At 34.2% G+C, this 273,324-nt stretch overlaps 5 protein-coding genes across 9 annotated transcripts; 3 read left to right on the top strand and 2 right to left on the bottom strand.

Moving 5' to 3' along the window:
- Positions 1–11,506: 11,506 nt before the first annotated feature.
- MS3_00002265 (uncharacterized protein) lies at positions 11,507–23,990 on the top strand. Its single transcript, XM_051209837.1, has 7 exons — positions 11,507–11,754; positions 11,792–12,294; positions 12,327–12,585; positions 13,929–14,085; positions 17,154–17,395; positions 18,251–18,523; positions 21,525–23,990. The coding sequence occupies exons 2-6, from the start codon at positions 12,075–12,077 to the stop codon at positions 18,510–18,512; spliced, it is 1,140 nt and encodes a 379-aa protein (XP_051075307.1). The 5' UTR covers positions 11,507–11,754; positions 11,792–12,074; the 3' UTR covers positions 18,513–18,523; positions 21,525–23,990.
- Positions 23,991–40,908: 16,918 nt separating this feature from the next.
- MS3_00000944 (uncharacterized protein) lies at positions 40,909–106,781 on the top strand. Of its 3 annotated transcripts, XM_051208508.1 has the most exons (38): positions 40,909–41,252; positions 41,738–41,926; positions 43,695–43,966; positions 44,522–44,834; positions 49,918–50,257; positions 53,522–53,579; positions 54,248–54,448; positions 55,884–55,955; positions 56,672–56,717; positions 57,309–57,412; positions 60,372–60,451; positions 63,508–63,686; positions 65,426–65,533; positions 68,620–68,829; positions 69,500–69,717; positions 71,561–71,658; positions 73,626–74,115; positions 76,504–76,608; positions 78,959–79,327; positions 79,915–80,034; positions 83,757–84,164; positions 84,996–85,097; positions 86,867–86,962; positions 88,380–88,472; positions 89,453–89,602; positions 90,662–90,886; positions 91,216–91,443; positions 91,729–92,025; positions 92,274–92,373; positions 93,383–93,563; positions 95,588–95,705; positions 96,890–96,987; positions 98,012–98,213; positions 99,003–99,521; positions 99,984–100,136; positions 101,342–101,589; positions 102,587–102,985; positions 104,511–106,781. In XM_051208508.1, exons 1-38 carry the CDS (start codon positions 41,054–41,056, stop codon positions 104,833–104,835), a joined length of 7,713 nt encoding a protein of 2,570 aa, XP_051075305.1. In that variant the 5' UTR covers positions 40,909–41,053; the 3' UTR covers positions 104,836–106,781. The 3 variants fall into 3 exon arrangements, with proteins under 3 accessions (XP_051075305.1, XP_051075304.1, XP_051075306.1); XM_051208507.1 differs by having other exon boundaries at positions 63,508–68,829; positions 76,504–79,327; positions 104,217–106,781; XM_051208509.1 differs by lacking the exons at positions 63,508–63,686; positions 65,426–65,533; positions 68,620–68,829; ... (22 more) ...; positions 102,587–102,985; positions 104,511–106,781 and adding an exon at positions 60,606–61,470.
- Positions 106,782–112,013: 5,232 nt separating this feature from the next.
- Positions 112,014–142,253, bottom strand: MS3_00010233 (uncharacterized protein). 3 transcript variants are annotated; one of them, XM_051218592.1, is made up of 13 exons: positions 142,150–142,253; positions 141,270–141,297; positions 140,780–140,985; positions 140,581–140,745; positions 134,892–135,107; positions 133,814–134,136; positions 129,635–129,756; positions 127,742–128,117; positions 122,120–122,228; positions 116,152–116,295; positions 115,289–115,537; positions 113,523–113,596; positions 112,014–112,720 (listed from the first exon to the last, which is right to left on the bottom strand). In XM_051218592.1, the coding sequence occupies exons 3-13, from the start codon at positions 140,810–140,812 to the stop codon at positions 112,432–112,434; spliced, it is 2,100 nt and encodes a 699-aa protein (XP_051075301.1). In that variant the 5' UTR covers positions 140,813–140,985; positions 141,270–141,297; positions 142,150–142,253; the 3' UTR covers positions 112,014–112,431. The 3 variants fall into 3 exon arrangements, with proteins under 3 accessions (XP_051075301.1, XP_051075302.1, XP_051075303.1); XM_051218593.1 differs by lacking the exon at positions 141,270–141,297; XM_051218591.1 differs by lacking the exons at positions 140,581–140,745; positions 140,780–140,985.
- Positions 142,254–158,638: 16,385 nt separating this feature from the next.
- Positions 158,639–200,104, top strand: FRM-1_1 (erythrocyte membrane protein band 4.1-like). The gene is made up of 17 exons (XM_051209836.1): positions 158,639–158,717; positions 159,600–159,667; positions 160,062–160,532; positions 161,730–162,032; positions 162,816–162,858; positions 165,778–165,901; positions 172,344–172,961; positions 179,022–179,109; positions 181,163–181,394; positions 183,567–183,745; positions 184,215–184,324; positions 185,511–185,731; positions 187,388–187,506; positions 188,041–188,354; positions 194,585–194,801; positions 197,261–197,485; positions 199,433–200,104. The coding sequence occupies exons 3-17, from the start codon at positions 160,158–160,160 to the stop codon at positions 199,595–199,597; spliced, it is 3,333 nt and encodes a 1,110-aa protein (XP_051075300.1). The 5' UTR covers positions 158,639–158,717; positions 159,600–159,667; positions 160,062–160,157; the 3' UTR covers positions 199,598–200,104.
- Positions 200,105–206,836: 6,732 nt separating this feature from the next.
- Positions 206,837–264,759, bottom strand: MS3_00002262 (uncharacterized protein). The gene is made up of 15 exons (XM_051209835.1): positions 264,641–264,759; positions 264,453–264,604; positions 249,030–249,229; positions 246,516–246,711; positions 244,547–244,749; positions 238,919–238,996; positions 236,653–236,822; positions 232,380–232,651; positions 228,802–228,928; positions 226,109–226,757; positions 221,661–221,816; positions 218,352–218,591; positions 214,205–214,585; positions 212,840–212,913; positions 206,837–208,759 (listed from the first exon to the last, which is right to left on the bottom strand). Exons 1-15 carry the CDS (start codon positions 264,691–264,693, stop codon positions 208,621–208,623), a joined length of 3,090 nt encoding a protein of 1,029 aa, XP_051075299.1. The 5' UTR covers positions 264,694–264,759; the 3' UTR covers positions 206,837–208,620.
- Positions 264,760–273,324: the final 8,565 nt, after the last annotated feature.

The raw sequence follows: 273,324 nt of genomic DNA, 5'->3' as shown, positions 1-273,324 counted from the left end.
TATAAAAACACCGTTGTTCACGCAACTAGATAATAAGACTGGTTTACTGCGAGTTAACTTAAAATCATATATTATTGTATAAAGTAGTTCTAGAGTCTGCATTGCGATGCAGTTTGATGATGTCCTTCCCAACTCCAGCGTCTTTTCTTGTTTTTTTCAGCTGAATGCCAAGTCGTTCTCTAACATAACAGGTTTTTGTTAATGGCATCCGGTCAACGGATCTAGAGTATGCTACGTAGATAGATTTTTATCAATACGCGTAATTTATTGGTAGAGGTTGTGGTAGTTCTCAAGGTTTCATTTCAGTACAATACAAATGACTTACGTTCGTATTGAAGATTTCGACTTTGATCTTGACTTGCACACAGATGTTTTAAGTTCCGTATGTTCTTCAACTGTAGGAATACTTCCCCTGCTTTGCCAATCTGTGCATACAACTCTGCATCGAAATATCTCGTTAATCGATTATGCTGTCCAATACGTAAACCTTTCTCCCCCTTCCAGAGCTTATCCATCAGATGTGATTGAGTTGGTGTTTTTGTGTAGTTGAATCTTACTAATCAATTGGGAATGTTGATGCCTTCTGTTGTAGAGGCTGCTTCTACACTAGCTGTATTTGTTGGTGTGTGTGAAATAGAAGAACTAGGTCATCTGCGAAGTTCAGATCATCTATTTGCATCCGAACTGCCCATTGTACTCTGAGTTTCCCTCAGATAAGATCTTCATAATCCAATAAACTACTTGAAAAAAGACAAAAGGCAATATTAAATGGTGTTTTCTGACACCGGTCCTCACTTGGAATACATCTGTCAGACATCCCCTATTCACGATTGTGCACTGTCGTGCGAATTACGAATGATGTTTATGGTCTGTTCAGCTACTCACTTCAAAATGTCGAAGAAGTTTCCGCCTTCTCATAGTTGATGTGTAGTGACGAGTTCCACTCAAATGACTGTTCAACAATGATCTGTGATATGGCGATTTGGTTTTAACACGACCGCCCCTTACAGAATCCAGCCCACTGCACTTGTTTTTCCCCCGAAATCTTCCTTAGTAGAGTGTGAAGCATGTTTGCAGTTACTTCTATGCTTGACTCTAGCGCGTCTATCAGGTCTTTCTATTTTCTCACTCTTCATTTGTTTGATGACTATCCCGATTTTTTCGATCGTTAGTGGAGTGACACTTATAGGAAAGTCTCTGTGTGCTGCTTCGAAGTTGGGTGGGTTCGGTGGGGTTCATCCATTCAAGAGTTTCTCGAAGTATTCTGCCATCTGTCCCTTTGTTCTTGAATTTTAGCGATTGGCTTGATTTCTCTGTTGTACCTGGTGAAGATTAAATTACGGGTAAATTCTGGGAACGATTAATGGACTGAAATTATGTATATATTCCTTTTGTATAACTGCTCAGTGACTAGATTATGTATTTCTATGCTCCTTTTATTATAAGCTTCATTTTGACTTAAAGATTATTATTATGCGATTTACTGTTCTTAAGTTATGTTCAGTCTGTTAATTACCGTCTCCCATGTTCATAGCCACATTTAGCTTGATCTTGTTTAAATGGTATTTCTTATTTTATGGGGTAATGCGGTTTGCTTTTCTGATATATTAACCAAATATGTTTGAAACAAATGATTCTCATAGTGGAAGCTGTTATTGTAGTTCTGGACTCAATTAGACGTGCTAAGCGAACAAAGGACAATAAAGGACACTAGGCCGCTCATACCAGTCGAACGTCTTTGGTCTGGCACAGTGCTAAGATTGACTAAGTCGTATTTGGACCAGTGAATAAATTACGCGATAACTAGCCTGGCTTAAAGTCAAAACCTTTTGCTCATGACTGATATCCCCGATTTGCAATAGTTCCCTACCAGTTTCTTTGTTGTGTCACAAAGTTTTTTTAGATTTTCCTTCGAAACCTTTTCCACTGTCATTGCTAGCTCTTCTACGTATTTCTGCTTGTCGGCTCTAATACTCTACTTCACCTTCTTGCTTTCTTCTGTGTATTCAGTCAATACCTAGACTTTCTTGACTTTTTCTGTTCTTGTTCAGCTGTTGTTATTTGTTGACTTCTTGTTCTTTTTTTCCCGAACCATATCCAGTGTTTCGACAGAGATTCATTCCTTATGATGGTGTCTGTTACGATCCGGAACCGCCCGACAAGTTGGAGTTAGTGCTTCTTTGATCCCCTTTCAAGTGCCCACCATCACACTTGCTTCTTCTTTCAATAGATCCTGCAGGGCTTGGAAGCTAATGTCGAGAACCATCTTGAAGTCTTCACATATAAGTTTTTATCCAATATGTCCTTTACGTGCTTCTTTGGACGGCATCAGTAGAATTCCCTGAGCGTGTGGAGCATTTTCTTTGTGACCAAAGCACAGCAGCAACTTTCCGGAATCCGCTTCTTGCTTTTCAGCTTGGATCCATTGGATTTCACGAATTCTGAGAACCGTTTAGTCGTATCTCTCGATTTCTACAGCTATCTGACTGGTTTTCATGGTCATTCAAATTGTCTTGATATTTTATATACCAATAGTGATAGTTGTTCTGGTTATTAGAGTAGACATCGACCTCGTGACTCCCGAAGAACCTCGGCTTTCACCATAAGGCGTCATAATTCATCTAAATGAAGGTTCATCAACCCTCAGGGTTGTGTGTAAATGGTTCAAGAGAGTTTTTTCAGTTCGCGTTTTGTTAGTAGTCATTTTCTACGAGGTACAGTTGCTAACCACATCCCGAACTCTCCGTCTTTATCCAGGTGTTTGAGCCTGTGGTAACTGCAGGATTTGTTTGATAAATTACCCTGGAAAGTCTAAAGACAGAGTTACTGGTTAGCATTTTCTTTCTTTATTTATTTAAACACAAATATTAGAACAAAACCGCATCGAATACATATGCGCCACACAAGTCATTTGGTTTGTGTGCAGGCTGCGATACTGCCCGGAACGAAGCAGGTGGTTTACTCAGGGGGCCACACCCGGAGCCTTCGACCTAAATATCTGACCCGCAAGGCAGTGTAACAACGATAGGAGATGCAGTCCCATGGTAGCTAGTGACCAACGGTAGATCCATACGCCATTTGTTCCCCCAGGGTTCTGGAGCCCATGTGCACCATTAGTTTGAAATAAGAGTTTTCCAACTCCTTTAGGTGAATCAATCGTACCCATCACCAACCCGGTTAAAACGCCGGACATTCGCTTTTCGTCCTTTGAATTTCGTAAACAACACCCTGCCGCGAGTGTATAGTGAGAAGGACTTTTCTGGCAGTGTCTGTAATATCGAGAGACAGAGATCTGACTCTTCTCACCCTTGACCATACCAGGGTATTCGGGGGCGCTGTTTATTGCAGCGTCCATGACAATAAACATACTTTTGGTATGATGTATTTAATCGGTGATAATACGAGTTATAAGACAACTTCAGCAGAGATACTGATGAACCGGTAAATGTTGTGAAACCTTGATTGGTGTATGTATATGACAGGTACGTATGCCATAAAGGAGTAGGGTGGAAAGAAACGTGATGCCATGACTAAAGGTATCAAGACAAAGAGAAAGAGAAAAGTTCTTAGTGATTTGGGCATGTGTATACAAGTGATATATTGTGTGCCAATTGAAAATAGAAACGACAATTCTCAACCCAACAGTGATGGTGGTGAATCCATGTACTCACTGTGTAGTGGCAATTGGATTTTTGAATTGCATCACATTGTATTAGGATGCGGTAGTGTGCCCAGATGAGATAAAATTTTGAAAAATGGGTTGTTGTCAGAATAATGTCCACTTCGGTATTGTTACGTCCAAGGTTTGCTCGTTCCCGTTATTGAAGTACGGTATATCAATCTATTTTCAATGTACGAACCCAAATTAACAATTGAACCAAACCCCAATTTATATATCAAAGTTTATTCGCAATTTACAAATAGTCGACCCAAATGTCGTTCTAACAACAATAGTTATAATAATTACAAAACAAACCTCCAATTTTGTAGGTTCCAGGAGCAAAAACGCCCAAATACCAAACCAAAGAAACCAAAACGTTCAAAATTAATGATATAAACAAACAAGTCCAGAAGTTGAGTAAAACGAATACATCCAAAAACGCATTGAAACCAATAGTACTTAATATAAAGGTTTTAATCAGCCAAAAGTTTCCAGTTTTCCCGTAATAGTATCAGATGCGTTTATCCTTGCTGCCAGAAAGATAGACCGAATCGGCGAATTGTAGGTTTACCAGGATTAGATTACGTAGAAATCACATCATTTCCAATGTGGCTCGTCTTATCGTAACAAGGAGAAATATGTTTTTAAGGAACTCTTACGAAAATATTTGGACTAGGGATAGATCAATACGTTCATTGTGAAAGGTAAGAAGTCACGCACAGTGACTACGCCTGCATGGTCGAGCCAATCCTATTGGGTGTCCACGCGTTCACATCCTTTTAGACTTTCTCTCAGTGTTAAATGTTGAATGTAAATTTTTTCAGTTGTCATGTGTTCGGTCTCAAGGATACTGTGGTTGAGAGCCAACACTACATGGTAAGAAATATCTGTCTAGTGAGACAAGGTTGTTGAAAGCTCTGCACTTTCCACACAGTCTAAAGAGGTTTCCTTAAGAACTATGTACAACAGTGATGGACAGAGACTTTTGAAAGGCGTATAATGTCTAAATCTATCATCATAAATTCACCATTGGCGATAGTAAGCTGTCCAGAGTTGAGACATCTGGGATATACAAAATCAAAGGATCATTCTTTTGAAGTGGAGTTTACTATATTATAACACCGATTTTTAGTTTGATACGAAGGTGGTAATTAATAAGAGATTCGTTGAACAACCCAACATGTTCATTAGCGCTATTTTGTGTCTTGATTGATAAATGTTCAGATGTCCCTACTTTCGATATTTTAGTAAGACAAGTCTACGCCATTTGAAGTTTATAAGAGGGTTTTGAGATCGAAAAAGGTGTTTATTTATTACTAGGTTTAGAATTTCGGTTGTGATGAAGGTTTATCAAAACGTAATGTCGTTCTTGAGATTGAGTGTTAGCTGACATCTACCGTGCTAACTTATGTGAGACCAATCAGGATTTTGGATCAGGACTTTGTTGTATATTCAACGTTATGGGTGATATTTACTTATCAGTGGGTATCACTTGCTGTATCGATAGAAGTAAGCAGACTAGTAGTGAATGGGTCTTTATTTACGTCGTGGAAAATAACAGTTGGAAAGCGAGGTTATCTTCTTCAAGCATACAATTTTTTTCAACATTCAACGTGAAATAATAAAGCGAGATAATACCTATGCAAAATAAGGAAGTGAATGAATCTTTGAGCCATGATTTTTTGACATTATTAAGATGCATGCAGCCAAACATCAAACAACCAACCAACCCGAGTTGTTGCAGTATCACACTAGCCTCCACTAGGTGTCTGCAATAAACTGATTTACAATCTTGTCTGTGATTTAGATGAAACTAACTTCTACGCGACTTTGGTTGGCGCTAGAAGCCACCAGCGATCGATTATTGTGGCGTTTCTTAGAGCCGAATTAACCCAGCTTTGTGTACCTTTATGCTTTGGTGCCAAATCAGATTCTACACCAGAAAGTGTTAAGGCAGCTGGTGCCTTTTGTACGCCTCAATTTTATTTTAGATCTTTTTATAAATTGTTTTGTTGCCATGGTCGCGATAGCTGCACTGTTGGTATACTTAGCGTTTACTTAGATTTTGTAAGGTAGTTGCTTTGTACGATCTCTAGTGAAGTGACTGTTCGTGATTCAACGAGGTCCACAGACCAGAAGTCAAATTAACGGAAATTACACTGAATTATTACAAAACTCACAATTATATTCGTACAAGATCCTTCATTTAATTTTTTATTAGCAAATTGTCTTTGGGAAATTAACATCCTCCAAGACATTAGTAGTTCATAAACCTCAGAGAAAGCAATTGTACTTGTCATTTGAAAAATTTCAAACAACAAATATTTCATTGAATATATGTATGACTGTTACAAGAAGTGGCAGGAAACTAAACTTCTCATATAGAAAAATTCATGCATAAAAACAGCAAACTTCTATGGAGCTAGTCGTTCGTATACCCAACCATTTTCTCCAACATGTACTAGGTCAGATCCATTTATTTCTGGAATTTGATCACAACGACGAAATCTAATACGATCATGCAGTCTGTTTGTTTGACCTTGCCAAAACTCAATTGATTTCGGAGACAGAATATATCCTCCCCTAGCAAAATATAAATAATAGATTTTTTCCAATGTTATCAACAATATGTTATCTTGTACAAACGTGGATCGGTACAATTTGTCACATGAAAATAGGATGCACACAACTACCACTATGAAAGTCATACGGTTCGAAATAATAATAGTATTATCAGCGATAGTAAAAGCTAAACATATAGAATTTAGTCTTTAAAAATGAAATTGAAAGACAAATACCGTGAAATAATGTTAAAACGCAGGAACTGGAGAAAGATGAAGAATGAACGGAAACTTGCCAGTGCAAACGAATTCATCTAGTGTCAACCACGGTATGTAGTCATAGGTTGCGGTTCTGTAAAATAGTCAATGGTTAATTTGGTTTCATTTAGCCTGTCAAACTATAACTATTTTAGTCACTATTACGCGTCGTGGTAGCCAATGTTCTTCTACATTTCTGAAACCTCAGTGAATGAAAGTTCACAACACCGTCGAACGGTTTATAATCTTTACCTAGTAACTACATCCAACTTCAGTATTGCCAACTTGGTTTTATAGAAACGCCACATCCCATAATCAAAACAGGAACAATCCATTATAGCCAAACCAACGTTGTGACTGACTGACTGAGTCAAACTGACTAATAATTGCTGAAAATGTTAACATGCACGTTAATATACCATAAACTTAATGTCTTTAGTAGCGAAATTCACCCATATAAAAGATATAAATGCAGAAGTAGGTTTTATATTTTATGATGAATTGTTGTAATAACAAGTGGTCAACATACTTAGCCATCGTTTAACTCAGTAGCAGCTACAGGTCAGCATTTTAATCTTATTGGTGTTAAGTAATGAAAACTGCCTGCACTCATGAAGAAACTTAAGAATCGTAGGGTCCAAATCTACTGTGTTTTTCAGCATAGTCATTACTTGATTGATCAACAGACTCGACATAAAGTTTGTGAAACCACATAATTGGCTAATCATTACAACAAATTACCCAAGAATAGAAAATGAGTAAGTTTAAAATTTACCAACTGAATATGAATCTATCGTGTTACTTGTAAAATTAGTAACGAGCAAATAACTAAATCGGTTTTTATATATGCTTAATTCTGTTGTTTTTTATGTGATATAGGTCGTACAGCCGGATGAATTCATCATTGTATTTCTGATCACTCATTATGGTGGATCAAAGGATAATAGAAAACAATAAGAAGCCATAATCTACTGCGTTTCGCCGATACTAGCCGTCATGTCAGTATTTCAACTTTTAAAGTTATCAACAGAGTTCTACTGAACTCAAAACTAAGACTCCTACATACAACAGAAGCCATAGAAATACACATGAACAAACCTTATCTTCTGCATACAGGAGACGCTTTTATGGCTCCTTAATTTACCTTAGCCTTCTACTTAGTCACTTTTACATTTCTCAAGAAAGATTTTTAATCTTTTCAATGCCGATTCAATTTTATTTCCTGGTTTTATTCTTGTGTACCTTGCCTTTATAAGCTGATTATCTAATTTTTGGCACAATCTTTATTACTTATCCATTATCAGTTTTACAAGTAGCATTATTCATTCATATTGAGATGGTATGAATTCTCACCATTTATTTGATATGGATTTCATACTTAACCGTAAACCAATATATTTGTGAAGAGCTATGACCAGGAACTAACTAGAAAGAAAAACCTTTTTTTCCTTTGACTAATTTGTAAATAGGAGAGATATTTAGACGATTAGTGCCTGTTTGACATGTAAGACTAGAAATCTGAATGTTGGGTATCATGTACCATATCAGAAGTAACTAAGTTAATTAGTCTTCTGATATTGAAAATATAGGTAGATAATGATATGATTCCCACTAGACATAAATAGTTAATTCATAAAGGCATATATTAGGAACGTACCAATTTGAAGGCTTTGGAAGCTTTTCTCTCGCAGCATATTCATTTTCTAATTCTACGTACTTTTTGTCCAGAAACTATTTGAAGCGAGAAAAAAAACTATACTATTATCCTAAGACGTTGTGAACTAATTCGATATGGTGTAGTCAGATGAAAAAATGGTCGAAGAAATATAAATGACTACTTATATATTACACTCTAGAATCAAGAATCCTACCACATGAACAAATAACATTGAGGAAGTGGTGAAAAACGAATGAAGTGTAAGGTTTAAAGTTTCTGTAGTAAATAAACTGATTGAACACCTATAAAAAATGAGGTGGTTGAACAAGATGTCATATATGCCTACATACAGTTTATCTGTGTATGGTATGTTGGTTAAGAGATCGTAAAAAGATTCATAGTTAATATACAAAGATGCAGTACCGATTGCAGAAGTTGCAAATTGTTGTTTTGATATGTTTATTTGTAATGAATAAAATACATAGCATGGAGATTGAGTGGTTTAAATGGTTGTGGACGGAATAGAAGTGGCTTTCGCCTAATGGGTTTTGTTTTTTAATAATGGTGGATCACTAATATCTCTAGGCAGTAAACTAGATATATTAACCATAAGAGAAGAAAAAAATTAGTAAATTCTGATGAGATACTAACCTTATTCCATAAGAATAGGTCAAGTTTCCTCTTAAAGGACTCCAGAAAAATCGCTTGGACTGGCTCAAACGGCAGCGAATTACATCTTTTGACAACTCTTAAGGAGTAGAAGTGGTGTCCACAATTCGTTGTGCTGTGTTCTATCTCCAGTTTCTAGGTGTTGCCACTTAGATTTTTGTTGGAGCTAAACTTAAGTGGGTGTTTAAGGTGATATGCCGGAGTGTTAAGGATGTTGTAAGCAATTAAGATGTCACTTCTAAGACGCCTGTACCCTAATGGGTAAAAGTTTGAATTGATTCCCCCAATTGATTTCGTGGTTCGCCATTGGATACGCTCCGGTGTCCTTATCCTTTTGGGTGAGAGGAAATACTATGTTTTCGAACTCCGTTGGGGACGAATAAAACTGTTGAAGAATATATGGAAAGTTCTCCCATCAAACTGGCGAAAATGCGCTCCAATGTTACCAGTGCGAGGTTTGCTCGAAAGGCATTTTTGTTACAGTTAACGTAAGACTTCAAATTGTAGGGTATCAGTACTCCTAAATATTTTTCAACTTAGGATACTTCTAGAGAGGACTTCTCTAAGTTGTAAATGTAGTCTGTGACGTGTCGGAGATGGACTATTTTACACTTTGAAGTGTCAAAGGTAAGTCCGTTATCGTCTGCCCAACTTCGAAGTCGAGTCAGATCCTCCTGGAGTGTCTGTATATCGTCTTGGTTGCATATCTCTCGCTCCAAAGTTTCACATCATCAGCAAAGAGTAATAAGTCTGACGATGCTTGTTGTGGAAGACCGTTTATATAAATCAGGAAAAAAAGAGATCGTAGCGCTGAAACCTGGAGGACCCCACTAGGACATTCCATAGCCTGAGAGAAAGTGAAGTTAACCCTGACCTTAAAATCTTAATTTTTAAGATATGAATTGAACCAATCAATAAGAGATGATTTGATACCCAGGCGTTTGAGTTTATTGATAAGACACATATGGCTGACCCTATCAAATACTTTTGAGAATTCGAGGTATATGACGTTAATCAAGGATGGTTGTCCACCTGCCCACCGCAGTCAGCACGTTGGTTATACAAAAGCGACCCTTACTGAAACCATGCCATTGGGATAAAAAGTAGTTTAAGGATAAGAAATGGTCATGTATACCGTTGTAAATCAGGGACTTCATAGAGAGGTATAGAGAGAAGAGCCACCTGTCGGTAGGTTGGTCGCTGTGTCGACCTCCTTTGAAAATCGGTGTGATGTGAGCCAGCTCCAAATTTCCGGTAATATGCTTCGGCTGAGTGAGTATGAGAACATCACGCTAAGCGGTGTTGCCTGGATTGAAGCTGCATCCCTCAATATAGGAGAATAAACCATTTCCGGGCCAGGAGAAGTGTCTTTTCTTAGATGCTGCAGTTTTCGGAACACCAAGTCAGCTCTCAGGTTCACATCAGAAAGTCCTGTGCAGTTGCAGATGAAGCTTCCATCAATGTAGATAATATGGGTCGGTTGAAATGTCCGAGAGTACTATTCAGCCTGAAGTTTAGCGGCGTCACTGTTATTATAGTCAGCCCATTACGACCTAGTACTTGAGATGCTTCATCTTTTTTCTTCTTAAAGAGAGGCTGCATAACGGAATAGGCTTTTCCGGTTGGAGACTAATTTATCCATAAGCTTTATCTGTCACTAAAGCCTATCTTCTTTTATTGACTTTGTGCATATGTTCCTTATACATTTGTATTGTCTGTACGCACCGTTGTTATCAGTTCGTTTTTACTTTGCCCAGCAATGTCTTTTGCGACATAGTAAACGAAGAGTGAGGTTCCTGATGACTGTAGGTTGCTTGTTGCTTTTGGGGACCGTCTGAAAATTAACTGATTTGTAGCACATAAGAGCGTGTGCAGTAAGGAATTCCAAAGAGCATCCACACCAAGGTAAGGGTGAACATCCCAATCCCCCTGTTGTAGATAGTCCTGTAAAGATAACACATTCAACCGTTTAAAATTCCAGCCCCTTTTGATGGTGGGATGTTTTAGCTCAGTTTTGCTGGCATAACTGAAGGCTATAACAGTATGATCGCTTTCCCCTAGATGAGCAAGGATTGAGAGGTTGTCAATTAGGAATTCTTTGATTGTAAATACCCGGTTTAAACGCGACGGTATCTGACTGTTTCTCCAACGAGTTGCCGACTTCACATTCTCAACTAATCTCAGATCCTCAATGAAGTTGATGAACCGAGCTTCAGTAGTATTTCCACGTATGTACTGAGAAATTGACTTCAGGAAGATTGAAGTCCCCTAGAATCAGGATATGAATGAGTCCGAGATGAGTAAAGCGGGATAACCCTTCCCACATGAGATTGTCGTACTCGATGTCACCAGTCGGCTTCCTGTTGACGACTCAAACTAGACATCTCGAGGTGGTAGACAGTCTTACTGAGCACCATACGTGTTTCATCAATAGTGATTAACTGTTGGTTGTACACTTGATGTACTTCCAGGCAAGAATGTAGGTATAAGGCTACTCCACCCCCAATTCCTGGTTTTCTGTCACTGCGAAACAAAGACATCCCGACAGCTAATGCCGATAAACATAAATCTCTGACAGTTGAAAAAGTATTACATCTTTCAACCTCTAAAAATTCGAAAAAGCCTTTAGCATTACATCACTCTCAAGTATTATTCAGGTTTATGTAAAGCCATGGTACTTTTGTTATTTCGAACTAGCGGTTAATGCGCGGATTTCAAACTCGACATTTGATGGCGAACCGTAAAAGGAACAGGCCAGAGGATTGGGAGGATTTGGAGCCATCTCCAGTTATTCATATACGGGAGTTGCCAGAACATACTCTCGAGCTGGACTTAATTAGAGTTTTTGAACAGTTTGGCTCTATTAGGGATATTGCAATGATTCCACATAAAGGTCAAGCACTAATTGAATTTGATGACATTAACTCAGCAGAAAGAGCTGTTGCAAGGTAATCTTCAGTAATATACAAATTAAATAAGTATAAGATGTTCAGAGAATGCCGTGATGTTTGCTAACCACCGATTGAAGGTTAACTATAGTACATCCAAACGTGTGGTCCACCGACCTCTAGAAAATGATAACCAGCACTCCGAATTGCCTCCCGAAAGCCGTGTACTTATGTTAACGGTTTATAATGCTCAATATCCTATCACAGTCGATGTCATCCATCAAATCACAGCCAAACATGGACGCGTTTTACGCATTGTCATTCTCCGTAAAACACGAATACAGGTACTTGTAGTTTGACATTTTACTTGTTCAAAGGCTATGGTGGAGTTTAAAAATACGGAAGAGGCCCGGACTGCTAAGCGGCATCTTAATGGGGCCGACATATATTCTGGCTGCTGTACACTGAAAGTCGAGTTTGCTCGTCCTACACGCTTGACTGTCACTCGTAATGATCAAGATTCATGGGATTTTGAAAATCCATTATTACTGTCTACCTCACTTAATGAAGCTGATGGGCGTGGAGATATTTCTCTATTAGGTAAGAAGAGTCTTCGCTTACTATTGTCTTAGGACGTTTTGAACGTTCACGTGCTCGACACGAAAGCTCAAGGTCTGTTAATGGTGGTAACTTTGGCTATCATGATGGTTTCATAAAGCAAAATGCTGTCGGGCTTAGTGTCCCACCTGCTTCGTTCTTGGATCAGTTGGCTTTAAATTACCATGTATCGAGGCGTGGTCTCGATGGATTGAATGGTCAACCTTATGCTAGGGCTGCAACTGCTGTCATAATGGTATATAACATGGATATGGATCATATGAACTGCGATCGGTAAGTTTCATTCTCAAGACTTTATCAAGCTTAAAAAGCCTGATAATCAGTTTGGCCTTGCTCAGTCAACGTGGCTTTCCATACTCATAATTCGAACTTATTTCTTTATTGGTTTACTCGGGTATGATTAGTGGGTATACAACTTTCTTACCATTTGGGTAGGCATTAACTACTTTATCTGGCAGGTACACTTATTTAGGAAATGTATAATATCAGGTAGTATTAAGACTGTAGCTGTTAGTTACACAAATATTTTACACAAACCCGACATGTCGTGTTGTTTTAGGCCCTGGTAAAGACCTTACGTGTGTAGCGAATTAGGTTACTCACCAGTCTATTTAAACAGTAAAACCAGACTTGTGAGTCCTTTTATTCGTGTACTTATTAATTATACACTTGCACCTAGATGTTCTGTCCTAGCATGTTTCTTACTCTTCGTTGTATATCTACCAGCTTACCCTTATCTATTTGGATTGTATTAGCTGATGCACGAAATTGAGTTGATTGGTCTCCATTCCATGTGCTCACATGAATCCCTGAAATATGTCTCAAACACAGACCTTCGATTCTGCGTTTTATTGACGTGAAAAATTGTACCATATATAGGGAATTGATTGAAGGTGTGTATGTTGGAAATAGACTAAATTACAGAGTTTACGAGGTGCCACAAGGTGGTGACCTCGATGTAATTGGTAGTTCCGGATCAGATTTAAGGAATACTTGTAAGCGAATGGGTTATTTATTCTAATACACAAAGTCAGATAATACTAGTTTCAGTATATCCTTAGACCATCTTTTATTTTTTATTATTTTATTTGAACACATAAATACTGGTACAAGGGGGCACCAGAAACATATGCTCAGCACAAATCTCATTTGATTTGTGTGAGTGCTTTGATTCTGCCCGGGTGCCCAGACCGAAGCAGGTGGTCTTCTTAGGGGGCCACACCTAGAGCATCTGACCTAAAGGTCCGACCCACAAGGCAGTGGAGCAACTTGAGGAAATTCCGTCTCATGGTAGCCGATGACCAACAATTGGTTCATACGCCATTTGTTCCCGCAGGATACTGGAGCCCATGTGCACCATTAGTTTGGAATAAGGGTTTTCCAACTCCCCTAGGTGGACTCTCCGTGACTAGCTGTTTAAAGTAGTGCTTACTATAGTTCCACTGGAAATGGTCTCGTCAATTTTCTTGTAATTTACTATGAATGAGTTTTAAATTGTAGGATGGACTACTTGTTTTCCACTAGACCAAATTTGCTAAAACTATTAATCCTTCCAACTTTTGGTAATTGGTCAATTCTATTGAGTTTTTAATTATCACGCTTTCGTTTTGTTTTAGCTTGTTCAACCTTCTTTGTCTCTATGGTAATGTTGTTCGTATTAAGTTTTTGAGGACTAAAGAAGGATCAGCTATGGCGCAAATGGGCGATAACGTTAGTGTTGATCGTGTCATTACTAACCTGTCAGAAGTCCCATTGATGGGAAATGCATTGTCGGTATGGTTCTTTCTATCTTAAATTCATTTTGTTGTTTCGCTGATAGGTCACTAGTTTTTAAATACTAGTGACTAATAACGTCTTAGCTTTAGTTAGTCCTACGTGCTGTCACCATATTGTTACCATATATTCGGTCAGTTTGACCAAATGAATCCTTCACATATGTGCATCGACCCAAGTCGTCATTATATCACACAGCAGTGATTATTATCAATGATAGTAAAAACAATTGACCACTGATAGGTTTCCAAAAAAGGATCTAATTTGCCTGAAGCAAAGTAGAAAGTAGTTTTTTAAATTCAGGATCTACGCTACTGTTACCGATTATGAGCCATCGTTCTCACTGTCCGACAATTGATCATTTCTATCGCACTGACCCCACCTGGGCAGTCTACACCAAGTAGCATGACCCGCTTCATTATTCATTGATTTCATGGATTGGTTTCTTATCTTTACTTAATCGCCTTTAGTTTTATAACTTACTCTCATACCAAACAACATCACACGGGTTGGCTAGTGGGGTTAGGTTTTAGTAACATTAGGATCTACAATCCCATCAACCGATTCTTTATCTTTGTCTAGTGTTCTGATAATATTGCTCTTTTGTTTCACAGTACGTAAACAGTCTTCTAAATAGACGCAAATGTTAGCGCAAGTTGACAAATCTAGGTCAGATTTCGAATCTGTGCCGAGATTTCGTCAGGTACCAACTCACCAGGGTTGATGAGGCTTTTAAGAGAGGTAGACAGGTCAACGCACTTAAATGCTACTCTCCTTATGATCAATTTTGGTCAGTTAGGCATATGCGACGCTCCACCTAACCTATTGATAACTGACGCTCAACTCATCTATATGTTCACACATATAACTGAGTTATATATTCATTGCTCCCAACTAGCTCTCGATAACTAGAATCAATATGCATTCTGATTGCACTATATGTCAGAAAACTAAATTTAGAACTAGTCTCGCGAAAATACACTAATATTCATCTCATTTGAGTTTCATTCATCCGACATCCGCGATCTTACGTATTAGTCGCTTCGTAACACTTACACGGCTAATCAATTAACAGGGGTCGAAAATATACCCCTTCACGATTCAAAAGGAATATGGTTCGAAGTATTTCGTCTCCACAGTCAATCTTCTATTCCTCTGTTCATCCCTGTAATACATATTTAACAGGATGTCTGTTCATCATGCAAATGAAAACACATACTACTCAATATCCAATTCTAACAGTTTCAGAACAGCAGTGAGGAATATACACCGACACAGTTATCATTCAACAAGTTAATTATTCTTCACTTGATCGAAAACGTCTACGTTGATAACCCAGTAATCATTATCAAATACATTTGAACTCTACTATGTTCTATTTTTTTCTCAACTGCTTTCGTTTTTACTTGAGCTTTACATTACTAAACTCGGAGGCTCATTAAACTGTCAAATATACTACAAATAATTTTTCACAATGTTACATAAAACATTTTGCATCTGAAGCGCGGAAAGCTCATTTCAAACATAAATGTCACTCACCAATATAATAAGGCATTCCTAAGTTATCGGACTACCAACAATCAAGGCCAGACTATTTATTTACTTCTGGCATTACTTTCTTACTAATATAGTTCTTAGAATTGAAGCGATAAACTTCTTTGCTGTGTTCTGCCTTCTTATAAAATTTCCGTTGATATTATTATGTAGAGTTGTATTTCTCCCTTGAGGGCTGAAAAATTTATATTCACACCCTTCAAGTATTATGCTACAATTAGTCGCAGATGAAATTAAACAGTGATCCAGTCTAATAGTTGATGGTATTATGAAAACAGTATGTGACAGATGTACATATATTGTCGTAAGGAATGTTTTTTGATCTCGCTTATACAAATGACACGTAGGCTGTCTAAACCGTGCTTAATCATTTACAATCATTATTCCATAATAGGATATATACTTTACACCTTCGAAATACTAACTACGCTTATAAAACTGAAAGGAGCCTGGATCTTTACTCCTTATGTTTGTCCATTGGAGATAGGCGACAAGTTCATTTATCTTGATAGCCGTGTGCTGGTCCTGGCTTGGCTGATGAAATCAACCTAGGCATAGTCAAAGCAGAAACTTATGTTGACTTAGTCCATCTTTGGCTCCGTTGCAATGTTATTCTAGTTGTTATAGGTAGGGTATATGTATCAAAAAATGCACTTCTGCCCTGTGGATGTAAAACTTGGACTCTGTTTTGATGATGTTTGATGATTTTTCGTATCTAGTCCTTGTTGCACCCAAAGGATCGCTCACATACGATGCTGACACTATCCAAGTAATCTCGAGGTCTGACAGTTTGCTCACAAATGATATTTCAGTTTACCGTATATCAACATATCGGCTTCTCTAGCTTAAGCTTGTCTTACTGGTGTCATTTTAAAGAGCTCTCAAATCGCACATTATTTTCCGAAATTAGAAGTTGGGAGGAACAGAAAGCCCAGTTTATGAAATGTGGGATGTAAGGTAAGACTGGCGTCCAAGTTAATCACAACCATTTAGTTAAGGCTTCAAATATCATGCAACCCGATAGCATGAGCTGTCATCAAAAATGGTTCAGGATAAAGACATTGTAACAATCCCGCTATAGTTTCTTACCTTTTCACATGAGTAAGCTCCCATTATAAAAGTAAAGATCTATCACTCTTACACTTCCATTCGAACTGCTTCTTTATAGAATACTACTTTTTCTCATTTATTTCTTAATTATGTGGTTTCCCGCTTTTTATTTTCCTCGGTATCATCTACTCATTCTGAATTACTTGACCTTCTGCTTCGTTTTCGGAGTTTGTGTTATAAATGGAATTAAATGTAGGTGTACTTTTTGCCGTGCTGATAGTTACATTTAGGGTCCTAGAAATATGAATTTTTTTGGGACATTTCAACAGAACACTTAAATAAAAACTAAACGGAATGATATCTGTCATTTTTTGTGGTTAGCTATTGTAGTCAGTTGAATGTACTTGGTTTGATTTTTTGTGTAGCGGAAAACTCAGTGTTCTCAATTTACTTTTAAATTCTAGATTCGTCCTAGCAAACAACAACTTATCCTGGACGTACCGAAACCTTTTGAATTACCAGATGGTACCCCATCTTTCAAAGACTATTCAGGGTGTCGTGAAAATAGATATATAAATCCAGACAAGGCGAGTAAGAATAGGATTTATCCACCATCACATACTCTGCATTACTGGAATTGTCCTCCGAGTTATACCCCAGAGGAACTGCGCAAGTTGATTGTTGAATGTGGTGCTTCACCACCTCGGTATGTAGTGCTGTTTCTCAATGTTCGCTTTCGATATTTGTAAACACCATACCACTGCTTCTTGCTTTTATCCCATGGTCATCTAATTGCATGACTAACATTTTTTCAATATGATAGTCATAAGTGGTAATAAAGTGTTTTTGTATAACGCCTTAAGACAACAAAATCTAATCAGTCGGTTATACTCATCACACTGCTTTTCAATTTCACAGAGAAATTCAAGCAGTCGAAACATAGCATTGATAATAATATTTTCCGTCCATTATTTGTGCCATGCAAAATTCACTGCACGTGAATGTTGTGTTTACCACCGCCTGGGCGTGAAAATGTTTTGTCGGTAGTAAATTCGATAGTCATTGTAAACTAAGGGTATCTTCAGTTGTGGAGCATAATTATTCGCTATGATACTCTTGTAGGAAATAATGTTTGCAAGATTAGGTTCAGCACTATCATCATCAATTTGATTGGTACCAGTATGATAATTATTTAGGATATTAAAGTGTATTTGGTTGTTTATTCTTATTCATTAAAATAATAAGGCGCTTAAGTATTATTTCGCGACGACAATAGATATCTCACCCGTTGTGTTATCTGTTTCTGTTAAAGATTAAACTATTGAAATAGCTTCCCATTCACTTAAAATATGTGCTTATCGTTCTGTAAGGTTTTGGGTGGTAGTTCAGTGAACTGACTTACTGTTTCGCCGGACTGTATCTTGTTTGATTTCCCTATGAAGAACATATACTTCTTATATAATATATCTGTCAGTCAGTAAAATATGTATCTGTAGTTAATTTAATTTCTTAACTTCTGTTCTTTTCGGATAATTCCTTATTTTGTCCAAACTGTATATAGCCAAATTGCACCTTTCCCAAGGATTAGTGATAGATCCTCTTCAGGCCTTGTAGAATGGGGAACAAAAGATGAAGCCGTTACTGCCCTTGCTTTGTGCAACCACCAAGCTATTCCAAACACCGAAGGTCGTTATCCATTTCTTCTTAAACTGTCATTTTCAAGTTCTCCTGTCAATGATCGAGCATTTTCAGGTTCAAAGAAGATTGGCTCATCAAATATTGGAAAGTCAGCAGCATCCGTAGACTCTAGCGAGTATGAATAGTTAATGGATAGGTTAGTTAGTACTTGTTTGAATTTTTTAAAGTTAATGGTTTTTTTTATCCATTTCTTTTTGTTTGTTGTGTCATTTATCTCACCACTTTCCCTGCGTATATAATACAGGTCTAATATACTCTTAAAATCATGTTATTATTTCCTTCGTAACATCTACTAACGCGGCTCATTATACTTTTATTTATTTAAAATGTTTGGTTTGACTGTTTAGTTAATTTTCTACTGTAATTAAAAAATTACCCTTCACATCGTCTTTTTACACTATGCATTTGTTTTTGGAAGTGCATTTTGATCATGTATCTTTTGTAGCGATCCATTTTTCTGAGCTCTATAAATTACACAAGGTCTCAAGTATTCCTACATAAACTTAAGTATCGGCGTTTCTTTGCTAATAATTTCAGATATTTTGTTTCAAGAAGCTTCAAACACAATCCTACCTCTTTTTGAGACCTTCCTCCCAAAGCTGCTCGCCATCATAATTTTTTCATCCAAGTTAATTTATGGATGATGCGACATGAAAACTGTTTGTCCGTGGATCATTTTAGAGTCGTCAATCAAACACATAGTATATTTAGTCTACTTGATTTTCATAGTAGACAATGATAGTTTCTTTTTTTACTTAAAAGCAGCATTTGACTTTGTACACCAGAAGGTTATGCAGCAGTGTCTGTCATTGAAAGGTGTACCTCAAAAGTACATAAACCATGTGAAGGCTCTTTACTCGAACACTACTAGTCCAGTCACAGCTTATGGCGAACTGTCATCTGATTTTGCAACCTAAAATGGTGTCCGTCAAGGTTGTCCACTATTTCCATTTCTGTTTAATTTCATCATAGATATACTACTGAAAATGACGTTCTCGTCGACTGCATTTTCACGAATTGATCTCCTTCCCGAAGGTCCACTTATCGACTTAGAATATCCAGATGACAGTTCTGTTTGGTGAAGACGCTGATAAGATGCAGAGTGTTTTGATAGCATTGAGCAACAATGCCACGATGTTTGGAATGCATTTCTCCCTTTCTAAGAGCAAATTGCTGCTTCAGAACTAGTCTGCGTCAACACCTGAACTAAAGATAGGGAGTGAAGTAGTCGAACGCGTCGACAACTTCACTTATCTCGGAAGTCTGATCAACCCTAATGGGTTGGTGTCTGACGAGATCTCTACACAGATTCAGAAAGCTCGTTTGGTTTTTGCCAACTTAGTCACCACCTATGGCTAAAGCGAGATATCCGTCAATCGATTAGCGGACGGGTGTACTGTGCAGCAGTTCGTTCTGTTTTTACTTTACGGCTGCGAAACGTGGCCATTAAGAGTAGAAGATATTCGCAATTTACTAGTATTTGATCACAGATATCTTAGAAATATTGCTCGCATCTGCTGGGATCACCGGGTAAGTAATAGTGGGGTTAGACTCAGGGTATTAGGGGATGATGTTAAATCAGTTGATGAGGTTGTGAATCTACATCGACTGAGATTGTTGAGCCACGTGTTATGTATGCCTGAACATCAATTACGACGACGGGCAATGGTGATTAGTGTTGAGGCGGTTGGAAGGAAGTTAGGGGTGGTCAAACCAAAACGTGGCATCAGTGCTTGAAGTCACTAACTTCTAGTCTTAGTCATGTTGGTAGATGCAGACCACTTGGTTGGGGTCCGCGTGACTATCGTAACCAATGGTTGTAGAGTCTTGGTGAAATGGCTCAGAATCGATCACAGTTTGCCTAGGTGTATATACTCTTTGTCTTCCCTTAAACCGTGAGATTAAAATTACTTCATACCTTTCTTGCTACAAACTAATTCTTTCTTCCTGTATTATATCCTACGCAATCTTTCTTTTTATATATTACTATCATTGAAGTAACTACTTCTATGGATCTGGTGCTCATCTTGTATTAATGAGGTGTGGCAACTTGGACCGATGCATATATGTGCCTGGTCCTACGTTGTTTGGCTGACTGTTAGTTGTTAGCCCTTTTGTAGTCTTCCAGTTCCTTCAAACACTTATTATTCTTTGTTGTACTTGGTGTTCATTCTAGTCTGATACCAATTTAAATGCCTAATGTAATCTGGTTTAAACAGCTACTTTCGTACGAATCAAAAGCTTTTATTGCCTTACCCACTTGAAGTACATGCACAAATTCATTCATGTAGATATATCTCCTTGAAAATCAAGTCAGGTTCTCTACTAAAAGCGTGAACCAGTGAACATTTCTCCCTTATTGACTGGCCTTGAAATGGTACGTCTGACCTAATCTATAGCTTTTCCATACAACAATATTGGCACTTCAATAGCTTTGATTTTTCCTTATAATTAACTATCTTTTGATGAATGTGCGAGCGAAACATTCGTTTTTCTGCTAAATAAATGCTCAATGAATATAAGGGGATAACTGGAATTACAGGGAAAAAAGTGTAATATGAAATATATAAGTTGTCACGCTACCCTAGGTTTTTACAATGGGATAACAGTTGCCAAGAAATAATCCAGGTTTAAAAAATGTTTTTGGACACATAAACGAGGTTCGCACTTTTTAATACTCAATACTTCCATCTGTTCAGCAGTGCACCCTTGATAATTCCTACACATAGATTTAAAAGCTGTTTTAATGTCAATCTTATAACCTGTTTTAATTGTTTTGCTACGAGGAGCATGATTTTACTCCTGCGTTTATCGAGGTTTGGGACACTAATTGATCATGAAACAATTTCATCATTAATTATTCCTCTCTATGTATGTGTTCACACACATGTTCATTGGTTATTGCATGAGGTGTAATGTTGTTTAAACTGTGTTGAGGCCTATCTGAAATCATTTGATTGGTCTACTCATTTATAATCAATTTTGCGACACTGTATCTTTTTTTCGATGGTCGCTTTCAGTCTCTGCCTCAAAATCATGCTGTTTGATTCTTCTTTATAAACTTTGAAGAACATCTGTTTGATGTCATTTTTTCAGCCATCCATTTTATATCCTCTTCAATCGTGTCTATATTTCAGATCCGTTGAATCTTATTGTATTTTCGAATCGTATGTGTGTGAATTCATACATGCAGAAGAGCAATCGGACAGCACCAGTCAAGGATGATGAAACATGTGCCAAAGTGGTTTCATGATCATTTAGTTCCGAACAACTCGATTATTTCAGGGAGTGGGAAATCATGTTCCTCGATAACAAGACACAATTTATTCTCCTTTTTTTGTTGCGAAAAGTGACAACCCGAAGTGGCTTTTTGACACGACTTTCTGCGTTGTATTCATTAAAACTGTTTCACTATTCAGTTGGTCACTTTGTTCATTCGTGTCACCACGCTATCGTGTTTGGTAAATATCTTATAATTAGGCCGTATTGTTTATAGAAGAGTTTGGTTTGTGCTATTTACTCATCGATGCATCTTGTCTCTGGACTGTTGGCCATTTTCTACGTATTTATTTGCGTTCATGATTATGTGTACATTGTTCGACTCAAAAATGTCATCGAATAGCACTTCTGTTCATCTGTATGCCTAACAACTTTTGTTCATGAATGAATATCTTTTGAGTTTCACAATTTCTTTATTGATACTGACCTTTTTAATCCATACAGTACACGACACACGTTCTGTACATTACTTCTACTAATTAAAAACTCCATTTCCTGTATAAATGTTAAATACAAATAACGGATCTCGCCAATGCATGTGAATACATTTATGCTAAACCCGCATATAAAAAAAACATGCGTTAGGGTCACAACGCTTTCTACTAAATATCAAGTGATTACATATGTTTATTCATCTTATCTACTAAATTAAAAATTTGTAATCGAGTCAATTTTTCGCAGTCAGATACTAATTAATTTAATGGATTGTCGAGTCAGGTTAGCCGAATTTTATGAATTCTTGTATTATGACGTAACAGTTCGTGGGTTTTAGTTAAAATGGACTTTTCAGTGAATTTTCGTTCACAGTTATTTCGTAGTAATAGTTTAAATCATTTTCTTTTGGCTAAACAGAAGTGAACTGTTCATGTTATCCTATATAAGTAACATTCTTTGATTAGCTTTCACCTATGTGTCGTTCTACAGTTTATTTTTGTTTTTAATTCAAGTGGATATAACAACATAGGATTTCTGAATATTTGAAGTTTCTTCAATAAAACTTTTGTGACAGCAGAATTCACATTATCTCCAATGTGTAGTTCAGTTAGCTAGGTTTCAATGAGATTGTTGTTTAAATTTTATTCGTAGTTATGGTACCCTAATGTTCATCTTTAAAAACACTAATATCGTTCGACCGAATTCATTTGATTAGTTCTTATTTTTTGATTGAACCAAGAATCAATCATTCTCTTGTTTTCCTTGCACTTTATTTATTTGCCTTCTATTAACTTCATTATTTTCGTAATCCTTTGCTACTAGTTTTTTGAAACATAAATAACATCTTTCGGTTTCTGTAGAGTTCTACTTGGTCATATTTTTACCGGGTTTTTCTGACTATTCTGTTTACTCGTGGAATATGGTTTGAAATAGTTTTCGGGTTATGTGGAGTGTTATGTCAGTAAGCATATTGCTAATATGTTACATGAAGGTGTTCATATTACATTGTAATAACAATATTTTAATTTGACATTTGATATACATAATTCTCAAAACATTTATTATAAATTCATGGCCAAATATCATAGCAAACTATACAAGTTAAAAATATCCATGCTCTAATTGTTCATTGTTTCCCCCATCAGACTATCCGTTCAACATAACAAACGAACACAGCATTTGTCATCAAAATTTATTATCATATTCTTCACATGGTGATTCCTGTGGTACAACAATCAACGCAGTCGCACTATGCATTCAACTAAATTACATAATCGCATATTGAAGCTGAACCACACATCAATCTTCAACGTCAATTTATTATTTCAATTTATTCATACTGTCATTCTTCCCTTTTCTGTTTAATTAGTCTTCATATATATCTATATCTATATATGCATCATTGTCATTTATTAAAATTGGTGTGTCTATTACTTGTCGCTTGCCTATTGGCTTTAACTATTGCTAACTGACACTCATGAATATGGAGATGGCATTTTTAAAAAAATTCTAATACAATTTTGATGCTAACTGTTTTCTGTTTAACTGACTATATGTTTATGTGTTCCTGACACCGTTATTTTAATGTTTATTTGCATGCTATTTTCGCATTTAGGACTTATAAGTGGGTAAATTTATTATGTTTTCGCAGTAAACATATATCCTGAATAGTTAATTGTCGGTTTTATGTCTGGTTTGACTATTCCTATTGGTTTTGTTGATTACAACATACCATTATTTTCGTGATCAGTGTACTTTGTCAGTTACCATATATAATTTGCAGGTATTTTTTGTTTGTGCGTTTTCTTTGACTATCTCTGATTGTTCATACTTTGTTAGTGCATTTAAAAATAATATACACAAATAAAAACATTCCCTTAACAATCTTACACAGAAATAAATGTGAAAGGCTCTTCATGCATTTTACTGTAAACTGACGACGTTGATTTCTCATCTGCTTGATGCAGATTTAAATAAATAATGCGGAAGTAGGATTTTTGAAAATAAATAAAATGGTCACATTCTATTGACCAGTTGGGCTTTGTATGTTTTTAAATACATATATTTGATAAAATCCTCAGATCAGAATATTGCAACATACTCTCATCTGAACATGATATAGATTTCTTCTTATGGACTGATATAATGAAATCCCAACCTTGATATATTGAACAACATATTTTTGTGCAGTATTCTGCGTTGTATTATGGCCGTTTAATCATCAGTATACTTGATTGCATTCATCATATTCAACCATAGATTATGTAATATTCTTTTGTCTTTTGCATACTATTAACTAAAACGACTGTTTGATCCAGCATAAATTAGGTTAAAAATATTCAGTAGGACAATAAAATCTCATTAACAATTATATATTTGAATTTATTTCAACTGATGTCTGCAGTACAATTGAGCTGTATGTGTTGCATTTAATATTCGTGTTTCAGCATATATGTGTATACAAATGTGATACTATCTCTGCTGAAGTGGGAATGTGCAGAAGTATATGTAATTTCAGTATCACTTCCGTAGGTGTTTAGTTTACTGCTTTACTATTTACATTTTAAAATTTTGCCTTCTATATTAGGTCACTTTGATTACCTCAAGTCACTATTAACATGTGCGTTTTTTCCTAACACCTAAGCCAACTTTTAGCTAATCGAAATCATTAGGAATTTTGTTTATTGCGTAAAAAATTACCATATATTCTGGAGTTTTTCACCTTGTTTGATTTTAATCATTTTAGACAGTTTCCCTCCGTCTTTATTTATTAGTTTCTTGGTGAATGAATAAAAAAGATATCTTCTGTTTATGTAATGAAAGTTTTTCTAGCATTCAAATGATACATTTTGTCTTAATAACTTCTTGAAATTTGTTAGTTTTTTCTGATTTTATCTTCATTGTATTCAGTTTACAGAGCACGTAGAACTAAAAACACTTCACTTATTTGTTCTTTAGCATGACAGATATGTGCATAATATATTTTCAGTAATTGTATATAATTACATAATTTCATGTACATGTGGTGAAAATCATCCTGTAGTGATCAATACAACTGTATTTCATTGTCTTTATGGACACATAAACCAACGATGAACTTATTCAGCCTACTTGAAGTTCCACTATGATCAAAATATTATGATTTATGTTCGATATGTGTAGAAAATTTAGATGTATTTACATTGTCAAATATAGTAAAGTAGTGAGAAGCTTTTAGTCGACGTTTTTTGAAACGCTAATTTCTTTCAAGTGTATTAGCAGACATAAGCTTTTTCTTTAGATATGATTAGCAGATGTCTAAGTCTTATATTCAGTCCTAGAAAGCCGGAAAAATATCAGTTAGCGATTCCTATTATTGCCGTTTATAGTTTAAGGTATGTTGGTGGTCTTGGCTATAATTTTCATTATAGCCGTGTTATTTAAGCAGAAAGTAACGAGTATGATTAAAAACTGGCTTAATTAACTGGGATTTTGTCCATCTGCCATCACACTCCTAATCCTTAAACTTAACTCATCACAATTTGTTTTTTTTTGGGGTTTTGTTTGTCAATTATTTTCATTATATGTTTCGATGTTTCCGCATGTTCTCTCGATGTATAGTTGCTCATCAACAGTTCATCTGTGAATTTAATCTTATACTAATTTCTTAGGACTATTGACTTCTTGACAAGCTGTCATGTTGGATTCATCATCATAATTCCTACAAAATCGATTCCCATTTTTTCGCTTTGTTAAAAATCATTAGGCGTATTACAAAGGAGATAAGTTTAGCGTATTTTATGAAATTATTGCTTAGGTAGTTTGCACCATTTCTTGCATCCGGCAATGTAAAATGTGACATTGTAAAATAATGTTCTGTTTCTTGCATTTCGTTTGCCTGTTATCTCATGGTTTTCTGGTATTTTTGTATATTGTATACATTTTTGAAAAGCCGAATATAGTCGCCGTTCTATGTCTGCTTAAGGATTTGTGTACGTAGCCACCTTTATCGACATACCGTTGACGCTAGTTGCTTTTTGTATGGGTTTCATAGTAGTGAGTAATCAACAGTGTTGATGTTTCACATTGATTTTTTTGTATCTAATTGATAGCAAGAGCAAAGAGACTATAGAATAAACTAAGATGTTAAGCCTATAGGTTCCTTAAGGACAGTGAATTTTATAAACGTTGCACCTCGATCCCGAACTTATACAAATATTTATTGTGTGAAACTATCGACTTTATTATCACGATATTAAAATATAGTGAAAAAGCATTTCTAGAGATGAGTTTATTCCTTATGGTCTTCAAAATGTTACCCAAAGTTCATTCGAAAACTGTCATTTGTCTTTTTAGTTCGTCGTAGTGCGTATGAATTTTAGTTTATTGTATGAGGTCCAAGTTAAATTTGGAGCCCAGTATGTGTTTTGCATTACCGGTTATATTGTTTTGGGAAACCAAGATTCAAATGAATACAACGGATTTTTTGCCCTGATAAATTCGTAATGTACAAGAAATCTTATCAGTCACCATCAACATCACTATGTTAGTAATTAAGTTTCATGTAATATTGCTATATCAGATACATACTGGATAAGGAGCATATGTTGGTAACACAACTTGCAAGCTATGCTATATTGATTGTATCATTTACACATGCTAGTACATTGTGTCGGGAAACTTTGTGTTTTAAGGAGACCTACATTTCAAAGGATTCTTCACTCTAAATACCTTAGCCAGCATTTTGAATACAAGCAAAAAAACGATAATTTGAATACCATTATTGTCACACAAACAAGAGTAGGCGCAGGCGTTTACTAAAGTTCCCAAATTCACTATGATTGTCATTATAACATTTTCTTATTCACGCATCACACAGTGTAGAACTTGGTGAAAAGCTGTATAGGTCATGCGATTAAAAGACAATGAGGATTTAGAACGAAGTACTCAGATGCCAGAAACATGTAGCTCATTTTTCCAAGCTGGTCGTCAACAAACGCATTCTCGTTCTGCTAAAAAAACTCAGTCATAGCAAGTTGCTAGCCATTCTTGTTATATGCTTGTTGTTGAAAATGTAAACTGGACAGTTACTGCAATATTTATAAGGTCCCCAAGGTGCATAACGAACAAATAATTTGTTACTATTTTCGTCTACATTTGGGAAATGTATTGGGAGAATACTTTGCTCTGATTTTCTAGAGTGGAGAGGATATTTCACGACTAGTCTCATAATCTGACAATGCATGCGAGAGAGTCTTTAGCTCTAGGCGGTGTTAGGTTATCCGAAATTCAATTAATTGTTTTTAGAAGCATATAAAAAAATGGTCGCCAATATATATGCACACAAACACATATTTGAGAGGAAATTTGTCGAGAATAATGTTCGGAAACTAGGAAGTCAGCTAAACACTACTAGCTGAATTCCCGATTGAGCACTACCTATGTATTGGCTTAGTGCATTTGAAGGTCCTATATTTTCCACTTAAATTTCCAGGTTTCTTCGTACTCTCTTCGTTGTACCTTTTTCAATACATTTTAAAACTTGATTTGAGTTCATTCGCACTGTCTGATAACCTCCATACTTCAACTAATAGAAGTGATTCCATAGCAGTCATCAAGACTGTGAGTCCATATTGCTACATGAAATGTATGTTATGTTAGAAGGATACAAACTGTTTTCTGAATCAGAAACGTACAGTTGGGTCAGTGAGCATTTGCGAAGCTAGCTGAAAATAAGATAGGAGAGAATAATTCCATTGTAAACATTTAACCGCTACTAGCTAAAACTAACATTTAATAACAAGTGTAAGGTACATTTAGCTCGTCATCCAAGCTTATTGCTTTCTTCCGTCGTGAAAAAAGCCAGACCCACGGTATTCATCACTTGTGCTATTTGGTTTTATGCGGAAATAATCCCGAACGATCTTTGACAATTTTCTCACCAGGGGTTTTATGAACAACTTTCGAACTCATCAAAGAGATTTTGTTCCTCAAATGTGGCTCCCACAGTATTCATTCCTTTGGGCGTCTGTAATGTGGATGCGCGACTTAAAATGTCTGTGAAGCCGCTCCACCTTCACAACGATAGGTGACATTGATTTATACAGTGTATGTCGACCTTGCTAGACAGATCAGCGACTGCTTACAAAATTATATACGTATATAATCAAAAGCAGAAGCATAGTTCAGAAAAGCGCATCGAACAAGCTGAACACTATATTGTGATGCAGAAAAGCAACGTCATCTATGGTGCTTCTTTTGCATTTGCGTTCTTTTATTGCCGATTGAAGTGGGAGTATCAATAAATCTTTCATTGTTTTGAAGAAAGTTTAAGTTATTGCTATGGGTTTACATTTCATATCCTTATCACAAGATGCTTTCTTAGGTATAGGGATTGTTTTTCTCCATATACTTGGTAAGAGATTACTTGAGAAGTATCTGTTTAAGACACTTGTGAACGTACAACTCAGCACATTTTTTACAAAGGAGACTTGAGATTTCAACAGGTTCTAAACATTTGGATGAATTAAGTGACTGGAGACATTTCCGAACATCAGTCTCATTGTAAACACAAACACATATATTCTTCAAACCTGTGGATATAGGGAGCATGACATCAGATGACTGACATACAAGACTTATTTAAATCACAGACATTCAGTCAGTTATCGCTTCTAATTTGGCCTGTAAGTTGTTGAAAGAGTTTTTACAAGACAAGAGTTTCTGAGTAAACATAGAGTTGAGACGTCTAATCTCTAGGTTTATGTGCATATTCAGTTAACGGACTTCGTTAGAGTTTCTGTCACTACATTCTTTCATTTACCCTCCGTAGTGCTTTTATTTGTGGAGATGTAATTCGGTCAAAATTTTCAAAAATCGTTTCAGTGGGACATCAAAACAGAATTTAAGATAACCAGTGGTAACATCCGTAGTGTTTTTCAGTGAGTCGTTTGTAAATAAGTTCGACATAGTCGTACAATGCATGGTTTTCGGATTTTGAATATTTTCTGGCTGGTTCATTTCTTTGTCTGTTGTGAGAGTGTACTCCTTCCTATACCCAATCTCCAGAGATTGGGTGCTTAGTTTGGTCAAATGACCCTGACCAAGGTTAAAGGGGGATTTCCCAGATCTGTGGGAATTTTGTTATTTCGGTGCCATTTCCCAAAAATTGGAAGCTCGGGTAGGCATTGAAGATAGTTTGCCTTGTTAATTGATGATCGCCAGTTACAATTTAGCCTCTCCAATCAACACATGGTCAGTAGGCATTCTGTTCAGTGCGTATACTCAACTATCAAGCTGTCTTTTCCTACTTTTGGTAACTTGCAGCGATAGGTCGTGGGATCTTTGTAAAAGCTCCTGTGAAGTTCATGCGATTAAAAGACAATGAGGATTTAGAACGGAGTACTCAGATATCAGAAACATTTAGCCCATTTTTCCAAGCTGGTCGTCAAACGCATATGGACTCGTGTATCTTGTGGACGTAATTCGATTTTTTTACACCTGAAGATTTGTTTTCGTCCTTGGCGTCCGTCCGACTGCGGCGAACATTTTTTTATCTGTCGTGTTGAGAAGACTTCTCTCACAGTATCTTGACGATTGTCTTTTGATTATAAACACCTGTGATTCGACTTTTTAATCTATATTCAATTAATACAGTATTAGGGTACTTCATTTGTGGCACATGTGTGCCTGACGATATCCTGAAATGCTGTTTACGCATATAAATAATTGTGCTGTAGCGCTATATAAATCCCCAAAATAAATAGCTCTGTAAGTTTTTCGACATTGGATGCTGACCACATTAGTTTTAATGGACTCACCTAGCTGAAGATGCTCGGTCATGCATCCGCACCAGATCACGAGTGGGAACGCTGTGCTCAACAAACCCTGCAATCGCTTGCCAGATTAGGTCAGATGGTTCTCGATATATTGATGGCTTATCAAATATATCTCCGAACTTCCTTGGTTGTCTTTTGATTTCACTTTGTCGGTACGATTCATATTAGGTGTTACTAGTTAAAGCGTTGTCAAACTACGAATACCTGTGGCATCTTTAGTGCCCTCGTTATAAGTCTTCCGTGTTGATGTTAATAGATGCTGGTACTTTGGACTTCGTGTTTTCAACTTTTATGTGAATGTCGGTACTGTTGCAATGCTGAGAAATCACAGAGCAGTTCCTTTTTATCATCAATTAATTGACTATGTTGAGTTTTTGAATTGGTATAAACGAGTTGGACAGGTTGCTTTACACCAATTAGCTTTATGATTGGAAGAATCATTGGCTCACGATTTTTACTTGTAACATCACGTCAGAGATCAGTGTCTCCATGGTATCCAAGCCTTTAGTGTTTTGCTATTGGTAAATTAACAAAACTTTTTCATCTTTGTTATATCCCGGTGAAGATTAAATTACAGGTAACTCCCGGGGACTAATGGACTAATATTCTATAAATATTCTTATTGTAAAACTATTGAATAATTAGATTATGTATATTTATATTCCTCTTATTATAAGCTTTATTTTGACCTATATTTTATTATTGTACCATTTACGATTCATAAGCTATGCTCAGTCTATTAATTACTGTCTCCCTCGTTCACAGCCACTTTTTGACTTATTTGTGAACACATGTTATTTTCTATTTTATGATACATTGTGGTCTGTCTGATTGATATATAAACCGAGTATGTCTGAAATAAACGAACTGATCTGATTCGATTCATATTACAAGAGCTAGTATTGTGTTCTGGACTCAAGTGGAAGGGCTAGGAGGACATAGGACCAGTCAGGACGCTAAACCGCTCATACCGGTTGAACGTCACTGGTTTGGCATAGTGCGAAATTGTATAAGTCGTATTCTGACTGGTCGATAAGTCGCGTGATAGAAAAGCCAGACATCAAGGTCATAACAGTCTTTACGGCTGAAGACATGTTCATGTAATGATTTTGAAAATGTTTTTTCACTTGAAAAATTAGTAATGCTCGGATAGTTATTACGTATAAATATGATCACTTTAGATAAAGGATGCATATTAGCTGTTTTATTCCAATACATTTGTTAATTGAACGATAAATAGAAGTGAGTGATCGCGAGGTATTCATGAGATATTCATGTTACAACATGTATATGCATCCTCTAACATTGTTTTATCACCGACTATCCCATTCCCTTGTTACGCAAAAACGTTCCTGGAACACATCAAACGAAGCTAGATTGTATTAGTAATTAATCACAATAAAATGAGTATAAACTTTTTATTGAGTGTGCAGACGCCTGATATCTAATGACATTTTATGCGAACATTATATTTCATGAAGTTGTAGCGGTAAATAAATCCCCAAAATAAATAGCCCTGTAAGTTTTCGACATTGGATGCTGACCATATGTTTTAGTGGACTCATCTAGCTGAAGGCGCTCGGTCAGGCATCCGCACCAGATCACGTGTGGTAACGACGTGCTCAACATCAACCGCAATCGCTAGCCAGATTAGATCAGAGAATTCCGATATATTGGTCATCGCCAAATATACTCTTCCGATCTCCTCGACTCTGTCTTTTGATTTCTCTTGGTGGGAACGAAATATATTAGAAGGTGTTACTGGTAGAAGCGTTGTCAAACACTGAATACCTGTGACATCATCATTGGTGAGACTGACGTGATCTGGTACACCTAATTGCAACTGTGAGTCTGTTCCTTTTTGGGATTTTTATGTATCATTGCCTTATTTTTTATTTTTTTTTAAACATTGTGTTTTTTTTCGTATTTTTTCTTGGATATATATATATTTTCCCCTCGTTCATTATCATACTTCATCATGACTGAACAGACACCCAAAGTACTCAAGCTAAAGACTTTGTCCCCGCCTTCGTTTCAACTGATGCCTTTCTGGCCCGACAACATCGAAGCCTGGTTTTGCTACGCAGAAGCCGACTTCTCCGAGCACGGCGTGATCGACACACGTGCACAATTCCTCGCAGTAGTCAAGGCACTACCGCGCGAATTCAACAGGTACGTAACACCTAGTATGTTTACTAGTGATGTTTCCGATCCTTACGAAATCTTAAAACGCTCGATTCTTAAACGAGGAGACCTAACCGATCGACAAAGGTTAGATCAACTCTTCAGTAACATCGACCTGCAACACGGTTCTGCGACAGACATGTTGCAACGGATGAGAAAGGTTATAGGCCTAAGAACTTTCGACGAAGGTCTATTCAAACAACTCTTCTTGTCAAAACTTCCCCAACAGGTGCAAGCAGTTCTGGTCTCGTTCCAGAACAACGCCTTAGACGAACTGGCTGCATCTGCCGACCGCATTCTAGAAATTACGAAACCTACTACCGAGGTATTTTCAGTCAAAGAAAAACCTCAAACGACTCAGAATGGTATAAACGACTTATGTCACACACTCACGCGTTATCTTAGTCTTCGTACCGACCGTAAGAGATCGCGCACACCACGTAGAAGCATTTCTCGTAAGCGATCTGTCTCTAGACCACGAGAGACAGTTAACCCCGACTGGTGCTGGTATCATAACCAGTATGGAAAGTTTTCCAGAAATTGCAGGAAACCCTGCAATTTTCCCAACACGAAACCGACTGATTCGAAAAGCAATTCGGGAAACTTCCAAGCCGGCACGCGTTAACGGCAACCGTAGCCGGCGAACATAACCGTCTGTTATTCGTCACAGATGTGACAACGAGAGTTCGCTACCTCGTCGACACTGGCGCAGAAGTTGGCGTTCTCCCAGCAAATCCTAACGACCGACTTCACGAATCGACCCTAAACTTACAGGCGGCAAACGGAAAACCTATCGCTACGTATGGCAAAAGGTACGTTTACCTTAACGTGGGTTTACGCAAACCCATTCACTGGATCTTCGTTGTTGCTGATGTTTCTATGCCAATCATTGGTATGGACCTTCTACAACACCATAATCTGATCATCGATACGCGCAAACGGAGGCTAGTAGACGGGAACACCAATTTATCCGTTTGCGTAACTTCTTTTACTGGTTGTAGAGTATCCCCAGTCACAGTTAAACATATGATAGACCCACTCTATCAACCACTACTCGATAAGTACCCTGGGATACAACAAACGCAACCGAGATTACCGTGTGTAACCAGCAACGTTACACATCACATCACGACTACAGGACCACCTGTATTCTCTAAAGCACGACGACTAGCTCCTGAAAAGCTAAGGTTAGCGAAAAACGAATTCGATCACATGATGGACTTAGGAATCATACGACCGTCAAATAGCCCTTATGCATCTCCGTTGCACATGGTCCCTAAAAAGGACAGCAACGATTGGCGTCCAACTGGTGACTATCGGCGATTGAACGCGAAAACCATTCCCGATCGTTACCCGTTGCCTCACATTCACGATTTGACAGCTACCTTGAAAGGTACAACTGTCTTTTCGAAAATCGACTTGGTTAAAGCGTATAACCAAATCCCTATGGCTACTGACGACATACCGAAAACAGCTATCATAACTCCTTTCGGACTCTATGAATTTTTGCGAATGCCTTTCGGTCTAAGAAATGCTGCTCAAACATTCCAAAGATTCATAGACGACGTTTTTCGAGGTCTCAACTTCGTACACGAGTATGTTGATGACTGTCTAATCGCAAGTCCAGACAGAGAATCACATCTCAAGCATCTGGATCTTGTTTTCGAACGACTTCAAAAACATGGCATTACTGTAAACGTTCAGAAATGCCAAATTGGAACCGACTCATTAGACCTTCTGGGACACACTATCGATGCTCAAGGTATCCGACCCCTTAGGACCAAAGTGGCGGCCATTCTGGATTACCCAAAACCGACCACCGTCAAGCAATTACGCACGTTTAACGGCCTCGTAAGTTTCTATAGACGTTTCATACCGAAATGCGCATTACTCATGAAACCGCTAACCCACCAACTTCGTGAAAATGCGAAATCCATCAATTTGGACGACACCGCACGAAAAGCATTCTCCACAGTTAAGGAACTGATTGCTAAAGCAACAATGCTCGCACATCAGGACACCGAAGCACCCATTAGTATCGCAGTAGACGCATCGGACTCAGCAATCGGTGGCGTCTTACAACAAAGGGTTAACAACTCTTGGCAACCCTTGGCATTTTTCTCTAGAAGGTTGCTAGACACCGAATCGAGGTACAGCACATTCGGTAGGGAACTCCTAGCTATGTATTGTGCTGTACGGCATTTCCAACACTATATCGAAGACCGTGAATTCACTCTTTTCACGGACCATAAGCCGCTCACTTTCTCGTTAAGCTCTCCTTCTGACAAGTACTCTCCCCGTGAGTCTCGACAACTGGACTACATTTCGCAGTTTACTTCAGATATTCAACACATCTCTGGAGCAAACAATGTAGTTGCAGACGCCTTATCTCGCATAACTTTCTTGAACAGTTTCCAAGGAATCGACCTTCTTAAACTCGCCGAGCTTCAAAAAGAAGACAGTGATCTTCAGCACGAGTTATCGTCCAAAACCCTCAAGTTACGTATCAAACAGGTGGTAACAGGTAAGGAAACCTTACTTTGTGACACATCTACAGGTAGGGATCGCCCAATCGTGCCGAAACATTATCGACGCAATGTCTTCAACACATTGCACAAACTTTCGCATCCAGGTGTTCGTGCAACCATCAAGCTTATAGCAGAACGGTTTTGCTGGCCTGGCATGAATAGAGACGTGAGGGAGTGGGCACGCTCCTGTGTAAGCTGCCAAAAATCTAAGGTTATCAGACACAATAAATGTCCCTTAGGCTCGTTTAAAACTCCCGATGCTCGTTTCGACCATGTTCATTTGGATTTGGTAGGACCTTTACCAGATTCAAATGGATACTCTTATCTCTTAACCCGCGTTGACCGTTTCACTCGATGGCCAGAAGCAGTACCTATTAAGGACATCACTGCTGAAACAATGGCCCGCACCTTCGTCGAACGATGGGTAGCAAACTTCGAGTAGGCCTGCAATCATTTTCGACATAGATCGTCTACGTTGGTGATGTACAATTGCATTCCTTAAATGCTTTTATGTCAGCCCACTTGGTTGTTATGACTAAAAAAATCATAAAATTTCATAAATTTTCTGAATCGCAGTTTTTAATAGTACACATCCCTGCTAGTGGCTATCTTTGCAAGAATATCGGCAACTTATAAACTGTAACTCCATACTAATGTAAGAACCCTGGGGTGTTTGATCAGTCCTGTTGAAAGCTCCCTGTAACTCTACCTAACACGATTATGGTTTATTTCTTGTAATAAACTGATTTGTTGGCTTATATAATTAGCTATTAAAGGTAGCGTGTGTTCTATGCTTGAAGTAAACTGTGAAATGTTGTCTGGTTGTCAAGACAAGCATACAGAAAAAATGAGAGGTTACTGGCCGGTAATATAGAGTGAATTCTCGACCTTCCGCACAGTGTCCAAAGTGCCATGCACCACAATATATGCCTGGGAGTTCCCTACCGATAGCACTATACCTCTATTCAATTTCTTGAAATCGCGTTTAAGAAATGTCGTGTGCAGCCGTTGAATTTCAATTATACGACCTAACCGGTTCAAATTTCTAAAAACCAGCTGTAATCTTTAAGGTATCTGTTATGTGGTGAGTGTACGGCAAGGGATAAATATCGTGTTTTAAGTCACCGATTATCGTCTGTTAGATGCCAAACATTGCTGTCCTTTTAAGAGACCATGTTCAATGGAGATGCCCATAGGCTGTTTGAGTGTTGAGCAGTTCTCAAGTCAATCATGTGCTCGGATCAGTTTTCTGGGAAACCCAGGCTTTCCTGGAGCTAATCGGGGCGCTTACGAAAATGCTGTAGTCGCGATATGGTGTGTAGCATTACTGGTTACCCACGGTAATTTTGGTCGCGTTTGGTACTCTTCAGGGTACTTGTAGAGTTGATAGTATGGGTGGATAATGTGTCTGACATTGAACAGCTATAACCCTCCACAAACAACTAATTTAGTTCTATCATTGACTAAGCTACATTCATACTGGTCGATGAATAGGTCATGGCATTATAGAAGGTCTTTAACAATGATTGGTGTAGGAACTCCTGTTACGAAAAAAATCAAAAGAAAGAGTTTGCGTAAACCCATGTTAAGTTAAACATGTCACCTGCCGTAAGCGACAATCGGTTTTCCACATGTCTTTTGTAAGTTAAGGGTCGGCTCACGCGGACAGTTGCTGATACTCTCGGGAAGAACGCTAACGTCTCTACCAGTGTCGAAGAGATAGTGAATTTTCGTCATCACACCAGAGATGTCTAACAGTAAGCTGTGTCTACCAGTCGCGTTTGCCATTAAAGCGTGCTGGCATGGAAATGTCCCGTAGGTCTTTTATTGTCAGACATTTTGGAGATTGCGAAACTACAAGGTTTCCTGGAATTTCTAAAGAGTTTATCATATTTATTGCAGTACCAGCACCAGTTAGGATTATCTGCCTCTTGAGACATTCTCGTGACGAGCTTTTTTGAGGAACTTGAGAGCGTCTGCGATTAGGACGAATATAGAGATAACGATTGAGGGTACATCAGAGGCCTGTAATGTCATTTTGTGTGGCTTTTTTTCGACAGTATAAACCTCGGTGCCGGGGTTTCTGGTGGTCTCCAAAATACGGTCTGTATATGCAGCCAAGATAAGAACTGCTCACACCTGTTGATGAAGTCCAAACAAGAGGAGCTATCCAAACGTATTGTCGTCAAGCGTCTGTCTACCAGTGACCACTCACATTGGCAGCAGCACTTTTGTCCCTGAGACGTGTTGCAATTCGATGCTGTGGCAAAGCTGATCAAACAGTCGTCGGTAGGTTAGGTTTACACGTTCGAGGATAGTCTTCTTCAAAGTGTCGTAAGGTTCTGAAACATCACTAGTGAGGATGTAGAAACACGGTCCATTATGATACTGCTTTAGTAATAGACCTAATGCTAACTGCTTAGTATATAAGATCTTGTGAGGAAGTCACACCATTGTCCACATTGACTCATCGTACTGTTAAAAGTACCAATATATGATGGAGAACACACTTAGGCTAGAGCGATCATGCCTGCGAGGCTGAGCCACGCCAACTACATATTTACTTAGGTGGTGAGCACGAAATACGTCAAATTGCTTATAAATTGAAATAAAAACTATCTTCCAATCACAAAGATTACGAGAAGTCACGTATGATGGAAAAAAGGCTGTTAATAGCTGATAAATAACGACACATAAAATCCACAACAATATGTTACGTGTGCGCGAAAACCCGTGACCTAACACGCATAGTGTGCTATCAAGTTATATTATTTCAATTCATTGTTCCCGCCTTCCTATCGTTGAGCTTTTCTCCGCGTCAAATGTTGAAGATCTATTTTCCCAAGTGTCTCGTGTTGAGCATTAAGGATTGTGTGGTTAGGGCACAATGATACTGCATTACTCTCTCACCAGAATCAATGTGACGTTGGTTTGATACCAAATTGAGTGGGATTGTCGCGCGCCGGAGTTTATCAAAAATAATGTAAATCCTCCGGGAATTGATAAGCTGAAAATTATATCAGAAAAAAGCGGCACCGTCTGGTCGGGATATACACGGTGAAATTTTTTAATGTCTGGTTTGATGCTTAACACGCTTAAAATGAAATTTTAGGAGAAGATTATTTGGGCTAAAACGTGGGACCATAATAGTGATAAAATGATTCCATGTAGGGATATTTTAATAAGTCGTCGTAAGATGCGTGATAATAGCCGTTGGTTAAGAACCTAATTTATAGGTATTAAGTATTTTGCGTTTAGAAATACTAAAAACAATTAATATTGAAGAAATCTTAATATTGCTATTACTTTTGATCAAAACTTTGAAGACACATAACGTTTATGCCGTTAAGCTGTCCATATGTTTTGGTTTCCAACTGCATCTGCATTAGTAGGCTAACCGAAAGAAAAAAATTATTACTTTGGAGAAGAGTTCAAACTATTTCTCCAGTCAGTTCGATACGGTTTATTTACTTGCAGGGAGATTTTCTCGACCTCATTTTTACTTGACCGTGACAGAATTTATTAATATTACTAATACACATGAATGGTTATAAGAAACGTTTTAGTACGTGAACAGTGATAATTATCTGAATTTTGAACAGATAGCTAAGAACAAATCGTTAAACATGAGTCTATTCGCGAGAGACCTCCTCTAGACTCAATGTTCTGACTTGCCATAGATTATTTATTTAAATTTATACCTACCAGTTGATGGTGCATACAAGTTAGTTGCATGTATGCAGTTTATCATAAAACGGAATACGATTTAACAGAGATAGGGATAAGTGGTTGAAATTAACTAAGCCTATGTGCCGCAGTTATAGGTGACGCGGTGCTGCAAGATGTCTTCGGCTAAATAAGTCTTTACAAGATGATTAACAGTGGGTGATGCTCGTGTGATTATCAGGGAGACCATAAGTTGTAACCCAGGGGAGTAGACATTCAACTCATGTCTGTGATAATGGCTTGATCCTTAGCCAGTTTTGGGGTAAATTGGACAGTCATGCTTTTAGTTTGCAGGAGATTTGCTCGACTACTTACACTGATGATTTGCATGCCTGATTGTGTCGCTAAACTTCCAATTAGAATGACATGGTTTTCAGATATGTACTGAATGAGCAGCTGATAACGAAACATACTGTAATCATCTGTAATGATTGAAGATAAAAGGAAAACAACACTACTTAACTAATTATAAGGCGGGGTTCGAAAATATATTTTGTGAGCTATCTATGCGTCGAGAAGCCTCTGGTTTAAACTGACTAGCAGTTGCAATGGATGCGTACCACAGCGTACCCGCCCGTGATCTGGTGCAGATGTGCGATCGTGTGCCTTCAGCTAGAGTTTGTCCTTTGCAACTAATGAAGTCTCCATTGATGTTGAAGACTTATTTCGGCAATTTACTAACCGTTACACGCACAATTAAATGAACTATCTTTGAGATGATTTGCAGAGTTATAATCTATTTCGTTATTAGTAGTACTGTAATGATAGATCTAGTCCTAAAATTATGAAGTCTAACCTGTTAAGTTCTGGATATCTTAGTTCCCAGTTATCCCGTGTTCAGCCTTGAGGATTGTGTGGTTATGACCAATACTTCTACACTACACTCCTAACAGAATCGACGCTTCGTTGTTCCCATATTGTTGCAGCTTAGCCTCGTTAAATAGTCACCTTAATAACCTTTGTTATGTCAGTAATAATAATAATAATATATTTCTGCCAGGTCTGAAACACGCCATTCTTATATTCATGATCTACAAATTGCAACATTAATTTTCTCGGTATGCTTCTGAAGTAGGGTCGTTAGATTAATATAATAAATAAGTGAATAACAGGTAATTCGTGCAGATATTTTGGAGCGTTAATGATTAGGTTTATGCTTTACTGTTATACTAAGCACAGTATTCAAAATCTTTTCCAAAGTGGCATCGCGTCCACGTTACACACCAGATCCAATCTCGGTATAATTTTGTTGGAATACTGTTCGTGCTAATTATTTATGCAATAAAACTTTTTGTGTTAACAGTTGTTATAAAATATATTTGCTGAACACTTGGTGTGAACTATGACCCAGGGAAAGTGCATGCGTCAAGTCTGTTTCGGGTTTTAAATTTCCCATAGTTTATCACTTAGAGATAGAGATTCCAAAAAAGAGCAACAAGGCACTTGGATATGAGCGCTAAACGGTGATTAGAATTTCGTAGTGGAACAGACAGAGGTATGATAAATTCACACTAACTTTTGTTGCTAGAATGAAATGTGATCAGCGGCTCCAGATGAGAAAAATGCAGCAATAAAGGACAATGAGTTTTGATATTTACCAAGGTTGGAATAACGAAGGCTGTTTATTAGAACGGAAAGTGCATCAAGAGAGTAGTTTTAAGAAAACTAATAAACATATCTCACACTGTCCGGTTTCTTTCATCTGATACCAGCCATAAAGTCGTAGTGTAAAAGTCCAAGTTAGCATGTCTTAGGTTGAATGTGCCGTTAAACGTGAGCAATTGCTTAATGGTGGTCGGTTCTAGGTAATCCAGGATGGCTGCCAATTTTCTTCTTAGATGTCGGATATCTCAAGCAGCAATAGCGTGTTCAGAAAAACCTACAAAACTGGTGCTGATTTGACATTTCTGAATGATTACCGTAATGCCGTGTTTTGTAGTCGTTCGAAGACAAGGTCCAGTAGCTGGCCATGAGATACTCTGTCCGAACATGCGAATCAAAATACGCATGCACAGAGCCGAGGCCTCAAAAACGTCATCAATAAACCCTTGGAAAGTTTGTGCAGCATTTCTTAAGCAGAAATTTGTATGAAAAAGCTTGTAGTGTCCAAAAGATGTGAGGACAGCAGTTATGGGAATTCGGTTATATGCCTTAACCCAGTAGATCTTCGAAAAAACAGTCACATCTTTCACTGTAGCTGTCGAATCATGAGTGAGTGGCAACAGGTAACGATCAGGAATGGTTTTTGCACTCTGTCGCTGATAGTCATCAGTGTCTACTCTCCATTTTAGGAACCATATACGAGGAAGATGTCTATGGGCTGTTAGAAGGCCGAATGATTCCTGAATCTATCATGTGGTTGAATTCATTTTCAGCAAACCTCAATTTTTCGGGAGCTAGTAGGCGCGCTTTCGAGAATACAGGTTGTTGCTCTACACGGTGACGTGTGCTAAAGTAAGATGGATTTGCTGTGTACCTTTATCATCGTGAGTAGCATAGAAAACTTTTCTAATAGTGTGCCGTCGAACTAAAAGTGAAGCTGAGTGTTAACCAATCTAAGGCTTCACAGCAATTGTTACTAAGTTCTTATGTCAAGAATTGACGTAAGCTCTACAGTCCATGCTTGTGACGAATTGAGCATCGAAACTAGTCCTTGAGTACAGCGCTTCACTCATCGTCTCGAAAACAGCTGGTTCCATGGAGGTGGTCTATCATGAACTATCTGCGGGAAAAGATACTAGTTTGTCTCAGGTTTTGTCGGAGTGGAGCAGAAGATACGAAGAAAAGTATTCCGCTTTACAGCGTCGGTTTTCTGGATTATGTAGCGGAGAAAACTACGGTATTACGAACACATCTAGACCAAGGTCTGGGGACATAAGACAGCCGTCGTACAACGGTATGTCACATTCTCAATTGAAGTTTGTATTTATGTACGTAAGGTTTCACCTTTATTCGTTTTCTAGTCGGAGAGTTTCATATCTCTTGATATGAAAGCACCATGATCACATGCTCATTCAAAATGCTGAAACGTTTAGGATTTGGGTATCCTAACTACAGGAGGGATCTAATACTCTCGTGTACATAACATGTATGTTGGGAACCAGATCTGTCGCCATCCTCAAGTTTGATGATATGAGATTGCATTTAAGCATAGGGATTCCAGGTAACCTTTGGGTCATGGAAACGAAACCTACCCTATTTGGAAGTTCTAATAATCAAATAATGCTTTTTCGCTAGCCAGTAACAGTGTAAGCTATAATTATGGCTCTTCGCGCATACGTGGTTATTTGTTTGCGTAATTTTGAATAAAAAATCTGTTGGTTGTTGTTCACCACTTGCCACAAGTTCGTATAAATCTTTTTGTTTTCTTTTTGACATTAGAACTTTTGGAAGAAATACAGAGTGCATTGCAGCTGAAGGCAAATCTTTCTGTTGAGTTAGAAGCACTGCAACAAATTCGTTCGGAATTAGAAGATTCGGAATGCATGTCTGAAGTCCATTTTCGCTTGGAACGAGCCACTGAAAATAACCGACGTCTGCATGCAGCTTTACAGGCGGCGGATGAACAAAGTAAGTCTTTTTTCTGGAAATCTCACTTAAAGTCTGTAAAGATAATCAGAGATAGTTTATCTTCAACTCAAATTAAGGATCTTTGTTAAAATGTCTCCGTTTCTCTATTTGTTGATGACTTCAGAAGCGTGACAACTAGAGGTCCGTAGTTATTACCCCTTTTACCTTTACAGGTTTTCGAAATGATTACCAGAAATTTTATTTCGAAACTTAATTGTTTCACTCTTTGTAGAAACATCTCTGTATGAGAGGTTTTGGTATGTCCATAAGTTCCTATTATTTCATTTTAGTAAACTGAAAAGTTTGTTTTCTTCGTAATAACTAATTTTTTCGAAACTGTATGGGTTACTATGTCTAATACTTTGACTTATCCTGTTTCTAATCGATAATATGGAATAGCGGTATCATTTTCAATGACTTGCAAGCGTCACAGTCCTTTTTGTAGAAATAACTAATGCATCTGTTTCATTGGTATTTAATTATCAATAATGCTCGGAATTCTACCGTAACTTGTTAGACTGAATTACTCAGGTCCAGGTATTAACTCGCCATCCAGGCATTTTCGATATTGTCATTCACTACAACCTGACGTTAACGGATTGCAGTGGATAGGTGGTGCTTTTCGACTAAGTGGAAAGATCTGTCGTTAGTGTTTTTATGTTCTCATTTTCATAAGTTTTGTCCGTATGACTTGATAACTATATATTTGTCCAGGTTGTCATGCTTCATATAAGAACGTAGAAAAAGAGAATCAAAAATATATGGAGCAAAAAAGTTTGAGACTGCAAATTTAGTAATAACACCTAAATGAAGACATAGAACAACTACTTCAGCCCTACTTCGGCCGGTTTTGAGCTGTATCACTCAACTACTCCAACCACGCAACACGACCATTCTGTGAGTTTAATAAGAACGTCTGTGGCTTCTTGTATCCCTCAAATAAGCACTCAGTGACTTAGTCGTTCTCTGCTATAATTTGACCTGTACAGTCTTAGCTTAATCCAACGTATTCCAGAGGTAACCGGCATCGCATGTCGTGGTACTGGATGGTTAGGCATTCATAAAATCTATCCTAGCCGCACCAATCGATAAAGATTTATGACTTTTTCAACTGAGTTGCTCGTTTAAATGCCTTCTGCTTTCATAGACCTCGTTTCACAGTCATAAAATGAACAAGATGAAGCACTGCAAAATACACCCACTCTTCAATAGAAAGATGAACACCGATGGTGTAAGTTAGAAAGAGCCAAACGAGATTTTTGTAACCATGTCTCGATTTTATCCACTACCAGCCCACTAGGACTGATGAAACTCCAAAAATAAGTGGAATGGTTTTGCCAAATATAGTCGACTCTCCGGGTTATATCTTTTTCTAATACTAATAATACAAAACACGTCATCAATATTCCTTTCACTTAGTACTTATTTTATTCCTGGAAGAAAGTCACCTTTATCGTATAATTTTGATAGATTTCCGGTAACAAATAGTTTTAGTTACACAATAGCCTTATTTGGAGTCATTTTGATACTCAACACTTGAAAAGTAATGTTTTTAAAACAGCTACTAATTGTTTACTATAAAACATGCAACCCATCATACACTGTTCTTTATTTGAAACAAGCTGATTCGACCTGTTTTTTTAACTTAGACTCTTGTATGCTTATGTCTTTTGATACTTCCCTTTATTGTTTCATTCTTAAATATCTTACCACTACATTACATACATAACGTGTTTGAAGTTTGATTCCATTTTGTGTTTCGTTTCAGTTACAGAGCTTGTACTTAGTAAAAGGTTGCTAGAAGCTCAGATGAATGAGTTGCGTAATAGTCGGGATGCAGAACTTGTGGAAGCCAAAGAACGTGTTCGAGCAGCGGAACGTGCAGTTATTGCTGCCACACGTAGCGTTAATTCATGCAAACCTGTGAGTGAAAAGGATAAACAAACTCACTCAAAAGAACCAGGGATTCTTAGTCAACAGAATGTTATTTCAAATCCAAGCCAACCTTTCATGCCTTTAGCTTTCAAGAAACCTCTACAGGTAAATCAGTAAAATTTTTAGTTTTCTAATCATTTACTACTTTTCTCACTAAGTATTTTTACTGAAACGTTTTTGAATACAATGAATGGTAACATTGTACAACCTGTAGTATTTGTAACGCAAATAAATATGATTTTAGGTATAACTGTCAATTTGTGTAGTTTATGCTTAAGCATCAGTTATTTCATTATTATCAAGCGAACTAAGAATGCACTGGTTGACTAGTAGCATATCTGTCGTATGATGCGTGATTGTTGACTGGTGTAATCCCAAGTTTGTCGCCTGGTTCGTAGTAAATCACTTGTAATTATGTTCTTAAAACTTATGTAGTATTTTACGAAAAACGTAAATCAATTCGTTCGTAAATCTTACATAACCAAGGGATAGCGGCATAGTGTATTTCACTTACATATTTTACTATCGTTCTGACGCTATTCAGTTTCACACTAAACTTTCTATTGAAACACGAGGTAACTACTTTATGTATTGACATTTTTGTACCAAATGCTTGTTTAGCATTAACTTGCATATTGATCCATGCCTTATTTTTGACAGAATCATTCTAGAAATTACACAACATTGACTGCCTTTTCTTATGACGATTTCGATTCATTGGATGAAGACACAGATGACGAAACTGACAAGCATTTATGCGAAAGGACGGCTGCTGTCGATTTGGGCGAAAATAATCTAGAGCTCCCTGTAGGAAATAAAGAATCGAATGTAGAGGCCGAAAAAGAAATCTCCATCCCTGCAAATAATGATGCAAATATTCGACATAATCAAGAATGTCCTATGGAATCATCGATGGAAGATGTTTTCTCCAAAGATATGGATAATGTAACTTCACCTAGTTCGCCTTCTTTCGGTAAACTGTTCATTTTAACCATTCTTATCTTTATTATTTTACACATGATCCGAAATATATTCTTTCAATAAAAGGCATTGAAAGGTTTAATTGCTCATGGAAACTATCCCTTTATAAATTAATATGACTCATCAAAAACAGTAGGTTTCATGTGTTTCGAAGTTAAATTATGTTTTCGAGTTATCCGAAGTTTCTTATGAGATCTCATGTTATCGTATTTTATTTTACAAGTAATAAAAGCGATCATTTAAGCCTTAATTAAAATAACTTATTACAACAAATGAGATAAACTGTTTTGCTCCAAAGTTTGAAATTCCTGTAGTCTGAAAATTTGAACAGTAATCTTCTTAAGTCTGTTATTTACTTACTTACTTACGCCTGTTACCCCCGAATGCAGCATAGGCCGCCAACCAGCACTATCCAACCCACTCTATCCTGGGTCTTCCTTTCCAGATCTATCCAATTTTTGTTCATTTTTCTCATATCTGTCTCCATTTCTCGACGTAATGTGTTCACTGGTCTTCCTTTCCTCCTTTGGCCTTGAGGATTCAAAGCGAGGGCTTGAGTTGTGACACAGTTCGGTGCTTTCCTCAATGTGTATTCTATCCACTTCCAGCACTTCTTTCTGATTACTTCCTCCACTGGGATCTGGTTTGTTCTCTCCCATAGTAGGTTGTTGCTGATAATGTCTGGCCAACTGATCCGAAGTATTTTACGTAGACAGCTATTAGTAAAAACTTGTATCTTCTGGATGATGGCTTTCGTATTTCTCCAGGTTTCCGCCTCATACAATAGAACTGTCTTGACATTTGTATTGAAAATTTTGTTGACAGTTGACAATTGTTTTGAGTTCCAGATGTTCTTCAGTTGTTAAGTCTGTTAGCCTTCAGTCTAATAATCAAAGTGCATTCTATTGGAAGTAGATATTTTTAAAATTTCATCTATCTTAAAATTTTTCAAATGATCTTGTACCAAATTCATTCATGAAATTATGTGTCAAATATTTTTTATTTTAATAATATAATTATGGGTCAAATATTAAGTTTGTTTCATTTTACCTGTTAATCATTTATTCCATTACCTATAAACTTAATTAAACTATTAAGAATAAATCAATAAACTAATTAATTGAGTCTGTTTATTCAAGTTCTATAACTTACATTTCTTCTTCTTCTTCTTCTTCTTCTTCAGACGTTGATTATTCTAAACAAAAACGTTTTTAAGATAAAATTCATATCAATCGACTAAAGTAGAATTTCAATATTATTATGCTTCAATATTTTGTCTAGTCAATTAAACTGATTGTTTTCTTTTGTAGTTAAAAAGCTTATTATTATAATCTAATACATATTTCTTGCTGTTTTGTCCTTATCTACAGGGTATAATTCATTTTAAACTTTCAAGTTTACTAAATATCCTGAGCATTTCAATATCATATTTTGTCTAATAAATTTAACCTCTTTCTTTTTAATGATTTATTTAATCACCTGTGGAGATGATTTGATGATACTGTTAATTGATTATTTCTATTTTAAGCTGATGTAAAGCATAATACTACAGTAGCTTATTTATAGGGAATAAATAGTACTGGAAGAAAAAATTATGCTTTATCATTAAACAGACTGTTACAATGTATGATTTAGTAATGATTTGATAGAAAACCATTGTGTTTTATTGGTAAAAAGGGGCATCCATTCTTTGTGTTCTCCCAAATTCTAATCTCCTGAATTCGCCTCGTCTCTTTTTTTCTCTTTCCAAATTTATTTCACTAAATTGTACTCCTTGAATAACATCTTCAAACCCTAGTTTTTCTGATTACTACTTATACTCTTGCCACTTCTACCACTACGGGATTTGAATCGAGAACTGGATCTCTGTGCTTATGTGGTATGGCAACTCGAAATGATGTACGTACGTGCGTCCGAAGTTCTACGTTGTTACTGACTGACTGTATAAAAACGGAAGTCAAACAGAAATTATACTAGTAGTTGTAAATAATTTCACGGTGTATGTCAACATACATCTTTTAAGTAGTTTTTCAATTATCCATTTGTCTTATCAACATAATTTACTATATAAGTATACTTTACGTAACGAAATGTCTTAGAGATATGGGCTGTTGGAGATAAAAATTCAATCTGCTATTTTAGATAATCACTTTGTAAGCTACGATAGATTTCCTTTGATAAAACCAAACGATTATTATTTCATAGGTCGCATTGACCGAATTTGGGGCATGTTAAGAATAAAATGTCATATTAGCAGCTGAGTGTTATCATACACATTACAAGACCCGAAAGTTTATTGTACATTTCCCTAACTAGAACAAAGTAGCAGTTCACGGTAATAAATCATTCTGATATCAAAATGATTTCACTCGGTATTATATTCATTACCTGTACTTTCAAAAATTGGAATCAAATTTTAACTCCGTTATATGTTGAACCTACGGCTAAATATAATCTGGTTTGAATGCTTCAAAATCACGTTTCAAATTTCAGGAAATAAAGCACTATAAAATCCCCAACTTATTTTTCTGTTGTCAGAAAATAACGAGGGAGGAGTATCAACGCATCATTCCTGATTAATTTGCTAGAAATCTAATTTTTATCACTTTAATAATGTTAAGCTAGTTTACTTCGGTATTTTATTGCTTAGATTATAAATAATAAAGCATGTTAATAATTAAGTCTAACTTTAAGAGTAAACTGTATAATCCATCATTAAAATAATTGCGTTCTAATATGTTGAACACTTCATTGAAATAATTTGTTGCTTTAAATATAAGTCCTTCACATTTCAATATATTAATAGCTTCAAGATTGTTTAATGGAAAAAAGAATGCTGTCTGCTATCTTTCATTGGTAATATAACATTTTCACATTTTGCATGTATGACATTCATGTACTTACTCTAGGTAATTTTATTGGTTTTCATAATCTGTTAATGGATGTTATTGGTCAGTATGTATTGATCCGATTCTATTAGAATAAGGTATTATCCACTTAATCGTGACATTTTAAAAACCGGAATATATTGTTATTTCCGATTGACATACTTAATAGTCTGTTGCATCAAGCGTAAGTACCAAACCAAACTCTTTTATAGTTACTGTTATTCCTGTAGGTTTTTTGTTAGAATGTTCGATATTCTCTAAACAGTCGCATCGTCTTACTATAAATCATAAAATCAATTTTGTTTTAATGAATTGCCTTTGGTGTATATAACACTATCTAAATGTCAGTGTTTATTTAGTATGTTTTCATATGTTACAGTGTATAATATGAAACTGTAAAGATTTAATTGATAGTATCAATACTAAGGTTTGAACTTGATAATTTAATAGAAAGTTATTAATAAAATAATTATATATTTGTAATACCTAAATAAGTGGAAGATTGGATTTTCAGTGTTTCGTTACTTAGCATAAGCCACTTCTACAGGGTACCATGAATCACTTTGAAGTCTAGTCATATAACAAATCTACGGGCTATTCATGAAAAATGAAGTTTTTTTTTAACTAGTTTAAATAGAATTGATCGATCAATAAGTAGTGACTGATACCATGTTTGTTTAACTCTTTTAGAACCAATCGAATTCTGTCATTCATTTTGCAAGAATACTGGTACACTTTGCTGACTATTGCCAAGTATAAAAAAAATGGGTCCAGAGTTTCTTATCGTCTACCTTCAGTCACTTAACATCTTAATTTAGTGGTGTAAATGCAGGAAATTACAGATGATATTTTGTGCTAATTCAAAATATGGCTGTTTTCGGCTTTTAGGCGCGTGCACAAACAAATTGTGTAATAAAATTTATGAAAATAATGTTTGGAGGTTTTACAAAACTAAACCCTCACATTACGAAAACTATTAATAATTTCATTGCATATGTATAGAGCTTAGGGTTTTCTGTGGTATGGCTAATCAGTGAATACTCGAGAAACAGAATTCACAACAGTTTTCGTTGTTATTTAAAACAATTTTCATTTGTATTATTTAATACACCAGTTTGTTTGTTCTGAGCCCTTTTTTTCCTGGTCTGTCAACGTTACCAAGTACAACAGACATTGAAATTACTGAACGTTATTCATGCAACAAACTGACAACAATTTATCTCTAATTACATCCTTATAACTATCAGACTGAAGGAAGGCAGGTGTTATTTTTGACCTTATATTCTAACATATTTTTGTTATGGATACCAATCTTTTCATTTGCCTTTTGTCATTATATCGGTTTACCAACATGATATATATTTAAGGCATATGATTAAGTTTTAGTTGCAGGTCCAAACTCACTCCACATACTTTAAGCAGAAAATACTCGATTGTTGAGTTACAGTATTATATTCACCCAAATAATTCATAATATATGTGCTTTAAGAGGAGCTACTGTAGCGTTATCATCACAGTTAGTTTAAGTGTTTTATTTTAAATTGAAATTATTCAAGTTTATTTGATAGTTATTGAAGCATTTACTTGCAATATACTGTTGTGCGCTCGTGCTTTTCTCTTTGATGTTCGCAGAGCATTTACTTCACCAATTTTAATCAGATATAAATATAATTTAAGTTCACTGTAATTAGTTTGTAATTAAGGCGTATTGTACGACTACTATTAGTAATAGTAGTGATAATGATGGCAATAATAACAATAATAATAGTCGCTATAAACTTTTTTAGATAAAGTTTATTATTACTTTATTATTTAGTCAATTTGTGTTGGCTGTTTGAATACCGACACTAATTCAGTGCACCGAAAGAAATGTATACGATGTATTCAATCATATTTCTACCCAAAAAATTCAATATTATTATCAGTACTATCATCCTTTGAATTATTTAATGTTTTTTTTCATTTTTTTGGTCTTTTAAAATACAAACTAATCGCCTTAACAATTTATACACCCATTCCGTTTGTTTTAATGATCACATATAAATGACTTTAAACTTACTTGGTCGCAGTAATTAAACTTTACGCAATAGATAGATTTTAATTAATTTAATTCATACTGTAATGTTTAATTTTTTCAAGTTAGATATTTCTAAATAATTTGCTTTTAATGATTTTGTTTTTTTCCAGTGGGAGAAGTATTGGATTCAGTGTCTCCAGCACTATCTAGTACACCTAGAAAATCATTGCCAAATGAAACTGTCGTTACTCCATTCAGTTGTGCTAATCTATCCGATTTAACAAATGATGTTTTAGGATGGAATAGTGATTTGAAAGCCACACCATACATAAAACAAGAAGAAAAAGAAGTAAATGAAGTCGTATCAAAAGTGGATTATTTAAGATTATTAGATGAGATGGAGGAACTTCGTCAAGAACTAGATTTACTACGTCAAAATGCTCAACTTTCACAATTATCACATAGTAATATTCCAAAACCAGTTATAAACAATAGCACGCATTTAACTAGGTAAGATTGTTTATTATTTACTTATCATGTTAAAACTGTACATTTCTTAAATCTTTTGTTAAGCGAAGATTTGTGTACTTGGCTATGAAACAATCTAACTGTAAGGGTTAGTTAAATTATCCCGTTTCCCAAACAAAAGCAGGTATAGCGGGGTTTGAACCTACGGCTGTAGTTGTAAGTTAAGCGGACTATATTAAAACACTGCTCTACTAATGAAATCGAAGATGGTTTTGGTTGAATTTAATTTAATTAAAATTAATTTTTCATCAGGGATCTCAATTTCATATGGTAAAAGGTGCCTCAGTAGACGCAGAAAAGCCACATTAAAAAGACCCATTAGAATTGAATTGAGTAGTGGGATAACCAAAAGTAGGTTCCAGGAACAACCGAGGTCACACTTAGGTAGTCTTAAAAACGAGGCTGACCCAGATGTTGCTTGGAAAGATATATAAGTAGCTGTGGGAACAGCAGTGACATCTGCTAGTGATTTAAACCAGAGTGACAAAAAACCAATAGATTTCTTCTAAATTTACTGCACTGATGGATTCTCGTAAACTCATCCCATCAGGTTCTGAACACGATGAAGAGCGTAAACAAATCAGATCTAGGTTAAGCAAAAGTCTAAGGAACGACCGTAAGTAGTAGTGGGCAACGAAAGCAAAAGAGATGAAAAAGGCGGCGGCTGTAGGTAACTCAAGAGAGCTCTACAGACTAATAAAAGAAACTGGAATTAATAAGTCAAGTGTAAGTGCGACAATCTCAGAAAAAGACGACACTTACCTGCTCTCAGCCCAGACGTTTAGAACAATGAGCAGAACATTTTAAGGAGCAGTTCAGCTGGCCTTGAGCTACTCTACGACTATCCACCGTTCCCAAACATTTGAGTAGGTCCCCCAACTCTAGTCGAAGTTCGAAATGCTATAGTTAATCTGAAACGAGGAAAGACGACTGGTCCAAATGGACTGGCTCCAGAAGCCTTTAAGTACGGTGGTTCAATTTAACGATTAGGTTGACTAATTTTTTAGCTAAAATCTGGGAGTTGGACGTAATCCCATCTGACTGGCCACAATCACTGATCGTCCCAATATATAAGAGAGGGTCAAAATCATCCTGTGACAACCATAGGGGATTAGTTTAACTAATATAGTATCTAAAATACTAGCCTCAATAATTGTCGGACGCCTAACTAAGATTCGTGAACTGCAAACACGAGAGAATCAAGCTGCCTTCAGACCTGGTCGTGGCTGCATCGACCACATATTCACCATTCGTCAGGTTCTACAACACAGACATACTTATCGGCGTCCGACAATGGTAGTCTTTCTTAACTTAAAAGCAGCATTTGACTCTGTAGACTGTGAGGTTCTGTGGCAGTGTCTGTCATTGAAAGGCGTACCTCTTAAGTACATAAATTTTGTGAAGGCTCTTTACTCGAACACTACTAGTCGAGTGAGAGCTTATGGCGAGCTGTCATCTGTTTTTGCAACCTCAAGTGGTGTCCGTCAAGGCTGTTTGGTTTGGCCACCCCTAACTTTCTTCCAACCGCCTTAACACTAATCAGCACTGCGTGTCATGGTAATCGCTGTTCAGGCATACGTAACACGTGGCCCAACCATCTCAGTCGATGTAGACTCACAACCTCATCAACTGATTTACCATCATTCCCTAATACCCTGAATCTAACCTCACTATTACTTACCCGATGATCCCAGCAGATGCGAGCAATATTTCTAAGATATCTGTGATCAAATACTAGTAAATTGCGAATATCTTCTACTCTTAATGGCCACGTTTCGCAGCCGTAAAGTAGCACAGAACGAACTGCTGCACAGTACACCCGTCCGCTAATCGATTGACGGATATCTCGCCTTCGTCATAGGTGGTGACATAAGTTGGCAAAAACCAAACGAGCTTTCTGAATCTGTGTAGAGATTTCGTCAGACACCAACCCATTAGGGTTGATCAGACTTCCGAGATAAGTGAAGTTGTCGACGCGTTCGACTACTTCACTCCCTATCTTTAGTTCAGGTGTTGACGCAGACTAGTTCTGAAGCAGCAATTTGCTCTTAGAAAGGGAGAAATGCATTCCAAACATCGTGGCATTGTTGCTCAATGCTATCAAAACACTCTGCATCTTATCAGCGTCTTCACCAAACAGAACTGTCATCTGGATATTCTAAGTCGATAAGTGGACCTTCGGGAAGGAGATCAATTCGTGAAAATGCAGTCGACGAGAACGTCATTTTCAGTAGTATATCTATGATGAAATTAAACAGAAATGGAAATAGTGGACAACCTTGACGGACACCATTTTAGGTTGCAAAATCAGATGACAGTTCGCCATATTTATTTATTTATTTATTTGAACATAAATACTGGTACAAAGGGGCACCGAATACATATGCGTCACCCAAGTCACTTGGTTTTTGTGTGTGCTGTGGGCTGCACGGGTACCCAGTCCTAGGCAGGTGGTTTTCTTAGGGGGACATACCCAGAAGCTTCAACTTAAAGGTTTGATCCACAAAGCAGTGGAGCAACGCCAGTGACTCAAAGCTGAGTATATAAATCTGCATTTGGGTAAGTAAATTGAAATTAATATTGCGACTAACAATCATTAAAATAAACGATTATTACAATAAAAAAACTACTGCACAAAGTGAAAGCAATGAAAGGCTACAAATTTTCAGTTTTGTTCAGTCTGATATTCCCACTCATCTTATACTTCAGACTTTTTGACTTGTTATTTTAGACTAATAAATGAGGTGTTGTTATTTTTTACATCATATACAATGTATAATTTGCATAATCGGACTGTTCATTATTTTGTATTGTTTAAGTCAAACAATCAATATACGTAGTGATTAATGGAAAATGTATAAATTATCAGATTTTTTGACATAAAGTTTTGAAAAACGTCTTGTTTATTAAAGCGTTCTTTCATATTTTTTAAGTTTTAACTATTAAAGTACGGGTAATTTGACGAATTGAATTTCCACTACACGGGTATGGTTTTAACTGTAGATAGATTAATTGTATTTCTTTTTTTTACTTTGCGACTGTGTAGTCTATTTCTTTTATTTCAGCAAATAGACAAACTAAACGTTTGCTTCTTTTCATTGGAATTTATTTTATAGTTAGAAGTATTGTTATGGTGTTCTGACAAAAACAAATTTACTCTCTCTCGCTATATATATATATATATATATATATATATATATATATATATATATATATATATAAGCTGTTTCCTTTCTCTTTTTTCAGTGATAACAAGCTTTACAAACCCGGTTTAACAACTCAATTGTTGGAGTTAAAAGATGAGGTCAGTTTATTTATAAATTTAAAACCGTATATTTTGTTCATTGGTTTTTTATCTTTATTTACGTATGAAACTCACGGGAAAGATTGATAACTGAGTTAGAGGCTTTTGGTATAATCTTATGTTTTGTAAGTTGGATGATTCGATTACAAGACTTTATTATTGTTTATGCAGGCTCAGATAGGGTTTTTAAAACGACTATTAATAATCCATTATTATTTACCTATGCTTAAACACCGCCTACCACAACATGCAATATTAGCTGGCTTTGAAATAGGTTGTAAGGAAGTTGGTGGCTGGATTATTAGTTCATGAACTCGTGGACTGTTGGTGTGATTAATGTTGTTGAGTGCTGACTTCCTACTTGAGGTCCACGTAAAAAATAATTACTGTCAGAGTACCTCAATTGACCGCTCAATATGATATACAGTGGTACAGAATTATTCATTTCTTCTGTACTTCTTAGTCTTAAGTTTTGACATTATTTATTTAATCCAGTTTCAGACGATCATCGATATTTTTGTTTAGACTTTTGCTTTCCATCTTAATTTCCTGTCACTGCTCTGATAAAAAAAAGTGACTTTTTTTTACCGTTTCCTATATTATTTATAACAAACTCATCAAATAAAAGTGATTTTTGCATTGTTCACATTGGGACTTCCTTTTTTCAGTTGGTTTCAACTTCTAATGAACCTTCTTCACAAAAACCAAGTAGTTTACTACCAACATTACCTCCAGGATCAACTCGGTTATATGACTGGTCTTTAAATAAGAGTGATTTACAACTAGAAAATGAAATGAGTGCAAATAACTCCAGTGACTCTGAAACTAGTACTGAAAAACCTACTCCTGTTAAAACATCTTTATCTCCTGTAAGTTAAAATTTCTGCCTATACTTTTTTAAGACTGCATTTTCTTTATTGTACTGTAATCAGACGTTGCTTACATTCTGTTCTTTTCAATAATAAGACCTTAATCGTTTTGTGAACTATCACCGGTTTTATTATGTCTGATGGTAGCTTTTAAAGTATTGTTGTGGTCGGAGATTTGTTGGATATCTCAGTGACAACGTTTCATTTACATAAGCATTCAAGATTTCGTAAACTCTCCCAGTTTTTTTTCACAATTTTGTTGAACTTTGAATTATCCTTTCATGAATTTCCTGTTTTAATCGCTAGTAACCTAATTAGGATGTAGTTTATTAGTTTCCAGACCCGACTCATCCAAAATCACACTCATATTAATCATAGTAGGATAAAAATCGCAGGACGAATAACTAAATAAAATGAAAATGCCTTTTTTCCTTTTCTAAAAATATGTGTATGTTTAATGACCCTTGAAGAATTTCAATTTTTGAGCAAAACAAATCTGAAAATAAATAAGTGCTGTCTGATAACGAAGGATTTACAGTGATCGCCTTATTTAGGTTGTTATAGCTGTTAGACGTCTTTCTGCATATTCAAATCCTCATCTTGTTCAAAATCGTTAGTTATTTCTCCATTCTCTATCAGTGCTTCAGTAGTTAATATTGTACGTGTTAAAAAACAATCACTAAAGTAAAATGACCACATTTGTTTTTATGTTAGTGGGTCCTTCGACAGATTTCGTGTATATGAGCAACCTTATAATTACTGACTACATCACTGTCTATATATATATTCCATCATTTTCTATATCGATTTAACATTTACGTTCCCAGTCTTGAACCCTCCATCAAATAAAGAAACGTCAAACCTTGAAAGGTTGTTTAAAGGTTATATCAAAAATGTGAACTGAATGTAATTTTATTCTTCACTGTTGAGTTATCCTAGCAACGCAAGCAGGATTTCTTATAACATTCCCTAACCAAGTTGATGGTTAAGCTACTAAATGTTATCAAATAACAAATATGTTGTGATCAGTTTCCTATCGAAAAAGGTGTTATTTAGCTATTTATCTATCTTTTTATGTAGGAATTCGACGCTTTGAGTTAGTGGTTTTGGCATTCGACGTTCAGAACATTTTTCGCAGGTTCTATGTTACGTATTATTGACTGACTTGGCTTCCAAACAATGTATCACAGGTTCGAACCCCATTATACCTATTTAGGTGTAGTCAGCCAGCTGATATCACTAGTCCTTACATTAGTGGTTTGGCTGGAAACCAAATACATCAATATGTACCTGGTCTTGAGTTAAATCATTTTTATCGCTTTTTTGTTTGCCCTTTGTTAATTTTTTTTATTTTCGTTTGACTATTGTAATTTTTATGAGTAACAAAGATTTTTTTAAATCTATTTCTGGGATTTTATTTTTCTACAAACTGTAGTGTGAACATTGTATAGAGCTTCAAGCAAAAATTATGGCTTATGAAGCTATACATGCAGCACAAGAAGATTTCGTGAGTTTTTTGTTATGTTTACCTGGTTTATAAACAACTTAGTATGTATTTCTTACTTTCAACTGGTTCATTATTCATTGTTGTACATTTTGGTAAACATTTAGATCACAAAAATATATTTTGAATTCGGTAATAGGTCTCACCTTTTTTAAACATAAACATAAAGAATTACAAAAAAACATTTCATTGTTTTGTATGGTTAGACACTCAAATAAATGAGAAAGAAAAATGAGAGACAAATCTGAAGTCAATTATATCTTTGTTTGCAGTACTTATTTTACATTTCATAGCTTTTAGTCATTTGATGCGTCAGATGTTAGTTACGTAATCAAGGGATAGTCTAATACTATAATGCTTCATCTTCAGTAAACACAACACTTCTGTTGAAATATCGAAGAAATTATGGCTTAAATGATCATAAATTAGTTCGAGAAGAGCCAATGAGATCAGAAGATAAAATATGAGATAATGCTATGATATGCAGAGGACGAAGAATAGGTTTGTTTGCTCTAATGCAACCGAACTTATTTACCTAAGCCCTATGTTCAAACTAAGATTGGTACTCACTACGTTATGTTTAATAGTTATTTGCTGAAACCGTCAATTCGCAGGTAGACATACTATCTGACCATTTGTAATTTTCCCAAATAACTATTCTCATTTATTTATATTAAATGAATATAGGTAATGTATTAATAGTTTTATTTATTTTATAGTGTACAGAAAAAATTATTGAACAATCAATATTGAATACAGAAGCTGGTACGAAATATACACTTTTTTTGTGTGTGGATATTTCTATTTCTTGTATAATATCTACTTGTTGTACTCATGCATTTGTATCAATCTTTAGCAGCAATGTTATAATCCACTTGTTTCAACTACTCTATAATATTCTTTATACTATTTTAAATACTTGGTGTTTTAAGTTTTCTAGCACTTATAAAGATAATTTTAAACATTTAAGCAAGTAACACAGGTTTAGAAACATATATGTATATGTATTACGATCTATCAGAAGTTTAACAAAATCAATACGGTACAAAGTATTATTTTTTAATCATTCAAATAGATAAAAAAAATTTTATTATTCGTTAACTGACAAAACTCTTGATAGTATGATTTTATCATAAGATTGACTCTGACTTAATAATGACATCTAGAGTTGTTTGTCTCTGATGAGATAATACATAGTCTTTGCTGTATAAGGCTTTTAAAATGATACCACAATATTCGTTTATTTAATTGTTTCCTTAATATCATCCCTTCATATTTATTATTATTATTATTATTATTATTATTATTATAGCTATTACTACAATTTTATTCGTGCTGGGTTGTTTGTATTTTTAGGTACACAATGCGATGAGACCCTACAAGAAGCTGATAATACAACTGAAAATTACAAGTTATTGCATATACCAAATAATGACATATTTACACAGACAGATCCTGAGGTATGCCTTGCTCTACTTATCCAATATTTCTTATATTGACAAAAATTAAAGAACTTTTGAATAGAAGGTGAAGTTTTTAGATTTGGTTGATTTTGTTTTTATTTATATTTTATCGAACATGTTTAAAATATCCATATGTAGTTTTCTGATCAGGTCAAACCGCTAATCTTCGGGTGTCAAATGCGACTGAGATGAGGATTGAATTAAGATCAATTTTTAACGAAGAGTAAAGTTTTCCTTACCTTTTTGATTATCTTATTGAATTAAAAACTTCTGGACGCTATAGTAGATTCTTTGGATTAGAATTTTGATTAATATCTAGCTTCTGGTTACATGTTGTATTAAATCTCACTACAATGTCACGATTGCATCATCAGACAATATACAGGAATTTTATATATAACGTGATAGTATTATTTGATCATTTGTTTCTCTCATCCCACTCAAATGCACATATATTCAAACCATCAAAATGCTGTTTAGTTAAACTTAAATGTATTAGTTATTTTATAGCCAAGTAGTGGATAACAACTTTCAACTCTATGCCTTTGATTTTAGTAAGTAGTTTCTGTAGCACTCTCATGTCTTGTGTGGCTCATAATTATACTTAACCAACCATCGTAATGTTGTTTGATAGTACTACTATCAAACGATTATTTGGTCAACTGAAAAACTTTTGTTTCAGAAAATTTTTATCTTTTCATTATTAAGAAAGATATGATAGTGTTTTTTATTATAGTCTTTCATTCACTTTCCATGATTCGTATAAATCATTATTTCAACTTTCCAATCTTTTTCTCGATCGTCCTGCAAGAAAAGCTCACTTGTATTTTAGTTTAATTGATTAACGATTATAGTCATCTTGCCCATTATTTCAGTTGGTTATTCTCCTTGTTCCTTTAAATTATGATGTAAATATCATTCAAGGTCATTTGTTGTTTTGCAAGAAAGTAAGAGATAATGTAGTAAGGTAGTTTACACAATGTATATACATATGTATCAGTCCATATTTATTTATAAGTCAGTATCTCTCCATGATGATTATCTGCCGGAAATCTCACTTTCTTCTTTGTACAATAATTAGTTTATAGTTTATGGGTTAAATAAATAGCCTGAATTTTTTAAAATTATTTAATAACTCACTTACCAGGTACAATTTCGTGTACTTGATTTCAAATCATTTTACAATTTATTGATCACTGGTTTGTGATGTGTTTCAGGTTTTTCTTAGTGCAGATCGGATACTATCGACTAAGTTGCAATCTGATCGCTAGTCTATGTGACTTGACATCGCGTGCACTGTGCTGAGATGTAATGTGGTGGTTGGAAGTAGTTGACAGGAATCTCTGAACTTAGGTTTCGTGCTATTTGAACGATAACAATTCTATGCATTACTTTTCACATAAAGTTCCTTCTGATGAATCACTAAAAATAAATAATCAATTTTTCTTCGTCAAATTTAATGTTGCTGGGTTTTCGGTTGTTTTGTATTTTATCTGAGCTCCTTTTTCAAAAGGACGCAACTTTTAGCTTATACGTACATATATGCGTCATCTTAAAGTTGCCACACCCTTAAATTGTCCCACTTTATAAATTGACCTGACCAGTGCATAATCATCCATGAGTAAATTTAAGTTATAGTATGTTGTGAATTAAATTTACCAAATAATTAGTCTTTATGTAAATAAATATAGTTAAATAAAGCGCACATTTCAGTAATTTGTCTTATTAATGGACACTGAAAAAAATGAATCGATAAAACTGGTCGCCATCACAGTGTTAGATGACATGATTTTGGTTAATAGTACCGATACTAATAGTATGACCATAAACTAATCGATTATTATAGGGTAGTTTTACTTCTGAAAAGGATTTTTTTTCATTCTACCCCATTCATGATGTAGGTTGAATTAGATTTGATGGTTTTTAAATAGGAAAATTAATATTATTTATCATTATTTATCATTGTATTAGTCAATACTACTTATTACTTTCACTATTTATATACGTCACACAACATTGATATAATTATCCAGTTTTTCAGTTGATCACCTTACTAAATCAAGTACTCTCACGTTTATTTTATTTTGAACATATTAACATTGCATAAGTTTAAAAGTGTTTATTCACTTGCGCTAGTTTGGTCCTATATTATTTGTGATGTAATGAAATTGTCAATAGGCTGAACTTTGTAAGTTGTTAATATTTTCCAAAACTTATATTTGTGCAGGTAATGGAAGTTACTGAATCTTACGATTGGTTCCTGAATGTTTATCCAAGCAGTACTTATATATGATTTATGATAAGGGTTAGAATGATCTTTTTGTCGATATTCAAGACTGCATTTCGATCAGTCTTTGTACATGCGTTTCTTGTGCGGATAACTTTGATATTACTATTTTGTCACAAGTATTTCGGAATGGATTATTTGTCGTTAGAAGTAGGATCCAAGATACACGACTCGTCCTATTTGAAGCTCATCGGCTAGGTGTATCCTACATGCCAGTGTTGAGCAGTTTATTGGCCCTCTAGACTATGGGTTAACGTCTTGCACTTTGCAGCAAATAGTACTGGGTTTGAGTTACAGTGTGAACATCAACACTACGGTCCAGGTACATCCATCTCGCAAGTCCCGAATAGGACAAAACGCGCGTCCTGGACTCCACCACTAGCCAAGGTCCATCCTTTTTCTATGAATAGTATCTAGTTTATGTTCGTAATGTTATACAATTTATAAGTACTTCATTTTATACTAATGTTCAAACGGAATTTGTTGTAGTAGTTTTCAATTCTGCCGACTTTACTAAATATTCCCCCCACTTTAGTCATACGTTTTTTCTTGCTTGTCAGCTATGTACAGAGATATTAGTGTCATGCGTTTTTATCTTTAATATACTGTCATATTTGTTTTTGATCATGATTGATAAGTTTATATTTATTGATACTAATTTTTTCTCAGGTTAAAAATGTATTATCACATTCTGTCTATTTACAAACTGATCCCAATCTAACAGTGAATGGTGATGATCAAATTAAAAAGTAAGTGAGAATAATATTTATATCTGTTATTCCTCTTAAATCGAAATGTATTCTTTATAGTTAGTTTTCAATACTATTGGTTTTAATATACCTTGAGTCTTTTATTTGATTATTTTCTATTTGTTGATTTGTTCTCACTTTACTGATGTTGTAGCACGACAACTTTAGATAGTCCAATCAGAAATATATTTCGATAAACTTCATTTTCTCATCTTATTTGCCAAATCTATCAAAAAAACTAATCTGGTTGAAAGGAGCTTTATAGAGATTGGTTTAAATTGTAGTTTATACTCACCGTAAATTAATCTTGGTTGAGGTACCATAAGGAACCGGAGAATGCCAGATAGCCGTTCCGTTCTAACACAGGATCGAACGTCAGATATCCAGGTCTCGCGACAAACGCTTACTCATTGGAACCAGAGCCGAAGTCGAGTGGTAAAATCTCCACTTCAATTAATTAGTAACATAGTTCGATGATAATTTACTGCCGCTGGTGATAATTACGCTTCCTGTTTTACATTTAAGCACATGTGTATCAGGTTAGGTTCTATGCTCTTTATTCCTTTGCAATATGTTCTGTTCATAAGTATGTTCAAGGTCTTTGAAACAATTTGATACTTTTTGACTGTTTTGCATAAAACAAATAATTAAATGAGAATCATTTTTATGTAGGAAGATAAGTTGAATTGTTACCTAAATAGCTAGTTTGATGTTTTAAAATTTTAAATGTATATATCTACACTAAAGTATGCAGTTCATCGAGGTAATGTTTTCTTGTCAACTACTGTTGTTATAAAAATTGAAAGGTATATTTCAAAATATACGATGTAGTTTTCTTAACTGGAGACATTTACTAGAAATTGAGATAAGCTTTGTAACGAATATTAAAGTTACTATCCATGATAATCTTCAGCACATAGTACTCTTTATTTTCATTCCAGTTAGTTTTAGATTTGACAATCTCTAAACTATTGTGTACATAGTTTGCATAGCAGTTAAATTCCTATTATCTATGTAAGCATTGTAATTATTGTTTGATATAGAAAAATTTATCGTGTTATTTTCGTGACCTTTTGTATTATTGATAAAAGTTAAGTCAGCTGTGAAAATATTTTCTCAACGGTAAAAACTGTTTGCTTAAGTATTTAACTATAACCTTCTTCTGTTAGCTTCTTTCTTAAATAAAAACTATCTGATATATTTTTCATTTGAATCATAATTTGTTTAATTCAGTGTTAACATTTCATTGAGTGGTATACTACAAATAGGCTTTCCATCTTATTTTTAGAGAGATTTCATGGACTTACTCAAATTCATTGTAGTATATCTCTAATGAAAGTCTCCAAAATTATGTTTGTATAACATTTCTGTTTGTCACTTCGTTTATATTGTGCATTATTATGCTAAGTTAATAATATATAGTGCAATTGTTTATGCTTGAAATGTTTAGACTCCTATTCTGTTGGTCTCAGGTTGAATAATAGCAATATTTTCCGGTAGAACAGTTTATGTCAGCCTTTTTTAATCGAATGATTAAGCGTTACAATTGTTTGTGGGCTAATATTGAATTAATTTAATGTTAAGCTAGTTAGAAGTTAGTCGGTCGAATAAAAAATTTCCTCAAAATAGAATATCATTAGTAACAGTTTCATCGAAACTCTGGTTTTTACTTTTTATTATTAAGAATTGACCATTTTCTTTATTGGATGTCTCATCAACCCTAATAAGTTGGTAAGTAATGTAATCTCCACACTGATTTAGACAACGTACTTGTTCCGTCTTTGGCATTTCCACTAAATGTTCATAGTGCTGATGACTTTCATCTCGTGCTCTTATCTGAATTGATCAAACCATCAATTAGTGGTCTTGAGTGCTGTTAGAGGTATGAGGGCGGTTATCATTTCCCGGTTGCCCACACCGTGGAAGGGTTCTTCTGGAGGTACCTGAAAAGGAGATTGGATTAGAGGTGGTCTTAGTGACCTGAGAGCGTGACCGCAGTGCCCAAGGGACAACTGCTTGAGGTCGGTCACACATGACATTTTTATGGGTAATTTTTGTGTTAGCTCCGTACTTGTTGAGACCTTACCGCAGGAGACGGATATCCGTGAGATAAGGCGAGGTGTGACATTTTTAGGGTCGACCTTTTCTAACCCCACCCCTCCTTGTGGGAAGTCAGCATCGCCGTCATGCTGGTTGTCTGAAGGAAACACCTTACTGCTGTCACACCTCTGTACAGTCAGCAGTACGACATTTCCTTCGGACCTTGGGTTTGTTGCCTTTAGTCTTACCGCTCTTCAATCGACCTGTCTGACATGGTAGGACCTTGAGGAACGGTTGTTCTAGCCAGTATAACTCGGTTGCTTCATCACGATAGGCAAGCCCGACTACCACGTCAATGTAGCAACAACGGTCGGGGCCATCAATTACTGTCATTTACAAAAATTTTTAGTCTCTTTGTATCATACAATTTTTTTCTCACATACTTCACTTGTTTTCTATGCAAAATTAAGAAAAAAGAAAGAAGGAAGAAAGCGAACTACCAAATATTTCATCAATCACCGTCTCTCATACTCTACACATATATCCTTAAAAAAGATTCTCTTCATAGATCCTACTCAACACAAATAATATCTTATAATATACAGGATACTAATAGAGAATTTTCATTTCTTTTTTCATCATATATTTTACATTTATCATTTAATTGATGCATACTTAGTAATATCTTATTGACTAATGTGAATTCTTTAGTTTATATTTTAAATAAAACTTAGTAACATACTATAAACGATTATAATTGTTTTTTTTCATTTTATCTTTAACTCATTAGTCACTAACACAATTCAATTTTGTTTTTCGTTCCTTCTATGAATTTTGTTATTGAACAGAAAATATCTTTCACATTCAATGAATTTATTTATTTAATTTTTCATTTCAAAATAGTTTTATTTTTATTTTTTTGATAAAAAAAAACAAATCAATAATCCCTCGTTTTTTCTCTTTATTTGTGATTGTTACCTGTTTTTTTTCTCTCCTTCATTTTTCATGTTTTCTAGTTATACAGTTTGTCTAGAATTTTATCATAAAATGATTTTGTCCATAATTGATGTCAGTACAACATTGAAACATGAGTTAACTGCACGTATCAATGATCAATATTCATGGATGAATAATGATTTATCATTGAATTGTGATATGAAAAATAGTGAACAAGAGAAAAAGAATGAATTAAAAGGTATAGATTGATAATTTGTTGATTTATGTCATGCAGTTTTATGTTTTTATTGTATTATTAATTAAAGTAATCTTTATTTATATCGACATGAGACTATAATGATATATTGTGCTTGTAACATTCAGCATAAAGTCGTCAGTTAGTTGTGAGCGACGTCGTAAAATTTCGTATATAAGTATGTTAGCGCTATTTAATTCATGTCAGTATATCAGTATATCAAGATGAAATGATCAAAATGTATACCAAAGTAGTAGAAATAATAATAATACTGGTGATGATAAAAAATGACCAGATATAGAGAATATGATTAGGGAAGAATGAATGAATTTCACGGAATAAAAGGTAAAAGATAATTCTAGGAAGTCTAGATCTTCAAGAATTCAAAGATTGAAATCATCTGACCGTTTCAATCGATTCTAAATCAATGTCCTCAATCATTTGTTACGGTAATCGTTTGAACCTAATATTCACTTTCATGTTAGCTATTATGAAAACATAAAATTTCTTAATATAAAATCCAAAATTTTCTCACAATTATTATCAATAAAATCTAAAAATTGTCTTTTCTATTGTTCACTTTCTTTAATCTATTAAAATAATTCCATGTTATGAATTGTTCACATTATGACGTATAATTGACAATTGAAGTAGTAATGGAATTCAGTTTATATTCAGTATGTGTTTACACACGCGAATAAAATGGAATAACACTTAATTTGTTATATTAAACTACTACCTTATATTCAATGTTATTATTCTTTCTAGATGAAGTGTCGTTCTTTGAATTAGATGGTTTAGTCGTGAAACATTCATTGTCCTTTTGGACAATATCAGCCATTCTATGTTCATTTACTGATGAGTGTATTATTATTATTCACATTTACATCTGATCGACATTTCTTTCCAAGTTTAATTCGTAAAAATAGCATTGGAAAATATCTCCTACTTTCACTATCGACAAGTAGTATGCATCACTAATGATCACTTACGTTATATTTATTTTATAAATATGTTCGGAAAACTTTATGAGAAAAGCTTTCGCCTGGAAGTATCCAGGTGGTTCTGTAGTGAATTATCCAGTAGCTTGATTTGGTAACGATGTAAGGTGAATTCTTAGTTGATTTCTCCAGTTAAATATACATTGTGCAGTAGCTTCGTTGAGAAATGTTTCTACATCTATTATGTAAACTGTTTCCTTTTCTGTTCTACACAGTAACGTATTCTAAATTTACTTAATTCGTTAAAAGATCATAGTAACAATAATGTTGCTATTTTTAGCGTTTGTAATCATTTCGTTCGGTGGCATTAAGATTTTCATCCACTGATTTTCAGTTAGTATATAACTCATAAGTTGTTAATAGTGATAAACTCATATATTACATGTTCAAACACAGAGCAATTGAGTTTTAAATGATCTAACCTGCTTCATTTACATTGAACCCTCATCATTCTGTTACACTTGGATACTTCCCTTTGTGCTCTCATATGTTTTATTCTAATTTATTTATTCTCCTCCCCGTTTCTGCCTTGATTCTGTTTCGATATAGAATATTATGCTTGCTTTTGCTTATAGATAATTAAATGAAAACGTTTTTCTCTATTCCTAAATACTTTCATACATTTACGTTTTACTGTGTTTCTTAGTCATTCTTTGTTTGTAAGAGTAGGATAAACTTTTATCATGAAGTGACTTATTTCTTAGAATTCATTCATCATATTCTCCTCTACTTTCTCTTTAGTTCAACTTAATGATTACTTGAATGAATGTGATCATTTACTGGTTACCAATGTTATATGCGATACAAAATATTTAGATCATTTCCGAACAGATTGCAAGTTTTTAACGTGTAGGTTGATTTTAATATTTTAATAAGTAGAAATTTTCTTTAGACGATTTATTATTATTTTTAATATAAAAGAATGATATCAGATTGATGGATAACCAAATGTAATTGTTCAGTACTTGTTGTGATATTTTGTGTTTAAATAGGGGATAGGGAATAATGAGTATTTTAATTGTACTTTTGTTGGTTTACATTGGTGTTGTAGTGCAAAACTTTAGTTTTTATTTTGGTCGAATAAATTCTTATCAGTTGAATTTATGAGTCGATTTAAACTAGACCACCATTAAAAACCTAGAAACACTGGAGGGCTGTTTCGTCCTAGTATGGGACTCTTCAATAGCGCGCATCCTGCATGCAGGAGTCATTTAATATTATTGCAATCTCCACAAAGCTCCGTTTTTATAATAATCATGTGCTCACTAGTGACTAGCATCAACATGTATTTCCTGGAGTTCTAGTAAGAAGTTGTGACCAGTTGAGTCCAATCTGTGTCGGGTAGAGACAGGTATCTACCTCAGACAGTGGGTGAATGGTTGCGCAAGATTATGGGCCGATTGAAGTTAGATATTAACACCATTAGAAGCCGGCTCACTGATCTAGAAATTATGCCTTCGCTCTCTAGACCGAAGGTCCTGGGTTTGAGTCCCGCATGCGGGATCATGGATGCGCACTATTGAAGAGTCCTATACTAGGACGGAACATCCGTTCAGTGTTTCCTGATTTTCAATGGTGGTCTAAATCAGATCCACTCATGAATCCAACGATTATGCCAAATTTTCGTTCATAAAAATCTGAAATTAGCGCTATTGTAAGGTTGAAATAATGTACTCTAATAGATGAAAAGTAAGGTGTCAGAGTGTTTAAAAAAACTATTTTTAACAATTGTTCATTTTCTTGAACACCAGACAGTGTCAAATGTCTTTTTGTAGTTTTCTTTGTGCTATGATATTAAATTATTTATTCAACGATAACATTGGTTTACAAATTGTTAGATAATCTTTCCATTCAAGGTATTCAAGATAATCAGTTACTGATTGGAATAATATTATTTATATCTCATGTAATAAAAAAATATATTAAATACTAAGGTTTGATTTAGTAATTTTGAGTAAATTAAGCATTGGTAGATTGTTATAAATAAATAATATATTTGTAGTATCCCAAATGAGATTTTCTGACTTTTAAATGTTTCAACGGAACAACATGAATATTATGTGATCAATCAAAAAACAGGTCTGAATAAATCAATGTCATGTCATTTCCGTTATACTATTTAAACTTGGACTAATTTTAGTTTGGTTATTTATTCTCTGAAGAAGTGGCTTGTACTAAGTGACGAAACGTCAGAAAATCTAATTTTTCTACTCATTGGGATATTACAAATATATTAATTTATTCATATTAAACACTGTTATGTCATTTTAACAGCTTTCAAAAAGTATTTCTACTTTGATTCATAGAAAAAAAACATAATATCAAAGCCAATGTTTTAATTCATATCAATGTTGTTTTTATCATTTAATGAAAAAAGGATTGTTTTAATAAATGCTGGTTTGTGTAAAATCATATCTAATGCTAATTCTATTTGTGGATACTTTGAGTTGTTATTATTATTATTATTTTAAAGCTTCGATACTATTGCTGATTATTGTAAAATGTTTAATGATTGAAACGCAGTAATGGGTTAAATCTATGCAATGTGACAATCTCTACGAGTCTATTATTAATAATATAAATAAATAAGAGCTCAAACATCAATTTTCTCTTATGCGCTTTGAACATAGTTTTATTAACTTTCACTAAAATGTGTGTATACCAATATTGCTTTCTTAATGTTGTTTTTCTATTCTGTTTGAGTATTTATTTTGGATGGGATTTTAAAATTGGTTTTTATTTGTCGTTTTATTTTTGTTTTCCCGGTACTGAAGTTATTTTTTGAATTTATTATTGTCAGAATTTGTTTGAAATTGTTATGTTTTGTCAGATGTTATATTAAGTTTAGAATGACCTTAATTGTAATATGTTAAGACTGCATATACCTGATGTGGAGTTGGGTTCGAATCTTATTTATTTATTTGAACACAGAAATATTGGTACAAAGGAACACTGAATTTCTATGCGTCACATAAGTCACTTATTTTGTGTGTGGGCTACGATACTGCCCAGGTGCCCAGACCAAAACAGGTGGTTTTCTTAGGGGGCCACACACGGAGCCTTCGACCTAAAGGTCTGATCCATAAAGCGGTGGAGCATCGTAAGGAGATGCAGTTCCATGGTAGCTGGTGACCCACAATTGGTTCATACGCCATTTGTTCCCTTAGGGTACTGCAGCCCATGTGCACCATTAGTTTGAAATCAGGGCTTTCCAACTCCCCTAGGTGGATCCTGTGTGTCCAGCAATCCGGTTAAAGTGCCGGATATTCGCTTTTTGTCCTCTCAATTTTGTAAACAACACCCCCGCCACGAGATGGCTGTGTGTAGGACTTCCATGGCAGTGTCTGCTTACGCATGGCCACGTGAGAGTATTTGGAGTTTGAGAGCACACTCCCCATCCTCGGCCGTATCAGGGGGAAAGTTCGAATCTAAAAATTACAGGTTGGAATCTGAGTGGTTTTCTTCTAAGCTACTACTTTTATAGGGATTTATGTGTACAGGTCAATATCGCAGGTATTCTGTAGTCATTGTTTTTTAGCAGTTGTTATTGAAAAATATGATCATAAGTTATTTGTGAATACACTCTTAAGGTTTTCAGTTGATATATTACTTCTGAAATAGTATGCTATCTGTGCAAGTTCCCATCATAAATTATTAGTCGCACCTCTTTAATGTTCGGGGAAATGCTGCTTTTTGTCTAAATTAAGCTTATTGACTGCATTATAGATTCACCATTACACCACTTTTACTATAACATGCAGGATAGGGTTTCTCGACAAATCGAAGTGATAATTTTGGGACGTTTCTTGTGACTCAGAATTTCTTTTAAAATTTTAAAACCTTCAGTTTTTCAACCATTATTTACGAAGACTAAACAGCGTACCTCAGTTGTGTGAGCGTACATAATACGTATATTGTTTACTCTTCTCAAACAGCTATATTTGGGCAGTTGTTGCCTGAAATAGATCGTCTTCTCACGTTATGTAAAATTGGATGTGAAAAACTAATTGAATCAACAGATATATCAAAATTAAATCAAGTTGATGTTGATATTGAAAACTGTGAACTAGTTCGTAATCTTCGTGAACAGTTACTTACTGCTCATCAGTTGTTAACTGAAAAATTACCTGTAGATACAAAGATTGGTAAGTCTTGTCGTGATGATGTGTTTCATAACATTTATTTGCTTTCAAACTTATAATTTTGTACATAATAAAGCTTTTAACAGTGGTTTGAGTTGTTTTTGTGCAATATTTATAGAACGTTTTTTCACCTTTTTTTATGATTCGTATTTGTTTGAGAATGATTTGAGAATCCGGATGCTAACGTTATGTGAAAATCCTTTTCAGTAATTCACATTAGTTCATTATGACTTTAGTAACAAATAATTCTGTATAAATCCTCTATCGATTATTGAATTATAGAGGGCATCAAATAATTGTCTTTATAATCTTATTCTTCGAATTTTTCCTACATTCAAATTAATGCATTCAGTCTTATTGTGAATTGTTACACTATATGTTTGTCAAAATTCATAGTTAATTAGTGCTGTGATACATGAACTCGTTCCTTGAAATTCTTATACGTTGTTCATTAAAGCTGTTTCTGTCCATCATTCTTGTTTCAGATGTTATACAACATTATTTAAAGGGATTGTATTTTAATTAAAGTATTACTTTTTTCGTTGTAGTTCATATAATTGGATTACCCTTCTCTCGATAGAATAATATATATCTTATTTTTGATCCCCTGTATAAGAAATTATGTATATGTCTTTAATTTATTCTGCATTGTAAATGCTTTGTAAATCTTTAGCACTTTTGGAAACATCTCAAATTGTTGAAACAGAACGTATTCAATTGCAAGCTGAAATGGATCGTCGACTTTCAGAATTTGAACGGAATCATACTGCATCATTGGTAGAGTTGGAGACAAATCGACATGATCTGATGCAACAACTTGATGAAATGGAATTAATTAATCGTGAATTAAAAAATGAAATATTCTCAGTTCAACAAAAACTTCAAGCTAAAGTATGTCAGTCATTAGACATGACTTTCTTTTTAATGAAGATAATATCTAGAATTATTAATAAATAAATCGTATTCTGGTTCGTTTCATATCTGAACCCCATGTCTGTCTCAGTTAATCTTTTACATATTATCCACATTAACTGTTATTGGTATTGTATTGAACAGATCACTAATAATTGTTTCGAATTCAGGAAATGGTAAATGTGTTTTGTGTCTTATCATTAATAGGAGAACCATTAGAGTTTTAAACAGTAATTTCTGAAATTTTGTCTAGTAAAGTTTATTAAGTTTAGGTTTAGATTTTTAGCGTGGGGGATTGTAATTTACCCAACTTGGTTCTCAATCTTCATTAACTTTAGAATAATTGTATTATTAGTGTGATTCTATACTCAAGAATTATGCCTGACAGTTCGGTCTTAATCGTTTGTAAAGTGAATGACCTACAGATTGATTTTCTTCAATGTCATATGACAGTTAATCATGTTAATTTTGTGTTAAGATTCTGTATATAGACGTGTCATATCATATTATTTTATATGTGAAGCAAAACCATTAAGAATGAATAGTATTCGCAAGTTACTAGTGTTATAACTTGTGACTGCTGATTAGAGAGCAGTGACCTATCGATCGGATCAAAGACACATAAACCGGTAAGAGCGGCCTAGAGTTCTGATTGGTCCCGCTCCCCTGTCTGGCCTAGCCAGTTGAGTCCAGAACGCCAGTCTCAGCCTCTGAAATATGAATCATTATATTTCAAGCATACTCTTTATATATCAATCAAGCAGACCATAAAATAGAAAATAACATTTGACACGTGAAATAAGTATTGACCAGTAGGAAAATGATACCATCTCAAGTCCAAGAATAGCATTAGACTTAATAGAATAATTTTTGGGATATTTTCCTGAATATCCCAACAACTAGTATTCGATCATGTGTCATCGAACCATCTCTTGAGTAATTCGGTGTCACCTAATAAGTGATGATTAGGTTAGGGATAGCGTACTAGGCAAGGATGGCAGGTCGATTGATAGTGTAATGGATCTTCATCAACATAGGGGGTTGGGATGTGTTACATACGTCTAACCACCGCCTGCCTTGATGTGAGATGCTATGTGATGTAGAAGTATCGTCGGCTATAACAAAACATGGCATGAGTCTATGAATTCATTTACAATTGGACTGGGTCGTGTTAATAGGTGTAGATTGCCTGATTGAGGTCCGCGTGATTACCGTAACCTGTTTGAATGAAACATATGGATTTAATTCTTATCTTCCTTTACAATCCGAGTTACGAAATCTTATACTTTTTCTTCTACACCTAATCTTTCTTTCTATCACTGATATTGTTACTACTTCTACTACTCTGGGATTTTTCTAGATAAGTAAATCTCTCTGTCCTAATGAGATGTGACAACATAAACCGATGCACATGTGTCCCAGGTTCTGGATCTCACATGACTGTCTGACCGACAAAGAAAATCCTATTCTTCTAGCCAATGGCTTTGTCTTTGATTTTATATCATTAATGGGCTTACATTAGTTATTCAGTCTCGTAAATAACCTTCACTCGATCTCATATCATATCACTTCTTTAATCTACTGATCAGCATTCTATCTTTTCATCATAACGGTCGAAAATTTGATTTCTTTAAACTCAGTAAAACCCTTCTTTATAGAACAATCTAAAATGATAAGATGATGTTTTAGATAAGTTATACTTTTACTGTCGTTTGCCAGTTTGTTGTGTGGCGGAGGGGCTATTTAAATTTTTCATTTTTATTTTACCAATACACAACTAGTTTTTATGAGTTCTTGGTTATTTCTTCCAAATTTCGCGTAGGAGAAATTCCTCAATGAGCAAATAGAAGAAAGAGAACTAGAACGAGAGGAATTCCGTATCGAATTAAATCGTCTTAAAAGTGAACTTGAAATGAAAAAGTTAGTTTCACTTACTATTAAGGTTGATTATATTATTTATTAAAATGTTGAATTTGATTTATTTGAACACATAAACATTGGTACAAGGGGGCACCAAATTCGTATGAGGTTGTGAAGAGATAGAGAATGTAAAGTGCGTATATTAAAAGAACAACGACGAATAGAAATTAGTGTATAATAATAATAATAATAATAATAATAATAATAATAATAATAATAATGGAGAAAACAGTTCAGTTAGGAAGAATAAAATCGGAAGAAATTTGTTGTATTTATGCCCGAATTTTTATCACGTGATTTATTCGCCAATCTAAATACGACTTATTCAATCTTAGTATTGTGCTAAACCAATGACGTTCGACCAGTGTGAGCAGCCTAGCGTCCTTGTTGGTCATTAGCTCGCCAGAACATCAATACCAGCTTCCATTATGCGAATCATTTATTTCAAACATACTTGGCTTATATACCGGCCAAAAGACCGCATCACACTATAAAAAAGGAAATAACATTTGTACAAGATCAAGCCAGAAAGTGTCTGTGAATGTGGGAGACTGTAATGAATAAACTGAACATAATTTACGAACTGTAAACCGTATAATAATAATCTATAAGTTAAAATGAAGCTTATAATAAGATTGGTATGAATATACACAATCTAATTGCTGAATAGTTATACAATAGGATATATATATATCCTGAGCCTTGTCTGATAACATCTCTAGCCACTGAATTCCGCCATCTCTAGGACCCCAACTAGGGGGTTGTGAGGGACCAACACAAGCCAGTTCTGTGCAACTTTCTTTCATATCACGACACCATGTTATTCACTGACGACCTTTTCGCCTTTTCCAACCGGTCACAGCGTCGGCAAATAATGCACGATGTGGAATTCTCTAAGTAGACATACGTAAGAAATGTCCAAGCCACCGAAATCGATGTTTCACGATAGTGACAACAATTGAATCATCATCGTTGTGTCCGAACACACGATGAAGAACCTCTGTATTACTAAAATGGTGTTGCTACTGGATGTTAGAAGTCCTTTGGAGACGACGGTAATCAAACACAGAGAGTCGTCTAACATCTCCAACTCGGAGAGGTCAGGTCTCACAAGCATAGAGCAAAACTACTCTCACCGACGCATTATGCATCTATCCTTTTACAGTCAGATTAACATCACGACGTTTGTGCCATTCCAAACGACTTTGAGCCATGTAATTCAAAGTCTAACCATTGATGACGATAAACACGCGGACCCCAACCAGGTAGTCTACACCTAATTAACACTGCTGCACAACAAACTCATCCTTTAGTTAGTTGGTAGACATATCTCCCGTACTTCACAAAGGATGCAATTTATCAGAAGCCTAATGAGCTTTGTGAACCTGTGATGAGATTTTGTCAGACACCAGTCCATCAGGACTGATGAGACTCCCAAGATGGGAGAAGTTTTCTATACGTTCTCCTTCACTCCTTATCATTAATTCAGACGATGACGCAAGCCAATATTGATGTAGCATTTTGTATTTGAAGGGGGAAAACCGCATCCCATACATGCCTTCATTGTTACTTAAGGTTGTCATAAAACTCTTAAGCAACTGAGTTAATAAACCTATACTTATTAAATAAAATTCATCTAAGTACAACAATGTTTCATTCATCTATTGGAATTCACTAATTGAACATTACTTTTTCTCATTGCACATTCGTTGTAACAAATTGGAACTTTCTGATTTCGTCCAACTTAGATTCACAAAGTAATCCACTTTTCAGATCATTGATTTTGATGAACTATTCTTTAAAATATACGAATATTCGTCAAGATTAGAACGAATAGTTTGACAGTAATATTCTTTAAAATGTTTGTGTAACATTGTCATTAGTATTTTTTTCATTCTGTGGTCGGTACATATCAAATATACCTATCGGTTTACTAAGTAATTTTACCTCATCCGTTTTTTGTACAGATCACAGGTGATGTCATATAAATTAGTGGATACTAGTGATACAGATTCTTGTACTACACCGTTGAGTATAAAAGAAACAGGACAAAATAACTTCGTACCTCATTGGATATCTGATTTAAAAATGGAACATTTATGTCCAAATGATTCTATCAAACCAAATATTCAAACATCTGTACAATCTAAATCACGGGATATTGTATCATGGAGTAAACCTAGTGATTCTGATGATGATATATTAAGCGGAAATATAAACAATTCAATAACGCAGAATCAATATAAATATGTTGACCAACAAAATGATTGGCAACCTTATACAGTTCCAACAATCAATAAGCACAGTAATTTCATTGATTCCGAGACAAATAAATCTGAAAATTACGACATTCAAAATTATTCAGATGAGATTGATACCAAGCAAGTAAAAGTAATTAATGATTCTAATGCTTATATACAACAGCATCAAGTGAATTTATGTGATGCTTGTACGCAGGTTAGTAGTAATTTGACTTCATTAATTCACTTGTACTTTTAATTAAGATCCTGAACCGATCAATGTCAGACCAACATTGAAAACCTAGAAAAAACTGGACGGTCGTTTCGTTCTAGTTGGGACTCTTCAGTAGTGCGCATCTACGATCCCGCACGCAGAACTCAAACCCAGGGCTTTCAATCTCGTGCTCAAACGCTTAACCTCTAGACCACTAAACCGGCATCGAACGGTGTTTACGTCTTAAGATACTTATATATATAAAGTTTGCTGCAAATATAATATAATTGTTTATGACGTTTGTTTAAATGAATCAAAATATTATGCAATTTAAAATTAATATCATTAATTGAATAGGTTTTGAACCCGACAATTTAACATTATTTTTTTCAAAATGCAAGGATCATTCTTCTGAATTGTCAGTTATATATTCATATATATTAGATTGGTGATCAAGAACTCCAAAAAAAAAAACAAATTTATGCTAGTAAATATATTAACTTAGTTGTAAAATTCATTTACTTTCGAACTAATCCAAATCACTTGAAATGCTTAGAAACAGTGAAGTTTATTAATTATTATGTGGTCACTAGTGACTAGCTTCGAGTGGTATTTCTTGGAGTTCTGGTGAAAACTCATGACCAGTGGAGCTGAACCGTATGTGGTGTGAGGCATTTACTCACTGAAGACAATGGAAAATTGTCTCACAGTATCGTCGGTTGTTTGAATTTAGACATTAACACCGTTGGACACCGGCTTAGTGGTCTAGAGTTTAAGCATTCACGCACGAGATCGAAGGTCCTGGGTTCGAATTCAGCGAGTGAGATCGTCAATGCACACTCCTGAGGCGTCTCACATCATGATGAAACGACCGTCCAATGTTTCCAGGTTTTCAATGCATAACATTTAAGATTGATCTTTATTTGTTATAGAAATAGTAAATTTATCTACACTTTTAATGTAATTAACTTCATTAATCCTACTGAAATGTAAAACTAACATTAATGATCATAGGAATTTTTCAGTTAAATAGTTTGTTGATAAGTCAACTAATTAAAAAAAAAGTAACTGTATTGATAAATTAAAAATTTGTCTTCAGATTTCTATTGATTGTTTAAAGGTATATGATTTTTGTTACTTACACCGGAAAGGTGGGAGATGTGTAAACATTGAATAATTTATTCAATTTACAACGCAAATACAATACATTCATGCTGCTTTAAAAATGTATCTGAAAAAATAATTGTCAAGTTGAAATCACCATCAAAAATACTATAAATTACTGAAACATAAGTTAGTTTAATTTATAGTATCTTTATGGTATCTCAGTTAATAAGATTAACAGTTACAAAGTTATAAAATCATATGAATTATGATAATCAATCTTAATACGAGTGTATGGCAATGAAAATATTGCATATAACAATATTCAATTAATCAGTCAGTCACATTATAAGTTAATTTGATGATCTGTCAGGATGTGCATTGAAAAACATTCCTCAGAGTTCAATTCTTTTAACATTTGCTCTATTGAATGACCTTTAAAAGGACATTGAAATCGTGTAATCATATTCATTGGGGAATAAAGTTTATATTTTGTAAGAACGAAATCATGGTTTCAATAGTTTGTGTTAACAACAAGTAGTTAATTTACATTTTAGGTTTCCAAATTTCATTTACCTATCATGTAATTACATTTTTTTTAAATATGGTGGATATATGATCTTATATCGTTAGTCCAATATTTTTATTGATCATTTATAAAATTCAACTTTCAACAACAATTGTTCGTAAGTTTGAATCTAATCTCATCTTCTATGCCGATTATATTGACCCAGTTTCATTACTATGATCTGGTTATTAACTAATAAGTTACATCATATTTGGTTGTAGTAGCGTTTAGCTTAGTTTATGCTAGGGTTGAAGCTATCACGAGTTCACTTAATCTGCGAACGAGAAACAAGACTCGGTGACCAAAGACCAGTAAGCTAGCTATTGATGCGTTCCATCCCCGCTAACTAGAGGGAGAAGTCCAAGCTTGGAATGGGGAAGTATATTCTGCAAACAGCCAGAAACGAGCGATAACAACAAACACAATTCAAAACGTATATATACAGTACAAAATCGTCCTTGGGGAGAGTTACCAAATAGAATACTAAAAGACGCAACGGACCAATAGAATTTAAGATATTTCCCAGTGGGTAATACAACATAAAGGTGACAAGAGCGCCTTTGGCGCGAAAACAAAGAAATCCAAAATTTCTAAATAAAATTACAAAATTAGGTCCTTTCCTAAGTGAGTTCTGGGGATCTAACGTCCCCAACAATCTAGCACTACTGCTACAATTTATTTGTGTTTAATACTCTGTTATATTTTTCGTTTGGTTCTAGGTTGAAGTGATCAAGTTTGATAAGTTTGTAGAAGCAACCATTGATTCTGTTGATATGGAGGTGCAGATCGCTATTGATGATGAGGTTAAAGAACTCGGAACAGCGGTATGTTTCAATGTATTACAAAATAAATGTGTAAATTTTCCTTATTCTACTCATTTACACATCATAGTTCTTGGAAGCGAAACTAAATAACTTTGTTGTTAATTCAGAGTGCTTGTAAGCATACTTAACAATCTCCGTTTCCACTTGAGACAGTGTAAAGCACTCACTCCTTACTCAATAATAATAATGATAATTTTAGGAACCATTTTAGTGATAGATAATCAGAATTTTACATGGTCTACCTCGCTTGGTTTTGATCCACATTTCATATGATGACTGATGATACTATTCGACTGTTCAAGCCCCGGTTGATAGAGCCAGGTCTAAATTTGTGACCTATTGATTGAAAGTTGAGAACCTTGACTACTGAGCGTTTATTTGCGACTCTTTGGCTGGATTTATCAGCGTCATGAATTCCACTGTCATCCATGATCCAAAGATAGAAACGTTTTAACAAAGACTATTGCGATATCCATTCAGAATACAGATATCCCGGCAGAGACTAATTAGTTGGAATCAACAATCGAAAGATACAAATTCTTAAGACGAAGTTATCAGTACGGGATTTTCAAATGTTCATATTTAACACAACAATAGTCTTCGGCGTTCTATTATCAAATGACTTTATGGTGTATTATAAATGGTTATAAATTATCCTTTTTCTCAAAACTCCCTTCAACCTTGAATATCCCCATAAATAATCGTTTGTAAATACAACATATGATGTAATTGAGCAATTTTTGTGATTGATTCGTTTTACTCATTCAAATGATTTCTGTCTTACATTTCCCTACATTAATTACTCCCATCAACTTAAAAATGTTTATTATTCGCGATGATTCAAGTAGTATTTCTCACCACAGAAAAAACAATAGTTTGGTAGTGTCATCATTTATCACATACTTGTTTTTTTTTGTGAATTATTTACTCTTTATTAGGTTATTGATAAGTTACTGTGACATTTGAAATACTAATCTTTAATCTTTTTTTTTCAAATGTATGTCTCGTTTATTAATGAGTTTGTAGGTCACAATAACAAGGTTGGACGTGATATAGTATCAAATAAATTGAGTTTTGAGTAGAATGTTAATCTTATATATATGTTTCGTGATATCTCAATAAGTCACTTCTTCAGAATAGAAGTGACGTGCGTTAAGTCTCCTTTGTTTTTTTGTTTGGTAAAGTCAAATTTAATGCAAATATTTTACTACTTACATTTATCTATATGTTACTGCTTAACACTAGCTTGAATTGTGTTCGTTAGACAACCGACTTGATAAACACTTGACATAGATTATTTCATGAAGTCTGTATGTAAGATATCGGTTTTTAAAGTTTCTAATTACATTTAGCCATCACTTATCATCAAGTTGATTATAATGACAATTGATCTAACCGTTAATTACGTAACTTCGTTTCCTCCATATGGTCATACTGTAAGCTCTGGTCAAAAGTGTTACAAATTGTGGCCTGTGCTCCCTGTTAATGTATAACGTAAAGATACCGCCATTTGGAGAGCAGTGAATTACTGATCGGACCGATGACGTGTATGACCTGTACGAGCAGTCTAGAGTCTTGATTGGTCCTGCTTTTCTCCTAGCCCAGACAGTTGAGTCCAGAACACCAATCTCAGCCTCTGCAATATGAATCATTTATTTCAAGCATACTGGGTTTATATACCAACCAGACAAACCGCATTGTACCATAAAATATGAAACAACATTTGTACAAGAATTAGCCAAAAGTGGCTGTGAATGAGGGAGGTAGTAATTAATAGCATAATTCGATAATGGTAAGTCGTATAATAATAGTTTATGGGTCAAAATAAAGCTTATGATAAGAGGAACATGAATATGAATTGTTTAGTTACATAACAATTATACGATAAAAATATACACATAGTATTGGTCCATAAATGGATCCCAAATTTACCATTGATTATGCATATCGGAGCATAACAAAAAGTAAACCATATCTCTGTTAATTGTATTATAAAAGCTAATTCATAGATTACAAATGCAACATGATTTTCTATTGATGGTCAACAAAGCTCCTATATAAAACTAATATTTATACTTCAGGCTTGTACAATTATTCAGTCAATTTGTAATATTTCATAACCAGTATGATGACAGTCTTCTATCATTAGGTTCGTACTGAATGTTCCGTGGTTTTATTACTATCAACCTTCAACATTTCACTGTTTTCACATTAATCGTAATGTTTTCTTCCTATATTTTCAAAATACATGTAATTCAATCGAACCGGATTTGTCGTACTTAATATTCGGTGCTTGTTTTATAACACATAATTGATAACGGGTTAAAAGTGCATTCTTTTTAATTTTCAGAACTCACGTGAACAACTAAATTTAATACCATCAAATCCTAACGATAATATAAATCATTCGGATAATACCCGTTATTCTAATCAACCTACTCGAACTACAAAAACAACAACTCGTTCTCGTACCTGGAATACAACTTCAGCCGCTGCTATACTTAGTCATATTGTTGTAAAAGAAGAGGAAGAAGAATCAATTGTGACTATTGTAGATGAATCAGATACACCTAACAATAGTACAATCAATAATAATAATCAAAAGTTTTATCAAGATCAAATTGAAAAATGTAAATTGGAAATTTCCAATTTAAGAAAACAACTTGATCGAATAAATACATGCCAAAAAGAAATGGAACAAACGAAACAATCATTGGAAGTATGTCAACAGTTTATTTAATATTAATTTAAAAAAAAATTATATTAGTTAAGGTTGAAAATGATGGTTACCGACCGTTTCCAACTAACGTTTAGTTATATCTTTTATTGAAAGTGTCAATATTCAAAGATTAATACTTAAATTCTTTGATTCGGAACTACTACCACTGTGATCAACTCCATTTTGTTCTGAAGATGGTTTATTATTATTAATATTCAAACTGTCGAATACTTCATTGACTTCAGTTGTCAGGACCTCCATGTCTTATAATCCAATAGATGTTTATTTGTATACATAATAACCTATGTTCGATTCGGAGTGGTTTTAGATGAAGACTTCTAATGAGTCTCGTGACAGAACAAAATAACTGTCCTATGCTTTGTGGTTTTTACTGGTTGTTTACTTATAATCCATCAATCTAAATTAACTATAAAACTCAACAATCTCCACTAATCCATCATAATAAAATGTGAAGTTGTTGATACTAATTTACGTTGAAAGATTTTTTTTACACTTATCTGATACACACAGATCCTTTCATAAATTTGATGTACCATTGTTTCTCCTACATTTCACTTTTGCTCTAGTTTATACAACAAAAGCAAGATAAAGGTATACAAACTATGGTGTTTTGTCCAAATCTATCTAACGATGTCAGGTTAAAAACCTCACTAACTCATCATATTTCATCATCTATTCATAGAATGGTGAGTTTTCAAATTTTCATTTGTTGACCTTATGATGCTTATAACATAGTGTAAAGATTACACAGTTGACGTAGCACATATTGATAAGGGTATCACTGATATTTTTAATATTGTTCATACGCATCATCATACAAATTGTTTATTTACAAAATATCACAATATCACAAAAGTTTAATACGGCTTTTCTTCGGGATAGTGACAAACTCAACAAATTCAAGATAAAGAAGTAACGAATTGAGCGAAGAAATTTTTTTCAATTAGTTTTCATCATGGCTCTACACTAATATATATATATATATATATATATATATATATATATATATATATATATATATATATATATATATATATAATTTATAATAATGATATAATACTCATCGAGTGGATACGTTACGTAACAATTACATAATACCGAATTGTACGCCCTAAATAACTGGCTCCACAGGAGCAGTTGAAACGATAGATACACAGAGATTTGGCGAATTCTGGCAGTCGGTCTTTAATGGATGTTCTTATTTTCGGGTGGTTGTAGAATATAACATTTAATCTGACTGAATTAAATGTTTTTCGTACAGCTCTTCTTACTTTCTGAGTCACGATTTCTTCAGTGGTGTCATTTGTGAATTGTAATTTTATGAACTGTACTTTCTTAGGGACGGTAGGTATCTTTGCCCTTGTTTTCTTCTCCATCATGTGCTTGTCGATGAATTTCATAGGGTACCCATTCATACTAAGTAAGTTCCGGATATTAACCAGTTCATCCTCAATGGTGTCTTCCGAGCAAATCATTCTGGCACGATGAGTCAAGATCTTTATCAAGTTCCTTTTGTATCTGATTGGAACTGCACTATGGAAATGAGTGTATTGTCCTGATTCAGACTTTCTGTATATCTCTCTTTTTAAGGTTCCGTCATCTCTTCTAGTTAGTTGGACATCTAGAAATGATATGCCATTGTTCTGTTCATCTTCTGATGTAAAATTAATTGATGGATGAACGTTATTAAATATATTAAGTAAATTATCCGTATCATGTTGTTTTAATACTATGGAAGTATCGTCTATATAGCGATAATAAGTTGGTAAATGGTTAATTGTTCTTTTAAGTGGTCCATTTTCCAGTTTTGCGAGGGAAATATCCGCTAGTAGAGGGCCCAATGGTGACCCATGGCAACGCCATCTAGTTGTCTATAGTAATCGTTGTCAAATCTAAATTGGGCATTCATTGTGCATCTAAAAATTAACTATTTTATTGCGGATGCGCGAATCGTGGTTTCAATGCGCCTCACTGTTAGTTCATTGCAAATAAAATCAACTTTCTTCCAATTACTCAATCTTAATTTAAATGTCATCATGTATTTGTTACGTAACGTATCCACTCGATGAGTATTATATCATTATCGTAAATCATATATATATATATATATATATATATATATATATATATATATATATATATATATATATATATATATATATATATTAGTATAGAGCCATGATGAAAAACTAATCGAAAAGAAATTTCTTCGCTCAATTCATTCCTTCTTTATTTACCAAATGTCAAAATAGGAATTTTCACTATATTGATACGTTCTGAGCAAACATTTGCGCTAAAGGTTCTCATCTCGTTCTAAAATAACATCTTTCCGCTCTGACATTGGATTGCTAAGACTTTTACATTTATTCTACAGTGAAAAAAAGTATTTAGAGAGGAGAAAATGATTAGCAATTATCATGACACCAAAAATAAATGTGATAGATTACAGATAATTCTTAACAAAATTAACAAGGAAATAAATATTTTAAATCAGTTGCACCATTTTTTCCCACGTAACATATTCTCTTGATGATGATATTTCGTTAATTAAAAACCTAATCATAAACTAAGGTACATAAACTGAAAGACATTTGGATAAGCATTAGAAATTTATCGCTAAACATATGACATACCATTTTTGAAAGTGTATATAATGTAGGAGTTTGAACCCTGTTCCACTAGTATTTTTATTTTAGTTCAATGAATCACAAATAAAAGAAAACACTACATATGTTATTCTTAATTTGTTATTGTAAAAAGGTGTTCGTGTTTAAACAACTTAAATATTAAAAATAAATAAGTAAGAAGGGGATGCATAGAATATTTCGAACTTCGAGCGATCCATCAGTGATATTATTTGAAAGAACTCTAAGATTTGTTAAATGCAGCAAAGAATCTAAGTTTTTTTTTTATCTGCCCGGTCAATTTAATTGTAATTGAATACATAGTACAAATAATAAATGATAAGATTTGTGTCAATTTATTAACTGAGAAAACAATTAGAAAATACACAATCAGTTTAAGTTTAGCAATACATCATTGTCGATGTAAATGACAACACACATCAACGTATAAACCTAACAAACTGGATCACATAGTCATACTCAAAATCTTTGGATGTAAAAACCTTTACATATCTGTGCAGCATCATTGATGAACACGGTGGATCTGATGCAGATGTGAAGGCGCGTGTCGGCAAAGAAAGAGCAACATATCTACAACTGAAGAACATCTGGAACTCAAAACAATTGTCAACTGCCAACACCAAAGTCAGAGTTTTCAATACAAATGTCAAGACAGTTCTATTGTATGAGGCGGAAACCTGGAGAAATACGAAAGCCATCATCCAGAAGATACAAGTTTTTACTAATAGCTGTCTACGTAAAATACTTCGGATCAGTTGGCCAGACATTATCAGCAACAACCTACTATGGGAGAGAACAAACCAGATCCCAGTGGAAGAAGAAATCTGAATGCGCTGGAAAACAATTTTTATTGGTCCGCCCTCTCACTAATCAATCACATTACGAAGATATTCAACTTTTATATTACTGTTTTGTCTTCCTGAATCAACACTCATAGAATTAAATAAATCAGTTACATGACCACGACGCATCACAAATAAGGAAGTTTAAAGTTGTATATAACCAAGTCATATATCTCCGTAAAAATTGAGCAATAAGTCTATTATTAATTACTGATAATTTACAAATGGTAAAGCATGCAGTAACGGTTTGTGGATTAAGTGAAAGTTTATAATAAGAGCGATAGAATAAATAATATTATCCACGGATTTAATAATTACACAGCTGAAATATACTTAATAATTTTCCGTAAAAGTTCCATTTTCTCTCAATTTAACAGTGTCGTCAAAGTTATTTTGTGGCAATATTCCTTCATATTCTTCACAGTTAAACAGCCAATTACATTCGTATTGATAATTGCGTTTCTGTGTTTAGTTGTAGTCGAATTATTTAGAAAGAGCTTGATCAAACTTGTACGTCAACTATTTTATCGACTGTACAAAACTTTCCTATTTTTATACCTTTTTTTTCAACGAATCAATTACGTTAACCACATAAGATACTCACACAGACCTTCACATAGAAGGTTAACAATTTATTGTCAAGTTTTATGCTGTAAATTTCAAATGAAACTACATCAATTAGCAGATATTTTCTTTTTTGCGTGTATCCTGAAGATTAACAAGCAACAATTAAATTGGGATTCATGAATATAAAACGTAGATAAGATGAAAAATCATCATTAATAAGCAGTTCTTTGCAATACTTCATCTTGTTTTCTGTTGAGATTCTATATTGTAATAATAAATTTGGTATGAACTTGAATAATACATTTATTATTATTATTATGCATCATTCATTTTCATTTCTGTAATTCACTTTAGCATCATCGTTCTTTACCGGCTTTGTTCTCACCATCATTCTCTTCAAATAATGAAGACACTGGTGTAGAAATGTCTCAAGGTCTTTTAGACTTAGAGAGTATTGAATCTACAACTCCATCAACTGCAAAATCACCAATTATTCAAGATTTAATTTTAATGAAACATGACAAATGTTCTTCTCCCGAAGATGAAAATCTGCAGACTTTGATGGGATCTCCTATTTCTGATAAAGATGATGAATTGGGAAATGAAATTCCAGAGATAATGCTTTCATCAGAACATCTGGATGTTACTCCAAGTTCATGTGTTTCAGAGAACGCTTGTTGTAAAATTCCTGATTCCGTTGACTCTGATCCTCAAACTATATGTGCTATATCCAACAGTAATGTTGAAAATCCAGGAGCTGTGGTAAGTTTCTATACTTACCATATAATCATATATTATGTATCTAACTGTATATATATTGTAGTCTTAGTTTGTATTATTAATGATATACATTCAGACAAATCATGGTCCCTAAATTCTATATATCTTGCGACTTTAACTACAAACTTTCTGTAGCTACTAACATAAAGTTATTTATTTCAGCTCCGTTTTTATGTCATAACCTTTTTTGTTTCATAGATGTGCAGTTGATTAACTCAGTATATTTCATTCAGTGTAGACATTCTTTTCCTGTTCAATGTTGTTGGAGTTTTCTCTTTCAATGGATTCGTCTGACTGTTTTAAGATGGTAGTAATCAATCATCAAGCCGCCACCGAGTTCAGAGTAATGAGGAGTATTTTGACCCTTACTGTAGACCTTCCTTCGCACTTCGTTGGGTTTAAACTCCAGGTGAACCGTATTCATTTGCTTTTAGGAGTTTAGTATGTGTTAGCGTGGTGGCATCATTGTTCGCTCTTTGTTATATTGCGAATTCGATATAGTACTAACCAAGTAATACTGAATAAAGCAATAATAATAATAATAGTTGTTATTCTTATTCCTCTTCTTATTATTACTACTAATTATGGTTTCTGTATGTGCATTTTTGAGATATAATTGACTTCTTAATGAGTTTACATGCTGAATAAGATTCACTTGTTCCTGTCGACTTCGATAATGTCATTCATGTATCATATATTTACTGTGTATGTGAATGAGTATCCACTATCAGTCTGTTTTTATTTTCATCTTTGTAATATCTACAGTATTGGGATTGTTTGATAATTTTATTTATTGTTTCTACACAATTATAGGTTTCATTGTCTGAGGTTTCAACGTTAATTGAACAGCTTATGGAATCAGAGGTTCTTATTAAAGCACTACGTAATGAAATTAGTGGTCTTACAAAATACCAAGTAAGTTACACATACTCATACATCTCTATTCAACTGTTAATAAACGTTATTTTATGTCATGTAATAAAACGTTTTGCAAATCCAAGTTACAGAATTATACTACAATAAAAAAATGCTCTATGTTTTGTGTGTATATTAAATGAAACATTCTTTTGGTGTGAGAACATCTTCCAGATAATTTTTTTTGACATTTTCGTTGACTGACTCTTAACTTGTGTTCATATGCGATTTCTGACACATACAAAGTGAAAATGCAGTAGGTTGGAAGTTACTCAACAATCAGGTCATTTATTCTTAGTAAAACTTTCATTCAAGACGACATCTGGTTATTTAGAAATTAATTGTTTTATTTGCGATTGAGTATATCTTTGTGTTTATCAAGGTGATGCAAGTCTTATCTACAACCTTACTAACGAGCCCCAGCTAACACGAAAACTTGGTTACAGCTTTAATTTAGATTACCTCCAATCACTGGACTTCCAAACAAAGTCCCCGTGATGTCGTATTAATTACACTATTGACACATTTCAAAATTAAGGATTGGATTGGATGACTTTTCAGTGATCATTCGGTGGATACATTTTTATCGTAGATCTTATTTCTCTCACTTTACTATCTTAACTCAAGTTTTATTTTTCTGGTTGTTGTTTTTCTTCGTTGTTTTTTCCGGTTGTATTTTCTGAAGTACACTACCATTATGTAATGCTGTGTCTTTAGTTAAGAAAAAATTCTTTCCTTCTAGGAAATATTAAGTACTTCATATGACTTTTATTGTAAACCTAAATAATTTTATGTGTAGAACAAAATTCTTTCAAAATAATCCTTATAGATTAGCATATCCATTTTACCGTCTGTCACTGTGGCCGATATTATGTAATGCTATGAAATCATCTGCCTTTCTGATCACACTGTGTTGTGTTTTGTAATTTCCTCGTATTTTATAACTAATTTTTGTCTTAATGTATGATTTTACAAATCTAGTTTTTTCTTGTGACTTCACTATGTACATGTGATGCATGAACATTTGCAGTGTATTAATTGAATATGTGTGAAATTCTACTTATAAGTTGTTTGGCAGCGAACGCATTGTGTTCATTATATCAATCACTTTTTGAATAAATCTACAAGTTTGTAAGCGCACTTACATTTGCTTCTCAGGTTTATGCTTATAACACATATAGGTTAAAGCATTCAAAGTAAGTTTTTATCTGATGCAATAAACAGCGCTTAAATTGATGACCGACACTTTTTCCCAGTTCACAACTTTCTGTTGTAACTTCGATTGTTATGTAAGGCATAATTTAAATTGGGAGACTAAATTTTTAAAAATTCTTACTAGTCATTTTAATATTCTTATCACGTACATGTATTGTAACTGCAGGTTGATAACATTTCCTTTCTATGACTTTCGTGGTTTTAATGTTTCAATGTGTATTATAAACTTATCAAAGCAAATGGCACGTAATCAAATCTATATTCGGATTACTGAATGTCCTACATTAATGGTAGTGAACGTCGTCTGCAAATGTCTAACTGATATCGCAACTGATAACGTAATCTTTATGAATGAATTATAACAGTTTTGTGAATAGGTGGACTCATTTGTGTATAATTATCTCAACTAAATTGTCAATTACAGTTCGAACATCTTCAAAACCTATGATTATAATTAAAAGATTATATTTTTATTTACCTCAATGTTTGACCCTTGTTAATTTGCTGTTCATCACTCATTTCTACATGATCTTGCTGTACTAATTTTTTTCCAGATTGAATTACAACGTGATTATGATGCTGTACATGAAATGTTAGAGGAGCGTCAAAATGACCTTATTCGAGTAACAGAACAGCTGCTTGAAACAGAGGTAATAAATAACATTATAACAAGATGTTTGCGTTGCTCTTATCCAAGCGTTTTACTTACTTACGCCTGTTACCCCCAAATGCAACATAGGCCGCCAACCAGCATTCTCCAACCCACTCTATCCTGGGTCTTCCTTTCCAGTTCTATCCAATTTTTGTTCATTTTTCTCATATCTGTCTCCATTTCTCGACGTAATGTGTTCACTGGTCTTCCTTTCCTCCTTTGGCCTTGAGGATTCAAAGCGAGGGCTTGAGTTGTGACACAGTTCGGTGCTTTCCTCAATGTGTATTCTATCCACTTCCAGCACTTCTTTCTGATTACTTCCTCCACTGGGATCTGGTTTGTTCTCTCCCATAGTAGGTTGTTGCTGATAATGTCTGGCCAACTGATCCGAAGTATTTTACGTAGACAGCTATTAGTAAAAACTTGTATCTTCTGGATGATGGCTTTCGTATTTCTCCAGGTTTCCGCCTCATACAATAGAACTGTCTTGACATTTGTATTGAAAACTCTGACTTTGGTGTTGGCAGTTGACAATTGTTTTGAGTTCCAGATGTTCTTCAGTTGTAGATATGTTGCTCTTTCTTTGCCGACACGCGCCTTCACATCTGCATCAGATCCACCGTGTTCATCAATGATGCTGCACAGATATGTAAAGGTTTTTACATCCAAAGATTTTGAGTATGACTATGTGATCCAGTTTGTTAGGTTTATACGTTGATGTGTGTTGTCATTTACATCGACAATGATGTATTGCTAAACTTAAACTGATTGTGTATTTTCTAATTGTTTTCTCAGTTAATAAATTGACACAAATCTTATCATTTATTATTTGTACTATGTATTCAATTACAATTAAATTGACCGGGCAGATGAAAAAAAAACTTAGATTCTTTGCTGCATTTAACAAATCTTAGAGTTCTTTCAAATAATATCACTGATGGATCGCTCGAAGTTCGAAATATTCTATGCATCCCCTTCTTACTTATTTATTTTTAATATTTAAGTTGTTTAAACACGAACACCTTTTTACAATAACAAATTAAGAATAACATATGTAGTGTTTTCTTTTATTTGTGATTCATTGAACTAAAATAAAAATACTAGTGGAACAGGGTTCAAACTCCTACATTATATACACTTTCAAAAAATGGTATGTCATATGTTTAGCGATAAATTTCTAATGCTTATCCAAATGTCTTTCAGTTTATGTACCTTAGTTTATGATTAGGTTTTTAATTAACGAAATATCATCATCAAGAGAATATGTTACGTGGGAAAAAATGGTGCAACTGATTTAAAATATTTATTTCCTTGTTAATTTTGTTAAGAATTATCTGTAATCTATCACATTTATTTTTGGTGTCATGATAATTGCTAATCATTTTCTCCTCTCTAAATACTTTTTTTCACTGTAGAATAAATGTAAAAGTCTTAGCAATCCAATGTCAGAGCGGAAAGATGTTATTTTAGAACGAGATGAAGACCTGTTCCTTCTCAGTGAAGATAAAGTAAGTGTTTTTTTTATTTTGTTGATTTTGTGTTATCAAGTTCTTACTGGTGGATAAATGATGATTAGTATATTGAGCTGAGTTGGATTCTTGCGGCTGGGATCGTGGATGCGCACTACTTCGCAGTCCCATACTAGGATGAAACGGCCGTCTTAATGTTTCCAGGTTTTCAGTAGGGGTCTAGCTTTGATCGACTCATGAATTCAACTATTAAAATCACTAACATTTTTTGTGAACACTCTTTTTTTGGTGATATCTGTCACTTTTCCCAAATATGGTAATCAGTCTAGAAAATTAAAATGATAATATATATATTTTGTTTAAAACAATAATTACATTCTAAAAACTTCAAACCAACTTAAAACATTTATGAACACTTGTTTGAATAACACTTAGATGCTTCCTGGGGTCTATTTACTTCCATAAATTCTTTGAAGAATAAATGACTGAGTAAAATATACTTTATGATTCAACGTTTTTCTTTACTCAACTTTAATTGCTGGTGGATGTGTAACTATTCATTTAAATCTCTTCATACAAGCAACTAATAACACACAATAGCATCCTGGTTAAATAATCAACTGACACCAAAATTGATTCTCAATTTATGAGCTTAGGTTTTAATCCTATCAAAATGTTGCAACTATCATAACTTGTTCTCCTAATTTAAGATAGGTGAAGGTAGTTATTGATCCTTTCTATAATTTAGTTTTTCGTTATTAGTGGTATTTTTGACTTAATCACGTTGGCAGTTTCTTTTGTAGTGTGTTACTTCATACTCCTAATTATTTACTATCACTCTGGTATTTGTGTCGATAACGTCTTACCTATGTTCTTTTAGAGATAAGTCTTGGGAACACAATAAATGCATTGCATCTTATTGGTTGCTTCAATTGTGTACATCATAATTTCTTTTAATGCAATTTTTTTTTATCATTTCGTTCAAAAGAAATAATTCTTATTTTTCTTTTATTGTAAAGAAATCTTTGGAATTAAAAGTTACTCAATTAGAATTGGAAATTGAAGAATTGAAAGCTCAAGTAAAATATATTGACCGTGATAATCTTGTGTCTTCTGCAATTGTACAAACGGATTTGACGAGTTCGACAAAAATGGTTCAAACAGATGATGTAAGTTGCGTTTTTCCTCAATTTCTCAAAATGTCATTGATAATAGTATTTTCAGTATACTGTTTGCCTATTTTGAAAATTGCTGCTTATCGTATTAACTTTTAATAACGACACGATTCATTGCACATATATGAAATAGTTCGTTAAGTAAAATGTCAATTTTATTTTATCATCATTCGTGAATACACTTTCTAAAAAATGATTCGGAATTATAGCACCATCGTCTTGTTGTCACACAGACCTAAACTGTTCTTCATAAGTAAAGATGGATGGTGGCTAGTGGTGGAAACCAGGACGCACGTTTCTACTTATTCGGAACTCGTTATATGAATGAACCTTTATCTCAGAGTTGATGTTCATTCCGGGACTCGAACCCAATACTGTTCGCTTCATACGCTATCAGGACTCAATGGCGCTTGAAGCGAACAGTGCTAGGTTCGTGTCCCGAGGTGAATATGAACCCTAGGATGCAGGTTCATTCACATTACGAGTTCCAAATAAATAGAAGCGCGAGTCCTGTATTCCTCTACTAGCCACCATCCATCTTTGTTTATAATACTTGTGACTTAAGGCAATATCGAGGTAATCCGTATAGGATGCGCATATGCCAATAAAAGACTGATGTATTGCAGTCCTAAACATGAATTGGAAGATCCAAACAAACAATGCGAAAATGAACTAACTTCTTCTATGTTGAGTAAAACCAATTACGATGGAGGGAAGCGAAGAAAATTATAAGTACCAGCTTTTCGGCTGAGATCAATTTATTGTCATGAGGACGTTAGCTGTGTCATATCTTTCTTTCTTACTATTATTCGATAAATAAAAGTGACATTTATTCAATCTTCGTACTCTCCTGTTTTTCAGTAAGTTTTGACGTAATAAAAAACTTTGTTTAGCTGTTAAATTGTTTTAAAAGTTACTTCATTAAATGAATAACCCATTATTTGGAAGTATTTTTTGTCTAGATATTCTTTCACATTTTATTCTCTAAGACATAAAATGTTTCACTTCGTAGTAGCGTTTACAATTTTTAACATTTTTTCTCAATTTTAATAGATCCCTATTTCACTTGAAAATCAACCTTCTGTATATTCTGATCCGAGTAAAGATGTAAAACTGAATATTCTATATGATCGTAAAAATTTTCATCCTAATATTGAACAAGAACATATTCATCAAATATGGGCAACATCTACGCCTAAGGAAGAAGAATCACCTAACTCAACATTTTTATCAGAGGAGAATGATGCACTTTCAGGAGCTGTCTCAGCTGAGCTCAATGTAATCGTTGATTTAATATATTTTTTTAATGGTTTGATGCATGCAAAATGTTAATTTCCATTTTTCTGAGACAATCCAGTTATAGTACTTTCTCGTAATACATTCAGTTTTCTCCAAAAAATCAAAGGTTCTTGTTGTTAATACGTTCGATACACACCTTATTTTGGTCAGGTCTGCAATATATCCATAAGATCAGTTCTAATCTGTGCTTGTTTAACCGGGCCTCCTGGAGTTAAGAATGTCATGTCGTATGCTTTTTCTCTTTTTTGTAGTAATGCTGTTTAACATGTTATGTTTTGTAACGCTATACTGTATTTCTTTTAATTTAGATTTTATCTAATCGTTTAAGAGAAGAGAGTGTTCGACTTGCAACAGTGACTGCAATCGCGACTGCTCGTCAGTCAGTTTGTGATCGACCAGGAAGTATTTTAATTAGTAAAACAAATGATAATGAAGAAACTACTATAAAGGTAGAATATAATGAATGTGCCCCTTGGATTATTGAAATTCGTAATTCCTATTTTGATTTGAAAGAAGCAGTTAATGAAGTGACCAAGGTATTTAAATTTTTGACATTTTTTCAACAGAATGAAGGTTTGTGGTGTTTGTAGTAATCTTAATAGTTGAATTCATGAGTCGATGTAAACTAGACCACCATTGGAAACCTGAATGCACTGTACGGCCGTTTCGTCCTAGTACGTGCCGTCCAGTGCTTCCAGGTTTTCAATGGTGATCTAACTTACATCGACTCATAAACTCAAATATTAATTTTATTTTGTTTGAATAATATTCTTGTGTGTATTATTTTCGTAAAAATTTATCATTTTAACTTTTAATTATAGATTATACATAACAATCCATGGATTAATAAAGACCAGTCTACCTTTGAAGATAGTGAAGAAACAGTGAGAATGTTTATGAATCGACTTTTAGTTTCATTAACTAAAGCTTTGGATACCGATGAAAAACTTTGGATTTCAGTAATCACTTCTTCGATTAATCAAACTTGTGATATACTTCGAAGTAGGACGTTATCAGTTCCCAATCCAGGAGTGCAATTACCCACAGAGAATATTTTGTGCCAAATTATACAACATTTGACAGAACGAATATCAGCTTTTATGCGTCGTGAAGATGAGGTATTTCTCTTTCTGCGATTATTGTTCTTTTTTATTTAAATTGTGTTTTTTTCTCCTTAGCGTTTGTTTAGTAAGGTTGTTTTCTACGGGATAGCGTTGCAGACTTTGTGCTCAACTTCTTTCTTTATCCGGGCTTGTGACCGGTAGTAACTATTGAAGGGCTACAGTAGGATTTATTTTGTTTTTCAGAAAATAATGACGTTGATAATTGACTGATTTGCTCATTTGTTGTTATGTTTCTCTTACAGTTTCGTAAATGTCTTATTGATGTTCTTCATGTAGAAGAAGCTTCATTTAAATCCGAATTGAAAACCCATGTTAATCGTTCTGATGCTTTGGTCGGCGAAAGTAAGTAGCTTATTTTTTATTCAAAGAGTTGTATATTTGTTATTCATATGCTTAAACGTTGAAGTCGAAATATAGTTGTTAAATGTTAAATAAAATCTGCTATATAGTGGAATAGGTGTATCTCTTTTTAACGAGATCTTTTCTAGAAAAAATTCATGAAATATTTCAATGTTAATTAATTTTAATTTATTACAAAATGTTTGTAAAGTTTCTAGTTGGTTTAAGGCAGTCGAAATGAATTTCTTAACCTTCGTGCTAGTTAGGGTTTGTCACGTTTTTTGGTAGTTAGCACCCAAGTAGATTCGAACCCAGGGCACCCAGTTTCATAGTCTGGAAGGTTACAATCAAGCTATTCAGACATCGACTGACGACATATAGGTTCAAAATATTTTCATTGATTGATCACTGAATAATGGCCAATGTCATCAGTATTTGTGTCGAATGTATTAGTTTCAATTTTTTTCATATCTTTTGTTCTTCGAACTCATTCATTTATCTGGAGTTATATTTTGTATCCCTTTTGGTTTTTTTTTTACTACTTATGCTACTTTGGTAATCATCATGATGATTTTGTCTCGGTGTTCTGATATGTTTTAGCAACTTTGGCCGATGCTGATATATGTTTGATTCTGTTACTTATTCTTGACTAGTTGTCGCGCTATGTTATTAATTAACTAACATCGGAAATGTGAATATTTACGTTCCGAATAAATGATCGGTGAGCAACATGTTTACCACACAACCTGAAGATACTAGCTTCCATCACTAGTAGGGTAATGGCTTCACTTTTCCTAAGTGTGCCAAACTCAGACAAAAGAAGCTATTCAACCGCCACTGATTCTGATTGTTTACACAACTGATGTCAATTTTTTGCGATTAATATTTTTTATTAATATATAATTTCATTTTGTTTTTACAGCTCTTTTTAATTTTATATATCCACTTTAAGTGTAATAATTATCTTCATATTTTTAAAATATTAAATCATATGCCTTGTTTTAAATTTCAGTGAATCGTTTGACCAAAGTTGTAAGTTCGTTATCAGAAGAATTAAATAATGCAAATAATCGAACTAATGAAATGCAAGGTCAATTGTGTGATTTACAAGTTGATCTTGTTCATACACAGCATGAATTACAATTGAAGGAAGATGAAGTTCAGCGTCAACGAACTAATGTTGAACAGTTAAGGTTAGGTTTAATACATGACATTGTAATTTATAAAATATAATCATTTACGAATGTATTACTTATTTTGAGATCATATGCATATATATTTTACCCCAAAAACTAAATAGGTTTGTATTGTTTTCTCACTAAATTATTAGAATACTAATACTTCTGTTGCTCGAACACTTGATAATGATTTCCTAGATCTCCAGAATTCCCCTACATTTGTACATCAAACAGTAGAGAGGTCTTCATTAATATGAGAGGCTTTACTTCAAGGTTAGCTTATGTACGGAAAACCAAAGTATTTGTAGATTTATGAGTAACCTTTTCATGTTGGTAACTCTTATAGTACGACCCATAAAATACAAGGAATAATCATATATTGAAGATATTTGTGAAAATCAAGAAGTCGTTGCACAGTCTAATCGCACTACAAGATTATTTTTACACAGCTCGCTTTAGTATCACAAATATTTCTATTTTGGTGGTGATCTGAATACCTACCACTACATTTCTATCCTTACCCACTACATGCTACCTATTTGCTTCGGCGGCTATACACCACTATTTAGTTACTGACTACAGTATTAATATACGTCAAATGGTTAGCGTTTTTTTTCATTCTCATTAAAATCGGTAAAGTGAACTATTTTATACTGAGCACTTGTCAACGCTGGCCAACTTTCTTTTCTTTTCTGCTTTACGTTGAGAGGAAAGAATATGAACGTTTGTATTAGAAAAAAAAAAACACTGCTCCAGTATGATTGTAAATCATTTCGCTTGGCAGCAGTTGTTTATCATGTTTTGATCGTATCTTATTCTTGAACGTCTAGCAACTGATCACTTAAGTACTATCCGGTTTCTACTTAATGCGATTATTTTTCTTACTATCTTTCGTTTTACTCAAAACAATTTTTTTCAGTGGAAGAATACTGATAACTAGTTTATTTATTGAACGTGTTTTTCCACAGGCAATTTTAAGGTGATCTGTTTTTTCTGTATATGTTTTTGCACAGTAACGGCTTTTCGTTTTGTTTGAATCTCACCCCTCTATAATTGTTACTTTGTTTTTCTTTTGGCTTTAATTTCATTTTGTGAACCATTGGGACAATGGTTGCCTTTTTGAATGTATCTAATGTTTGTAACTGTGTACTTTTTGATTGGCTGAAATATATTTGTGTATTATTTGTTTACAAGTTTAAAGATATGTTGATTTAGTGAACTTATAATTCGGTTGATGTTTAAATACGTCCAAAGCGTATCCTTTATAGAGAAAATGATGATAAGTTCTCTGCATAATATCTAGAGCAATCGGGGTCAACTTCAAATGATATATATATTGTGTTTCTCTACTTAATATGACCCATCATATGGTCACCTCATACGTAAACTGTATATTTTAGACCGTTAAATACTCAGTCCCTTTTTCTCTTTATCTCCGCCCTATCTCATTATTGATTTACACATTACTTCTCAATTCGCATAGTTTTTTCATCGTTATTATAGGCCTGACAGCATTTCACCTACGACATATGATTTTTTCAATAGTTAGTTATTTTTATTACTTCTATTATATTAGTTTACTCGACATAACATTTATCCCATTATGGATTACATTCCCATGATTTGTTTTATAATTATATTGTTTACAACACATCTCTATAACCAACAACAAATTTCCCTACTCTTTCTTAATTAACCTTTCAAATTTACAAATGACACATTTTAGACTTATTTAAGTCGTGACCATTCCAAACGTTTGTTATTGGGACATGTTTATGATATTGTTTATTTCACTGATTTAAGGAGGTCCTCCTCTTCTTTCATTGGAATCATCGTCTATTATTCATTGAATACTAATAACAAAAGAAATTATTATATCGTATTTACCGTCACTATAAGTAAAGTAGATGAGTAAGGATTTAAATTTTCTCCGTATTTCACATCTGGATTCGGGTTCATACACTGCTTTGATTATTTTACTCCGATATATATATATATATATATATATACTCATACTCCGGATATTTGTACTATTCCAGATTACAATTATGTAAAGAAAACACACAAACAGAGAAATTTCGTACGGAACTTGAAACATTACAGTCAGCTAAGATTCAAGCTGAAAATGAATTGTCATCATCAAATAATTTAATTCAAGTAAATCTATTTTCTTTCCTATCAATTACTTACTTATAATATTCATATTATCATTTTTTTTTGGAAAAATGATGATGATATGCACAAAAGAGAATTTTGTTGATTGGTGAAAAGTTAATTTTAACATTGTGTATTTCGTTTTATCAGTTGAATGATGATTATTAATTTTCCCATTACGTGTTTATATAGTTCATTTTTAACTATACCTAATATATACGAACTAATGATATGAATGGACTAATTAAAATGAATTATTTAAAGTAAAGTTTGGACATTCAACCTAATGGTTGGACGTTAATCAATTAAAACATTAGCCCTCAAATGCCCTGGTACAGCCTAGGGTGGGGAGAGTTAACTCTCCCTCTCGAAATGTTCTCACATGGCCACGTGCATACAACCGCTACCAGGGAAGTCCTACTCACTGCCCTCCCGCGACAGGGGTGTTGTTTATGAAATTCAGAGGACGAAAAGCGAATATCCGGCGCTTTAACCAGGTTGGTGGACAGGTAGGGTTCACATAGGGGAGTTGGAAAACCCTGACTCCAAACCAATGATGCACATGGGCTCCAGGATCCTGATGAAAAATGGCGTATGAACCAATTATTGGTCACCGGCTACCATGGGAATGCATCTCCTGACGTTGCTTGACGGTCTTGTGGACCAGACCTTTAGGTTGAAGGCTCTGGGTGTGACCCCATAAGAAAACCACCTGCTTTGGTCTGGGCACCCGGGTAGTATCGTAGCCCACACACAAAATAAGTGACTTGTATGACGCATTTAAATTCGGCGCTCCTTTGTACCAATATTTCTGTGTTAAAATCAATAAATAATAACAGTGAACCATTGTATTACTATTTCAGCTTATAACTGCACGTATGTGCCTAAAAAGGAATTTAATCTGTTATTATCATGGTTTCTTGATGAATTCAATCACTGTCTATACTTTAATTATAACCATTAATCAAAAATGATTATTAAAGGAATTTATTTCTACTAGTATCTGAAATAATTTTTGTGATTTAAGCCGGGTGTTTGAAATGTTACCCAAAGTCGTATGTGTTATGAATAGTTATGTTTTCAGTGTCTTTTGTGAAAACAAAGACGGCCTGTACATTTTACAATACAAAAACTAGATGTAGAGCTTTTTCTAGTTTCTTTAACATTTTTTTATTGTACATTCTCAGGAATTGAAAATATCATTAACAAATGAAAAGAATCGAGCTCAGTCATTAAAAATTGAATTGGATCAATTATATGACCAAATTAGGAAGAACACTTATCAGTGAGTATTTAGTTTCTTTACACCATCAATTTTCCTGTTTCTAACCTTGTCTTGTTCGGTATTGTCCGACAATGAACGATGTTTTTGTATACAGTATGTTCATTAAAATCTGATATCTCTAAATTTCTATCTGTACTATGGATTTATTATTATTGTATAGTCACCCATGTTAACGAAGTAAAACGTTTATTTCTGTTCCTATCCATTCATTAGCTTTGTGGACCTTATAATAACCGATTTCATTCTTAAATTTCAACACTGACACTTGAACAAGCCTTATAACATTCTATTTAATTTTTCGTAATGGTGTTTGTATTTCTCTTGAAGATAAGAATATAAATACTATGGTTTCCTGCAATAAATCTCAAATTTATGTAAAAGAAAATTTTTGATTTTTAAGAGGAGGAAACAATATTGGAATTATCATTGCTTACACTATTTTGGTTTTACTAATACTGCGTTAAGACTTACATAAGTTGAAATTCTAATATTCTGTCATTTAGTAAATTACTACTTTAATTGGTATGACGAGTTTGTAGAGATTTTTAAGTAATACAGTTCATATCACAGGTTGCCCTTAGTTCGCCATTGAAAATCAGTAAACAATGTACAGCTGTTTAATGCGGGACTCCTCAATAGTGAGCATACATGAATTCACTTGGCATCGAACCCAAGACCTTCCTTTGTCCCGTGAAATCGTGAATTGATTAGAGTTATAAGTGTGAACCATTGTATAGTAGTAATTCAGCATTTTAAATGTAAAGTACCCAATGTAATGTTCAGATGTCCTTTCTTCAAACGTCAATGAGGTCATGAATGCTCACTGCTGAGTAGTTCAGTGTTAGAATAAAATATATGTTCAGTGTTACTTAGTTTTTATTGGTTATCTGATTAAGGTTAACTTCTAATGTCAAATGAAAACAGTGTATTGTTTTTTTTGTTTTATTAAATCCATTTTTATTTTGAAAAAATCTAATTATGCCTCTTTCACTTGTTTCCCTCTTCATGGTTCTTGCTTTACCAGAACTACACTAATGCCAAATAATATTAATAATAATTATGTTATTGATGAAAATATAACTACGGCTAATGAAAATAAAGCACCTAATGAGTGTTCATCAAATCTTAATCAACGTGTCTATGAAGCGATAAATCTCGCTACAATTCATTTAGCATCTACTCGACGTGATACAATTAAATTACAAAATCAAGTCAAAGAATTACAGGTAGGATAAATTTTATGTTCTTGTTATGTTTGATTGTCGATATTTTGAAGTAAATAATTATTTTGATTGGATATTATCGGAACCAGTGATTCGATGGTTAAAACATTTATATTTTAATAATTTAATTATAGGTATATATTAACTTGTCCCACTGGATAGTATTACTAGGTGTCAGACACAGTATAGTCAAAATATGGGTACATGAACTTCTACCTGGTTGAGAGTTACATTTAAAAAAAAGATGACATTATTTAGGTTCATATTTTTTTTGTATCAAAACATTATCTATTTCGGCCAGGGCGGCAAGTGTGAATTTCGTTCAATGAGACAATTTTATTACTTGTATTAATTTACGTGGACTATGTTCGTTGGGTGTTTTTAAAGTAAAGATATTTATTCCCCCTAAAAAGTACCATGGAGTTTATGTACAAAATTAGTATATAAATGTTTGTATTTGTGTTTATTATGACGTGGTTTGGGGACTTGTTTGGAGTTAAGTTTTGGGGGAGTCAATAAACCTTCATTGCGCCAGTCTTTTGTGTTCTCACTATGTCGTAGGAATCTTGGTGGTCACCATTTCCCTGTATAAGCAGTAGGATCAAGGGATTGTACCGGTTTTCGATTGCCAAGTAAAAGCAGTATGATTGCAGACACAACAGGGTCGACACGTACACAACAACAACGACTCTCAGGATGAAACAGTTATCCACCCACTTATAACAGTGTTGATGAAGCAAATTTTCCAGTTATAATAAAAGTCTAATTGTTTTCTTTTTCACTATTCTTTAGACGACTGCTCATGGTTTACGCTTAAATCTCGCCGAAGCAGAACTTCGTCTTATGCCTACTTTGACATCTGTACTGCCAGGTACTTTTAATCTTTCAGGTATTAATAATACATCACAATGTTCCATGATAAAACAATCAGCTACAAAGAAAAAATCGCCTGTTTGTGGAGATCAGTCAGAATTGACAAGTGCCAAGTTTACTAAACTAAAAAATGTTTGCGTAGATTTACTATCACGCGTTGCAGTGGATGAACGTAATGATTATCTACAAAAGGGTGATGATAATGATGATCATAATTCTGATTCACATTCATCAGACGATGATAGTATTGGAGAGAATATTTTCATTGGATCTGGAATCATAAATTCTTTAAATCGTGGTGGTGGTTATCGTTTAGATGCTGAACGCGACGAATCCTCATTGAATAATGGTAATAATAACTGTGGCATACTCAATAAAGGATCTTACAGATCTAATAAGGCAACTAACAGACGATCTACTGATACTCTAAATAATTCAGTACGTTTCTTTTTAAAAATAAACAAATTGTTTTTAGACCTTATTCTTAGCGTTTTAAACCTGTTTCTCAATATGAAGTTTATTTCTAGTGAACATTTTTTACAGGCAATATAAATTGATTGTTCATGAAACTACTTCCAACTTCATGAACAATAAATTACGTTATATGTAATGATAAATGAATGTATCTCACTTAATTTATTCGTTACAAGTAAACTGTAAATTCCTTGTATACCAAGATGAGCTCAATTATTTACGTTAAAGATCTTTTTTGTATGGTTCAATTGGTTAGTTATGTGCTGGGAAGTAATTTCGTTACTGTACTTATTGAAATTACTCATTATGCACATTGTGTACTCGGTAGTTTTTAAGTAGTATACTTACTTATTTGACTCAAATTTCCGTACACCAAATTTTGTTTTTCTGTTAAAGATACTAAATATTTGTTTTTTTTCTTATCAGCTCCAGTCTACATCTGACAGTCACGTGAAAACTATAAATATGGCAAATTCGAATAAGATAAATAACTCTGTCCAAACTTTACCCATTATGACAACTAATGTAATACCGTCTTCACCAAGTGTTCATATTAATCAAACTGTGTCTATGGAACAAGTACGTATTTGAATATTTTCTATAATTATAATTATAATAAGTTTACTGACCTCAATATCATTTACGTGCATTTCTTACACAACCGTTTTTTCTTTGTTTGCTATATTGCTGAATGTATGTATGATTGTAAGAGACTCAAACCATATTCTTTAGAATCCATATCCATTGGAGTTCGGATATATAATTCAATTACGATTATTAACATTTTGTTAACTTGTATTGAGATCATGAACCGATCTAAGTTAGATCACTATTGAAAACCTAGAAGCACTGAGTTGTTTTTTTATCATTTTATAGTACATTAACACCGTTAAATGCCGGCTATTTGGTTTAGAGGTTAAGCGTTCTGACGAAACTGAAGGTCCTTGGTTTGAGTTCTACTTGTAAGACCATACATGCGCACTGCTGAGGAATCCCATACTGGGACGAAACGGTCGTTCAGTGTTTCCAGGTTTTCAATGGTGGTCTAATATTGATCGGTTCATGATTTCAATGAGTATTAATATTTTGTTAGTATTTTTTATTATTTGAAGACGATGATAGATGGTGATGATAATAATAATGGTATCCTTGTAGTTGATTAATTGATAGTTGAATTGTATAGGTTACCTATCATAGTTGATAATATCACGCAATAACCTAGTCAGTAATATCAATTCCTTTTCGTTGTTCTAATGTGATGCTGTTATTCTTAGTTAAAGCAGTTGTTTGTCTGTCAACGATAAATTTTTGTGATTTAAGTTTCGTTTAAATATTTTCAACCAAAATGTCTAAGTTTATTATTGTTGTTATCAGATCAGTTTTGGGACTGATTATATATGGCATATCATCAGGTCATAGCAATTATTGTTTACAGATATCCATGTGATTTTTACTGTGGCAATTATCACTGATAGTAATTGATCAATGTATTCATTCTTCACTAATTTTCGACTTACTCTACATATAATCTTGACTGTTAAAATTCAATGTAAATTGTTTGTAATAATAATTCGAACATAGAAATACTGTATCTTGTAAATAAAGTAATCAGTTCTAATGGCAATAGCTTTTGTCTAGTGTTCACTTAGTTTTTTTCATTAATTCTTGATAATGTAATATGACATTTTCCTTACAATTTATACCAGTTTAATTTGCCTCATGCCGTTACTTAAATCACTATTCAAAAACGTATCTCATTTCTACTTTTTCACTAACTTTTTTAGTATTTCTCGCTATACGTCCGTTTTCTTCGTGCTCAAAGCTATCGTCGTTCACTATCATTCCAAAAACATTATTTACTTCTTCTTTTGGGTAATTTTCAATATACAGAAAATGTAGTAGTTGCAATTCTTGGATGTCCTGAATCTCGGGGCACCTCACAAACAGATCCTAAAAATAGATCTTCACAAGTGAACTTAAGCCCACTCCGAAGATTTCGTACCATAGGTCGTGTTTTCCAAGTTATTCATAGGTGAGTTAAAGTATTGTAATAATAATAATAATAATAGTATATTATTTATCCGTCGAAATAATTCGATACTGTTTATGTGTGATTAATAAATTCGAGTCTTACGCCGAGCATTCTATGGGGTTGCTTAAGAGTTTATGAACGCTTGTCGTATAGGATAGTCTTGTTAAATGACATTTGGTTGTTTTTAATCAACCTTGTTGATTTGCCTGTGCAAGTTACTCTTATTGTTAGTTGTGTGCTGCTGATATTCTTGACAGATAACTTAATTCTCTTCGGTTACAATGTCAACAAATGTTCAGAGGTAAGTAGATATTTTTCATTTAAATTGCAAAATTTGACGTTGACTGATATTAAATTTAAAAACAAAAAAATGAATCGGTTGAATGTCGTCAGCTATCTGTTATTTGATAAACATTATTTACGTCTATTGAGACTTTGATAGATATTCGACAGCTTACACCAAATAAAATAATAAACCTATAGTCATTGGTTGAATGTTTCCATTCATAATGTTGTCATAGTTCGTTGAAAAAAAGCGGTTGATTTTACTTCTATAGTAAAAGTACTGGGTCCATACGCTCTTCTAAAGTCACTCATTGACAAATGCATAATCGAAAAATTATAACTTGCACAAACATGAAAAGTAGTAAACTTTATTTTTTTTAATAAGAATAAGCGACAAGTATGTCTACTTTAATGTGAGTTATTTATAACTGTATCATCCAGCTTGATCAACTCTAGAATCTCATCTATAACGTCTTTAAACTTCATAAACAGTTCAAACCAATCACTCAATGAATTTCTTGACAAAATGCCATACTTTTAACCATGAATTCCTAAGATAAATCTATGTTCATAATGAAGATAAAGTATACTGATGTTTGATCTTCTGTCTCCTAATTTATTTAGCATTCTGTTACAAAATAATTATAAATTTGCTGTACTATATATTTTATTTCATATGGATTTTACCTGGAAAAATTTATTCACTTTTTAGAATGAAACTTTTAGTCAATAAATGGCGACGTTTAGATATACCCTCTATGGAATCAACTCCTATTAATAATAAAATTTTATATATGCATACAACAACTCCAACTTCATATTATGCACCACCATTCCAAAATAGGTCATTTAGTTCCACTTTAGATCGTAACAACCGAAATAATCGAGTTCCTAACGGGTCTTTACGAACACCTTTGAAAGAATTACATGCGGAAGAATCCAACAATACATATTCATCTGTACTACAAAATTCTTCTCTTTTCAATGGAAAACAATGTTTATCAAATTATCCGGTTCATACTCCTAGATTGTCACAAATTCAAACTTCACCCAGTGGTTACAGTTCATTGTTGGAAAATCAAACAATCTCTACCGGTTCTTCACATCGGCGGTATGTTAATTTTTGTTATATAATGTGTTAGTATGTCTGTGTTGTATGACTTCTTGTTATAACTACAAAAAAGCAGCCACTTCTTACAGCAGAGAAAGTATGATTTGGCCTATTGCAAGAACAGGCATGACTATAGATGAGGATTTATTACACACCGTAAATAAATCAAACTATATCTAAATACATTGAGTTATATATGATTTGCTCTTATAGTTAGTAAACAACTTTGAGTACATAAAGTTCATCAGTATTTGATGTAAATTAATCGTCACTTTTATACATGCATGGAATACCAACAGATTAACCATTTAATATCTCTACATAGTGCTTGTAATGTTAAGTCACTTGGATTTGTGGCCACATACAACTTGATAAATAAAATTCTATCAGCATTAAGGAAAGACTTGACATACATAGTATTAGTCATTTCTTAACGATCAAAAAACTATACGTACATCAGTCCTACAAGAGGTGTATTGTACCCGATGTTATTCATTGGTAAATGTATCTGACTATGAAATTGGGTGATACAAGATCGGATCCTCCAGAGAACATCAGCTCTCTAAAGACTGCTGGCACGCCTTGTTGATGGATACTAAGTAGCACGATATCTAGTTCTACGTTTTCCTTTCGATAACTTCTAACAAACACCTCAACTGTTTTAACAAGCTTTTATCACTGAATTATACTTTTATCCATCTCTAACAATTCTGCCGTTATTTTGTGGTCATTAATAATACATAAACATTTTGGTAAAGCTTGGAGTAAAAAGCATTTGCCACAGAAATTAGGATAATACTATTTTGAAAGTACAAGATGGAATTAAAACATAATCCTTAAATAAATAATCAAAGGTAGTAGTTAGTAAAATAAAAATTTATTTTAAAAAACAATCAGTAGACGTTTATCTTACTTTGATGAACCAGTGAAAGATAATAAAGTCAGTGTTTTTAGATCGTTTTACTAATTGGATTGTTATCACGAATTACCGGACGTCGGTATTATCTACACTTTGGTTTCACCTGATGCGAGCACTCCTTCAAAGACAACAATAACTGAACATATAAGTTCACCAAACATCCGTCGATTTGAGTCATGCGGTGTTACAGAAACAGAGTAGTACTGTTCTCATTCACGTGTTTTACACACATTTTAAAATCAGACTGATGGAGTAATGACACTGAAAATAGCTCAGACAGGTGTAAACTTTCCTGAATTTTGCTATTTGTAGATTGATCTCATCTACCACGTCAAACCCCGGGACACACAACCAACCAGTTTGATGCACAAAATATTCGACCAAGAGTACTGTCAAATTACAAAATTACAAGCGTATAATCACAAAATAAACCAATTTTCGGTTCTTTGCTACTTATCTAACTATGTATGTTATATTCTTTATTCACAAATACTTTATTTCTTATGGCGTTTATATATAGAATACTTTCTCCCTAACTACATTGAAATTATCCACTATGTACTTTATATCTAGTTCAACACAGTTTTTATATTTTAAATGTTTCAGGCAACCATATTCATCATTTAATCTATCAACAACAACAAAAACGCCAACAACAATTGCAATCACTCGACAACTTCCTGTTACCTATATTCCAATTAATAAATCAAATTTTTCTTATGATCGTCCATTTACTAGAAATTATCATCAACAATCTTCTTCATCTTCATCTAGTCTATCTATTGAGAATCGACATCGTGTTTCTTCAGTTTCCTCTTCCATTTTTTGTCGAGTCGATTCCATTCAAACACAGACATTACGAACTTCAAGTCATAATCATCATAGCAGAAATCAAATTATCAGTACAAATAAACGTCCTAGTTTTAGCTAATTGATTAGTTATTCTTATTATTTGTTTTTGAATGGAATCCGTTGACGTACAATCACTGTGTATATCCGAATATAATTATAGGCAAGTTGTATAATATAGTGGATTTTATTTTCATTTTTATGATTTTTTGAAATTCTTCTAATCTTCTCTCTTTGTTATTTTACAATCTTCATCCATCTGCTCATTCGGTTGTTCATTTATTTGTTTTGAGAACTTTTTTTTTAAAGAAGTAAATCTTATTCTGTTCTCAGATTATGTTTTTTTCTAAGATGAAAATATTGCATATTATGTATGTATTAATACTACTATTATTATCATTATACGTATGAGTGATGATGATGATGATGATGATGATACAACTAACGCGACGCATTTAGTGTGTTCTCTTTTTAAGAATTAAATAAACATCTATCTATCTATTTTACTGTGTACCAATTGACCATATGATTCTATTTTGTTCAATAAGTAAACTATGTTTATGAACAAAGATATAGAACATTAATGTTAAACCGATTATGGGAATATCCCATTATTATGAATTTATATGTTATTACTATTATTATTATTATTATTATTATGAATATTCAATAATTGATACCGTTGTCAATCTAGCCAACTTTTTTTATAAATTTTCATTATCGAACCTAATACATGAGATTTTTAAGTGCTCTATGTTATTAATCTGTTTTCCAGATGTGTACAGTACTCGATTTATATATCTATCTGTGTAAACTAGTTCTTTGGTTAGTTAACTCTCCCTTTGTGTACAAAATTTACTACCCTTCAATTGTATAAGAAATATATAACTAAATCTGAGAAAACCATGTTTTTATTAATAACTCAAAAATTTCAATGCAACTTAATTTTAAGTACGTGAACTTATCCTTGGTAAATGAGTCACATACACAGTCTTATGGTAATACAAATGAGGTGGATGTTCGCCAGTTTCATTAATTTAACCAGAATCGATACACGGTATTATGGTTTTAGTTCTAATCCAGCTTCCTTGTAAATAATTATTCGAATATATACTTCCTTTCATTGCATGTTAAGCTTAATAACTTTGTTTTGAAGACGCCAGTGATACTACTGATAAAAATTTCCTAAAATGATCTAATTATTAGATCGATTTCATCAGATCGTTGTAGTGGACCTACGTCCACTGTTTTAAAATGAGTGGGTTACTTAGTCCCACAATTTTTTATATTGAATTGTTAACAACTGTATGTACTTTTATGAATTTTATATTAAAAAGTAACAAGCCATTCGGATAACAAATATAATACCCTAAACATTATAAGCAAATATGGATGGTGGCTAGTAATGGAATCCAGGACGTGCGTGAAACGTTCACGACCTTTTGTAAAATTTAAAAGAGTTTATTTATTGCATCTATTACATTCACTAATTTCGTAACTTAAGTATCACATGAATTTCTACTCTAGTCAAAATAAACGTTATCATTTATTTTCTTCAATAAAAAGCTGTCAATATCTAATAAAAACACCAATTAGCTACAACGTAGGACCAGGCACATTTATAAATCAGTTCAAGTTGCCACACTTCATTGGCACACAAAGATAAACATCAAATTCATAGCAGTAGTTACTTCAGTGGTAGTGATAATTAAAAAAAGATTGCATATACGAATATAATACAAGGAAAAAAATTAGTTCATAGTTCGGCTTGGGTAATACATGTCCCAACCATTTCAGTCGATGTAGATTGACAACTCCATCAACTGATTTACCATCATTCCCTAATATTCTAATTCTAACCCCACTCTTACATGGTGATCCCAGCAGATGCGAGCAATATTTCTAAGAAATATGAGATCAAATGTTAGTAACTTGCGAATATCTCTTAATGGCCACGTTTCGCAGCCGTAAAGTAAAACAGAACGAACTGCTGCACAGTATGCTCATTTCAGAGTATATTCGTTTGAGAATCTATCTCTAGTTCAGTAAAATAATATTTTATATCTAAACTGGGATTCTACTGGATCAAAAGGTATGATAACTTTTTTCGCTAGTACACATTGATTCAATGTTGAGAAAATAAGTTAACTGGATTCAGTATATATCTCTTACAAATCTTTTTATATGCCGTGAAACCTTCAGTAGAATAGAACTACTGTATTCTGAGTAGTTAGTGGATATTTTAGCGCTGAGTATGTGTTGTGTTTTGTTGTTGGGGTTCAGTACGACCTACGATGTTATGGATTCAGGAACAAAAACGACTGAGTTTTTCTGATAAGATAGGTTCTCTTAGGAATTGACAACAGTAAATTATACTCAACACATCAAACCTCGATGACGGTATGAGATTAAATTCTTCACTGTGTTCATTTGAAAATTTAAAATGGCAGTATTTAAAGAGTTCTGAATTCGAAAAGTTGAATTCATTTGTCGATCTAAGCTAGACCACCGTTAAGAACTTGAAAGCACTGGACAGCCATCACGTCCTAGTATGGGACTCCTCAGCAGTGCGCATCTACGTTCCACTACTTCTTGTATCTATGATGAATACTGGCAGAGCAAGGATATTTAGGGTATTTATGAGATTCATTAATTCAACTATTAAAATCACTACAATCTCTACAAATCCCCATTCTGATAATTCTAAATTTATTAAAAATTTGATATTTCAAACTTTTTTTCAAATGTACTGTGTGTATAAAATTCATTACAAAAACAATTTGTAAATGGATGTGTCGATATGCTTAACATAGTTTTAATGTTCATTGAACAATAATGATTAGAAAAAGTCCACTCAAATGAATGCATATGTTGAAGTTAATAAAAATCCAAAAAGTGGAAGATTAATATAAATTCTGGAAAAAAAACGCTTATGTTTCCCCTCATCAACTATTAGAAAGCAACACTGTTGAAACAACCAATCATATGCTTACATACGTAGGCTCACACCTTTATATGATATGACAGGGATAGTTTTGGACACGCCTATTGCAATGTAAGTAAAGGTTTTTGATAAAACTGTGTGTAGCTAAGATATTTAAAAGTATACAAATTACAAAAATGAAATTATAACTCAAGCAAGTCGTGTTATATTTTAATGACTTAGCGATATCTGATATCTAAAGCCATCGATCTGTAACTTATCTCTTTAACTCATAGGCTTTAAATTGGTAAATAATTTTAAAACTTCAGTTGTTTTGACTTGCTAAATTGATCTGATAATTAAAATAACCCATGATATCATTAAATAAGAAAAAGAGAATTTAGCGAAAAAACTATTATCTGACCCATAAATTATTTTCTTCTTTACCCCTTGATTAGTTAGTACGTAACCTCATTTGTTATTTATTCTCGAATCCATTTTTGGGATGTAATCTTTTCTATCCTCCCACAGACATATATTTTCCATATAGCTATATATATACGAACGTACAGCTTAAGTAAATGATTTCGTCGAAAAGAAAATTGATCTGAATTCAGAAATGATTTCATATTATTAAACTGTGCATATCATGAGTCTGCCTTCACACTTTAAACCAAAGTGATGAAAGAACCTACCTCTAGAAAAATACTGTTTTGAGAAATAATAAATGGTTTTAAAGGAAACCAGGATTTTAAAATGCTTTACTACTGTAAATATAGACTTTATAATGGTCAGAAATTACAATCTATTCATCTTAGTACCTGACTAGATTTTCCAGTGAGAAAACGTTTATTGTTTCTATGTATCACCACACTCTTATTCGCTTTCAAAATCAATGTTAAATAGGAAAGAGTAGAGAAATTCATGATGATAAAGTTGAGACTAGAATTTATGAATGACCTTTGAGCGACGCTTAAGTGACCTTGAGAATGTCCACCCATTTACTAGGGGGTTATAAACCAGTATAAGGATTCATGATTATGATTTGGTGTTGATGGTTAGGGTTAGGAATTAGCCTTGGGGTTTTCATCACGAACTGACCTCAGCTTAAGTGTCAAAATGCTATTTAGCCAAATGGATGAATGAATTTCATACCAAAATCCATGACCTGTTATCATAAATCTGAATGGTTCGTCCATAAATTATAGTCTCGCCAGATTACGTAGAACAAAGAATTGAGCGACTAATGACTGGTAATATTAACACAAATGATATTTATAATATTTTATTATAATCAGTAAGATTTTTCTATCCAGGACTGTATGTCAGTTAGTAAATCTAATAGTTAAAAACATATCTTACTAGCTAGTACGTGACAGAATGTCTTATATGAAATCTGAATTAATTCATGTCTATAATTCGTTCAAACCAATAGAAGTGCTTAACTGTTTACCTTTCAGAAGTTTTAGTTTATGAAAGGCTAATTGAACTATCAGTTTTCATATCTAGGATGGTTTAATAAACTGAATACATGACTATCACATAAATATTCAATTTTTCAGAAGTGAACCATTCATTACACTTATCAATATTCAGTCGAAACAAAATAATCAGATAAACACTTAAGGCTTAAACACTTGTGATCTTAATTTTTTCACAAACTCTTAGGCTATCCGTATTTTTTGTCTGGAACTTAAATCAATTAAAAATGATGAGGTATGATTAAGGTGTTTATACAAGGAATTGTTTTAAGTAATGGGGCCAAGGTTTACTTTGATACTTACAGACAACCTTGGATTTTAGGAAAGAAATGCAACAATGAATAGTAATTTGTGATTCTGACCAGTTAGGTTACAAAAAGAATCACATGTATTTGTTGCATTTCAAATTGTATCAAAGGTAGGACTGGCTGTATTCTTCATTATATATTCATACGGTTGTTTTTATTCTTCTTTATCCACTATTTCTCTATAGTAACTACTAGAAAATGGATTTTTAGTGCTAAGAAACAAGATTTTGGTTTCCGTCTTTCGGGGTCCTTTGTTGAAGATGATGCATTTGTCATGCTGAACTGGTACTGAGTAGCTTATACTTCAGTGAATATTTCCTGATAGTTAAAAAGATAGACTTCTAAAATTGATGAAGGATACTGGTAGAACAAATATATTTCGGGAATTTATCAGCTTTTATAACAAATTTAGTAACCGTTATTGATACCCAACTATAACAAAACAGCTGGCTAATTAAATATAGACACATTTATATACCTAGTTATATTTAACAAACTAACGGAAGTACACCTCAACAAATATTGTTCCTCAATATTAGTTCATAATGGATATGTTACTAGATGCTTTGGAGAGCATATTTGAAAGAAAGTAAACATAAAAATTATTGTTATGATTATAACATTCCAAGTGTCTGATATTCAATCACTTTAATTTCATCTCTCTAAAACTGATTTACTGCCTCTCTTTGTTCAGAATAGAAAGCAATTAAGTTTTTAGTTGATAGGTGTGGAAAAGAATTTTTAATTGTGTATATATTCAATCAAACTGTTTAGTACATTTTTTGTATGTCCTTGGAATGTAAAAATGTTTAATGTAAACTTGGAGTTAATTTCCCTAATTAACATAATTCTGATTATCAGAATGGGTTTTGTGGAGATTTTTAGAAATTTCACTTGTTGAAATCACGAGTCAATTAGAGCTAGACCACCATGGAAAACCTGCAAGCAGTGGACGGCCGTTTCGTGGATGCGCACTGCTGAGGAGTCCCATACTAGGGTGAAACGGCCGTCCACTGCTTCCTGGTTTTCCATGGTGGTCTAGCTTCAATTGACTCATGATTTCAACAAGTGAAATAAGTCTGATTTTTTATTTTTATGAGCACAAGGGGTTCTAATAGACAATTATATATAAAAGACTTTTTAAAGAGCTGTGTATACGTTGTACGAGAGAAATATTTTATATTAATGGTTTTTATCAGAAGGGGTTTTGGTAATTTAATAGTTGAATTCATGAGTCAATTAAAGCTGGAGCACCATGGAAAACCTGGAATCTCGCGAGCAGGATCACGGATGCGCAGTCCCATACTAGGATGAGACAGCCGTCAAGGGCTTCCAGGTTTTCCATGTTGATCTAGCTTTAACTTAATCATGAATTCAACTATTAAATTACTGATTTCTTTACAAAAATTCAATTATATTGTTTCAAATTAAAACAAAGACAGCATTAGAACTTTTAATATGAACAGGATATTTCAGTGAATTATTCAACTAGTCTTCCAAATCCAGGCAAAACCAAAAAGCCTGCAAATAAACGAAGGCAACGTTCTAATAAGTCTAAAGGGTAATAATTTATTAATGGCACAATTGAGTTTACTGATATGCCATGAAAAGTTTAAAAACTGAAAGTAATCTCATTTGAGGATAGAAATCCTCTTGAGGTAATCACATCAAAGTTAGCTCGATCAGTATAAATTCCAAGGTCTAAGGAGATCTTCAATAATCATTTGAAGCCTATGCATAACACAAGAACAAGAAACCCGAAAAAATTAGACAAGTTCAACACATGGTAGTGAATGCACTAAGCAAATCTTTGCACTTCAATAGCTTTTAGAACGACTTCCCTGTGCCTCATGAATCTTTAACGGTTCACTGTAGCTGATATTAAACCGTGAAAAAGTTATTATTTACATTATATGTGGTTAGATAATTCCTAGTAAGTTGTTAAATCTGTTTACAATCTGTCCCTATTCTCTTTCTTTTAACTATTTTGTGTTTTGCATTATACTACTTATTAATACCCAGTAAATAGTTGTATTCCTAGAAATTTCTATGCGTATGTTATAATGCAAGTTTGTCTTGTAATATTCACATATATTTATAGCAATTTTGTATTTATCATTATAATTAATTTCTTCCAATCTCCGTAGTAATTATTCACAGCTTTTGTGTCGTCATTCAACGGTTTCCACATTGATTACTCTTGAATCCGTTTTTGTTTGTTGATAAACTGTTATCAAGTTTAGACACAACTATCAACTGTTATTTGCACTATCGTATATCGTTATTATTCTTTATGTTACTGTTGCAGGAATCCCTCTTTATTTCAGACTTGCAGACGCGGTAAACGCCACAGACACCTCACAAGTTGAGATTTGTAACTAATTTATGTATATTATTCAATAAAGAACCGCTTTTTAGACAAATCGCTGTTTTGTGAAATTCGATTGCGCGCGTACCTAAATTGGGTGATTTAGACGCTTTGATAAATTTAACATGAATATTATGTTGTAGGTATGAAGTGAAATAATTGTGGATAATGACACAAAAGCAAGTGTGATACTTTTGTTTATTCATATTTTAGTAAACGAAAAACAATAGAAACTATTTTACAAAAAAAAAGGAAACAAAGCACACTGATCAATTAATGGAATGACATAACGAAACAAAAGAGAGAAATCATTTCAATCTATTAATTACTGCCTATAAACATATTATTTTCAAGCTGAAATCATAGATCCTTTAACTCATAACAATAATAGTAATAATAATGCAATCAATTCTGTCAAACATAAACTAAAGAAAAAGAAAAGTTGATTGACAATTTCTATCCTTATTACACAATTCAGCATTCATATACATACAGTATGTCATAAAAATAAAAGGATACTAACATAGTTTGTAATAAGTGAATAACAAGAAATTATAGATAGATCAAATACAATAAAAGATGTAAAACTTTATCATCACTAACAACTGATTAATTGCCACAATTCAAATGTATCAATTATAAATGGGACACTATCACATACTGTAGATGAAGATTTTATCGTTGGATTTAATGGATTAGAATTAACATGTACATTTTTAATATTGTTTTCTATCAATACATTCTCATTTTTATCAGATTTATTCAATGATAAAGAAGAGAATTGTATATCTGGTAAATTTCCACTGAGTACAGGATTGTCAAATGTGTCGGTCGGTTCACTACAACCATATTTTAATGATTCATCAAACCATATTGCATTTCGTCCGCTTTAAGACAAAAACAAAAACAAAAAAAGGACGTGACAAATGTTGTCATAATAACTGTTGTGACAAAAAGAAAAAAAAAAGAATTGACCTCTTAAAATAATTTGTCATATGATCACAGTTTAATAACCTGTCCCAGCGAAATTCTATTTGTAGACTTTAACTTACAGGAAATATCCAGACGAAATTAAAACAGGGAATAATGGATGTAGAGGATCTATTTAGGGGTCAAGAAATATCTTGAATGGACTAATGTTAATAAATGCAAATCGTTCAATTCTTAATCCGTAGTTTGAAATTAATATGCTCATTGAGTCATCTGATGGCCTTAGATTTAAACTCAATTTAGAGTCAATATTTTGAATTACCAAATAGTTCAAAGCTAAGATGAATCAATTGACCATTATATTTTCTTATGTAGAGTCAGTTAGTCAACTATCAACACGCGCAGAGCCCAACATACATATGTGTTGGTTTAAGTGGCCATATGACACCAATCAGACGATGAAATTAACAGAATGAGTAGCAAAACAGATCAACAACAATATAGTAAATATAACGATTATAAAGAATAACAGTTTTCTCTCAAAGTTTCTTTTAATGATTTCGTTCTATGATCTCAAAAAGAAAAAGTTTTCAGGGTAAAAAAGTTCAAACTTGTTAAAACTTCAATTAACAAACAGTAGATACCAAATTTAAACTTTATATAACAGTACATATTACATTCTAAGATGCATTATACACAAAAATTGAACATTTTTCTCATTATACATATCAAAATAATTGGAAAAATAAACAAACTTACCTTTGACCGCCAATATGAAATGAATGAAGAGATCCTCGCATGAAAAAATAATTCTTCTTAGTCCAACAATATTTCTGTAATTGGAAAAAAATGCACGAATTTTGTCAATAACACTGGATAATCACTGCATAATATCGCTTGATGTGAAAGCTGAAAGATGTAGGTTCGATTAAATGTAGAGTTGTACGTACATACTACTGATTAGTTTGTCAGCGCTAGCAGTTTAATACTGTTTTCTTTTAAATATCACTCCAACTGATGTCAATCCACAATAGGAATTAACGTTAAATACTCATTAATGATAAAAGTAATAATTAATTAATGAAAAATGATGACAATATTGAATTGATCATCGATGAGATACTCTTGGGTAAAACCGATAATCGTTTACATAAACATATTGATGTTTATATATTCGTTTATTCCGGTTTTAATCATGTCGATTAATTATTCAACTATTTGTTATTTTCACCGTGATGATATGATTATCAATACAGGGTTGTGGAGATAATTGAGTTTTGTTTGAGATCATGAACCGATCAATGTTAGACGAGCATTGGAAACCTGGGAGGAATATACAGGCATTTCGTCCTAGTATGAGACTCCTTAGCAGTGTGCGTCCACGATCCCGCGTGCGGGGCTCGAACCCACGTGCTTCGGTCTCGCGCGTGAACACTTAAACTCTAGACCACTGAGCCGGCATTCAACGGTGTTAATGTCTGACCCCAACAAACCATACTAGGACGAAAGTAGTGAAAAAATTAAACACCAATTGCTCAACATTGTGGAAAAAAACGTTACACACAATCATTAAAAAATTAAACCTTTCGAACAATTTAGAGTAAGCTTTTTTCAAATAACATGAAATCAGTGTTTGATGTATAATGAGAATGTGACTAGTAAGAAATACATTTTTTAATCCCTACAAATTTGTGTACATTCTGAATAATATTACTACACTATCTAAAAGCTCCCAATCAGAAATAGAAGGACGCATTGGAGTAAATAATAATCAACACACAGTTAAGAATCTGGACTCGAAAGTGAAATTATGTAAGCTAGAACCCGTGACAAACACTGATGCATATCGAAGTTAAAGTGAAATCTATGGAAATATGGTTTTGTGTTGCGAATTCTTTATTATAACAACTGAACATATAGACGTAAATTTCTTACTGAAAAAAAACTGTGACTATTGTGACTCATCAGCATTGTGGATATAACATAGTATAGGGTAAGAGAAGCTTATGACATCGAGTTTCACTGAAAAGAACAACAGTACAATTCAATAAAATTCAGAGTACGAATTCAAAACAAGATAAAATAAGTGTCATGTATTATAGTGATAGCCACTATAAAAGAATTATCATCAAAGTATGTCCTGAGCAACGAGTAAAACATTTGGATATATATTTATACAGATCTCATTAACAAATGCTTGGATATCTGATCTTAGTTATTTTTTATCACGTCAGTAGAGTTTGTTTAAAAGCTAAGGAGAACATATGTTGACTTAAATTTATAGCTGAAGTAGAACAGTGATAATCTATGTGACTAATACATACATTTAAATGACGAAGTGAATACGGTATATTTTACTGATTGTTGACAGATAATGTGAAACCCAGTTCTAGGACTCAGTTATGTTCTCTTGATCATTTCAAAGTAAATATTTAATTTACATAGTCGTAAAATATACCAATAAAATATTGAATAAACAATGTAATAATAATAATACTGTGTAAAATAAGGTATAAAATACTTACTTTAAATGTTGGTTTCCAATGAAAGACAAATGTTTCACCAGTCCCATAAAAATGTTTACTACATTTCATTGTTTCCGACATAACTGCACCAAATACAACGCCCATTGTATCACGTATAAGCAATAAAACACTACCTTCAACATCTTTACACTTTCTGTACACTGTGTTTAAACAATAGCCATCATCTTCAGATTTGTAGATAGAATTTAAGTTGGAACTACTCCAATATGCAGGAAAGTTAACACTAAGCTAGAAAGTAATGGAATGATGAAATTTAAGATTGCTTCTGAAAACAATTGTAAACGCACCTAAACATTGTAATGCTTGAGATAACATTTTCTACCCATATTTACACAAAAAGAGTATATTAATTCTTCTGTAACCGTATAAAATACCTCTCATTAGTACAAGTATGGATTATATTGTAATTAACGTATAATTTTACACGATCTTACGATAATCTAGTTTGAAAAAGCAACAGTTTGTTTACAACATGATCAACGTAACTGTTGATTTTTAAGATAATAGAGCAAACAAACATTCTGATAGAAGTAAATAGAGAAGAAATCAGTGATAGGAAAAACACTATAAAAGTAAACAGTTATTATAACAACCCCAATTATTTGGATCTTTTTATTCATAGGATGAACTATTTACAGACTCAGAAGTTCCAGTATAAAAAACCAGAAATCAGTGTTATAATGTATATAGTTATAGTAATTTCTCTGAATTACATGCAATTGTAACTTACCTAAGTGTGAATATCTTATCAATAATTTCATTTAAACATTAATAGGCACAAACAACAAAAGATATCATTTGATTAAAACTACTACTTCTAATTAAGACATTTAATAACTTACATCTACTAGCATGTCATTAGTTAATATTCTGCTTTCACCGCCATTGAGTATTGGTACATGAATAGATTGTTCCAGACTTTCTAACATTTCTTCAACTAAACTACGACGATGACATACTTTAGAATCAGAATCTAACGCCTGTCCCTATTGATCAAAAGAATCATAAAGAATATAAACATGACAATAAAAACCTTATAATTATTATACACATCATATAAAATTACCTAGGAACTAAATGCCTCTGTCATTCATCTTTCTATGCATAGATGTTAAGGAGGTTAAAAAACCCCATAGTTTTGTACGAATATATACATAGTAATCTAAGCGACTTTTAACACTAAGTGTTAATTGCTTAACAACACAATGCTGAAAAAGTGTGACACCTTTTTATATCAGGAAACATTTCATGAACATAAAAAATTGCAATAACACTCGGAAGCAATGTGATATTGGAAATAACAAGAAGGAAATTTAAAGGCCCTGTAACATTAGCGTTTTTTATTTAATAATAATTCTTGTTCATCAACTGCTAACAACCTGTAATAACATTTCAATGTGTAAATTACAAATATTGTTTAAGATAAACGTATAGATATGAAGAGGGAATTGATCAAAAATTGATGTGGGTGTATACTGGTTTTATAATTTTTCTTATTACAACCCAGCTAATCTTATTGCTTAGTATTCTTGGACACCCAAATCAGAACATGGTTGAACAGTAACGAAATTATATTCCAAATAATAAGGAAAGATGGAAGTAAGAATAACAATAAGAGAAACATTAGTATATTTATAGTTTTTAGATGAGAAGATTCTAGAGTCTTCTCCAAGTATCGACTAACGCTGATTGGATAATAAATAACCAATCAGAGTGCAGCAACACAATCGCGGATGGAACGTGCTTTAATTCAATTTATAGCCCACTAACACCCGGTATAATACACCAAAGTTTATTAAAATTTATATGGTTTTTAAAGAATTCAGAAGGAAGATCTAAAACGTGGAATAGAACAGTAAAGAAAGACCGCACAGCTTGAAATAAGAGGTTAAGTGACCTTTAATGATGAATAAAATATGTGTTATATCCCGATGAGAATAATGAATGGTAACTGTTGGAATCTATTTCTGGAGTAATATGTATATTTTCTATAGCATAATTGTTAAGTAACTAAACCATTAATATTCCTGTTCCTCTTATCATAAGCTTTATTTTGACCTAAGAACTATTATTATACGATTTACCATTCTTAAGTTATTCCCAGCTTATTAATTACAGTCTCTCACATTCACAGACACTTTTGGCTAAATCTTGTACAAATGTTGTTTCCTATTTTATGGTACGATGTGGTCTGTTTGGTTGGTTTATAAACCCAGTATGTTTGAAATAAATGATTCATATTACAGAGGCTGAGAATGGTGTTCTGGACTTAACAAGCAGGGCTAGGCAGGAAGCAGGATAGCTAAGGACTCTACACTGCTCGTACAGGTTTTATGCGTCATTCGCCCGGTCGATAATTCACTGTTCTCCAATTGATGGTATTATCACATTATACATTAATGGGACACAGGGCACGAGTTATAACAATATGCAATAAAATAAACTCAATTAAAATATGATCACACAAATACCAAAGAAACGAAATATGTAAATAAACTTGCGAAAAATTCGAAAATGAAATAGAAAAAGTATAAATCAGATTTCTAGGGCTTGAAGGATTTATTTCCATAACATATACCCATTGAAACATTAAATGTTCAGGGACTTTTTTTCAGTCAGTTCTTCATCAAGGCTCATTATAAGAAAATAAGTTTTAGAAATAAGTCTAAAATCAAAACCAAATTCATGGTGGTAAGTTAATTTGGCAATACAGGCTTCAGCTAATAATATAACTCAAAAAATAATATTAAAACTAAGAGGAGATTTTATAAACAGTTGATTGTCTCAACCAGTTACATAAGAGTAAGAACATCATCTGAAACTGCAGATAAATGCTTGTGTTATCTGTGAATAATTAGTAAAGTAAGCGTGATGAAAATTAAATAATCAAATTATTAAACACACTACGTAATCTTCAAATTAAAAATTAGGATTTTATGAAATAGGAAGTTTAGAAAAATTCTGAGGAACGTAATAGTAACTACGCAGATAGCCAGCGTAAGTCCAGAGGCTGTATAAACTTTTTCTGCATACAAAGGTTAAGATTTTTTATATGTATTCCTATGGTTTTTGCTGTGAGTTGGATTCTGAAACCATAGGATAGGTTCTATGGGATTTCGCGAATGATTTTAATTGTCGAAGTTTCATCTATGTGGTGACCAGTGTCAACTTAATGCTTCCAGATAAAACTTCTTATTACTTTCTTCTGTTCTTCGGTCAACTATGAGGGGTGATGTTCAGAAATATGACAATGTATTTGTCTAGATGTGAGCTTAATACAACTAGCTCCACAAGAGAAGCTGAAGTGGTAAATACACGCAGAGGCAGAGGAACCATACAATTTACCATTATTTCGTGAAATCACAATCGTCCGGTTGAGGAAAGTAGGATATAATATTACTTCATTGAATGTGAATTCCAAGGTTTTTTGTGTAGGTCGAACCAGTTACATTACCTGTAAACTGTAATTTTAGGAATGAAGCCTTTCATGGTATCATTGGTGATTTTACTTTCGATTTTTGTTTCAGATACATTAATCATGATTACTCTTCGACAAGATCGTCACGACTAACTGTTAAAGTACCTAACGAAATATATATCTGAAACAAAATCGAGAGGAAAATCACGTGTAACAATGAATGTCTGTGTATAATCTCCATTACAGAAGTTTCTTCATCTGAAAAAAATTATCATTTAAATCTAGGGAAAAGTTAGCTATTTCATCTAACTGTAAGGAAAAATAACTGAATAACTTAGACTTTTATGATTACAAATTTATTTTTGTCTTCCTCAATATAATTAATGAAAATCATATAAACCTTGACAGTTATTTTATATCTGAAGGGTTTTTGTGGATATTATAGTAATTTCAATAGTTGAGATCATGAGTCGACTGAAGATTGTGAAATAGTAACTCACTGATGACAGTGGTGGATGTGTCGCTCAATTTCGTGGATTAGTTGAAGTTAGACATCAACATCGTTGGATGTCGGCCGGCTCAGTGGTCTAGTGATTAAGCGCTCGCGCGCGACACTGATAGGTCCTGGGTTCAAATCTCGCGAGGCGGGATCGTGGATGCGCACTGCTAAGGTTGTTTTGTAGTCAAAATCTGTTCGTTAACAACTTAAACACTTCAATGAAAATAAACATATATGTGAATGAGACAAACTTTACATGGAATTAAAAAGAAATAAAATATGTATCACAGGAAAATAATAAATTTGTTGAACATGATTCATTCATTTTAAATGTGCACAAATTTAATCAATAAATGGTGAAAGGAGAAATTGAACTACCTACTCAATTTAACCCCCCCCAACCCCCGAAAAAAACATATAGGTATTATGAAAAAAATTAAAATAAACTTTATTGAAATGATCTAAAACAAAATAATTTTCACATTACACAAGTGAGATGAACAATTTTTTTCTTAAAAAAAGAAAAAAAATCTTCTTACAATTCATTCTAGAAGTGGTAATAATGAGAGCAAAATACATTTTGTTTGTTTGTTTTTTGTATGCATAAATTAATAAATAATAATTTTTATTAAAGGTTAAACAAAGAAAAAACTGAATCAATTAGACTTTGTACTGTTCATTTGTTTTATTTATTTAGTTATTTATTTTTAATCACAGCAGATATATTAAATTTTTATAAGGGTTATATTTCTCATTTCATATGATAGAAGCCTAAGGCTATTGATATAATGATGTTAGATTTAGTTGAGAAATCATATTGTTATTTTATGCATTTTATGACATAATATATCGTGACTAGGAAACTAGTGGAACAATGCATTTTTTTGGAACCTTTTCTTCAATATGTTCAAGTCAAGTTTACTACTCAACAAACTATCACACTTGATCGATAGCGGTCATATAGTGGACAGAAACACGTCGTTCAAAGTTATTTATCGTATTCCCACTAGTTTTCCTTATGGTGTTCGATCTTGTCTCTTACACATAGCAGAAGCTATAGGAAACCGAGCCAACAAGCCAAGTCTTTGTGTTCAGAAGAAATTTGTAACACCCTTATTTCTCCCCTGGTCTTAAGTAATAAATGAATTTATTTTCTAACTTTCTCTTCGTTTATTATTTTTCTTCACACCCTCCTACTACTTTATTTTCTCTCAACTATACGTTTCATGGTCCAATTATCTGAACATTTCTTATTACGTCATCTTATAATTTTATAATTGTTATCTCAGTTTCTATATCTTTCTAATCATTGAGCATCTGGGCTACCTGTTCCTGCCATCCAGATATTTCAACAAGTTATCTATTTTTATTTGTTTTAATATATCACTGTGTTTATTAATCGCATAACCTATTCTGCTGCGTTTCTGAAAAGTGTACAACCTTTCGTTGTCAAAGTTACAAAAAACTCAATAAGAGCCAATGTGGTTGCTGGCAATATACAGCGAAAAGAATGCACATTATTCAGATGTTCATTTACTGAACTGCTAACATCTAACTGGCGATCACTCAATATTTATCGCCAGGACCGACCAAGGAGAAAGAAACGGAAACTTGTTGAAATACTTTGTGCTGAGAATTCTATATTGTACCAAAAATATAATATTGAATAAAGCTAATAATAATAATAATAATAATAATAATAATAATAATAATAATAATAATAATAATAATAATAATAATGTAATATTGGTTTGAACCTTTATTTTTATCAAAACTAATGCACCTGTTGTCACACCATCAATTTGTACTTTTCACATTTTACTTATTATGTAATCTTTTCCATTGTTATCATTGACTTATAAACTACCTTGATTGGTTTAATAATTTTGTATATGCATATAAATATTACTGTATATTAGAGTAAAGTCTGATGAGGATCTAATCGAAAACAATATTGTTCGCTTATATATGTTGTTCTAAATTTACAATATGGGAATATTTCAAACTATTTTATGACTACTTAATAAAGTCACGCAAGTTGTCATGTTTACTTCAATGATTGTGTTTTTCCCGAAATATAGAAATCTTCACATAATGACTAGTCTCATTTCTTATAAATGATTGTATTTTGATCAAGTGTCGTTATTTAGTAACAGTCGATCGATTTACAGTAGTCATGTTAGATTCGTCCTTAGATTATTATTTCCTCATTCAACTTCCCAGAACAGAACAAAACATAATCGATGCTCACAAAAGTAAAGTGAAAATTAGAAACTGAAAAAGGTGTAAATTAACAATAATTTAGCTAGTGAACAATGTTGTACGTGATAAGAAAGATTGTTTGTCACATATATATGTATACAAAAACAATTCACTATCTTAAAAAAAATCCATCATACTAAACAATATATCTGTAAATACAAATGATCTTCGATAACATAGAACAAAGTCACCTACGAAGAGAAATCGCAACTAATAAACGGTTGAAAAAATGGGACACTCAAGAATTTCAGGACAAAACAGTAATAAATTGTTGAAAAATCTAACATGATTTTCGATCGATTTTAACAACGACTTTGTTTACAAACACTAGTTTTGTGTTATATTTACAATACGAGTTGAATAAAAATAGCATAATCAATAATTATAAAAAACATTGTTTACACAATATGTGAAAGAATTGAGGTGAAATTGTCTGATTATTTAGAGTGAAAATTCCCATTTAGAAACTTCGTGAAACGTCAAACAGAACGAAGAAATATTTCTTTTCAACTAGTTTTTCATGATAGCTCTACACTAATATATAGCCAAACACAACACAAATGTGAACTAGACAAAGAGAACTTTTGACATCCTTTGAAAATACTTACTAATTACAATATAAAATTCTTACTTTATCAGAATTTCCAATAACGACCTGTTCAGAATAATTGTTAACTTCTATATGCTTGTCTAAACTGCCTACACCAGCACGTAAAAGAAAACTGTAGACTTGAGTGAGGCTTTTAAAACAAACAAATAAAGAATTAAGATGATAGTTGATTGATGATATTTCAGCATTAGGAAAACATTTCAAGAAAAATATTGTCCAGTCTTGAAGAGCAAGAAAAGAAATCCTTTTTTATATTTTCTAAGTAGCTAATGTATTTTTACTGTTTTTAACATCAAGCAATCTGTGGCTATGTTTTGTTGTATCATCTATTTGATTGACTGAAATTTGTAGAATTCCAATTATAATGTTTTAACTAAGCTGTTAAGTAGTAACAAAAGTAGATAAAATATTTTTTTAAAAATGTTAGTCATTTCGTTGGGGATGCTAGATCCCCAGAAACCACTTGATAAACGTTTTATTTTTGTAATTTGGTTTCTAAAATTTGAATTTCTCATTTTCGCGCCCAAAAGCCCCTGTTTTAACCTTCAGTTTGTATTTCTCACTTAGAAGGACTTTAAATATAATTGGTTCGTTTCCTCTTTTAATACGCTATTTTGTGACGTTTGTAAAGGACATTTTTATACTGTATATATACGCTTGAGTTGTGTGCTTGTTCGTTCGTGCTTCCAAATGCTTATGAAATACACTTTTCTCTCGCTAAATCTGGTGTTCTCCCTCTAGTTACCAGAGCTGGGACACAGTGAATAGTTCAACTTGTCCTGTAGTTGTGTTGCTAACTTTCGTTCCGTTTGCCGGTTTGGATGATATCATGATCTCTTCAAACGTAGCATATTTAGGCACAACGTAGAACCTGGCGTATGTACACAAATTTACAGATAATCAAGGGATATAATACTTAAAATAAATTGACAGAAACTGTCAGCGCTACAGAATGTAATTTTGCTAAAGAAATTTTAGAATCCTAGTATAAAATACTCCGAGAAACAGATGGAAGTAGGATGATTTAAGCAAATTAGTAGTTAACGGGAAAGAAACGTAAACTCCATATATAAACTAATAAAGAGCAGAATTATGGAAAATAATGATGAAATGAAAACAAATTTTTAGAACGATTTGCAGCCAAGGAATCAGATAAACTATAGTATATAGATTGAGTATTGTATGCCTATTAGAATTTGAGGATGAACAAATGATGAAGTGTGTTATTTACATAATTGAAAGGACGAAAAGCGGATGTTCGGGGCTTTAATCGCCCTAGTGGATATGGAGGACCCATCTAGGGAAGTTGGGAAATTCTAATTCCAAACCAATGGTGCATATGAGCTCCAGGATCTTGAAGGGACAAATGGTGTATGAACATATTGTTGGTCACGAACTACCATGCGACTGCATCTCCTAACGTTGTCCACTCTATATTGGGGATTAGAACTCTGAGTCAAAAGCTCGGGGTGTTGCCCCTTAATAAAACAACCTGCTTAGGTTTGGGAGCCCGGAGAGTATTCTAGCCCTCACACAAATCGAATGATTTGTGTGGCGCATATATATTTGGTGCCTCCTTATACCAATGTTTATGAGTTTAAATAAATAAACAAAACATTGGAGTTTGAAGGACTCTAAATGAACATCAAGTTGGGATTGATATTAATCAATCGTCTTAGTTTAATACTCAATACTCAAGTAATCTATGTTTGTTCTTTCCTGTTTCCACCTTTAAAAGATGGTTTCAATGACCAAAATATATTCACATAATTTATCGGAATTAAAAACGGTTCAATTGTTCCAGTGGTGAAAAAGTCTGCTTTATGCTGATCATTTATGTTTTACTAAGGCCAATTAATTGTTCGAATGTAGATGAAGTGATCGAAAAATTCATATAATGCTTGAATTATAGTAAGGGTGTAAAATGACCAAACATTCTTATCGAATATGCTTCAGTCAGTCAGCTACAACGTAGGACCAGGCACATATATACATTTGTTCAAGTTGCCACGCCTCATTAGCACGACAAGATGGTCACCAAATTCATAGAAGTAGTTACTTCAATGGTAGTAATAAATAGAAGAAAGACTGCATATAAGGATATAATACAGGGAGAAGGAATTAGTTCGTAGATGTTTAGAAGACTGTATATTCTGTTAGTCATTTTTACAGAGTCAAATAGATTTCAACGATGAAGGCGTAAAAAAGCAAAGGTGAATAGGCCGATGAATCTTGAGTCAAAAATCTGTCATCATTTCAATCAAACTAGAATGACACAGCTTTGTGATCCTTGTCAACGTTTTTGCATTCTACTTTTATGAAGCTAAAATTTCACAGTAAAAGCTTATAATTCTGTGAAATAATTTAAATTTATGATTTTACCTGCACAGTACAATACATAACTATAAAACTATGATGTTTGTTTGTTTGTAAAACTAGGTAGTTTAAAACTTCAAAATATGCATATGTGTATATGTATGTAGGTAGGTAGGTAGATATGTATGGAAGAAATTAAGGTCATGGCAACGATCTTTCCGAGAAATGTTTCTACTAATATCTGCAATAGATAATACTTAAATGAGTCTAATGTTTTCTAAATCAATGAATGTTTAAATGACCATTTTACAGATTTTTAAAAAAATCCAGGAATGAAAACCAGAGGGAGGCACTGAATAGTTGTTTCACCCTAGTATGGGATTTATTAGGTTAGCACTGACTACTCAACCGCCGACAGTACCCAGAACCATTCGGTCTAAGTGGTGAAACTATTTACTCTTGATCACTGGATCGACGTTGAATGGTTCATTTTGTAATATCAACCGGTACACAACACTGTATGACTATTACCTATGACAATCGGTTATATATAGGTTCATGCCTAACATCATTGAGCTCCTTTGAGAACGACACCATGTCAATAATGCAGAGGTTCGGCATCGTGTGTTCGGGCACAGAGATGATAATGCAATCGATGTCACCATCTTGAAACACCGACTTCGGTGGCTTGGACATGTGCTACGAATGTCGTCCCAGAGAATTCCACGTCGTGCATTATTTGCCGACTCTGGGACTGGTTGGAAAAACCGGAGAGGTGGTCAGTACATGACTTGGTGTCGTGGTATGAAAGAAGCTGCAAAGAGCTGGCTTGTATCGGACCTTCACGACTCCCTGGTTGGGGTCCGAGAGATGGTGCAACACAGTGGCTAGAGACGTTATCAGATATGGCTCAGAATAGAAGCCAGTGGCGATCCTGCTGTAACCTTCTTTTACTTTCTTCATAGAAAGTGGTTGTATCTTCCTTAACTGAAAGATTTCTTCTGATTGTACCTTACCGTTTCCCCCATTACTATTATTATTATTATTATTATTATTATTATTATTATTATTATTAATATTATTATTACACTTCCTTACACTAGTCCGGTCGTAATTGTTCCTCTTTTTTTCTTTTACGCTTCTTATCTTTTTTTCTCCCCATTCTCATTGTTTTGTGTGGCGCATATATATTTGGTGCCCCCTTTTACCAATATTTATGTGTTCAGATAAATAAAATAATAAAGTAACGTTTAAGACTGTGCGGCTGAGTAACACACGTTAGGATCCACCATCAGTTTCCTCGAGAATACAAACATGCCTTGATGAAGATTGTTAAATAGCATGAAACCTAGGTCAAGCGGGGTTTCTAGTTGACTACCTCCAACCTTCTAATTAATAAACCATTCGTAGTCCAAAACGTAGCTCAAAAATATGCTACATGGTTCAGTTGATAACATAAAGACAAATAAGCAAAAACTCTCCAAGTATGTGGAAACTCTTTAACGAACTTACAGGTGACAGACAGTTTAGAAGTGATAACCAGCTGAATATTTGTGACTTAAGTCTTTTGTACGTCAGTCATCTGATGTGATGCTCCCTCTATCCACGGGTTTAAATAATAGCTGTGTTCCTACTTTCACTGAAACTGATGTACGTAGATGTCTCCAGTCGCTCAATTCATCTCGATGTTTGGGACCTGATGGTATCCTAAACATCCTTTTTAAAAAGTGTGCTGACGTCCTATGTTATCCGTTCACAACTATCTTTAACAGATCCTTCTCATCTAATCTCATACCGAAAATGTGGAGAAAGATGAAGATAATTCCTGTACCCAAGAAAGCATCTGGTGATAATGTAAAATTTAGACCTATTGCAATAACTTCACTCTTCCTCAAAACAATGGAAAAATTATTAATACTTCCACTTCAGCCTGCGATAAAAGAGCATATTGATCCGAATCAGTTTGCTTACAGACGCAAAAGAAGCACTTTAGATGCTGTTGCTGTTCTGTATCACAACATAATGTTCAACTTAGAAAAGGGTAAGAAGTATGTTCGATGTGCTTTTCTGGACTATACTTCAGCTTTTGATTGTATACCAAGACAACGTTTAATTAACAAGTTAATCAGCGTCAACACTGACAGCTGGATAACCAACTGGCTATGTTCCTACCTCTCTGGAAGGGAACAGTACACTGTGTTTGGAGGAAAGAGTTCAGATTCTCTACTGTCTCAGGAAGGTGTACCACAAGGAGCTGTTCTTTCACCTCTTCTATTCTCTTTTTTTCTGCATGACCTGCCATCTTCCACAGAAAACACTTCTGTGAAGTACGCGGATGATCTCACTATATGTATGCCTATATCTTCCTCTTTACATCCCATAGAAATGAATGTGTTTTTGTCTCGTATTGATTGTTGGTCTGTTGGTAATGGTCTCATACTTAATCCGTCTAAATGTCAAGCTGTTAACTTTAGTATGAGACATGAACGGAATATAAACACCATTTTGAGATCCCATAATCCTTGTACCATCGGAGACTCCTTGATAAAATCAGTGTCGAAGGTCAATTATCTTGGTGTCACCTTTTCCTTTGATCTGTCTTGGTCTTCCCACGTTTTATTGTTATCAAAGGTTTTCCGTCTGACCTACTACATAAAGAGATTGCATGCTCTTGGGATTACTCGTCATTCACTCTTACAATTTGTCAATTCTTGCATATTACCTATTATTCTTTACTGTTCTCCATTATTCTTTCCCGGGCTTTTGAGGAAAGACTTTGCTGTATTGCGGAGAGTGCTGAAGGCAGTTAGCAAGATGTGCGGTGAATTTTTCGAGGTCATAATTAATATGGTTGTGGATAGACATTTAAAATCATGCAAACTCCTGGCAGGTGTTATTTTATTAGATACTAGCCACCCCCTTCACTCTTATCTTTCTCCTTGTATATCTTCTGGTAGAACGAGATGTAATTACATTAAAATCCATGCACGCAAGCAAAAGTATAAAAGTTCCATAATACCCTACCTAGCAAATATACTGTGACGAACAGGTTGTTAGAGTTAACCTAGTCAATAACTTGCATTGTTAACATGTCCTTAATTTTAAAAGTTGTACGGTTTTTCGTTTTTTTTTTAAAGAACCTTTTTTATATTTTTTTTGTGTTTGTTACTGTTTTTTTGTTGTTGCGTAAGTAACTTGTTGAAATAACCTGTGCTGAGAATTCTATATTGTACCAAAATATAATATTGAATGAAGCCATTAATAATAATAATAATGTATACTGATTATCAACAAGTTGCTGTAATCACTGAGAGGACTTTTGCTTACCGATCAACAGCAAGACGAAATATATGAGTTATATCTCCAATTAGAGTGATTCTCAAATATAAATCGTTTGTAACGTTAGTTACATTTTTGTCTTCACTGTTATTTTCTTTTTGTAATAATTGACTCACAGATGTACTCAATGTTTCTAAAGATGTTGTTGGTAGTTGGTGCGGTGATGATGATACTGATGATGATGTTGACAAAGTTGTCTCGATTTCAGGGGGAATTTCAGGAGTTTTCAACTGTTCATCAATATTGACAGCAAAAGTGCTATCGGAGAGACCAATGGAATTATCGTTTATAATTGATTCACTAGTTTCGTCAGGCTGTTCCTTATCAATATTACTGGATAAATTGGGATCATTTCGCTGATTATCTGAATAATTAAAAAGAAAGGAAGAAAAAAGAATTTTACTATAAATGAAAATTTAATTCTCAATGGCATACTTCAAAAATAGGATAGGCAATATGAATGAACATATAATGGAAGTTTTAAAACTTTATTGGTTACGAAAAATACTTGCTTGATGGATTTTGACGTAAACCTTTACTCACCAATGCTCAGTTGTTTAGATATATTTATTAAAGAATTCCACTAAACTTTAAAAAATGAAATGGTTTCTATAATAACGAGACGGTCATCTAGTGCTTTCAGGTTTTCAATGGTGGTCTAATTTAGATAGACTCATGAATTCAACTATTAAAATAAAAGAAATATCAGAATAATATTCTATCCTACCTAAGAATTACTTAACAATATTCATTAAGTTTTTTTAGCGAAATACATTCCATAAAATCTCATTACAAACTATAAAAGCAAAACGGAATTCATTATAAATTCTCAATTTACTAGCTGTCCATACCAGTCAGTGTCTTTGTTTTAATTTCAGTTATTAAAAGTTTTAAATAAGGAGACGTTAATTTAAATCTATACATGACAATCAAAACATCGCGATCTCTCATTTATACTTATTAAACTATTTTAAAATGATCTCTATCAAACAGACAAATCGATAGATGAATAGAAGCCCCATAGTCGAATACAATGAAGTCAACTGTTAATAGTGATAAGTATATAAATGAGGTAAGGTAAGAAAATTAGTTACACATGGGTGAACGATTTTCAACGACCACCTTCTGTGTTGGTTTCGTTGTGAGTTATTTACTCCTATTTTTTAACAGAAAAGAAAACACTTATGAATTTACTGTCCATAATCCATAATTATTTAACTAAAACCCTATCAATATGTATATACATACATATTTTAACGGTTACAGAGATACCACACAACTTTGTTATCATTAATCATCTAGTATGTTAGTGATTGTACAAACGACCTTTAGACAGATAGTTGAGAATTTAACTTACAAAGATTGGAAAACCATAGATAATATTTTCATCATATGACTAAAATTATGAATATCGTATGGTTTGAAATAAATCTACTTACAGAATTATAATCAAAAACATATAAATGAAGAAATAAAGTGCTTATATGCAATCTTTCTCCTATACATTACCACCTTTGACCTAACCACTCCTATGAATCCGGTGTTCATCTTGCTGTGCTAATGAGGTATGGCAACCTGGACCGATGCATATATGTGCCTGGTCCTACGTTGTAGCTGACTAACTGACTGGAAGTGCTTCTTTAGTTGAGATCCTATGTCATCTTACAAGAATAAAATCAAATTGGTTCATTGCACCGTAGTATCCTACTCCATAGTGTTGAAGCAACTAACTAGCCCCACTTTATTGATACCGATTTTAAGTGAATCCCCAATGTGTTCAAATGAATCTATAGTCCTTTACTATAAAATATTCTTTCATTGATTTGACTTGTTTTGGTAAAAACTGAACTTTTGTTGACAATATAAAAATAGAAAACTTGCCAGTATTTTTATCAGTTGACTTCGTATTTTCATTTGTACTTTGTACATTGACATGTTCTTCTGTCTTTTCATTTTGCAAAGTTGAGTTGGATAATGAATTTATTTTATCATTACATTCGGACCTACAAAAAAGGTGGCAAATTCTTATAGCTATAAATTTAGATCAGAAACTAAGGAAATGGACAAATCACAAAATTTATAATGAAAAAGTTTAAATTTATCTATAGACATCAGGATGTGTTTCATCAGCCTACGGAGGAGACAACCCAACGAATTTCAGCGTGTCCAAAGACTGTTTCCCAAATCAGTAAACTAACTAGTGACGAGTAAAAGTAAAACAAAGACTTTTATTCATTTGAAATTGCGCAGTAGGACAGCATTATTAACAATCCTAAAACGTAGCGGTACAGCTTAAAGGCTTTACTTTACCTCTCGATTTCCTCTCAAACGACTAACCATATATAGCTTCTTTCAGGGGAATCGTCAAGATCTTTCCACAAGGATAAAAGAGTAAAAGTAGATGTATAGCACTGAGAGCAGGTTTATAGATACAGAGAGTCCATCTACAGAAGTCAAAATATACAAACAGCCAGATAAAGGTTACTGAACAATTTATTGTTTCATAAACTTTATTGAGGTTTTTCTTCTATAGATCTGGTTTCTGTTGCACAAATTATGAATAGGTAAACTATTGATTTTACGGATAATTAAATACTCTCGCGACCCATTCTATGAGAACAAACGGTGCTTATCATCAAATATCATCTCATAATCATCTTTATCACATGCAAGATACTAACCGGTTTTATTGAAAATTCATTCTTTTCCCGACGAATCGATAGTATTCGGGATTTTACGACTTGTAGCTTGAAGAAAAATCAGCTTAACTAGTCTTTCTGATATTATGAGTTTTGAAACCAACGCCTAAATAACAGCTATAATATATATATAATACTATAGTACTCCACCAACTTTTCACTTCATTTTTTATATCAGTCATATGGCTAATAAAATTAATGGAAATAGAATGATGAAATCCCGAAATACTATTACTTCAAGTAGATTGAGGTCTAGTTTTATTATTTCACAGTTACGGAAGACTTAAAAGTGGTATTTATTTATTTGAACACATAAATATTGGTACAAGAGGGCACCAAATATATATACGCCATACGAAACAATGGGAATTCGGAGAGAAAAAAAAGAAAAGGACAATAACGAACAGATTAGTGTAATAATAATAATAATAATAATAATAATAGTAATGGGGGAAACGGAAAGGTACAATCAGAAGAAATCTTTCAGTTAAGGAAGATACAACCACTTTCTATGAAGAAAGTAAAAGAAGGTTACAGCAGGATCGCCACTGGCTTCTATTCTGAGCCATATCTGATAACGTCTCTAGCCACTGTGTTGCACCATCTCTCGGACCCCAACCAGGGAGTCGTGAAGGTCCGATACAAGCCAGCTCTTTGCAGCTTTCTTTCATACCACGACACCAAGTCATGTACTGACCACCTCTCCGGTTTTTCCAACCAGTCCCAGAGTCGGCAAATAATGCACGACGTGGAATTCCCTGGGACGACATTCGTAGAACATGTCCAAGCCACCGAAGTCGGTGTTTCAAGATAGTGGTATTCGAAGATTGTTACAGAGATTCGTTAAACGTTTTCAAGATAATGAATCTAAAAATGTTATTACTCATGAGACATTGTTGGGTGTATATGAGCGAAAAAATAAAGCCATGTAAAAGACCTATTATGTCGTTAACTGCTGTTCCTCAAGAAAGCTGATACAATCGCCAAAAATTAGGACTGACTGACTGGAGTAAGTAATCTATAAACTAATTTCTTTCAATCGCCTATGACATTTTGTTATGTTTATTTTATAAGTAAACATATCATTTTATAACATAAACATTTATCCTTCTGGTTAAAAAAATTGTCTATGATTTCAAATCGTTCAGGGGCTTCAGATAATAATTCATTCTCGTGAACAGCCATCACTTGACCATATCGTATTAACGTTTATTATAGATTTAGATTTCATTCACTCACTTTAACAATTCCCTATGAAAACCCTAACCAATTACGTAATCGATAGGTTACCTAGTTCTGTTACTATTAGTCCAGTTTCTCCTATGAAAGTACTCGTAATGAGTATACTAGAAGTATGCTGAGGAGTCCCACAGTAGGACGAGACGGCTGTCCAGTGCTTCCAGGTTTTCCATAGTAGTCTACCTTCAATAGACTTATGATCTCAACTATTAAAATTACTATAATATCCGCAAAACCCCTTTTGACCTTAAAGGTTAATTGTTGTATTCTATTATCTTGTAAGTTTGAGATATTTTTAGACATTACTAAAGTGATATCGATTCTGCATAGCAAACACGTCTTTGTATTTCCATAAAGCTCGTATAACACAGTTATTAACTGATCGGTTGATAAACAGTTATCACATGGCTTGAAATATTTGTTTTAAATATTTTCGTTACCGCTTTCAGAATACAAGCATACACACCTAGAAATAGACAGAAATCTCTATTCAGACAAATTTTGAAGTAGGAATAGTAGAGCTGGAGTATTATGACAATACAAGTCAGTATTATATTTATGGATTCGTATAATGTAAACAATCTGATTTAAGTCTTAGCGATGATGTATTCAAGAAAAGAAAAGAAATAATAGACTAAATCTAAACTAGTTATTTAAGGCTAATAGTACCAGTACTAATACTGCTATCTGAACTAGTCTCTTATAATATTAATTTTACTAAGAATTCTGCGACCTTATCAGTTGAAATCAATTAGAAGTGACGCACTTCTCGGGAAAAGAGCATGATTATTCGCTTAAAATATTGAGCTTGGAAACTCAAGAATAAATTTGCCAAAAAACACAGTTCCAAGTTGTTGGCTTTAGAGAAAACATAGCAAGGCGAAGAAAGAGTGAGTAATAATGACAGTAGTAAAAAAAACTACAAACTATAAAAAAGGATATTAAATGAAGGATAATAAAACATGTTTAATATTCAAAGCCTCAATGAGATCACTCAATAATCATTATATACTGTGATGTTGGTAAAATGAAGAAACGAAAGCATCCTCAGTTCATATGTTATCATTATTTCCTTGAATGTGTCCACAGTTCGCATAATTACACCATAAGTTATTAAAATTGAGACTGAATCCTTCATTAGGTAGTACTTGACTTTTAGTCCTTAGATTCCAATCTCAAACTCCATTGTATCTAAAAGATGTAGCTCAAACGGTGAGTGCAAAAATCTATACTTGACTGTTGAGTTCCATATCAATTTTTTACATCAAAGAAACCTATGTTTATTTTAGATTGATTGGACAGCTATATATGATATTTACAAGGTTAACGAAGAAACGAAGAGTAAATAGACAATCATATAGATATTTAAGCTTTAACTTCATGTATTTTTCGCCTACAACTGCTTTGGATGAAGATTAAGCATGGATTATATTTACTGGTGAATAATGACAGAAAAATCATTTAGACTTGAATGAATATTGTCAATGAAATGTTAGTATGAACAATAAAAATAAAAACATATTGAAATTGTAACACAATATACCATACTTTTAATCATTTTTTGTAACAATCTCGATAGTGAAACATTTATCTTAGTTACACCACATACGCTTGAATATTAAATCTAATGATATAGCTAAAAAATAGTTCTTTAAATCTAGAACACGATAATCATTCTACTTCTTTTTTCCCTCACTAGTTCGATCCATATATTTTGTCTCTATGGCTTGCTCAGTGTCCTGTTACTATTAGGATAACTAAATCTAATATTCTATTTTTTTGTCTTGTCGATCTGTCATTGTTGTGCCTATGTGAACTGAACTATGTGACTTGAGCTAATAAATATTTGTCAAATAATTTACAAAATGAAACAAGGACAGGGAACTCTATATTTTCATTTCTATGGTCTATTGGAATAGAGTATCCAACCAACAATCATATGATTAAAGGTTCACATCTATTCTATCTACTTCGGTTTAGGCGTATTGATTTCATACAAAAGATTTAAACTGTGGTTTTGTACTTTGAACTTTATGTCCCTTATGAATTATTGTTTTATTTAAATATAATAAGTACGTGGTATGAAAGTGGTAATTATTAAGGCACATAAACAAACACTAACTTTAAAATATGTATAACATCGTTTTCAACAAGCGTTTTCATGGCAATGATTGAATCTAATGGAATGCATAATCCTAAATTTAGTAGTTCTTGAGGAATATGGCAACAAGAAAACTCAACATTATTATCATGGCAGGTGGATGATTTATTGTTAGAGTCATGATGTGATTCAGTCATTTTGTTATGAGTAGCATCAATGTTATAATCACTTGAAGATAATTCAGAATGAGAAGCAATGTAAGCCTGTTTTTGAGCTACTGCAGTTTGGCTTGCGTCGAAACACAACGATTCAGGTGTGACCAACAAAACACCATCTATCAAATTCTAGAAAGAAGAGAGATAAAAAAAAAACCACAGATACAATCCAAAAACTTCGATATTGGAGAGTTTAAATAAAAGAACGATTTTTGTTTAGTCGATATTCTGCTATTATACACTAATTATTAGTATAAAATCAGGAACTAGATGATAAATTTTCGATGTTTATTTCTGGTGAAAGTTTGAGAGCTAAAAGTTAAATATGATCACTAAGGTGGATGACTGGACAATAGTCATACAACCGGTTTAGAAAAATGATCTACTACTGAAGAGTTCCACCATGAATCAAGCAGCTTAATCTTAGAACCTTGAGCTATGACATTGAACGACAAAACTTTGAATTTCAAAAGGATAATGAGCGTCCATAAGACTGTAAGCCTTCATAATGAATGAAAATAGATATTAAACCCTAGTTATTTAATGCCCACTAATCGGGTCCAATTATCTAGAGTCATGAATTACTATCACGTATAAAATAGCGTAGCAAACCTGATGGATTGTAAAAAGGATGAGATCGATATCGAATCATAATGAAGATCCAGTTAATACTCCAGATGTCAGGGCATTGATTTAACACTTTGCCGTATCCTATTTCTTCATAACTTACAACTAGCACTTCTTTTTACAAACAACAGACATGATTTCTAGATTACCATTGATGAAAATCCCTAGGACTATGGATTCTTAAGAGCACATTAACAGTAATGAGGTATTCAGCCATATAACAAAAAAGTAAACATTTGGATACCAGTAAAACTTACATCAAGACTTTCTAGAACACGAAAGGCATTCACTTTAACAAATTGGCGTTCCAGGGCATCATCATCAATGGGATAGGATTTATTAGGATTCAAAACACGTGTTGTATAAAAGAAGGGTTGAACAGCTAGAAATCCAGTATTTGTAGTATCGACATTTTGCTTATCCATATCTTCTATGCGCAACGCAACACCAGGAAGATGCTTTATTTTAGTTGACTGGAATCACAAAATAAAGGATGAAGTGTATGAAAATAATCTTCTTATGCTGAACCCTGGGTGAAATCTGTTTTAAAATGTTATCTAACTGTAATGAATATATGGTTATGAAACCATCATTTTTAGTTCAGATGAAAGACATGTAAATCTCTTTTGTTAAATAAGGAACCTATATTAAGACTTAAAATATTCAGATGAATATGAATGTATGCTTAACTGCATTTTAACTAGTTATCGAAAACATTTAATGGAAAGTATCCGTTTGTGATTGGGTAAACTATGTACGAAAATATAATGTAACAAATCAAAAAGCCATAAGCCTGATCAGCATTTGAAAAATGCAGAGCAGACAAAACAATCAGAACAATAGTATGCAATCCTGTTAAATGCACCTGCATAAAAATGAGGTAGAAAAGGCTTGACCACTAATGCTGGTGAAAAAACTACACCAAAAATAACAGAGTTTGACTCGCGGTGCTTCTTAAGAGAAAGTCGCTATTCAGTTAAATGATCGGAATTTATTGATGAGATATATGAATTATTTTACGTCTGTGCCGAATATTCACTCAGGAAGATTATTTCAGATAAGAAAGCTAGTTAAAAGAAATTTAAGAGTTCAAAATATAAGGGCAACGAGCTGACTCTATGAACAACTTTACTGACTAGGTGATTCAATAGGGTGTAAGATCTGATGAAAATGTCAAATGGTTTAAGTTGTTGGGACTGAAGATCCCGGGTCCGAGCTCCGCATAGGGGTTGTGGGTGCGCACTGCTGAGGAGTCTCATACTAGGATAAAACGGCCGTCCAGTGCTTGCAGGTTTTCCATGGTGGTCTAGCTTTAATCGGCTCACTAATTCATCTATTAAATTACTACAATCTCCATAAACCCCCATTCTGTTTAGTTGTTACACTTCATAATAGTACATAAAGAGAAAATTAAAAGGATAAATAAAAGGAAGTGATGAACCAACTGTAAAGAATATAATCACTTTAAATTGGTTGGACTTCAACGTTTTTGTGAATTTATACATATTCGAGCAAACATGTTACAAGCTCAGATGTCCCAATAAATTCCTTTAACTCCGCCTGTAGCTCTTCTAGGGTCACTATCGGTCCCAAGCACGAGTGAAGGAGGAAGGTTGAGCATAAAGTCAGAAAACCCATCCCGTATTTATTTATTTGAACACATAAATATTGGTACAAGAGAGCGCCAATATATATGCGCCACACAAAACAATGAGGATTCGAAGAGAAAGAAAAAAAAGAGAACAATAACGAAGAGATTGGTGTAAGGTAGTGTAGTAATAATAATAATAATGGGGGAAACGGAAAGGTACAATCAGAAGAAATCTTTCAGTTAAGGAAGATACAACCACTTTCTATGAAGAAAGTAAAAGAAGGTTACAGCAGGATCGCCACTGGCTTCTATTCTGAGCCATATCTGATAACGTCTCTAGCCACTGTGTTGCACCATCTCTCGGACCCCAACCAGGGAGTCGTGAAGGTCCAATACAAGCCAGCTCTTTGCAGCTTCTTTCATACCACGACACCAAGTCATGTACTGACCACCTCTCCGGTTTTTCCAACCAGTCCCAGAGTCCGCAAATAATGCACGACGTGGAATTCTCTGGGACGACATTCGTAGCACATGTCCAAGCCACCGAAGTCGGTGTTTCAAGATGGTGACATCGATTGCATTATCATCTCTGTGCCCGAACACACGATGCCGAACCTCTGCATTACTGACATGGTGTTCCCACTGGATGTTAGCAATCCTTCGGAGACAACGATGATCGAACACAGAGAGTCGTCTAACGTCCTCAACTCGGAGAAGCCAGGTTTCACAAGCATAGAGCAAGACTGCTCTCACCGACGCGTTGTAGATCCGACTTTTTACAGCCAGACTAACATCACGAAGGCGCCAAAGGTGGCCCAGATTGGCATAAGCCGCTCTGGCTTTCACTATTCGTGCATTGATCTCATCACTCACACCCCCACCAGCACTTATGCAGCTACCTAGATACACGAACTTCTCGACTACTTCTATCTGCTCACCATCCAAGGTGAGTACAGGATTAGAATCCTGCCAGTCTTGTAGAAGTACTTTACACTTCTAAGGTGCAAAGCACATACCATACCTACGGACACTGATTGCCAACTGATTAAGTGCGGATTGTATGGCTTGGGAGACCTTGCTAAAAAACGCTAACCAGAATAAACCATTTAAACTCTGCTCTCCAAGTCAAACGATCTTCATTCAGAACAATTATCAAGCCTCATGATGAAAGCCTAGATTCTTCGGAAGTCACAAGGCCGATTACCCTTCTAACAACCACACCAACAATTAACACAAGTACATGGAATGTTCAGACAATGTGGGAGATCGGGAGGATCAATCAAATAGTTGTAGAAATCAGGAGACACAACTTGACGGTGTTCAGACTAAGTGAAACCCATTGGACTCAAGCTGGAGAGAAAAAATTAGATTTGGGAGACACGCTGATGTACTCTGGTCACGAAGAAAATGCTCCACACACTCAGACAGTTTCTCTGATACTGTTCAAAGAAGCATGTAATGCAATGGTAAGGTAAGAATCTCATGGACTCAGGATCATCAAAGCATCTTTGACAACAAAGGAGGGAATTACAATGAATCTTATCCAGCATTATGCACCCACGAGTAATAGCAACAGTTTTATGAGAGACTGTAATCGATCATAGCGAAGTGCTCAGGAAACGACCTGACCATCCTAATGAGAGACCTAAACGCCGAAGTAGGGATGGACAACACCAGATATTAAGATATCATGGGACAATATGGAGTGACTGAGAAAAAAGAACTAGAACGGTGACAGATTTGAGAATTTATGTTCATTTAACAAAGTGGTTATAGGTGGCACAATATTCCCCCACAAACGCATACAAAAAGCTACATGGGTCTCATCGGATCACAGTACACAGAACTCGAACGATCATATTTGCACCACTAAAAAATTCAAAAGGTCGATGGAAGACGTGAGAACCAGGAGAGGAGCTGACATAGCTTTAGATCACCACCCGGTTGTGGCCAAAATCAAACTGAAGCTAAAGAAGCAATGGACAACTGGACAAACAGCAGTACTAAGGTTTATTACAGCTTTCCTTCGAGATACTGACAAACTCAACGAATTCAAGAAAGCTCGCAGCAAAAAGTTCCAAGACTTACAGGATCTACTGAAAGAAGAAAGTAAGATGGAGGGTATCTGGAGTGGGATCAAAGAAGCACCTACTTCAATGTGTCAGGAGGTTCTGGATCGGAAGAGTATCATCATAAAGAATGGATCTCTGTCGAAACCCTAGATAAGATTCAAGAAAGGAAGAAAAAGAAGACAGCGATTAACAACAGCCGAACACGAGCAGAGAAAGTCAAGGTACAAGCTGAATACATAGAAGCAAACAAGTGAAGAGTATTAGAGCTGACGAGCAGAAATATGTGGACGGCCTAGCAGCGACAGAGGTAAAAGCTGCAACAGGAAATATCAAACAACTATGCGACACAACGAAGAAACTAGTAGGGAAATATAGTAAACCAGAGGAAGCGGTCAAGAACAAAAAAAGCAAGACAATCACTGAGATTCAAGAACAGAGGAACAGATGGGAAGAACACTTTGAGGAACTCTCGAATAGGTCAGCTCCATTGAATCCACCGGACATCCAAGCAGCACCTACAAACCTTCCTATAGATGTCACCCAACCAACAATCGAAGAAATCAGGATGACCGATCATCAGACGAATCAGGAGTGGGAAAGCAGTATGACCTGACAATATGCCAGCTGAAGCTCTGAAGTCAGACATAGAACTGCAAGTATACTTCACGTTCTATTCAGGAAGATTTCGAGAAAGCAAATGTGCAGACGGACAGAAGAGAGTGATTCCTCATCAAGACACCAGAGAAAGGAGACCTGAGTAAATGTGAAAACTACAGAGGCATCACACTATTGTCAGTACCAGGGAAAGTTTTCAACAGTGTAGCTGAACCGGATGAAAGACACAGTAGACAACCGACTTCGAGATCAACAGGCTGGATTCTGTAAGGATCGGTCGTGCGCAGATCAAATTGCGACACTACGGATCATCGTCAAACAATCAGTTGAGTGGTACTTGTCACTATACATCAACTTCATTGACTATGAGAAGGCGTTTGATAGTGCGTATAGGAGGACCCAATGGAAACTTCTTCGACACTATGGTGTACCTGAGACCGTCAATATCATCCAGGATTCATACAACGGACTACAGTGCAAAGTCGTGCATGGAGGACAACCGACAGACGCATCCCAAGTGAGGACCGGAGGCAGACAAGGTTGCCTACTACCACCCTTTCTCTCTTTTCTAGTCGTTGCCTTGATTATGAAGAGCTAGACATTTGAGGGGAAGCACGGAATACAATAGAGAGATTAGATCTAACTAAAGGATTTGAACTTCGCAGATTATCCCATACATAGCAACAAATGCAGATGAAGACAACTAGTGTAGCAGCAGCCTCTGCACCAGTAGGCCTCAACATACACAAGAGGAAAACCAAGATCCTAAAATAGAACACGAAGAGCGCCAACCCGATCACACTTGATGGAGAAGCTCTGGGTGATGTGCAATCTTCCACGCTCCTGAATGGTCAGCATCATCGATGAACGAGGAGGATCTGATGCAGACGTAAAGGAAAGGATTGACAAAGTAAGGGCAGCGTTCCTACAGTTGAACAACATATAGGACTTAGAAGGACTGTCTGAAAGTTAACAGCAAAGTTGGAATCTTCAATACGAACGTCAAAACTTCTGCTGTACGGAGCTAAAGCCTGGAGAACTACCACAATTGTCATCAAAAAGTATAAGTATTTATCTACACATGATACTTAATGTCCGTTAGCCGGATAAGATCAGCAACAGCCTACTGCAGGAGAGAACAAACCAGCTTGCAGATGAAGAGGGAATAAGGAAAAGACGTTGAAAGTGGAAAGAACATACATTACGGAAATAAACACTTCATTTATTCTGTGCTCAATGTAGTAGCAATGGAATTTTATGGGAAACTTTAACTACAAAGACCGAGCTCAGGATATGATTGCGATAAATTCAAATGTGGGATTTTTTCAAGCAAACTAAGGAATTCTACATGCAAATGAGTCTCATCGAACTAATTTATAGTTCCATTGATTTATATGGATGCCCAGTTGATCATAAACTTTTTATTTATCCAACTAAAAAAATATTGATGAAATCCGTTAAAACAGACACGGTTCATTGATTTGTAGTTTAATTAAAGCATTTCCTAATAAACCTTAATCTAGAGTGCTCGTTAGAGTATGGATGTTCATATAGCATTTAAAAAATACTATTAATTTTCCTTATTCTCCAATTAGTACTACATTTTAATGACCATTTATAAGCAAAGTCAATCATTACACTCCAAAAAATATATTATAATAAACTTACACTGCAATTCGCACGTGCAGCTGTTGGAATAATTAAACGTTGACCAGGAAAAACGGGAGGGAGGCCATAACTCATGAGGGGTAAATGATTGGCTCTAGCAATCTGAGTAGGGGTTACAAAACCCAACTGGGCAGCGATAGCCGACAGTGAATCTCCAGCTTTTACCTGAATGACATATTTAATATGCTGCTCTGATTACCTCGTAAACACAGAACTCTCCTGAGGCCTCCATAATGACGTGACAATAAAGCTAAGTACGTTGAGAACTTTGTTTAACCACAACTATGAGCATTTGATTCTCTTCACATAACTGAACAACAGAAGATAAAAGTGTTATTTCCCTAAGCTCAACGAAGAAAATATAGAACCCTTGGTGATCGAGTTGATGACGATAAGCTAATAATGCTAGTAAATTTTGTAGTAAAATGAAAACAGACAATTAGAAACGACATACATGTATATAAATACAACCTTGATTTTAAGAATCACATTTCAAAAACTGAATTGACCAATTGTTAATAAGTGGTTACACTACAGTTTAGATGCTGAAGTCACAAACACTTTACCCCTTATTTGGAAGGTGAAAGCACCCTTTGGATGCCTGAAATAAATGGTTCCTGATAAACTTATTAATTTTAAAAGTGGCAGTGTTAAAATATAATAAGCTAAACGATAATAATCATTCTTACTGGTTTTGAAGTTTAAGTTTCATTCTACCTAAAACATGGAAAAGTGACAAATTGAACATTTACAAGTGACAATAAGATATTACGACAAAAAGAAGTAATGTAAGGAACAAGTGCGCTGATAAGAAAGAGTGAACCAATCCAGATATGACACGTTCATGAAAAGTTTTGTAAACACATATTTCCGTAGAACAACAGATCTTTCACTAGTACCCCATCTTAGACAGGACTGGGTCATAGGGCTTTGAAACATCATAGGAAGAGAGCCTTGTTGATTTATCTATGATATGTGGTATTAGAAGATTAGCTGTGCTCAACAACACTTGAGGACTGAAACGCAATTGGTTTAACTTTTTTCTCAAAAAGGCGTAGTACATGTTCAATCGACGACAGTTCAGTCCTCCATTAGGTTTAGAGACTAACCCGGGACAAGACAATTGTCAAAGACAGAACAACCAGAAACTTGATTCTCTAGGACGCAATTTTAAATGTGTATCCGCCCAAGCGCCCAATTTTGGGGAAAATTTGGAACATCTTGGGGAAGCCGCTATAGTAAACTTTGGGGAGGTGGCACAAAAACCCCAAACTTTGGGGAAGGCTATTTCACTATGGGGATTTCCCAAAAATTCCCCCGAAGTTGGGAGCTTGGGTGGAAGATTTTCTACGACTGATGGAGTGGTGAGCACACTAGATCTGCAACAAATAACACCTGGTTTGAGTAAAATTAAAAATAACTCAGTGTGCAGTAGCATCATACACAGTTTTACGTGGAAAACCTAGCAACATTTAATTACGATATTTCATATATACAAGAAAAATACGTATCAATACAATCGACGTGTGTTAGCCTGGAAAGATGTTCAACGTTGTCAAAACTAATCACTTGGAAGTAATTTTTGGCATGAATGGAACCCGAGACATTTGCCAAGACCGCAAGACTACGAGGAATCACAATATAACGCAACAAACCCTACATCCCACGTTAGTGTCACCTTCAACTTCAATATCCAATATCCTTAAAGCAACTTGTATTCAAATAGTTCATATGGTTCTGAACGGAACAGAAGAAGCTCCCACATAACAGGCTCTAAAGCCTTATGGCAGTGGCAGGCATGAACTTTGGCATATATAGATACAAAAAGAGAAATATTAGTAAGTTATTGTGAGATACTGTCCTGAGTCCCTAGGGATATAGCTAGTTTTCTCTCAAACGACTTCTTGGCAGCAAATTCAAGATTATGACTACTCATAATGAGCAGAAGATATGCCTACAGTTAAGTTCGCAATGTTGTGTCTCTAGATCCTGAGTGTTACCCCCAAGGTTTGTGTTAGTATTGAGTCTAAGATGGTATTTGAGAGATACCCAGGATTGCTTAGGATGATGAAAGTAATAAGGAGACCACCTTTGAAACTCTTATTCTTTAATGAATGAAGAAACAGTGGTGTGAAGCACCTTTCATAAGGTTTTAATTTGAGTCCACGAAATTATCTGTGTAGCGGTAAATTAATCCCCACAATAAGTAGTTTTGTAAGTCTTCGACATTAATGCTGACTTCATTATTTCCAAAAAACACACTCTGGCTGAGGGCACTTGGCCACGCATCCGCACCAGATCACCAGTGGGTACGCCCTACTACTCATCCCTTGCAACTGCTAGTCAGCATTAAGCAGAAGCTTATCGATTTATTGATAGCTTTCAAAATATATCTTCGAACTCTCTCATTTCTGACTCCTGATCCACCTGGGTCGGTATATATCGATGATAAAGGTATAACTTTTAAAAGCTTTGTCAACCTCTGGATAACTGTGACATATTTAGTTCTGAGCTCGACATGATCTGGCACACCGATTTTAAACTGTGGGTCCGTCACATGTTGTAACATTATATAGAGTTTTTTAGTTTTCATTTCTACATGTAGTGATATTTCTTATGTTTCCGGATAATTTTTTGTCCTTTAGTACAATTTATCTTCGTTATGGAAGGACAGACCCTTAAGCTATTTAAGATTAAGACTATTTAGCCTCTCAATCTTCAACTCATGCCATTATGCCCCGATGAATAGAGGCCTGGTTCTGCTACACAGGAGCACACTTCCATGAACACTGCCTGATATCCCCGCCTGCGCAATTCCTCGCGGTAGTGAACGGGATAACGCGGGATCGTGACAGGCACGTCAAACCAATATGTTCACTAGTGGTATTTCAGAGCTTGACGACACTTCAAAGAAGACCTGACCGACTGATAAAAGTTAGACCAGCATTTCCACAACGTGGAATTGCAACACGTCTCAGAGACAGAAATGTATCCAAGAATGTGAGAGGTCACTGTTCAACAGATCCTTGACGACAGTTATTTTGGACTGATCTGGTCTACGCTTCCTCAACTTGTGTGAGCGGTTCTTGTTTTGGCTACATCTGAAGATCAGATTCTGGAAATCACCAGAAACCCCGGCACCGAGGTTTATTCTGTCAAAGAAAAGCCTCAAACGGCATAAAACGACGTTACAGATCTCTATCGTACACTCACTCGTTATCTTAACATTCATCATAATCGTAGAAGCACCTATCATATCAAAATGTGAGCATTTAATGAAACCCTTAAGAGATCAACATCTTATACACATTCGAAAATCATCAATTTGGACGACAACACAAGAAGGCACTCTTCTTAGTCAGGGAAATCATCATAAAACCAACTATTCTGGCACACCAGAACATCAGAGCACCCATCAGTATCAGCTGGCAACCTTTTGTATTCTTCTCGAGACGGTTACTAGACACCGAATCGAGGTATAGCACTTTCGGTATGGAAGTCAGCCATGTATTGTGATGTACAGCACATTCAACACTCTGCGGAATGCCGAGAATTCGCTCTGTTAACAGATAAAAATCCTTTTACCTTCTCTTGAAGCTAGTTTTCTGACGAGTACTCCTCTCGAGTGTCTCAAAAAGTAGACTACCTTTCTCTTTTTACCTCGGATATACAATACATTACTGAGGAAAACAATCTAGTGGCGGACGTCTTGTCCCATATAACTTCCTTGATCAGTTTCCAAGTAACCAACCTCTTTAAACACGCCTAACTCAGAAAGTAAACACTGATCCTCGACACGAATTCTCTTCGACAGTACCGAAACTAAGGATCAATCAAATGAAAGCGGATGAGTAAACCTTGCTATATGACACATCTACACGTGGTGATCGTCCAATCGTGCCGAGACATTATCGACGGAACGTCATCAATAAATTACGCTAGCTTTCTCATCCAGGTGATCGATCAAACATCAAGCTCATAGCATAACGATTTTGTTGGCTTGGTATGAGAGAATGGATACGCTCCTATGTAAGCTGCTAGGAAGCTAGGGTGATTGGACACGACGAATGTCCCTTAGGCTCTTTCAAAACTCCCGATGCTCGTTTCGGCCATGTTTATTTTGATTTGGTAGAACCCTTACCAGACTCTTGCCTTTAAACGTGTAAAGACCGTTTCACATGACGGTCAAGTGCAGTACCTATCTAGGATATTGCTGCTGAAATAGTGACCCACGTGGATAGAAAACTTCGTCTGCCACTCAAATACCACTACAGACCGTGGGTGCCAGTTCGTATCTAAACTTTTCAGCTGTTTTACTACACTATCAGGAATTACACTTTTCCGTACAACCACCTACCACCCATAAGCCAACGAGTTAGCAGAACGATTCCACAGGTTGTTGGAAACTCCACTCTCAGTTGCGATCGTTTCACATTGGAACGACGCTCTGCCACTCATGTTACTTGGAATTTACAATATAATGGAAGCTGAGATTGTATACAGCGCGGCTAAACTCGCTTATGGAACACCACTCCGACGTCCAGGATAATTCTTACGTGTTACAGTTGCCTACTTTTTCTTATTGCCTTTGTTCACTGGTTCCGCGCTTGTTTGAACTGCCCTTATGTTTTGTCAACACTAGTTCGTTGGCTGCGATTTTGCATCTTAGCGTTCAAAGAGTGCGGCTCATTGTCTCTGTATGGTGCTCGTGATGTTTGAGGAATATATATAGGATAGATTTTCGTAACACATATGACCATATGCAGTAAGAAATACAGATGAGCATCCACGTCAAATTGATGGTGGACATCCGACCGTTTTTAATTATAACGCCTGTTGTTAGTAGGATGCCTTAGATCCGTCACAACACGGCTTTATTAGGACAAGGTCGTGCAGTACATGCCTGATAGACTTCTTTAACGAGGTTACTCGTATACGCGACCAGAAGAAACTAGTTATTATACTATACTTCGATATTAACAAAGCCTTTGATAAAGTACCTCATAATCTTCTAATCAACAGGCTTAAGTCGGTTGGGATTATAAATCCCCTTTTGCAATGGATCAAGTCTTTTCTTACGAACAGATTAGCTCTAAAACATCTACACCTTGACCAATAACCAGTGGTTTTGTGCAGGGTAGTGTCTTGGGTCCATTGCTCTTTATAATCTACATCAACAATATATGCAAGTGCTTTAGCACAGGTAAAACCTACCTCTATGCCGATGACTTAAAAGTCATCTATAAAACTGACATTTGCGATTTACGCAGTACTATGCAAACAATCCAACATGAACTCAACATGGTAGACGACTGGTGCAAACGCTGGAGGTTAGAGCTCAACACGGAGAAATGCGGCTGGTTATGTAAAGGAGACACATCTCTTAAAACGAAACTAACACTTAGCAATCACACACTGCCCAGACTGGCATCAGTAACTGACCTGGGGGTAGATTACCCACACAGTCTTAATTTCCCTGAACACATCTCAGCCAAAGCATCCAAAATGCGGAAATTGCTTGGCTTCATCCTCCGTAATTTCTATCAAAATGAATCTAAAATCCTTCTTTACAAAGTTTGTGTAAGACCTATCGTTGAATACTGCTCGTTCTTATTTTCCAACCTACGCCTATCTGATATACTAAAGGTGGAAGGAATACAACGAGACTTCACCCGCAAAATACTTAAGACTGACTCGGTCATTGACTACAGTTCCCGATGCCAAATCTTAGGAATAGCACCCCTTTGGGGGCGAAGGCTTAGGTCTAATTTGATTCTCTACTTCAAACTACTCAAAAACCTTACTTATTCAACATGTAAGATAATTCTTGCCCGAGATTCACATGAATACGGACTTCGAAACAAAGTATCTACGGTCAAGGTTGAGAAATACAGATCAAAAACTCGGGAAAACTTCTTCCTCACCAAGTATGCCATATTATGGAATAGTCTTCCTTCCGAAATTTGCATGGCAGTTGAACTACATACGTTTGTAAAACTGCTCGATCAAGCCCTCACTTGCACTGATCTTGCACGTACGAATACATCTGTGCCTCACTCAGACATCATAGGCTCTCTCTATGTCTAGACCAAAATGGACTTCAAGTTCAGTTTGCCTTATTTTTCCTACTTTGCAGTTGTACTAGTTACTTTTTCCACCCTAATTTTTCACTTGAAGTAGACAGGTAACTCACTGATCCTATCGATACTGTTCATCTAAACGCGGTCGCTAAGGGACGCTCACTACCACCCTAAAAAGTCAAGAGGACCTCACAGTCGATTGCCTACTACCAGTGGTCTTGCATCTATGGAGACTGTTACCAATCAACTGGTTAGGACAACACAAAATAACATCAGCACCAAGTTACTGTGAGTTTCTTCCTGTTTATCCTGAATTAACTTTTTACTCTTCTGTACACTATGTTGACTAGCAATTATTACTATTTCTCCACTCGTTACCTTATCTACAACTCATATACTTTTCCGCCTGCTTTAATAAACAACCATCCTACATTATACCCTTTTTAATGCTTATACTCTGATTGACAAACTATACTTTATACTATAGTCAACAAAAGCACTGCAGGGATGCCTTACCCACAGTCCATAGCTTGCAACTGCCTGATAAGCTTGTAAAATGGTACTTATAGAAATAGTGCTTTCCAACAGGTTGTGAGACAGAGGATTGTGTGAGGTATGACGTATATACAAAAATAAGCCTAAATGAGCCTAACATCACAAAAGGAGGGAGAGTGGAGTTACTGACCAGCAAGCATTGATGGTGAGGGCGATAACTTCAATCCACCCGTGTTGTGGGGCAGAACATTTTGAATGTATCAGGCTCTTTATGATTGGGAATAAGTCAATCAATCTGTGATATAGATTATCTTCTTACGCTCACCACTCAGACTCATGTTTCCAATATTATGCTGGATTAGCTATTCTACTAAGACAACCTATAACATGCTAACTCGGACTTTTACCCTAGGATTGTGTGGCTGGCATCAGATGGACAACAAGAAGAAAAGAAAGAAAAAAATTAGACAACACAAAATATAGTCATTGGTATTCTTAACACTTTACCCTCTATATATTTACACCCTTCTAATAAACCGTTTCCCTTGTACCAACCTTGACTTCCCTCCTTTCATGTGAGCTTACTCCAACTTGTTAAACGACACAAATAATTGTTCTTTATTACTACAATCTCTTATATGGAGCCTCTGACTTCGTTTCACTCTAACAAGAGATATGAATTTAATCTAATTTATTATACCTCTGTCTGTTCTACTACACAATGTTAAGCAACGTTTGGCGTTCATATCCAAGTGCCTTTCTGCTCTTCCGTTTCTCTTTTTTTCTTCTTCAGAAGTTTGCTCTGAGGGCATAGCTATGAAAATTCTGACGTCTGGAACAAACTCGACGTACATGTCTCCTCAAGGTCACGGTTTACAGCAAGCGCCCTACGAGTATACTTTATGACAACTATAAACTTAATAAGTTGCGAAGCATTTTGTGAACCAACAAGTGTTGTATTTTGTAGATCATGCCTGTAAAAATGGCGTGTACCTGCGCATACAGAAATATATATAATTATTATTGTTATTATTATTATTATCAGTTTTGCTGACAAACTTGTAGGCTATGATGGCGCTATTACTTTTCATATGGGAGCCAGTAATAAGAGGTGATCAATCAGGAAATCTTCTCTCGTAAATATGCAGTCTAAACTTAGTGGCACGGTAATGTTTCTTAACCGAGTTAAGAGTTTCAAATTTTCGAGTGATCTTAGCTCTTCAATGAGCTTGAAGAACCGAGCTTCAGCGGCGTTATCACCCCCACCATGATTGTGTCCAGCGAAGTTGAATATGGGAAGATTGAAGTGTCCTAGAATCAGTATATGAGTGTAACCGAGATTTCTAGATCGGGATAATCTCTCCACAATACGATTGCCGTAAATGATATCAACGGTAGACATTCTGTAGACGAGTGTTAATAGCGTTATTCAGTTGACACAACTCGTCCATTTTATCCAGTAAGCTTGCAGCGTTTGCATGAAAGCAGTTTATGTTTTATATCCGAAAATGGAGAACTGAGTCTTGTTTGTTTAATTAGACCTTATGTGGATGGACGGGCAACCTACCTAAACAAGGTTTCCCGAGTTGACAGTTCCCATCCCATCTACGTTCATTCCTTGTTCTTGACAGTCCACAGGGGAATGGTCAGCTGCAATTTGGTTTTGTTCTCACTAGTTGCATATTGTTGTCTTTCAGGGTACATGTGCATGTCTGTGGGTAGCTGACTTCTATTGGCACAAGAAGCTTAGATAGTGAGAGCTCTTATTTGGAAGGATGAGAAGGTTGTCATCATTTGCGGAGTCCAGAATCCTCAACCTCTTTGGATAGTCGCACCACTGGTTCACTCAATATGTCCTTAAGATTCATGGACTGTTTTGCAAATCTTCACTCTAAAATATCATAGTCTGCACAGTCAAAGTCCGAGTTTTCTGGAGCATCTTGCAAAATGATTTTTTCCGCGGAAGAATGTCTCACAAGATTCCTTAGGGATGTCTCTGGTTGGATTAAACTTAAAATATTGTATAACAGGCTGTATCCTCATATCTCATTCTAACTTCAGCAATTGACTGGCCAGCAGGACATTGTCTACACCCCCGGTGTTGGTGAAGGTTACATGATGGGGTATCTCATGATTTTTGTGATTGTAATCACTCCCCCTGGTAAATTGTGCAACCAAACTTTGGAATTTTGAGCTATCTGTTTAACTTTACCCAAGGCATTCTGTCGCTTCTGTCTTGCAGACTGAGAGGAATGTGAGAGCTGTATTTGAGGCTTATGACTAATGGGGAATCATTGTGAACTATGGTCCATCTCACAGGTTCTGACGTCACGCGTATAAAATAGCACTGAGGAAAGAAAAATACGGGGAACTTCAAATACATGTTGTATAAAAAGCGAAGGACACAACAGAGCACTTAGCCACAACACTTTTACTGCTTTCCATTAGCAACATTTGTAATTTATTCTCAGCTTTTGTCTATGAATTACGAAAAGTTCACGATCCGCTTTAAATGAGGCCCAGAAATTCTCAAACCTTCCACCTTAAAGAGGAGTTAACCATAATGCACCTTATAAAAATGCATTTCTGAAGTACATGAAGATAACACTCACTAGTCCTGCACTATAAATCTACTCTGTCAATCCACTTTTTTCTACAAGTTTTATTGTGCAAGATAATTTATTCCTGGAACAATATTGTTTAATACGTTAATTTTCACGAAAAAAATAGATAAATAATTAAAATTTTCACTTTTTAATCAGGAGAGATATAAACGACTTGAAGGTGGTTATAGTTGATTCATTGCCACATATCAGAAACAAAGGTTACGAACAGTCTTCAGTTAAGAGGAAAAACTTTCGAATAATCAATGTGAAACAATATGACATTTGATTCCTAAGCAAACCAAGGAGGTAATTAATTAACCTAGTCATAATGTTTTAATCTGAATTAAAAGCTTTCGGCTGTCTCTCGACTGCCTTACTAAGACCAGCACGTTAAACTCATCCTAGAATCGCCTCCCATAGGAATATCATTTTCATAAATTTATAAAATAAAAGATGTCGATTCGGTCTCCGCAGTCTGGTAGGGGATTACTAATTCATTTAGAACTTGATGCTCTTAACGTTACAACTAATGACGACCACCATTCGGTCAATATTAAGTGATAGTCTGTAGATATCCCATAGTAAACTAGTTCGGTGTATTATCTCGGTGTCACTCATTATCTTTCTAAAATTTATCACACATACCTGCCAGGTTACTATTTTCCAGGACGTGATAAGTGACTGATGATCATAAGCGTGTTGGGGTATATCAGAATGATTTTGTCCTTCTTGGTTACGACAAATAAACTCATGCTCAGAGATATTACTTCATTACACTGCCTACTAGAGAGTAATAAATCTGTAAATCTAAATAAACTCTTGTTGCTTTAGAAGGCATTTGCAATCCCAGAGGAAAGCATTATGACCGTTAGACAACTTCATAATTATTTGCTCGGAAAGATGTTCAATATTATTATTAAATATCATGAAGCTTTTAAGTTCACTTATCGTCTTATAAAATTTCTGCCACGTTCTTCTTCTGCTATGGTTCAATGATGGAGTTTCTCTCTGAGTATCTGGCTGTGTATTGGATGTAGACTTTATATGATCTAGAATATACTCAATAGTATTGGAATTAACAACTGAAACTGGAACGGACTCACCTGGGTCCTGGAATTACACACAGTCACCATGTCAATTGTGTACTGAAATCACTAGTATCTAGAATTTGGACCATAGACTTTCCAACATTACCCTCCGCAACGAAATAATGTAGGGTACTTATATCGCAATTTCATGACTAATTTAACGTTCCCAAGTCGCATTATCTTCTCGTATCCCATACTTCGATTTTTATATGTGAGAAATATTTATCTTCCTCCTACTCATCAGGATAATCTTGAACTCAATTTGGATTTTCTGCTTACTCAAACTGGTTCTATGACTGCTTCGGTAAAACTTGCTATTCTCTCTGATTGATCATACCACAGACTAGAGATTTCACCCGACTTACATTGTTTGTGAGAATATCCAACATCTGACACATTAACAGAACTGTGACTAGAATTCGACTAATTCGAAATATATTTGTCACGTTCATTAGGAACAACACTAGTGAAAGATCCACATTGAAAACAAATACCATCTGATGCGACACCATAAGGATCGTAATCAGATTTTAACTCATGTTGGACTTGTTCCTTGCATTTCATTGAAATTTCAGTAGAAATAAGTGCATCATTAAGACAAGCCACATCTGATAAAATAACGTCAGAGATCTTATCAGGATTTTGTGCGCTTCCACATATTTGTAAATAATTTCATTAGAAATACATAAATCATGGGAACAATGCATATCTGGTAAAATGATGTAATGAACCCGATTTGAGTACGATTCATTTTTGCAATTAACTTCATAGGATAGAAATTACAAAGTTTAAAATTACTTGCAGCGAAACGACTAATAATATTAAAAACCACCTGTATGTGTCCGATTTTAAAAAAATTAAAGCATCTAGCATTACGAAATACACATGAATTACATGAGTGAAATTTGCCACACGACAAACATTTACCAAACTTTGACTCACATTCTTAACCTGCCTCCCAATTCCTCAATAAATCGTTGTCTACATAACCTTGAGTACTCATTTGATTTGGATGACGAAGTAATGTGGTGGAATCCTTTATGTCCGGATGACTCGTTTTACGAAGTTTTCCTCTTCTGCCGCATTCGAAATGCGTACACTTTACATGGTCTAGTGGTAGTTGTTTCAGAGCTGAATGAAAAAGTTAAATAGGCTTTTCTGGAAATATCAAAGATTTTAATAAGCTGTAGGCTTCTTTTCCGATGAGTGTAAGAAAATGGGTCACATTATTAACATTCCCAACATCTTCGCTTATCACAGTTCAGATTTCGAAACTTTCTATGTAATCCTCAAAAGCATCAAAATTTAAATGTATGACCAACTGTTTCATCACAGGCTCCATCGCGACGTCATTGTGATGATCAGTGGTACTTGAATTAATATACAGCTAGAACTTCCCAAAACAGTACAATTCTCAGCGAATAAAACTAGGTGAGCACAAATAAACGTATTGCATCTGGAATTCGAAATCAGGCAGTTATCAGGTAAAAACTAATCATTAGTTCATATAAACACCACACCTTTACCAGCAAGTATTTCATATGTTATCAAAGAATCTCACAGGTATTTTGGATGTAATATCACCGCTGTATGAAAAGGCCGAAATCTTTGAAGATGACACAGGTATTCAGTGTTTGACAACGCTTCTACCAGTAACACCTTCTAATATATTTCGTTCCCACCAAGAGAAATCAAAAGACAGAGTCGAGGAGATCGGAAGAGTATATTTGGCGATAACCAATATATCGGAATTCTCTGATCTAATCTGGCTAGCGATTGAGGTAGATGTTGAGCACGGCGTTACCACACGTGATCTGGTGCGGATGCCTGACCGAGCGCCTTCAGCTAGATGAGTCCACTAAAACATATGGTCAGCATCCAATGTCGAAAACTTACAGGGCTATTTATTTTGGGGATTTATTTACCGCTACAGATCACTCCCTCCCTAGTGGGTTAGTGATGACCCTTAGACGTGGCCAGCCAGAAGTTTAAACCCAGCGAGTTTGTCGTTGGTAAACACTCTTCTGATAGCTTGCTAGGATTAGCAGCGTCTGGTCGTCTTTCCTTACTATATAGGACCGAGGTACAACATAGTAAAAAAGAAAATGTACAATGAAAATTTCGGATCCTCATAAACGTCATCGTTCTTTTCCAGGACGGCTGGAAAAGAAAAAAGAAAATGTAAGTGCATGTCGAAATACACTCGTATGTGCGTAAAAACACAATGTCCGCGGAAAAAATTGGAATACAAACTAATTTACCCGTAATATCGTTAAAAAAATATAAGCATATTAAAATTGTTTTTTTTAAAAAATATATATCGTAAAAAAAGACCGAGATAATATTAAATGTCGAGTAGTACCTTACGTGCAATAGTCGTTTAAATGCTCTGGAAATCTAACTCTTCTTCCAGAACGCGTCGTTTTAAGTTTGTTTTCAGATACATTCGGATTATCATCGCTAGTGTTGGTTGTCGGTTGAGGAATTATGAGTGGAGTCGTGTCGTTCGATTGTACCGAAGGAAAATCGACGTAGATGGGATTTCCTTCTAAATACGCTGCTTTGAGGCGATTATATAGTACTTCGGTTCACGTTGAACAACTTTGAAAGGTCCTTCGTATGCTGATTCGAAAGGTCGTCGATGCGAGTCTCGACGAACGAAAACGTGTGTACTATATCGTAAGTCAGGTTGAACGAAAACATCAGTTGATTGAGGTCGAGTGGAAGCAGGTTTAACTGAACGCATTGCGTTTGTAAGCCTGTTCGTGTAGGAGGTTAGATCCATGTTCATTGAAGAGGATGAAGGATCCACGAATTCTCCTGGAAGTCGAAGTGTCGTTCCATAAACGAGTTGAGACGCAGTGTATCCAATGTCAGCTTTCACTGCATTGCGGATACCTAGTAAGACGAGTGGAAGAGCGTCGGTCCACTGTGAAACGTTTGCAGCTGATAGTGAAGCTTCTACTTGTCGGTGAAAGCGTTCTACCAACCCGTTTGCTTGTGGATGGTAGGCAGTCGTTCGGAAGCGAGTGGTTCCTAAAAGTGTGGTCAGACGACGGAAAAGATCGGATTCAAACTGACGTCCGCGGTCTGTAGTGATGGTTGAAGGGCAACCGAAGTTTGCTACCCATCGTTCGACGAAGGTGCGGGCCACTGTTTCAGCAGTGATGTCCTTGATAGGTACTGCTTCTGGCCATCGAGTGAAACGGTCTACGCAGGTTAAGAGGTAAGAGTATCCATTTGAATCTGGTAAAGGTCCTGCTAAATCCAGATGAACATGGTCGAAACGAGCATCGGGAGTTTTAAATGAGCCTAGGGGACATTTATTGTGTCTGATGACCTTGGATTTTTGGCAGCTTACACAGGAGCGTGCCCACTCCCTCACGTCTCTATTCATGCCAGGCCAGCAAAACCGTTCTGCTATAAGCTTGATGGTTGCACGAACACCTGGATGAGAAAGTTTGTGCAACGTATTGAAGACGTTGCTTCGATAACGTTTCGGCACGATTGGGCGATCCCAACCTGTAGATGTGTCACACAGTAAGGTTTCCTTACCTGTTACCACCTGTTTGATACGTAACTTGAGGGTTTTGGACGATAACTCGTGCTGAAGATCAGTGTCTTCTTTTTGAAGCTCGGCGAGTTTAAGAAGGTTGATTCCTTGGAAACTGTTCAAGGAAGTTATGCGAGATAAGGCGTCTGCAACTACATTGTTTGCTCCAGAGATGTGTTGAATGTCTGAAGTAAACTGCGAAATGTAGTCCAGTTGTCGAGACTCACGGGGAGAGTACTTGTCAGAAGGAGAGCTTAACGAGAAAGTGAGCGGTTTATGGTCCGTGAAAAGAGTGAATTCACGGTCTTCGATATAGTGTTGGAAATGCCGTACAGCACAATACATAGCTAGGAGTTCCCTACCGAATGTGCTGTACCTTGATTCGGTGTCTAGCAACCTTCTAGAGAAAAATGCCAAGGGTTGCCAAGAGTTGTTAACCCATTGTTGTAAGACTCCTCCGATTGCTGGGTCGAATGCGTCTACTGCGGTACTTATGGGTGCTTCGGTGTCCTAATGTGCGAGCATTGTTGCTTTAGCGATCAGTTCCTTAACTGTGGACAATGCTTTTCGTGCGGTGTCGTCCAAATTAATGGATTTCGCATTTCCACGAAGTTGGTGGGTTAGCGGTTTCATGAGTAATGCGCATTTCGGTATGAAACGTCTATAGAAACTTACGAGGCCGTTGAACGTGCGTAATTGCTTGACGGTGGTCGGTTCTGGGTAATCCAGAATGGCCGCCACTTTGGTTCTAAGGGGTCGGATACCTTGAGCATCGATAGTGTGTCCTAGGAAGTCTAACGAGTCGGTCACGAATTGGCATTTCTGAACGTTTACAGTAATGCCATGTTTTTGTAATCGTTCGAAAACAAGATCCAGATGCTTGAGATGTGATTCTCTGTCTGGACTTGCGATTAGGCAGTCATCAACATACGCATGTACGAAGTTGAGACCTCGAAAAACGTCGTCTATGAATCTTTGGAATGTTTGAGCAGCATTTCTTAGACCGAAGGGCATTCGCAAAAATTCATAGAGTCCGAAAGGAGTTATGATAGCTGTTTTCGGTATGTCGTCAGTAGCCATAGGGATTTGGTTATACGCTTTAACCAAGTCGATTTTCGAAAAGACAGTTGTACCTTTCAAGGTAGCTGTCAAATCGTGAATGTGAGGCAACGGGTAACGATCGGGAATGGTTTTCGCGTTCAATCGCCGATAGTCACCAGTTGGACGCCAATCGTTGCTGTCCTTTTTAGGGACCATGTGCAACGGAGATGCATATGGGCTACTTGACGGTCGTATGATTCCTAAGTCTATCATGTGATCGAATTCGTTTTTCGCTAACCTTAGTTTTTCAGGAGCTAGTCGTCGTGCTTTAGAGAATACAGGTGGTCCTGTAGTCGTGATGTGATGTGTAACATTGCTGGTTACACACGGTAGTTTCGGTTGAGTTTGCTGTATCCCAGGGTACTTATCGAGTAGTGGTTGATAGAGTGGGTCTATCATATGTTTAACTGTGACTGGGGATAATCTGCAACCAGTAAAAGAAGTTGCGCAAGCAGATAAATTAGTGTTTCCGTCTACTAGCCTCCGTCTGCGCGTAGCGATGATCAGATTATGGTGTTGTAGAAGGTCCATACCAATGATTGGCATAGATACATCTGCAACAACGAAGATCCAGTGAATGGGTTTGCGTAAACCCATGTTAAGGTAAACGTACCTTTTGCCATACGTAGTGATAGGTTTTCCGTTTGCCGCCTGTAAGTTTAGAGCCGATTCGTGAGGTCGATCGTTAGGATTTGCTGGGAGAACGCTAACTTCTGCGCCGGTGTCGACGAAGTAGCGAACTCTCGTTGTCACATCTGTGACGTATTACAGACGGCTATGTTCGCCGGCTACGGTTGCCGTTAACGCGTGCCGGCTTGGAAGTTTCCCGAGTTGTTTTTCGAGTCAGTCGGTTTCGTGTTGGGAAAATTGCAGGGTTTTCTGCAATTTCTGGAAAACTTTCCATACTGGTTATGATACCAGCACCAGTCGGGGTTAACTGTCTCTCGTGGTCTAGAGACAGATCGCTTACGTGAAATGCTTCTACGTGGAGTGCGCGATCTCTTACGGTCGGTACGAAGATTAAGATAACGCGCAAGTGTATGACATAACTCGATTATGTCGTTCTGAGTCGTTTGAGGCTTTTCTTTGACTGAAAAAACCTCTGTAGTAGACGATTTCGTTATTTCTAAAATATGGTCGGCTGATGCAGCTAGCTCGTCTAAGGCGTTGTTCTGAAACGAGACCAGAACCGCTTGCACCTGTTGGGGAAGTTTAGATAAGAAAAGTTGTTTGAATAGACCTTCGTTGAAAGTTCTTAGGCCTATCACTTCTCTCATTCTTTGCAACATGTCCGTCGCAGAACCATGTTGCAGGTCGATGTTATTGAAGAGTTGATCTAACCTTTGTCGATCGGTTAGGTCTCCTCGTTTAAGAATCGAGCGTTTTAAGATTTCGTAAGGATCGGAAACATCACTAGTAAACATACTAGGTGTTACGTACCTGTTGAATTCGCGCGGTGGTGCCTTGACTACTGCGAGGAATTGTGCACGTGTGTCGATCACGCCGTGCTCGGAGAAGTCGGCTTCTGCGTAGCAAAACCAGGCTTCGATATTGTCGGGCCAGAAAGGCATGAGTTGAAACGAAGGTGGGGACAAAGTCTTAAGCTTGAGTACTTTAGGTGTCTGTTCAGTCATGATGAAGTATGAAGTACGACAATGAACGAAAGGAAAAAAATATATGTATCCAAGAAAAAAAACACGAAAAAATGATCACAATGTTTATAAAAACAAAAAATAAGGCAACGATATATAAAAATCCCAAAAAGGAACAGACTCACAGTTGAAATTGGGTGTACCATATCACGTCGGTCTCACCAATGAAGATGACACAGGTATTCAGTGTTTGACAACGCTTCTACCAGTAACACCTTCTAATATATTTCGTTCCCACCAAGAGAAATCAAAAGACAGAGTCGAGGAGATCGGAAGAGTATATTTGGCGATAACCAATATATCGGAATTCTCTGATCTAATCTGGCTAGCGATTGAGGTAGATGTTGAGCACGGCGTTACCACACGTGATCTGGTGCGGATGCCTGACCGAGCGCCTTCAGCTAGATGAGTCCACTAAAACATATGGTCAGCATCCAATGTCGAAAACTTACAGGGCTATTTATTTTGGGGATTTATTTACCGCTACATCTTAGTCTGAAACATACTTCCGTTTATTTTGCCTAATATGGTAAACAATGCACTATATCCAAAAGATGATAAACTCAACGAATAATTGTGAATTATATAATAGGTTACAAAACACATTCCTTAAGGTAGAATCCATGGCTAGTGACTTACCTTTAACACTTCAAAGTGTAAAGTAGTCCATCTGAGACATGTTTCAGACTACATTTACAGCTTAAGGAACTCCTCTCTAGAAGTTGAAAAAATATTTAGGAGTACTGATACTATACAATTTGAAGTCTTACGTTATCTGTAACAAAAATGCCTTGTACTGATAACCTTGAAGTGCATTTTTGGCCAGTTTGACGGTAGAACTTTCCACATAATCTTCAACAGTTCCATTCGCTCCGAATAGAATTCGGAAACATAGTATTTCCTCCCTCACTCTAAAAGGATAAGTACACTCTGGAACGTATCCATCTGCGAGCCAAGAAATCAGTTCAAGCCTTATGAAGAGCGCCTATAGTCACAAAACCTTTACCCATTAGAGAATATGCATCTTAGAGGTAACCTAATTGTATCCTTAACACTTTTGGAAATCCCCTTAAACACCTAATTAAGTTTAGCTCCAGTACAAACCTAAGGAGCAACACCCAGAAACTGGAGACACAACATAGCAGAACGGACTATGGACACAACTTCTACTCCGTAATAGTTTTCAAATGCTGTAATTCGCCGCCGGTTGAGCTAGTATAAGCGACTTCCCAGGAGTCCTTTAAGACAAAACTTGACTTATTCTTAAGGACTAAGGATAATGCTTTACTGTGATTTACCAATTTCCTCTATTGTCGTTAAAATACCCAGGTCCTCGCCTGGAGGTATCGGTGATCCATTGTTACTAAACACGGAAGCCTTTGAAGCGAAAACGTCTATTCCGTCCACAACCCTTTAAACCATTTGAAGCCAGAGCTTCTTGTATTCCATCTACGATCGTACACCAGTATTCCTCAATCGAAGGTGAGGCGCAAGATTTGGTTCGAAGGTCATTTTGTAACAGTGAGTATGTCTTGCTGGACATGAAAGTAAACTTGTACCTTGTACGTTCCGTGGCTTATCTACTTTATGCAAGGCGAAATTTTATAACAACTAATTCTTGAGTGATTGAATCTAAATACGGAATGTGGTCCACGAAGATGACATTTCATTGAAGCCGATTGCGTTTGACTATAATATATGGACGACTTGTAAGGGATGGTTAGTTTACTTTTAGGATGTCCACTTATTTACTAGGGTCATATGAGGGTTGAAATTAGGTGTAAGGAACCAAGATCCGGATTCGCATTTTAACGTTAACGTTAGATTTAGACATAAGGACTAAGATTTTCGGTGAGTCTATAATTTATGGACGACCGATGAACGACTCTAAAAAGACCTTAAGAATGCACACATACATACTACGGCCAAACCAGGGTTATGGAACTGAGCAATTTAGATTAATATATACGGTTGATGGTCAGGGTTAGTAATTAGATTTAGGTTTTTCATCACGAACTAACATCAGCTATAATGCCAAAACTCTATTTAGCCAAACGAGTAAATTAATTTTTCGCCAAAACTCAAGACCTGTCATCGTAAATCTGGTTGGTTTGTCCAGATTTTCGTTAGATTTTCATCATAAACCGACATACTTTAAAGCCAAAATTCTATATAACCTTATGGATCAATTAATTGCACTCCAAAATCCTCAACCTGTTGTCTTAAATCTGATCAATTTAGCGATAAACTGTAGTCCCGCTCAACGATTTATCGGAAATCTTAGTTTAAAATCAGATGCTTTGACTGTGTTTGCTAATAGTTTCCTAATGATTCCCAAAATTTCATCTAAACGTTTTACTTGTGTGTTCCAATTTTTGCGTGGTGAGAATAGAAAACCGTCTGCTCAATAGTATCTGCATAATAATTGATTTACTTCTTTGTAGCGTTTCTTCTCGTTAACTGGTGAAAGTAATATAATTGGGAGCGCACTTCTGGAAAGTCACATATAATGGTAAGTTAGCTATCAGCTGCTCTGTTTTTTAAGTGGTATCTTGGTTAAGAACAGTCTGTGGCTAGTTTCCGTAAGTCATTAATAAGTTTAGGAAGTTTTTCTTCAGCTTTACCTTGGAATTTACTTAAATATATTTGAAGTATGTTTAAATGTTTGAGGTCTTTTCATTAAAAACCAGTGCTATTTTAGTCAGGTTTCTTTTACAGTTACACTTATTATGATTTTTACCGGGTCACTGCGAAAATCGAGTCTTCATAGTTAGGTCATCAACAAACTTCTCAAATTTTGCAGTAAATAAAATTTCAGTTTGTTTTTGAAAATGGACTCTTTTACTCTATTGTATAATCTTGGATTCTACTAGTAATTATCTTCTTGCCCCACTTAATATTTTCAGATGTAATATGTTTTGGAGCGCTCTCCAACCTGTAAATAATTAATTTGCGTGCGTCTGGCTCTCGATTGCCGTGCTTTCAAAGTTCTTTCAGTGACAATGAAGAACAATCATTCTCCTGAATGCCCTGATTGTTCCGATGAGATTTGGCAACCACGTAACCAAACTACCCTAGAATGTTCTGAACTTCCTGTAACTACTCGATATACAGAAGTCGTAAATAGGACTTCAAGTTTACCCTTTCCTTCAAATGGTTTGTTGATTGGTGAAGATTCTTCCCTGCCTGTTGTTGAAGATAATATATCTATAAGTCAAGATAGGACTACTGCTAATTTACAGAAGGCAAAAAATGTACGACAGAGTTTACGATCATTCCTACGCAAAGCCACTAGTTTGAAGGATTCTCGTTCGAATTTAAATATCGACTGTTCTGTTATCGGTCTTGATGGAAGATGCTTCAGGTTTAGTTTGTGTGTAAGTTTAACTTTTCCTGTCAGTTTTTGATAAATAACCATTTAAAGTATTACAAAGCGTTTCACTGGCTAGTGTATGATATTAGATAGCTGGTTTTCCGATTGTCTTTTTCCAGTACTAAGCTGAATTCTGGAAGTGTTAAATTTCCAATCAAGGTATGTAACTCGTTTGCCAATTACAGGTATCCGGCTTTTTGTTAGTGATATTATCTGGCTACCTCAACTAGGGTCGCTGTTACGAGGTTTGAGAATGAAATTCAATAGTTAAAAAATGAGAACTTTTACCTCAGTGTATGAATGTATAAATGTTGTTTGTAAGTGAATAGTAGTAGCAAGCTAATCAGAATCTCTTAGGGAATCGAAGATGGTGTGTGAGCAGAACTTACTTAGTGTCCATTATATTATATATTCAATGCAATGAGTAGATTTCGTGTTTAGTCCATAATTTAAAACTAATAGGTGGGAAAATAGAGAGGAATCATAGGACCTCATATTTTTGAGTGTTTGTCTAACTATGGAATAGTGACATGTTCTTTTTCTGTGGTAAATTGTTTACAGCCCAATAACTTGTTATGTACACATCATAATAAAACAATTCTGAAGTGTCACGTATTAAGGAATAATTATCCTTGCAAATTAGTTTTACTCGAATACATTATGAGATCTTTTTAAACGAAGAGTTTTTATCATTGTATATAATGGTTGAATGTGACATATTGACTTGGTAGTTTTACTTGTAATAAATATTGATTTACATGAGTGACTTTCACTGAATATGTAGGTGGTATATTTCTTAGTTTCACTCTGTCGTCTTGCTCTACAAATGATAAAGGTTAGTCCATTGATTGATAAATAGAGTGATCACTCTGGTAAAATTGTAATTCTTATGACTTTAGAATACAGTTTTATTTATAATCAAAAATATTTGTCCTCAAATTTACGCAGATCTTACTTACAGTGCATTTGGCTCATTATAGAGGAATGTTCTGTCTAGGATTCCCAGATTGTTATTCAGTTTTCAGCACTGTATTTAGCTCCGTAACTCCTAGTCGGTAAGAACAGACGAATCTGTATGGATATTCTCTGTATGGTGTAATTGCACATAGTTAAGGGGAATATACTATTTCGTGATTTATCTCTGTATTTCTATCATTATCATTGTTTGTTACAAACATCTTTTATTTATCTCCGTAAACAGAAATTCGCTTTGGGGCGTGAGCTTTTTGATTTGGTTTGCCAGTGTCTAGAGTTAGAAGAGTCACAGTACTTTGGTTTGGCGTACTATTTAAACCATTCAGCTACAAGAAACTCTATGGTGGGAACTCATCAAGATGAACAAGATAGTTCTGACTCATCGTTTCATCTGTCTTCCTCTTCGATTGATAAATCTTACTTGACTAAATTTTGTGGTTTCTCCATGACCAACTCGTCCAATCCTTGTAAAATGTACTCGAATGATACAACATATCCTGGCTTTAATCCCTTTTTCATTGACGTTCCTGTAAGTCAATTTCTACTCATTTCTAAATTTCTTAGTTATCTACTACTAGATCTATTAAGCATATACTTTACATAGTAATGACATGACTGCTTGGATTTGTTTTAAAGTAAATGTTCTTATTTTGTAGTAATAACGTTTTAACTATTATCTAAAGAGGCTCTCAATTTTCATGACGGTCTGTCTTGTGAAGTCTTCAAAGAACTTGTAGTTGGATTAACTGGGGTATGGTTATCGGAATTATTAATAGCACACGAAGTTTGCTCATTTGTTTTTCCGAGGATTAGCTAAAATCGTCCTTTGTTAGTCAGAGAAAAGTTAGTTTAACTGAATTTTCTTTACAAAATGACATCAAACGTAGTTGTATATTTTCAACAAACGTAAAAGTTTATTGATTCCGGCCGATTATTTTGAGGACAATATGTCCTCATGGTTTCACACTTGAGTTTATAATTTTGTGTTTATCGAATCACAACTAACCTTAAATTGACTGCATACTTTTATCGCTTGTGAATATGTGTTTTGGCATGCATTAAGGTGCCATGATTTCGGCATATAATATCCACTCTTCACTCATCTTCTGAAGATCAATGTTTCCATTACAGTTTGCGCAAACATATGCTGTTGTTGATCTTCAAAGGATAAATAGTTTAGTTCACAGTTTTACTATATAAATCTATGTGCTTAATCTTTGGGATTGTCTCACACTTAAAAATCAATTATTATTTGTAAAATTGACCAAACTTTATTTGTTTATACTAACAAAATGTTATATATTTCATTCAGTTTTGGCTAGATGTAGAAAAAAGAATAACGGATCAATGTCATGGTGAGTGAGTTTATTATTATTTGTTCTTTGATATTTAGTAACGTTTTGTGATCATTGTTGTTCATTCCTTCATTCGGAGGAGCATGCACGTTTTACTACAGCCCCTTTAAATGGTTATACTGTAGTCTGTATCATAGAGAAAGGTTTCGGACTTTTGGTAGTTAAAGTGATCAATAATGTTGTGAACGGTCGTTGGTGCACAGTGGCTCATGGTTTAGTTTACTGATGAAATCCCAAAATATCAAGCTGTCGACTCAGCGATCTGAATGGACTGATATCAAAATACAAAACAGCTTACGAGGAAATGTTTTTTTTGTGTTAAAATGATGCGCACACAAAATATGACAAAACATATGCAAACGTGATAATATATGGGGGGGCTTTTATGTTGAATTCGCCCTCCGACGAGATCAGTACTTGATCATAATTATATTTGTCGACCTTTGGTTGTCGCTCGACTTCCGTGATCTAGGGATCTTATGGCAGTGTTTTTCATTTGGGATCCATTTCTTCCCTTCTAAACGGAAAATTTCGCTTCACGGCTGGCGTAAATAATCACCTAGATTAGACATAAGGAGTGAAGTGATTGAATGGATTGCCTTCTTCACTTATCTTGGCAGTCTCATCAACTCTGGTGAGCTAGTATTGTACTAATTCACGGCATGGGTTCTAAAAGCTTTGTATGCCTATGTCTCATTTGATTAGTTGGTACATTAGCGTCTTTATGTCTTTTAACATATCACCTCTACTTGTTTCTAACGAGTGACCTTAGTATTTACAGGGTTAAGCTTTCTTATTTCAGGACAACAGGACAAAAGGATATAACAAGTGAGAATTGAAACTTTTAAAGAAGGCAAAGTAGTGGAAAGAGAATGTAAGAGAAGGACTTAGGTGATAATTTTAATCAGCTCTCTTTGGTAGCAAGATAATAAACCAATGAAATTATGCTACCAGTTTTATCAGTGAGAGAAATCACGCAGTCTTCTGATAATATCAGGTTTTGTTATTTTAAGAACCTCACCTAACATGGTAGCATCTACCTGTTCAACTCTGATAAACAGTTATTGTCGTTACGAACTATGCTAATCTAGTTATCTTGTAGTTAAATGTAATTTAGTTTACATTTCTTGAGTGAAATTGACTAATCTTATTTAAGTCAGTTTATACATGGTTATCTAGTTGTATTAGTGTTTACGCCTATTGGATTGGGTTTATTCATTACTGGGAATTTGTTATAGTTTTCTTTCACTTTTATAATTTAATTCACTTAACAGTAGAAAAAAGAAACCCGACAAATGTATTAAAAGTGAACATTCGTTTTAATTTTTGTTCACTTTTTGTTTGTTATAGTCCCGGTGTTTTGCTTCAATAATACTTATCTATATTAAGTTGGTAGTTGACCTTTCCATTACTTTTATAACGTTGTATACTTTTACTGTGTGGATCCACATTGACCTAACTTGTTTTTTTTTACGGTTCGAAATTGCTTTCATGCACTAATTATTTCACTATTCAATATTTTTTATTCATAAGTGTTACCTTTTTTTCGTTTGTTTTTGACGTTATTTTAAAGAATTGTTTTCCTTTATATATACTTTGTAATTAGGTTTTAATATTTAGAAAGTTAGATGTATTAATAGTTTTAGTGGAACTTTTCTCTTAGTTGAGCTATTTCTTTGAAGTCCGTGTTACCAATGACATACTAATCTTATTATCTGTAAATTCACAATGAGTAAGGGTGTGAGTTTATAAATAAATATTTCTATCATTTTTGTTTTTATTAGTTGAATTCATGAGTCGATCTAAGCTACACCACTACCGAGAACCTGGAAGCACTGGGTGGCCGTTTCGTTCTAGTATGGGACTCAGCATTCACGATCCCGCATGCTGGACTTGAACTCGGGACTTTCGGTTTCGCACGTGAACGCTTAACCTCTAGACCATTGAATCGGCATCCAACGGTGTTAATGTCTAGCTTCAATCAATCCATGATCTTGAGCAACTATTCATCTATTGTCTGGGGTAAATACCTGTCCCTACCTTACGCGGAGTGGACTCCACTGGTCACGGCTTCTCACAAGCACTCCAGGACTGATTAAGACGATTCGTCTGATTGATTGGTTTTGCCTCTTTTATTAGACCGAAAATTCTGTCAAGAGCTTTTAGTTTAGTTTATTTTATCAGTGTGAAGTATTAATTTTTGATATTATCCATCTTGGTGGGTTAGCCACATTTTTTGAAGTTCATTCATCTGGTGGCTGTCTTGTGACTAGGTGTTTTCTAGTAGTTTGATAGATAACTGATTGATCGTTTATATCTGTTTGCCTTTGCTTTCTCACGGGTTTTACCAACTCATGGTTAAATCGTAGTTTTTGGGTTTAAGTTATTTTCTTAGTATTTATTTCTATACAAGTATACATATTAAGGCAAACAGCGCATAATCGAATTAGTTCTATACTGTTTCATTTGTAACTCGAGTTTATCATTCATTGCACCACGTAATGTAAATTTTAAAACGGTTTATCGATGGAAATTTTTTATGCAATATCATGTTCCACAATTATGGAATACTTTTAAGTGTTTGGAGATATCGATTAGTAATAAGTCCATAGCAGTGTCCCAAACGTTTGGAATATTGGAAAAACACTGAACAGTTCATTCATCAAGAATTGAAATGGTAATTTAGTCAATTTTTTTATAACGAAATGGGACAATGTATCTAAAAAATGATACTTCAGGCTGCCAATAGAAAGGACTTTATAAAATCTATCAAACTGGTAAGCACATGTTGATGTGTTCAAAAGTGGGAGCTCTTCCCCCAACGTATTCGTGTATTTAATGCCTAGCTTACAACGAATTTTTGCATACTAAACTTTTACATGTATAACTTATTGTACTGAACATTGTTCTTTACTTCAGGTTCTAAATTGATATTTTACTTCCAAGCAAAATTTTATCCACAACACCCTGATCTTGTTTTTGACTGTCCTAAGTCCAGATATCAATTTTGTCTTCAGTTAAGGCATCATTTAAGTATTGGACGGTGAGTTTTGTTTCTATATACCTATATTATGATGAATTTTGGCGTTTCTATCCCTTTTTAAAAGTCTGGTCGGTTTTATCTGCAGTTTATATAAAAAAGAATGTTGTATCAAATATACTGAACAATTTAATTATTCATCCATTAACACATGCATCAGCCCAACCTATTACATTTCACATGAGAACAGTTAAAGGAAAATTCTTAGAGGAAAACACAATAGTTGAAATAGTGATAGCTCTAGTTTTAACAACTTTACATAAATATTATAGTTAACGGATAATGTATTTCATTACGGAAGCAGAAATTTTGAAATGATATTAAAATATGAAATTCGGAGAAATATAAGGAGTACACATATCTACCCCCATGTAACTGATTTTGACTCATCTCATCCAAGTTGTTCAACTGTAGAATATGATTTTTTCCCCGATCTCAAACGCGGAGTTGAAGTTTTCCGATATGATTCAATCCAATAATGAATAACTTTATCTACCGATGTCATGTCTTTATGTGCCAACCCTTAGCATTCTTCGAACTTGTATGTCATTCAGAAACAAACAGTTACCAGTCATGACCAAGGTCGACAGAACATCTTACCCACGCTACATGTGGCTCAAAATAGTAAAAGGTCTAGTTGGGTGGTGTCCATGCCGAGGTCGCGTCATATTTTAACTCGTAAAGCTCTAGGTGATTGTTTGATTGTCTTATTATTGTATTTATGACCTTTCACAATTTTCTAGATTCGCTAATTGTAAGTGCTAGTAAACACTTATAGTTTTAGCTCGGAATATACGATAAAAATGACAGTCATTCCAAATCTCTTACACTTGTCGTTCCTCGTGGAGCCATCAACCAGGATTCTCCATCGAACTCTCTCTTGGGCAATCCTTCCCAGTTGTTTCCAAATGGTATTCATTCTTTTGTTGGCTGCTTTCGTCTAGTGTGTGATGACATCTCAGTACGGATACAGAAGGCTCGATTAGCGTTTGCCAACTTGCTTCATTTATGGTGTAGGCGAGATACCCGTCTATCAACCAAAGAACGTGTTTACTGCGCGGCAGTTCGTTCCGTCCTACTTTATGGCAGTGAAACATAGCTGGTAAGAGTAGAGAATATTCGTACGCCAGTAATATTTGATCATAGGTGTCTTCGAAACATTGCTCGTATATCATGGGACCATCGAGTAAGTAACACAGTTGTTAGGAAACGGGTACTAGGTAAGGATGGCAAATCAATTGGTCAAGTAGTGAAACTTCATCAGTTGAGATGGCTGGAACACGTGTTACGTATGCCCAACCACCGACTGCCTCGACGTGCGATGTTTTCTTGTATAGGAGTAGGTTGGAAGAAAGCTAGGGGCGGCCAGACCGAAACATGGCACAAATCCATGAAGTCACTGACAAGTGGACTGAGTCATGTTGGTAGTTGTAGACTACCTGGTTGGGGACCGCGATATGATAGCAATTGATGGTTAGAGACCCTGAATGACATGGCTCAAAATCGTTTTCAATGGCACAGGTGCATCCACTCTTTATGTTCTCCCAAATTCTAATCTTCTGAATTCTTCATGTCCTTTATTTCCTTTCCAAATTTATTTCACTGTATTATACTCCTTGATTAACATCTTCAAACCCTGATCTTTCCGATTACTGCTTATATTCTTACTACTTCTACCACTACGGAATTTGAGTCGACAACTGCATCTCTGTTCTAATGTGGTGTGGCAACTCGAACTGATGTACGCACGTACGAAGTTCTACGTTGTTGATTGACTGACTGTCTGCTTCCAATTCTCGATGCAATATGTTCTTTCTTCTTTCTGTTTTCGTTTTGCCCTGAGGACTCACGGTTGTGACTTGCCTCTTGATGCAGTCTGATGACTTCCACAATATGTGTTCTATCCACTTCCAGCGTCCTTTCCTAATTTCCTGTTTGTTTGGAAGTTGGTTTGTTCTTTGTAACAACAGATTGTTGCTGATGGTGTCTGTCTAACGGATCTAGAGTATCTTGCGTAGTCAGTCAGTCAGTAACAATGTAGAACTTCATACGTACGTACATCAGTTCGAGTTGCCACACCACATTAGAACAGAGATGCAGCGGTCGATTCAAATCCCGTAGTGGTAGAGGTAATAAGAGTATAAGCAGTAATCGGGAAGATCAGGGTTTGAAGATGTTAATCAAGGAGTATAATACAGTGAAATAAATTTGGAAAGGAAATAAAGGACATGAAGAATTCAGAAGATTAGAATTTGGGAGAACATAAAGAGTGGATGCACCTGTGCCATTGAAAACGATTTTGAGCCATGTCATTCAGGGTCTCTAACCATCAATTGCTATCATATCGCGGTCCCCAACCAGGTAGTCTACAACTACCAACATGACTCAGTCCACTTGTCAGTGACTTCATGGATTTGTGCCATGTTTCGGTCTGGCCGCCCCTAGCTTTCTTCCAACCTACTCCTATACAAGAAAACATCGCACGTCGAGGCAGTCGGTGGTTGGGCATACGTAACACGTGTTCCAGCCATCTCAACTGATGAAGTTTCACTACTTGACCAATTGATTTGCCATCCTTACCTAGTACCCGTTTCCTAACAACTGTGTTACTTACTCGATGGTCCCATGATATACGAGCAATGTTTCGAAGACACCTATGATCAAATATTACTGGCGTACGAATATTCTCTACTCTTACCAGCTATGTTTCACTGCCATAAAGTAGGACGGAACGAACTGCCGCGCAGTAAACACGTTCTTTGGTTGATAGACGGGTATCTCGCCTACACCATAAATGAAGCAAGTTGGCAAACGCTAATCGAGCCTTCTGTATCCGTACTGAGACTTCGTCACACACTAAACCACAAGGGCTGATGAGACTTCCAAGACAAGTGAAACGGTCGACACGCTCAATTACTTCACTCCCTATCATTAGTTTGGTTGTCGATGCAACCCAATCCTGAAGCAATATTATGCATTTCGAGGGGGATAATTGCATCCCGAACATGCTTGCATTGTTACTTAGAGTGGTCAGAAGACTGCATTTTGTCAGCGTCTTCACCAAATAGAACTATGTCATCGGCATATTCTAGGTCATAAAGTGAATCTCCCGGTAGATGTTCAATATCTGGAAATTTATATGAGGAAAGTGTTATCTCTAAAAGCAAGTCAACGACAAAGTTGAACAAGAATGGAGAGAGTGAACAGCCCTGACGAACACCACTTGAGGTAATCAATTCTGATGACGGTTCGCCATAAGCTCTCACTCTACCAGTTGTGTTCGAGTAGAGAGCCTGTATAAGGTTAATGTACTTCTTTGGTACTCCTTTCAGTGACAAACACTGCCACAGAACCTTATGATCAACAGAGTCAAATGCCACCTTAAGGTCGAGAAATACTCCGATTGTGGGGCGTCTGAATGTGTGTCTGTGTTTTAGAACCTGACGTAGTGTGAATATCTTGTCTATACAGCCACATCCAGGTCGAAAACCAGCCTGATTTTCTCTAGTCTGTTCTTCACGAGCTTTGGTTAGGCGTCGAAGTATTATCGAAGCTAATATTTTAGACACTTTATTAGTCAAACTGATTCCTCTGTGATTGTCACAAGAGGACTTTTGTCCTTTCTTATAGACTGGCAAAATCAGTGATTGAGGCCAGTCAGATGGGATTACGTCCAGTTCCCAAATTCTACCTAAGACCTCAGTTAATCTCACTGCTAATACTGGACCACCATCTTTAAAAATCTCAGGAGTAAACCTGTCAGAGCCTGCTGCTCTCACTCGCTTCAGATCTCCTATGGCTTTTTCAACTTCGTAAAGAGACGGAGGACCTACATTAACTTGCCATTCAGGTTGACTGGAGATCGTGGGAAACCGAAGTGTGGCTGAAGGCCAGTTGAACTGATCCCTGAAGTGTTCTGCCCATCGATCTAACTTCCTGGATTGATAATGTATAATATTTCCATCTTTCTCTGAGATTGTCTCGCTAGCAGTCGGTTTCCTAATACCGTATTCCTTAACAAGTCTGAACAATTGTCTGCTACTACCCATTGCCGCTGCCTTTTCCATCTCTCTTGCTTTCGCTACCCACCACTGTTCACGATCATTGCGTAGACTTTTTGTCAGCTCGCGCTTAAGCTGACTCCGCTCTTCATTATGTTCAGATCCAGATGTATTGAGTTTCCGAGCATCAATCAGTGCGATAGATGCTGCTGAGATCCAGTGTTGCTCCCTAACCTTCTGGTTTACCTTACTAGCAGATATCACTGCTGTTTCCACAGCTTTTCGGATATCATTCCATGCTGCCTCGGGGTGGACATCACATACATGGCTGCCTAACTGTTTTCCTAGTTGTTCCTAAAATATACTCTTAGCTTGACTATCATTAAGTAGGGCCCTAAGGGGTTTACTTGCAGCGTCTTTCCTACGTCCAGTAAGACGCAGACAGATACGCGCTCGTACTAGAGCATGATCTGAATCTAAGCATGTGCTCCAGAATGAGCGACAGTTTTCTATCGAGCCCCTCCATCGGTGGCTGATAGCGATGTGATCTATTTGGGTCCAACGCTGGGACGAATTAGGGGTCTCCATGTTAAAAGATGTTTTCCTTATGCTTAAAGTTAGTATTTGCAAGGAACAGGCGGTTATCTGAGCATAGCTGCAACAGACGGTCGCCATTATCTGTTCTTTGAGCCACGACACTATAAGATCCACCTAGGTGTCTTTCCCCATCGCTTAATTTACCTACTTGAGTATTAAAGTCACAAGCCACTATTACTACATCCCAGCGCCTAGCTTTTCGGAGAAGGTCGGAGAGCTTTCTGTAAAACTCATCTTTTACATCATCTGCGCTGCAGTCAGTGGGAGAATAGGCAGAAACGACGAAGAGGCAACGACGAGTGTTCCTATTTTTCCGGATTCTTACTGTTCCGTTCAGTCGGACAGCGTACAAACGACTGTCTACTGGGATCCACTCTAAGAGAGCTAGTTCTGCCCTAGGACTCAATGCTATACCTACGCCGGCGAGGCCACGGGAAGCAGAATCAGGGCTTCCAGATACACGAAGTGTGAATCGAGTCGGTTCTTTATTTTGGCATGGTGAGGTCAAATGAATGACGCTACTCGGATCCTGTATGGGCGTTTCGGAGACGCAGCACAAATCGATGGCGCGGGATTCTAAAGTCCTAGCTAAGGAAGCCTGTTGTCCTATTTGGCACAGTGTTCGGACGTTTAAAGCTCCTACGTGTAGTTTAGAGCGTGGTTTCAGGAGACCAGGAATAGCGTTCTGCGTACTCGAATCGTTTTCTCTAGCGGTGCGAGATGATAAAGAGACGTGAGAAGGGTTAGTCATGGAGATAAGAGAGGTATTAGGGGGTTTAGGAAGGATTTGAATGTGACCAACTTGGTCTCGTGTGCTGTTACGGGTATGAGGGCTGATATCACTTCTCGGCTGCCCACACCGTGGAAGGGTATTTCTTGAGGAACCTGGAAAGGAAATTGGATTAGTGTTGGTCTTAACGACCTGGGAGCGTGACCGCAGAGCCCAAGGGATAACTGCTTGAGGCCGGTCGCGCATGGTTTTTTCGTGGAAGGTTTTTAATGTGTTAGCTCCGTTCTTCAAAGGGCCTTACCGCCGGAGACGGAAGTCCGTGAGGTAAGGTGAAGTGTGACATTTTTAGGGTCGACCTTTTCTAACCCCACCCCTCCTTGTGGGAAGGCAGCATCGCTGCAGATGCTGGTTGTCCGAGGGAAACACCTTACTGCTGTCACACCCCTCTACAGTCAGCAGTACGACTTCGCCCTCAGACCTTGAGTTGCTGCTTTTAGTCTTACCGTTCTCCAATCGACCTGCCTGGCATGGTAGAACCTACAGGAACATATGTTCCAGCCAATATAGCTCGATTGGGTCATCACGATAAGCAAGCCCGACCACCGCGTCAAGGTAGCAGCTGCGGTCGGGGTATCTTGCGTAGACAGGTAATTGTATGGATACCTGTACATTTTGATGATGGTTGTAGTAGTTGTAGTAATTTTCATCTCTGTTTAATAGAACTATCTTGATGTTGGCATTAAAAATTGTGGCCTACGTGCTGGCTTACAGACAGTTGTTGTGAGTTCCAAATGTTGTTGACTAGTATGAATGCTGCCCTTGTTTTGCCAATCAGTGCCTTCATATTTGTATCAGATCCCACTTGTTTATCGATGATGCTGATGTTTAGGTCCGTAGACGTTTTCGCCTCTTCCAGAGCTTCTCCATCAAGTATGATTATTCCTTATCTAAACCGGAAAATAATGAAACAGTTACTTAGTGTTAGTTTTATTATATTTGGCACATTTAAAGTCACTGGTCCGGTTTTATTTTCAATGGTAAATTTCTACTTTGTGAATTTTATTGGGATTCATTACTTAGCAATTATCATGTCATGTTTATTTCTGTTTATTTATAGACTCTTATGCTCATTTGAAACTCACGTAATATTGGGAGCATTGATAGCTCAAATGGATCTAGGAAATGCTGTGAAACATCGGCGATCTCGTAGTAGTCATTCAAGTTGTCAGTCCAATCCATATGTTGAATCAACATCGCCTGATTTTTCACGTCGACAGTCAACTTCCCCAGCTCGAAGTTTTTTATCCGAACGTAGATGTAGTTTAGCTCAACCTGAACATAGTGATGATAGTATTATATGGGATGCACGTGTTGATAATCAGTCCAAAAAAGATAAGCCTTGTTCATCTTCTGTTGGGAATAAAGCCAGCACATGCAATCACATTGGTTGTAGTTGTTCTACACAACAGATAGATAATATCAGTATAATGTATTTACAATGTTTACCACACTTAGCTAGAGGATCCGTTACTTCATCATCCATTCAACATAGTACAAACAATATATCAAACGGTAGCAGACCAAGTCTATTGTCATCTACGTTAAACAATATTGAAAATGTATTGTTATCACCAGTAAAGCAAACTTTTAGCCCTGGATGGGCTTATCCAAAATCTGATTGTCGTTATTGTCCTGTGCTTCTATCACGTATTGCTCGATTACACCGGCATCTTAGGTAAGTGAACGTTGCTTACATATATGTAGCTGTGTTTCATTTTTTAATACTATTCTAATTAAGATCAAGATGATTTGTTGACAAAGTTATGTTTTTATCACATAGAAGCTTTAGCACTAGGAATATTACTAATCAAGAAATTGAATGAACAGTTATACTAATAACCTTTTATGACTTTTTACATTGATCGATTTTTAGTGTTTTATCATTTTTGACCTAAATAGATAAGGATTAACAATGTGTCACTTCTTAACCTTAGTTCCTTAACATTGTGGCATTTCCTAAGCTGTTGTACTTCAGCACTGTTCATCTAAAGTCACTTCATAATCTTTTCTGTATTGTAAAATGTAATATGATAAAAAATCAGATAAATGCATTTAGAAATATTATAGTAGTCATATCTCTAGGTCATTTGTGTTGTCTTTAGTGGTTTGAACATTATATTACAGATGGTCAAATCCTAATTTTGAAATCATTCTATCTTCAGTTTGAAAAATGTTATAGTTTGTACTATCTAAAGCGCCGGACATTCGCTTCTCGTCCTCTCAATTTCGTAAACAACACGAGAAGGCAGTGAGTATGACTTCCCTGGAAGTGGTTGTATGTATGTGACCATGTGAGAGCATTTTTAGAGGGAGAGCTGACTCTCCCCACTCTCGGCCGTACCACGGCATTTGGGGGCATTTCGCACAATCTGGTCACATATATATTTATCAAGGTATTTTATATGAGAATTAATAAAGATCAATTAAATGAAGGTTCAAGTAACTATAATATTAGTCGCAATATATTATTTGCACCAGTCTACATAAGTGACGCTTATCAAAATTGTTATTTTCATAATTTGCTTTATTTTGAACTGGTGATTTCAAGCTAATCGTCAAATAGGATTTTACAATAGAATATTAGTGCTGAATTATTTATTTATTTTACCACATAGATATTGGTACAAGGAGGCACCAAATACATATGTGCTACACAAATCTCATTCGATATGTGTGAGGGCGGGTGGTCTTCTTAGGGGGCCACTCCCCGAGCCTTCGACCTGAAGGTCTGGTCCACAAGGCAGTGGAGCATCATAAAGAGATGCAGTCCCATGGAAGCCGGTGACCAACAATTGGTTCACACGCCTTTTGTTCCCGCAGGATACTGGAGCCCATGTGCACCATTGGTTTGGAATCCGGTTAAAGCGCCGGGCATTCGCTTTTCGTCCTCTCATTTTCGTAAACAACACCCCGCCACGAGAAGGCAGTGAGTAGGACTTCCCTGGCAGAGGCTATATACGTGTGGCCATGTGAGGGCATTTCGAGAGGGGGAACGGACTCTACCCACTCTCTGCCGTACCAGGGCATTTTGGGGGCTGAATTAATACAAGTTCATATGATACAAGTCTTTAGTTACAAATTAATAACGAATAAATTTTCTCTTTTAATGCAATTATTTTATTCTCTAGCTAAATCGATTAAATCATTCATTTACTTTCATATTATGAACATTATTTTACATAAATTCACTTGACATTGTTTGCTTGAATCTTCCCATTGAGGTTTAAGACTACAATCGATCAGTCTGTTATTGGCATATGTGCATACCATGCGTATTGCCTCGATATTGCCTTAATTCACAAGCTTTATGAGCAAAAATGGATAGCGGCTAGCTATGGGATCCAGGACGCGCGTTTCGTCCTATTTGGGACTCGTCAGTCGGATGTACCTCCATCTCAGAGCTAATGTTCACTCTGGGACTCGAACCCAGTACCATTCGCTTCAAACGCCATCGCATTATCCAGCTGACAAGTCCCAAATGGGACGAAACGCGTGTCCCGTATTTCACTGATAGTCACTGTCCATCTTTGATTCAGTTTCATAGTCTGAAAAGTCTTTAATGAATATAATTTTTATTCTTTTGATGTAATGTCAATCTCAGTCTACACGAATTGAGAATTTAACAAGTTTTCAGATACTTCACATTGAGCCACTGTTCAACAAAAGCTCGATTGGTGAATTCCTGTCTAGGTTTTCACACTTATCGATATTGAGAATTATGTGTCAGTAACTTTGTTAAGCAGAAGTGTGCAGGAGAAGTTAAATGGTTAGTTGCATCGACCTCCAATGATCATAGTTCAGGGTTATTCATTAAAGTGAGTGAGATGTAAGCCGGGAATCGAGAGTACAACTTTAATCCGTTCAACTGGTCTCGATTCCAGTTTACCAGAAAGGAAAGAAATCCTCTTTTTCTGATAATAAGGGCATCGTTTCAGTGTCTGAATGGAGTTCAGTCAGTAACAACGTAGATTTTCGTACGTACGTACATCAGTTCGAGTTGCCACACCACATTAGAACAGAGATGCAGTTGTCGACTCAAATTCCGTAGTGGTAGAAGTAGTAAGAATATAAGCAGTAGTCGGAAAGATCAGGGTTTGAAGATGTTAATCAAGGAGTATAATACAGTGAAATAAATTTGGAAAGGAAATAAAGGACATGAAGAATTCAGAAGATTAGAATTTGGGAGAACATAAAGAGTGGATGCACCTGTGCCATTGAAAACGATTTTGAGCCATGTCATTCAGGGTCTCTAACCATCAATTGCTATCATATCGCGGTCCCCAACCAGGTAGTCTACAACTACCAACATGACTCAGTCCACTTGTCAGTGACTTCATGGATTTGTGCCATGTTTCGGTCTGGCCGCCCCTAGCTTTCTTCCAACCTACTCCTATACAAGAAAACATCGCACGTCGAGGCAGTCGGTGGTTGGGCATACGTAACACGTGTTCCAGCCATCTCAACTGATGAAGTTTCACTACTTGACCAATTGATTTGCCATCCTTACCTAGTACCCGTTTCCTAACAACTGTGTTACTTACTCGATGGTCCCATGATATACGAGCAATGTTTCGAAGACACCTATGATCAAACGAGTATCCTCTAGCAAGGGATACAATGGACATCTAAGATGCAGTTGGACGATCTAGACTTCGCAGATGATCTGGCCCTTCTATCCCAAACGCAACAACAGATGCAGGAGAAGACGACCAGTGTGGCAGCAGCCTCAGCAGCACTAGGTCTCAATATACACAAAGGGAAAAGCAGGATTCTCCGATAGAACACAGCATGCACCAATCCAATCACAATTGACGGAGAAGATTTGGAAGATGTAAAAACCTTTACGTATTTGGTCAGCATCATTGATGAACAGGGTGGATCTGATGCAGATGTGAAGGCGCAGATCAGCAAAGCAAGAGCAGCATATTTACAACTGAGGAACATCTGGAACTCAAAGCAACTGTCAACCAACACCAAGGTCAGGATTTTCAATACAAATGTCAAGACAGTTCTACTGTATGGAGCAGAAACCTGGAGAACTACGAAAGTCATCATCCAGAAAATACAGGTGTTTATTAACAGTTGTCTAAGCAAAATACTTCGGATCCATTGGCCGGACACTATTAGCAACAACGTACTGTGGGAGAAAACAAACCAGACCCCAGCGGAGGAAGAAATTAGGAAGAAGCGCTGGAAGTGGATAGGACACACACAACTGCGTCACAAGACAAGCCCTCACATGGAATCCTCAAGGCCAAAGGAAAAGAGGAAGACCGAAGAACACATAACGCCGAGAAATTGAAATAGATATGAAAAAAGTGAACAAGAATTGGATAGAACTAGAAAAGAAGGCCCAGGACAGAGTGGGTTGGAGAATGCTGGTCAGCGGCCTATGCTCCATTGGGAGTAACAGGCGTAAGTAATAAGTAAGTAACGAATATCCTCTACTCTTACCAGCTATGTTTCACTGCCATAAAGTAGGACGGAACGAACTGCCGCGCAGTAAACACGTTCTTTGGTTGATAGACGGGTATCTCGCCTACACCATAAATGAAGCAAGTTGGCAAACGCTAATCGAACCTTCTGTATCCGTACTGAGACTTCGTCACACACTAAACCACAAGGGCTGATGAGACTTCCAAGACAAGTGAAACGGTCGACACGCTCAATTACTTCACTCCCTATCATTAGTTTGGTTGTCGATGCAACCCAATCCTGAAGCAATATTATGCATTTCGAGGGGGATAATTGCATCCCGAACATGCTTGCATTGTTACTTAGAGTGGTCAGAAGACTGCATTTTGTCAGCGTCTTCACCAAATAGAACTATGTCATCGGCATATTCTAGGTCATAAAGTGAATCTCCCGGTAGATGTTCAATATCTGGAAATTTATATGAGGAAAGTGTTATCTCTAAAAGCAAGTCAACGACAAAGTTGAACAAGAATGGAGAGAGTGAACAGCCCTGACGAACACCACTTGAGGTAATCAATTCTGATGACGGTTCGCCATAAGCTCTCACTCTACCAGTTGTGTTCGAGTAGAGAGCCTGTATAAGGTTAATGTACTTCTTTGGTACTCCTTTCAGTGACAAACACTGCCACAGAACCTTATGATCAACAGAGTCAAATGCCACCTTAAGGTCGAGAAATACTCCGATTGTGGGGCGTCTGAATGTGTGTCTGTGTTTTAGAACCTGACGTAGTGTGAATATCTTGTCTATACAGCCACATCCAGGTCGAAAACCAGCCTGATTTTCTCTAGTCTGTTCTTCACGAGCTTTGGTTAGGCGTCGAAGTATTATCGAAGCTAATATTTTAGACACTTTATTAGTCAAACTGATTCCTCTGTGATTGTCACAAGAGGACTTTTGTCCTTTCTTATAGACTGGCAAAATCAGTGATTGAGGCCAGTCAGATGGGATTACGTCCAGTTCCCAAATTCTACCTAAGACCTCAGTTAATCTCACTGCTAATACTGGACCACCATCTTTAAAAATCTCAGGAGTAAACCTGTCAGAGCCTGCTGCTCTCACTCGCTTCAGATTTTTCGACTTCGCAAACATTAAACACAGAGATGATCAAGAACGTTCCACACTTGGCTGTAGTCGTAAAATCTTCACACTTCGATTAGTCTCAAAGCATTACCATACTTATCAATCCCTGTTCGTAGATTTATTCCGTGACCAGAAGGCGTTATTCACTCACATAGGTTAAAAGGTCTTATGATGTTATTTATTATTAGAAAGTTGTTGAAAAAAACCAATGACCAGCTGAAGGCTTCTTACTCGAATGTACTTCGTTCAGTTTGAGTTTACTGCTATCATTAAAATCATTTCTGTTAAGTAGTCCTGTTCGCATAAATTATTTGTATCGGCAGATTCTGCTCCAAAGGGAAATCAGTAGTGATCTTGTTTTAGTTTTTTATTCCATTCCTCATAAGAGTGAAATAGATTTACAGAAGGCTTTCTTGACTGTATTTATACCTGGAGTGTATCTCGTACCAAATAATTTTCTTTTTTGTTTAATTTTGCATTGTACTACCACTCCTCCTTGGTTTTTTCGTAATATTAAAACTCCACTTATGTTGTGCATTTTTTGGTACTTTTTTGTAGTAGGATTCACGTATTTAAGACAATAAGTAGAAAAACCTACGTCTTGTTATTTATATCCTAGTGCACTTCTACCATTTTATCACTTGCTTGTTTCGTTTTTATTATCTAAATTACCTTCATATGGCAGTGATTAAATATATTTACTGTCAACCACTAAGTTACAGGTTCAAATCCTTTCCCACTTCATTTTTTAGCGACGGGGTGGTATCATAAGCTCTTACGTTTAAAGTGTGTCTTTATGCCCCTGTCAACCAGTTTCAGGATTTGATACGTTATTACTGAGCTGTTGAAGCTGTGACTGACATTGAACTCTATCAATTAAGTCACAACCTGTCCACTAGTCTAGGTGATTTGATTCGATTAGCACTGAAGTCTAGGCAAGTATCATGCTGACCCATTAATCACTGATCACTCACTGCAAGTTATTTTTTTAATGAAAAACAGTTTGTCATGTGTTGTATTCTATTTCGATGAATATTTTCTTTGGTGCATATTTCTACGATGTCAATTATATTCAATAAGTTTTTCTTTTCATTTCCTCGATGCTAACAGTTTCACCATTAAGATCCTTCTATGAGCTTTCTGTTACGACCATTAATAACCTATTTTTAATGTTTTCAGGGGTATGTCTCAAAAAGATGCAGAAATATCATTTTTAAAGAACGTAAAGAAATTGTCATTTTATGGTGTAGAATTACATCCAATAAAGGTAATCTTTTTATTTCACTTCTACGTAACATTTATCTAGGGGAAGTCTATCATGTTGGACTTGTTTTTTATTATTCATGAGTTATTTTTAACTTAGAATATTTAGAAGCATACGATATTTAGTCCACTTTAAATTCAGTTTACTAATAATTCGTTGAGTAGCAGCGTCATTATCGATTACCACTCACTGGACCATTTGGACGCTTGGAGTAATACTACTGTTATGATCGAACTATGTAAAATTAGGTTAAACTCACTAGGTATTGGTTAAATGATTCATGCTATTAGCAAGAAAAGCAGTTTTCTTTACAGTTTTCTAGCAGATATATGTAGACACATATTCATTAAATCTTAATTATTGCCCCGGTATGGCCGAGGGTGGGGAGAGTCAGCTCTCCCTCTAGAAATGCTCTCACATGATCACGTGTATACAACCACTTCCAGGGAAGTCATACTCACTGCCTTCTCGTGTTGTTTACGAAATTGAGAGGACGAAAAGCGAATGCCCGGCGCCTTAACCGCGTTGGTGGACACTGAGGATCCACCTAGGGGAGTTGGAAGACCCTGATTCCAAACCAATGGTGCACATGGGCCCCAGAATCCCCATGGAACTAATGGTGTATGAACCAATTATTGGTCATTGGCTATCATGGGACTGCATCTCCTGACGTTGCTTCATTGTCTTGTGGATCAGACCTTTAGGTCAAAGGCTACGGGTGTGGCCCCCTGAGATAACCACCTGCTTCGGTCTAGGCACCCGGGCTAATCAAGTGATTTGTGTGGCGCATATACATTCGGTGCCCCTTTTTTATGTGTTTAAATAAATAATATATGAATATAAATATATATAAATAATATATTGACTAGTTATCTTCATTTGTATCGCAGTTTAATAATGTAAAGTATAATTTTAAAAACGGCAAATGTTTTTCAAGTGAATTTTTGTACATTTCACCTATATGGTATCTTATATTCAAATTCCTAAGGTTTTTTGAAGTTACTTATGATTTTACGTGGTTGAGTTGCTTGACCTTGAGGCTGTAAATTCATTTTTTGGCTGATATACTGATGGACAATAAGGATTTGAAATGTGGACCACTTCTTCATCTAATTTGATTTTGCCCACAACAATTGTTAATGTTAAGAGTTTATACTCGCCTCTTTGTTGATATTTTAGTTTTGAGTCTCATTCAAGACGTCAGTTCTGAAAGGTTGGCTCATCTAGCTGATCGAATCAAACACTTGCTGGTGTCCATTTGTAACCACTGTTCAAAATGTAGCAAACTTCTGGAGGACTCAAGCAATATAGAAGTATCTATTTAAGATGTCTATATACCGACAGAGACTGATCAGATTCAGTCTTGTTCATCCATAACAGGAAAATGTGAATCTTTACAAATACTATCTTGATTGTGAATATTTATCTGGAAATTGTTAAAAAGCAGTAGCAGTATTGCCATGCATAAACAATACATCAGATAATACAAGTAGCGTATTTAAGGAACAAGATAAATACGAAATATAAGCCAGCACAATTAATTTTAGTAATTTTTTGTTGAATATGTAAACGTATATGCACAAAGCAGCTTATTGATCATTTAGCCTATTCGCAATGAACTATGTGGGTAAGTGTTTTACTTTCGAATCCTGTAGATAATACCAAACAGTAAATCAACTATAGTCACGTTTAGTCACAAAAATCGTAATTAGTATTATGAACGATCTCTTTTATGTTAGATTCTGTTAAGCAGTTGGTAATGTCTAGAACTGTGACTGTGATCTGAGTACTACTATACCTTCATCCACCAGGTCCTGAGCTCAAATCTATTTCTCATCTTGGTTTGTCTCATTTAATTAGTTGATAAAATGTTCGAATTATAGATTTTGTTTTCATCACTACTTGTAAGTATAATGCATAGTCAAACTTGAGAAAACTTATACTCTGTCTAGAGTTTATAAGTCATTTTGTAGATGTTAAGGAATATATTTTTCCAACTTTTAGGTTAATTCAAGAAATATATATACTTGCTTTATTATGTTCATTTTGATTGTAGAAGTTTCACGCTAGTTATGTTTCATCTGGATCTTTTAAAAATATAACAAAGAAATTGGCCAATTCATTTTCTACTCGTTCTCGAACTAGTTCAGTTGAATCTTATCATAATTTTATTGATACTTCAAGTATTGGTTCTAATCAGTTACTTAACTTGAACAGTACACACAATTCATTATCTATATCTGGTTTGAAATCATCCCTACGACGAATGTTCAGTGTTAAATCTCAAGGTCAGTTGGTGCTTTGATATTTTGAATACTTTTCCTTTCATTTATATATGGTTTTGGTGTTTGATTATTCTCGAACCTTTCAATCACCGGGTCATAGGTTCGGACCCCATTTCATCTACTTTATTTTGAACAACATGGGTAATATCACTAGCCCTCAAACCTGAACTGTGGTTCGAAACCAAATATGTGAATCTATCTTTAGGAAATGATTAACATTATGTAATTGCTATTTTTCGTCTGATAAGATTATTTAGTTTCAATGAAATTCCTCAGATTTCAGACAGCAGATTTGTAAATTAAATTGATATAAATGATGATAATTAGACCTGATAATCTCTACTATTTTAAGTAACCTTTAGTTGCTTTTGTCAGTATTTTGCATTTAAACATATCACTTCAATACAAAGGAAAATCTATTCTCCTGACCACTTATAGTGTCTATTGATTTGATGTCATTTGGGCTCCACGTTAATAGAGTTTGTTAGCGTTTACTTTACATTGAGTCATACTGTTGATTCACAGCTAAGACATTTCCCAATTACTTCTGTCATATTAAAGGGACATTTTCTACAGGGGAATTTATTAATTCTTTTTACATGTCCTGGTGTGTGTGACATGTAATAAATCATTATGGTTGTTTTATCAGGACTAATCAATAGCCACAGTTAATTTTGGTATACAAGTTTTACTGACAGAATATTCACTTATTATCAGAGATTTCGAGTATTATTCTATAAAATAGCTTTTAGTAAAGTTCAGAGAATAATTGACACTTATCAATCTATAATTTGTTTTTTTATATCATATTGTTTAGAGGCTTAGAAATGATTTGTAACCAACATTGTACTTGTTATTTGTGGGGTGGGAGACTCAAAGGCGATCGAGTTAGTAAAGGGATACATAGAAATAACATAGTAGAATGGGATTTAAATTTAATTTCAGTCATTAAAAGTTGAGTGATATGATAACTCCTCCACTGGCTTAGTATGTAAATCATATAATGAGTATAAACTGTATTGCTACTCTGAAAAAGCACAGTCTTCTGACCGCCTTAGGCAACAATATTAGGATGTTTGGAGTGCTTATCCCTCTCCTTAGATGCAAAATATTGAATCAGAACTGGCTCATGTCGAGGCCTGAATTAATGATGGGGAGAGAGGTTTTTGAGTGTGTTGATCGCCTCACTTATCTTGATGAGTGTCACTAGCTCTGATGGGTTGGAGTCTGACGAAATCTTGGTACAGATTCATGAATCTCGGTTAGATTTCGCCAATTCGTCACTTGTGGCGTAAGTGAGCCAACTGAAGGATGGGTATTAATACACAGCGGTTCGCTCCGTTCAACTCCATGGCTGAAAATGTGGACTTTAAAAATATAGGGCATTTGTAAGTTACAAGTATTTAAACATAGGTGTCTTCGAAGCATTTCTCACGTATTTTGGGACAATTGAGTTAGCAATTCTGAGGTTAGATGCAGAACACTAAGTAAGACTGGCAAATTGATTGACTAGGTAGTGAATCTTTATGAACTGAGATGGTATATTCGACACGCAATGATGGCCAGTGTAGGAGTAGGTTGAAAGAAAGCTTAGGAGAACGAAAACAGAACTTGGGATCAGTTCATAAAGATATTGACTATTATTAGGTACATATTACCTGGTTGGGGTCCGCGTGATTATCATAACCAATTGTTAGAGACTTGCAGTGACATGACTCAAAATGTCACAAATGCATTCGCTGATTATCTTCCCTTAGATCCTAATTTTCTAAATTCCTTGTAATTTTTATATATTTTCATTTCAATAACTTATATTTTCTTCTCGAATCACATATAGAATCTTTCCAATTACCATTAATACTGTTACTATTCTTACTACTCTGGGACTTATCTTGACAGTTTCATCCCCTTGTCCTAATGGGGTATGACAACCTGAACCGATGTACATATATGCCATGTTCAACGTTGCGTTTGACTGACTAACTGAATTATTTCCATGTCAATACTTTTTTTCTGCTCTTGTATTCTAAGAATTCTCTTTTCAGCGCTGTTCTTGTCCACAATAAATGAGTTTTGTTCATTAATAAACTTAAATATTTGATTATTTAAACAAACTATGTAAGGTGTTTGTTTAAAAAGTTCCCATTTGTGTTTTATATTTTGGACCCATTTTAGATCAACCATTATTTCCTTTTTCATTTAATGATTTTCCGAACTTCGATTTTTCTTTGGGAGTATATTTTGCTGGTTTATTTCTTCAATGGGGTCATATACGTTTATCACATTATACATGGTCTCGGATTGTGAAAATATGCTTTTATTTAGATGAATTTTGTTTAGTTGTGAAAAGTAATGTGAGTCCATTTTACAATTTTTACTTTGTTACAAATCAATGCGTTTTCAATTAATTATTAAGATGTAAGATAACTATGCAGTCTAATACTTTTTTTTTACCAATTGTTTCCTAATTAACAACATTATTTATTTTCATGGCTTACAACTTCCTCTTTGTATGGTTTCTTAGGGGTAAAAAATATATTTATCAGGTATTTACAAATCATTTTACTCAAAATTTTGAATTACTGTTGAATTCTGACTGAGCTTGATTAGTGATGTCAATACAAAACGAATCCTAACTATTGTCAGTGATATTCGATTAACGGTATTGTGAGATCATCAATCCAACTAAATCATTCATACTAATATTCTATCGAATTGATTAGAGGCTATAAATATATACACATATATAAATATACATCCTTTAATATCTATTGTATTCACAGCTGTGAATGGCTCTAGCTACCTTTGTTTTTTTTATTTCAGCAGATTAAATCTTCATCAAGTCCTCGTATTTTACTGAAGTGTAAATTTGCCTTCCAAAAACTAGCCAGACGTTTCTATAGAGCATGTGTTGAACATCATATGTTTTTTAAGTAAGTCTTTCTATCGATAATTTTTTGTACTCAAAGACATTGTAGTGATGTAATCTTTTGGTAGGAATGTTTATGAATTTTAATCATTCTACATAGTAAACGTTAAAAACTTATTTTCGGAATTGCTTATCGTTTAAATAAAGTGTCTATTGTAAATGATTCAGCTGGTTTTGTATTATGTATAGTCTGTTTAGAAAAGCATTCGATATTATTGTATATCGATTAAATTTCACACACTTAAGGTAAATACAACAACGAAATCAATTCAATAGTTATGGTGGTATTTTTAAAGAGCTAGATGAAATCAGTATACTATATGAATAAATTAGATGAATAGAATGAATAAATGTATTCTCTTTATTGAAAATAATCACGGGTTATATAGCAACAAACATTCAACAATTTTCTCTGTCTAATTAACTGGAACCAAGTAGCTTATAGTTCCCAAATTATCTTTGCATAATAGACAGACTTGATTGTTTAATTGAATTTTATTGCAAAACCATCAATCCCCCTTCACCTCAGTATAAATAACGTGTTGGAATAATTTGTGAATCCCCTTTGTGTAACACAAGATGGTGTTGTCTTAGTTGATGTGTTTTCCCGGTTTCATTGCTTCAATTATGTCTTTACACCTAACTTTGAATTCACTCACATAGTTATTTGTTTACACACAAAGTATGCTTCAGATCAACTAACATTGCATGCAATATACCATCTACATTTACTATTGTCAATTATAATAAAGGAATCGATTGTTTTCGGCCATTTGGTGCTCTTCGAGTAGGTCTTTTGGTATTAAGTCCTAAAAGAGATATCATTACAACTTCGTAAACTAAACAATGAGATGTTTTGTATTTGGTTTCAGTAGTGTTTGTAGATATGAATCACTACGGAGTAATGAATCCATTAAAGTTATATTGTGAAGTTATGCTTAATACTAGTCACTGACTATTGCTATAATGATATTCATAAATTCAAGTGAGTGAATCATTGACCGATACTTGTACCTTGGTATAATATTATTTGGTATCATAGCTATATGCAGATTGACGTGTTCATTCATATACACTATTTCTTTCTTTTCACCCCACTTAATTATTGTTATTTTCGAATAACACTGAATAATTGGAATAAATGTTTTTTTTATGTGTGTGCATGTATTGATGTCCCCGTTTTTTTGTAGGATCCACTGCAAACGCTTATTAAATTCAAACATTAATAAGCGAGAATCTTATAAACCTGAACCCATCATTTTACCTGTAAATCATACATTACATGTAAATAATGAATTATTGAATCCTTCAGTATCTATAAATGGCCCTTGCAGTATTAAATTATTGTCTATGAGTAATTTACAATCACCTAAACTACCAGTCACACCTACACGATCAGAATTTGAACTGGGTATGTTATATTAGCAAATGAAATTGTCTAATGATATCTGTTTTTTACTAGATTTTTTTCTATTTATCTTTAAGTGTTTTTAGTTAATGGAAATGTGGATTATTTTTGGGTTCATTCCTATGCTTCATATATCACTCTTCCTGTTGACTGTTATTAAATAACTCCTAACGGTGCATAAATTTCAGAAGACAATATAAAGTGTTGACAGCTGAGATTACAAAGCTACAAACATACGAAGCGAATACGGATAGAAGTGGGAACGCAAATGAATACGAGCGGACGAATAAATAGGATTTAAGAAGTTATATATATATATATATATATCGCTTCACTTGTCCTGAGGGTCTCATCAGTCCTGATAGGCTGGTGTCTGACGAAATCTCAGCACATACCCAAAAAGCCTAGTTGGTTTTTGCTAACTTGCAGCACTTGTGGAGTAGGAGAGTTATCTGTCTACCAAATAACTAAAGGACGAGTTTACTGTCAACCAACACAAAGGTCAGGATTTTCAATACAAATGTCAGGACAGTTCTACTGTATGGGGCGGAAACCTGGAGAACTACGAAAGCCATCATCCAGAAAATACAGGTGTTTATTAACAGTTGTCTACGCAAAATACTTCGGATCCGTTGGCCAGACACTATCAGCAACAACCTACTGTGGGAGAGAACAAACCAGATCCCAGCGGAGGAAGAAATCAGGAAGAAGCGCTGGAAGTGGATAGGACACACATTGAGGAAAGCACCCAACTGCGTCACAAGACAAGCTCTCACATGGAATCCTCAAGGCCAAAGGAAAAGAGGAAGACCGAAGAACACATTACGCCGGGAAATGGAAATAGACATGAGAAAAATGAAAAAGAATTGGATGGAATTAGAAAAGAAGGTCCAGGACAGAGTGGGTTGGAGAATGCTGGTCAGCGGCCTATGCTCCATTAGGAGTAACGGGCGTAAGTAAGTAAGTATGAGTTTACTGTACAGCAGTTCTCTCTGTTCTGCTTTATGACGGTGAAACGTGGCCTCTAGAAATAGAGGATATTTGTAAGTTTCTCGTATTCGATCATAGGTGTCTTGGAACCGTTAATTGTGTATTTTGAAACCACTGTGTAAGCAATGCCTGGGTTAGAAATCAAGCACCAGGTAAAGATGAGAAATTGACAGACGAGGTAGTAAATCTCCATCAACTGAGGTGGTTGGGACATGTGTTACGTATGTCCAACCACTGCTGACCAATCGTTAGAGACTTTGAATGACATGACTCAAAAGCGTTTGCAATGGTGCAAAATTCACCCGTTCTTTGTCTTTCCCCAAATTCTGATATTTTACATTCCTTTTTACTGAAATAAACGCTAAGTTTAATTTGCAGATAAAACTTGGCTTCATATGCAATCATAATTACTCGATGTTTTCTTAATTTCAGTAGATGCTATCATATTCATCTAGTGAAAACACCAGACTTGTAGTTTGGACTTATCAGTTATGAAATCTAGCTCTGTTAATCATTCAGTCAGTTGTTGAAACCACATTTCAGATTTTTGTTTTATTGTATCGCATAACTTAATGCATGAATATTACTGTGTTGTTGCTTATTTTAGATATCTATATGACTTGATAAATTGTTCGCAAATTTATTGTTTTAATTTGATTTCCTTTGTAGATCATTTACATTCATCAAACCCACAATTAAATAATTGTGAATTTCCTGAACATTCTACAGAACGTGTACATACTCCTCAGACAGATTCGAAATCTCGAACGGATATGGATTCACTTAAGGTAAGTCTATACTTTATGTTTGTATAAGTCTATTATCATGAATGGATAAAATTGGACTCCTATTTTTACAGTACTGTACAGATAGAAAAACAAGATAGTTATGAGCATTAGTTTATTGGAAAAAATGTCCTTCATGTTGCCGATTGGAATAGTACAGAGCATTCAATTGATCTTTCTGTATCGTTTTGACGCATGAAATTACACATACAGATTACAAGCTATTACATGACCATATTTGTCTTTAATGAAGTGTATCATTTTTATTTAGGAAATAACTTTATCACAAATGATAGAACGTTATATTAAAAATATTTGACCCTAGTTCCACAGTAATTTTTGATCCATAAATCGAATATTTGTACAAAAATAAAAAGATTACCCAGTGATTTTTGGGAATCGAGCACCCCAACATTCTTCGTTAAAGTACAGTAAACTGAACAAGTGTAATTTAGAATTTGTCTGAATGCTTATTATTCTCCATTATTTGGGAAAATTAATTTTATTTTTACCTTTTTTTGAATTTTTTTTAAATAGAAGACCTATTCGAATGACCATTTACTCTTACCATGTACTTCTAATGAACTGTCGACACGAAGTGCTTCATTTACTCATTTGGATAATTATTCAGTTGCTCATATTCCCAGTCCAATTGAATGTTCTAGTCGTTTAGATATTTTAAATTCTTCTGTAAATGAGGATAATATTGATGATAGATGTAGATCTGCAAATATTCCATCATATGATTGTTTACAAATTTCAGACGATCGAAATTCAAATCCTTTCGATTGCTTGTGTCGTATTACATCAACTCAAAATGATATACATTCATCATTTAATATAAATGATAAGTAAGCTCATAATACAAATCTTTATTTGCAGTGTAGGGTTACTTGTTAATCTTTGTTTCCTTAATAATTTTTTACATTAATTATTAATTCTTAGTTTATAAGTTCACATCATTGGACCTTTCCTAAAGTTTTTATAGGTTCTCAGACTTATCATCAAGAAGCTTTTACGGAGTTCTAAATGAAAATCGTGCTTATCATTTAATTACTTACTTTACTTACACCTGTTACTCCTCGTGAAGGAGCATAGGTCGCTCACCAGCATTCTCCATCCAACCCTGTCCTGGGCAATCCTTTCCAGCTCCTTCCAGTTGTTATTCATCCTTTCCATATCTGCTTTTATTTCCCAACGTAATGTGTTCTTTGGCATTCCTCTTTTCCGCTTCTCTTCAGGATTCCAAGTTGGCTTGTCTCGTGATGCAGTTTGACGATTTGCGTAATGTATGTCCTATCCATTTCCATCGTCTTTTCCTAATTTCTTCTTCAGCTGGAAGTTGGTTTGTTCTCTCCCACAGAAGGCTATTGCTGATGGTATCCGGCCAATGGATGTTGAGTATCTTGCGTAGACAGCTATTTATAAATACTTGTACTTTCTTGATTGTGGTTGTTGTAGTTCTCCAAGTTTCAGCTCCATACAGTAGAATTGCCTTGACGTTCGTATTGAAGATTCTCACTTTGATATTGGTTGAAAGTTGTTTTGAGTTCCATATGTTCTTCAATTGTAGGAATGCGGCCCTTGCTTTGCCAATCCTCGCCTTTACGTCTGCATCTGAACCTCCATGTCTATCGACGATGCTTCCCAGACATGTGAAGGATTCTACATCTTCCAGAGTTTCGCCATCAAGGGTGATTGGATTGCTGTTCTCCGCTTTGAATTTGAGGACCTTGGTTTTCCCTTTGTGTATGCTGAGGCCTACTGATGCAGAGACTGCTGCTACATTGGCTGTCTTTATCTGAATCTGTTCACGTGTACGTGATAGGAGGGCTAGGTCATCTGCGAAGTCCAGATCGTCTAATTGGTTCTGAGCTGTCCATTGTATTCTGTGTTTTCCTTCAGATGTCGAGGTCTTCATAATCCAGTCGACCACCAGAAGAAAGAGGAAGGGAGAGAGTAAACAGCCTTGTCTGACTCCGGTCCTTACTTGGAATGCATCTGTCAGCTGTCCTCCATGCACTACTTTGCACTGTAGTCCGTCGTATGAGTTCCGGATAATATTGACAATCTTCTCAGGAACTCCGTAGTGTCGAAGAAGTTTCCATAATGTCCTCCTATCTACACTGTCGAATGCCTTTTCATAATCAATGAAGTTGATGTATAGTGACGAGTTCCACTCAACTGATTGTTCGACGATGATCCGTAGTGTTGCAATTTGGTCTGTGCACGACCGATCCTTTCGGAATCCAGCTTGTTGATCTCGAAGTTGGGCATCTACTGCATCCTTCATCCGGTTCAGCAACACCCTGTTGAAGACTTTCCCTGGTATTAACAGTAGTGTAATGCCTCTGTAGTTTTCACATTTGCTCAGATCTCCTTTCTTTGGAATCTTGATGAGGTGTCCTTCTTTCCAGTCCATTGGCACTTGTTCCTCCTCCCAAATCTTTTTGAATAGAGGGTAAAGCATGCTTGTGGTTACTTCGACGTCTGATTTCAGTGCTTCAGCTGGTATGTTGTCGGGTCCTGCTGCTTTCCCGTTCTTGATTTGTCTGACGGCCATTCTAATTTCTTCCGTCGTTGGTGGGTTGACATCTATAGGAAGATCTGTGTGTGCTGCTTCGATGTTCGGTGGATTCATTGGAGCCGGCCTATTCAGGAGTTCCTCGAAGTATTCTACCCATCTGTTTCGCTGTTGTTGAATTTCAGTGATTGGCTTGCCTTCTTTGTCTTTGACCGGCCTCTCTGGTTTACTGTATTTCCCTGATAGTTTCTTCGTTGTATCGTAGAGCTGTTTCATATTTCCTTCTCTAGCAGCTTTTTCTGCCGTCGTTGCTAATTCTTCCACGTATTTCTTCCTGTCGGCTCTAATGCTCCTCTTCACTTGCTTGTCTGCTTCTATGTATTCAGCTTGTGCTTGGACTTTCTCTGCTCGTGTTCGGCTGTTGTTAATTGCTGTCTTCTTGTTCTTCCTTTCTTTGATCTTGTCCAGTGTTTCTATAGAGATCCATTCCTTATGATGGTGTTTCTTTAGGCCCAGAACCTCTTGACACGTTGAAGTCAATGTTTCTTTGATGCCTTTCCAGTTGTCCTCCATGGTGGTTTCTTCTTCCTTCAGTAGATCTTGAAAGGCTTGGAATCTGTTGTTGAGAGCTATCTTGAATTCATTGAGTTTGTCAGTATCTCGAAGGAAGGCTGTATTGAACCTTTGTATTGCTGTTTGTCCACTTGTCCAGTTCTTTTTTAGCTTCAGTTTTAAATTGGCTACAACTAGGTGGTGATCTGAAGCTACGTCAGCTCCTCTCCTGGTTCTCACATCTTCCATTGTCCTTCGGAATTTTTTTGATGCAAATATGATCTATTTGGTTCTCTGTAGTGTGGTCCGGTGAGATCCATGTAGCCTTGTGTATACGTTTGTGTGGAAATATTGTGCCTCCTATGACTAATTTGTTGAATGCACACAAATTTGCAAATCTTTCTCCATTTTCGTTCCTCTCTCCCAGTCCATGTCGTCCCATAATATCTTCATATCCAGTGTTGTCTATTCCGACCTTGGCATTTAGATCTCCCATCAGAATGGTGAGGTCCTTTCTTGAGCATTTCTCTATGATTGACTGCAGCCGCTCGTAGAATTGATCTTTAATGTCGTCGTTGCTATCATTGGTGGGTGCATAACATTGGATAATATTCATTAAGATCCCCTCCTTCTTTGTTTTGAATGATGCTTTGATGATTCTGGATCCGTGGGATTCCCATCCTACAAGTGCATTTCGTGCTACTTTGGACAGCATTAGAGCAACTCCCTGTGTGTGTGGAGCATTTTCCTCTTCGTGACCGGAGTATAGCAGCATCTCTCCCGTAGCTAGCCTTTTCTGTCCAGCTTGGGTCCAGTGGGTTTCGCTGATTCCCAGTACTGCCAAGTTGTATCTCCTCATTTCCGTTGCTATTTGGCTGGTCTTCCCGGTTTCCCACATTGTTCTAACGTTCCATGTACCTATAAAAATTTTTGCTCTGGTTGTTAGAAGGGGCATCGGCCTCGTGGCTTCCGAAGGAATTCGGCTTTCACCATGAAGCGTCATAATTCTTCTAAATGAAGACCTTCTAACTCTCAGGGCAGAGTTAAAATGGTTTGAATTATTTTTTCTGGTAAGCGTTTTTTTAGCGAGTTAGTTTTCTACGGGATGGGGACGCTAACCCCATGCCCAACCCTCCTCCTTTACCCGGGCTTGGGACCGGCAGTAACTCTAGAAGAGCTACAGGCGGAGTTTTATCATTTAATACTGCAATATTAATTATCAATCGTGATTAATTTTTCGTATATTTGGAAAGGAATATTATTTTATCATTAGGAGAAACGATTCTTTATCTCAAGTTCTTCGGTGACCAAGTACATCATCACATGTACTTGGTCTTGTATCAGCTTCTCATTTAAAAGAGGTAATTATCATGGTAAAATGGATTAAGATGTAACAGGTACATGGAAATTCTTCTGTGTAACAACATTAGCAGATATATTATATCAGAAATTCCAAAATGATTGTTAATTAGATAAGCTATTGAATATTAGTAAGTAATATTATTAATACACAAAAGATAGCAGATGAGAAATAAATGAATATGTAATTATATGTAATTAACTCTTTAAGAGTTTATCAAAAATCGCTTGATTTATTCTTTTCTACGTTTATACTGTTTGTTATGTGAATCCTTATTTTCATTTATAGTTACTCAGATGACACACTATATTTTCTTTTACCGTTTATGTCGGTAGTGAAACTATCACATGTTTCTGTTATGGATGAAAAATAACGATGGTTCGATCTATTACGTTCTATTATCTTCTAAAGCCTAATCAGAGATTTATAACTTACTAGCAGATGATATCTCGATTCCCTTTTCGTTCTTTCTATGAGGTCGTTTGTTAATTTATCTCAAGCGTTTCTAGCGTCAACAACCCATAGTTTACGTATTAGCTTTCGGAAAAACACTATGAAATACCGAATATAGTAGTGTTTCGTGACAATGCTTATCAAATTATAGTCATCAAACTTAATAAAACTCAGTTCAGTCAACTTCATACTTATAAATCTGATCTGAGAAGTTATGGCTGAAGAAGTAGAGTTAAAAAGAATAAAACTCAGAGAACATCAGTTAGCATTGGAAAAACTAATGCTAATTAATTTAGATCACACAAGTTTAAGGAGACAAACTATCGGTTGAGAAATATTATTCACTGAAACTGATCACAAATTTAACTTGGACCGTTCGACGAACGTAAAAGTAATGATTCGAAGAGTCCTTAGCTAACAAGATTTCTAGAAAAACGTCATGAGGAGAGTAAAACTTATTGTCATTAAGGGAATTTAGAGAAGAAAATCTTTTTGTTTAAATGGAATCATTTACTTAAGCTGTACATTCGTATTTGTAATTGTATGGTAAGGGAGGTCGAATTAAAAACTTTGCACTACTTAGGCATTGGCAATCCACCAATTCAAGCCTGAACTCTGTGTGTGAAAACGATACGTCCAACCTCTCATCCTTCCTTGGCCTTAATTCCTTTTTTATGGTATGATTTGTTTTTATTATTATTGTTATGACTTTATGTCCGGCTTTTTATCACATGATTTATCCACCAATCAAAATACGACCTATACAATCTTAGCACTATGCCAAACCAATGACGTTCGACCGGTATGGGTAGCCTAGCGTCCTTATTGGTCCTATGTCCTCCTAGCCCATCCACTTGAGTCCAGAACACCAATACCAGCTTCCACTATGCGAACCGAATCATTTATTTCAGACATACTGGGTTTATATATCAACCAAACAGATCACAACGCACCATAAAATAGGAAATAACATTTGTACAAAATAAGGCCAGAAAGTGGCTGTGAACGTAGGAGGCAGTAGTTAATTAACTGAACATAACTTAAGAACGGTAAATCGTACAATAATAAATTATAGGTCAAAATAAAGCTTATAACAAGGGGAATATAGATATACATAATCTAGTTACCGAATATTTATACCATGAGAATATAAAAAAAATAATAGTCCATTAATAAGTCTCAGACGTTACTCGTAATGTAATCTTACCCAGGATATAACAATTATTATTATTATTATTATTATTATTATTATTATTATTATTATTATTATTATTATTTAATCAGTGTTTTGTTAATTGTAGACTGTAGTCACTTATTATTATCTTTTAACAATTTTTTCATGATTATCACTCAGTTATTATGATCTTTATGTTTTTCGTTTTTCTTCATATTTGTCAAGTGGACAATTATCTTTCATAATTCTCACCCGTAAATTATTTTCATCCTTATATTCTTCTAATAACTTTTGATTATTGCGTAACCTCGTTTGATAATAAAAGTCTCGAATCAATTTGTGATGCGATCTTTTCTATTCTTCTATAGACATATATTTACCATACAACTATAAATACGAATGTAAATAATTTTGTCGGAAAGAAAATGTACATCGCTGGATTGTCTTTATTTTATTAAATGACACAAAAGGTTATTTTAATTATTGTCATTACTTTATTCGACGATTTAAATGTTTGTAACTTGATCAAAAAGCGAGTGGCTGTTTGATTACAACCCCCTATATTAATTTCATATATAATGGGCGACAATGTACCCTATCGAATTTCCGAACATCTAAAACGTATTCTTTGTCATTTTGATTTGATCAGTTATCAGTTATTTGATCAATTATCTGTATTCACTTTCCTGAAATGCTTTTGTGTAAATCACCGGATTTAGAAAGTACACAGTGTATTCAAGCAATATAACCTCCTGTTTTTTGTTATATTCGATACAATACCATAACACGTCAAGTTTTGTAAATTCTATAGCCAGATTTATTGGCAGTTTCCTCGAAAAATAGTTTTTAACAGAATCCATTGTATATGCTTTGTTTACATTAAGCGTTTTCGTAATTTGACCCACTTTCTAAATGCCTTGTAATTAGGTTTTGCTTTTTTTAAAATTTAAGCGTACTTTAAATGCACTGCATATCCTCGTGATACATATGATAATATACTCTGTCTATATTTTTTTAGCCCCATTATTGATTCAGTGCCCACATATTCCGAAAATCCAAGCTTTAAACCATCTATTGATGATACCTGTCAACCTCTTCTTGCTTGTGAAATTCCTAATCTACTACCCACTTTTATTCCTATAAATTGTGCCTTGACAAATCCAATGGAAGAATATTTACCCACTGATATACTTCATTGTTTATCACCGCAGCATATTTCGAATGATTTTTCACAGGTCAGCATTTTTTTATTTGATTTTGTAAACATGTTTTACGAAACCGGACATAGAAATTTAAAAGATCATCACTAAAAACGTGTCAACTATTATTGTGTACGTTATGGTTAATTTTTCGCTACTCTTGTACGAAAACATAAACTGTAGCATTTATCAAGTCAGAAACAGTGACGTATACCTATTGATGACATAGTTGTGTTGTTCGAACTGATGAAGGGTGGGAATTATTGGGTTATTATGAACTAGGAAAAAAACAAATGTCCAATGTGTCATGTTTCTGTCAATCTCTGATAAAAAAATACCTTTGAAAATTAACAATAAATTCGTAACTATCAATGGACTTCTAGTCATCACATTTGTTCGTGAAGTAACGTGACAACGTAGTGTTCTTGAAGTTTCCATGGTGTATTGTCCCTTAATAACTAAAATAACAGTTCATATCTTATTTGGTCTGCAAAAATATCTAATTGCCTGTTTTGTCCGGCCTAAGTGATGTATTTTGAATGGGAACTAGTGTAGTTGGTTTGAAATTAAATGAATTGTTAAAGAACTTAGACATGTTGACTTGTTATCAACCCAATATAATTTTCAGTAATATATTTATTGACATGAAGTTGTTCCCGTATTTATGATCCATGGATGTTTGAAGGAAATTAAATAAGACTCATTTTTATTCCCGTATTTAGCGAGATTTCTCTGGAGCTATCGGAAGTAGTTAACAAACTGACTGACCTATTCAAAAATTTAGATTTAATGGAGAGCTCCATCATTATGTGATGAATTTTATTGTGATGTACATACTTAAAAATCATCTTAATGTACAGTTTAAGTTTGTTATTAATCATGCCTAAAATATTGTCTGTTGTATTATTATGTGGAACGAATGATTCTTTCTTGAATCAGGCTTAGAATATTTATGTACTGATCATTTCTGTGTACTTTGTCCAATTCTAAATTTCATTCACGCGTTTTACATACCAATAATCAATATAAAGTGTTTGTACCTGAACCGTATTGTATCCGCTATACAAATCCGTATTCTGGAATTATTTGACAAATGATTTTTTGTAAAACATAGAAACTACTCTCGTGTTCACTCTAACCAAATTATCATTTGTTTAGTTTTAAAAAACACAGTTTTGAAACTTCTCTGAATTGAAACACAGTGTTGTTAACCCCTTATTTGCTGATTCATTGAAATGGAAGCGTATATCACTTAGTATCAAGGTGTCTTGCATAATTTACAGAAAATTTTGACTTGTGATATATATGCTAACTATTAATAATATAGTGCAATAAAATGAAACCTTTAGAGATATAGAAAAATAAGACTTAGAATTTATGTTATAGCCTGAAAACTAAAATATATCTTATATATTCTATGCTATTCATGTATTCCTAATTCCTTCGAATTCCTTAAGTTGTCAATAGTACATTACACAAATTGTTAACCATGTAATATATATAAGATAAATGTTTTATTACTGTTTTTATAGCCTATTAAATTGATTATGAAATCAATCTATAGTTTCTTTTTTTTTCATAGGCATATCTGATGCTCTGGTTGATATAATGACTTTAAAAAAAAACATGTACACTTAGCATCGACTATCCAGTTGATTTGTTCGATCTGTTTGTTATTTATGGAAAGCTTTGTTTATTTGATTATCTAAGTTCATTTGATATTGATCATTGATCATTACGTTCTACAATTTCATCTTAATCGGTATTTAAATATTTGTATCAATTTAGTATAAAATAAGTGATTGTTTTAGAATTAACCCGGAATGTTATGTAATACTTAATTAATAAGAGTTTGATATCTTTTTGGTTGGGAAATACTTTTAAGTGGTTGTAAATGTTTAAAATGCAATATTTATATATCATTTGGGGAATTCTGTCAATAAACTGTGGTCTAGAGGTTAGGTGTTTGTGCGAAATCGAAGGTGCTTGGTTCGATTCCAGTGTGCGAAATCATGGATATGCACTCCCGAACATTTTCATACTAGGATGAAACGACTGTTCAATGCTCCAGGTTTTCAATAATGGTCTAACATTGATCGGTTCATGATCTTAAATAAATTGTCAACTTTGGGTTGTAAGAGTGTTCACTGGTTACAAGTTGCAAACTTCATTGAAAGAACTATAAAGTGTTTTTTGTTTGTTACTACGTTATCTGTCATGTAAACTATCCTAATATGTTATACATCTAGTGTTATTTTCTTTTCAATATTAAATGGTAGTTATATACTCTAACATCTTTCTTTGTTATTATTGTATGAAGGTAAAGTTTTAGTACTCCTACTAATACGTTTACACTTTTGCTATCCATACACTTTCCACTAATCAAATATCAAGTATTTCATAAACGTGAAATGTTTTCATTTAATGTTTATATTTTCTATTCTTTTGTCTCATAATATTTCAAATAATAAATTGTAATCGCATTTTATACTTAGATTGAACTGATGAGACCTACTGATTCATTATGGTGTTGTAATCTGCTTTCATCTGTTGACCTGAATTCATTAAACAAAATTATTGCACCATCATACTCATCGGTTATTTCTTCTAATGGTGAAATTATTCGCTTGGACCCTTCTACAAATAATAATATTTCTAAGTCTTCAATGTCTTCTCTTGTTCCATGCGACTTTTTCCGCTGGAACTCAATTGAAAAACAGGTAAATTGACTACAACAGTTTTCTTTATTGTTTATTTTCGTTGTGATTTGTAGTGAAAAAAATTTTCTCTGTAAAATATCGATTCAAATATCGTTTTGTGATCGTCAGTTAAATTCATCTGAATAACTCATTCGCTATTAAACAGGCTGAGAAAACTGTCTGATCAGCTTAATTCGATTTGAAATAATTTGAATTATGTCATTGTTGATATTTTTTTGTTTGAAATGTGATCAGGCTTAGTTGACATATGTTTACTCTATGCAGATTGCTTCGATATATCCATTACTACGCAAGGTAATATAGAATAAGTGATATGCAGATACCAGTGAAATCCAAGGCGAGGGTTTTGTCCTGTTTAGGGCTCGTCAGCTGGATACACCTACATCCTAGAGTTGATGTTCATTCCAGGACTGAAAATAATTTAATATGGCCTAACAAATAATGATTACACTTACTAAAATGAAATTGATATTCAGTTAAATAATAGTTCGGTTTTTTTGTTGATCGTATTCACCATAGTACTTTCTCTATAATATTTCTACGTATTAAGTATTAGCAATTGATTGAGAGAATCCATGAAAAGCTTTGTACTTGTCATTAACGTACCAATGTAACCTATATATAGATAGTTGCAGACCAAAATTAATCATGTGATAGTTTGGCATGCTTCGTCTGTAGATTTATTCACTTTATTTATTTAAATATATAAAAATTGGTATAAGAAGGCACCAAGTATATATGCGCCACACGGCTGAGATACTTCCCGGGCACCCAAATCGGAGCAAGTGGTCTTCTTAGTAGGCCACACCCCGAGCCTTTGATTTAGAGTTCTAGTCCATAAGACAGTGGAGCAACGTTAGAAGATGCAGTCCCATGATAGTTGGTGACCAACAACAGGTTCATACACCATTTGTTCCTTCAGGACCCTGGAGCTCATATGCACCATTGGTTTGAAATCAAAGTTATCCTACTCCGTGTCCACCAACTCGGTTTTAGCGCCGAAGATTCAGTTTTGTCCTTTCAATTTCGTAAACAGCACGGTGCTACGAGAAGGCAGTGAATAGGACTTTCCTGACAGTATCTGTATACGCATAGCGATGTGAGAGCATTTCGAGAGTGAGAGTTGACTCTTCCCACCCTTGGCCATACCAGGGCATTTGTATATTAAAAGTTATAATAATGTAGCTACAGTAGAGTTCAAATAACGCTTGGGTATAATCTCATTTTATTTGAATAACACTGATATTTTATGCTCGTAGCTCTATATTAGTTGTATATATCGACCTAGTGGTCTTTATTATGTTTCAGTCCCTCTTGATCTTAATGTTATTGACTGAATTTCATTACAATAATCAAATATCATATTTATCTGTTTAAAAATCTGACTGTTTTACGTAAATGTGTATTTAAAAGTTAAGTTTTATAGATTACATTGTAAAACTATAAACTATTAGCTATATAAGTGTTATGGATGCAGAATAATGTGCCAATCATTATCATGTTAAGTCTAATGATGTCCTTGGACGTTAAATGGACATTTCCTATTGGCCATTATTTATTTCACTCGTTAAATATTGTACAAATGTTGTTTTCTATTTTTATGGTACGATGTGGTCTGTTTGGTTAGTATATAAATAGAGTAACTCAGAGGCTGTGACTTTCGTTCTAGACTCAACTGGCTGGGTTAGACAGGGAAGCGGGACCAATCGAGACTCTAGGCCGTCCGTACGTGTTTACGTGTCATTGTAATCGATCGATAAATACTCTGCTCTCTAATCTTTTCAGTCAAGGACACAACAATTAGCACAGGGTAAAAAACGACCCAAGTTTAAAGTCACAACAATAAGATTATAACATAAAACTGTATTCATTACTTTTAATAATTAAACATATATTTGATCATATTGTATTGATTATTTCCTCTCCGTTTCCACCCCACTTTTATAGGCTGTATATCATTCAATACCAATAGTTCGAACACGTACTATCCGATTTATTCTTGATCCATCAATACAGATTAATGAGTATAACACTTTTAACCATACAAAAATTCATATTGTACATGGTACTAATATACCATTAGTTCCAACTAGATCATTTTACCATCATTAGTCAGTTATTATTATTATCATTAGTTATTAAGTGTTATTTCCTAACTGAATTCTTCTAAGTACTATTCTTTTTGTTTCTTTCTCTCTTATCCATTTTTTTTTCTGTTGTTGATACAGTTTGATATTATTTCAATTTTGATCATTTTTCTTTCGACCCCACATTATTGGTTCGTTTCTTTTTCCTAATTGCATTTTGACTGTACGAAGTATATATATATATTGTAACCATATTTTCTATCTTTTCAAAATTAGTTTTGTTAGTCTCTATGCCTATCCTTTGTTGTTGTTGTTGTTGTTTTGTTTAGTTAACGATTATGTGGACAAAGAAGAACATTAATCAAGAATACTTATTATTATTATTATTCGGATGGATTATTTCTTTTCCGTTTTGTTTTCATCTTATCTTTTTCTTTGTCTTATCTAATGTTTATCCTTGATTTTATGATGATTATTTTGTATTTGTGTTTAGTAAATCTAAGAAAATTTCACACATGTTTTCTGTTTGTTTGTTTGTTTTTTTTTTTTAAATCTTAAAATTGTAGTTTCTTGTTTAATTTTCATTGTTTAACCTTTTAAGATGAAATAAAAATCAATATGAACTTTGAGTATTTGTTATTATTGAGTTTAAAACAATTAGTCCCTTTGATAAATTTCGATAATGCATTGAGAAGATGAAGTTTATCAGAATTATGTGATATATTTGCGCAATACATTTCGAACAATCTGAGCACACATATATACTTGTTAAGAGCATTTATATATGAAAATTAAAAGGTCAACCACTCTAGATAATAAAGCAGTATTATCAGGGTAGGTTAAGTGTAAGGACAAATTGATTTTGAACACATAAAGGGGGTTTCGATTTCCGTATGGCCATGGATACAATAAACCTTAGTATATGTCCTTGAAGGCTTTTGTATAACATTATAAATGCTGATTTGACGTCAACCTTACGAGTTTATTAAAAATGTGGATAGATTTTAGTATTGTACATTGCTTAAAAGCTATACATAAGTTTTTATATATTTCGTTTTAAGGTAAATAATACTATTGAAGAACGTGAAGTAGATTTAAGTTAATGTTAAAGTTTATCAGGGATTGTATATCTGTATTGAGTTAGTATGGTCAATAGTTATAAGGAGAAAGACTAATCTTTACTTTGTATAGATTATGATTAACAGTGGATTATAGAATATTTGGAACTCGTTGATTGAATTTATCTTCATTCAAGTTATCGTGTTCGCACTTTGTTGAGAACTTCAACGGAGCCTTCAGAGGCCCTAAAAGAGCCGAAGAGTCCTAGCCAATCAGAGCATGATGGAGCATTCTAGAATTCCAACGTGGCGTGCTACTATTGGTCAGTAGCGTAATATATTGTTAACGGATTGGCCGAAATATAATGTTGATTTAACAAAAGTTAACATCTATAAATACCCATGTTTTCTGTACAAAAATGAACCTTGGAGTAAAGTGTTTCCCTCATACTTTGCGTCTTCTTTCTGGTGTTCAGGTCGCTGTATAGTTCTAGCGTGTGGGTTATCAGAATAGCTTAGGAACGAATATAGCGTCCACATCAGCAAGACTTAACACACTTCTCAATATATTTAATATTTGTAGCTATATGGAAATTAAAAAAGTCAATCTGAAATGATATTTTAATATAATTAATTTACAACGTTATCCGTTTTATCAATGTTTATTAGTAGAGCGGTGGTTTAATGTGTAGACAAATTAACACACGAACAATAGGTCACTAGTTCGAATTCTACTATGACCCTTTTTGATTCAAGCAGCCAGAAGTTATCGTTATCCCTTACATAAAAAATGCAGATCTAAGCTGACCATATAAATCTGTACATGTCAAGTGATTGACTTTTATTATTTATGAATATATGTTTCAAGTATTATTATTATCACTGCTTGCATCATTTATATGCGTACCAGCATATAATTTATACTAAATCCTCTTATACTATACAACTTTTAAGTAACATAACAATATACTTTTATATATAGGTTGTTGTGCGATTGGTAAGTCACCGAAGAGTGAAAAATGTCATATTTATTACAATATGGCCAATATTAGTCTTGCTGATTTGACTTTGCGTGCATCATATTTAAGTGTTAAGTAGTTGAAGATAGTCGACAGGACACCCTGTTTGATCTATGTTTCGTACTATTTGGAGCTTGTAATTTTGAGTGTATTGATGCTCCCGACTGACTGACTAAGATTTGAAGTCCGTAATTAGCCTCATTATGGTAGTCAAAGTACAAATTAGGCGAACAAATAGTTTTAATTCAGCATCCTTATCACAAATCTACAAAAAATAAAATTAATACTAATTAAGTAACTGTGAGTAATATAATATTATGTATTTGGATTTAGTGTTACTGCCTAGTTACAAAAACTGTTAACGTTAGAATAAGAATATGAGTCGCAAAATATAAGCTCCATTTTGAAAGTATCATTTGATAAGATAAATGTTCAGAGTAAAGAAAGGCTGCATAAATAATTTTCAAGCATATCAAGTGGATTTATTCGTCCCGACATATGGAGAAGATAAAATATCGAAGATGATGCCAGCTGTTTAGTATTAATTATTGTCTCTATGTAACTATTTGAGATTATGTTTCTCATATGCCTCATGATTAACTTGTCTGGTTTGTTTCAGTTTTTAATGCGAATATGCTGAGGACCATTTGTGAACCACATGTGTTCTATACCAGTTCGATAGCAAATGCGATCACCGTAAGAAAGCTTAATGTAAATCTTGGGAAGTAGATTCATCTCATTAACTCTCCCTTGTTATTGTGATAAATAAATGACTCGTCTTGTGAATAAAACCAAGCCAAGTACAGGTTCTATGTGATCGGTTTTCAGCTACACTGTTCGTGTTTTGGTGATTGATACTACTTGGTGGCACCGAAGTTTATGTTAATCAAATTCGGTCCTTTAATCACTAGACTGCCACTTCACAGCGTATTAGCATCTTATATAAACTGATATGACACGAATTTCTTAACTATATCGAATGGATACTTGGTAGTTATTTTGATACGCTTCAATATATTCAAGCACATAAAATCTTGGATTTTTACAAAGAAAAATCTAATGATTACTTAAACAAGCAGTAGTTTATCGTTTTTTTTTTGCTGCTTGACCTTAATCTTGTGATGAACAAATGTAGGTTAATGTCGGACCGAAAGACTAATTTTTTTGATTAAGGAAAGAGAAAAAATTTATTAATGTCCCTTTAATTTGTTCATTATTTTGAGGATTAATCGAGTGATTAGTTCGATCAATATTTGTTGTACTATAAGCCACTTAAACAAAATGTACCTTGATTGAATCGGTCAATTTAAATGCTTTACAAAAAGCATGATATTAAAAGTTAGGAAGAATAAGTCTTATTTTAACATTTTCTTGATGAAAATTTAGTTATTACATAAATCATAAAAGGAGGTTTGTGGAGAATGAGGGATTCTCATAGTTTAAGTCACAAATTGTTCTTAACTAGGCTATCATTTGATAGCTGTTTCGTTCTGGTAAATGATTCTTCAACAACGCACATGACCATTGCTCCTTTTACTAGTTACTTTTATGTGATCTTGTGATTTTAAACATTGTGAGTAGTTTTGACTAACGAAGATGGTGTTTTTATAAGTTACGTTTACTTCAGTAGTAGTTGTTACCGGTATATTTATAGAAAAATCTATCTATCCGTGAATCGATGGCAAAAATTATAGAAGAAGCTTCAGTTTTATTTACGAAAATAACCAACATATTTGTATGATTACATTTGAGTTAAAGATTCTAGTAGCTTCTGGAAATCAAGCAACAGATTCGACGGTTGTTCAAATAAGATAATGAAAACAGTTTGTTATTTTCTAAAATTCTCTTGGAAGCTTCGCAAGATTACTGTTCGATCGAAATATTTTCTCGATTCTTTTTATTTAAGAACAACATTTTTGACGAATTACCGATGATTATTATCACGGTATTTCATGTACTTATTATTCATTCAAAATAAATTCAGAGAAGTAAATGATAAAAAGAAAGTTTGGTAACTACTAGTATTAGAACAAAATATACGCACCTATTCGGATTGATTTTGATATGGTAATGATCAAGTATAGAAGAAATCGTTTTTCTAAATAATTATCGAATTTGCTGTTTGACAAAAATGACCATTCATAAAGTCAGAATTTTTTAAAAATATATACGTGATTGACTTAAATACAATACATCTTCAGACTGTTATATGTTATGTCCCGCGAGCGGGATCGTGGATGCGCACTGCTGAGGAGTCTCACAGTGGGACGAAACGGCCGTCCAGTATTTCCAGGTTTCCAAATGTGGTCTAACATTAGTCGGTTCATAATCTCAATCGAAAACATGATGATTTGATTTATACGAATATTCGTGAAGATTAGAATGAACAGTTTTACAGAAATTGGGCGCCGAGTATAGAGAAATTCATTTTATGTGGAAATTATATTTGAAATAATCTCAGCGATTGAAATCTACATAATAATTCCAACGTTTCGTCCAATTAACTTGTTTGGAATTCTTCAGGGTAATAATCAAAATCATCAAAGAAATATACAACGCTTTAACAATCAAATCAGATTAAATCTATACTGTGGTAATCCAATCATATTTGGATATTGATTTTAGTAAACAGGAAAACATGAGTCAGTTAAAGGCAAATAAATGACTGAAACGAATTGTCTGTGTGTGTATGTATGAATGTGCAAAATTGAGTTATCAATGAAAATGATATTCGGTGTTAATGTTTAAAATGAAGGAAAAATAAAAGTGCAATTTGAAGGTTGAAAAGTTGTTTCTGAATCATTGATGTGTATGTAAAATGAGAATCATAAAATACAAAATTGTATTGCTGAAAATAACTCACATTCATTCCGGTCAAAATAACGATGCATGTGAAATAAACATGTTGAATAAATAAAGGGTCCAATTACTTGTCAACGAATATTTTCCAGGTAGTCGATAGTTGAATACCATCCTTTCGGTTCAGGATGTTCTTGTTCTCCCATATATACAGGGCTTCTGCTGTCAATCTTTCTTTATGAGTATTAAAACCTTTCTGAAGTGTCTTGGTCCCTTCAAAATTAATGTTGTGTCCTGTCTCTAACTCATGTCACGCTATCGAAGACGTATTCTCAAGTTTCTTTAAATCAACCGATGATTTGGGAACATTTTTCAAACACCATTTGTGTTCCCTCGACCTTACATTTTTCAACCTTCAACTTGCACTTTTATTTTTCCTTCATTTTAAACATTAACACCGAATATCATTTTCATTGATAACTCAATTTTGCACATTCATACATACACACACAGACAATTCGTTTCAGTCATTTATTTGCCTTTAACTGACTCATGTTTTCCTGTTTACTAAAATCAATATCCAAATATGATTGGATTACCACAGTATAGATTTAATCTGATTTGATTGTTAAAGCGTTGTATATTTCTTTGATGATTTTGATTATTACCCTGAAGAATTCCAAACAAGTTAATTGGACGAAACGTTGGAATTATTATGTAGATTTCAATCGCTGAGATTATTTCAAATATAATTTTTTACATATAATGCTAATGATTTAATGTTATGCAACCATTCAGCGATGAAATATTATCGTTTTGTTTTTTGTAATTACTATTATTAACTTATATACTAGTTAGAGTTTACGAAAAAGTTATCCTAATAGATACAAGTTGACTTGTATGGATTTTCTGTTGGATTAGACATTCTGTCAACTAAACTTTCTATCTTGAAGTCAATCATCATATCCTTTTCTTCAGTTAAAAGTAACTGAAAGATTTTCTAACTCTATTAGTCAATCTACATATTCTTCTAGTTGAAATTCTTTATTCAATGACTATATCTACTTCTAGAAAATACATCTTCCGATGCTTCTCATTATCATATACATATTCCTCTCTATTATTATTATTATTATTATTATTATTATTATTATTATTATTAGCTTTATTCAACATTATATTTTTGGTACAACATAGAATTCTCAGCATAAAGTATTTCAACAAGTTTCCTTTTCTTATACCTTGATCGATTGTGACGATAAATTTTGAATGATGACCAGTTAGATGTTAGGAGTTCGGTAATCCACATTTGATTAATGTTCATTCGTTTCAATGCATATTGCCGGCCACCATGATGTTGCTGATTGTGCCTTTTTGTATCCCGTATAGCGAAAGGTTGTAAACTTTTCATAAACGCGCCTGAATAGATTGTGTGCACAATAGACATAATGATGTGCTAAAACAAACAACAAAACAAATAACTTGATGAAATATCTAGATCGGAGGAACAGGTAGCCCAGATATTCAATCAGGCCGCCTGTCTAACGTCCAGCGTTTGCCAAATTAATGTTAAAGGGAAGAAAATTATAGGAAGACTCTTTTTCCTTCAAACCGCATAAATTAATTGATCAGGATTTTGATTTACCTATAGTTAATCTTGCCGTTTCTACTGCACGATAAAAAATCTTAATAATAGTTATATAATGCGCGTTGAATAGTTAAAAGGTTTTAGCAGTCAAGACATTAGTTCTCGTGTTTAGAAGGAAGAAACTCTGTGTTGGTAATTGGATTTAAGGGTGAATGTAAACTTGTCAAAGACAATGTATCTTTATTTCCATATATATATATGTATTTTATTCAAAATAGCTTCCACATTATCTTTAGAATTTTTATCCTCAAAACTGCAGTGTACAGTTTTATGAAATAGGTAACTCTTCAGACAACTTAAGGCACTACAAATGTACTTAAAAACAATGCTGATAACTGTTCGACAGTCCGACAATATTTTTATTTGATACAGATTTTTGTGAAAATCTAGCCAACTTAACTACTGTGTTTGATGAAAGAGGTTCGTAGCTCAGGTAGAGACGTTTAATAGTCACGTATTTTTTAAGTTGGGTCGTTTAATTGTGAAGCTTTCACTGGAGTTCTGGATAACATTTACATTTAACACAAAATTCGCAATTAATATAGTGCGATTAAACCCTTTAAATCACAGGCCGCAACCTCACTAACAACTCGTTTCTATTTCGTCATTAGCTGATAAACAATAATTGTTTTATCATAAGGTGTAGCAATTATTTGGTCTTCAATAATTCTAATGATAATATATCAGTATGCTATCTCTTTTACTTTTCCTATACAAAGTAGAATGTTAAAAATAACTAACACAGTCTTAATAATAAGGTTGGTTCTTTCCGTAATTTTTGTCAATCACTGACAATAATGACAATCTAGATTAATAAACAGTCTAGTTAATATTCATTTATTATTTCTAAAATGATTCCACATGCAACATACATACCTTTAAATAAATCAATGTACAAATGTGCATCATTAGACCAGTTTGCCACACACAATATCAATACAGAAATATACAATTTAAAAAGTGAATAACAAATGAATTGTTGGTTCTAACAATGATCAAAAGACTAGACATACAAATGTTAGTTCATAAAACAATGTGACAAATAAATTAAAGTACATGACTTAACATAGAAAATAAAGAATGGATGTATTTGTATTAAGCCAACCTAAATTAAATTATGTCATGCAAAAACCTCAACCATTTATCGTGTGGAACTCAACTAAGCAAGGTAATATAGATGATATTAACTAATCCGACTAAAACCAACAGGTTTATGAATATAGATTTCTATGAATGACTTTAGAATTTTGCAAACTAACAACAATAATAATAATAATAATCAGAAAGGCTCATTTTAAATGCTTATTTATATTATCATTACTACATAGATTATTAATATTATCAAATCAATTAAATAATGACATTAAATAGATAAATAATTCATAACACTGGTTCTTGTTTCCAATGGTTTGTTTACTGTTGAAACAATCTATCGAAATTCACTGCTCAAATAACAATTTGATATCCATCATTATTATTACTATCAATATAGAAATAATATAACATTGAAGAAATGAATTAACCAATTGAATTGTAAAAAGAAACTGTGCGCATGATCAGCTTTGTTGTTGTTGTTGTTCGAATAGTATAATATAATGACAGGTAGATCACAAATTGTCTTTTTCTTTTTACACTCTATAAATGAATATGTATCTATAAGCATTTCTATATAAGTATGCATATATATGTATATGATTAATAAGAATAAATAGAATGTATTCGTATTCATACTTTCAACAGAATTAAACAAAATAATTACATAGTAACAATGAAATAAATTGAAAATTGAATATTATAAAAAAAATATCTAATTGTGACATGAAATAATTATCTGAAAAAAAAAAAGAAATTTATGATTACTTAATTGTCATTAGATAGTAGTAAAGAAAAATAAAATAAAATCATCTATTGAAACAGATCCAATATTTTAAACAAATAATAATCAAATTTGTTGATAAATAAAACGTTTTACATTGTGTTTTTTTGTTTTTGTTTCTCTCTAAACGTCTTGGTAAAAGAACTATGAATAGAATGTTCTGGATAAATAGGATCATTTATTAAAACTACTGTTTGTTGTTGTTGTAGTTGTAAAAAAATCATTGGTATCACAATTGAACTTAAAATACATATAACTGAACCTTTTCTTTTTAAGAATGAAGAATAGAATATGGTAATCATACAAAAGGATTGCACAAAAAGAGAATAGTTATGTATATATATGTATATAGTATAATTTATAATGAAACGAGAAAGTTGGAATCGGTTTTTACGACTTTACAAATTATGCTGATATTAATATTAATAATAATTCAATAAATAAATAGGCCATAGGAACAACAACAACAAAAAATAAAACAAAGAAAAAACGACAAATAACAAAAAAAATATTGAATGAAATAAATATTATATCTGTATTGATTTAATTTATTATTTTTTTTGTATAGTTGACATGGAATTATTAGTTCATAATATATAATAAATTCAACCTTCTCCCCCCCAAAAAAAATTTAAAAAAAGTTTCTTTTTAAATAAATGACCATATTTCAAGTGTGGTAATCACAAAATCTGGTGATGATAAAGTTAATTGTGGACTATCAAATGTTTCACAATTGACACTATGTCCATGTAATAAATTATCATCAAGTTGAATTGCTGAATGACCTCTGAAAAGTAAAAAAGATGAAGTAAAATAATGAAAAATTATGTGGAAAAGGAGATAATGAAATGATCACAGCGAAAAAAACAATGTTGAACGTAAGAATTAAGTCGAAAAAAACTGTAGGAAAAAATATTGGATGCCAGTTCCATGGTCTAGAGGTTAAGAGTTTGAACGTGAAACCGAGGGTTCTAGGTTGGAGTCATGTATACAGAATTGTTGATAAGTACTGATGAAAAGCTTCATACTAGACCGAAATAGCCTCTCAGTGCTTTTAGATTTTTAATGGTGGTCTAACTTAGATCGATTCATGAATCTAATTATTAAAAAGATATTAGCTCGTTCGTAATACTGAATTTGAATGACAAAAACGTACACTTTAGGATAGATTATTAATTACTGCTTGGTAATTTAAGGAAACCTATATGTTTAGTAAGAATTCATTTCAATTTTTCATGCACATATTTATGGATAACTGGGGATTAGAGAATGAGAATTACAAACATGGTATTTTTTCTTCAAGCTTTCATGTATCTTAGTGACGAGTCTTTTCTAGTACAACACCACCAGTCTATAATAATTTGAGAATTATTAAAAATTGTGATATGGTACACATATATTTCATTCTTTTATAAAACTCTTCAGTACTGTCCATTCACAGTCACATGATCTACTGGTTTCTCGGAGAAAATAACAGTCGATCAAGAGCATATACCTTAGTACATATGTGCATTGCTTCAAGTTGTCGCATCATGTCAGCACCGAAAGACGAAATTATTTAGATGAATATTAGATTCCTGGAAGCAATAAGAATTTCATCTGTTGTATGAGTTATTAGACATATACACTATGATTTGTGAATAGACGAATTCTTGGAAATAAAACGTTCAAGAGAATCCCAACAAACCAAACTAAATGCAAAACAATGAGTGAATGCAAATACGCCACTACAAACAATTTCAAGCCAATAGGACCCAAAGTTTTCAGCTATCGCTTTCAATATCACCATTGTATTGAATGGAATCTAATTCTTCATACACGATTATCATGTTTTTACTATTAACAGGAAAATGTCACACTCATATGATCAAAAAATAAACTGAACAAACCTTTAGAAATCCAGTTACTATTAAAAATATGTACAATTTTTTTTAACTGTCTCTAGCTTTTTAACATTTAGTACATATAAACGTATTGTAAAAGTGCTTGTTTAAAGATTAAACTAAACGCACATTGAACAGTGGAAGGAATAAGAAGGATGAAGAATCAGCTAAAAACGTAAAGATAATAATAATATCGAATAGCTAAAATTAAGAGCATTAGAAGGATATAATAAAACCAAATTATCGTTTATGAGAATTAAATGTTAAGGCCATGGAAAAATAATGCCTTGCACATATCTCCTTCGCACATAGAGTTCAGGTTTAAAAGATGGGTTCCTAGTGATCCAGAAGTGCATACGTTACTAGTTTGCGCATCTTGCGGACAAAATCATCTGACTATATAGATGATTTAAAAGGACATGTCAACGCGGTCATGTGACTGGAGTTTACAAGATGTTCTAATATTGAACTGTTGATTGATGTACAGTCACCTTTCCAAAGCCACGCGGGATAATGTTCATAGATGCGTTTGGAAAAAGTTCGCTTTGTGCGGCCTATGTAGCCTGTTTCACATAAGAGCAAGTGTACTTATATATAGGGCTGATGGATGATGTTGTTAGCAATGTTAACTAGTTGCTCATACGGAAGAAAGGCAGGACGATATTTACAACTGTGATCTAGCAAATAAGACCCGAGTGATTTTATTTTTACAAAGTCACTGCTAAGCTATGTTAATTGACTTCAACATTCATTAGTCAATTGCATAACTGATAAGCATTTTCAATACTATTCTCAACACTAAAAGCAGTGAGTATATTGGAAATATTCAGAAAATCTGTACACAAAATGCATATTCATCATAGACAGTTAAATTTGTTTATTGGAATAAGAATGATTGGCTGTTGATTCATCTGAAAAATTCTTCAGAATAGAGAATGAATGTTTATTATAAAAAGTCAGACTTTAACAAATTATTAACGCACACTATTGTATGTAATACAAGAGATATTTTGACATTATAATTTATGGACAAACCAGTCAAATTTAGGATAATAGGTTTTTGATTTCAGCGCGAAATTCATTCATCCATTTGTCTAAATAGCGTTTTGACATTTTAGTTGATATCAGTTCGTAATAGAAGCCATAAATCTAATTCTTAACCCTAACCATCAACTGTAAATCATTATCCTTATTCTACAAGCTGCTTCATAACTCTCATCTAGCCCTAGTAAGTAAGTGGATATCCTCAAGATCACTTGTAGCGTCGTTCAAATGTTGTCCCTAAATTATAGTCTTACCGATATTTTATTTAACACAAACAGGTAAAATATGTAGTGAATTAATACTTTCTAGTCTGGTAGAACAAATAAATACTACACAATTACTTGGAAAAGCAATAAACTGCATACAGCTTTTCATTAAAAAAATTTGGGTTTAGACATAGTGATTATGATGGTGATCAATCATGCTTTTAATAGTGTACACTTCATAAGTAAAAATGATTTGAATTCAAGTCGTTATTTGAAAATGGATTTCTTAATTTTCTTTAATCTTACCATTGCTTTTAACAGCTTAATTAAAAGATATAAACTCATAGTTTTTCTTCGAATATAAAAGTAAACAAGATCCTAACTTATTCTAGAAATCATAGACTATTTGATTCCTTTCATTCTGCTAATATAAACTGATAATCATTTCCAAATAAGTTGACTTAGAATCATTAAGTTTTTGGATATTTTTATAATGTGAATGTATTTGGAAAACAAACATATTTGAAATCATGAGTCAATTGAAGCTAGAACACCATGGAAAACCTGAAAGCACTGGACGGCCGTTTCGTCCTAGTATGGGACCCTCAGCAGTGCGCATCCACGATCCCGCCCCCACAAGATTCGAACCCAAGACATATCAGTCTCGCGCTCGAGCGACTAACCATTAGACTACTGAGCCTGGACTCAACTTCATTTCCTGGAGTTCTAATGAGAAGCCGTGATCAGTGGAGTTCAATCAGGTCTGTTGTGAGATATCAGCTCACTGAAGACAATGGTATACGGTGGCTCAATTTCGTGGATTGTTTGAAGTTAGACATTAACACCATTGGATGCCGGCTCAGTGGTCTAATGGTTAGGTGTTCGCGCGCGAAACTGAATGGTCCTGGATTTGATTGTCGCAGGTAGGCGGGATCGCGGAAGCGCACTGTTGAGGGGTCCCATACTAGGACGAAAAGGCCATCCAATGCTTCCAGGTTTACCGTGGTGGCCTAGCTCCAATTGACTCATGATTTCAACTATTGAAATTTCTAAAATCTCCACAAAACCCCTTCTGATAAAAAGATATATATCTTTGCAATAACTAGTTTAATATCCATTGATATATTCAAGTTTTCTTTAAATGCCTACCAAAACAATTTATCATAAGAAAGAATAACAGAAGAAGCTTTGTAATTTAACTAACCCATATATAAGATAATTTTTGAAATATTGTAGCATAAAACTAAATATTCAACTTGACCAATCAAAATTCCTGTTTCTCCAAAAATTTTTTCGTTCTCATGGTTACCTACCGATTTCTAAATCTAGTAAGCATTGTAATAAATAATATTTTGTTGATTCTATCTGTACGGTTATTGTCATTATTATTACTAAGATTATTGGTTATCTTAAAAAAAAACTATACAGACCATTAAACAAAAAACATTTCTAACCTAGAAAAGAAATTTGTTTAGTATAATAAACGAAGTCCATAAATACTTTGGTCAAATGATAAACCAAAAGAAAAAGAATAATATTTATTAACTTAACTAAATCACACGTAGAGAGCACGTGTACTTCTACTTTCCAATGTTATGTTTGTATTTCTATGTATCTATTTGCTTGATACTCTTGAAAAGTTATACACACAGATATGTGTATACGAAAGATCGGGATAGAAAAAATATATAATGGAAATAAAGCAAAACAAAATACAAATCGAAATTCACTTACTGAGAGCATCCTATGGTAAGCGAATCATAATCACCATTAATAAAATAGGAATTTTTACCGCTCCATATAAATTTCTAAAGTAACGTTTATAAAAAAACAATTATAATAATAACGCAATGAAGTAGTAAGAACGAAATATAGAAAGAAAAATTAATATGGATTTACAAACGATTTGAAATACTAGTGATAATAATATCTCAACAAATGAGATTATTTGAATAGTTGAGATCATGAGTCAATTAAATCTAGACCACCATGGAAAACCTAAAGGCACTGGTCAGCCATTTCTTCTTATTGTATGACCCCTCAGCAGTGCGTATCCGCGATCCCACCTTGCGAGGTTCGAACACAGAACCTATCAGTCTCGTGTGCAAACGCTTAACCACTAGACCACTGAACCGGCATCCAACAGCGTTTATCCACGAAATTGGGCGATACATCCACCAATGTCTTCAGTGAGTTACTATCTCACAATAGACCTGGTTGAACTCTACAGGTCACTGCTTCTCACTAGAACTCCAGGAAATACCTCTTGAAGCCAGTCACTAGTGAGCATATGTTGATTCATATCAATTGACTAATGATTTCAACCACTGAAATTTTTACATCACCACAAAACCCTTTCTGAAATGAGATTATTTTGAAATCGATATCAATTAACAGTATAATATTTTAGCTAATTGTTTATATGAACGTGATGAAATATATTATAGTACGGATCATTAAATGCAGGATAATTTTCTGTTTAGAAACATATTAACTTTATCAATTTTACCAAATGAAATTGTTGATATTCAGTTACTAATGTTCGACTTAATAGGGATAAATATGAATAATAAATTATTAGATTTTTGATTGAGATCATTAGTCAACCAATGTTAGACCAGCATTGAAAACCTGTAAACACTGGATGGCTGTTTCATCCTAGCATGGGACTCTTCAGCAGTGCGCATTCACGACCTTGTGTATGGGACTCGAACCTAGGATCACCGGTCTCGCGCGCATGCTCCTAGCCTCTAGACCACTGAGTCGGCATCCAACGGTGTTAATGTCTAATTTCAACCAATCCATGATATTGCGCGATCATCTTCTATTTTGTTCGGTGGGTAACTGCCTCACACAAGACATTGATTAGCTTCACTTGTCACAGCTTCTCACTAGGACTCAAGGTTTTCAATGTTAGTCTAGCATGAATCGATTCATGATCTCAATCAATAGTCAACAATCTACACAACCCCATACTGTGGACTATTAGGTATTGTTTCGTTTATGACAAAGTAATAATGAATATTTTGTGGCAAATGAAATGAACAGTATATCTATTCTTATGAATACAGTCATTATCATTATTATCAGTTGATTTACTTGGAATGTTTGTTTTTTATCCTTTTCTGGAAATTCTCTTTTATCATCATAACATAAATGTGCGAATTCCTTAGTTACAGTTTCAGTTCTCATATCAAATGATGACGAAGATGAGACTAGATCAGAATTATGATTGTCTGTTACTAATAATGCCGATGATGATATTGATGCAGAGTTCACATCTATTGGTATATTCATTAATTTATTAGAAGTAGCTGATAAAGATATAGAATCTTGTTCATTGATAGAATTACTATTTTCTTTTAATTGATCTTGTTTTGAATCAGTTGTATTGATCCATCGAAATACAAAACAAGATCCATTACCATAGAATCGACCATTACTTGGATAAGGATGTGTATTAAGCATTGCTCCAAATATCTAAGTAATTAGAAAAGAAGTTATAGAAAAATTTCTAAGTAACATGGTTGGATTTGATAGTTTTAAATAGATTAAGCATTAAGTAGAAGTAGGTCAGAAATACAGATTTCTACTCATTGGAATATCATAAAAAATATAATTATCACTATAGAAAAATTGTTTAAAGCATTCTTCATTTTTATTAAAAACACGCAAATTATTGAACGAAGAATATTATTTTTCAATATAAGTTCATTCCAGGTTCTACAGTTATAAATCCCTACTTAATGATCCAGGAGAATGGTCAAATATCAGGCAAATACATGTTCAAAAATAATAATAACATATTAATTGAGTACTTAATTCTACTAATGTACATACAATATTTCACTTTGTAGTTTCATCATAAGATAGGAATGATATATTTTAATGTTTTTCAATTACATGATTTTTTTAGTGGTCCGGGATCTGACTCCAATTAGATCGTATTAGTGATCTCAATTGAATGATGGCTATCGTAATATACGTCGCCTATCCTCGTATCTAATCATCGACTTAACTAGTGTTAGTGAATAATGGAATTAAAATAATTCAAATATGAAAAAGGATTTCGAATACATATATTTTGTACACTGATTGATTTGAACAGACAGAGGGACGAAGTGAATAGAAGAGAACGAAGCCAAATGACGCACGGTGGAGAAGGCGTGTGAACCAACTTCATTTAATCAAGATTTAATTATTATTTATAGTCAGATAAAAATAGGTCACAGACATATGATGAATAGGATAAGACGTGTACACACATACGCTCATATAAAAACAGTCGGGATTGATAAGTGAATAATTATCGAAGTCAAAACGTGACTCAAGAAGAATGGATAAACTGGCCTGTCCAGAAGCTAGAATAAGCTGTGTGGGCTTGACGTAGCAACCAACATTACAATCTCTTAATTACACTTCATAACTTAAAAAAAATTTATAATCATTCACAATGTCATTTTGAATTCTATGCTAACAGTTTGTTTTAAGTTCCAGATCGTCTTCTTATTACAATATCGAAATTCATCAAAGGGACTAATTTCTTTGAATTTGAAAGTACTTAATTTTCTCGCAAAGCAGAAATGCAATTTATAGTTCCAAACTCTTTTTTTTTGATAAATAGTTGACCAGTCATTAAGATCATTTCAACTCATTATAATTATCGATTAGGACTTTACAGATGATATTCAGAGTAGGGATTACTCTTCAAAGAAATAATTTTCAATCTAAAATTATTTAATTCTATTCTTAAGTAAATTAGACCAGTCAATAAACATAATCAACTAATCAGGTAACATGTAATTATAGTGTGAATACAGTGAAATAGTTAAAATTATAATCTATTATAGTTTATGATGATGCCGAATTTATCAAATTGTGTTGAAATTCATGAAGATGGTCAATTGAAGAGTGTAACCATTTCATCAGAAAAACTGGGATAAATGTATTAAGTATTTTTATGACACTGACATATATCTGCATAATTTATAAAAATTATATGAGTGATTGAAATATTTAGAGTGAATTTGATGCATTACTACTCAAGTTCATTGTTCACTTGTTATATTGGCTTCTGTACGTTATTCAGTAGGTTTTTTTCACAATTATTGTGTAAAAGTTTCAGAAGTAAACTATTAATTAGGAGTTTTGATAAAAAGTCATATTAATATCACAAATTAGAGTAGTTAGAATAATATTCACATGTGATTGCTCCACCTAAGGCGAACGCGAGATATCCGACTATCAATGAAAGAACGAGTTTACTGGGCGGTAGTTCGTTCTGTTCTACTTTACGGCTGCGAAACATGGCCATTAGGAGTAGAAGATATTCGTGAGCTACTAGTATTTGACCACAGATGCCTTAGAAATATTGCTGGCGTCTGCTGGGATCACCGTGTAAGTAATAGTGAGGTTAAACACAGGGTATTAGGAAATGATGGTAAATCAGTTGATGAGGTTGTGAATCTTCATTGACTGAGATGGTTAGGTCACGTGTTATGAATGCGTGAACACCGTTTACCACGACGCGCAGTGCTGACTAGTGTTGGAGATGGTTGGGATAAAGTGAGGGGCGGACAAACCAAAACGTGCCATCAATCCACATAGCCACTAACTTCTGGTCTGAACCATGTTGGTAGATGCAGGCTACTTGGTTGGGGTCCGTGTGACTATCGTAACCAATCGTTGGAGACTCTTGGTGACATGTCTCAAAATCTATCACAATGGTGTAAGTGTATACACTCTTTGTCTTCCAATGAACCGTCGGATTAAAATTACTTTATATCCTTCTTTTAAGTATTACTACCGTTGAATTAACTACTTCTATGAATTTGGTGTTCATCTTTTTGTGTTAATGAGGTGTGGCAACTTGAACCGATGCATATATGTTGCTAAGTCCCACGTTGTAGCTGACTGACTGGTTTAAAGGTGAGAAATGTTTTTTCTTCCTCAAATTACCTTTATATTATTCTCTTGCCAGATTGAAATGAAAGTAATTTTTATCATTCCAATAAGAGCTCATCAGTTATTAGTTGAGATAAATTAAGAATAAAAATACCATTATTCGCTTTATATATATATATATATATATATATATATATATATATAAAATAATTAAAATTTCAGTTACACGAATGATGCCTAACTTGGTATATCAAATAAATATAACATATTATATCTTAAAAATCATTGCATACATTGTTCCTAAGTGGACCGAGATCTGACTCCATTAGGATCGTATGATGATCATAAGTAGATCTTAACAAATATAACACTAAAATATTGTCGCTATCAGTGATCTGTATTTAGATATATTTTTACTAATAACTAGAAAATTGCTCAAACTATGTTATATTAGTCTCGTCAGTAAAGAAAGATTAGAGTTTACTAGTGCATTGAACTGAATACTAAATATATATCAGTCAGGTTGTTAAGTAGTGATGTGTGATAATCATATCATTTTCCGAAGGAACTATGCAACATTGGATTGTGGATTACCAATTCAATCCCATGTAACTTAAAAATCATATGTTCATCCCAGTGTGGCGTTATAATTGAGAGTCAGATGTTTAACACATTCTAGTTTTCAATGGCTTGGCATTAAATTTCAGTACTCGAGTTTAGTTAGAGATATAAAAATCATTTTAGTTAACCACAATCTTTCTTATGGCACTGGAATATTGTACACCATGTGTACTCTATATTTTCTTGAAACATCATTGTTTACTCACAAACAAAACTGAACTTTGAGTATTTTATTTTCTCAATATTTTGTATTTAGGAGTTTGTTTACAGTGTGTGAAGTCAACAGTTGAAGATCTTATAAGAGAGGTAAATATTTGTTTTCTAAATTGTGTTTACTCATTAATGTTTACAGGTTGTACTCAGCTGATGAAAATCTCATACAATTTAATCGATGCAATTCATTCTGCGAATATTATTGTGATTCGATTATTGAAGTTGACTAAAAAAGCTGAATTTAGAAAATAAGTTTGTCACGTATAAGTGATTATCTTGAACAATCATGTGATGGAGCATCTCATTTGATAAATAAAATTATGGAGAAAACAAAGAAAAAACTATATTCGAATTTTTCTTAATATCAATCCCAAAAAAACACTCTCAACGAATAGATCATTGAATAAATATTCCGATAGAGAGACACTTGAGAAATATTGTGAAATTCTCCAGAAAAAAAATACACTAGAAGTTCTATCATTAGATGAATGGAAGTTGCAAAACTAACCTCATTCGTTGATGTTCGTATGATTAGTATACATGGCTGATTTGATGCATGCGGTGAATTCGGTATAAGAGTATGTTTCATTTTTGTATGCATAGTACAATGTAAATTATCTTTTGAAGATTCCGTCAAACTATTGGCACATCGACGATATAACGATCGTAAACTAAATCCATGCACAGAAGTACTGTAAGTTAATATCCAGTCTAAACCTTCAGCGTCAGGAGTTAAATTTTGTAAAAGCTAATTGAATAAAAATAAAATATAAATTATGTAATAATCTATGATAATACTGTAAATAAATATTTACAGTACAAAGAAATCAGCCAATTCGATCAATTAATAAGCATAGAATGCTCAAAATATATAGAACTAAACTAAGCAAAATCCACGGTAGCGATCATAGATAAATTCTAGATTTAAAAATGTATTACTTATTTGAATTAGTAGGAATACTTTTGTAATAGGTCCTAATGAAACGTGATTACTTATGATATATATATACAAAATATACATTAGTTATCATCTATAATAGTTAGGCAGAAAAACGGATGCAGCTATCTAAAACAAACAATCTGACTAACTTAACTAATCAGTTAATAAACTTAACTCCATACTTATCACTTATTATATTTCCAATATTTTAGCACGTAGTTCATTTTATCATATAATAATAACGTTTATTCAATTTATATTCTCTTCATTATAGACGAAGAATGTATTTGTAAAATCTCAGCGAAAGAATTTGAAGTAAATCCAACGTTTCGCCTGGCAATCTGGTCCAAGCTTTTTCAAGGAAAATATAATCAGCCAACAAAATTATCCGTTGGATTTACTTCAAATTCTTTCACTGAGATTTTACAAATACATTCTTCCTCTTTAATGTCTCATATTAACTCAACGCCAAAAAATATTGTGAAACTATTCGTTCAAATTTAGACAAAAGTTCTTATTTATATTCTGTTCTTTGAATACATCATTATTTCAAAAATCCCTTACAATTGTCAACGATATTTCAATATACTTTATAAATCAAATATTTTGTCGAATTTTTCAAAAATTTAAAGAATCATCAAACAAGCACCTTTCTAAAATAGTTTCAGTTCATGACATTTTAGTTCCATACATTTCTATTTTGTTATAACTTGTGAACCTGTGTACCCTGTATATTGGATAATGCAACGATGCCGCCAATCAGAGAGCAGCGAATTACCGATCGAACCAGTGACACATAAAACAAGTGCGAGCAGCCTAGAGTCCTGATTGGTCTCGCTTCCTGTCTAGCCCAGCCAGTTAAGTCCAGAACATCAATCTCAGCCTCTGCAATATGAATCATTTCTTTTAAATATACGGGGTTTAAAAGTAAGTAAAAGTGATTAGTTACCGATTAGTCTGATTTTGAGAATTGACTTATTGTTAAATTAATTTAGCTCAGTAATATCTCTGATTTCCCAGGGTATATTAACATAGTTATTCAACTAATCATGTCATTGGGAATATTTCTGATTGAGATTCGGAGATAAAACCAGTGATAAAATTATTAATTCATTTACTTCAGTTGGTTTAGTATTTCGTTATATTGATTGGGTGATCAACGTGGATATTTATTGATTCATATTGGTTCTAATTAACAGGTAGAAGCAGATCTTATGAAACATAATCTTATATCATGGATTTAACGTATGTCCAGAAGTTGGTCAAATTTTGTAAAATATGAAGAATCATCCTAATCAGTTTCGTGATTTAGGCTAAAATAAGTATTTCTGGTTGTAACTGAATAACGCTGAAAAAAATATGTTGAATAAGCGAATAGTGGGCAGCTCTGATGAACACCACATGAGATTGACTGTTCTGATGAAAACTCGCAATAAGCTCTAATTCAACCAATATTGTTCCAGAATACAGCCTTCACAAGAGATGGTGGAGAAGGTTTGTAGCTCAGATGGATGATTTTGATAGATTTTTGTTCTCTGAGCTGAATTGTTTTGTCGTGGAGCTTTCATCGTTCTTCTGAACGACATCATTAGCACAAACTTCGAGAAGAAGTGAAGTGTTTGAATTTCTCTACATATAGCTCAAAGCTTGTCCTGTAGACCTCGATGCTGATTGGTTCTTCCTGACCTTAAACCTGTAACTGTTTACTTCTTTATTTTGGTTGTATCTCCTATTGGTTTGCTTTTGGTCCTATGTTTGTCCATAATGTTTTCTGATTGGTTGATAAAGTGGATCGATCTCAATGTGCTTGCTGAGTGACTTGGGTGCTAAGCTTCTAAAAATTCTCTGGCGTTTTTAGAATTGCCTCTATTCTAGATCTCCGCATTTTTCCAATCGAATGTGTGTCCATATTTGTCCACATGCATTAATATAAGTGAGGATATGTCATGCTGTTTGACCGCCAATTGATGTTAATGCAGGCAAAGATGAAAAGAAAGTCAAGTACATAAACAAACAAAAGGATCACCCTACTATATATAAAAGGCGTGCCGGAAACTACAACGACATTGTTAAAGCCTTTCGGAAAAGATGTAGCACACAAACCAACAGGAGCACTACAATCAATCCTATGCAAACCAAAGGACGAAATGGCAAAATAAAAAGAACCGAACATCATCTACAAAATAAATTGTGCCAACTAGGAAAAACACTACATCGGTAAAAGCGGATGATGTCGCTCAGAAGAATGATGAAAGCTTCACAACCAAACCATCCAGCTCAGAGAACAAAACTACATCGAAAAATGCCTTCACAAGGTTTGTAAGCTTGTTTCGCTCTTTACTGATGAGTACTACTACTCAAACGTTTTGGTCCTTTCAATGAAAAAATTATGATTTTTTCCTAAATTTCTATTGATAATTCTCATGGAATAGGATGTCATTAAAGGGCTACTACATTAAGTTATTTGTCATGGAAACAAATTTAGTGTTTTTTTGAAAACGATAGTAGATTATTTCAAACATATATGCATCTAGTGTATATTCCGACATCTACAGTCTGCAAAATATATTGTTCTGATAAAATGTTATGTATTTTCATAATGCACATCTTAAGATATGATATTACTCGTTAGGAAATCTCATTAAGCAAAATAAGGCTTGAAATGGAAACTAAATAATGATAAAGCATCATAATGAGACTACATGTAACCGATTTTCAACAATTCAACCATCATGTTTTAGCTACTTTTCTACAAAAATATGGATTACATCATTATTCTTAACCAACAGTGTAACACTTAGAATTGAGTACATAAAACTGTACATGGTAGATGAAATACAGTAATCACTTATTCTGTATGTACATATATTTACTTACATCACGAACTTTATGTACATCAAATATTTCACTGTTCGATGTTGCAGTAGGTATTGGCAACAATTCTGGTTCTGCCAATTTTATACAGTCAAACATGAATTGTTTTCTTTTTTCTTCTTCTAAGTCTTTCAATTCCAATTCTTTTGAACTAACCAACTTGTGTGTAACAAGAAATATACAGAGAAAAAACATTACAATGTTAGAAATGTGAAGCAATTAGCAATCTGATTGACAGAAAGATTTAAGTATAAAATCATTAAGTTCAAAACGCAAATTTCCTAGTGGTACACTACACTTATCAAACTGTATGATTTTGACTCAGCTAACTAAAAAAAAGTGAACAGTAATATTTGCGTGATCTGCAAAATATTGACTTGATTCTATGTGAAACATTATAGATCCAAATTTCTCTTCTCAAATTTATTTCACTGGATTATACTCCTTGAATTACATCTTCAGACCCTAATGTTTCTGATTACTGCTTATACTCTTACTACCTCTACCACTAAGGGATTTGAATCGACAACTGCATCTCTGTGCTAATGTGGTATGGCAACTCGAACTTATGTACGTACGTACGAATTTCTACGTTGTTACTGACTGACTGATTATAGAACCACAAGCTTGAAGAGTTTCAGACAAGGATAAACTAATTGCTTAATAATTTACAGTCTTTAACAGTTGAGCAGTTAGTGTTATTTCGAGTGAAAAATATTTTTGGATTGTATATAGTTCTCAACTCACTGGTTAAGTAACTAAAAAGAAACATTTTACCTTAATCTAAGTTACGGATTCAAATTTAATCATTGCATACGTAGAGAAGATTTGTAGCTCAGGTAGATGATTTTGATAGACTTTTGTTCTCTGAGCTAAATTTCTGGTAAAAGTCCTGAAGTTTGAAGTTTGTGCTGAAGATGTCGTTCAGTACAATGAAACTCATCATAATATGTGTCAAAAAAACATTGAGTTAATTAACTATTACGTGAGCTCTACATTTCATTGTCGTAAATATCAACCTAAATATAAATACAAATGGGAAGATACAAGCCAAACAATACCAAGTGGATTTAAATTCACCCCATCGCACAATCAAGTGGCTGTCAGGACTCAGTAGCTAAGTGGATAACGCGATGGCGTTTGAAGCGAATGGTACTGGATTCGAGTCCCAGAGTGAACATCAACTCTGAGATTCAGGTACATCCAGCTAACGAGTCCTAAATAGGACGAAACGGGCGTCCTGGATTCCACTGCTAGCCACTATCCATCACTGCTTATAAATATAAATGATTGAAATCGATGAGACTAACGATTTCAGCGTTAAATAATATGTTTTAGGTTTCACACTTATGTAGCATTTGGATGAATATACAAATTGTTGACAGGAACTTAGTAAATAAAGTATCAATGATAATATCTTTTGTTTCATTATTTTCTGTTATATCCACGTTGTCAGTATGTCATAAAATTATTATCTAAAGTGAAACCCAAACAAGAGTAAGTAATAACCAGAAAAGATATAATCAAGAAAATGGTTAGAGTTAAAAAATTATATAGAAATAGGATGGTGAACATCAAATAACAATAGTGGAATTATGAAGACAAATAATGAAAAAGCAAACAAACTAAAAAAACAGGGCTCAGTTGCATATTTATTGCAGTAAAACTAGTTTCTAATCTCTAGACGACTAAGTTTTCAATAATGCTAACAATACTATACATACATACGTCACATATCAATTCTAATTCCATCTATATTATAATTGGAAAATATAAATGAAATTGAGTCAATATATCTGAAAAACTCATTATAAGAAGTTATCATATAAGATTCATTGATTAGTATTATGTTGTTTATGCAATATATATAAATCACACAGAAAATGATTAAAGCAATACAACTGAGGTAGACGTATGGAGATAACTATGAAACTATTATTCACTTATTGAACAGTATTTCCCTTAATAAATCTAATTTATGTATTTTATATTCAATGAGTTGAATGACTACTAGTCAATAAGATACCATGTTGCTTATTGTTAGTTATTCGGATACAAGTTATAAGTAATAAACAAATTAAGTTTATATAAAGTTTATTGATAATAATCAATCTGTTTAAAACAAACTGTTTTTTATAAGTGGTATCAGTAAAAGAAAATAGCATCCACAATTTTACTGGTCTCTTTTGTACACCTTAAAAACATAAATAACCTCGGCTTTGAAAAGAAAACACTTTACATGAACATCAAATTTCAGGGTGAAAGAGCTATAGACGTCCTAAAGAGGAGTATTTCTGAGTTTTTAAAAAGAATGTTCTTCGCAGCAACGTTGCGAATTGTGTTCTCCAGCTGATCAATGTTCATCAATAACCTTATGGATATGTTATCTCATCTCACCAACTCTATGTGAACCAACCAATTTATTTGCTCATATGGAGCCAGGTGTTACAGGTCGTTCGATGCGTACTTTATCCTAAAGAATTCAAGAACATTACCGGGATTGGCCGAAAAGAGGTGGAAACGGCTCAATAAGAAGCTCTATAATGGAGCACTTTGTGAACACAAGTCATTAAACCAAGACAGACTCTGCGTTCAAAATCATCTACAAGGTAACTGGAAGGCTGCTAAAAGCAGTTATATTGCATCTTCTTAACATTGCCGAAGCATTAGCTAAACATCTGGGAAAACTAGAATTGTGTATCTAAAAGAAATTTGTACAACCTCTTCTTCTATCATGATCTTAATGTCTGATAATATACCTTCTTCTTTATACTTTTCTTTCTTTACAGCCGGTTGCTTCCCCCTCCGTCTTCTCCATCGATGTTTTACTCCCAGTTGGCTTATTTCTTTTTCTTTGGTCCTCTCAATCACATTTCATCTCAATTTCAACATTTTATCACATCATGCTAAGCCATCCTTTCCCAATTATACTGTCTTTCTTTATCTTCATGGTGAATATTTAAGGCTTTATCAATAAACCTATTTATTAGTTTCCCAGGTTAAAAATATATTTTTATTACTTTTGTTTATTCTACCTCTTTGTTACCATGTTTAATAGAATTTAATAATCACTATTATTATCATCTTGAAAAATAGGCATGTATTTATGCGATTGTATAACTTTGAAAATAAATTCACCGAAAAGAGAACTCATCATTGAACCAATCTTTCTTATGTTATAATGATCCTGATCACAAAAAAATACGTTAAATTAAAATAGCCTTTTTATTACATAACTATCAATTTTCAATGAAAACTGAAAAAAAGAATAGGCATTGAAATGTATATAACTTTTATCCAGAAGTTTCGTATCATCAACAAATGACAAACTAAACAGGAAAAAACAAAGTTTTTTTTAAGAGTGTAAAAAAAACAGAAATCATAATAAATCCAGAGTTCAGTTAGTAATCACCACAAATTATTGTGTGTCAAAAATGATGATTTATTTAAAATGAATTGTGAATTAGTATCAGAAGGGGTTTTATGGAGATTGAAGTAATTTCAATAGTTGGGATTATGAGTCAATTGAAGCTAGACCACCATGGAAAACCTGGAAGCACTGGATGGTCGTTTCGTCCCGCGCGGCGAAGTCGTGGTTACACAATGCCGAGGAGTCCCACAATAGGACGAAACGGTTGTCCAGTGCTTTCAGGTTTGACATGGTGGTCTAGCTTTAATTGACTCATGATCTCAACTATTGAATTATTTAAACACAACTGAAAACTACCATGTAAACTAGAATGAATCTGTTTAAACATTCTAAGTGTTTTATTATAATATTTTATCTTACCAATTTATTGATATTATTCAGAAGAGTACGAAATGGTGATGTTAACCACTAAACAAGGAATTAGTTAGTTTAAGAAAATTATATATAAATGACTTATATTGAATTGAATGCGAATCATCTTGTGATAAAAGAAAATTACTCAATTAAATGTATAATTGAATGAAGTGTTCTATTGTAAAAGCTAATGATAAATGATTTATTGAGTGAAATGACGAATGATTGAAAAAAATTATCATGTTCAATATGTAAGTGTAGTGAAATTCGGGATATTGTGCAACGATCCAGTTGAAGTGTAGATCATGGGAATTTGACTCAGTATTCTCTAAATAGCTCACTGGTTATGAAGTCTGCAGCTCCCACGTTCGAAACTTTAGGGAATTAAGGATACACGCTGCTGCGAAGCCTTACACAAAATCCAAGAAATTGTCAATTGTTTTCATGTCTTCGGTGGTTCCTCCTTCAATTCTGATCTTTGACGAAAAACAAATTCCGGAAAATCGAATTTTTTCATGATCAACACAGGAATACTCATTACTCAATATGGATATTGTATATCTAGTTAGAAATGAAAATATTAACTAAAAAACAACTATTAGTTTTCAGCTGTCATATCATGAAATAAAAGTAATTAAAATGAAGTTTTAGAAACTAAAGAACTTACTTCCCAGTTGACAGTTTCACGTTTCAGTAGTTGCAACGCAGCTTTTTCTTCTTCCATAGAAGGTATACTATCACAAATTTCTACTGTTTTGCTTATATCTGTTGTATCCGTAAGGGAAGAACTATTTGTTGTCTGTTCTAAGTTCTGTGATTCTTTCAATTCATTTGACTGACAATTTTGCTGACCGTGTTCATTCTGATAACTAGATATTTTTGGTGTGTACTTTTGTTGATTTTTCAAAATTAATAATGTGCGAGAATGATCATCTGAAATACCGATACGCGGTAGAACCCAGTCGAATGTGTTTGGGACAACTACAAAATGACAATGATTATGATGTCGATGAGTATGTTTGTGATTATGATGACGATGGAGTGTCTTCTCAAATTTACCAACATCATCACTACCACCATCATCCAAACAGAAACGTTCACTTGAAACTGGACTGACAATAGATGATTTGAAAAAATTTAAATTTCCTAATGATTTCGAATGAAGTTTGCTAGTGATTGTGTTGGTTTTATTCGTATCCTTGATTTCAGTACTTTTAATCGATAATTGACTGACCTCCATATCTGTGCCCTGTTTAACATCATCCTCGTATTCATGAAATTGACAAGTTAGAAGGAAGTCAAATAAAATTTTCGATCTGTTTTAAACATAAGTTTAGGAAAAAAAGGAAAGGAAGAAGTGTTCACAGCACAACTGCTAATGAAAAACTATCCAAATAATAAAAATCTATATTGATTACTAAACAGTTTCTGACTTATCAGTCAATCAAGCTGATAAATAATCCAAAAGTAAATGGTACTGTTCAGCTGTTTTACAACAGAAGATAACAACAACTCATTTAAAAGTTTTAATGCATCATTTTGATATATCTACTAAGTCAATTTCTAATTTACTTACTTACTTTCATGCAATTGGTTCCCTTTATGAATTTAAATAAAGCAAGAACAAATATTGGTGCAGAATAGTATGAATTCACATTTTTTGGTTTGTAAGCAGCTGACGAGAAACCTCGAAATAATATGAATTCATATTCTGCACCAATATTTGTTCTTGCTTTATTTACTTACTTTCGCCTGTTACTCCTCGTGGAGGAGCATAGGCATGTTTGTCACAAAAAAGATTTTCTTTGAAGAAATTCATGTCCACTTAGATTAAGTTAGTTATACTAAGCCAATGATAAAAAGTAATTCAGATTTTATTCGTGTCTATTTCAATTAATAGCAATATGTATTCACTATTAACCTAATGAAGTGTTTCTCTTTATCATTTATACAGAAGAATGAATTCACATATAAAATTAATGTATTACATGATGAAATAAATTAAGTAACATATTCAAACATATAATAACATAGATGTAATGTTTTTATATTAAAGCTATCAATATAATACCCAGTATTCATTTCATTCCTATTTAAAACTCGTTAATTAGATATACAAACATTCTAATATTTATATTTACACTAGTAGTCAACTTAGTATCTATAGCTTCAAACCGTAGTAAGTTATCAACCTGTAATAACGTAATTCATATAGTTACTACAGTGTCCAATGTGTATGATATTTTTTTTCATAAAAGTTTGTGTTTTTCTCATTTTTCATATTCAGGACTAGAATTTGATTTTTTTTCTTGGATGCAATCTCATTAGGCCAGGGAAGTCTTATTCACTACCCTCTCGCGATGGGGGTGTTGCTTACGAACTTCAGGGAACGAAAAGTGAATTTCTGATGCTTTAACTGGATTGGTGGACATGGAGAATCTACCTAGGGGAGTTAAAAAACCCTGATCCTAAACCAATGGTGCATATGGGATCCAGGATCCTATGGGAACAAATAGCATATTAGCTTATTGTGGGTTACCAACTACCATGGGACTTTATTTCCTTACGTTGCTCCTCTGCCTTGTGGAACAGGACTTTAGGTCAAATGCTCAGAGTGTGGCCTCTTAAGAAGACCACCTGCTTTGATTTGGGCTTTCGAGAGGTAACCTAGCTTTCACACAAATCATCCGATTTGTGTGGTGCAGATATATTTGCTGCCTTCTTGTACCAATTTCTACGTGTTAAAATAAAATAAGTATTCAGATGAAAGGATATAAATGAAATGCAACATGAAACCTAGATTCAACTGCTAGCTACAGTTTAAGAATATAAAAAATTCTGTAATTGAAATTAGTATAGAGTCATCTACTCAGAATTGATGACATACTAACGGAGACTAACAAAAATTTAGATCTGAATATCGACTATCAAGAAACACGACCTCTTACGAACAATTTGAATTATTTCCAGAATTGTTCAAAGTTTAATTAAGGTTACTCAAAAAAATGTAGTAATGCGCAACTAATTCACTTAAAGTTAGAAATTCAAGATGGAATGACAATCAGGTAGCAACTCATTATAATTTATATTTGACTTAGTTTCGTAATAATTTAATCATTCAAAATATATAAGAAAGATTTCAAACAGTATCTTTTTTGGAATGGTGATTTGTGGAGATTGTAGTAATTTTAATTATTGAATACATGAGTCGATGTAAGTTAAACCACTATTGAAAATCTGGAAGCAGTGGACGGCAGTTTCGTTTTAGTATAGGACTCCTCAGTAAATTAGAAAACATTGATAAAAATATTCTTTTCATTTCAATAAATAATCACATAATGTCGAATAAATTATGATTACTTTTCATTTGGTATTAAAAACCAATATTCTTCTGATTGAACTGTAAACCAATATGGATGTCTTCTATGTTTGTTATTTTCAACTGAATTAGTAGATGCTAATATACATAAATAAAATGGATTATCACCTAAACAAAAGGAAAAGAACATAAATGAGAAAAAAATTGTCATGCATAAATATATATACATAGGAAATCTTACTAATATATTACTTATAATAATATGACCATCTGCAAACAGAATACATTAGTAGTATATAGAATAATTGTGGATATACAGAACATTTTAGTTGAAGAATCATTTGCAGTCGAGATATTTTAAACTGGGAAGCAAGAACTCTTGTATCTTCAATGGACAAAAGCTATGATGTTTATATTCACTAGGTTTATTTGAATCTTCCCATTGATTTTTAGGACTGGTACTGGGTTCGAGTCCCGGAGAGAACATCAAATCTGGAACATACATCCAGCTGATGAGTCCCAAATAGAGCGAGACAAGCGTCCTGGATTCTACTGCTAGCCACCAACTATCTTTATTTATAAGATTTCTATGTTTTACTGAGTAAATAATACCATAGAATTGGAAGATGTTGGAATCCAATAATTGTTATTTATAACTTCACTTGAAAAGCGATTTGTTGAGCAATGATCATACAGTGTTTCCAACTAGCATTTGGCTTAATTGATCCCAAGAACCATGGTTTTTCCATCAAAAGTATTACTGGTTTGGTTCTATAACACCAAAGTTATTAAAGTCAACTTGTTACTTTGATAATATAAAGTGTTTAAAACATTCACCTGATAGTTTGATGGATGCGATACATTTTACTGTCAGCTTTAAATTTTGAAATTACTTAATCAGGTCTTCTGATTATATTAAGCAACTTCGAAAATCAGAAATATCAATAAACTTACTTTTATTAAGCTATCATTTATAAGTAAAGAGACAATTTAACACATGAATAATATAAGAAGTAATTTGACCAAACTCTTGAACATAGTTGATCAATTTGTTTTGATATCTTCGCTGCTTTTCTAGTAACTACAGTATTTAGTTTGACGAAGTTGAGTTAATGTTTTTGGTTGCGAAGGGGCCGTAAAATCAATAGCACATCCATTGATAAACAAGGGATTACTACTGTTCTGATTTAAAACTGGACTCTGAATTTGTTATTTTCCGATTATTTATATTTTTCATGAGAGCCTTATAATGAGGTCTATGTAATTTAAGCATTTGCACAATAAATTTATATACTGAAATTTGTGATACACAAAGTGGACAGTAGTTGATGAACTGTTCCTAATTCGAACACACAAAATATAGAATCAATAGATTTCGTTCACAAGTCTAGTAGATAGATGGCATAGAAACCAATTCTGGCATTTATCAACTATAATAAGTTGTAATGTAACTTGCTGAAGAATCCCAACTAACATAAAACGCATGTTCAGGGTCACCCTAACAACTACCGGCAACTACTCAAATGTATTAAAATAAATCCATTAGAAAAATGAGATTTAAGTTACAAATAGTATTCGAACGTAACACAAGAATTATGTAAAAAGTGGAATTGTTCAAGCATAAAATGTGTTACACGCTTCGTTTAATCTGAATCAAATTATAAAACGAATAAGTTGCTTATAAAAACTTTAATTTCAGTTTGTTAACTCCAGCTTTTACTCAAAGATTCATCATCCAAACAATAATTTAAGTAGATTCCAAGTTAATGATTTAGTAAAAAAGCTATCAAGTGGAATAAACTGAAACAGGAAAAATAGTATAAGAGTGTGCGATGAGTGCAAAATTTGCTTTACTAGATGATCTTATTTAGACAACCATTGACAATCAGGGAGAAATGCATAGTTGTTTCGTCATCCTATGGAGTTCGTAAGCAATATGCACTAACGACCTCACTTAGAATCGAACCAATGACCATTGTTTTTTGATTAACCTCTAGACCACAGAGCCGCGACTCAATGATTTACAGGTCTAACTTAGCAATTCGTGAAATAGTGCAACCGTCTTACATTATCATTCACGTCGTACATTGTTGAGAAATCTCGTGCTAGGACAAAACAGCTGTCCAATACCTCTTCGTTTATCACAGGGGTTTGATTAAGATTAGCCTTTAATCTAAACTATGAAATATACATTACCCGTAGTTCGTAAATGATCAGAATGTTCTTAAATTGAAGTAAAAAAACAAACAAACAGGAAAATGTAATATCTTATCCAATTTTTTTTATAACCAGAAGAATAGCAACATTTCGAATATTGAAAATTATGAATTCAGTAAACTATTCTTATTTTTAAATTGGCATTCTTAAAAGTCGATAACAGTTAAATGCTTGTTCATAAACGTATGATTCAACTTATAAAACAAAAAAAAACTGATAATCAAACATTTTTCACTACTTACAAGTATTATATTACAAAAAAAAAGTTTCTACTTGTATGTGAAAATGATATTTAACCTTAGGGAATATCAGATCCTGTCGTGTTTGTTTTTCAATGAAACATTTTTATCACATAAAAGAATTTGAATTTCATGATAAACACTTTTTAAAAAATGGGAATAATTACTATCAAAAAGAGTGAGGGAATTGTAGAATGAAACAAATTTTAAATGTATAATCAAATCCTAGAATTTGAAGCCTGTGATAATGAAACAGAGGAAGTTAAATCAAATCAAAAATCACTGAGTATATAGAGATTCGTATTTTTTATAACTTCAGATTATTATTTTTATGTTTCCGGTGGGAACTAGATCACTTTATGAAACACATTTTCATAACATGGATTAGTAACAAATGAAAGTAAAAATTCACTGAAACACTAAACAAGCGTAGGTTTTGATGCAAACAGAAAACATAGTAACTGTTTATTTGTTATAATTCTTTTCTCAAAGCCTACATTCTTTAAACAATAGACTGATTACATGTATGTTTAGAGAATATGCCTTTGTAGAGGTTAATTCTTCTATATCCGACGCCAATAAATGATATCCCGTTAACTGAGTATTTAGAGAGGCTAAATATCCTAGTAGTATTATGAATTAACTCGAGATTATTCAAAGACAAAAACAACAGTTTTACGGATAGTGTATTGTTCATAATTGGTAAAATCCACAAGCAACGCAGAAAGTGAACACAGAGGAGAGTGAGTGTGAGAGCAAAGTGGAACGAACCGGAGAAGGCACGTGAGTTAACACGATTTAATTGAGTGTGAATAGATATTTATAATTAAACAAATATTAAGCTACAGACACATGATGCATAGAGTAAGTAATTAACACACATATGATCATATAAAAAACCGTCGGGGTTAATAATCGAATAAGTGAAAGGGTAAAAATGTGGCTTGAGAAGAATGAGTAGTTTGATTTGTCCAGAGGCTATAATAATCTATATGGGCTTGACACAGTACCAGCCTCTACATCACTTCATTTTGTTATTCATTAACATTATCACTTACTTCATATTACACAACATCGAGTTATGTTTTTAAGTACTATTTAATCAGATAAAATGCAAATTTATAGATTAAAATCATTATCAATAATTCATAACGTATCCCTACCTAAATCACATTTCTTCAAATTTGAAGTAGCCGAACTAATATTCATATCATCCGTTGTAATCACATTTTCATTATCTTTTTGTTCAATATCATATTTTTCAATTGAATTCATTCCACATATATTTCCTTTAATTTCTATGGGATTTGACAACTTATCTATTGAATTATCATCATTTTTTGTAATTATTACACAAGGTGTTTGTTCATTAGAATTTCTAATGTCATTAACATTATAATCAATATTCACGTTGCTAGGACATGAAGTAGGTTGCCTAAGGTAAATATAAAAAAAATGATAGAATTATTCATACAGAATTAAGCTCACAATAATTAAAAAAATTATGTCTCATAGAAACTACAAACGACAATGCATAGTTTTAAAACCGATATATTAAAAATAATCAATAAAACATTTGATAGCTCTGTAAAGTATCAATATATAAACTGTTAGTTATTAGGTTTGATGTTTTCTAAAAGACATGATAATATCATTGCATAGTTGTTTATTTTTAGACTTGTTTCTTTTAAATTGAATATGCCACGAGGCAAACCGTAACTTGGAATCCTGAAGGGAAGCGGAAAAGAGGGAGGCCAAATAACACATTACGTCGGGAAATAGAAGAAGATATGAAAAGGATGGATAATGATTGGAAGGAGCTGGAAAGGATTGCCCAGGACAGGGTTGGATGGAGAATGCTGGTGAGCGGCCTATGCTCCTTCACGCGGAGTAACGGGCGTAAGTAAGTAATGCCTTTTGAGGTGATCAAGTTATCTCTAAATTGAATATGCCATATTATTTTTATTCTTATGAATAGTAATTTCTTTCTTGATAGTTCTATGGTGTAATAGATTCATGTTTCATTTTAGCCAAAAGAAACTGATAGTTAATCTATAATGAAGAATATTTATTATTTGACAAAATGAACTTAATAACAACTATCTGACGTAATATTCATTTAGAATGATTAGTTAGGTATTTACCAGTTCAGTGATAAGTTGAATTTTGTTTTCCTTTGATTGTCATTTTAAATGTTTTGCCTGTGATATGAGTAAGACCTCGACATCTGAGGGGAAACACAGAATACAATGGACAGCTCAGAATCAATTTAGACAATTTGGACTTTGCAGATCACCTAACCCTCTTATCGCATACACACGAACAAACGCAGATAAAGACAGACAGTGTAGCAGCATTCTCTGCACCAGTAGGCCTCAACATACACAAAAGGGAAAACCAAGGTCATCAAATTCAAAACGAAGAACAGCAATCCAATCACTCTTGATGGCGAAACTCTGGAAGATGTAGAATCCTTCACATACCTGGGAAGCATCATCGATGAACAAGGAGGTTCAGATGCAGACGTAAAGGCGAGGATCGGCAAAGCAAGGGCCGTATTCCTACAATTGAAGAACATATAGAACTCAAAACAACTTTCAACCAATATCAAAGTGAGAGCCTTCAATACGAATGTCAAGGCAGTTCTACTGTACGGAGCTGAAACTTTGAGAACTACTACAACCACAATCAAGAAGGTATAAGTATTTCTTAATGGTTGTCTACGCAAGATACTCAACATCCATTGGCCGGATATCATCAGCAACAGCCTTTTGTTGGAGAGAACAAACCAGCTTCCAGCTGAAGAAATTAGGAAAAGACGATGGAAATGGATATGACATACACTAGGCAAATCGTCAGACTGCATCACGAGGCAAGTCCTAACTTGGAATCCTGAAGGGAAGCGGAAAAGAGGAAGGCCAAATAACACATTACGTCGGGAAATAGAAGAAGATATGAAAAGGATGGATAATGATTGAAAGGAGCTGGAAAGGATTGCCCAGGACAGGGTTGGATGGAGAATGCTGGTGAGCGGCCTTTGCTCCTTCACGAGGGGTGACAGGCGTAGGTAAGTAAGTGATATGAGTAACAGTAAAACACGCGAATAATCATTATACATCGACTGGAATCTTATTGAGCGAATAAAATGTATTCTTATTATTGACAATATGTTTTAACATAAACATAGATTAATGACAAGGTGTATATTTACTGTGTTCGTAGTTATTTTATTAGGGCATTCGTTTATATCTATTATAATGGAAACTGTTTATCCATTCGAATTTTTCTAACTGGTTTACGTTGTATTGAAGTTTTAGCTACCGGAAATATATCAAAATACTTATATTCAGTGTTATTTCACATTTGATCAGTCTAGAAACATTTGTCTCTTTGTTAAAATTAACTCCATCAGCTCAAATGTTACCAGAAGATGTGAGATTTTTAAAGATCTGTATAAAAAACTGGTGTCCAGAAATTACAGAGGTATATTACGGATAGGGATCAGATATCGAATCATATTGCATTAGTCTGAAAGATAAATAGATAGAACTGCAACTTATCGCATAAGCAGGAGGTCGTTAATGCCTTGATTTTAAATTGTGCGTAAAAAGACATTGTAGTTCCTTTGTGAGCATCATGTCGATAGTATTATTTCCAGAAGAGGTTTTGTGGAGATTTCAGTAATCCTATAGTTGAATTTATGAATCAATTGAAGCTAGACCACCATAAAAAACCTGGAATCACTGGACAGCCGTTTCCTCCTAGTATGAAATTCCTCAGCAGTGTGCACCCATGGTCCGGCCCGCGAGATTTGAACCGAGAACTTATTAGTCTCGCGCGCAAACGCTTAACCAATAGACTACTGAGCCGGCATCCAACAGCGTTAATGTCTAACTTCAACCAATCCACGAAATTGAGCCACCGTTGTGTTTTATATGAACGATTAATGACCCTGACAGAGTAGAATTATTTCAAGAAATCAAAATGTTTACAATTTACAATGAATTTTCCCTTTATTATCTTAAAAAGAGCAAGAACGATGAATAGGATTAAGTTTACTTCACTAGCGCAGATGTATGAAAAATGGAAAATCTTATATATCAAAACGGAATTATGTTGTACAATTCTTATCAGATGATGTCAGTCTCTTCTCAAAATTACACATTTCTACCAAACCAACTGAATAGTTATATATATATATATATATATATATATATATATATATATATATATATATATACTCATCAAAATATTCAGCATAGTTACAGTTGTTTAATTAAATTTAAAACCCTTTTATTTGAATTCAAAACCTTCAGAAAGTAATTTATATCGAATACATTCGTACAAATCATCTTCTGGGACAATAATTAAATCAATGAGACAATTTAATCATATTCAAAAATAATTTTTAAAAAAATTGAAAAACGATGTAAAATTGAAAAGCTTGGAGACAATTATAATTTTTCTATTTCTCCTTCTTAATTTCGTTCTAATTAAAAAACCAAGGAAAAAAGTTCAAAATTGATCCTCTACATCCCCCTTTTTTTCTTTCTTTCAATTTTTACTTGGTGCATCAGAATATTAATTAGTTTTGAGTATTCATCCATTTATATTGATTAATTAGTGTAACTAAGAAAACAAGCCGAAAATAGGGAAGTATATCATCGAATTAATGAAACGTATTTATTGGGTATGCGCTTAATAAGTTAAAATATATTACTTATTACAAAAGAAATATATACTTTTAAGTAGATGAATGAAGTTATTGCCAGAAAAGAATGATGTAGAGATGTATCATTAAAAATAATCGTATAGTTTATTTATATTTATAAGAGATGCTAAAAATAAGTTCAAGGAAAATTAAGTGTATACACTTGTGGAGCTTCGGTGAAATAAATGTTCGAGAAGTCATACAACCATATATAATAGGGTTGTAACTCATTTATATGAAAAATTAGTAAAGCATTTAACAGTAATCAATGTTATATTTATCTGTATCTTATTTCTAGGTTGATTTCATAAACCAAGTTCTGATGTGTTTACTAGTTTAAGTAAATCGGGAATTGTTGGAATATGTTTAAACAAGGCGATTGGAAGCAATAGGTTTTGAAGCCTTGAATTGAGATATTTTCCTAGTTGTGCTACTAGTCAGTGAGGTATAAATAGTAACTAGATCAAGATAATGCTCCATGTATGATCTAAATCATGTACAAAGCAACATTTTTGTTGAGGTATAATGAATAGCAGCAGCGCTACATCACAGATAACTGAAGTTAAGAAATACAATTAGTGAATTTTATTAAATAATCATTGCAAATCTTAAACGTACTGCTTCTTGGTGAGAAGGTTTGGAAAAATAATGAGGCAGTTTTTAGTAATAACATGGGGATTCAACACAAATGAATAGTACGTTTTTTCACTATTTCGCAAACTTACGCTCCACGTTTTGTAAAATACATAACAGATGGATCCCTGTAAACTGCAATCGTACGAAATTGACTCAATGGAATTTGTTTACAATGATTTTCCAGTGGATATTGTTCTTCGTCGTATGGTTTAAACACAAACATATTTGTGGTTACCAAAATTATCCCAGGAACAGAACACTAGTAGAGGATATAAGTAGAGAAATATGTGAAAAGAGAAATCAATCAAAACATTGGGCAGAAGAAAAGATCACTTTCATTAATGAAGTTCTTGTAGTTTTACGTCTAGGAACAAAACGATCTTAACTATTTTAAACCAGAAGTTATGGAAGGCAAGAAAAAATTTGGCTATTTGGTTATTAAAAAAAATAATTAGTATAATAATTTTAATAGTTTTTTAGGTAGTTACTATAATAATAAAATGAACGAAATGAGTTGTGAGAAATGGGAATTAAAGAAGAATAATAAATGAATTTGATGTAAAAGTTAAGGGTTATTATCCATGAATAAACGAAAGAAACAAAGCAGATGACAGTATAGTCCAAATTTGGTTGATATAATTCAGTTAGCAATACCTTACTAAAGTCATATCTGTTGAACAATATATTCGTTGAGATTTAAAGACAATGTTAGTACAAATGGATTGTGGCTAGCAGTAGAATAGGAAATGCGCGTTTCACCTTGTGTGAGGACTGCTGAATGGATGTATCTGCATTCCACGTTAATCTTCATATGTTTAATAATATTGATTGAAAGTTGGATGATTTAAATACTAAGTAACTTCTACTTATAAGTAAATAAAATATATGAATGTCACAACAACATAATATTACCAGCTATTTTTCACTAAATTGAAACTAAAACTGATTAGTCTATTGGAAAAAGAAAATAGATATAAACATGTGCTTCACAGAAGGCTGTTGCACACTGACTTTTTAAAAAAAACAATTAAAGAGATGGTATAAAATATACAGCATAAGCAGAGCTGATATCACAATATCCTGAGAAATTTCATATACTCACTAATTTAGAAGTGAAATACCAACTGAGATATACGTAAGCATGTTATATTTGTACAGAGAAAATACTTTGATCATTGGGCTAAAATTATCTGTATCAACAACTCGAAATATGAATAATTTGAAAAGTTATATTAGTACTGATACACTTCTTACTTATTTTTGATACAGCCCTTAAATTATTACCCTTATTTCTCACGTTTTACCATGCTGATCGCTCAACCACAGAATGTGATCTTAAAATTCACATCAGTCCATTTTATTCAAATAATTTATAACACGACCATAGTAAAATGTCACTGATAGGCTTCTAATGAAATACGGATTCGACGAAAAATCTTCAGAGAGATCAGAATTAATTGTATAAATCTGATACTGAAAAACATATATCCATTTTATGTTAGAAATCAAGTAAGTTTAAAGTCTTATTTGGTTATGACTGGTGAAAACTGACAAGAAGAGTTCAGCTGGAATAAAATGTAAGTGTGAATCCATTGGACCTAATCCATTTAGAATCCAATTTACACTAATGAGTACTATTACGCCAAATATATTTCGTTGAATGACATCAACAAAGTGATAATTGTATGATGCAAATAAGTGTCCTTATCCGTATTATGGTATTTGTGCACCGTCTAATGATTAAAAAAAGAATTCACAATGGGATCAGATATTCTTATTATAATCTAAGTTGGTCAAAGGTCCCAATATTCCACGGTCTTAATATTATTCTAGTTTGACTGAAATGCCAGTGTAAGTATTAATATAATTATTTGAGTAGATAATTTCAAATAATTTGAGTATTTTCAATAGTTGAGATCATGAGTCAATTGAAGATAGACCACCATAAAAAACCTGAAATCACTGAACGGCCGTTTCGTCCCAGTATGGCTCTCCTCAGCAGTGCGCATCCATGATCCCGCCACGCGAGATTCAAACCCAGGACCTATCAGTCTCGCGCGCGGACGCTTAACCTCTGGACCGCTGAGCTGACTGGCATCCAACGGTGTTAATGTTTAACTTCAACTAATTCACGAAATCGAGCGACACATCAACCATTGTTTTCAATGAGTTACTATCACACAACAGATCTGGATGAACTCCAATGGTCAATGCTTCTATTAATAAGTAAAATAATTATGATGTAATAATAGCAGTAAATAAAGAAATGATTTGATTAACGTCAGAAATTCGACTTTTTGTAAATACTATTTTATTTTCCTACTATGTACAAATCAATTATGCATTTTTACTTACTTGCAAATCGACAACGAATTTACAGTCAAACTTTAGATATTGACATGCCATTGGATCATTTTCTTCTTCTGCATAATCCTTCAGATAAAAGTATAAATAAACATGAAAATAGTATTAAATAAGTTAATGTTATAGAAATAATTTGATCCGATTGATGTAATATACAATGACTAAATTTTCGTTAATGAAACACCAATGATAATGAGCTAAGCCACCAGAGATCGAGTTTAATTATTACGGAATAATTAGTAAATAACCAAATAATACCAATGGGAATACATCGTGAGATTAGAGAAAAAAAACGAAACCAATCAGCAGAAAAGTCGTATTGTGAATTAAATTCAACTAAACAACAATGTAAAACTGAGGAGCACTGAAACTTTGTGATCAGTTATTTGACTGCTTCCTAATTTTCACTGATAGTCGATCTGACATTAATCTGTGCAGCAGGATTTCATCAAATATTACGAATTCCACAAACCGTCCGTTCTAACATAAAACTTGTTCAATGCTATCAGAGACACGTAAGTATCAAGAATAGTTGTCATTATGGTAAAATTATAAGGTAACAGGTGATAAATTTTAAATCTCTTGATTAGTTGTAAAGTAACTCGGGAAACAAGGTTGAAAATACTAATCATAGTACTATAACTAATCTTAAGTGAATACTATTTAAGAGTATTAGAGATGAATGATATAATTAATTAGTATACTTGACGTTTTCATACATTTTTCACTGTTTATCGATTCAGGATGAAATGTATTTGTAACTAATCAAGTAATTTGATATGATTAAAATGGATTACTTTCTTTTATAAATAGGTTCAACTATGCAGATACACCCTAAAGCATATTGAGTAAATAATACTTATATTAACTTTTAAATTCTATTATCATGAACATAGATACAAAGTTTTTCTTGATTACCATGACCTTAGATTTACCTTAACTTTCATTTCTCATTGAATAATATCCATAATGAGAAAACACAAAAAAAATAAGCAATAAACAATAGAGAAGCGTGACAAATTGAAAATAGTGGTAAATTTATAATATGAAAACAAATCAGAAAAAATGCCTAATTCAATAAAGCTTTATACATGATAGATTAAAAGAAAGAAATTAAGAAATATGTAAGTAACTTAGTTAATTATCCATGTATCCATATTAGAAAAAGGAATAATAATGGTTCAAAGGATAAAATTCAATGAAAAGACAGAAAATATAGTCACGCAATTCGATATATTAGGTACATTATCATTATGAATGTCTATTTGAAAAAGAATCGTTTATTAATCACCACCTTTAGATCAATGATTTATATTGTGAACATACAAATAATTATTCAAAGGAAAGATGTTATACAACTTATAGCAATTAAGATAGTACTGTAGCGAACGAGATCACAAGTGGGGACAACCAAGTGAACCAATTGAACACTTCGTTTGCAAAATATCCATTAATTGTTTCAGATTTTCATGTTCCTTCATTTCCATACCAATCACTCTCTGTTTTTGTTCACTTTGTCGTGATCTTCTCAATCTTCTGACTCCAGGAATTCCACAATCGATTGGTGATAAATACTACTTATATCTGTCGAGATCATTAACACACACATACAGTACCATCTAGTGAACTGGTAAAAAGATTTAGTTTGAAATCTATCATAACTTTTAATTACGCGGTATTTTGAACTTAGGTTTTGTAGAGCAAATTATTATTGAAAAAAAGATTGTATGACGAAGGAATGATGTTATAAATAACTTGGAACGGTTAAAATGTTAAGTGCTTAGAGTATCATTTTCAAATCTAAAAAGTGTCAACATAAATATTACTATATGTACTTATCCACCTTATAAGATGTAAAAGTGTCAATGTAGACGAATTCAGCCGTTTAATTGTGTAAACCAAGGTAATAATAATATACGGAAGATCATTAAAAGAAGCATGGTACACTATTATGACAAGAAGTTTTCATTTTATAAAATTATATTCTGTAGTATCGGTTGTTACGTTAAGCCCACACAGCTTATTCTAGCTTCTGGACAGGCCAATTTACCTATTCTTGAGTCGCGTTTTGACCTTGTTAATCATTTACTTATCAACCCTGACTGTTTTTATATGAGCATATATGTGTGTACACGTCTTATCCTATTCATCACATATCTGTAGCTTATTTTTATGACTATAATTTCTGATTGATTAAATGGAGTTTGCTCACACGCCTCTTCTACCATGCGTCATTTCGCTCCGCTCTCTTCTCTTTGCTTCTCCGATATTTTGTCTGGATCAACGATTGTATAAAATACAGTATATTCCAAATTCATTCTCGTATTTGGTTGTTCACTAATGCGATCTAAGTCAATATTTATATATGAGAATAATCAGAATGTATGTTATGAATAACCATCATTCATACGATATTATGGGAGTCAGATTTCGGGCCACTAAAATACAGTTAGAATAATTTCGATTTTAAACGAACATTGTCACAAATATCTTAATCTTATACTAAAAAAAGTAAGAAAATTATCAATCAGATGAAACGATAACGATTAGATAAATTCATTGCATAGAAAAAAAAATTGAGATGGTGGTGAAGATTTGTAACTGAGGTGGATAATGTAAAGGTGAATAAAATCGAGATTACAAATACATTTATCTTAATTTTAAAGAAAAATGAACAAATTTAACCATTGATTTAGCTAAGTCATATATCATTAGAATATTGCGTATAATGATTAGTAATTATGAAGTTTGAGAAGGAACTGGATAATTACTTTTAGACTTATTGAGAAGTTATTATTAAAGTAAATAATAGTATAATGCCTTTAATCTTATACACACGCTATGATTGCATAATATTGAACAAACATTGTGATTTCTTGAAGGTCTCATTATTTATTTGCCTTATCAGTCTGGATATCTTATTTATTCTACACTAGTTAAATTATTCACGTAAGATAATAAGGTTTATTATTTTATGGGATTTATAATAAAAGGTGCCTGTATATTCTAAATGAATGAAACTATACAATATGGATGACATAACACACAAAGTTTATATCACTTATTATTCAAGGTGTATATCAATACAAAAAATTTATAATTACAAAAGTATTGAGATTTAAGTGAATGCAGTGGGTTTATTATGTAGCTCTATCGAGTTTTATAAGGTATGTAAATCGTAATTATACTATTAAAGTAAACCATTTTATTTACAAAAGCCTATTTATTCAAGATAGAATCAGTATAATTTCTAATCATACAAAAATGTTCAAATGAACGATTTTTTAAATTATTTTCATGTTTCTATGAGGAATTCCTACAGGGTCAATAAAATGACTTTTTGAGAATACTGTCTGAGAGTGACATTGAAAAAAACGTGACGTTTTGCAGCAATTCATAACCAAAAGGAGAGTAATTCCAGTGATTAGTAATGACGATTGACCTTAATTTGGTCAGGAAAAATAAATGTATCATGTAGGTTTGCTCTCATGTGATCTTTTTTCACTATATTTAGCTAAAAAAAAACACCTTTTTAACAACCAAACTGGTTCGATTTGTTATTGGGTTAAATGATTCGATACAGTTAATCCGGTGAGTTACGAGATTTGGATTAATATGGTAATGCCTTACATCACGGATGAAACTCTGCTGATGAACAAACAAAAATTATGTAACCCTAAATAGTTGTTTCATTGTAGTTTGAGACTTCACAGTGATGCAAACATGCAGCTCCACAAAACTGACTTTAGGGACCTTACATTGTTCGTTGCTACAACTCGTTTTAGACAATTTCTCACTTGCTGTCAGTTCATGATGAAGGCTATTCTATGGTTCAATATTACTTACAATACGTTTATGCCAACAAGTAATAAACTTGTATATAAGACCGCAAATATGCTGAATCATACATACAAACTATATCCATATTCAATAAATCCTACCTTCTTAAAATAAATCGGACATAACAAATTCAGTAGAAACCTTTAATGAATGAATATCCGGCATGGCTAAGAAGAGGCAACGGCTCAATAAGAAGTTCAATAATCGAATACCTTTTGAACACAGGTCACTCAATCAAGACAGACTCTGGGTTCAAAGTCATCTACAAGGTAAGTAGAAGCCTTCCTAAGACAATCAGACTGCATCTTCTCTGCATTGCTGAAGCAATAGCCCTACATCTGGAAAAACCAGAATTGTGTGTCCATAAGAGACTGGTACAACCTCTTCTTCTACCATGGTCTTAATGTCTTATAATTTTCTTTTCTTTTTTCTTTCTTCATGCTCTTCTTCTTTTATATCCATCTGCTTCACCTTCCATCTTCCTCTTAAATCCTCTACCCCCAACTAGTTTTTTTGTTTCTACGATCGTTCTGATTACATTCAATCTCAATTTCAACATTTTATCTTACCATGCTGAGCCATCCTTTCTCAATGATAATTTCACTATCCACCTTTTGATGAATACCTAAGCCATTAACAATCAAACGATTATTAAACTTTCCTTGCTTTAAGAAATCTCTTGACACCTTTTTTATTTAACCTCACTGTCACAATGTCTAACAGAAGTTTATTATCAGTATTATTATCATCCCATTCTGTTTTAATTTACGGCAGCGAAGCATGGCCATTAAGAGTAGAAGATACTCGTAAGCTACTAATATTTGACCACAGATGCCTTAGAAATATTGCTGGCGTCTGCTGGGATCACCGGTTAAGTAATAGTGATGTTAGACACACGGTATTAGGTAATGATGGTAAATCAGTTGATGAGGTTGTGAATCTTCATCGACTGAGATGGTCGGGCCACGTGTTACGTATGCCTGGACACTGATTACCACGACGTGCAATGCTAACCGGTGTTGGAGATGGTTGGAAGAAAGTTAGGGTGGTCAAACCAAAACGTGGCATCAGTGCTTGAAGTCACTGACTTCTAGTCTGAGCCATGTTGGTAGATGCAGACTACTTAGTTGGGGTCCACGTGACTATCGTAACCAATGGTTGGAGACTCTTGGTGACATGGCTCAGAATCGATCACAATGGCGTCGGCGTAAACCCTCTATGTCTTCCCTTAAACTGTGGGATTAAAATTGCTTCATATCTTCCTTTCTACGAACTAATTCTTTCTTCGTGTACTATATCCTTATATGCAATCTTTCTTTCATATATCACCACCTCTGAATTAACTACTTTTATGAATCCGGTGTCCATCTTGTTGTGGTAATGGGGTATGGCAACCTGGACCGATGCATATATGTGCCTGGTCCTACGTTGTAGCTGACTGGCTGTAAAAAATAAGTATTTATATTTGCGATTGTACAGCTTTGAAAATGAATTCGCCGAAAAGAGAACTCTTCGCTGAATTAATCTTTCTTATTTAATGAAAAGACTTAATCTTCATAGGGAACACAGAAATTCTTGATGACATTTTGTTTTAAAAAATGAGAACATAGACCAGATCAGTTTATGTAGAATAGCTTTAAAATATGAAAAAAAAACTTTAGACACATCACTAAAACTCCATAAAGTTGTCACTATCTTTGAACGCTTTTAATTTATTATCAAACGAATATATAAAATCAAACTGATAGATGATAGATATATAAAACTCGTATGACATACTGTATATTCACTGTATGTAGAAGATTCATCCAAATCTTGTTCATCAGTATCTGTTTCATTGACTGATGATGTTAATGAATCGACTGATTGTAAAAGTTTTGATTTAATCTCTTCTTCAATAAGGCATACTTTATGATCAAGAGGATTTTTTATTACATTTTCAGTTGTCATTTGTTCATTTTCTTCAATATTTAAATGATTATCTATTTTTGTTTTTCAAAAATTAAAGAAAACAATAAATATGTTTTACTAGTACAATCAATATAAAATAGGGAACACGTTTCTTTTTCAACTGATGAAGACAGATAATGCTATTTTTTTTTTTGTTTTAATTGCCTGATATAATTAGCCAATATATTTACATCTTAATGCATTATTTTTATTGATACATTAAAACAAACGATACATTCAAATGCTACTATTTTTAAATCCTTCATAATAATAATAATAATAATAATAATAATAATAATAATATAAGCCTACTCATAGTTACCAGAATAAGGATTAATACATGAGTTAAATCATATCGATATAAGAGGATAAAATGAAGAAAAATGTTAAACGCCTCAATAAGAGTAATATTAGAGTTAATGAAATAGAACCGAAAAACAAAAATGGTTTAAAAAAGATGAGATTTATTAAAGAAATAAAAATTTACAAAATAACTTTAAAGATCAAATGATGATAGTATATGAATGCATCTACTATGATGTAACTAATTTTCGATCATGTTAATTAAGGTCTATGACTGTTTATCAAGATTTTCATAATGAATCCTCATTTAGAATGATATATCTCCTAATCTACTTAAAACAACCTATGTTGAAAAATTACTGGTCACACAAATGTGAATTAAAAATGAGCATGTCAAATAATGAAGAATAAGATGATATAGAAAAACGTATAGCAAATAATGGATTATAGTTGTATTCAAAGATCTTTAACCAATTTACTTGATTATATGCTGATTATTGGTTTGAAATGGTGGTCTAACATATATCGATTGATGATTTTAATCAAAGCGCAACAATCTCCTTAACCTTATACTGATTTGAAATGATCTATGTATTATACAAATAACTTTTATCATTAACATGTATCCATCATTCAAATCAAATCATGAAGTCAGTGTACATCTTAAGGATCTGAATAATCACTGGTTTTGTAGTTAAATTATATTTTCAAGTTGATGTACTGATAAGAAATATTCTTTTAATTTCATACATACAGAGTTCCATTTACGATTGATTGATCACTGTGTGGTGATCAATCAATTGTGATTACATCTCAGTCCTATAGGAGGTCGGTCGTGGCTCGGATAGCTCAGTGGTAACGTCTCTGACTGTGAAGTGGGGATGATACGGGATCGAATCCGTCAGGGAGCACCAGTTCCCTAGAGACTACAGGTACACCTTGCTGACGAGTGCCAAGTAGCACGAAAACCGGATTCAAGGTTTCCCGTTGACTACCTCCAACCACCATTCTAGAGTTCCCTTTATTGATCTGAAGATCTGAAAATTGGAGATTTCAGTAGAATAACTTAAATTCATATAATTCCACTTGGTTCTTATCAGCTGCTTGTAGCTTGTATTATTTTAAAATTAAAATCGTCTGCTTAGTAATACAAATGAAAATGATTGGGTGTTATTATGTATTATCATGGTAGAGTAAATATCCCAAGTAAAGTTAATAAGACCGGGAAAATATATAACAAACTAATGTCGTTTGTAAAAGAAGATTTATGAATATAAAAAAACAGTTTAGAAGAGGACCAAACAGCTAAAAATTAGTCGCCTACGTATTGAAATAACAGAACGGAGAGGTTCATGATAATTATCAATAATATGAGATGAAACAAGTTAGTCAAACAAAAAGAATTAATTAAAACGAACTCATCGATATGTTTTTCATCAGATTTCACATATATATATAAATGGACTTTTTTAAAAAATACTAATCAATCACTTACTATCGCTTTTTACACTAGATGCAACAGATTTACTGGATGATTCAGCGGTCATATTTTCTAGTTTTTCATTGATAGGAAGTTTGATCATTTGACCAACAAATAATGTTCGAGACAAGAGTTTATTGATACGACATAATTCTGAAGGAGTTAGATCGAATCGAGCTGCTACACTATTGAATGAATCACCTTCTTGTACCTATGAAAAAATGTCAAACAAAATCTGTTACTAGAGAAACGATTATTTACTGAAAGCACGAAAATGTTTATATTATATCAAAATTAATACAAACGATTGTTATACACCATTTTCCCTAAATTTATGCCACAAAGATTTTTTTCTTCTATCAGACAATGAATGCAAAAGTTCTAATATGTTAGTCACTCGTTTTCTTTAAGGATATATTAGAACTAAAAAAATATGCTATGAGATTTTCAGTATTTAGGGTAACGATAGTTTGTAACTCCTCTATAATACCGCGTAAGTACAAATATGTTTAAAATTGATAATTACTCTGTTCAAACAAACCTGACACAAAGATGTTTGGTACAATATTCGCATAGTTGGAAAACAGATGACTCAAATATTTGAACAGGCACTCAAAGAATATAATTGCTCGAGTTAAATGTTAGACCATACTAAACATTCTATGTACTTATTTCACTCTGGAGAAATCGTATCCTATCCTTTTAAACTTAAGTTTACAACTATTTAACTAGTGGAGAGGAAGAAAACTTCTATACAGTCAATCTCATTATGACAAAATCTACTTATATAAATTGCTCAATACCGGATTTATGTAGGCGGCTATTGGTGAAAACTACTATTCTATCTCTACTGAACGTTTTTCTATAACAGTGAATGCCGGTGGGTGGTCTGTACTCGTCCATGAGAGTTAAGAGGCGTTAGTAAGTAAGTTATTTCTTCTATAACATAACATCTGGATATCTACTATCGCTAAACATATGTTTAGAGATTAACATGGGATATAAACTAAACTTATTCTTCAAAATTATTTCATAAATTATTTACTTTATCTAAATACAATAATAGGTATTCATAACAAAATAATTTATAGTTCATTTGAAGCCTTCAATTGAACTAAACTGATATTTAAAACAGAATTCATAATAAGATGTAATTGGCTCAATAAATAAAAAATTAAGAAATAATTTGGATTCAGTATCTCATTTCATTAATCTCAGCGTAATCAATAAATGGTTGACCATTTCTTCCTATTAATTTGATGTCAGTTTCTTGTATGTTTCTTTTGATTTTAGCCTGTTTTTTCCCTTTCACAAGTATCACATGTATTTCTCAATGCCAAGGTTGGAAATGATAATTTTAAATAAATTAAGCATTGATTAGAGAGTTAATAAAAATAAAGTTAATTCGATTCGGTTATTTATTTACTCTGAAGAAGCTGCTTACATTAAGTCACGAAACTTCAGAAATAAAGATTTTCTACTTATTGGGATATAACAAAAAAATATGTTTATTGTTACGTGTATTGTTTTACACAGTTCAGTATTTATATGACAGGTAGAAATCGTTTTGGGACCTTCATTTAGATTTCTTGGTTAAGGACTCACTTGATCGGATAATTATATATAGAAATGACAGTTTTAATTTCAAAGAGAGTAAGAGCAAAGATTTAAATAAATTTAAGCTTAAATCTTTGTTCTTCCCTTCTTCAATAAAGTAAATAGAATTACATAAGTCTTAATTGTTTTATTTGTCCAAACAGCTAGTTAATAGTTCTGTTCTTTGAAGTTAATTCAATTTGGCTTCGAGTGATGGTTCTATAAACCAATTATTACTATACATGCCATAGTGGTTTCATTATTTCATTTGACAGGTTTGGCCATTACAACAAACGTCATCCATGAAATGTAGAAAAATTTAATTTACATCCTACAATGTACGTTCATTTAAAAGGTGAATGATTATGTATCCAAAGCATGCAGATCGATTAGAATACACTAGGGATTGGTTGTGTTAATGGTTTGAAAACTACGATGTTTCACCTGAGATAGAGACAACTGATCATTATTTCGTAAATTAGGAGGGTTTTTATTGAGAATCTTTTATAAAGTACATAGAGACTTTAGAAATTGTCATTCAGAAGTTAAGTCTAGTCAATGGTCATTTTCAAATTGAATTGATTTAGAAATTGTGATGGATTAATTTAATAAATATTTGTTGTGGACTGAAATATTTTTTGAAGAGTTTGTAAAAAGATAGCAAATCTTGAGAAAACGATAAAGCTTTTAGGTACAACCGATAGGTTGGATGTCGAAACACTATATAATATGAATCACAGTTAGACTAGAACAATTTTAACTACCATGTCTCGCATAATACTGATTTATGCTCTAAGAAGTCAGTTTTGTGGACGATAAATAAAATATCTATTGACAAATACTTGCTCTTTAAGAATGATATACGTAACTCAATTCTATTTCTGAAAATTTTCCTATCTCTTTATAAGACAGAGTGATAGAGAGTAAACTTACAACGTATTCTGTAGTCTGTTGAACACTGTTAGCTTTTACTAGTTTGGTTGTTTCTGAACAATCAGGTTTTTGTTTCTTTTTCCTTTTTTTACTTTCAGGTTTCTTTTGCTTTCCACTTGCAGTTGTAGAGGATTCATTTGTGAATGTTATTCGTTTACGAGTTCGTCTCTTTACTTTTTTAATTCCTTCTGTTTGTTTAACTGTAAATGGTAATAATATTAATTATAATCATAACAGAAACAGAAAATCACTAATCACGACAACATAAGTGAAAAGATTTTGATTAATAAAGTTTATTTTTGAAATCAGTCAGATATAGTCCACTTTATTTCCCTTTATCATTTGAAGTATTACTACACTGTTGTCTTTTATTGAAGGAACTCACAAATTCTGTTTTAATCCTGTTCCTAATTTAGTAACATATTTTGCAACATCAACATACGAAACTTTGTTTTAGTTGAATTTTAAAACCAAAGTTTCGAAAACTCTGTATTCTTGAATTTTAAATTATTATACGTATAGTGGATTACCATTGCACAGTATTGTGGTATTCGCAGGGTCAGCTGCAGATAGAAAAGAGCTAACCATTATTAGGACTACATTACACTGGATATTCTACGCCATATTATTGATTATGATATTACGGTCCAATGGTCACATTTTCACAAGCTATTCCTTTTCAGTATCCATTGATTATTTACAGAGGAGACACTAAAATAACAACATACACAATGCACCATAACGCTTTGGTAAATTAAGTAAACATGATTAGAAATGGGATTTCGGAGTTGAGTATGCTCCATGCATACTGCTATTTTGAATATGACCGCTTTTAGACTTGGACTCAATTTCAGATATGATTAGTATGTGAAAAAACCCAGTCAATCATCCTTACTTACGCCTGTTACCCTTTGTGGAGGAGCATAGGCCACCCACCAGCAATCATCCATAGCTCTAATATAAATAAAACTTAGTACATAAAAAAACAGACGATTTTATTTATTGATAGAATTCGGTGATCAATGCGTGCTTAACAAAAGTCTAGACATTACGTTTAGTCATAGTTATTCTAGGATTCTTTTATAAATTAGCACGCTTTTACTAGCACAACATTATATATTTAGAATATTTTAACTTGTCTGTTGATGATAATGAGAGATTTAACTTTCAAAAACCTTTAAAATAACCAGTATCAATCTTTCAACCTATTATTTTAATGCTATCAAAAGATTATGACTACTTAAACTTGACAATTTTATGGTACCTTTAACATTGAAAGTAGTATCTGCATTTTTTAAAAAATCTTTACCAGTTGGGCGGTTTTCCAAAATTATACCGGTTATAGGTCATCATCACCGAATTCTCAATAGATACTTTCAGGATTTTATGAATAAATTGGAAAAAACAAATTCGACTTCCTAAGAAAATAATTGCATAATCTTAAAAGAATCACGTGACAAGATTATCTTCACTTTTGAAAAACTTAAATATTACTTCATAATTCAAATGATGAAGTATCTAGGACTCAAATTTAGTAACCAAAGCAACTAAAACAAATTATTCAAATTGAATGGTATAATTTAAATGGCAAATTTGTTTTTAGACATAAGTAAGCGCCATTTTTTAATTTGAAATAATTAAAATCTATTTTGTCTGAAAATTTCTTTCAACTAAATGAAAATCATTGAACAGTAGTATGGGGTTGAGTTTTAAGAAATAATAACATAGTAAGCAATTATACAATACGTTCTTAGAATAATGCTATGTACAGTTAACCATGAATGGTTATTGTTTGGATTAGTTAACAGTTTTTAAATAGATGTATCCAATACGGTCCTTTTAGAAAGATAGCTATTTATGAAGTAAGTTTAAATAATAATAACAACAAAAAAGAAAAAAACGTTAACGGGGATAAGTAAAGAGGAGAATGAACAACATTCTTAAATGATATAACTCTATTTGCATTAAGTCATGAAATTACGATTGAATTGTATTTTTAGGGATAAAGGAATGAGTTAAGTGGTCTCGCATGATAAAATTATTACCAGGAAGGAAAATAAATATTTTTTCTTAAAACAGTTTTATTATGTGATTCACATTAATCGACTACTAAATTCATTTAACTTTTATTTTAATTTATTCTTCCATCAAACCAGACTGATGTAATTAAACAGCAGTATAAATAATATATAGGTATCTAGATTTTGTTCGATTATGTTCAATAGTACAATATGTTACAAAGTGATGCCAATAGTGTTTGAACCAGTATTTTCATCAAGTACGTTTTATCGCTTTTGGATGTATTATTATACCATCCGAATAAACGTCGAAAATACAAACGCAGTAAAGTTAAGGACTATGGATTTGGGAATGCCCCTGATATACTAAGGAGTTTATTAACCAACCAGATAATGAAAGCTTAACTGATGGAAAATACGTGATTTTCAACGTCCAAATACTTATTTTTATAGATTAAACCATGAACTCATGTTAGCTAGACCAACACTAAAAACCTGGAAGGACTGGATGGTCTTTTCGTCCTGGTATGGGATTCCTCATTAGTGCGTATCTATGACCTTGTACCCAGGATCGCAACCCAGTACATTTGGTCTCGTGCACGAACGCTTAAATTTATGACCACTGATCAGGCATCTAATAGTGTTAATTTCTAACCCCAATCAATCCACTACATTGCGCAATCTTTGTTTATTGCCCATGGTGGATAACTATCTCTCGCCCGATACAGAACAAACTTCACTGGTCGCAACTTCCGTTAATCAATATTTATTATTCATTTTTTCGTTAGCTTATTCTTAACATTAACTAAGATCCATCTAGCAAGGAAACACTTTCATATCGTGCTTATTAATAATCCTCTAGATATCCTCCAATGTTTCTATGGGGTATTTGAGCCTTTTTATTCACACCATTTATACCACAATAATCAGAGGCTTAATTATTCGGTAAACTTTTATGATTTTGGTCAATCTCCAATTATTTTCAAAGATTAATGTCACCACTAATTGTATATAACTATTCTCATTCTACATATTTATAAATAATCTAGATTTTAAAAATGTAATTTCAAATTATTAATGAACAAAAACAACTTACATGTCCATGACATTATCATTTATTCATTGAATTCTTAAATAACCCATAAAATCATTTTTCCCTATTGTAAGTAAACATTATTGACGTCTTATGACTTATATTGTTCTTACTATACGAAAAAACGTCAGTGTCTGAACAAAACTGGATAAACTTCAAGAGAATATCTATTTCTAAACCTTATATACATATATACATATTCTTTGACAATTTTGATTTTCATCATTCCTCTGAAGAAACTCAAGCTAGCTAGAGTACTAAATGGAACGTTGAAATTATTCAAATTTCAATAGCTGAGATTATTGAAAAAGTAAATTTCACATTTTTATTGAAAGTTTATTCAAGAGTAAATTTCAGGCGAATAGTATTTCGAGAACTGAACGACTTTTTAGTTTGTTATTTTCATGATGCTTCACATTAATCACATTCTTGATAAGTTAGACTAACACAATAGCTTTTAAATAACGAGGCATGAATAGGTGGAATATTCTGAGTTTAGCATATAGTTTAAGAGATTTTCTTGTAATGAGATGACATTATATGAATTTCTGAAAAAGACTAGTTGATTTAATCTCACTTTATTTTAATAGCTCATGGAGAAAATTTGACTGGCTTCAAGAACCATGCTCTTTCAATGCATCAAAGTATTGACCTATATCAAATTATCATGACAGCTATAACAATTTTCGAATGTTTAAAAATCCTTAACTGAATATAAATCATTGAGTTTCAGTTTACTTATCAAAAGAATACTGAAAGTTTATTGAAAGAGAAAACATCATATTGTCGATTCATCGTTCTACACAGCTACAAGATATTTGAAAAGGATATCAATAGTTTTGTCTTCTATTTTTTGGATGATACTTAAATGCCATTCACTTATAATGAAAACAAGTAACCTTTATACTATTTTAAACAATCAGCTACAATTTATTTTTATTTATTGTACGCGTTTTGAGTAGGTATATAACAAATCATTATTACTTTTTTGTACTATCGTCATATAGACACACAAAAATACAAACACAACAATTTTTATAACTTCTCATTTATCTTAGTTACTCACGTGAATGTTGGGAAGTGTAATTTACAATTCGACTATGAATAATTACAGAAAATAAGTTAGTTGTTCGCAGATTTTTATTATATTCATAGTTGAGATTACAGAGAGGATACAAGTGCCCAAGTAGGGGATAAATATGCAGACAGGTCAGAATGTATGTCGTATGATAGCAATACGAGTTTGAAAATGCTCAAACACGCTACAGAACATGTATATACATACAAGGAGATATGTACACATTTTAATTTTCTAAGTAGGATGAAAATTTTATGTTTACACTGAAGCATTTAAAGAGAAACTGAATTGATTTTCAAGGTCAAATCTGATGAGTGTAATGAAAAGAAAAAAACCAACGAAAATAATGTGAAAAATGAAAGCGTTGAGATAATTTATTGTATTTATATTAAATTGTATGACCAGGATTTCAACATAACAAAGGGTTTCAAACTAGCTGACTGTTCAAATGTCTAAAACTAAAATTGAATAAATGTCCAGTGATGGAGAAGATTTGTAGCTCAGGTGGATGACTTTGGTGGAGTTTTGTTCTCTGAGCTGGATAGTTCGGTCGTGGAGCTTGTGCTGATGATGTCATTCAGAAGAACGGTCAAAGCTCTACGACCAAACCATCCAGCTCAGAGAATAAAACTCCACCAAAAATGTCCAGTGAGTTTCTATACATTGTCAGTGGATCTAAATTCGTAAAACGCAATGTTGGACTAAATATAAATTTGAAATTTCGATTAGATTCTGTCGTTATTTGGTATTCATTTATTTAAATTTAAATAATATCATTGGAAGCTGTTATAGTTACAGATTAAGAGGTGACCTCATCGATGCAACAATCAATTTCCATTAAATAAGTTTCAGTTTCTAAGCATACTTCATCTGATTCAAATTGTGCAATCGGGTAGTGACATCAATAATTCACGAGTAAATAATATACCACAATGTAGATAAAACAATTCAAAGCGAACGGGAAGCATTAAATGCTTACAGTAGTTATTTGTGCATACATAAAGTGCTTAGCAATTATCATTATACGGTTTTGTAGAGAATATAGAATTTTCATAGATTTTAAATCACGAACTGATCTTCGCTTGACAACCATTGAACACCAGGAAACACTGGGTAGCTGTCAATTTAAACTACGGAAATCTTTAGCAGTATGCAGTAACAAAATTCTTCTGCTAAAATTTTATCGATGTTCTTTTTTATATTGTTAAAGAACTAGAACTCTTTTACAACTAAATATGATGTATAATTCGCTGGATAAGACCGGAATTAATGTGACAGTGTAAAAGTCATATAATGCAAATGAACTAGCTATTTAAGAGTTTCTTTGTATCCCTTTATATATCAGTCACAAGAATGGAGACAAGAATACTACACGACAGTTGAGGCATCCATTTATGAATATCGGTACATGTAACGAGATTTATTATGAAACCATTCAGAGAACAGTTGAACCGGTTTCAAACATGAAATAGCCTAAGAAAGTATATAACATATAACAAATCGTAAATACGCAAGACTCCCATGGTAAAAATTAGAACAACTCATATAAACAAACAATAATGTCTTCAAATAGGTCTGCATCAGGATTTACAAAATTATACATAAATATTCATATGAAAATATAAAACTCAACAAGATATCTTATGAGTCAATGATCACAATGAAACAGTTTGCATTACTACACATATAAAGTAAACAGCAGAAATTAATAGTAGTGAAACAAATATACTGTTAATGATATGATTGAGAAAACTACAACAGTTCTAGTCAACAGTTCAACAGAGTAAGTAAGTCAAATTTGAAAAGACTATTGTTAATAAAAAAATTACTCAAGTTACGTATGTGATTCGAAACACAGCAGCTCATTGTATTTATTCAACACTTTCTCAATCGAGATAGGAGATATCCCACAATTCGTTGGCACAAACTAAATGATAGTACGCACGAAATAGCCATATCCACACTGCGATCAATGAAACATACACTGTCTTGATTGGCATAATATTTTCATATCACTATTTAGATGAAACTAAAGATAATACATAAATTATCTGTTTCTAATCCTACTGCAAAAAGTAATATACTATAAAATAGTACCTAATTAACTTGATCGCGTTAGATGACAGTTAACGTCAGAGATACTTATTAATAACAGAAAATATGACAGTGAAAATTTCAGTACGAGCAGACACATTCACAACTGAATAAACCAAACACGTCAATTCATTTACTAAATACACATGATATGGTTCACACTATTCCACTGTATACTTCCAACACAAATACACAAATATCGGTTTCCAAATGGTATCGAACAACCACAAAAATTCAATTATCTAATCACAACAGCATAATCAATTACCTGACAAATGAAATTACATACTACTGACTTATTAACTATTCATTATGTTGGAAATCAATACTGACCGACACATGATTATTGGAACACTGACATGTTCTCAAGTTTAATTAGCAATAATTTGTTGCAGAAAATTCTAAACAGGATTAATTTGAATAATTTTGTACTTAGAGGACAAATTATCTCACAAAATCCACTACGGATAATTCCTTTCAAAATATATAATCTCAGAAGTAGTCAGGCGAACACACTTGAACTGAACTTTCCATAATCTTAAGAAACCGTGAATAAGATTGCCAGATTCGTGTTGGTGGTTATGTTGATGGTCAAGTATTTCTGGTTGGATAACAGGGATGTGATTCACTGATTTATGAGTAGAGCTTCTAGTTGAATTTATTCGTTTAGTTACAAACCATTATTGAACAGTAAACTACGAATACATCTTTTGTTTCCAACAACGAAATCATTGATTGTTCGTATTCAAACCTCCAAATACACATAGTTGACTTATGTCGAGTAGCGTGATGAGTAGATTAGTTGCAGACTTTAGAGTGAATCTCTGTGACGAGTCGTTTCAGTTCATGTCACTTGTTATGTGTAAACCACACAGAACACAGAATCACGATGTAGATCGAGACCATGATTGTAGCAGATCCAGTTCAGTTATCTTCCACATTTCTTCGTCCAACAAGTCACCTCATCTCCTTTTACATACCTAAACGAGATCAAGACAGTTTTCACGACAATGAAAATAAATTCCAACGTCACTCGAGTCATCCAGTATCTCTTATATGCTTTCTTTGAAATAATTGACGGTAGTTGATGCCGAGGACTATAAGTTTCGTAACATTCTTCACTGGGTATTTCGTACCATTCATTCCACATTTGACATATTACTTGTCCAAATCATGTTTTGAGTTATTTAGCTTGACATGGAGTCCCACAAATTCTTACAGTTTCTACTAGTAGTCTTATGAAAACTTTCCACATTTATAGAAATTCTTCATAGCAAGTTAATTCAATATGCATATAGGCATGGACGAGTAATAATAATAATAATAACAATCACATGTCCTAAATGAATTCTCGCTATTGTCGACACCATTAACATTTATTCTAATATTCGGTAATATTTCTAGTTTATATGTTGGAAAATGTACACTCAGTCGTGGTCAAATAGTGAAAAACGAAAGTCTGAAGTTATTCAGTGACAGTAGTCACTTGACTTTTCAACTGAATTCATAATTAAACAGTTTATACCACTACTTGTTAGTACATTTTTAATAGCTTCATTAAAATCAAGACAAACATATTCACGTCATGTATAAATGTCTGTGTGAACCAACCCCATTTACCTTGTTTGATAGTGAGTTATTTTGAAGACCAGAAGTTCGAACAACTAATTCTGAAATATTCAGTAGGCTGATTCTATAACCACTGTTCGTAAAAATTAGGAGTGCAGTAATAAAATACTTCCACAACCTTATGTCAAATTTTCGTAACCACATGGTGTTTCGTGTTTCTAGTACTCAGTTGATTCAGTAGAATACTGGAGTGAGGTAGTATGCGAAATGTAAAACTCATGTGGATGATTTTGTTGGAGTTTCGTTGTCTGAACTGGATGGATCAATCTTGCATTTTTCATTTCCAATTCTTCTGAACAGCATCATCAGCACAAACTTCAGTTGGAAGTGAGACATTCTAATTTCTCCACACACGACTAACAGCATGTCCTGTCGACCGTGAGCTTGACCGAATGTTGTTTACTTCTAGTCTGTCACTATGTGCATATTTATTTTGATTGTCTCCCCCCTCCATTGACATGATTTATGACCCTGTTTGAAAACCATCCAGTTCTAAGAACGAAACTAAACCGGAAACTTCCTCAAGTGAGTCAGGTGACCTGACTATACTTACTGGACTAATCTGGAGGCGACTGTAATTGAAGAGATTCTGGTTAACTAACGGAGTGTATGGATGTTTCCTAGTGATTGAATGGGAGACATTTTTGATACTAACATTGATTTCGTCTGAAACTCCGATATGATAATTGTTATTCCAACGGAGAGATTATTACATGGTTCGATAGATGTACTTTCCCTTAACTGAAATGATTGTGAATGAGCTACATGCTATTGTACAACTTGTAAATTCTTGAATATTACGTTGCACTGTTTCTCATTATTTTTCTTTGAACTTCTGAGAAATGTTTAGCCGTGTTGCATAATGTATTGATACCAATTATGTTACATTATATATAATGTTGCTATTATTATGTTGTCATATATTATTACATTATTACACTGTTATATATATATATATATATATATATATATATATATATATATATATATATATATATATATATATATATATATATATATAGATATAGATATATAGATATATATATACATGCAGAGATTGCTTAAGTGCATATCAGTGGTTGACAGAATACTGTATTCTAAGTTTACCGTTTCGTACTTAACCTACAATTTTGAATAATGCTACTATTATATTTGTTTTTTTAGTAGTAACATTTGATGTTGTTGTATGAGTATCAAAATTTGTTTTTATTCAGAACATTCGAGCGAAATTGTAAGGTTCAGTCACTTTTTGAATAAACCATCAAAAATTAGGAAACCTAACCCAAATACTCTCTGTTCCTTCGCATTTTCCCTACTCACCTTATATTTGGAAGTATTTAAGTGATGTGATATGCGCTTTTATTCTTGAAGAACTTAAGGTGCTACAGTGAAATGTTTTTAATCACGATCCAAAATCTTATATATATTACTGAAATATAATGGTATATTTGAGGTATGTATGCATTAAAATGAGCTATTCCAAATTTTTCTTCGCTTCTCTTGACAAAAATTAGTATCGGTTTGAATGAATATTTGAAAACATGTTTATGTCATATAAAGTCTGGATACTCTGTCTAGTCCATAAACGTTTAACTATAGTTTTGTACCATAAATGAAGTAAAATGAAATGTTTTTGTACTATTAGTAATCAACAGTTTTCTGTTATTTTTCTAAAATCATCAGGCTTAATACTTATCAATTGAAGATGAACAAACATTGTGTTGTAAAATTGCTTTAGTTGGATAGAAAGTGACTATCTCTATTTTCTTCATTCACAATCATCATTAGTTGTATTATTGCTGTAATAGCACCTTGCACACTATCCAAAGCAGATGACTGTTTTACTGGACTCAATTCCATTTTTTTGATTTGATTGTTCTAATCCACACAGTAGTTTTGGAATATCAAGGAATGCAATCACTTGTTAACTGGTATAAGAGTAGGTTCCAAACTTATTCATTCCATCAGGGCTATTCAATTCATACACACCAGTGGTTTGTAATCAGAGTTTTTCATTTCTTTTTAGTAAACCTACTATATCCACTAATCCAGTTTAAGCACCTAACCTACACTAGTCAATTAAAAGCAGAGATTAGAAGGTCTCTAGAGTAGATCATGAACCCACGGCTGTATGAGGATATTTCAAGAATGATAACAGACTTTATTTTCTGGCATATAATCAAGCGGTTTGACTGGTTAACTTATAGTTTGTAGAGGGCTGATTTAAAACTATCACTTATTTGCATTAGATTTAGTTTTCAGTCTATGTTTTTACATAATCATTTGACTGTCAGTGTTTTTGTTATTCTCTGAAATTACATATTAATTTGAGAATCACTATGATCCACTTACTTTTACACATCCAAAGTACGTAGAAATCTTCTTACAATTTCGGATCAGTAAAATTAAGGTTTTTGTCATCATACAAATAATTAGCGAATGACTTATTATGCTAAAAAACACAATCAATTGCGATGTTAACTTACAATCTGAATAAAACTGAATGAAATGTAAGAATAATACAAAAATCAAATAGAAACTAGTCTATATATCGTCTGTTGCTACATGCCATTATTATTTTCCATCCTCAATTAATAAACATTAATCAATAACTTTCCTGTGTCTCCATGTGACAAAAAAAGAAGGGAGAAGGAAAAAAATTGTAAAAAAGAAAACGATCCTTAGATAATATAAAGGTTTCTAGGGAAATAAAACATCCCCACTTTTTCTGTTCACTTTGAAGAGGAAAACAAAATAATTTAATCCATAAGATAGATTTCTATTGAAAATAACAATTTTGGATCAAAAATCACTTTTTTCTTTTTATTATGACTTCTGCTGTTCACATTTTCTATGCTTCTACATAGGGTTCGATATATATGTGTTATGGTGAGACTAGAACTAGTTCATTTAAACAACAGTTTTGTTCGATTTGTATCATTGCTCAAAAAAAAAAGAAAAACAATTCCTTTTTTTCATGTCGTTTCGTTTTGTTTTGTTTCAGTAACCTTTATTTTTATTGGTTAATTTTCCCTTGATAACCTATTTTTCTTGTTTTAATTTAACAATCTAACCTCAGAATGGAATCAAACAAGAAAAGTACAGTTTTAAGATTTATTAAAAAATAATTATTCGTTTCTATCTTAATGATTGTTAAATAATTAGTAACTATACATTTTCTAATTAATCGGTTTATTGTTAGTTGACCCTCTATAGTTAAAGTGTAATAGTAACGTCAATGGAAATTCATTTCCTGTTTGAGATTCAACCTTCATTTGTTAAGTTCCTTTAATGGACATAATTAATTATAAAAAAGTTTACAATTATTACTCACAATTAACGTAAAGTACAAGATGTACATATTACTGATGATTGTTGATAAATAGAATGCACAACACAACAAGTTTCAGAAGGTTATCCATAAATTGCAGATAAAAATTATCATGATGATTTATATTCTATATAATATTTTCTTTAAAAATACTAAGAGATAGTTGGTAGTAAACTTTAACTCCAAAGAACGATAATAAGAATACTAATCGTTTAATACAGTGTTATAAATTTAATACGAAATCGAAATAGTATAATAATGTAATAATATATGACAACATAATAATAGCAACATTATATATAATGTAACATAATTGGTATCAATACATTATGCAACACGGCTAAACATTTCTCAGAAGTTCAAAGAAAAATAATGAGAAACAGTGCAACGTAATATTCAAGAATTTACAAGTTGTACAATAGCATGTAGCTCATTCACAATCATTTCAGTTAAGGGAAAGTACATCTATCGAACCATGTAATAATCTCTCCGTTGGAATAACAATTATCATATCGGAGTTTCAGACGAAATCAATGTTAGTATCAAAAATGTCTCCCATTCAATCACTAGGAAACATCCATACACTCCGTTAGTTAACCAGAATCTCTTCAATTACAGTCGCCTCCAGATTAGTCCAGTAAGTATAGTCAGGTCACCTGACTCACTTGAGGAAGTTTCCGGTTTAGTTTCGTTCTTAGAACTGGATGGTTTTCAAACAGGGTCATAAATCATGTCAATGGAGGGGGGAGACAATCAAAATAAATATGCACATAGTGACAGACTAGAAGTAAACAACAGTCGGTCAAGCTCACGGTCGACAGGACATGCTGTTAGTCGTGTGTGGAGAAATTAGAATGTCTCACTTCCAACTGAAGTTTGTGCTGATGATGCTGTTCAGAAGAATTGGAAATGAAAATGCAAGATTGATCCATCCAGTTCAGACAACGAAACTCCAACAAAATCATCCACATGAGTTTTACATTTCGCATACTACCTCACTCCAGTATTCTACTGAATCAACTGAGTACTAGAAACACGAAACACCATGTGGTTACGAAAATTTGACATAAGGTTGTGGAAGTATTTTATTACTGCACTCCTAATTTTTACGAACAGTGGTTATAGAATCAGCCTACTGAATATTTCAGAATTAGTTGTTCGAACTTCTGGTCTTCAAAATAACTCACTATCAAACAAGGTAAATGGGGTTGGTTCACACAGACATTTATACATGACGTGAATATGTTTGTCTTGATTTTAATGAAGCTATTAAAAATGTACTAACAAGTAGTGGTATAAACTGTTTAATTATGAATTCAGTTGAAAAGTCAAGTGACTACTGTCACTGAATAACTTCAGACTTTCGTTTTCACTATTTGACCACGACTGAGTGTACATTTTCCAACATATAAACTAGAAATATTACCGAATATTAGAATAAATGTTAATGGTGTCGACAATAGCGAGAATTCATTTAGGACATGTGATTGTTATTATTATTATTATTACTCGTCCATGCCTATATGCATATTGAATTAACTTGCTATGAAGAATTTCTATAAATGTGGAAAGTTTTCATAAGACTACTAGTAGAAACTGTAAGAATTTGTGGGACTCCATGTCAAGCTAAATAACTCAAAACATGATTTGGACAAGTAATATGTCAAATGTGGAATGAATGGTACGAAATACCCAGTGAAGAATGTTACGAAACTTATAGTCCTCGGCATCAACTACCGTCAATTATTTCAAAGAAAGCATATAAGAGATACTGGATGACTCGAGTGACGTTGGAATTTATTTTCATTGTCGTGAAAACTGTCTTGATCTCGTTTAGGTATGTAAAAGGAGATGAGGTGACTTGTTGGACGAAGAAATGTGGAAGATAACTGAACTGGATCTGCTACAATCATGGTCTCGATCTACATCGTGATTCTGTGTTCTGTGTGGTTTACACATAACAAGTGACATGAACTGAAACGACTCGTCACAGAGATTCACTCTAAAGTCTGCAACTAATCTACTCATCACGCTACTCGACATAAGTCAACTATGTGTATTTGGAGGTTTGAATACGAACAATCAATGATTTCGTTGTTGGAAACAAAAGATGTATTCGTAGTTTACTGTTCAATAATGGTTTGTAACTAAACGAATAAATTCAACTAGAAGCTCTACTCATAAATCAGTGAATCACATCCCTGTTATCCAACCAGAAATACTTGACCATCAACATAACCACCAACACGAATCTGGCAATCTTATTCACGGTTTCTTAAGATTATGGAAAGTTCAGTTCAAGTGTGTTCGCCTGACTACTTCTGAGATTATATATTTTGAAAGGAATTATCCGTAGTGGATTTTGTGAGATAATTTGTCCTCTAAGTACAAAATTATTCAAATTAATCCTGTTTAGAATTTTCTGCAACAAATTATTGCTAATTAAACTTGAGAACATGTCAGTGTTCCAATAATCATGTGTCGGTCAGTATTGATTTCCAACATAATGAATAGTTAATAAGTCAGTAGTATGTAATTTCATTTGTCAGGTAATTGATTATGCTGTTGTGATTAGATAATTGAATTTTTGTGGTTGTTCGATACCATTTGGAAACCGATATTTGTGTATTTGTGTTGGAAGTATACAGTGGAATAGTGTGAACCATATCATGTGTATTTAGTAAATGAATTGACGTGTTTGGTTTATTCAGTTGTGAATGTGTCTGCTCGTACTGAAATTTTCACTGTCATATTTTCTGTTATTAATAAGTATCTCTGACGTTAACTGTCATCTAACGCGATCAAGTTAATTAGGTACTATTTTATAGTATATTACTTTTTTCAGTAGGATGAGAAGCAGATTATTAAGTCTATACCGATTGTTCTTGAAGCTATCTGAAAAGTGTTAACTGTTTATGATGAGAAGAAATGATATTGCTTGCTTATTTTACCGCTAGAGAAATGTCTTATGTGGCTTACTGATAAACTGTCCGGTCATTCATCTACATGGGTGCAAAATGCTAACAACTCGCTAGCTTTTTTTTTACAAAGTTTTCATACGTTGAGGATGACAGTGCCACGTTTAATTATTTGGGTATTATACATAGGAAAAGAAATTCTTCAGAGGTCCGATTACATGATAGTTTTTCACTCAACCTTTTGGTTTAAAGGAAGAAGCTATTATGATGAGTGGCTCTCGTAGTAATGATGAAAACTTTCTGACTTATCGAGGTTCATGAACCGAATCATCCATCATGAAACACTTGAAGTGTAGTAAATTTTTTGTTTGAATTTTATAGCAATCGAAATTTATGATTACCTAAATATCATTTACGCACTGTACTTAAATACCAATATATCTGACGGCATGACTATAATTCGTGGACAAACAATCAGATATAATATAACGAGTAATAAATTATAGAGCGAAATTCATTCATCCATTTGGCTAAATAGAGTTTAGGCATTATATCTGATGTCAGTTCGTGGCGAAAACCCTAAACCTAATTTTTAACCTTAACCACCAACCGTAAACCATAATTCTAACTGTTTTACAGCTCTCATTTTGTCCTAATTAATAGGTATCCGTTCTCAGGGTCACTTTAGCGTCCCTCAAAGGTCGTCCATAAATTATAGTCTTACTGATCTGACTTTAAAAAGTCCTTGTTAAAGAAACTGATTAAAATAAAGACGTTGTTGATTTTTTAACTGTTTAGCGAACGTTATTTTATACAGTCTTTAGATTTGTGCGCAACATCTGTCATAGTGAAAAAGAATGTATAAAGTTCCAATTTAGTACGTTTGGTAAAACCTGTTGGATTACTGAAAGTTCTAAGTGAGTTTTTCAGAAAAACACACATTCCTCAGTGTTGTTAAATTTTTGAAATTGCGTTTAAGTCATGAAACATAAAAGCAGTGATTTTGCATATAAATAAGAATAATTTCGGTAAAATACATGTCTTTAAACACACGTACATTGAAGTACAAAGTAGGACTTCAAAACGCCCACATGGAAAATAAGCAGAGCATCAGAAAGGTGTGCAAAAGTCAAGACCGAAATTAGTTCAGAACCCACCAAAATATAACAGAATACTCTATCATATTAATCTATGCATCTTATGTAATATGCACATGTGTGTAACATATGTTGCAACCAGTTATTTTAAAAGCCGAGACTTACTATCATTAGCGTTTTCTTCAACTATACTATTTTCCTGTGACTTAGAATTGAAAGGATTTGTGTTTGTCAATGTTGCAGATACCGTTCGCAATTTTGCTGCGATGTTCGACAAGCGCATCGTTGACTTTGTCCCATCATACAAAGATTTCGATCTAAAGACTTATTCGAAAGACGACTGAATTTCTTACCTATGTAAAAACGCCTGAGCGCTATTAAAACCTGCTTTTTCTCGGAAACTCATTTTCACCTACATTTTACACAGTTTGAACAATGCGGGTTAGGCTTTGACTATAATGACCTTGAAAGTGGAGCAACTAATGATTATGAATTTTTGCTTTGAATCCGTGACAGTTTCGCACACATGTTTATCATATGAATTATCCGTGTATGTTTGATCTGTGATGACATATTTTATGCATATGAAAGCAAGTCTAAAGCAAAATTGATTATTGGCAAATCCTTTACAATTTTTATTAGTCTTCAGTCTTCAGTAATAAGGATAGTAGGTTGGTGAACCTGTATTAATCCTGACACATTTCTATCCAGTGAAGGTCCAGCTTTTCCTTGAAAGTATTCACTGATGGGGCTGATACCACTTGTTCGGGTAAGGCGTTCCAATGATTGACTACTCGATGAGAAAAACGGGAAGCGTTGTCGTTCCAACTTAGAGGACATAAGGTTTACAGAAAGCACTTTGTTTTGTAGCGCTACTAAACTTTAAATGTTATTTCAGATTCTCTATGATACTATACGATCATCAAATTACGAGTCCGAATTCATCGCGTTTCCAGATTACTACGTGATATGTCTTCGACTTAAGATCACTTAAGTAAGCAGCCCCACCTTCTGGGTTCTACTTTAGAGGATTATGATGTTTGCTGAATCAATAGAAGTATTCGGTCATAGAAGCGTAATGGTTAAACACTATTGCTTCTAAGAAAATAATATTTTATGCGTTATATATGAATTTAGAACACGTAAGTATGAATTAACTTCATGGAATTAATAATCAATAGTGCAAACATAGACACACTGTGACTGCCAGTAGAATCGAATTCATCCGCACAGGAGGGAAATATATGTCAAATGAAATTGATTTAACGCAGTTCCAAACGTCAATGTGATATTACAAACAAGCAATCTATGTGAGTTGAAATCATTCGTATATTTCAATTTCTGCTCGACCAATAATCTTTGTGACTGAGGGTTTTCTATGTCCAGTGACATGAATATTATATCACAAATGTGGAATAAACTCATTTGACATGAGACTATCGTCTATATATACTGGCATTGGCACATCTATATCTTTGATGCGTTAGTAATAGACGTAATCCGAAATTTGTGGATTCGTCACCATTGGATCTTACTTGGAAATCACATCACAATCCTAACTGAATCGTCCTAATTTGATGGTCAGCAAAATGACATCTATCACTTCTGAAGAACACGTTTAGACAAGGAAGAGAATATTATATTTTATTCAAAAAGAGTGACCATGCACGCATGACGGAGCTGAGAAATCTCGATTACTTTCATGTAATAAAATATTTGGTTGTCAGTAGGCACTAGTCATAGAATCAAACAAAGGTCAAAATTTTTTTATTGCCAGTTAATCGAGAATTTTATAGTTCATTAGCCGAATATGCATTGATAATGTAATTACGTAGGACAAACTAAAGTACTGGATTCAAGGGAACTAGGATTTACCAGTTCTGTTAAACGGAATTGAATTTTATGGTTTCCTGAATCAGTGGTAAGTGGAAGGTTTGTAACAGCTTATGTTGATTAGTTAAGAGTTGACCTCAAACAACTAAGCATATGTTAAAGCAGCATAGTTCAAGCATTCATTCAGTTCCTTATTTTGTATAGGCGTTATATTTCCTATTACCTTATATTGAATGTTGAGAGGCTTTGTTTGTCTGAACAGTTAATCCCACTCTCCACTATGACTGTGCGGAGATATAAATAAAGACCTATTCACTACTAGTCTAGTTTCTCCTATCACTTACACTAAGGTTACCAACTGGCACGAAACTAGTGAGCCCTGTGAAACACAAATGTGGTTTCATTTTTTATTGAAAAAATGTATTTCTTTTACTTGATCGTAAAAGTAGACCTGATTATCCGTAACCTAAGATTGGTTTTTATATTTATACATAATTTTTTCATCTTAAGGTATTCGTGTTGTAGTAACCATTTTTCATGTTAATTTTATTACTATATTTGTCATATGCCTCATATCAGACTCAATACAAAACCAAAGCCTGGAGGATTTGTCACCAGTGGAGATAGACACTATTATGACTACGAAATCCCGATCTCCGGAATTTGATCGTAGTGACCCTTCGTTGTGGTTTGCTCAACTAGAGTATTATTTCACGAGACACAATATCAAATCTGAAGGAATTCGCTATAGAGACATGTGTCCTATCCTTCCTGCTTCAGCCGCCAAAATGTCCGTGACTTGATTTTAAGCGCACCATCACCACAACCATACACTATCTTAAGACGAGGTATAATGAACCGTTTATCGTTATCAGACAGTCAAAGAATCCAAGGGCTTTTCCAAGGAGGAACATTAGGTGATAGGTCGCCGTCACAGTTTTTACGTCAACTCCAAGTCTTAGTTAGTGATAGCACAGTGGGTGAAACAGTCCTAAGACGGAGATGGGTAAAAGCTCTCCTATGCTGCGTCCAACATTGTTTGGATGCACAAGATCCTGAAACCTTAACTCATTTAGCGCGCACAGTCGATAGAATAATGGAAAGAGGTCCACCAACTAGATCACGCGCGACAAACCACACACAAAAAGAAGAACCAGCAAAAGACCCAGTCATAAAAGGACTCATTACGAGTGTCAAAAGTCTCACTGAAGATGTCGCCGGAATGCAAATGGATCGCAGAAACAGGATCAAGTCACTACAACGATCAAGACCCAAGTCACAAAACAGGTCACAAATGTCCAGACAATCGTGGCAGTTTTGTTGGTATCACTGGAAGTTTGGTGCCAACTCAATCAAGTGCATGCAGCCATCCGCCTGGCCTAAAATAATCCCAAGAATACGGAATACGAGTTACCCTCTCCCAAGGTCACGACAATTGAGCAGGAGAGTTTAAACAGTCGCTTGTTTTATGTTAGTGACAGAAACTCTGGGTTGAACATCTTGGTAGATACTGGCGGTGGTCTTAGTATCATTCTTCAAAATAAAACTGAACAGGGTCGAGAACCATTTCCAGTTACATTTCAAGCTGCCAATAAAATTAAAATCGAGACAGTTTGCCTTATTTTTCCTACTTTGCAGTTGTATTAGTTACTTTTCCACCCTAATTTTTCACTTTAAGTAGACAGGTAACTCACTGAACCTATCGATACTGTTCAACTGAAGCCGGTCGCTAAGGGACACTCACTACCACCCTAAAAAGTCAAGAGGACCTCACAGTCGATTGCCTACTACCAGTGGTCTTGCATCTATGGAGCCTGTTACGAATCAGCTGATTAGGACAACACAAAATAACATCAGCACCAAGTTACTGTGAGTTTCTTCCTGTTTATCCTGAATTAACTTTTTACTCTTCTGTACACTATGTTGACTAGCAATTAATATTATTTCTCCACTGGTTCCCATATCTACAGCTCATATACTTTTCCGCCTGCTTTAATAAACAACCATCCTACATTATACCCTTCTTAATGCTTATACTCTGATTGGCAAACTATACTTTATACTATTGTCATCGATGCTTTGCATCGATGCCTTACCCACAGTCCATAGCTTGTAACTGCCTGATGAGCTTGTAAAATGGTACTTATAGAAATAGTGTTTTCCAACAGGATGTGAAACACAGAGGATTGCGTGAGGTATGACATATATACAAAAATAAGCCTAAATGAGCCTAACATCACAAAAGAAGGGAGAGTGGAGTTACTGACCAGCAAGCATTGATGGTGAGGGCGATAACTTCAATCCATCCGTGTTTGTGGGGCAGAATATTTTGAATGTATCAGGCTCTTTATGATTGAGAATAAGTCAATCAATCTGTGATATTGAGATTGATGATGTCACAGGTATTCAGTGTTTGACAACGCTTCTACCAGTAACACCTTCTAATATATTTCGTTCCCACCAAGAGAAATCAAAAGACAGAGTCGAGGAGACCGGAAGAGTATATTTGGCGATAACCAATATATCGGAATTCTCTGATCTAATCTGGCTAGCGATTGAGGTAGATGTTGAGCACGGCGTTACCACACGTGATCTGGTGCGGATGCCTGACCGAGCGCCTTCAGCTAGGTGAGTCCACTAAAACATATGGTCCGCATCCAATGTCGAAAACTTAGTGCTATTTATTTTGGGGATTTATTTACCGCTACAGATCACTCCCCCCCTAGTGGGGCAGTGACGACCCTAAGACGTGGCCAGCCAGAAGTTTAAACCCAACGAGTTTGTCGTTGGTAAACACTCTTCTGATAGCTTGCTAGGATTAGCAGCGTCTGGTCGTCTTTCCTTACTATATGGGACGGAGGTACAACATAGTAAAAAAAGAAAATGTACAATAAAAATTTCGGATCCTCATAAACGTCATCGTTCTTTTCCAGCCGTCCTGGAAAGGAAAAAAGAAAATGTAAGTGCATGTCGAAATACACTCGTATGTGCGTAAAAACACAATGTCGGCGGAAAAAAATGGAAAAAAAACTCATGAACACGTAATAGCATTAAAAAAGTGGTTTTTTTGTTTTGTTTTTTTTAAATAGAAATAAAAATATATAAGCATATTAAAATTGTTTTTTTTTTAAAAATAATATAAAATGTCGAGAAGTGCCTTACGTGCAATAGTCGTTTAAATGTTCTGGAAATCTCATCCTTCTTCCAGAACGCGTCGTTTTAAGTTTATTTTCGGATACTGTCGAAGTATCATCGTGTGTGTTGGTTGTCGGATGAGGTATTGTAAGTGTCGGAGTCGTGTCGTACGATTGTACCGAAGGAAAATCGACGTGGATAGGATTTCCTTCTAAATACGCTGCTTTTAAGCGATCGATGCTGATGCTATCGTTTGTTCCGTTCTTATCGACTATATAGTACTTAGATTCACGTTGAACAACTTTGAAAGGTCCTTCGTATGCTGATTCGAATGGTCGTCGATGCGAGTCTCGCCGAATGAAAACGTGTGTACTATATCGTAAGCCAGGTTGAACGAAAACATCAGTTGATTGAGGTCGAGTGAAAGCAGGTTTAACTGAACGCATTGCGTTTGTAAGCCTGTTCGTGTAGGAGGTTAGATCCATGTTCATTGAAGAGGACGAAAGATCCACGAATTCTCCTGGAAGTCGAAGTGTCGTTCCATAAACGAGTTGAGACGCAGTGTATCCAATGTCAGCTTTCACTGCATTGCGGATACCTAGTAGGACGAGTGGAAGAGCGTCGGTCCACTGTGAAACGTTTGCTGCTGATAGCGAAGCTTTCAGTTGTCGGTGAAAACGTTCTACCAACCCGTTTGCTTGTGGGTGGTAGGCAGTCGTTCGGAAGCGAGTGATTCCTAAAAGTGTGGTCAGACGACGGAAAAGATCGGATTCAAACTGACGTCCGCGGTCTGTAGTGATGGTTGAAGGGCAACCGAAGTTTGCTACCCATCGTTCGACGAAGGTGCGAGCCACTGTTTCAGCAGTGATGTCCTTAATAGGTACTGCCTCTGGCCATCGAGTGAAACGGTCTACGCAGGTTAAGAGATAAGAGTATCCATTTGAATCTGGTAAAGGTCCTACCAAATCCAGATGGACATGGTCGAAACGGGCATCGGGAGTTTTAAACGAGCCTAAGGGACATTTATTGTGTCTGATAACCTTAGATTTTTGGCAGCTTACACAGGAGCGTGCCCACTCCCTCACGTCTTTATTCATTCCAGGCCTGCAAAACCGTTCTGCTATAAGCTTGATGGTTGCACGAACACCTGGATGCGAAAGTTTGTGCAACGTATTGAAGACGTTGCTTCGATAACGTTTCGGCACGATTGGGCGATCCCAACCTGTAGATGTGTCACAAAGTAAGGTTTCTTTACCTGTTCCCATCTGTTTGATGCGTAGTTTAAGTGTTGTGGACGATAACTCGTGCTGAAGATCACTGTCTTCATTTTGAAGCTGGGCGAGTTTAAGAAGGTCGATTCCTTGGAAACTGTTCAAGGAAGTTATGCGAGATGAGGCGTCTGCAACTACATTGTTTGCTCCAGAGATGTGTTGAATGTCTGAAGTAAACTGCGAAATGTAGTCCAGTTGTCGAGACTCACGGGGAGAGTACTTGTCTGAAGGAGAGCTTAACGAGAAAGTGAGCGGTTTATGGTCCGTGAAAAGAGTGAATTCACGGCCTTCGATCTAGTGTTGAAAATGCCGTACAGCACAATACATAGCTAGGAGTTCCCTACCGAATGTGCTGTACCTCGATTCGGTGTCTAGCAACCTTCTAGAGAAAAATGCCAAGGGTTGCCAGGAGTTGTTAACCCTTTGTTGTAAGACTCCTCCGATTGCCGAGTCGGATGCGTCTACTGCGATGCTAATGGGTGCTCGGGTGTCCTGATGTGCGAGCATTGTTGCTTTAGCAATCAGTTCCTTAACTGTGGAGAATGCTTTTCGTGCGGTGTCGTCCAAATTAATGGATTTCACATTTCCACGAAGTTGGTCGGTCAGAGGTTTCATAAGTAATGCGCATTTGGGTATGAAACGTCTATAGAAACTTACGAGGCCGTTGAACGTGCGTAATTGCTTGACGGTGGTCGGTTCTGGGTAATCCAGAATGGCCGCCACTTTGGTCCTAAGAGGTCGAATGCCTTGAGCATCGATAGTGTGTCCCAGAAAGTCTAACGAGTCGGTTCCGAATTGGCATTTCTGAACGTTTACAGTAATGCCATGTTTTTGTAATCGTTCGAAAACTAGATCCAGATGCTTGAGATGTGTTTCTCTGTCCGGACTTGCGATTAGACAGTCATCAACATACTCGTGTACGAAGTTGAGACCTCGAAAAACGTCGTCTATGAATCTTTGGAATGTTTGAGCAGCATTCCTTGGACCGAAAGGCATTCGCAAAAATTCATAGAGTCCGAAAGGAGTTATGATAGCTGTTTTCGGTATGTCGTCAGTAGCCATAGGGATTTGGTTATACGCTTTAACCAAGTCGATTTTCGAAAAGACAGTTGTACCTTTCAAGGTAGCTGTCAAATCGTGAATGTGAGGCAACGGGTAACGATCGGGAATGGTTTTCGCGTTCAATCGCCGATAGTCACCAGTTGGACGCCAATCGTTGCTGTCCTTTTTAGGGACCATGTGCAACGGAGATGCATATGGGCTACTTGACGGTCGTATGATCCCTAAGTCTATCATGTGATCGAATTCGTTTTTCGCTAACCTTAGCTTTTCAGGAGCTAGTCGTCGTGCTTTAGAGAATACAGGTGGTCCTGTAGTCGTGATGTGATGTGTAACATTGCTGGTTACACACGGTAATCTCGGTTGCGTTTGTTGTATCCCAGGGTACTTATCGAGTAGTGGTTGATAGAGTGGGTCTATCATATGTTTAACTGTGACTGGGGATACTCTACAACCAGTAAAAGAAGTTACGCAAACGGACAAATTAGTGTTTCCGTCTACTAGCCTCCGTTTGCGCGTATCGATGATCAGATTGTGGTGTTGTAGAAGGTCCATACCAATGATTGGCATAGATACATCTGCAACAACGAAGATCCAGTGAATGGGTTTGCGTAAACCCACGTTAAGGTAAACGTACCTTTTGCCATACGTAGCGATAGGTTTTCCGTTTGCCGCCTGTAAGTTTAGGGTCGATTCGTGAAGCCGGTCGTTAGGATTTGCTGGGAGAACGCTAACTTCTGCGCCAGTGTCGACGAGGTAGCGAACTCTCGTAGTCACATCTGTGACGAATAACAGACGGCTTTGTTCGCCGGCTACGGTTGCCGTTAACGCGTGCCGGCTTGGAAGTTTCCCGAAATGTTTTTCGAATCAGTCGGTTTCGTGTTGGGAAAATTGCAGGGTTTTCTGCAATTTCTGGAAAACTTTCCATACTGGTTATGATACCAGCACCAGTCGGGGTTATCTGTCTCTCGTGGTCTAGAGACAGATCGCTTACGAGAAATGCTTCTACGTGGTGTGCGCGATCTCTTACGGTCGGTACGAAGACTAAGATAACGCGTGAGTGTGTGACATAAGTCGGTTATATCATTCCGAGTCGTGTGAGGCTTTTCTTTGACTGAAAAAACCTCTGTAGTAGAAGGTTTCGTAATTTCTAGAATGCGGTCGGCAGATGCAGCTAGCTCGTCTAAGGCGTTGTTCTGGAACGAGACCAGAACTGCTTGCACCTGTTGGGGAAGTTTTGACAAGAAGAGTTGTTTGAATAGACCTTCGTCGAAAGTTCTTGGGCCTATTACCTCTCTCATCCGTTGCAACATGTCTATCGCAGAACCGTGTTGCAGGTCGATGTTATTGAAGAGTTGATCTAACCTTTGTCGATCGGTTAGATCTCCTCGTTTAAGAATCGAGCGTTTTAAGATTTCGTAAGGATCGGAAACATCACTAGTAAACATACTAGGTGTTACGTACCTGTTGAATTCGCGCGGTAGTGCCTTGACTACTGCGAGGAATTGTGCACGTGTGTCGATCACGCCGTGCTCGGAGAAGTCGGCTTCTGCGTAGCAAAACCAGGCTTCGATGTTGTCGGGCCAGAAAGGCATCAGTTGAAACGAAGGTGGGGACAAAGTCTTAAGCTTGAGTACTTTAGGTGTCTGTTCAGTCATGATGAAGTATGAAGTACGATAATGAACGAGGGGAAAATATATATATATCCAAGAAAAAACACGAAAAAAAACACAATGTTT

Source organism: Schistosoma haematobium, chromosome 1 (assembly GCF_000699445.3).
Source record: "Schistosoma haematobium chromosome 1, whole genome shotgun sequence".
Taxonomy (NCBI): Eukaryota; Metazoa; Platyhelminthes; class Trematoda; order Strigeidida; family Schistosomatidae; genus Schistosoma; species Schistosoma haematobium.
This window is presented reverse-complemented; position numbering and strand designations above follow the sequence as displayed.

Excerpts from the sequence above, each read along its gene's own strand:
- MS3_00010233 (XM_051218592.1), bottom strand. The coding sequence starts at position 140,812 with ATGGAGGCCTCAGGAGAGTTCTGTGTTTACGAG. Across the intron at positions 115,538-116,151 it reads CTAATGACATGCTAGTAGAT|CTTAGTGTTAACTTTCCTGC; the intron begins GTAAGTTATTAA and ends ATTACTTTCTAG. Across the intron at positions 112,721-113,522 it reads TTTCATATTGGCGGTCAAAG|CGGACGAAATGCAATATGGT; the intron begins GTAAGTTTGTTT and ends TTTGTCTTAAAG.
- MS3_00002262 (XM_051209835.1), bottom strand. The coding sequence starts at position 264,693 with ATGAGTTTCCGAGAAAAAGCAGGTTTTAATAGCGCTCAGGCGTTTTTA. Across the intron at positions 214,586-218,351 it reads TACGAACATCAACGAATGAG|ATATTTGGAGCAATGCTTAA; the intron begins GTTAGTTTTGCA and ends CTAATTACTTAG. Across the intron at positions 208,760-212,839 it reads CTTACCATAGGATGCTCTCA|AGGTCATTCAGCAATTCAAC; the intron begins GTAAGTGAATTT and ends TTTACTTTTCAG.
- FRM-1_1 (XM_051209836.1), top strand. The coding sequence starts at position 160,158 with ATGAAGAACAATCATTCTCCTGAATGCCCTGATTGTTCCGATGAGATT. Across the intron at positions 165,902-172,343 it reads CATCATTTAAGTATTGGACG|ACTCTTATGCTCATTTGAAA; the intron begins GTGAGTTTTGTT and ends GTTTATTTATAG. Across the intron at positions 172,962-179,021 it reads CGATTACACCGGCATCTTAG|GGGTATGTCTCAAAAAGATG; the intron begins GTAAGTGAACGT and ends TAATGTTTTCAG.
- MS3_00002265 (XM_051209837.1), top strand. The coding sequence starts at position 12,075 with ATGGTGGAGTTTAAAAATACGGAAGAGGCCCGGACTGCTAAGCGGCAT. Across the intron at positions 12,295-12,326 it reads TGGAGATATTTCTCTATTAG|GACGTTTTGAACGTTCACGT; the intron begins GTAAGAAGAGTC and ends CTATTGTCTTAG. Across the intron at positions 17,396-18,250 it reads TGTGGTGCTTCACCACCTCG|CCAAATTGCACCTTTCCCAA; the intron begins GTATGTAGTGCT and ends AACTGTATATAG.
- MS3_00000944 (XM_051208508.1), top strand. The coding sequence starts at position 41,054 with ATGGAGGTGGTCTATCATGAACTATCTGCGGGAAAAGATACTAGTTTG. Across the intron at positions 74,116-76,503 it reads TATGTGATGCTTGTACGCAG|GTTGAAGTGATCAAGTTTGA; the intron begins GTTAGTAGTAAT and ends GTTTGGTTCTAG. Across the intron at positions 91,444-91,728 it reads CAGTTAATGAAGTGACCAAG|ATTATACATAACAATCCATG; the intron begins GTATTTAAATTT and ends TTTTAATTATAG.